At 42.9% G+C, this 237,958-nt stretch overlaps 2 protein-coding genes, 1 long non-coding RNA gene and 1 pseudogene across 12 annotated transcripts; 3 read left to right on the forward strand and 1 right to left on the reverse strand.

Annotated features, from left to right (window-relative positions):
- Positions 1–23,953: 23,953 nt before the first annotated feature.
- Positions 23,954–66,965, forward strand: SLC5A11 (solute carrier family 5 member 11). Of its 6 annotated transcripts, XM_004442682.3 has the most exons (15): positions 23,954–24,088; positions 26,510–26,581; positions 29,670–29,774; positions 31,208–31,267; positions 37,578–37,682; positions 38,940–39,045; positions 39,941–40,021; positions 47,972–48,177; positions 54,132–54,267; positions 60,578–60,685; positions 61,047–61,197; positions 63,914–64,082; positions 64,514–64,729; positions 65,359–65,527; positions 66,723–66,965. In XM_004442682.3, exons 1-15 carry the CDS (start codon positions 23,954–23,956, stop codon positions 66,926–66,928), a joined length of 2,025 nt encoding a protein of 674 aa, XP_004442739.1. In that variant the 3' UTR covers positions 66,929–66,965. The 6 variants fall into 6 exon arrangements, with proteins under 6 accessions (XP_004442739.1, XP_087305329.1, XP_087305330.1 ...); XM_087449203.1 differs by lacking the exon at positions 39,941–40,021; XM_087449204.1 differs by lacking the exon at positions 37,578–37,682.
- Positions 66,966–70,883: 3,918 nt separating this feature from the next.
- Positions 70,884–164,783, reverse strand: LOC101392595 (rho GTPase-activating protein 17). Of its 4 annotated transcripts, none has more exons than XM_087417157.1 (21): positions 164,640–164,783; positions 132,893–132,932; positions 128,694–128,798; positions 119,174–119,247; positions 117,304–117,415; positions 116,718–116,794; positions 114,501–114,612; positions 111,042–111,110; positions 110,802–110,883; positions 105,499–105,626; positions 103,899–104,010; positions 103,256–103,337; positions 100,732–100,812; positions 98,761–98,874; positions 95,867–95,958; positions 94,206–94,362; positions 92,220–92,453; positions 89,938–90,107; positions 82,147–82,761; positions 79,152–79,200; positions 70,884–74,452 (listed from the first exon to the last, which is right to left on the reverse strand). In XM_087417157.1, exons 1-20 carry the CDS (start codon positions 164,690–164,692, stop codon positions 79,193–79,195), a joined length of 2,517 nt encoding a protein of 838 aa, XP_087273283.1. In that variant the 5' UTR covers positions 164,693–164,783; the 3' UTR covers positions 70,884–74,452; positions 79,152–79,192. The 4 variants fall into 4 exon arrangements, with proteins under 4 accessions (XP_087273283.1, XP_087273281.1, XP_087273284.1 ...); XM_087417156.1 differs by lacking the exon at positions 79,152–79,200 and adding an exon at positions 80,940–80,987 and having other exon boundaries at positions 74,365–74,452; XM_087417155.1 differs by lacking the exon at positions 79,152–79,200.
- A 1,201-nt stretch (positions 164,784–165,984) lies between these two features.
- Positions 165,985–169,581, forward strand: LOC101392330 (thyroid receptor-interacting protein 11 pseudogene; annotated as a pseudogene).
- Positions 169,582–180,735: 11,154 nt separating this feature from the next.
- LOC101392058 (uncharacterized) lies at positions 180,736–237,213 on the forward strand. 2 transcript variants are annotated; one of them, XR_015548559.1, is made up of 4 exons: positions 180,736–180,978; positions 230,961–231,159; positions 234,088–234,158; positions 234,850–237,213. It is a non-coding gene; the product is annotated as an uncharacterized LOC101392058 (long non-coding RNA). The 2 variants fall into 2 exon arrangements; XR_015548560.1 differs by lacking the exon at positions 180,736–180,978 and adding an exon at positions 225,360–226,512.
- Positions 237,214–237,958: the final 745 nt, after the last annotated feature.

The following is a 237,958-nucleotide window of genomic DNA, read 5'->3' on the forward strand; positions in this document are numbered from 1 at the left end:
CAGGTGATACAGCCTCTCGAAATCAGCCTCCTGGGGCACAGGAGCCAGCAGGAAGAGTAGAAAAGGGATCCAGGCTGGACGACGTGGTTGAACAGCGGAGATTAACCACCTCCTTCTGCAAGGTTGTGGAGGAGGAACTGGAAGGGGATGGGTCTTGAGGCTAGCTGGGAAATTTGCACAGAAATTGAGGCAAGAAATTATAAAAGCCTGAACCAGGACTGTAGTGTAAAGATGGGGGAAGGAGATGAATGCAGGAGGGAGAACCACTGAGGTTGACTCTGGGGTCTGTGAAGAGTGAAGGAGAGCAGTCTAGGACGATCCCCACATTTCTGACTTTGCAAACTGTTACTAGCCCAGGGAGGGGATCCTCGAGGATAATCGGGTTTCATGGCGGAGGGGGTAGCAGAGTTTGATTTGAGTCTTGGTGAGTCAAGGAGCCTAGAGAACAGCCCAGTGGAGCTGTCTAGTTGGGTGTAAACTGTATTTGTTCGTCACTGTATCCTTAGCTCCTAGGCCAGGACCTAGCACATAGTAGGTACTCAGAAAATTCTTATTGGAAAGATGGATGGTTGGATGGGTGGATGAATGGATGGATGGATAGAGAGATATATGTATGTATGTTTAAGGAAGAAGTCATAAGTAGAGATATCAGTTTGGGATTTATCACTCAGAGGTGATGGCTGATGCTGTAGAAATGGAAACGGATATAGAATGAGGGTTTAGTTAACACCATCATCTGAGAAGCAGAAAGGACCTGGGTGCCTGAGAAGGAAGAGTCAAAAATTCAAAGATGCGTGGGACTGGGGATAGCAGGAGAAAATGGAATCTTGAACCTGGGGAGGAGAAATTTCAGGGAGGGAGAAAGCCACATTCTCAAATGCTGCCTGTCAGAGGATAAAATCTGGGGGAAAGGCATGCCTGGATTTGTGACAGAGGAGACCATCAGTGGAGTAGGGGCAAAAGCTCCATCCCCATGGGGTAATGGGCTAACGGATGATGGAAGTGGAGGTGGTGTCGTAGATTGGGTCCCCTGAGAGTCGCACCCTGAGACGGAGATGGGACTGGAGGTGGTTTGCTGGGAAGTGCCCTTGGAGCACACTTGGGAGGGAGGGAGGGAGGGAGCGAGGATTGAGCAGAGGGAGAAGATGAGCTGCGATGGGGTCGCAATAGAGACCTCAGCCCACCTCCAGGGCCTGTGCAGCTGGGATAACCCTCAGAGGCGTCCTGGACTGAGAGAAGGGTGTTGACCCCCAGCTGACCTCACTGGATGCAGAGGAGGCTGTTTCCGTTAGTCCAGGACAATTCTTAGGGAGGGAGTCAGCTGAGAGCAGTCAGAGACACTCTCCCAGCAGCTGGTGGAGTGAGCGCCTTGGCCCCGGAGGGGGATCTGGGTTCCGCCCACAGCACCCACTGCAAGAGACCACTGTAGTCTAATCTCCCAAGGAACTGGTCTACAGAGGGAAAGAGGGAGACTGAGATGCAGCTAGAGGGAGACAACGGCCAGAAAAGCTTTTGTATGTTCATATATTTGACAATTTGGGAAACATTTGAGTGTGGTTTGAGGCTGGGAGAAGGAGGCCCTGGAGAGGGTAAGAATGAAGATACTGGGGCCAGCCCTGTGGCTTAGCGGTTAACTGCGCGCGCTCCGCTGCTGGCGGCCCGGGTTCGGATTCCGGGCGTGCACTGACGCACCGCTTCTCCTGCCATGCTGAGGCCGCGTCCCACATACAGCAACTAGAAGGATGTGCAACTATGACATACAACTATCTACTGGGGCTTTGGGGAGAAAAAAAAAAGGAAGAGGATTGGCAATGGATGTTAGCTCAGGGCTGGTCTTCCTCAGCAAAAAGAGGAGGATTAGCATGGATGTTAGCTCAGGGCTGATCTTCCTCATAGGAAAAAAAAAAAAATGAAGATACCAAGAAGGAGAAGGATAATGGAACAGGGGCCCGGTGAGGACAGATCTGCCGTGCTGTCTGTTTAACCCACAAGAGCTTAGAACACAGCCTGGCACATAATTGCACTTAAATGACTGAGTCCATGAATGAATAAATTCTAGACATTTTAACACTGAATAGAAGAAACAGAGCACCAATATGTATCTCCACCAAGAAGCACACACCCATTTAAATGTAGAAATGTACTCAAAAGAGGAACCAGGACACCCAAATACATCCACGCTTTTATAACCTTTAGAGCCCCCGCTATTTCATGGAAGCCCCTTGGAAGCAAGCAGGTACCCCAGTCCTCTGAGTCTCCTCTCTGAGTGTCAATCCTTGCTTCTCTTTCCTGTTGTGATGGTCTATGTTTCTCCGTAAGAACCCATTTATAGAAACTTTTACGCTTTTTAAAACCAACTTTGTTGAAGTATAAATGACATACGATAAACTGCACATATTTAAATGTACACGGGAGAGTTTTGACATATGTGTAACTGATGAAACCATTACAACAATCAAGCTAATAAACATACCCATCACCCCCTAATGTTTGTGGGTTCCCTTTTGTAATACCCCTCCGTCCAGGAAAAGTTGGTCTACTGTCACAACAGATTCATTCACATTTTCTAGAATTTTGAGGAAACGGAATCATATAGTATGTACTCTTTTTTGTCTTCCTTGTTACCCTTGGCATATTATTTTGAGATTTTAATTTTTTTTTCCCTGAAGCCCCAGTAGATAGTTGTATGTCATAGCTGCACATCCTTCTAGTTGCTGTATGTGGGACGTGGCCTCAGCATGGCCGGAGAAGCGGTGCGTCGGTGCGCCCCCGGGATCCGAACCCTGGCCGCCAGTAGCAGAGCGCGCGCACTTAACCGCTAAGCCACGGGGCAGGCCCAATTTTGAGATTTTAAAAGTTTGAAAACATCTAACACAGACAGAAGTTTCTAGAGAATGCTTTGTTCACAATCCTGTCCTGTTCGGTACTTTTCTCAACGGTGTAGACAAAGATATAACTATGTTGATGATAATGGCCTGTTAGTCCAACGGAGGGCTTCTGAGAATGGCTGATCTTTGTTACCAGAGAGTTGCTTTGGGACTACATTCCCTTCAGTCACATTTCCCCCACCCTGAGGGTTTTACTACCTTCTGAGAGGGAAAGGTGAGGATGAAATTCTTTCCGGTCAGTGCCCTCAACTCTGGGGACACTAACTCACTGGGTGATGATGGAAGTCAAGGGGCAACAACAACTTTCTGCAAAGGGCCAGAGAGTAAATATTTTAGGCCCTGCAGCCCATATGGTCTCTGTCACAAGTACTCAAGCCTATCATTGTAGCACAAAAGCAGCCAGAAACAATATGTAAACAAATGAGCATGGCTGTGTTCCAATAAAACTTTATTCACAAAAACAAGCAGGGGGCCATATCTGGTGGGGCACAGGGGAGGAGGCAGGGGGCATAGTTGGCTGACCTTTGCTGTAAGCAATGGAATGTCATTGAAAGCTTCCTCTTCTGTTGCTCATTATGGGATGTCATTATGATGATGATGGGGGCTGCAGAATTTAGAGGACATTAGAGACAGTGATATAATATGTGACCTATGAAACATTTGGGAGAGTTTGCTTCTTTGAACCAGGCTTTGGATTAAGGCATAGACTATAGCCATGATGTCAACAGGCACCACGAGGGCAGTGACATTTCATAAGGCGTGGCTGATGGGTCCCATTATCAGCCTTCTCTATTTTATTACAGCTCCCCATGGGCTGTGGCTATGAGGGGACAGGAAGGGGCCTGGGACAGGAAACCAGATGTTCCTAATTTTCAGGTGTTCACTCAGCTGGGCAAACCATTTGCTAGATACAGGGATTGAATCAAGATTCAGAAGAACTTCAGGGCCGGCCCCGTGGCTTAGCGGTTAAGTGCGTGCACTCCGCTACTGGCGGCCCGGGTTCGGATCCCGGGCGCGCACCAGGGCACCGCTTGTCAGGCCATGCTGTGGCGGCGTCCCATATAAAGTGGAGGAAGATGGGCACAGGTGTTAGCCCAGGGCCAGTCTTCCTCAGCAAAAAGAGGAGGATTGGCATGGATGTTAGCTCAGGGCTGATCTTCCTCACAAAAAAAAAAAAAAAAGAACTTCAACAAGTGGAAATTTGTGAGACAGTCTCTACCAGGAGTATTGAAAATAGTCACTAAAATAAAAGCACACATTTATTTAACACTCACAGAGTACTCACTAGTTTACATAGATTATCTCATCGATGCCTCACCACTACCCTGTGGAGGAGGTGCTATTATTTCTCCCTTGTTTAACAGAAGATGAAGCAACATCAGAGGGAAGTAACTTGCTCAGACGACACACTTAGTGTAGTGATTAAGATTAAGAATGTGTTATGTGTATGTTTTCTGTGATGAGAGACAAGACTAGGTGTCTCCTTCCAGAGCAAGACAGCAGAGTCTTAATTGCAAAGCTTACCCAGTGCTTATCATGGGCAGACACTCTTCCAAATGTTCTGCACAAATGTTTTAGGATAAAAGACTGAGCTGTTGTAACAAGAGACCCAGCAACGACATGGCTTAAGAAAAGAAGTCCTGGAACAACAAAAGACCCTGAATAACCAAAGCAATCCTGAGAAAAAAGAACAAAGCTGGAGGCATCACAATCCCTGATTTCAAAATATACTACAAAGCTGTAATAATCAAAACGGCATGGTACTGGCAGAAAAACAGACACACAGATCAATGGAACAGAATTGAGAGCCCAGAAATAAACCCACACATCTATGAGTAATTTTCAACAAAGGAGCCAAGAACATACAATGGAGAAAGGAAAGTCTCTTCACTAAATGGTGTTGGGAAAACTGGACAGCCACATGCAAAAGAATGAAAGTAGACCATTATCTTACACCATACACAAAAATTAGCTCAAAATGGATTAAAGACTTGAAGGTAAGACCCCAAACCATACAATTCCTAGAAGAAAACATAGGTAGTATGCTCTTTGATGTTGGTCTTAGCAGTATCTTTTCCAATACCATGTCTACTCAGGCAAGGGAAACAAAAGAAAAATTAAACAAATGGGACTACATCAAACTAAAAAGCTTCTGTACAGCAAAGGATACCATCAACAAAATGAAAAGACAACCCACTAACTGGGAGAAAATATTTGCAAATCATGTATCTGGTAAGAGATTAATCTCCAAAATATATAAAGAACTCTCACAACTCAACAACAAAAAAACAAACAACTCGATTGAAAAATGGGCAGAGGATCTGAGCAGACATTTTTACAAAGAAGATATACAGATGGGCGACAGGCACATGAAAAGACGTTCAACATCACTAATCATCGGGGAAATGAAAATCAAAACCACAATGAGATATCACCTCACGCCCGTCACAATGGCTATTATTAAAAAGACAAGAAATAGCAAGTGTTAGAGAGGTTGTGAAGAAAAGGGAGCCTTCATACACTGCTGGTGGGAATGCAAACTGGTACAACCAGTACCAGTTTGGAAAACAGTATGGAGATTCCTCAAAAAATTAAGAACAGAAATACCACATGATCCAGCTATTCCACTTCTGAGTATTTATCCAAAGAACATGAAAACACTAATTCAAAAAAATATAAGCACCTCTGTGTTCATTGCAGCATTATTCACAATAGCCAAGACTTGGAAACAACCTACATGCCCATCAACAGATGAAAGGATAAAGAAGACGTGGTATATATACACAATGGAATACTACTCAGCCATAAAAAAGATGAAATCTTGCCATTTTCAACAACATGGAAGGACCTTGAGGGTATTATGCTAAGTGAAATGTCAGACAGAGAAAGATAATTACTATACGATTTCACTCATATGTGGAAGATAAACAAACAAACACTAGGTACAGAGAAGAGCTTGGTGGTTACCAGAGGGGAAGAAGGGAGGAGAGGGGGAAAGGGGGAAAGGGGCACATTTGTACAGTGACAGATGGCAACTAGACTTTTGGTGGTAAACCCCACGTAATCCGTACAGATATTGAAATATAATGACGTACACTTGAAATTTATATAATGTTATAAACTGATGCTACCTCAATAAAAAAAAGAAAGGAAATCCTTTCTGTCTCACTTCTCAGTCCTCGGGGAGGCTCCAAGTCAGTGGCTTCTCTCCTCCATCAGGAACCCGGGCTGTTGGCAGCAGTACTGTCTTCCACACGGGGCCTCCACGGCCATCCCCGTGGTCACCATCCTGACCAGCGGAAAGTCGGAAAAGAGTGGAAGCTCAGGGCCAGGAGCTCCCTCTTAAGCAAGGAGGGCAGAAGTCACCATAGATGACATCCCCTCTTGGTCCGTTAGCAAGAGCTGGCTGCACGTAGTCACACGTGGGGCTGGTCAGAGTAGTCTAGGAAGGCAAAGGACAGATTTTGCTGGCCAGTCCCCACCTCAGATAATTCTTTTATTTAATCCTTGCAAGAACACTAACTATTTGACAAATGGGGAGACTGAGGCACAGAGAGGCGAAGTAACTTGCTGTGAACCACAAAATTAGTAGAGCCAGGGGTTAACCAAACACTGAAGGCAGAGCTCAGGCACCTGAGGACACGCATGGCAGCTCGCCCCATGCTGGAACTCAAAGGATGCCAATGCTGATTGACAGTTGACCACCTCTTGTAACCCCTTGTAACCCAGACCCAGTTCTGGGCAAGCTGGCTTCCACGGGGCCCTGTTCCACTCCAATAATCACCAAATGTGTAGAAGTCACACTCCAAACTTCAACCTCTCAATCATGGAGGACCTGCTGTTAAAGTGTTTAGCGATTAATGTAAATGCAGTTCTTGTTGATTCATTAACAATCCACTCCGCACTGACCAGCAAGGTCTACTAAGTTACCAACAACATTCTCACACAGATTCTACTCCCACAAATGGACTTTCCAGGGAGCATTAACACATTGTATGGCTTTGCTTTTTTTTTTCGTTCGTTTGTGAGGAAGGTTAGCCCTGAGCTAACATCTGTGCCCATCTTCCTCTACTTTATATGTGGGACGTCTGCCACAGCATGGCTTGATAAGCAGTGCGTATGTCCTCACCGGGGATCTGAACCTGTGAACCCTGGGCTCCCGAAGCAGACCACGTGAAATTAACCACTACTGCACTGGGCCGGCCCCTGGCTTTGGGTTTAGACAGAAAATTTACAAGAGTTTCCCCAGATGCATGGGCTCATATCAAGTTTGTCACAGAGCAGCAGTTCTCAAACTTTTTTGGTTTTGAGACCTCTTTAAAATGAAGGACCCCAAAGAGCTTTCATTTATTGGGGTTATATCTATAGCTATTTGCTGAATTAGACTTTTTTTTTTTGGTGAGGAAGATCGGCCCTGAGCTAACATCTGTTGCCAATTTTCCTCTTTTTGCTGAGGAAGATTAGCCATGAGCTAACATCCATGCCCATCTTCCTCTATTTTGTATATGGGACGCTGCCACAGCATGGCTTGATGAGCAGTGCGTATGTCCGTGGCTGGGATCCAAACTCTCGAAACCCCAGCTGCTGAAGCAGAGCACACGAACTTAACCACTACTCCACTGGGCCAGCCCCCCGAATTAGACATTTAAATGAAGAAACAATTTAAAATATTTATTATTTTTAAAAGAACAATAACAAACCCATTGCTTGTTAAATAAATAACATTTTTATGAAAAACAATCATATTTTCCCAAAAAATTTACTGAGAAGAGTGGCATTGTTTTACACATTTGCAAATCACTTTAACATCTAGTTGAATAGAAGACAGCTGGATTCTCACATCTGCTTCTGCATTCAATCTGTTGTGATATGTCATGAAGCCTCCGGAAAAGCTCGGTACTATTATCATGACACCTCCTTTTTCAGTTGAGAAAATCTGGGCTCAGAGCACTTAAGTCATTTGCGCAAGAACACACAACTATGAGCAGAGAAGCCAGAATGAGGACCTGGGTCTGCCTGCCCCGTCTCTGGGTTCTTAACCCCCACCCTGTCCTGCAGCCGCTGTAGATGAAACACCACCCACGTTTGTGGAACCATGACTCTGGGAGTGAGAAACAAATAAAACCAAAAAAAAATGAGAGAGAGAGAGGGAGAAAATAGACAGTTTTCCCTTGTTGAAACCATTGTGAAGAGAAAGACTAAGGCTTGGCAACTAAATGCAAGGCAGGCAGCTCATGGTTAACTTGGGGATTAGGTTTGGGGACAAGGAAGGAGCCAACGTTGACTGAGCGCCTTCCACCCGCATCTCCTTTAATCCTCAGTTAATTCCCTGCAGGTGCGTGTTAACATCAATTTGCACCAGAGGAAACTCAATGCTCAGAGAGGCTGCCTAACTTGACCCAGGTCTCACAGTCACTAAGTCAAAAGTGTATCTTGTTTTACTCCCAAGTTGGGAATCTCTGGTCCCCCCTTGCCTGCTGGCTAGGACAGCTTGCCACTTTCAGGGTTTAGGGTTTCCTCTTTGCAGTTGTTACAATAACAATAAATGGCAACATTGCAGGGTATGTGTGTGGGTGGGTGAAGGTGTGTTTCCAAAACGCTGTAGAAAATTCAGGAAGGAATCATAACCTCATGTAGAGCTCAGCCAGGATTCCAGACTAGGATGGGGTGTGACTTGGAAATACAAGGTAAGATTCTGGGACTAATTCCCACGTATGGGTTTTCCCCCATCACCAAGCAATGCTCTGATATCAGCTGGGTAGCCTACAATTCAACTCAGTTCTGACACCATCTACCTGGAGATAGCATCAGATCCCACAGGTTGAGGGCTCAGTCCCACAAGACTGCCCCCACTTCAGACACCAATCACAGGTCCAGGTTGTCACCTATGCTTCTGACGGACTGGCAATAGATTGGAGGTTCCAATGACCCCCTCCTAGGATTCATTTAATTGTCTAGAGCGGCTCACAGAACTCAGAAACATTTTACTTACTAGATTTACCGATTATAAAAGGATATAATTCTGGAACAGCCAAATGGAAGAGATGCATAGGGCAAGGTATGGGGAAAGGGCACTGAGCTTCTGTGGTCTATCTGAGAGCGCCACTCTCCACAAATCTCCATGGGTTCACCTACCTGGAAGCTCTCAGAACCCTGTTCTTTTTGGGCTTTTATGGAGGCTTCATTACACTGGCATAATTGATTAAATCGTTGACCATTGGTGATTGATTCAACCTCCAGCCCCTCTCCCTCCACGGAGGTTTGGGGTGGGTGGGTACTAAAAGTTCCAACCATCTAATTACCTGGTTGGTTTTTCAGGCAACCAGCCCCATCCTTCGTGGGGTCCAAAAGTCACCTCATTAACAGAACAAAAGATACCTGGATTACTCTTCTCATTTAGGAAATTCCAAGAATTTTAGGAGCTCAGTGCCAAGAAGAGGGACAGAGACCAAATATCTATTTCTTATTATAAACCACAATATCACACAGGGTTACAACCGAGAGCCACGTTCATCGCTTGACACATACATTGTTTTAAGTATTTTTGTTAATTTCGAATTACTCACCAAAACTTATAAATTAGGAGCGTTCACATAAAAACCCAGACTTTGTAGGGCCGGCCCGGTGGCGTAGCGGTTAAGTTCACATACTCTGCTTCGGTGGCCCGGGGTTCTGAGGTTCAGATCCCGGGTGCACACCGACGCACCACTTATCAAGCCATGCTGTGGCAGGGGTCCCACATATGAAGTAGAGGAAGATGGGCACATCTTCCTCAGCAAAAAAACAAAAGAAAAGAAAACAAACAAACAAAAACAAAAACCCAGACTTTGGGATTTCTCTTGAAAATTCAGGTGCTTTGGCAACACTGGGACCTGCATTCTCACGTGAAGACAATGGGCTGGAACTAACTCCTGGAAGGTCAGAGCTGGGCAAGGACTACAGCCTCCACCACCAGAGAAGCAAGAACTGCATTTGCTGAACTCGTTGGTACAATCTCTTCAATTTTTTTGAGAGAATATTGCATATGATAAAATGCACAAAACTTAATCATTCAGTCAGATGGGCTTGAACAACCGTATATACCCAAGTTAAGATGTAGAAATTTCCATCATCCCAGAAAGCGCCCCTTCCAGTCCATTCTTATCTCCCACTCTCTGACTTCTAACACCATAGATTCAGCTTTCTTGTTCTTTTTTTTTAATTAATTAATTAATTAATTCATTATTTTTGTGAGGAAGATCGGCCCTGAGCTAACATCTGCCAATCCGCCTCTTTTTGCTGAGGAAGACTGGCCCTGGGCTAACATCTGTGCCCATCTTCCTCCACTTTATGTGGGATGCCGCTACAGCATGGCTTGACAAGTGGTGTGTCGATGCGCACCTGGGATCCGAACCGGCGAACCCCGGGCTGCCGCAGTGGAGCGCGTGCACTTAACCGCTTGTGCCACTGCGCCGGTCCCATCTTTCCTGTTCTTGAACTTCATATAAACGGAATCATAAGGTATGTACTCCTTTGTGTCTGCCTTCTTTCGCTTGACATAATGTTTCTGAGATTCATCTACTGCACTGAAGCTGGGTACCGAAGAGTTACTGTAAATATTCAATAAGAATGTGATTACCCTTGGACCTTGTTCCCAACACAGACACAGATGAAAAGAAGTTAGTCTTGTTAATTTGCTGTTTTCTTGTTTAACCTGAGGGGTGACTCAAGGGTCACAAGGATTTATGAGCATGTTTTGCAGAAGAAAGAACTGCCTTTAAGGAAGTTAAGACCACCAGATAATCAGCCCCCAGTTTCTGCTGTGGCCCACAGTCTTGTTGCCCAAGGGTTTATTGGAGTGAAAGGATCACGGAATTCTCCTTTGTTTCTCCAAAACTTCACTTCCCAAGACCCTTAGCTCTATAAAACCCCTCTGCTTTCTTTTTTCAAGGCAGATTTGGGAGAATCTATCCTCCCACCTTCTCATTTTGGCCAATTCACGTGAAGCTTTCTCCATCTCCAAGCACCAGTGCCTCAACGATTGGCTTATTGCTCACCAGGCACGTGAATTTGAGAGTAAGAGGTTCTGTATCAGCATTACATGTGTCAGTAGTTCATTCCTACTGAAAATGACTATGGTTCCCACAGAGTATTGTTACCGCACAATGGGCACGATCTGCTCACCGTGAGACAAAAGCCCACAGTCAAGAGGCAAGATGGTGGAAAAGAAAGGGCAGTTTATTACAGCTTGCGAGCAAGGGAGAAGATGGCCGGCTAACGTCTCAAACAACCATCTTAAGGGGGCACAAAATCTTACAGCAGTTATGTAGGCTGGTGGGTTATGGGGGAGGGGCTTAGGAATGTTGACTGTCTGGGGTTACAGACAGGGAGTCGCCACCCCAGATCTTTCAGTTTTCACTGATGATGGCTATCAGCATAGACTCCCTATTCAGGGGTCAGCACCTTCCTAAGGAGCTCAAAAGAACAAAGTTATCACCTTATCGCAGCTGGGAGGTACATGCACCAGCAGGGGTTGTAAAATCTATAGAGCAGTCAGATCTCCTGGAGGGTGCATATCCAGCTGGGTTAGTTAGTCAGAGGTCATTCAAAGTTACAATAGGGTTTCTTTTCTACAATATGGCTTCCCTTATGTCAACCTTGTCTTGAGCCGGTATCAGTATGAAGGCAGCACAGGTTGCTGTCCATTTTCCCGTTGATGGCCTATTTCCACTTTGGTGCTATTATAAGCAAGGCTTCGATGAACATTTGTGCATAAGTATTTGCAGGAACAAATATTTTCATTTCTCTTGATAAATACCTAAGAGTGGAATTGCTGGGCCATAGGGCAGGTATCTGTTAACTTTATAGGAATCTCCCAAAAAGTTCTCCAAAGTTGTATTGTTGATGCAAAATAACCAATAACCATTCTATAGATAAGAGAGATAAGGTGAGTTTTACTTGAGCCAGGGTGAGGACTATAATCCGGGAAGGCAGTTTCCACAAAGGAAGAAAATGTTCTGGAGAAGCGTGGTTTTCAGTACAGTCTTATACCTTTTTAGAGCAAAGAACATACATTAAACATGCCCAGGATACATATTCATCAAAGTTTCAAAGAGGTATTCAGTTGCAAATTAGCAGGTCAACATGACCATGAGGACGGGAAAGGGACTAATACAAGTGTTATTACCAATAGGGCATAGGAGGGGAAGTATGCATTCTTATTTATTTATTTTTTTTTGTGAGGAGGACTAACCCTGAGCTAACATCTGATGCCAATCCTCCCCTTTTTTTCTTGAGGAAGATGGGCCCTGAGCTAACAACCGTGGCCATCTTCCTCTACTTTATATGGGATGCCGCCACAGCATGGCTTGACAAGCGACGCGTCGGTGCGCGCTGGGGATCCGAACCTGCGAACTCCAGGCCGCCGCAGCGCGCGCACTTAACCGCTTGCGCCACCGGGCTGACCCCTACATTTTTATCTTTAGAGAGTGTTTCTTTAATGGTTAAAGCAAATGTACAATGTATGTTTGATAGGCCATAAGTCAAGCTTCTTTAGCTCTAGCCGAATTAGTTTTGAACCCAAATAGTTACCTCATATACCTCAATATGTGAAAATCTCTCATCAGTACCACCATTCTCTCCTATTCTTTACAGCACCAAGAGAGGATACAAAAGCCTGACAGTCAGAGAAACTGTTGGAGGTAACAAGCTGATACAAGCTCAATACAGGATTGACATTGAGGGAAGCCATATTGTAGAGGGGAAACCATATTGTGACTTAGAACAACCTCTGATCAACTCTGGACTTTATGGCCCCTCCCAGCTGCTATAAGTTGATAACTTTGTTCTTTTGAGTTCCTTAGGAAAGTGATGAACTGAACCTGGGCAGAGGGTCTGTGCTGATGGCCATCATCAATGACAACTGAAAGATCAGGGTAGAGGGCATTGCTGCAGTCTCTGATGCATATCAAGTAAAACAAAAGACTATCAGGAACTAAGACCACATGGATGCCCCCACCCTGAGACCAGATGCTTCCACCCAGTAATCAGACGGATGCCCCTGCCCTGGGACCAGATGCCTCCCCCACTTGGAGACCAGCTCTCTGTAACTGGCCTGTAGTCTTTGTTCTGTAAGATGGTTCTTTGAGACATTAGTCGGCCATCTTCCCTCTTGCTAGCAAGCTGTAATAAACTGCCCTTTCTTTTCCACCATCTTGCCTCTTGACAATTGGCTTTTGTCTTGCGGCGAGCAGATTGTGCCCTTTGTGCGGTAACAAAGCCAGTGACCAGAGGGCCACATCTGGCCCTCATAGATTAATAATCATGAGACTTTATACAAAATTCTGGACTTCTCATTTTTCCAGAACAATCAGAAGGTCTGGCCCCATTGGGCCTGTGTTCCTTCAGTTGGAGCTGAGTTGTGGCAGTCCTCGCCAGCTGGGACACAGGCTGTCCAGTCGGCCACAGCCCCACCTGGCCTGCCTCACTGGTCTACATGCCTTGCCTGTAGGCTCTGTGACCTGGAACATGCCCATGTTCCCTAGACCTGCCCCAAGAGGTCAGGACTGGACCCCAGGTTGGGGGAGCAATGCATCTTCTATGGCACCCCACTGCCTTCCTGGTACTGTGGCCCCAGTCTCAGGCTGTCCATTCCCTGGCCCTCTGTCTTTCTGTCTCCTTTCTCCAATCCCAGCTGTTCCTTCTGTACATCTGTCCCCCTGGGCAGGCCATTCCCTGCAGGCCCTCATTCATGGTGTTGTCCAGCCAATTGCTGGGTCTTTCTGCATCCAGGCAGCCCTCTGCCTAGGCGGCGCATCTCTAAGCCACCTGCTGCTGCTCCTGTAGCAATCGGGAACTAAATGGCCTGGGTTCAAATCCTGGCTCTGCCACTTACCAGCTGGGTGACCTTGGGCAAGTGACTCACCTCTCTCTACCTCTGTTTCCTTATCAGTAAAATGGAGACAATACTAGGACCTGTCCTAGAGGCCTGTTGGAAAGAGCAAGTAAGCAGAGTGGTGGAAACCACTTAGAGCCTGTGCATATTCGTTATCACTGTTCTTTCTGAATTGCTCTGCCAGGGGCTGCACCCCCAGTGCCCGGGCTGGTCAAGTGAAGGGGAGACGCAGGCGGGAGGTCGTGTCTGCGGTGAGAGGGGGCGGCCATGACTCTGCTCCAGCCAGTGGCTGTCCTGTGGCCATGTGGACCCAGTGTGGCCAGATCTTCAGATTGTTCTGTGAGAGTGGGAAATCCAGAGTCTTCTTTAAAGTCTCTTGGCTTGCAAATGCTAGTAACTATTCAAAAAATTTTTTTAATGCTCTGAGCGTCCCCACTGCTGTCCCTGTTCTGGTGTCGTGGGCCAGACGTGGGCCCCTGGCCGTGGCTTGATCACTCCTGACAGCTCCTTTGGGCCCCAGACGCCTCCTCTTTGCCCTGCCTTGGTCTGGAGAGCTCACGGAGAAGGGGCTGAACACAGGGGGGTCACTGTGTCTGCTGCTGCAGCGCTGGGGCCACACTGCCAATGCTTTCCTGGGACTTTCCCTCTGTCCCGTGCCTCCTCCGCCAGCATCTCCCCTCCCCCTTCCTCCAGCTCGTCCCAAGCCCGCCTGTCCCCAGTGTGGAGGCGGGCCAGGGGAAGAGTGGGTGAGTGAAGCCGGATGGTGCCCTGGGCTCCAGTGGCTCCCCCACCCGTCCCTGCCATGCGCCCACACCAGGTGCCCGCCCTGATGGAGGCCGCGTGGGTGGAGCTCAGGACGTGCCATCTTCCCCACAGGGGCCCGCTTGGAGTTCAAGTTCAAGGATTCGGGGATGGGCTTGGCCTCTCTCCGGCCCCGGGGAGATCATTCACGCTTCCTCTAATTCCTGCTGCAGGCAAGGATGGAATTTGGAGTTTGACCTACGAGGAGGCTCTCCCGGCAGGAGGGAGGGGCGCCACTGTCCTGTCAAACTCTGGCTGCGAGGGGAGAGGAGCACAGGTGTCTTCCTTCTCAGGGCCATCTCTGCCTCCTTCTGCCTCAGAAGCCACAGAAGCCACCAACAGGCCCCAGGGTAGGTGGGCCCTGCATCCAGAGGAAGGTAAGACTCCCGGCTCCCCATACCCATTCTGCAAACTGCGGAAGCTGGTCTGCGGACAGAGACGGTGCTGGCAGGAAGGACTCCAGCTGTGAACCAGGGAGTGGGGGAGCCACAGCTCCTTGGAAAAGGCTTGTCACACACCAGGCCCACAGAGCATGTTTTGCGGGGTGGGCACAGCCAGCGGCACCAGGCATGGGTCCCAGCTATTCCACTTACCAAGTTCCAGGACATTGGGCAGATCCTTTCACCTTGACGAGCCTCTGGTTCCTTATCTGTCAAATGGGGATGTGAACCTCAGCCCAGCCCAGCCCAGCCCACAGGTGTGGTGTGCTCACAAGGACTCCAGGAGATAAGGCAGCTGAAAATATCTAAGCAAACACAAAAAGTGAAAGGCTGTATTACTGCGGCTGCAGATGCCATGAACTACACAACAAATACAGTCACAGGTACAGGCTGGGCACGTGCGGAGGGCTTCACATCCAGGGCCTGGTCAGACTGCCGCAAGAGCCCTGTAAGGACACAACCACCTAATTCACAGACAGAGCCTGAGAGCCAGTAAGAAACCTGCCCGAGTTCGCCCGGTCAGTGAGTGTAGACCTGACTCCCACGGCCGTGAGCTTATCCACAGCATCTGGGTTTCAGATGGTGTTCTGAAGGATTCTGGGGAAGTAGGGGGAAGAGGTGCCCTCCTCCACAGGGCGTCCCTGGGGTATGACTTTGGGGGCTCACAGTGTGCAGGGGTATACAGCAGAAGCTCTGAAAATACCATATTTGTTACACGAATGTTTGTTGAGTGCCTGCTTTGGTGACACAGTGTGAGCGAGGCAGACACGGTCCCTGCCCTCACGGAGGTGCAGTGTAGTGGGGACGGGAAGTAACGAGAGAACCGTCTGAGTCAAATGTCAGGCTTGATTCAACAGTGATGAGGTGTCTTGTTTGCTGTGACTGCAAATAACTTAAGGACCTGATTCAGATTGAGGCCAAGAGAAAGCTCCTTCAGGGATATGACAGTAGGGCAACATCTGAAGGACTAGTAGGAGTTCATCAAGCCAAGAGCATAGGGAAAAGCATTCTAGGCAGAGGGAACAGAATGGCAAAGACCCCGAGGCCAGAAATAGTGCTCAAGGAATAGAAAGAAGGCGGGTGTGAGATGAGGCTGGGGCTGCAGCAGAGCACGGCAGCGGGAGGAGCTGAGACGCTTTGAGAGGAAAAGGATGGGCTCTGATTTATGTCCAAAGAGCTCTCTGGCTTCCATGTGAGGGCTGCATCAGAAAGAAGCAAGAATGGCGTCGGGGAGGCAAGACGGGGGGCTCCTGCTCTGGGTGCCTTGGACGACAGCAATAGAAGTAATGGCAAGGGAAAAGGGGTGGATTCAAGCTATACTTTGGGAGTAGAATAAAACAGAATTAGGGGCCAGTAGATTCTGGGAGCTGAGACAGAGCCACTCTGAATTCTTTGACGGGATGTTTGTGAGCCATGGCATCCTCAGTGCTTAGGCTCAGTGGCCGGCACACAGCACATGCCCACAGACCACTTGACGAGTGAGTGAATGAATGAATGAATGACTTAAGGATGTCCCTCGGGTTTCTGGAGTGAGCAGCAGGGTGCATGAAGTTGCCATTTAGCGAGGTTGCCATTTAGGGAGGATTGGACGCTGTTGAGGATCATGGTCTCCGACTTGGACATGTTAAGTTTGAGATGCTGGTGGGGCATCCACGAGAGATGCCAGGTTGGCATTTGGATGAATGGGTCTGGGGCTCACAGGTGCTCTTTTTTTTTTTTTTTTTTTTGTGAGGAAGATCAGCCCTGAGCTAACATCCATGCCAATCCTCCTCTTTTCACTGAGGAAGACTGGCCCTGAGCTAACACCCGTGCCCATCTTCCTCCACTTTATGTGTGACGCCACCACAGCATGGCCTGACAAGCGGTGTGTCAGTGCGCACCCGGGATCCGAACCCGGGCTGCCAACAGTGGAGCGCGCGCACTTAACCGCTACGCCACGGGGCCGGCCCCTCCTTTCTTTCGTAATTACCAGAGCTGGGGCTCTTCCTAACAGGCTGGGGACAGTCCTGGCTTCTGCGTCAGCCCAGAGTCCCTTGGAATCGTCCTCTTGGCCTATTTCTAGAGACCTGTCCCTAATGAACCCCACAGCATCACTGGTCGAGCAGCCAGAGGTGGTCCTTCTTCCCTTCTGCAGTTCTAGGCCCTGAGGGCCCCGCTCTGCCTTAGGAAATTGACCCCTCCCTCTGGTTGGGCTGCCTCCACCACCAGCCTCTCTGGGCATCCTGGACACAAGCCAAAGGCCGGGCTTGTGGCTGTGGAGTGGGCAGTTACCTCCACTGCAGGTGACCACAGAGAAGAGGTAGGAAAGGGTGTGAGTAGCTGCTGGCCTGAAAGGTGCAGCCTGCGCCAGCCCTTGTTATAACCCCTGGAATTTTCCCTGCCAAGTGTGCACGTGCCGAGCAGTGGTTAGGCGCTGGAGGGTTAAACCTGAGTTGGAGCCCAGTTCAGTCATTTACCAGCGGCGTGACCTTGGGCCCCAGCCTCAGCTCTGAGACCTGACCTCTTAGGGGTGCTGTGTTTAAAATGAAATTCACACTAGTTGGGGGCCAGGGTCTGCCTGACCACAAAGTCCATGCTCTTTTTTTTTTTTTTTTTTTAACGATTGTGTAAGAAGAATGGGGACAGACCAAGTATTCTGGACCGAATCACATTGTATAATGTACTCGCTTAATGCTTTTAGCAAACCTGTGACATAGGTCTGATTATTATCCCCATTTCGTAGACGGGGAAACTGAGCCTCAGAGAGGTGATTTGCCCAAGATCATGGAGCTAATAAGTGGTAGAGCTGGGATTCGAACTGGGCAATGCATTTCTAACGTCTTTACTCTTTATCACAACACGTCTATTTCCCGGACAGTATTTTGCCTATAATTAAAATTTGTAATTAGTTGGTCTTGTCATCTTTGGTCAGGGCAGGGCCCTGCCCTAGTTTCTCTCTGCCTCTCTGTCTCTCTCTGTCTCATTTTCTGTCCCTGCTAATGTGTTTGATATTCTTCAGCAAATATGCCTACATCCTGGCAAAATACTTGTTACTTTTTGTATCTTAGAATGTATTTAATACACACAGATGGTTTTATGCTGTAAATCTTGTTCCATTTGTTTCTTTTTCTTTCATTATGAAATGTTTCAGATGCACCAAAGTTAGGAAGAATAATGTACCCCCTAGCAGTGGATGCCCACGGGAGCCAGCCTAAGAAACCAAATCAAAGCCCCCGCCCGCCTGTGCACTCAGTCCCCTGTCTTTCCCTCGCGCTGGGGCGTGGAAAATTTCCACATCTGCTGTGGCAGATTATGTAACCGGCCAAAAGGAAAGGCTGAGCAGCCGGCCCTGCTCGCTGAGCTTCCTCTGTTCTTTGACCAGCAGCCGACCACAAGGGCAGGGCATGCTTGCAAACAAAGCCATTGTTGTAACACCCGCTCTGCACAGACTCGCCTTAACCCTGCTCTCCCACACAGGGAGGGTCCCTCACAGGAGGGAAAGCCGGAGCCCACCTCCAGCTTGGCCCTCCTGGGGCACTGCAAGGGGCAAAGGGCATTTGGGGTCATGTCACCCAGTGGCTCTGGGCACACACGTGCTGCAAGGGGCTGTGGCGAGAACCCACGAGGATGGGGCCAGGTCCATCTTGCTCACTACTTTGTCCTCTGTGCCTAGCACAGAGCCTGGTACACAGCTGGTGCCTAATAAGTGTTTGCGGAAAAGAAACAGAGAAAGAGGGAGGGAAGGAGTAAAGGAGGGGAGGAGAGAAAGAAGAGACGGGCAAGAGGAAGGAATGAAAGGAAGGCAGATGAACCAGTATTGGATAATACAATGAGCTTCGGTTCAGGACCCGAGTTCAAATCCCACCTCTGGCACCTACTGTGACCTAGAAACAAGTGGTACAGCCTGGACCTGACCCTAGCTCACTTTCACGTCTTCATGCCTCTGTTTCCCACCTGTGAAATGGGCAGGTAATAGTGTTTGCCTCACAGGGCTGACGAGGATGAAATAAGAGGACCAGTGCACAGTGCGCTCCATGCTTGGCACTCCAATAAACAGTGCTCACTGAGTTTGGAGATGATTGTTGCTACACCAACAGCACGGATTTGCTGAAGAAGAGGCACATTGAGGGCTCTGCCTGCGACCGTGTGGCCGAGGCAGCAGCCTTTGGGTTCCACAGCTTCTCTGGTCCATGCTCCTATTCCCACCGTGAAGACGCACCCGTCCCTCCCAATCCCTGGCTGGGCCCCCACCTCCCTGGGACTCGGGAAGGGCCTGGAGTCGGTGCCAGCCTGCCCAGGGCGGTGATGAATAACTTGTTTATCTGCTCCCACCGCTCTCTCGGTGCCTGGCAGGCAGGGGCCTGGAAGGGGCAGCTGGGGGAGGGGCTGGGGACAGGAGAGGGCTGGCTCACCAGTCAGCCCACTGCCCCTCCTCCCTTCTTCCTCCCTCTCTTCCCTTTTAGACCTGCTGGGTTCTAGAACAATCTGCCCTGCTCCCCAATTCAGCATCAATCTCCACCTCAAGCTGCTTTCTACATTTCTAGTCCTTACCTTCCCCAAAGTCCCCTGTTTTGGGAGCAGCAGATGGAAGTATTTGAAAATGCAGGCTCTGAAATCAGACAGAGCTGGATTCGCGTCCCAGCTTTGCACTTGTCAACTGTGTGACACAACTTCCTTGCCTGTGACGTGATAAGAATACTACCTACCTAACAGGGACTTCACCCTTAAGACTACCCTTAAGGACCATCCAGCCCCCTCCTCCCCAAGCATCTAGAACCTGCCTTTCTTGGTTAGAATCCCTTTTATGAGCCTCCACTCACACCCTAGAAAGCGTCTCCAGCTCCAGCCCTCCCTCCCCGCTTTCTTCCCACCTAACTCTGGTTCAGTTAGGTCAGTCTTGAGCAGCTTATTACCATCCCATTTTACAGATGACAGTGATCATGAAACCTAGACCTGCCTGATGCTCAGAGGGCTGAGGGGTGACCTGGGTTGGAATTTGGGCTTCTGCTACAAACTCCTGCATTAGAGCAGGGTAAGTGTCAGAGCTGGGTTTGCCACATACTGGCAAGTCTGTCTTCCTTCCTTCCCTCCTTCTCCCTCTTCCTTCCATCTTGGGATCAATGCTAAGGATCAATGGTTGCTTAGGTCTTCTCCTCCGTGGAAAGGGCCACCATGTCCCAGGTCTGAGAAGCTGTGAGCATCCTCTCAACAGAACCAGAGCAAGGCCCAGCAGCAGGGAGGGAAGTTCAAAGCTATACTTGGTATGGAAGGGAACTGACAAGTCATTGAGCGCCCCCCTCAGTCATCTTCTCTAAGTGCACATCCATCTTTTAGCGCTCAAAGGCAGTGGTTCTCAACTCGGGATGTTTGTGGCTGTCACAACTGGGAGAAGATGCTACTGGCATCTAGTGGGTAACTACCAGGGATGCTGCTAAACATCCTCAATACACAGGACAGCCCCCTACAACAAAGAATTAGCTGGTCCAAAATGTCAACAGTGTTGAAGATTAGAAACACTCCTCTAAGAGCAAGGAACATCCTGCCCAGGTGACCAGGCCATTCCTCTTTGGGCAGCTCTGATCAGACACAGGAAATTGTTCCCTAATTCTCCCTCTCCCTCCTCACCCTGTCAGGTAATCAACAACCCCCATCGATTCTAACCCCACATTATTTCTCTAATCCACTTTCTCTCAGCCCTCCCTACCCTTCATCTCAAGTCTGGGTCATTACAGAATAGCCTTCTCTCCACCTTCTTGCTGCTAGTCAAGCCTCTTGCTCCCCATCTGATCATGCCACTTCCTTGTTCAAAACTCTTCAATAGCACTCCTTAATCTTGAGCAGAGGTGTGCAATGGAGGCGTTGCTGCCCTCCGGGAGATGTTTTGAAAATTTGGGGGAACATTTTTGGTAGTCACAATGTTGAGAGTACTATTTGCATTCAGTGGGTGGAGGCCAGAGATGCTAGACACCCTGAAATGCACAGAACTGCCTCGTGTGACAAAGACTTTCAGATGTCCCACCAGACATGTATGTGGGTGAAAACATGCTTATAACTATCTGAAGCTAGAAGCTACCTCCAGTCTATATAAAACACAAAGCGTTGGGGGGGAGGTGCGGTTTATGTAGAAAATGTACTCACTTCTTATTTTCACACATTGTCTCCAATATTTTTCAGAGATCTCTGTCTTAAATTAAAGCATGGTATATCACGGCAATTGCTTGGACTTTTTAAATAACATTTAAAATCACTAAAGCATTTTTATAAATTTAAACACCTAATCCTTGTTCCTATTCTGGTGTTCTTCTATAGATTCACTCTTTATTCTGTGCTTCTGGAATAGAATGGTTTCTGATTTTCCTATTTCTCTTAAGTACAAAACTTATTCAGTATAATGGGTGAAAGTATCTGACTGCCCCTCTGGGTCTTCCAGTGGAGGCAGATGGATCAGTTACATGTAGAAGCATCCATCATTTTATCATAAATTGCTTTCCTTTTATTTCTCTTTTGTGTTAGAGTTAGAGCATTGTATTGATTTTTTAAAAAATGTGTGTAGGTAAGGTAATATTAACTACGAATTTCATTTCAGTATTCAGTAAAAGGGGTATTACAAAATATTTGTTCTAGAAACAGGGGATGATGTCTGATAGGTCGAGAACCACTGACCTTGTAACATCCTTTGAACGACATCAAAGGGCAGGTATAATGCCTTCACATCTGATTAGCCTCACTGCCCATCTCCCTCCTCCCAATCTTACTTCATCCTCAGGCAAGAATCTGGTGGTTCCTTAAACATGACACACTTGTTCACACTTCAGTGTCTGCAGATGCTGCTGGCTTGGCTTGGAATGCTCCCCCGCTCCCACTCTTCCACATAGGACCACCTAATCATTCTTCAAAACCCACCTTACATGCTACAGCCTGGATTTCCCCATGGAAAATTAGGTGATCCTTCCTCACTGCACTTTGTAGAAAATAATAGTAATAGTAATAGTAATAATAGCAGCTACAATTTATCAAGCACAGCTGTGCAAGGCACTGTGCTCAACACTTCACAGGTACTAGCTCACAGAAATCTATGAAATATAAACTCTTATTGCCTCATTTTGCAGATAGGAAAGCCAAAGCTTAGAGAAGTTAGGGAATTTGTCCAAGTTCTCGGGATTGGTAAGTGGTGGAGCCAGCTGGATGTCTCCTAAGCTTCAATCTTTAACACATCAGTCTCTGCACGTCCACTATATGAAACATCACATTGAGTTGTTTTTATCTATGAGTAGGTTTCTCCCGTTATTGGGCTGCACATCATGGAGGGCAGAGACTGAGTGATTTTTATTCCTGAACCCCTAGAAGCTGACACCCCCGGAGGCTGATGCCCTCAGAGTGGAGTCGCATCTTAGCACAAGAATAAGTCAATGCCCAAATCACTTATAGTGAAAAATCACCCTTGGGAATTTTATTAGTTTCCAATTGCTGCTGTAACAAATCACCACAAATGTGGTGGCTTCAAACAACACAAATTTATTATCTTACAGTTCTCGAAGTAAAAGTTCTAAATGCATCTACTGGGCTACAATAGAGATGGCAGCAGGGCTGAATTCCTTCTGGATGCTCTAGGGGACAATTCATTTATTTGCTTTTTCTAGCTTCTAGAAGCCACTTGCATTCCTTGGATCATGGCCCTATTCCTCCATCTTCAAAGCCACCAACATTGGGCCAAATCCTCTCACATTGTCATCTCTTTGGTTCTCTCATCTGATTCTCTCTTCCACTTTTAAGGACCCTTGTGATTGCATTAGTTCCACTCAGATAATCCAGGATAATCTCCCTATTTTAAGGAGAGCTGACTAGCAAACTTAATTCCATCTGCAAATTTAATTGTCCTTTGCCATGTAACTTAACATATTCACAGGTTCTGGGGGATTAGGATGTAAACGTCTTTGAGGGGGACATGATTCTGCCTACCACAGGAATCCTTTAAATTGCCCATGGAAGTGCAGTATACTGAGAAACAGCTTAGGAGAGTGGTTCAAAGCATGGATTCTGGAGCAAGATTATTTGCCTCAAATCCCAGCTCTACCACTTGAGCTGTTTTACTTTGGGCAAGTTACTTAATTTCTCTGTCCCTCAATTTTGCTATCTGTAAAATGGCATAACAATAGCGCCCACTCTGCAGGTTTGTAAGCTACTTAGAATGATGCCTGTCATGTAGTAGGTGTTACATAGGTGCTTATTAAATATATGAAATTTTATGAGCATAGCCAGTGTTGGAACAAGATTGTAGCATCTGGCTGAGTCTCAGATAAAATCATTGGCTTGACCTGTGAGGTACCCGGGAAACAGACTGAGACCCAGGAAACAGTGTCTTCTTTTTCTCTCACTCCTGGACATGTGCTTATTAAGTGGAAGACGGTGGAGAAACCATTTGTACTATTTAAATTGTTTACTCTTTTTTTTTGGTGAGGAAAATCAGCCCTGAGCTAACATCCATGCCAATCTTCCTCTGTTTGCTGAGGAAGACTGGCCCTGAACTAACACCTGTGCCCATCTTCCTCCACTTTATATGGGACGCTGCCACAGCATGACCTGACAAGCGGTGCCTCCATGCGCTCCGGGGATCCGAACCCGGGCCGCCAGCAGCGGAGCGCACGCACTTAACCACTGCGCCACGGAGCTGGCCCCTAAATTGTTTATTCTTATTTATATTTTTCCAAATGAGTGGTTGAATCGGTAAGGATTAACTGTGGATTTGGTGTGACTTCATTGTAAATATTTGCTCGATGAATGTGTGAATAGATGGATGGTTGGATGGATCTGTCCTCCTGAGATCTGTCTCCATCACACATCCCTCCACGCGTGTCGTCTTGCTTGGATGCTCCAAAGAGGCAGCCAAGGAGAGGGTGAGAAGAATTACGCGGGGTTCTGGCATCTGACGCGCATTTGCACTTGCACAGGATTGAGAGAGTTCGTTCAGGACCATGGAAAGCGGCCCCAGCAGCCCTCAGCCCACGCAGTTGGATCCCCTGGAGACGTTTCCCCAGAGGAACCTGGAGCCAGGGGACATCGCAGTGCTGGTTCTGTACTTTCTCTTTGTCCTAGCTGTTGGACTCTGGGTAAGCCAGACCAGGGGGAGGGAGAGAGGGGAAGAAACTAGCTTAAGGTCATACAGTAATTAGAACTTTAAATTTTTAAAAATGCATTTAGTGTTGACTTTGTGTTGGGTACTGTGCTAGGCACTTTCACTTATGTTATCTCACGTAATTTGTACAGGTCCCTGAGGAAGATACTATTACTATACCCATTTCACAGATAAGGAAATGGAGGCACAAAGAATTTAAGTTCCTTATTCTGTTAGTAAGTTAAGAGAGCTGGAGTTAGAATCCCTGTCTCCTTCACTTTGAAGCCCATGCTGGGTTTTTAAAAAATTATTATTTAAAGGAATTTTTTTAAAGGCAACACAGTCACAAGGTTAAAAAATAAAAACAACTTAAAATGACATACAGTGAAAACTCTCACTACTACCCTTCCCTCCATGGGTAACCACTGTTATTAACTTTTTAGTACATTGGTGTGTTCTTCCACGGTTTCTTTATGTAAATGCAAGCAAATATTAATGTGTATATTTCCCTCTTTCTTAAATAGAAGATAGCTTATTATTACATACTGTTTTTTACCTTGCTATTTTTCACTTATCAGTGTCTCTTGGATATCTTTTCATATCAGTACATAGAAGCTTCCTCACATTCTTAAAAGTTGCACAGTATTCCATTAGATGATTGCACTATAATTTATTTAACCTGTTTCCTGCTGAGGATCATTTGGATTGTTTCCCATCTCTTACTATTACAAATTATGCTGCAATAAGCAAGTCTTGTACACTCATTATTTTGGATGTGTGCAACTATAATGTAGGATAAATTCTTACAACCTATGGAATTGTCAGGTTAAAGGATATTTGTATTTGTAATTATGATAGTTTGTCAAATTGCCCTCCATAGTTGTAGTACCAATCTGCACACACATCATTAATGTATGAGAGAAAGTCTGTTTTATCACATCTTCACCAATGTTGTAGTGTCAAACTTTCTCATTTTTTGTCAAACTGACGGGGAAACATAATATCTCAATGTATTGTTAATATATATTTATCTTATAATAAGTGAGGCTGTACACCCTTACATATGTTTAAGGACCACTTATTTTCTTTCTGTGAAGTATAGGTTCATATCTTTTGCCTATTTTCATTAGGTTCTTGCTCTTTTTCTTATCAATTTCTAGGAACTCTTTACATATTAAGGAGATTAGTAACTTTGGGATAAAGATGGTGCAGTGGAGGTGCTGCTATCTGATTTTCAGGTCACTTGGTACAAAGGACTTGAAAACTGTAGCCCACTAAGGTGCCCCTACTTTGGTCCAACTATTTGTGGATCATTTCTCTACTCTTACCCCTTAGCTTCACCTCCTCCAGTCAAGAAGGGGATAAAAGTGCTAGACATCCCAAAGACCATGGATCTGACCTTTTTCTGTTTCCCACAACTTAGCAGGACATACTGAGATGGATGAGATGTTAAGAATAAAGGCTTTTGACTCGGATGGCCTTGGGATCAGGGTTAGGGGTAGGAGTAGAGTTAGGGTGAAGGTTAGAGTTCCTGAGGATCTGTATTTTCACAGGAGATCCAGAAGACTCTGAGGTATTATTGGTATGGGAAATGCTGTATTTAGATGATCCCATTGGGCACAAGGAGTTCTTTATCTTAGAAAATACTTCCTGTGTCAGAGTTCCACAGGAATGAGCCACAGTGCGTATTCTATAGCAGTTGCAAGAATGCAAAGGTACCATTTCATGCTATCTCCTATCCAGTAAGAATTCCCTCACCAACATCTGTACCTAGAGGCTCAGAGAAGTTAAACAACTTATCCAAGCTACTTAGTGGCCAAAATGTCTCTCTTAAAACACCTTCAATGCCAGGAAGCTCACTCCTTGTAAAGATAGTTTTGTAGACCAGCTAATAACATGGACTCTGAAATCAGGCTGACCTGGGTTTGAATTCCCAGCCCTTCTGCTATCTAGAAATATGGCACTAGATAAGTGACATTACTTCTGAGCCTCAGTTTCTTCATCTGTTAGATTGGCCTAATGACACCAACCTCATAAGAGTTGGTAAGGATTAGAATGAGATAATGCTTTAAAATGCTTAGTGTAGTGCCTGGCACATAGTACTAACACTCATTAGATGGTATCCATCGTGAGCTATCATAGACAAGCCATGGGTCTGAAACTCAAAGGCCTAGGGGGGCCAAGTAGGTTATAATAAATGTGTGAAGCAGCGAGTGGTAGAGGCTGTGTTGACCTGAAGATGTCTCCTCTAAAGGCATTCACATTAAAATCTTCTTAAAAACCATGGGTCAAACAAAATATTTGATGTCCAAATCTGGCCCACTAGACTCCCAGTTTATAATCCCTGGCCTGGGCCATTTTGGGATGCCTTTGATTGCTAACATTTTTGCTCACCCACTCCTCTTCTTTGTTTCAGTCCACAGTGAAGACCAAAAGAGACACAGTAAAAGGCTACTTCCTAGCTGGAGGGGACATGGTGTGGTGGCCAGTAAGTGGTCTTTGGTTCACTTAAAACCACTTCCCAAAGAATCTTCAAGTGCTGATGTTCTGTCTAGCCTTTGCTCTCTCAAGACTCTTTGGTTCTATGCTGTCTGGAAGTCACAGTCTAAACTAGAGAAGGCTTAGCTTCAATTCAAATTTGTTTAAACAAAAAGAGAATTTATTAGCTCACCTAAAGGAAAAATCAAGGATTGGGCTGATTTCAAGTATGGCTGAGTGCAGGGGTTCCAGTGACATTACTAGAAGTAAAATTTAAAATGATTGAAATTATACATGTATGTTGTCTGCACACAATAGCATAAAATTAGAAATCAATAACAAGGAAATTTGGGAAATTCACAAATATGTAGAGATCAAACAACACACTCCTAAATAACCAATGAGTCAAAGAAGAAATCAGAAAGGAAATTAGAAAATACTTAGAGTTAAATGAAAACAAAAACACAAAATACCAAAACTCATGGAATGCAACTAAAGCAGTGCTTAGAGGGAAATTTATACTGTAAATGTCTGTATTTACAAGAATGTCTGTATTTAAAAGAAGAAAGAAATCAAACTAATAACCTAACTTTTCACCATAAGAAACTAGAAAAAGAAGAGCAAACTAAATCCAAAGTAAGCAGAAGGGACGAAATAATAAAGATTAGAGCGCAGATAAACAAAATACAGAATAGAAAAACATTAGATAAAATCAACAAAATCAAAAGTTAGTTCTTTGAAAAGATCAAAATTGACCAAGAAAAAAAGAGAGAAGTCTCAAATTTTAAAAATCAGGGATGAAGGTAAGTACATGACTACTAACTTTACAGAAATAAAAATAATTATAAGAGAATACTATGAATAATTGTCTGCCAAAAAATTAGATAACCTAAATGAAATGGACAAATTCTTAGAAAGACACAAACTATTGAAACTGACTCAAGTAGAAATAGAAAACCTGAATTATACCTATAAAAAGACCTCAAATTGGTAATCACAAAATTTCCCACAAAGAAAAGACAAAGATCAGATGGCTTCACTGGTGAACTCTTCCAAATATTTAAAGAAGAATTAACACCAATCCTTCATAAACTCTTCCCCAAAAATGTAAGTGAACACTTTCTAATTCATTCTACAAGTTGAGTACTATGCAGATACCAAAATCAGCCAGATATCACAAGAAAAAAAAACTATAGACAAATATCTCTTATGAATATAGACTCAAAAGTCCTCAACAACCCAAATCTAGCAACATATAAAAAAGATTTTATAACATGACCAAGGGAGATTTATTCTAGGAAAGCAAGGTTGGTCCAACACACAAAAACGTCAATCATAGACGTTTTTACATCATATCATAGAATAAAGGACAAAAGCCATATGATTATCTCAATACATGCAGAAAAAGCATTTGATAAAATCCAACACCCTTCATGATAAAAACACTCAACCAACTAGGAATAGAAAGAAAACTTCTTAACCTGACAAATGGTACTTACAAAAAACCCACAGTTGACATTATACTTAGCGGTGAAAGACAGAAAGCTTTCCCCCCAGTATCAGAAACAAGACAAGGATGTCCCCTCTCGCCATTTCTATTCAACATTTTACTGGAGGTTCTAGCCAGGGCAACTGTGAAGAAAAAGAAGTAAAAGGCATCCAAATTGAAGAGGAAAAAATAAAGCTATCTCTATTTGCAGACAACACGATCTTGTATATGGAAAATTCTAAGTAACGCAGGAAAAAACTACTAGAGCTAATAAATGAGTTCAGTAAGGTTGCAGAATATAAGAGAAATATTAAAAAATCAATATAAAATATTAACATTTTTATATATTAGCAATGAAAAATATGAAAATAAAATTAAGAAAACTCCATTTACAACAGCATCAAAAGAGTAAAATACTTAGTAAATTTAACAAAAGAAGTGCAACACATACACTGAAAACATCATTGGCAGAACTTAAAGAAGGACTAAATAATTGGGAAGACATCTTGTGTTCATTGGTTCGAAGACTTAATATTGTTAAGATGACAATACTCCCCAAACTGATCTACAGGTACAACATAATCTCTATCAAAATTCCTGCTATTTTTTTTTTTTTTTTTTTTTGCAAAATTGACAAACTGATTCTAAAATTCCTATGGAAATAATGCGAGGGACCCAGAATAGCCAAAACCATCTGAAATAGTAGAACAAAGTTGAAGGACTCACACTTCCTGATTTCAAAACTTACTACAAAGCTACAGTAATCCAGAGAGTGTGATGCTGGCATAAGGATAGATCAATGGAATAGAACTGGATGAAAACCAGAGACAGGAAAGTTGATAGGAGGCACAACAACAGCCCTCTCACAGACAGTTCTCTCTGCCTCTATCTCTCTGTCTCTCTTGCTCTGTGCTCACTTGATCTGCCTCTCTCCGCACGTCTCCTCCATTTTCCTTCCTCTCAGCAGAGTGGCAGTGATGAGCACATAGCTGAACATGCTACTCACCCCCCATCCCCCTACTACACACACACCTTCCTGGGTTACACAATCCCAGTCTAAGGGACCAGCAGAGATGGTCTCCCAGTTCTAGACTGCCAAGAGAGAGAATGTAATTGACCCAGCTTGGGCCAGGTGCCCAGGTCTGTCTGGTCCAATCAACTGAGACCAGAGATTGGGGTCATCAAGTACAGTCTTGGCCACTTAGAGTTCTACCAGAAGGAGGGCTCTCTACTTTGCTAAGTTAGAAGCAGAGCTGGGGAGTAACACAGGCTTCCTTATTCTCATCATGAGCACTTTCTACAATACCCCAGGGATGCTACAGACAGTTCAAGCTGTGCACTGCACAACCATAGGGGGCACAGTTCACATTTTAGGCATCATAGATATGCATAGTTATTATGTCAATTTCTGGTAGTTGGAAGCAAAAGATTCTTGGGGAAGGAGAGCATTTTTCTAATTTGTTAAAAGGTGCTAGATAGGCTAGGGATGGCCCTGCCTTCTCCACTTCCCCCTTTATCTTGGTCCCTTTGGAGCCTGGGAAGAATTAGGGGTGGGGAGAAGGTACCCCAGACCGTAGCTCCAAGGTCTGACTCGTCCATCTCCCCACAGGTGGGTGCATCCTTATTTGCCAGCAATGTTGGAAGTGGACATTTCGTTGGCCTTGCAGGATCAGGTGCTGCTACAGGCATTTCTGTAACTGCTTATGAGTTTAATGTGAGTATTTTACCAGGCGTGAACAGTTCGCTCTGTACTTAATAGGTGGATCCTGGGGCCAGTTGTGTGAATGCCTTGCACTTTTAAAAGTAGGTGGTGCTTTATGAAAAAACAAACAGGAAGCATCAAGGGCACCCCTGGTTAGCAAAACTCAGTTTGATCCACAAGTCTCAGGCTGTTTTGTGTTTCTTGATGGGGGCCCATATGGCTGCGACATCACAAATAAATGTATGAACAAGGCTCAGAATCTATCCCTTGTGGATGCAGAAGACGAAAGGTATCATGGGACCGGAGTGTATTTCTATGTATTAGATATCAATCGGCCATCACAAAAATTATTTGGTTCAGTGGTTCTTGACATTTTGCCACCCCACAGATACCCAAGAGATAAACCACACTCTCCTCTGTAGCAGGGCTCATTCAGGATATGATTTTTGCTGAGGGGGAGGAGATGCACTTATTAATAGTAATCTTCATCTTCATAACGACTTACATTTTTTTAAAATTTTATTTATATATTTTTTCCCCCAATGCCCCAGTAGATAGTTGTATGTCATAGTTGCACATCCTTCTAGTTGCTGTATGTGGGACGCCGCCTCAGCATGGCGGGAGAAACGGTGCCTCGGTGCGCGCCCGGGATCCGAACCTAGGCCGCCAGCAGCGGAGTGCACGCACTTAACCGCTAAACCACGGGGCCGGCTCCACGACTAACATTTTTTAAGTGCTTACTCTATGCCACAGACTTAAGTACACTACATACATTAGCACATTATGGGATTCAATTACAGACTAGAACCAGACTTCCTGGGTTAATTTCCTGACCCCACCGCTTACAAGCTGCGTGACCTTGGGCAAGTTACTTAACATCTGTGAACCTCGTGTATAAAATACTGATGATAATGGTACCTGCCACATGGAGTCATTGTGAGAAATAAATGAATTAATGCTTGTAAAGGGTGCAGAGGAGTACCTGGCGTATAGTAAGTGCTCAGTAAGCATCATCTCACTGATTTCCTTGCAACAACCCAGTGAGGCCATTTCATGGGAGACAAAAATGAGTCTCAGAGACCTGCGTAAACTCATCCAGCATCACCAGCTGCTCACCAGCATGGCCTACCTGACCTCACAGCCCTGTTTTAAGCACTGCCCAAGGAGTGGAGGGAACACAACGGGGTGAAGGGGGATGGAGCGACGTTTAGGAGACACTGAGCTAGGAGTCACAAAAAGCTTCTATTTCCTCTCTTCCCTACTCCAACCCCCCTCTCCCATTTAAACATGGAACTATGACCTCCCAGGCAGGGTGAGCTACCCAGCAAGGAAGAGACTGACACAGAAGCTGAGCCATGCCAGGTTACCTCAGGGTGCAGAGGAGAATCCAAATCGGCACCTTGATGTGGGCGGGAGCAGAGTCCTGACTCTGTTTTTTCTGGCAGGGCATATTTTCCGTGCTGATGCTGTCCTGGATCTTCCTCCCTATCTACGTCGCTGGTCAGGTGAGTCTGAGGGGGGTTGGGGTGCTATGGAATGAGGAGACCCTTTAGGAAGGTCAACCTTGCATTCCCTCCTTCCCACCTGTGGACATGCATCAGACAGTCCCTAAGAGGTCCCAGCGTTGATGAGGGATGATGCTCTGCTGAGACAGTTAGGAACCCTGCCCTTAGCCGTACCCACTTAGTAACCAACATTCAAGATACATACGCGGCTTTCAGAGGCTGGAAGAAACACTGGCTCAAAAAAATTTATTTAAATGCCAAAATACAAATATAAAACTTACAGTCTGTTTTAAATATTTAAGCCATGACATGTTACTGCCTTTAACTAAAAAAATATGATACAGTGATTTTTTTCTTCCTTTGCACACAAAACCGTAATAATTGAGTTATTTCTTGCTGATACGAAATGTCAAAATTTTTGTTACCAAATAATGCTGCTTTAGACTTTTTAAAAAGTAACTTTGAAAATCATTTCTAATCTTATTGACAGCTTTCTGTCCCCATCCTGTCTACACTTAATTCTGTTTTAGATGTTCTATGACATGGGGCAAGATCATACAATATCATAGGGTTATTCATAAAGCAACAATGAACTTTTTATTATGGAAATTTTAAAAATACACAAGGTGGAAAGAACTACTTAATGATCAGAGAAATCATTTAAAAAATCACTTTGGGGGGCCTGCCTGATGGTGTAGCCGCTAAGTTCGAGTGTTCCGCTTCGGCGGCCTGAGGTTCGCCAGTTCGGATGCTGGGTGCGGACCTAGTCACCACTCATCAAGCCATGCTGAGGCGGCGTCCCAAATAGAAGAACTAGAAGGACATACAACTACGTACGGGGGCTTTGGAGAGAAAAAAGAAAAAGAGGAAGATTGGCAACAGATGTTAGCTCAGGGCCAATCTTCCTCAAAAAATTATAAAATAGGGCCAGCCTGTGGCTTAGCGGTTAAGTGCATGCGCTTTGCTACTGGTGGCCCGGGTTCAGATCCTGGGTGCGCACTGATGCACCGCTTCTCCGGCCATGCTGAGGCCGAGTCCCACATACAGCAACTAGAAGGATGTGCAGCTATGATGACATACAACTATCTACTGGGGCTTTGGGGGAAAAAAAGGAGGAGGATTGGCAATAGATGTTAGCTCAGAGCCGGTCTTCCTCGGCAAAAAGAGGAGGATTAGCACGGATGTTAGCTCACGGTTGATCTTCCTCACACACACACAAAAATATATATATATATATAAAATAAAATAAAAATAAAATAAAATAAAATAAAAGAGAAGAAATATATCTTTAAAAAAAAATCACTTTGGGGCCAGCCCCACTGGACTAGTGCTTACGTTTGGTGTGCTCTGCTTCAGCGGCCCGGGTTCGGTTCCTGGGCGTGGACCTACACCACTTGTCTGTCAGTGGTCATGCTGTGGTGGTGCCTCAAACACAAAAAGAGGAAGAGTGGCAATAGAAGTTAGCTCAGGGCAAATCTACCTCAACAAAAAAGAAAAAGAAAGAAAATCACTTGGTACCAGAAGTAGTGCAGTCTGTGTAAAGGAGCTGTGATGTTCAGATGAATAACCTCACTTAAAGATAATACTGATTAAAAGCAAGGCTTTTGATGAGTGAGGGGCCTGGATCTGCCCACTCCCACTTGTGACTAGCTCCCACATAGGCAAAATATCTGGGCTATAACAATACTGGACTGGGAGTGAGGCTTTCTGGGCCAAAGTGTCAGTAAGTATTATTGAGCTTCTATTATGGGAAGGAGTAAAGGATGTGGAGATGCAGGTTAGTTCATAGGTAGGGTGGCCAGACCTTCTCAGCTGATGGTTTCCATTTTCTCTGGCAAGTAGAAGACAATGTCATCTGCTGAGGGTGAGGGAGGAGCTCGTGTGGCTGAAGGCTGAGAAGAGGCACGAAGACTTGAACTGACTCCTGGAGTTGTTTGTAATAGAAATACCTGAGAACAACAGCAGTGTCTATCAATAGGGGACTGGGCAGCCGTCCTCTGGAATATCAGGCCGTGACATTGATAGAGTTGTGCTGTCGTGAAAGGATCTCCAAGCTATATTGTTCAATAAAAAAGTCCCTGGATCTAGACTTTTTTCTTTTCTTTCTTTCTTTTTTTTTTTTTTGGTGAGGAAGATTAGCCCTGAGTGAACATCTGTTGCCAATCTTCCTCTTTTTGCTGAGGAAGATTGGCCCTGGGCTAACATCTGTTGCCAATCTTCCTCTTTTTACTTGAGGAAGATTTACCTTGAGCTAACATCTATGCCAATCTTCCTCTATTTTGTATGTGGGTCGCCACCACAGCATGGCTTGACAAATGGTATAGGTCCATGCCTGGGATCCAAACCAGCGAACCCTGGGCTGCCGAAGTGGAGTGTGCGAACTTAACCACTATGCCACTGGGCTGGCCCCTCTTAATGGTGTTTTTTGATAAACAGATCTCAATTTTAATTAAGTTTAATTTAATTCAATTCAATTTAATTTAATTTAATTAATAGTCACATTTATCACTTTTCCTTAATGGTTACTGCTCTTTATATCTTGTTTAAAAATTTTTTTTTCGTACACCAAGGTCATAAAGATATTCTCCTATATGATCTTCTAGAACTTTTCACACTTAAGTCAATTATCCACTTAGAATTGATTTTTGTCTACTATATTTTGAGAATAGGATAATGCTAATATTACCCATCAAGAAAATTACAGACCAGTTTCACTTATGAAAATGGAAAATAAACTATACTTCTTAGGGACCCACCCTACTCTCCGTTCACAGTGTTCTTCCCTGAGTTCATTCATTTTTTCATACATTGAGGAAGGATTTATTGAGCTAATTGCCAACTGTATGCCAGGCACTGCTCTAGCAGTTCGTCATCCTCACCAGGCTCTCGACTTCCCCGGACCATTACAATCCTTTTCTCTCTTGCTGGAAGGTTTTCCTTTTCCTTCGTGGTTCAGTTAACTTCTATTCATCTTCCGAATCCCGTTTCAAGCAACAATTCCTCCAGGAAGCCCTTTCTGACCTCTCTGATTAGGTTAAATCTCCTTCTTCGTTGTATGTGCCATAGTTGCTGTTTTGCATTTGCTTGTGAGATTATTAAATTAATATGTCTCTCCCATTAGACTGTGTGCCTCTCCCACTAAACCAGGTTGATCAAGCTCAGCAGTAGTGACATTTTGGGTGGGATAATTCTTTGTTGTATGTGTGTATGTATGTGGGTGGGGGGTATTCTGTGCATTGTGGGATGTTTCCAGCATCCCTGGTCTCTACCCACTAGATGCCAATAGCACCTCCCAAATTGTGGCAGGCAAAATGTCTCCAGACTTTGGCAAATGTTGCCGTGGGAGGTACAAAATCTTCCTCCGTTGAGAGCCACTGCACTAGACTGTGTGTCTCTCCCTCTAGACTGTGGGCTCCAGGAAGGCAGGAACCATCTCTGTTTTCTCCCAGTGTCTAGAATAGTGCCTGGCACATAGTAGATGCTCAATAAATATTTGTTGAAATGACTCAATAGCAGGTCTTACATGAATTCAGAGGGAAATGATATGAGGAATGAGTTGACACCCAACAGGAGGCACTAGTTATGGACTGGAAGTCTTTGTCAAGTCCCAAAGCAGAAGTCATCAAAGTTAGCAAATGAGAGAGTTGCATTGATGAAAATTTTGAGATTTTCGGAGGTGAATGGGGTCCTGGAAATGACGAGGTTCAGGTATTGGTCAGAGAAATGGGTTGCTGAAGTGGAAATGCCCAACGGTTTTTGCAGCTGAGCAAACTAAGGTACTGTACGAGGTGCCACATGTAGATTCTCTGCACTGTCCTTGAAGCTGCTTCCAGACTCGGGGAAAGTCTAGAAAGAGAAGAAGACAGTGATGGAGCTGAAATCCTCACTGAAGGTTGGGCAGGGACCTGGGGAGGGTCATTGGTGCGCGTAAGTAGTTATAGCCGGATGGCGTAGGTTTCTGAGGAAGAGGGAGGGATTTTACATGAGGATGAAGCGTGACAGTCTGGATGTGATTCGAGGGAGAGTACACAGATCCTAAAGTGCCCTCACCCCCCACCATGACCAGGAGATGAGGAGCATCTGAGGGAGCGAGAAGCCTTGAGCAGCAAGGAACTAGGGTGGTCATCTCCCAGGGCAGCTGTCATTTGCTGCTTTTATTTCCTATTAACATTCATCCAGCTCCAACCAGAGAGTGGTTCCTGTGTTAATAGCCAGTCATTCCTCACCTCTCTATCTGTCTGTCTGTTGCTCTCAACCTTGCTTGCTGGCAAATTGCCTTCTTAACTACTTCATAACAAACAGCCCAGGCTCTGCCTCCCATCTGTGAGCTGGCTTCACATTTCTTTTGAGTTTGATCTCTAGATACCAATACTGCTTGCCTTCTGATGACTTTCATCCTTCCTTCCTTTCTTAGCTCATTAGAAACTTCCAGAGTGTGGAGGCTGTATTGCCCTCTCTAGAATGAAACAAAGGTCAATTGATAATAAAGGCTGTCAGCCAATGATAGGAGGCTAGTTTCCAAACAAGACCAGCTAGTAGTTGTCATTCACAGATAAGATAGTGAATCCACTTGAGGAGCATCTTCCTTGGTCCACTTATCTGGATGGGCCGAAGCTCTCATGCACTCTGTCTAATTAGCTTTCATACCATCACCAAGAGTGTGTCCATTCAATATGGTTTGATTGAATCTCTCCATGTGTTATTTCCTGATAGAATATGAGTACAATGTACTTCTGAAAAATCCCTGCTGTGTTTGCTTTGCAGCAAATCAGAAGGTTGAGGCAAGACATTCATGAAGGTCAGAATCCCAAATTGCCCATTTGGGGTGAGGGGGAGGGAAAAGAAGCTTTTTTCTATTTTAATATGTCCATTTATTCCTGGAGCTCATTTTTTTTTTTGGCCACTGTTTTATTGTGAAAAAAATTTCAAACATACATCAAAGCTGAAATAATTTTACAGCAGACACCCTTATATTCTTGAATATCCAGATTCTACCATTAACAATTCACTATTCTTGAATCAAGTCTGGCCATCTAGTCTCTCCCAATATCCCCTCCCAGCTTCCCCTGTCTTCACAATCTGACCCTGGAATGGATGGTTTGCCATTCATCAGATCGTGGTTGGGTACCTATTAGTCTCCTCCCTGGGTTAGACTTGGGGACACCCAAGAAGCAACAGCCTGGAGGAAGGGCTGCAAACATCTCTGCAAATATCAGCATTACTCTTTCCTTCCCCATCCAAGATCTAATACCTCATGGAAGAATAGTTGTTGGTTTGAGGTCCCAGAGTCTAGACATGGCATTGTCTCAACTCCAAGTCTGGGAGTACGGTGAGTGTGAGGAGATTGGATAAGCACACACCAAACCCCAAGAAAAGTGTCACCCAGATAATGGTTCTCAGCAGCATGGCCCAGTCCTTGGGGTGCTAATGACAGCTGGCTTTGGACCACCCACCCTAGGGCCATATAATTCAGGACCTCCCTGGTGAAGTAGGTCTCTGGTCTTTCTGCTGTCTCTGGAGCCTGCACATTTTGCTACTAGAATTCCCTGCTTTTCCTGGTAATCTGGCTAAAGGTTTACAGTAGAACAATTTCCCCAAAGTTTGGGACATGGACAAATGGAGATTCTTGAGATGATTTTAGGTGTTAGACGAGGGGCCAATGACACTGAATCACATCGTGAAGTTATTTCATTTTCCATTATCTTTCAGTGGTTGAATGAACTCAAGGGGAAAGTCTCATGTTGGTGCTAGTATGCCTTTAACACCTGTCCAACACTTCTCCAACAACTCTTTTTTAAAAAAAAAGAATGAGTAGGCCTTGGGCCCAGAGTCTTTGGTATGCAACAGTAAGTTGCCAGAAAAGATTAGAGAATAAATGAATTGTTTTATTATCCATGTCTTTATTTTTGCTGCTTCCCTTAAATTTAGGATTGATTTTCCATTTACAGTGGTGATTTGAAGTTTTCTTTTTAGATAAATTTATTTAAATATAAATGTGATTCCATTTAAAGAAAAACATTAAGTAATTAATCATACAGGAGGCAGCAAAAATTGAGATGGGGGTACACAAATTTCTCGCATTTGGGATATGTGATAGTTGGGTACATACCCCTCCATAGAACCCCAGTTCCTCCACACCCCATCCCTTTGCCTCCATTTTCTCCTCTCTTCTTAAGTCTCCCATTGAGAATCCCAAGACCATCTGTGCTTCTGAGTTTGGGGAGGAGGGGGGTGGAGGCAGGTGGGCTGGTGCCCTGAGGCTACGTGCCTGACATCAGCTGGGTGGTGAAAGCTCACCTCTGGCCCCCAGGTCACCACGATGCCAGAATACCTAAGGAAACGCTTTGGAGGCAACAGGATCCCCATCATCTTGGCTGTGCTCTACTTGTTTATCTATATCTTCACAAAGATCTCGGTAAGGAGGGGACACAGCCTGGCCACATTCCTGCAACATGGTGAGAAGATAAGTTACAGCCCATTGCTGAGGGTGTCTCCTTCCCAACCACTTTCTCCTCCTCTTGGGGCTTCAGGGAGGTTAGAAGAAGGTGGGAGGAGTGGGGGAGAGGGTAAGCATGGGCAGAGAAAGTCGGGAGAAAAGGAAGAGGGAGGGACTCCCTCCCCCAGCTCCTGCCAAAGCTTCTCTGACAACATCTCAGGATGTGGCAGGTCTCTGAATGGGAGCCCTGCCTACCCTTGGGTGGGGCTCTTGTCTTCCTCCTGGGATGAGATAGTGATCAGCTGTTAGTCAGATGTGCTGATGGTCCATTGGGCTGCCCTATCCTGACCTTTGGATGGGTAGATCTCCTTGAAAGTGGCCAAGAACTGATGCATTGCAACCTCCAGGCACGTGCTGCTCAGCCGACCTGCCTCACGCTCATGCTGTCTTCTCTTTCAGATGGAGCTGGGGGAGAGCTTGTCCTATATGAGGAGGGTGAGAGGCGGGCAGGGGAATTCCATTCAATCCAAACAACAATGACTGACTCTATGCTGGCTCCAGAAGTGAGAGACAGATGGAGAAGGACAACATCCTTTTAGAACTCTCTAGCTATAGATGTGGGGAAGCCTTCACAAAGGAAGTTACATATGAGGAGTTTTCCAGTTAGAGAAAGGGAGATTGGCCTTCCAGACAGATGGACTAAAACAAATTACACTCAGAGGCATGGATGAACATGACTTGTTAGGGAAACAGGGAGTATTTCAGAGTGCCCGGAGGACTGCGAATATGAAGTGAGTAGAGGAAATGAGGCCAAGAGACAGGCAAACCATGGAGGGCCTGGCATGCAACTCTAACTTATTTATTTAGACACTATCTTGGGGGCAACAGGGAGCCACTGAAAAGTTTTAATGGGGAGGAGAAGGATGATATGATCATGATGGTATGTGATAGAGGTTGCAGTGTGGAGGATGGAGTGTAAGAAGACCAAGAGTAGCAGCAGGAAGACCATTGAGGAGGTCGATGTATTAGCCAGTGAAGGGGTCTCAGACATAATCGCCCACAGGGCTCCGGTTTGAGACCTCTGATCCGGGAAGAGAGAGATTAGATGAACAAAGGACAATATATGATTCTTCTGTGTTTGCCAGCTCTAGGCCAGGGCCTGGTCTTGGGGAACCTGTGCTACAAATATCCATCCCTTCATTCATTCTTTCATCCATCAACCTCATGTCTCTACAGGTGGACATGTATGCAGGCGCCATCTTTATTCAGCAGTCTTTGCACCTGGATCTGTACCTGGCCATAGTTGGGCTGTTGGCTGTCACAGCTTTATACACTGTTGCAGGTATGACTGAACAAGAGGTGATGCTGGGAGAGATGCCAGATCTGTCCAGATTTGCAACCATTATTGTCATTACAAAGATTTTTCCAGGCAGCGAAACTAACAAGAATCCACTGAGACCAACCACCATGATCCTGTTTGGGAAACCTCTTATGGCTCTGAATACCTGGTACTCACATCCTTTTTCCAATGTTAAAAATAAAGGTGTTCAGAGCTTGGGGACTGTGGCCCAAACACTGCTTCCTATATCAGTTAGAAATTACTGTGTAACAAACCACCCACAAATTTAGGGACTTAAAACAACAATGGTTTATCGTTCCCCACAGTTCATTCCATGGGTTTCCTGGGTGGTTGTTATGCTGCTCTACCCTGGATCAGTTGAATTGTGGTTGGATGGCACATGGAACAGCGGGCTGAAACAAGATGGCTCCACTCAGGTGGTTTGTGGTTAGCTTGGGCTGTCAGCTGGGCTTTCCCTCCATGAGGGCCATCATCCTCCATTAGGCTAGACTGAGCTTCTTAAAGAAGCATGGTGGTCTCAGAGCAACACGAGAGCAAGAGCAGTAGCTGCAGGGCTCCTTGAGGCTTAGGCTTGGAGCTGCACGATATCACTTCCATCATATTCTGTTGGTCAAAGCAAGTCATGTGTCCAAGGGGTAGAGAAATCATATTTAAGGGGTAGAGAAATCAACTTCATAACATGAAAGGAGCAGCAAAGCCACATTGTAAAATGGGCATGCACTCAGGAAGGAGATATTGTGGCCATCTTTGCAAACAATCAACACTAAGAAATCTCCACAGTCAGGTCTTGAACTTCCAGGTTCCCTCTGCAACTCACAGTAGCTCCTCTCCATCAGAGTACCTGACTCTCACCTCAGTGCTAATCACCCCCCATCAGGTGGCCTGGCTGCTGTGATCTACACGGATGCTCTGCAGACCCTGATCATGCTTACAGGAGCGCTCACCCTGATGGGCTACAGTAAGTGGGGTCCCAGGTCACTTGGGTGGATGACAGCACCTCTCTCAAGCAGGGACATCTGCTGTTATCACTGGGATCAGCAAACCCAGCTGTCAAAAGCATACTACTTGGGCATTCCTGCTTGAGGCATGGCTATTTTAGCTGGAAGAGAACTGTGCTTAGCATGGAAACTTACTGTTTTTTAAGTTAAAATTAATAGCTCCTTCTATATTGATATGGGCAAAAGATTGAATAAATAAATAAAAGGAGGTGAAGGGACAACTCTTCCTTACAGAAGAATTCCAGTTAATAAATGCAGATGGAGTGAGGGGAGTAGAATATCACCATTACAACGTCACAGTAATAATTGCTGCAGGCAAGATCTGATGATAAATGCCAAAGTTGGTGGGTGAAAGTTTATGAAGAAATAGGATATTTGCATGATCTCAAAATATCGCATCCAAGATATTTATTAATTGCAAAGGGTAATATAGTCACTTTACAGTGGAGAAACCTGGCCCACACCACTGTAATTAAGTGATCAAGGTTAATATCACCAGTTATAAGACATTGCTATCACGTAGCTCTTGATATGGTGCACTGAGAAGGACACAACATCACCTCTGTGCCATCCTTGCCAAAAGTACATAACCTCAACTTAATTGCGAGTAAATGTCAGGCAAACCCAAATTGAGGGACGTTGTGCAAAATATCTAACCAGTATTCTTCAAAGGTGTCAAGGGCATGAAATAAAGACAGACTAAGGAACTATTGCAGAGTAGAGGGAACTAAGGAGGCACAAATAAATGCAAAGTGGGATCCTGGGTTGGATCTCAGAAGAGAAAAAGAGCATTAGTGGTGAAATCTGAACAGACCATAATATAGTTAATAGTAATATACCAGTTTGTGTTTCTTAGTTTTGATAACAGTGCTGTGGTTACGTAAGACAATAACATTAGGTGAAGGGTGTGTGGGAACTCCCTGTACTATTTTTACAACTCTTCTGTATATATAAAATGATCTCAAAATAAAAAGTTAAAAGAATTAATAATTATTAAAACATGTACGATCCAGATGTACTTTCTCATTTAATGCTCATAACAACCCCATGATATTGGTATTATTGTCACCTTCTTTTTTGGATGAGAAAAATTAGGCACCAATTGTTAAACAATTTACCCAAAGTCACAAAGCTAGGGTTCAACGCCAGGTGGACTGACTTCAGACCTCATACCCTTAACCATACTGCCTGGTAATAACAGTGGGGAGATAACCTGGTAATAACCTTTGCAGGAAGAGTCTAGAAGCAGGCATCAAAGAGTATAGGGAAGAATTTTACCTTAACATTGTGCGTTTCTGCACAGTTTGAATTTTGTTTTTGTGTTACTTTTATCTTTCAAACAAAAATTTAGGGGCCAGCCCCGTGGCTTAGCGGGTAAGTGTGCGTGCCCGGGTTTGGATCCCAGGCGCGCACCGATGCACCGCTTGTCCAGCTATGCTGAGGCTGCGTCCCACATACAGCAACTAGAAGGATGTGCAGCTATAACATACAACTATCTACTGGGGCTTTGGGGAGAAAAAGAGAAAAAAAGGAGGAGGATTGGCAATAGATGTTAGCTCTCAGGGCCGGTCTTCCTCAGCAAAAAGAGGAGGATTGGCATGGACATTAGCTGAGGGCTGATCTTCCTCATGAAAAAAAAAAAAAAGAAAAAAGAAACATTTAAAGAAATAATCATGGAATAATAAATTAGTTTCACAACACAAACAGCAACCAAAATTGCTTTTAATTAACTTTAACAAGACAAGTTTTGGACCCTTATGAAGAAGAAAAACTTCACTGGTATTTATAAAGAGGAAAAACAAATGAGTAATAAATATATGAAGGACACATGTCCAGCCTGACTAGATAAATGTTTGGTTGGTCACTATTGTAAATAGCAAAACTTTGAACCTCCTAGTGCTGCACAGGTGACTCATAACACTTTCAGAGGCAAGAGATATCAAAACATAGATCTTCATATGGTCTGTTATTCTTAGCCAAACCTCTAGATCTTTCTCCATAAAAGTATGGGGGCTCACTGGGCAAGTTCCATTATTTAACTTCTTGCAATCAGTCAGGAGAGAGATTACAGATCAACCCTCAATAATCTTCATCAATCTGCTGTATCTAGTAGACTTTCTCCCCAGGTATCTGCAGGTTTTCACATGTTGAAAATTAATTAACCATATATGTGTAGATTTATTTCTGTGCTCTCAATTCTGTTCCATTGATCTATGTGTCTGTTTTTATGCCAATACCATACTGTTTTGATGACTATAGCTTTGTAATATAGTGTGAAATCAGGAAGTGTGATGCCTCCAGCTTCGTTCTTCTTTCTCAATATTGCTGTGGCTACTTGGGATCTTTCATGGTTCCATATGAATTTTAGGATTGTTTTTTCTATTTCTGTGAAAAATGCCATTGGAATTTTGATAGGGATTGCATTAAATCTGTAGATCACATTGGGCAGTATGGACATTTTAACAATATTGATTCTTCCAGTGCATGAACATGGAATATCTGTTCATTTATTTGTGTCTTCTTCAATTTCTTTCATCAATGTTTTATAGTTTACAGTGTACAGATCTTTCACCTCCTTGGTTAAATTTATTCCTAAGCATTTTATTCTTTTTGATGCAATTGTAAATGGGATAGTTTTCTTAATTTCTCTTTCCAATAGTTTGTTGTTAGTAGATAGAAACACAACTGATTTCTGTATATTGATTTTGTATCCTGCAACTTTACTGAATTTATTAGTTTTAATAGTTTTGGGTGGAGTCTTCAGGGTTTTCTATCTGGAATCTCATGTCATCAGCAAACAGAAACAATTAATTTTCAAATATTTGGAGATTTTTCAGATAATTTCTGTTATTGATTTTTAGTTGAATTCCTTTACAGTCATAGAATATATTTTGTATGATTTTGTTTCTTATGAATTTGTTGAGGTTTGTTTTATGGCCCCAAGTAGTGCCTATCTTGATGAATATTCCATGTATACTTGAGAAGAATATGTATTCTTCTGTTCTTGGGTGTAGCATTTTATTAATATCAATTAGGTCAAATTGGTTGACGGTGTTGTTCAATTCTTCTTTATCTTTAATAATTTTTTTCATCTATTTTTTCTATCAATTACTAAAAAAGGGTGTTGAAGTCTCCAACTATAGTTATTGATTTGTCCAGTTCTCTTTTTAGTTGTATTAGTTTTTGCATCACATATTTTTAAGCTCTGTTGTTAGGTAAATATACATTTAGGATTGTTATATGTTCTTGGTAGACTGACTCCTTTATCACTATGATGTCCCTCTTTATCCCTGGTAGTATTCTTTGTTCTATAGTCTACTTGGTCTGATATTAATATAGCCTCTCTAGCTTTCTCTTGATTAGTGTTTGAATGGTATATATTTTTCCGTCATTTTACTTTTAACCTATCCATGTCTTTATATTTGAAGTAGGTTTCTTGTAGACACCATATAGTTGAGTCTTGCTTTTTTAATGTAATCTGACAATCTCTATCTTTTAATTTGTGTCTTTAGATCAATTACATTTATGAATTATTGATAGAGTTGGATTAAAATCTACTGTCTTGTCAGTTGTTGTCTATTTGTTCCATTTGTCTTCTGGTTCCATTTTTCTTCTTTTAAAAATTATCTTAGTGCTGGCCCTAGGGTTTGCAATATTCATCTCAGTCTACCTTCAAATAATATATACTGCTTCATTTATAATTTAAGAACATTACAATATTAGGTTCCAATATAACTCCCATATCCTCCCTCCTGTCTTTTGTGCTATGGCTCCCATACATTTAGATATGCTATGAACCACAATCCACTGCTACAAGTTTTGCTTTAGACACTCTATTATCTTTTAGAGTGATTAAAATGAAGAAAAGGTCTTTTATATTAACCTTCACTTAACTATTTCTGAATATCTTCATTCTTTATTTCTTGTAGTATAGGTCTTCTGGTAATGAATTCTCTCAATTTTTGTTTTTCTGAAAATATCTCTATTTCTCATTCATTTTTGAAAAATACTTTGGGTATAATATTCTAGGTTGTTATTTTTATTTTCTAGCACTTTAAAGACGTCACTCTATCGTCTTCTGCCTTGCATAATTTTTGAGAAGTCTGCTGTAATTCTTACCTTTGTTCCTTTCTATGTAATCTGGGTTCCTCTCTGCTCTCTTTGTCTGCCTTCAAGATATTTTCTTTATTTTTGATTTTCAGCAGTTTTAATATGATATATCTAGACAAGAATATATTTATCTTGCTTGGGATTCTCTAAGATTTTTGGATTGTGGTTTAATTCCATTAATTTTGGATAATTAGGGGCCATCAAATAGGAAAGACTCAAACATGAAGAAGAAATACAAAAATTGAAACAGATATTCGTGTCTTATCCACATATAAAATGTGGATATATGTGTGTGTATGTTTCTTTCTTAAAAGGGAATAAAAATTATAACCAAAATGAGAGAATAAAATAGAATGCAAAGTAAGAGTAAGCATATCAGTTATTACAAGACAAAAAAATGAGATAAAATTCAAGGCTTCTATTAGCAACTGTCAATCTGTGTGGTGGGTATATGGCTACTTGTGTTGTTATTCTTTCACTCAGCAACATATTGTTTACTTACTCAACAAAACTCAAAGACTATAGTTTGGGTTAAAAATTCAACTTTATATAATTTGCAAGCGGTACACATAAAACAAAGTATAACATAAGGCAAAAAAGCATTAAACAGAGGGAGAAGTCATTTTATATTGAAAAATAGCAAATTAAAAATGAAGATATAATCTTTGTGTATTAAATAACATTGCAGCAAGATACACAAAGCAAATTTTGCTAGAAACAGGAGAAGTTGACAGAAACCAAAATAGTACCAAAAGACTTTTAAGACTTGACAGAACAAGACGCCAAAATATTAATAAAGATTTAGAAGTTATAAATTATATAAATGAATAAGCATTCTCGTAATTGTGAATATATCTTTTTTCCAGCATCATAGAACCATCTACAAAAATTAATCATTGAAAAAATAACGAAATTTTGCAAAAATACCCATGCAAACATTGTTCAGATTACACTATTTTACCCACGTAAAGCGAAAAAATTAAACTCGTTAGGAAAAGTGTAAATGTTAAAAAATCTAATTACTTAGAAATTTAAAAGCAGTCTCCTAAATAGTGTTTGAGTCAAAGAGGGAATAAAAACTGCAATTATAGACTATTTAGAAATAATGATGAGAACATTACATTTCACAGTTAATAATGAAGTCAAAAGCTGTACTTCTAGAAAAGCATTCATATCCATGAATATGGAAGCCCAGTTTAGTGAATTAGAAAAGAGAAAAACTACAGAGTGAATTACTGCAATATCTATTTCTTTGAAAAGAATCATAAAATACAGTGGCAAATCAAATCAAGGAAAAGGAGAAAAACAAGGCCATATAATTAGGAAATCAGAATAGAAACTAAATGCACAGAGAAAAAAATTTTAGATTATAAGAATATAATATACAAAGCTTTAGACTAGTAAATATGAAAACTCACTTGAAATCCATGTTTTTCTAGGAAAATCTAAATTACTAAATTTTACTCAAGAGAAAGTAGGAAACCTTAACAGTCCAATGTTAAAGAAGAAGTTAGAACATTTGTTTAAAAACACCGTTAAAAGGGGGCACCAGATGGGGCTGGCCCCATGGCATAGCGGTTAACTTCACGTGCCCTGCTTCGGCAGCCCAGGGTTCGCGGTTTGGATCCCGGGCCATGCTGTGGCGACGTCCCATATAAAGTAGAGGAAGATGGGCATGGATGTTAGCCCAGGGCCAATCTTCCTCAGCAAAAAGAGGAGGATTGGCAACAGCTGTTAGCTCAGGGCTGATCTTCCTCAAAAAAAAGAAGGGGGGGGGGATGGTGCACCAGGAAACGGTAGAATCAATCCTATTAGAATCAGAAAAAGGGTGCTATCTAATTATTTATGCAATAAAAAATACAACCCATAATATATACATATTGAAAAGAAAGAGATAAAAATATTATTTGCAGATGACATGACTCGCTTCCTAGGAAAAACATGAGAAACTGTCCTAAAAAGGAGTTTAGTAAAGTGGCTGAAATCAAGATTAATATTCAAAATCACTTGCTTTCCTTTATACCAAGAGGACTCTGAATTTCATGTGTTATCATGATGTCTCCTACATGGGTGCTACTCAGAGTGTGGGCCATGGACCAGCAGCGTCAGCATCACCTGGGAGCTCATCGGAAAGGCAGACTCTCGGACCCCACTGCAGACCTGCTGAATCGGAATCTGTGTTTTAATGATTCCCAGGTGGTTCATGTGCACATTCAAGTTCACGACGCTCTGCCTACCTCATTTTCACCCATACTGGGGCAATTCTATTCTCAGCTTTTCTACCTGCTATTATCTATATGCTGAATGAAGAGCACCTGATTTATACACACGGATGGGTGGGTCCAATTATTGATAAAAACATTACCCCCCCTCCACCACCACTACCACAAAATAATTTTTCAGGGAAATAAAACGTGACAAAATTTATCATCACAATAATTTTTTCCCTCAGTAGCCATTGTTCACCACAATCTTGAGCAAAGATGAGCCAGGCTGCAAGTTACACACCATTCCTACCCAACTGGTAACACCAACTTCCATACTCAAAAAGCCTTCCAGAATGTAATCCAGTGAGAGCAAGGCTATTTTAGGGATCACCCTGAATCTTTCCAATTAATGAAAAGAAGCAAATTATCTGCAAACTACAGTACTTCATTATTTTTTAGCATAGCTCACGTTTTGTGCCAGAGGCTGTGCGTTTTATGTACATTATCTCACCCAGTCCTTGCTCCAGCCCTACAAGGCTGGTGCTACATCATCCCTGCTTGCAGATGAGGAAATCAGATCTCGAAAGGGGAAGTGACTTGCTCAAGGCCTTAAAGTACTTGGACCACTCTTGCGATACCGTGAATTGAGAGCAGCTGAGAAGTTCAGAGGTGAAAGAATGCCTCCCTAAGGCAGGGTTTCTTAACCTGAGGTCCATGGACAGAATTCAGGGGGTTTGTGAACTTGGATGGAAAAAAAAATTCATCTCTATTTTCGTAAATCTATAACAAATTTAGCATTTTTCCATTATAAATGTAGGCAACAAACCACAGGAATATTAGCGATACCTGTGACTTTGATACCAAAAGATACCCCACATGTTTTTATCTAGATGTTTTTACAGCTGTTGCTGATGTGGTGAACTACTGTTTGTGCTCATGACTACTTTGAGACTAAATTGTTATTAGACTCACTACTAGGTCTTACTATTTAATGGAGCAAATAAATAACCATGTCACAGTTTTTGTTTTGATGATGACTTCAATATATTTGGTTTCCTTTACAATTCTCTGTATTTTGTATTGTGCATTTAGAAATATTCTGAGAAGCAATCCATAGTCACTACCAAAGGCATAAAAAAAAAAGAGGTTAAGAACCTTTAAGGTGGGCCAGCCCCGTGGCTTAGAAGTTAAGTGCGTGTGCTCCGCTACTGGCGGCCCGGTTCCGATTCCGGGCGCGCACCGTCGCACCACTTCTCCAGCCATGCTGAGGCCGCGTCCCACATACAGCAACTAGAAGGATGTGCAACTATGACATACAACTATCTACTGGGGCTTTGGGGGAAAAAAAGGAAGAGGATTGGCAAGGGATGTTAGCTCAGAGCTGGTCTTCCTCAGCAAAAAGAGGAGGATTAGCATGGATGTTAGCTCAGGGCTGATCTTCCTCACAAAAAAAAAAAAAGAACCTTTAAGGCGACTAACCTTCTTTGGTAGCTGTGCTCTAAGTGGGACTTTGCCGAGCTCCCACAATCCCCTTATCACTTGCTGTGGATTGGTCTGAGTTCCTGGCAAATTTGGGCTTCCTCTGAATTCTAGGTTTTGCTGCAGTCGGCGGGATGGAAGGTCTGAAGGAGAAGTACTTCTTGGCCCTCGCTAGCAACCGGAGTGGGAACGGCAGCTGCGGGCTGCCCCGAGAAGATGCCTTCCATATTTTCCGAGACCCGCTGACGTCTGATCTCCCGTGGCCTGGGATCCTATTTGGAATGTCCATCCCGTCCCTCTGGTACTGGTGCACGGATCAGGTATAGGGCAGCTGGCCGAGTGAGTGCCCTCCAGGACACTTCTTTCGTTGGGGTGGCCAGGGCCTGGTGTTTTTCCCCTCCATCTGTTCTCATTTGCACTTCTCATCCTCCTTGACTCCTGCCTTTCTACTGCTCTACATGTTCTCTTACTTCTTGCTCTTGTTCATGTAATGGCGAATCCAAAGCTGCTGATATTTGCAAAGGGGAAAGCTTAATACGTCCTGCTGGATATCTGGCAAGATCCAGTAAGCAAAAGAGATGATACACTTTAAATGGAGGTTAAAACTGACATTGGATATCATTTGCTCAACAAATACTCACTGGGTGTCCTTTCTGTACCAGCCACATGGAAATCTTGAGTAAACTCATCAGAGAAGGTTCTCGGAAGCTTCCAGTGGGGGTAGATAGAGACAATAAATAAGTAAAGCATGCAGAATGTTAAAAGGTGATAAATGTCATTAAAAAAAAGAGTGGGGACCAGCCCCGTGGCATAGTGGTTAAGTTCACACATTCCACTTTGGCGGCCTGGGGTTCGCGGATTTGGATCCCAGGCGTGAACCTACACACTCCTCATCAAACCATGCTGTGGTGGCGTCCTGCATAAAAATAGAGGAAGGTTGGCACAGATGTTAGCTCAGGGCCAACCTTCCTCACCTAAAAAAAAGAGAGTGGGGAAAAGGGGAGAGTGTGAGAGTACAATTTAAAACAGGGTGGTGAGGGGAGGTGTGATTGGGAAGTGACCTTTGAGCGCAGGCAGACAGCACAGCCAGGGCACAGGCCTTAAGGCACATACATAACTGGTGTGAAAAAAAAACCTAGAGAAGCAAAGGGCATAACAGTGTGTATAATAAGCCTTTTTGTGTTAAAAGGTGGGGAGAATAGATTCAATATTTGCCTTTGCTTGTATATGCATAAAGAAACTCTGGATAGATGGATATACAACCAAGAGCAGATACCTGTGGGCAGGCAGATGGGGCAGATGCAGGATGGACAGGAACCATTTCACTGCACATCTGTTTATACTTTCTCAGGTTTCAAACCAAGTGAACATATCACCAGTTAAATTGTTTTTTCTGTTATGTTAAAGATCAGAGATCTGCATACCACCTTGGAAGCTATATTGCAGAGTCAGGGCTGGTGAGAGTTTAACTAATGTCATGATCACGGAGTCAGACAATTGAATTGACACAGGAGATGCTGCAGGGAATGAAGCCCAGGTCCCCCCACGGGCCAGATCTGAGTGAAGGGCTAGAAAACAAGGCAGTGATGGGTACGATACACATAAACTGCCCCTTTAAGAGAGAGAGCCCCTTCTCCTTAGTGAATCTCAGGTAGGAGAGACCTTGGGAGACCGTACAGATGTAGGCTAACAGCATGGCCTTTAAACTTAACAGGCCTGGAATCAAGTTCAGGTGGCATAACCTGAGACACTAAGAGCTCTGATCCTCTGTTTCTTCATCTGTTAAATGGGGTTACTAGTAGTTTTAAAAGAGGGAAGCGTGAGGAATTTGGTCATAGTCCTTTTGTTGCAGGGACGTTTAATAAACAAACTATTAAAAACATTCACATTTTTGCTGTGGTTTATGTTACTGCTCTTGACACAGCTCACCAGCTTATATTTATTAATTTTTATAAATATTTACTTGAGATTCCTTGAACCCTTATTAGCTGGGATTCCAGTGTGTACCCCTTGAAGTTCCCCTCCAACTCACCCTGTATTGTGCAAGAGCCTGGGGACTTAGTCCAAGAGGATTTATCTCCTTCCAAATGCCAGGCAGGACAAGAGGGCCAAGAAACCCAAGCTCTCCTAGAACCCCATGACTTAGGTCTTGACCACACGGTGTTGCTGCTGAGCTGGATTCTGTAGGGTCCAAAGTCTGTGTATGCTCACTCTGCTGGTGCTGTCCTGGGAAGCACACATCTTTGCCAGCACTATATCTAGGGTCATTTTTGAACAGAAGAAAGGCAGGGCAACATTCATTGTTCCTTGATTGAGAGCATGTTCCAGATCTTCCTGGGCAGAGACGGAGAAGTAAATAACAATTGATAACAGTAATGACAGTTAAACATTTAGTGATGCTGTACCATCTGCTAGTCACTGATCTAACCATTTTGGATGTATTAACTCAATTCATTTTCATAACATTCCTATGAGCTGTGTTCCACTACTTGGGCCTGGGGGTTTTCATACAGGGTGACACCCTCCTCCCAGAGCTTATGAGTTTTTGAGCAGCACAACTCTCCTAAAACTTACTCAGCTGCCTCTTAAACTTATATCCTGGGAATAAAAGCCAGGATTCTTCTTAGTCACAGCTCTGGATCTTCAGTAGAAAGGGCTTTAAATTCTTTCTTCTCTGCCTCCAGATGGACCGGCTAGGACTGAAGCTTGCAAGCCTCTTTCGGCACCTTGATAAAGCAATAAGAAGTGTTCTATAGGCTCTGATAGACTTGCATTTTATTACCACATTCTCAAGTGTTCTAAGAAGCCTCCATAGGTATATGTTTGGAGTTCTGAGAAGTGACAGGTAACAGGTAAACTAGCTTCTAAACAAGGACAGCTAACACCCCAGCTCTGGATTGAGGCTCCTCACTGTTCCCCACCTCTCCTCAAATAAGCCAATTCCACATTTTAGAGCCTTTCACTTGCAGCATCCCAGCAAATATAATTTGTGCATGTAAGGGCACACTGGTTGCAAGTGACAGAAAAAAATCAAACTTAAACTAGCTTAGGAAAAGGTTAGGGGATTTATTAGTTTATGGAATACAACCTGCAGGAAGTTGAACTAGCCTTCAGAAACTGCTGGAACTTATCCTGGTTTCCCTCTCCATCATCTTTCTTTCTCACCTATTGACTTCATTGTCTCCCACTGCAGACAACTGGAAAAAGGCTGACAACTCTCTAAGTCCCAAATCCAAAAATCAGGGAAGGGCTCTGATTGGCTTAGCTTGGGTCAAGAGCCTACACCTGGATCAGGCAACTGTGCCCAAGATGATAGGGTAGCCATGTGGAGAGGGGTTTTCAAAAGAAGGGGTTCAAAAAAAGAGTGAGTTTCAAAAGAAGGGGTAGGATACTATAGGAAGACTACTGCATGGATGTCCACTATAAAAAAAATGGAAAGAATTCCAACTTGGCCCTGTTCGTCATAGCATCACAATGGTAGTGATACAACATTTTACTCCTACTTGTCCATAGATCCCTGAACCAGCTCATAAAGACTCTGGTAGCTCACCAAGGCCTCTGTAACTTTTCCAGATGCTTTAAGACCCAAAGCCTAAGAAAACAGTAGAGAGAGTTCTGGGCTCATGTAGATTCAATCTGAAGGCTGGAGGAGGATTTGTGGGAACCAATCTCCCAATCAGAAAACACTCTGGAACAAGTCATTCCCTTTGAATGGGTAAATCTTGACAAGACCTAGACACATCCCACTTAAGATAGTTCTTGAGGAGAGGGTCAGGATAGGACCTAGGCATACCATATGCGATAACTACAAGCCCACACACTCCAGTCCTGATGGTAGCAACATCTCAGACCCTCTCTCTGTCTCTCTCTCTTAACTCATCACTCCTACCAAAGACTTGATTATTTGCATTTCTCTACTATTCTTCCTGCTCTTGCTTTCTCTCCTTGGTACTTCTAAGACAAGTGACCCATCCACCACCAAAAAAAAACATTCGTAAAAGCCAGCCATGGACAATTACACCTGATCAGGTATTTCCACCAAGACCACCTTCCTGCTTCCTTTATTGGCCCCATATTAGCTGTTTCATGTTTCTGAACTTCTTTCTCTGGTTTCATCCAACAATAGCAATGACAATAATCATCACTGTTCTCTCTGCTTAAGAACTGCTAGGCACCTCAAAACAAGCACTGTCATTATCCCCATTTTCCAGATGAGAAGACTGAGGCCTGAAGAGGTTAAGAAACTTGTTCAAGCTCACAAAGAGCTGGTGGAGTGGGCATTCACACCTAAGTCTCTTTGCACTTTTAACCATTCTATTTATTTGCTCCAACTTACCAGTTGGGTGCTCCCTTGATTCTGGGGTCTATCCAGAACTTTGTGTGACAGAGAACACCCCCCCGCCCCCGCCAGCTGAATAGTTGTGCAGAGCCCACTGCCTGGTCATCAAGCTCCACCACCATGAACTCTCCCTGACAGTTCTCCCACTTCCTCCCCCACCTCAGTGAAGGGAAAATTTGTACATGATTGTTCTAGGAATAGCAAATGAAGATATGGTGGGTGATGATAGATGCCATGATGGATGAAGATACAGCTTATTAATGCCCCCTCCTCCCCACATATTTTTTTCTTTTCTTTTCTTTTTTTGCAGGGAAAGATTCGCCCTGAGCTAACATTGTTGCCAATCTTCCTTTTTTTCTTTTTTCCCCTTCCCAAACCCCCAGTGCATGGTTGTATTTTCTAGTTGTAAATCCTTCTAGTTCTTCTATGTGAGCTGCCACCACAGGATGGCAGCTGACAGGTGGGTGGTGTGGTTCCACAACTGGGAAATGAACCCAGGCTGTGAAGCGGTGAGAGCGCCAAACTTTAACCACTAGGCCATCAGGGCTGGCTTCCACCTCCTCACATATTTATATTACATTTTCATTCCCCTTAGTTCACTTTTCTTTCCAACTGAGATGTTACTTATAAAGTGTCACTCAACTACTACCCTTTGAGGGTCTGACAGTTACAGAAAACAGACCTGTCTGTCTGGGTGACCAGCTTGTGACCAGGGCTCTTTCGAGTTCTGACCGGCTGACTGGGTTGTGTCCAGTGGGCACAGGTACCTGTCCTTGAACCTTGTCCACAAGGCTCAGTTTGTGTCACTGTTATTGCAGTTAGGCCATTAGCGAAAGCTGCATATTTTACTTTGGTCATTTTGATGCCTTCCGACAATTGTCTGACAAGGTCCAGGCCCAGGGATTCTACAGATGGAACACCCCTCAACTGTGATGTCTCCTCCCAAAAATGGGTGCACGTTTATACTGTGAAGCCTAAAAAATTATTAGGGGTATAGTGTGGGGTTTGGAACAAATCGTATCTCTCAACATTCTTCCCATTAAGGTTTCTTTGCTGATTTAGTGAGGACTCTTAGTTGTTTGTTGGGAAAAAAACAGTTTGAGCATAAAAGGGCATTTTTTTTTTTTTTAACTTACATGACTGGGAGGCCAGAGGTGGATAATGACAATGGTAACAACTAATATTTATTGGGCATTACTATGTGTCAGACACTATTCTATTATTCTAAATGTTTTTACTTCATTTAATAGTCAAAGTGGCCCTAGCCTTATCCCCGTTTTATAGATCAGGAAACTGAGGCAAAGAGAGGTAAAATTGTTTGCCCAAAGTCACACAGCAAAGAAGTAGGGAGGTAGGATTCAAACCCAGGCTTTCTGTCTCCAGAGTTGGCACTGTAAACTAGACACAGCTGGATTGAGCGCTCATACTATGTCATCAGAAGTTGTTTTTCTCTGTCTACAATTCCTAGTTTTCTTTCCTCTGAGATGACTTCAGTCTCAAGGAAGCTTTCTCAATGTGATGGCAGAGGTGCAGCCAGCAGTCTACACTGCCTTCACAGTTAGCAATTCCAATGGAGGCTACAGGTGGTAGAGTGCCTCTTTTAGGAAGGAATTCCACGGAGAGCTGTACTTGGACTTTCTTGGGTTCATTCTTTTCCTTAACCAATCATGGTAACCAGAGAATTGAAGTAATTCTATGGCGAACTCTAAATGGCCAGCTTCAAGCCCAGGGTAAAGGAGTGGGGAGAGTACAGGGTGGGGGTCATAGCTACTCCAACTGGCCCACAGGGATTGAGGATAGGAAAGAGACACTTCCTCAAAGAGAAGCCAGGCAATCCAAGATCCTAAGTCCATTATACCCCCCAAGAAGCTATGCACACTTCGTTTGTCTTAAGAGAAAACCATCTCAGCTTCCAACCACACCACTGTTTTCCAGGTGATTGTTCAGAGGACTCTGGCTGCCAAGAACCTGTCCCATGCCAAAGGAGGCTCTCTGATGGCTGCGTATCTGAAGGTGCTGCCCCTTTTCATAATGGTGTTCCCTGGAATGGTCAGCCGCGTCCTCTTTCCAGGTAAGAAGACAGTTGAGGAGAGAGGTTGTCTGTCTGTGAGTCTCAGATCCTGCAAAGTGTTCTAAACATATTACTGACTGCCCCAAAAGAATGCAACTGGAGTCCCTTCCCAGTGATTCCACTGAGGCGGCTCCATCTAGGCATCTACTGACTCTGTACTGTTTCCCAACACTGGTTCAATGGGAACATCCTACAGACGTCCCAGGCCAAATCAAGTGGAGACCTACCTGAGGTTTCACCTCAACTATATTTTTTTGAAACCACAAGCCAGGCTAAAATCTTGTGGTTCCATATGTCAGTTCCCTGAAGTCTCTCATCCTCTCATGCTTTAGTGTTTGAGCTTGGTGGTTTGGTAACTTTGGCCCAATGGAACTCTTTAGGGGATACTTTTCTTAACAAAATCAGGGATATCAAAGCTTCTAGAGTATTTGCCTTAGATTTTTTTTTTTTTAATGTGGTAAAGGGATGAGGTTTGCACTGTGGGGATAAAAAGAACTGGGGGGCAGTGACGTTATTGGGAGTCACTGTGAGGTCAAGAACTGGTGACCTGTACAGAAGCAAGTTCCTTTCTTTCTACTTCAGTGAGCTTAACCCAGTACCCACCAAGGCTGTTATTAACTCAAAGGGGAGCATAAGGCAGAAAGCTTCCTCCCCTATGCCTTATCCTACATGATGTTACACAGAGGTAAAGAAAGGGTAGGATGAGGGCTGGCCTGGTGGTGTAGTGATTAAGTTCACGTGCTCCACTTCAGCGGCTAGGAGTACACAGGTTTGGATCCCGGGTGCAGACTGACACACTGCTCATGAAGCCGTGCTGTGGCAGCATCCCACATACAAAATAGAGGAATATTGACACAGATGTTAGCTCAGGGCCAATCTTCCTCACCGAAAAAAACAAAAAACAAAAAACAAAGGGTAGGATGAAATGGTTAGTTGATCCAGAAGTTTTGTTAAAATAATTTAGGACAATATGAATTAGGAGGAGACCCAGCCCTGATGGCCTAGTGGTTAAAAGTTGAGCACACACTGCTTCAGCATCCTGGGTTTGCTTCCCAGTCACAGAACCACACCACCCATCTGTCAGTTGCCATGCTGAGGCGGCAGCTCACATAGAAGAACTAGAACAACTTACAACTAGGATATACAACCATGTACTGGGGCTTTGGGGAGGAAAAAAATAGGAAGATTGGCAACAGATTTTAGCTTAGGGTGAATCTTTCCCTGCAAAAAATAAAATAAATTAAAAAATAGAATTAAGAGGAAAGAGTTGGGGAAGGAAAGTGGGGGACTTGTCTGTGGTGCTAAACTCTGGGGTTGTGCCCCTCTAGGCCAGATGAAATGAAGAACCCAGAACTGGTCCTGCTTACAGGGAAGGGGCACAAGGTTTGGAAAATCGCAGATGGGAATAAGAACTGGGATCTTGGGTTTTGGTGATTTGATGGAAAATATACAGCTATTAGGCAAGGCTTGACATATAAACAAAGAACATGGCTTTAAACAACCAATATTCTTGTACAGAGGGTCAGTCCTTGTGTGAAGAGTTTTACAGTAGGGTGTGGTGGTTATGAATATGGCCTCTAATCTGAACTGCCTGGGGCTGAGTCTTGGCTTTCCCACTTACTAGCTGTGCAACCTTGGATAAACCACTTAAACTCTCTTTGCCTCTGTTCCCCTACACATAAAATGGGATAATACCTCGTAAAGCTTAAAGCAGTTCCTGGCACATGGTAAGCATTATATACGTGTTCATTCTTATTATTTTATACATGTATTATCTCATTTATTCCTCAAAATGACCTTATGAGGTAGGTACTATTATTGTTATTTTTATTTACAGATGAAGAATTTGAAGCTCAGAGAAATTCGTTCATTCATTTATTTATTTATTCTTCCATGTAGTCAACAAATATTTTGAGAGCCAATTATCTGCCAGGCCTTATTCTAGAAGACCCTATTAAGGGATACGACATACAGTATCCCTGCTGTTGTGGGGCTTACATTCTAGTGGTGGCTGAGACAGACAAAAATAAGTAAATAAATGAGATATCCGTTGCTGGGGCTAAGTGCTGCAAAGAAAATGCACAGGGAGACATCAGAGGGAATGCTGGGCAGCTACTTCTGACAAGGTTTCTAGGAAGGACCTCTGTGAAGAGACGCAGTTGATCCATGTAGATGGTTTGAAAATATATTTGAGTGGAGCCAACCAGATTAATGATGTGGGGGTTGAGGAAAAAAGAGAAATCTAGATCATTCCAAGGTTAAGTGACTTGCTGGAAGTTAGTTGGCTAGTGATGGGTGAGCCAGGATTTGAACCCAGGTGCATCTGCCTCCAAAACCTGCCTCTTACTCATGCTACTGTCTTTCTCAGAAAATCACATCTTAAGTTTTGGATCAATATCTGGAAGATCAATAACAAGACCCTGACCATCATGCTCAGCAGTCAGTAAGCCAATCAACAATCATTATTAAATGAGACACACGGCCATATTCCTCACCCATAAGGACTTTGTTTTTGGTTTTTTTTTTGTGAGGAAGATCAGCCCTGAGCTAACATCCGTGCTAATCCTCCTCTTTTTGCTGAGGAAGACCAGCTCTGAGCTAACATCTATTGCCAATCCTCCTCCCTTCTTTTTTTCCTCAAAGCCCCAGTAGATAGTTGTATGTCATAGTTGTGCCCCAGTAGACAGTTGTATGTCATAGTTGTATGTCAGCAACAACAGCCTTCTAGTTGCTGTATGTGGGACTCGGCCTCAGTATGGCCGGAAAAGCGGTGCGTCGGTGTGCGCCCGGGATCTGAACCCGGGCCGCCAGTAGCGGAGCATGTGCACTTAACTGCTAAGTCACGGGGCCGGCCCGCCCATAAGGACTTTGTAATGTAATGAATGAGTCTGGTACTCATGAAATAGGATGATAAAATTTATATCAAAACACTCTAGCATATGGTACCAGCAATAAGTGCAAAAATAATTTACGAGAGTGAGGTGGGCATCATGTATTTGAAAGCCTAGACAGGCACTCTCAAAGTGTGGTCCCCAATCCAGCAGCACTGTGTCATCTTGGAACTTGTTAGAAATGCAAACTTTCAGGCCCCATCCAAGACCTACTGAATCAGAATCTCTGGGGGTGGGGCCCAGCAACATGTTTTCAACAAGCCTACCAGAAGATTGAGAAGCCTTGGCCTAAAGTGCCAGGCTCAGAGTCAAGCCACTCTACCCTCCCATTTCCACTTCTCTCTCCATCTTGGCTCTACCAGCTCCCACCCGAATCTTCAACTGGGTCTGGAACTGCCTAAAAGGGTGCTCTGATCCTGAGCTCTCAAGAACCTGTCCAACACCCTCTTCCACTTAGTCCATCTGGGAAACGGTACACATTTTTAAGGAACTCTAATGGAAATTAAGAGAGAAGCAAAACCACCCTCAAAACAATAAAACACCAGAGTCTGGAAATGTACCTATTTACAAAGCCAGTCATTTCTACCTGAGCTTTGGAGGAAACCAAGGATTTGCGACCTAACCCTGATACTTACTAGCTGTATGATTTGGGAACCTCTGTGGGCCTCAGTTTACTTGTCTTTCAAATAATTATAATAACAATATCTTCCCCATGGAATTATGAAGATTACAAGAGAAGATGTATGTACAGTCGATTTGCAGCATCTGAGTCATAGTGAACCTTCAGTGAATGTTGGCACTTGGAAGGAGATTTTGTGCTATGTTTGAATTTGACTCTGCTAGATGCATCCTTTATTTCAAGCATTAGAGGGTCTGACAAGAGAACTGACTCCATATATGAAATGGTTGATTAATTAACCCAAGACAGGTGAGCAGATATTACTGAACAGTGGGTTAATGATCACAAGGCTGTTGGTTTCATTTATAACTTAGCTGAGCTGATTAATTTCCCTATTACGGACATATTCTTTAGACTGTACGAATGAACACAATTTTCTGCCACAAACATGCTTTATAAACTTGTGTCTGTCACATGTTTCATGGTTGAAGGTTGCATTCCTAGAAGGTTAAACAAAAACTCTGTAGTTAATTAAACATCCCAGGGAGAGTCTTGCTCCCTCTCTGTGTACCTTGAAGAGAGGAGCTTTGGAATGAAAAGGGCAGAGCCCATAAGATTTGAACATAAACAAGACCTTTGCCCCTCCTGGGAAGCTTCTTACAGTGTTCTGAGAATGTAACTCTTTTCTAATCTTCTCCTAAGCTTCCTCAGTAGAGTCATAAAAAGCTAAGAACTTTAACCTCTCAAAAGCATCTTTCTCAACAAGATTGTTTCTTCTCAATACTTCTTGTTGAATATCCCTTTTGGTCTACAGTCTTAATTTTGTCCAAGGGTGAACCAGAGTTTTGGGGGCATCTAATTTAATTCCATAGCAATTGCTATTAATATTATTAATTGTGGCCACAGCACACATTTCCTCCCCCACTGGTGGATGTGAGTGGAGGGAAGGGTCCCAGCTTTGAGAAGACAGGACAGGGAATGGAGAAATTTTACCAAGACCAGTTAGCCCTTGGGCTTCCTAGTGGATGAAAGGACCTGGGGCTATTTCCATTTCTCAGGTCTTCTGCTACATTAAAGAAGAAAATCAAGATATAACAATATTAGATTTTAAAATTGTGATGTACTTTAAATATTTATATTTATTAAATTAACAGTTTTAATGCAGATAAAAACATAGAGACTAAACACACAACCTCATCTGGAGGTACTGTCAAACATCTGCGTTCAAGACCACTTGTGAATTTGAGGTCTCAACTAAACGGTTAACATGATGTCGATACTGCATCGGAGCCAGGGAAGAAATTGGCATGAGCAGTGAAGGGCTCCATGCCCACCCCTAAAGCAAAGTTCAGGGTGGTTCCCATGTGCCATAAAAGATGGGTGGAAAGGCAGCGTCACCCATCAGAAGGAGGAAGAAACCGAAGCCTTTGGACTGAGCAAGGGAAGGGTCTGGGAGTTATGTTATTTATGGGAGTTATTCCTAGATCCACCTGGGAAAACAGACTTGAGAAGTAATATGGGGTCCGGCTGGGTGAGTGGTGTTGGGTAGGCATTGAGATGGTGGTGAGGAGTATTGGTTAGCTCAGATGAGTTGCTGAGGAAGAGAGAAAGTGACAAGAAAGATATCATTCAGACACAGGTGCCAAAACATTGAGACAACAGACAGTTCTGAAGGTCCTGGGGGCCAAGAGTAGGCCCTGGATGGGATAACTGCGAGACTTAATGAGGATGGAAAAGCATACACTGTCTTGGCCTTCCTTCTCTGAAAAATTGGATTGGGAGCCAGGACACCTGGGTTTAAGTTCTGCCTCTGACATGACCTTGCTGGGTGATTATAATCAGGTCCCTTCCCCTCTCTGAGACTTTCTCTTCATCTGTGAAATGGTAAAAGTAATCTCTGCTTCCTTCATAGGGTTATAAAGAGTGAACAATAACAATGTAATAGCTAGTGTCCCCCCTCAAAAAAAAATTTACTAAGCGCCTACTCTGTGCCACACACTAGCATAATTTTTTATCTCCTCTTCTGTCTTCCAAGCAGGAGGCCTATGCTTATATGCTTGGCATGTGTTCATCATGATAATAGGGAAGGATGAAGAACTTGAGATGCCAGGAAGACTAGGTGGATTTACGTTAGAAAATCAGAATGCTGCTCAGGAGAGAAAAGAATTGATACAGAAATGCAGAAAGAGGAGGAGAGAGAAATACAGAGCCAGGCTGGTTGAGTTTTCATAAGTCTAAAAATGAGAACAGCTGTTGAACTATATGAGCTATTGAGAAAGAGATGGGGAAAAGAAGAATTTAAAAAGTATTTGCCATGTGTCAAGCAATGGCGTTCTCCTTTGTACCTCTGAGAAACTGCAGTAAGATGTGAATTGCTTTTGTCTCCTTTTTGGGAGTTGGGCAGATGGATCCTGAGATAGGACACGGTGCTCAGACTGGCCGCTAGGTGTCTCAGCTTTATTTGGGTTACAATAATAATAGCTGAAGTGTATTCAGCACTTCCTATGTATCAGATTCTGTGCTTAGTGCATTATGTGTATCATCTCAGTCAATCCTCACCATGATCTTATGAAGCAAAATTACGTTATTGTCCCAGTTTTAGAGATTTGGCAGTAAAGTTCAGAAAAGCTAAGTAAGAAGGTCATGGTTTATAAAGTCTAGGTTCTTGTTTATTTCATGGAGCTATAAACTTGCATACAGTAATCCTGTCTGCTGGTGCTGGCCTGGGTCAGGCCGTGTTTTTTTAGGCCTGGGGCTCTGAGGGTCTGTCTGCTCAGCTCTGGCCTTGTTTTCTCCACAGATCAAGTGGCTTGTGCAGATCCAGAGATCTGCCAGAAGGTCTGCGGCAACCCCTCCGGCTGCTCTGACATCGCATACCCCAAACTTGTGCTGGAACTCCTGCCCACAGGTAATGTCTCCTCACCGCAAATTGAGTCCCCTGGACACCCAGAAAGGAGGACATTAGCTGGGCTCTGATCTGAGGCAGGGACAAGACGGGAGGCCCATGGGAGGGAATGGGCTCTGGGCCGAGGGACTGAGCCCCAGAGCCAGGGCCCCCAAATAAAGCTCAGGCCCGGCTATCCGGACGGCTCTACCTGACCCACCCCTCTGAGTCCCTCCTCACAGCTGCACCCCTGAGGTTCTGCCTCCTCAGAGTTGAACTTATGGGGATCAGCTGGCTATGGGCCTGGGGTAATGGGGTCACGAGTGAAGGCAGCAGCTGTTGGCAGAAAAAGCCTGAGGCCCATAGACCTCCCTTCTGCCCCCAGGGCTCCGTGGGCTCATGATGGCTGTGATGGTGGCGGCGCTCATGTCCTCCCTCACCTCCATCTTTAACAGTGCCAGCACCATCTTCACCATGGACCTCTGGAATCATATCCGGCCTCGGGCATCCGAGAAGGAGCTCATGATTGTGGGCAGGTAAGGTCTTACCGGGTGGGGCCAAGCAGGGGAGTGAAAAGTCCAGACACCCAGGGAGGAGTAAGCTGCGCCCACCCAGAGGCAAAGTCCAACCAGTGACCTATCCAGGTGGCTCAGCCTCCTCTGATGGCAAAAGTGAGGTATATTAGGACTCCGTGTATGAGTGAGTCATTCATTCATTTAAGAGATGTTGAGTGAGCACCTACTCTGTGCCAGGTGCCGGGCATATAGCAGTGAAAAGACTCAGTTTTTGCCTTTGTGGAGCTAGAGGAAGAGAAGGATAAATAAACAGGCAGTTATAACCCCAGTGAGTGCTGTGACTGGGGAGCCAGGAGACCTAGGGATCCAGATGAGGAGTCCCCAACCTGGACCGGGACCTGAGGGGTAAATAGGAGTTAGCCAGGTAAAAGGGAGGAAGGTGCTCTGGGGGTTGGGGGGGAGGCTTCTCTACCAAGGCTTTTGGAAGTCTAATGTTGTTAGTGCTTTCGAGTAGATTCTGTCTCCTAGTGACTCTGTACAGCAGAGCAGAACCCTGCCCCATCTTTTTGTGCCGACCTCTCACCTTCCGGCACTATATCAGACAATGCTCTGCTGCTATTCATAGGGTTTTCATGGCCAATTTTTTTGGAAGTGGGTGGCCATGTCCTTCTTCCTAGTCTGTCTTAGTCTGGAAGCTCCGCTGATACCTGTCCACCATGAGTGACCCTGGTGGTATTTCAAATACTGGTGGCATAGCTTTCAGCATCACAGCAACACGCAGCTGCCACAGTAGGACAACTGATAGACAGGTGGTGTGGTTCCCTGACCAGGAAATGAACCTGGGCCTCGGTGGTGAGAATGCTGAATCTTAACCACTAGACCACCAGGGCTGAAGTCTAAAGGTGGGAATGGAAATGACTGACATGAGTGGCATATAAATTTTATATAAAATACTTGCTAATAAGCATCTTGGGGCTCTGCTCCTCAAGAGGCTGTATCCTGAGGGCTGTCTCAGCCTTGGATTAGAGAAAGAGTTCTTAGGTATGACACCAAAAACATAATCCATAAAAGAAAAAAATGATAAGTTGGACTCTATTAAAATCTAAAACTTTTTCTCTTCAAAAGACACCATTAAGAAAATGAGGGGCCGGCCTGGTGGCATAGTTGTTAACTTCGTGCACTCTGCTTCAGTGGCCCGGGGTTCGTGGGTTCAGATCCTGGGTGCAGACCTACGCACCACTTATCAAGCCATGCTGTGGTAGGCATCCCACATATAAAATAGAGGAAGATGGGCACAGACATTAGCTCAGGGCCAATCTTTTTCAGCAAAAAGAGAATTGGCAACAGATGTTAGCTCAGGGCTAATCTTCCTCAAAAAAGAAAAGAAAATGAGACGACAAGCCACAGATTGGGAAAAAATATTTTCAGGCCATATATCTGACAAAGAATTTGTAATCTAGAATAATCTACAAACTACACAGTAATTTAGAAAACTATAGTGAGATACCACCACACACCCACTAGAATGGCTATAATCAAAAAGACAGACAAGGAGATGGAAAAACTGGAACTCTCATGCATTGCAGGTGGGAATGTAAAATGATTCAACTGTTCAAAACAGTTTGGCAGTTTCTTAAAAAGTTAAACATAAATTTACCATAGAATCCAGCAATTATATTCCTAGAAATGAAATGTGTGTCTGTACAAAGACTTGTACACAAATGTTCTCTGCAGCATTTTTTACAATAGCCAAAAAGTAGAGACGATCTGAATGTCCCTCAACTGGTGAATGATACACAAGAGTCTGTAACGGCAAATCTATTCAATGGAATATTTTTCAACATTAAAAAAGAATGAAATACTGGGCCAGCCCCAGTGGCCTGGTGATTGGGTTTGGTGCGCTCTGCTTCGGTGGCCCAGGTTTGGTTCCTGGGCGCGGACCTACACCACCCATCTGTCAGTGGCCATGCTGTGGTGGCGGCTCACATACAAAAAGAGAAAGATTGGGGCCAGCCCAGTGGCATAGCAGTTAAAAGTTTGCACACTCTGCTTCGGTGGCCCAGGGTTTGCAGGTTCGGATCCTGGGTGCAGACCGATGCACTGCTTGTCAAGCCACACTGTGGTGGTATCCCATATAAAATAGAGGAAGATGGGCACAGATGTTAGCCCAGGGCTGATCTTCCTAGCAAAAAACGGAGGATTGGCAATGGATGTTAGTTCAGGGCTAATCTTCCTCACAAAAAAAAAAAAGAGGAAGATTGGCAACAGATGTTAGCTCAGAATGAATCTTCCTCAGCAAAAAAAAAAAAAAAAAAGAATGAAATACTGATAATATGGATGAGCCTCAAAAACATGCTAAGGGAAAGAAGCCAGTCATAAAAGACTACCTATTTTATGATACCATTTATACAAAATGTTGAACAAAAATGTCTCTTTTTATACGAAAAGGCAAATCTATAGAGACAGAAGCATATGAGTGGTTGTTTAGGGTGGGAACAGGAACAGACTGTAAATGGTCATGAGGGGACTTTTTGGAGTGATGGATATTCTACAAACCTTGATTGTGGTGATGGTTACACAACTCTATAAATTTACCAAAAAGTTTCTGAACTGTACACTTACAATGGATGAATCTTATGGTCTGTAAATTCTACCTCAAAAAAGCTACATAAAAAAAGAGAAGTAAGTGTTCAGGGAAGACAGCACTAATGCAGGGTCTCTTTCTGCCTGGCACCAGGGTGTTTGTGCTGCTTCTCGTGTTGGTCTCCATCCTCTGGATCCCCGTGGTCCAGGCCAGCCAGGGCGGCCAACTCTTCATTTACATCCAGTCCATCAGCTCCTACCTGCAGCCGCCCGTGGCTATTGTCTTCATCATGGGATGTTTCTGGAAGCGGACCAATGAAAAGGTAGCTCTGGATCAGCCCCCACCATGCAGGAACCAAGTGCTGCCCCTGAGGATGGGAGAGGATGGCGTGGAAGGGACTGAAGGGGGACATGAGGATGTCTTGACTTGGGTGTCATTAGGGAGGGTGAGTTCTGTGGAGGAAGATACAGGGAGGGTGTTAGCTGGACTTTGAATAAAAAGCAATGGGGGTTCTATTTTGATGCATTTTGTCATTAAACAGGGAAGCTGAATTAACAGCAAATGAGTAAATTGTATGTAATTGATTAGTTATCTATAAAAGATAAACAGATAAGTTGCTCCAACTCTTTTCAAATAACTCACCCCTGCAGTGAAAGATAAGCTCTTGAGACAGCTTGTTGAGGTTTCTGGAGGCCTGAGCTGGCCACCCCACAGCCCTGGACGTCTCTAAGATGGCCTTGCTCTGATTTGCAGGGTGCCTTCTCAGGTCTGATCTTGGGCCTTCTCGTAGGCTTGATTCGGCTGGTCCTGGACTTTATTTACGTGCAGCCTCGGTGTGACCAGCTGGATGAGCGCCCAGCTGTGGTGAAGGATGTCCACTACCTCTACTTCTCCATGATCCTGTCCGTAATCACCCTGACCACCGTGTCCACTGTGAGCTGGTTCACAGAGCCGCCCTCCAAGGAGGTGGTACATTTGAGTTTGATGCTATATCCATTGAGACCCTTCGCTGCACCTGACAGAAAATGGACGCACACCGGCTTAAGCAAAGAGGATTGATTGTTCAAAAAGCTGAAAAGTCTAGGGTTGGCCTTTAGGGACAGCTTGATTCAGGACTTGGAAAAGACCATCAGAATCCATCTGTCACTTCTACTTCTATTCTCAGGCCCCATGTGGGGCCAGCAGCTTCTAGGGATACATCCTCTCTTAGTCTCATTAAGCAAAAGCATAAACATTTTTGTCCCAGCATTTCCATGATCACCCATGAACCAATTCAATCCCCGTAGCCAGAGAAACAGATGAGCTGAACGGCTGATTCCTAGTCCCACAATACCCCAGGGCTAGGGTTAAGCTCTGGGGACTAGAATGAGGGAGGGTTAGATCCCAACAGGAGAATTAGGGTTGTCGAAGAAAGACGGGAGAATGAGTCGGGGAAATGTTCATTGATCTGAAGAGTGCAGGGAGCTGAAGTTTGTTAGAGGGTGGAGTGAGAGGGCGCGATTTGGGAACAGGCTCGGATGTGAAGGGGTTGGGCAAGGGATGGGAGAAAGGGATGACAGCACCCCACCCCAATCTCACAATTCATCTCTGCTCCTTAGGTCAGTCGCCTGACCTGGTTTACTCGTCATGACCCCAAGGTCCAGAAGGAACAGGTGCCACCTGCAACTCCCCTGCCTCTTACCCTCTCTCAGAACGGGACACCAGAGGCCAGCAGCACCAGCATCCAGTTGGAGATTGTTCAAGAAAACATGTCCGAAACCCACAGTTGTGAGTTGCCTCTCCCCTCAGTTACAGCAGGAACCTCAAGAACCATTAATGTGTTTTAAGGGGAAATTTTTCTATTAAATCACAAGCCAGAAACGGGGGCAGCCTTAGAATTTTAGCATCTCCTGACTCCCAGGGTCTGGTCCTTCTCCACTTTCTGGCCACCAAAAGTGAATTCTTTAGTAACGTTCAACAGGTGTCTGAGGTGGGCAATAATAGCAAACACTTGTTGAGTGCTTACTGAAACACGTTTCATTTAATCTTCATGAAACCCCACATGGTAGGCTGGACTACTACTGGCATTCTCTAAATTACTAGTTTCAAACTGGCAGCTTGCAGACATTTTATGGTTTAGCCCACCTACTGTTTTAATAAAATGTGAGTTAACATTTAAAAATTGGGAGATTTCACATAAAATTCCAGATTTACATCTTCTCTTGAAACACGGGAAGATCTGGCAACACTGGGCCCACATGTCTGCATGGCAAAAGTTGTCTGGAGATGTAAAGCAGCTGCCCCTTAGACCTGGGATGTGCCCTTCAGTTAGTCAAGGTCCCCACCGGCCCCTATTGTCTCCATGGTCCTGAGGCTGTGGTTGTCATTTATCATCACACATGGCCTTTTTTTTTTTTAAATAATTGTGGATATGAACACGTCAACCTAAAATGGGAAACTCTAGGATAGATCCTGAAGGCCACGTGTTTCAAGAAAAATGAGAGAGAGAGAATATTTCTTAGTAGAGGTGAAGAATATCTGGACATATTTAATAAGAAAATTGGCTCCCCCTGACTCTGATACCTCACCTACCTGGCTCCATAGGCAGCTGAGTTCGCAGCCCCAGCTCTGAGTGGAGAAGTAGTTGCCCACAGGAGTGCTCATTCTCTTCAGCCTCCTGGCAGGCAATGTGAAACAGAGCAGAGGGTCAGAAAGAGCCGTGTCTTGACCCCACCTCTTGCCAGCTGTCTGACTTCGCTCAAGGTAGTCTGAGCCTCTATCTCTTCGTCTGAAATTCTTCACCTGAAAACGGTGAAAAGTCAGAAAAGACCAATCTTCCAGAATTAAGGTATTAATTAATACCTTCCAGAAAAGGTAGATAAAGTATTTATCACAGTGTGTGGGGCACACAAGTTAGTCCCTTCTTCTCCCTTCTCTGAGAGACACGGCCCATCCTTAGAATCTTTATTTGGGTTCTTTTTAGGTGATGTGACCCAAAAGCCGTCCAAAGTGGTGAAAGCCATCTTGTGGCTCTGTGGAATGGAGAGCAAGGGCAAGAAGGAGCCCCCAAGCAAAGCAGAGCTTGTCTTAGTTTCCTTGGAAGAAAACCCCCTTGTGAAAACTCTTCTGGACATCAACCTCATTGTCTGTGTCAGCTGTGCCCTCTTTCTCTGGGGCTACTTTGCCTAATGTGGGGTGAAGCCAGGGGTCCAAGCTCTCAGTTTGTTATCAGTGTCCCATTTTTTTAATGAAAGAAAAAGAATAATAAAGCTTTGTTTGTTTAGCATGAGGCTTCCAAGGTGTTTATGGGACATTTTCAGCATGACGTTTAGCTCTTTTCTTCTTAAGAGAATGAAGGTTAGGAGCTGGAAAATGGAGAGAAGTGTAAAAGCTTCCTTGTCTCAAAAGGCTAGTTATTCATTCTTCCCGTCCATCATGCCACATCAACGGCCAAATTCAAAGGGATAGACAAGCAAAGAGGTTCCCCAAGACCTCCCAGTCTGGCAGTAGCCACATCTCCTGGGCTGAAATGTTAGCACTTGAACTTTCCCCAGCTCATCTTTCTTTATTTTTTTTAAACTTTATTTATTTATTTTCCCCCCCAAAGCCCCAGTAGATAGTTGTATGTCATAGTTGCACAGCCTTCTAGTTGCTGTATGTGGGACGCGGCCTTGGCATGGCCGGAGAAGTGGTGTGTCGGTGCACGCCTGGGATCCGAACCCGGGCCACAAGCAGCAGAGCGCGCGCACTTAACCGCTAAGCCATGGGGCCGGCCCCCCAGCTCATCTTTAAAGGGCAAGGAATGGGACCTGCTTTCTCTCTCACCTTCCACTGTTGCCGGCTTCAGGTGAAGGAATAGCTGGTCACCAAAGGTTTTCTCATTCCAATACTTGCTCCTCGATATGATCTCTGGGAAATAGACCCGAGTCGGTGCCCTGGGATCTTCTGCTATAAGAAAACCTGGGGATTGTGTGCACTTCCCAAGTTCTGGCTTAGCCTGTTTCTCTGCTTAACTCCCCACAATGACGCTTCCCGAAAACAGGTAGCCTGGATGGGCAATTCCACAACAAATCTCTACTGGCTGAGGGACTACAGGGCTTTCGACCTGAAGAGCAGCCATGCCTGTTCTGTGTAGAGCCAGCCACTCTAATCTCTGTATTTGGGCCCTGATGGGGTCTGATGGGATGACCTGTAGGGGCGTTTGCCACTTGCACAGCTAAGAGCGAGGGTAAGCCAACAGAGGTAACCCTGAGACCATCTTTGGGGGCGACCATCTCAGGGCCAGGGGCTATTATTCTAGTCCTGGGATAAAGGAGGAGAGTAGGGTAGATTAGAACCACTTACTGGCCTGACAACTGGAGAATGGAGTAGTCTCTCAAGGGACCCCAACTTCTAGACTTCAAAGGAACACGGACGGAAAACCCTGGGGCTGAGGAGCCACTGGCTCCCTAGTCACTCAGTGGTATCATTTGAGTTCCTACCTGATGTCCTCAGCACCTGGACCAGCTTGGTCCAAGGGTCAGTGTGTTAGCTCGGCCCCTACCCTTGTCAGAGGCCTGGCTTTTCCACACTAATCCAAGTGAGAGCTGGAGGTTGGACAAAGAAACACCTCAGCCCTCCTTAGGAAAGGGTCTATGTAGGGAGCTGTTCACAAAGGTGGCTACTATCCAGACACCTGTAGCTGACTCCTGACAAGAGCCTGAGCCAGTGTCTAGGCAAGTGGGTTCATGGGGAGGCTGGGCATCCCTCTCCAAGGGCCAAAGGAGGGGAGTGGGAGGCCCAGGAGGCTTCCCCAAATTGCCCCTCAACCAAGCCCCAGTGGCTGCTCTGGACCTTCACACCAAGACCTCTGCTGCCGCTGCTTGGGGTCAGAAGTGTGTTTCACTGGGAGTTTTTGCTACGGACACTCAGGCCACTGCCATCTCTCCCCTGGATTGCTGCCACCAGCCTCCTGACTGGCCTTCCTGCCTCTAGTCTTGCCCATTCTCCAGTCACAGGCAGAGAGAGCAAATCTGATCAAGCCAGTCCTCTGCTTTGAATCCTTCAGTGACTTTCCTGAACGCTCAGGATGAAGTCCACATTCCTTGATGGGAATTACAAGACCCCTGAACGCCAGGCCCCTCTCCAGCTTCAACTCTGATAGCTCTCCTTTTGCAGGCTAAGGTCATACCATACTCACGCTTTCCCACCTCTGGGCCTAGCACAGTGGCTGGCATACAGTGAGCCCCGTAAGTATGGTTATAAGTATCAAATAAATAGGTCTTTGCCTCTGCTCACCCCTCTGCCTAAACTATCCCTCCTTCCTCTCCTGGCTAACTCCTATTCTAGTCTCTGCTTAAACATCGCTTCCTTCAGGAAGCCTTCTCTCATCACCCCACTTCCACTATGACATGTGCCTTCAAAGCAGGTATCACTCTTTATTGTTGATTGCTTAACTGTCTTCCCAACTAAAGAGAAAGTTCCACAAGGGTGGAATGTGTCACTCATGCTGATGCCCAGCACAGTGCTTGGTGAATGAATGAATGGATAACCTTCAAAACACAAATGTCATCTAGTTCCTTGTTTCATATCCATCAGCCACACCCCCTCCCCGGCCTGGCTGCCCACCCTTACCTAGGTACCTATGACCAAGGAACACCCCCTATTCCTGCACCAATTCAGTTCACTGAGGTCTAAGCTTGAAGAGGTGACCGAATGGCTGATCCCGTCACCCGTCCTCTGGCCTTTGGGGACTGTGCAACCTCAAAGCCCTCCTTGACCACAATGGTCTCTAGGGCTGCCCTTCTGATCAGCTCTCACCTTTGGGAAAGGCCCACAATCAACCACCAAATCATGCTGACTCTACCTCCCTAGCAATGTGTTCTCTCTCCACTGCCTCCACCTTAATTTAGGCTGGCAATCAGCTCTTCTAGTCTGGCCCCTGCTCCAGTCCATTTCCTGCACCGCAGCCACGAGGATCTAAAATACAAATCGGACTGACACTCTCCTCCTCCCTCAATAGCTCCCTACTGCCTTTGGACAACTTCCAAACATGGGGTAGAAGGCCTTTCATGCTCCAACTCCCCCTTACCTCACCAGCCTCATTCCTTGCCTGTTGTCCATCTCCCACTTTATTTCCACACTCTCTCTCACCTCCCAGCCATTGCACAAAGCCGTTCCTTCCATCTGGAGTGCCCACCTCTACCCACCTAAAGCTTGGGCCTTCCTCCCATGTGCTCCATGGCTCCTCCCTCTCCACTGTCTCTCTGTTTGCCGGGTTTGTTTGCAAGCTTCCTGGGGGCCGAGGCCATGTTTGTATGGTTCAGGTTGGTTCCCCAGCCTCTAGACCAGTGTGTGGAAGAGTAAGCCCTCAATGTTTACCTGGAGAACACATAGAAATTATTTAAAAGACATGGCTTCAATTCTAAGCATCCTTGAGTGAAAACAAAAATGCTGAGTTTCTACCATGAAATGACATGCAAGTGTTTTTTTTTGTCATTCAAATATAATTTATTGATGTACATAAAACCAGAATCCAAATACAAGTATAGAGGGTGAAAACAGAACTCTGATTAATTTTTTTTGGTTCTTCCAAAAAAATATTTGGTTCAAATATACTCCCATATGTGTCATTTGTGATAATGTTTTGACGTGTGTGGTGGATAGACTCTTAGATGACCCTCAATGATCCCCACCTCCTGGTCTTCACACCCTGTGTAATCCCCTCCCCTTGAGAGTGGAGGGAACCTGCGACTGGCTTCAAACCAACAGAATATGGTGATGGTGATGAGATGTCAGTCCATGATTACGTTACGTCACGTAAGACTCTATCTTGCTAGCAGACTCACTCTAGAGGCTGTCCTTGCTGGCTTGATGGAGTTGCAGCCATACTGGGGAAGCCCACGTGTCCAGGAACTTCAGGCAGCCTCTAGGAGTTGAGGGCAGCCTCCAGATGATGGCCAGCAAGAAGCCAGGGTCCTCAGACCTTGTGGTCCTACAACCACAAGGAATGAATTCTGACAACAACCTGAGGGACCTTAGGAGTGGATCCTTCCCTAGTCGAACCTTCAGATGAGACCACAGCCCTGGCTGACACCTTGACTGCAGCATTGTGAGACCCATGCAGAGGACCAAGCTAGGCTATGCCTGGACTCCTGATCCACAGAAGCTGTGAAATAATAAATGTGTGTTGTTTTAAGCTGCTAAATTTGTGGTCATTTGTCACACAACAATAGTTAAGAGTGGAGTTGGGTGGGGAGAGTGTGGGAAGAGGAAAGTTTGCCTGTGGAGCTGCAAGGGGCATGTATAGCCATGTGTCTAGGAGTGAGCAGAAGAGGAGAACCTCTTTTAGGGAGTGCATCAAGTAGGAGTCATTTGGTCACACGCAACAGAGACAAACTTAAGAAAGTTTACGCCAAAAATAAAAAAAAGGAATTTATTGTGAGACTACCAGAGCAGGAAATGCAGAATGGCTTCAAGGACACAGATGTGTTGTGGGTGGGAGGGTGGACTATAGAGATACCTCTAAACGTGGCTTCCAGAGAGAGGGGCCCCCACCTTTTGCCTTGCTCCCCTTAACTGGCAGCTTAGGCAGTTTGGGCCACTTTTTGCCTTTTGGTTGCATCAGAGCCAGTGGCTTTCCCATGCCAGTGGATCTTTCCTCCTCCCTAGCTTCACCACTATGATATTGGAAAAGTGGAAGCCATTGGTCTAGAAACTTTTGTCAATGAGGTGTTGCCCAGTCTGATACAAGACCCCTAGACAGGGAGTCACAGAGACCCCTTGGGACCCTGGAGTAAAGAGATGGTAGAGCAGGATCTGTGAGAAGAGGGCAAAGACTCTGGAATACGGTGCAGGTGGAGACATGGCGGGAAAAGACTACAGGTAGAGAAGCCAGAAGGAGGGCTTGTCTTAAGACCTCCAAATATGAGCACTTGTGGGACTCACTGGGCTTGGGGGAGCACTGGGAGCTGGAACCCCAAGAAGGGGACAAGGGTCCATCCATGGAGCCCCTAGGGCACCAGGGCCATCAAGAAGGCCCGGGGATTCAGTCTCTCCAACTGCATCTGAACTCAGGAATTCACAGGGGAGAAACTTGCACAAGCAGGGCAGCCAGGGGCCTGCCCTGACCCCTGTGGTCTCCAAAGTGCTGGATGGAGAACAGGCTAGATGGGTGCTGAATGCAAGGTGTGGTGAGAGGAACAGGTCCTTCACCCTGGTGTAGCTGTGGGCAGAGGAGCAGGAAAAGAGGCCTGAGCACACAGGGCTAGAACTTTCTATGAGAAATTGTTCAGTAGAGAAGGGAATTAAATAGTCTGAAAAGGCAGATATCTAGAGACCAGCACCTTCCTGGATGGTCAGGGATGGCTGCTATGAGTTTAGACTGCAGACTTCTCCACCTCTTTGACTATGGTAGGATGAAAAAGGCTCTGTCATGTGTGGTTCCAGGAGAAGATGACAGCAATGTGGCAACTCCCCCAGCAGGGGTAACCACATCTCTGTGGCACCTTGGAGATGCTTCTACCATGATACAGTTACAGCTCTGAATACCAAAAGCTGAGCCACCATGACCACACCAGGACTCACCCATTCAAGAGCACGGCCGGTAGCCTCAGTTGGGTATCTACCTTTGATGTACACACAGAGTCAAATAAATTTCATTTTTCTTTAGATTGAAGCTATTAGGGGAGGAAGATTATAAAAACAATGGGAAGGTGAACCTGAATGCCATTCTTAAAATAATGAGGGTACGGTTTGTTGTATTTCAGAATCAGCAATAACAAAACACATGGGACATTCTGGGAAGAACGTTCACCATGGACCTTCCTGGTCCCCAGGCACCAACCACCACGTCCCAGTTTCCTCCTGAGTGCGAGCTCAGGCATCGCGGAGGAAGCATCTCTAAGGCGCCGCAGAGATGCTGACTGTGGACAGCCGGCCTCCTTGGAGAAGGGGTCAATACTGATGAGCAACTGACACCGAGACCTTTGCTTTCTTACAGGGTTTGTTCTATAGCTAAAGGGGTAGAGAAAAAGAGCATGGATGGTGTATGTGGGGGGAAGAATGAGCCTTAACAAACATAAATTTAAGATATGGGGGAAACAGGTTTACAGGTACATATTTTCAACGTAATTAGTAAGTGTAGGGAGTACTTTGGGGTACGAGGAGCTTTGCGTTAAGAGGAAAAAGTGATTGCCCTTTTCAAGTTAAACTTGTTAAGTTAATTCATAGTGGAAGGAGGTCCAACGTCTTCTAAGCAAGGGACAGGTCACTGATGCACCTAGCAAACAACTCTATCAATGGAACAGCTCAGGGCAGCCAACAGTGGCAGTGTGTCCCTCTACTTCCAAGAGAAGACCACCAAATCTGGGCCACAGGGAGGGTCTGTCATCAGAACAGCCATCCAGACCGTTGGCCTCACTTTGCTCCAATTCCCCATTCACTCTTCCCAAGTATTTCAATCCTGGGAAAGAAGTGGCTTCCAGTCATTGGAAAAGGGAATTCCCACAGATAGTAACGGCTTCTGACTTCTGCACTGGGCCCATGGGGCTGAGTGACTGTGAGGCCACCTCCAAGAGTCCAAGTGTCTCTAGAGGGACAAAAAGGGGTGTCAGGACTGGTAAGAGCAAAGGAAGAGCCTTCCCCACGGAACATTCGGGAGAGACAGCCAGTCCAGGAGGTCTCTGGGGCACCTGGTGGCTGGTTTCACTGCCGTAACCTTGATCTTCACTCTTTCAAACTTCTACCATTACAATTAGACCCCTAGATGTCCCATCACAATTCCATTTGCTTATGTGAACATGCATGCGCAGACACACACACAATCCACAGTTTTGCCTCCAAGAATTATAAAGTTTTCATATAAACCACAGAATATATTTAATTCAAATTAAACATGAAACTAGAATAATGTTCGGTCCTTATCAAGTAGCAATTACATTGTTTAAAAAAAAAAAAAGAAAAGAACAGTACATTCCTTTCTACATTCTGGCAATCCAACAAGGCACAAGTCATATCCAGTTTGCTGAGGTGACAGATCCAGCAGTCACCATCAATGCTCATGGTTTTGAGGGGGGCGGGGAGACAAAGACCATACTTCATACAAAATGATTCTGCAGCACGTCTGAAGGAGAGGAACCTCCCTCCTGATATATGAGAATGAAAGTTCAGGTAGCAGGAAGTAGGCGACTTGCATAATGAATGTGTTTTATTAAATAGATAGTTAACGCATTGCTTCTTATGCATTCCAAATTGCTGTTGGTGCCGCCTGCACTACAGCATTGACAAAAGCTTCCTAGACACGTCTCGGCAATAATATTCTTTCCACTCTGGTATTTCTCTTTTATTTTTTTTCTTTCTTTTTGATTTTTTGGCATGATTTCTTTCCTATGTAAAGAAAGTCAACTTCAAGACACAGGTCATTCAGCTTTAAGTGTCAGCCTCGCCGTCTCCTCAGGCTGTGAGAAGGCAGTCCTGCATGGTAAGGCCTCCTTTCTCCCTCCACTGAAAGCTTTTCACTGTTTGGTCTGCAGAGATAAATGTCCGCCTGCCCCTGTTCCACTCACCAGGGTGGAAGCGGTCAAGGGCTGGCAGGTGGCTTTCTTCACAGGGCGGTACTTTCTGTTTCATTGTCTATATCCAACAGAATGTGGCCGGGTAGGTCTTTGCTTGCTGAGTCTGAATGCATTTCAGGAAAGATGCTGCGAAGCGGTTCTGAAACCCTAGAATTGGCGTCTGGACAAAAACACGAGGAGACATGGTATCAACGCGTGGTAACACCCAAGAGGCCACCCAAGGATGCTCTGATAAGAAGAGAAGCTGGAAAGTTTAAGAGTCAGCCCATGCACACACACATTCCCTTACTAGAGGCACCATCAGCCCTTAGAAGTTGAGTCAAGCCTTTGAGACCCCAGGGCAGCCATGTGGCACAGCCCCGCCTCCTGGCTCTGGTGGTCCTTTCTGCGAGCCCATGGCAGTCCTTAGAGAGGCAACCTTTGAAGGATTTGCTTGCTCTGATTGAGGAAAGGAAATCTCTTTCTTAACAATGCCTCTAATCACTAATTGAAACCTCCTGACAACATCTAGGGTACAGGAATAGATGAGCTTCACTGGAAAGAGCTCCCTCCTCTGAGGCTGATGAGTTTTCCTCCTGTTATTAATGCTACGCCCTCAACCTTGGCACTAATGACATTTGGGGCCGGATCATTCTGTGTTGTGGAGGTTGTCCTGTGCACTGTAGGATGTTTAGCAGCATCCTTGCCCTCTATCCACTAGATGTTTGTGGCACACAGCCCTCTCTCCCCCAGTGTGACAACCAAAGATGTCTCCAGACATTGCCAAATGTCCGCTGGGAGGCGCAGTCACCCCTGGTTGACAATCACTGAGGTAGACCACCAAATCTCCTGCAAATATTAATTTTCTCTTCTCTTTCTAATATTTATACCTCTAATTCCTTTTGCATGTCGTATTATGTTGGCTGGAATTCCTTTAGCAAGATGGCAAATACATGTTCCTCAAGTCATTGTCCCTCACTCCTAAGCTCACAAAAGACATCTTCACCAATCACAGCCCTCTTCCTAGTGAGATGGTGAGTTTCAGATTCATTCCTTCATGAACAAATACTTTCTGAGCACCTGCCCCATGCCAGGCACTGTTCTACCTCTGAGGACACAACAGTGAACAAGACAGACCCAGCTTTAACGAAGCCTAGGGTCAAGTGGAGGAGACAGCCCCTAATTAAGGCAGAAGAATTTTTTCCTCTAGTAGATGTGGGTTCTAATAAATGATGAGACCCTTATTAGATATTTTAGGGCTGATGCAAGAGAGAAGGGAGACGTTCAGATTTGTTGCAGTTTCACTTTGCCAGGTTAGAGCTAGTCATGGTAAGGAGCAGGGAGGGAACTAGAGTGGGTGGTGGGGGTGTACTTGTGGTGCAGAGTTACACCATGTCTGCCCTTGCTGGGAGCTGCTTTTGACATCACTTCTGTTTTGCCTGCTCCTCAACCACACAGGCAGACCTGGCAAATGCAGGTGCACTTCTGGGAGGTTCATGGCTTTAAGACCTCTTCCTGGCCCCACATGTCCCTACAGTTCTGAGCTTAGAGGACTATTTTCTAAGACCTGGGATGTCCCTTTTCTCTCAATGACTCCTGGGTTGGCAGACCTGTCCCTCAAGGTTTCCTATGCACCACAACTCAGAGAAATTTCTAGATTTATGGAGTTGCCAAGGTGTCTAAGAGTTCAGGTGCTGAGTGTCATTTCAGACAATTCAAGTCTTATGATAATTGTAAAACCAACTGAATTGTGCTAAATTGCATCATCCAATGGTACAGTCGAGGGTGGTCTGTGTGCACAGAATAGAAGATGTCTCAGATTTGTCCTCATCAGAATGGAAGTCAATGAGGGCAGGAAACATATCTGTCTTGTTCACAGTTTATCCTTAGTGCCTAGAATAGTGACTCATTAATAGTAGATGCTCAATAAATTTTGTGGCTGGATGGGTGGATGGATGGACAGATGAAGAATCATCTAGCCCAATCATCTTTCCAATCCTCCCTTCCTATAGCCCCAAGTAAAGAGAAGTAGCTGTGTCTCAAAGGCAGCATTGGTACAAGAAATCCACTGCAAATTCAATCCCTTTACCATTATCCTAACCCAACAAGACACATGGTGCAACCAGCCAGTGTCTCTTCTTGGCCCAGAGAGTTTACAAGGAACTATGGAACTGACATGCTTGGTGGGGGGTGCATGATGCAAAGGCGTTGTACATACCAATTAGATTTCTACTTGTTAATATCTGGATTTACACACAATCTAACACCTATCAGCCACAGACTCTTTTCAGAGGACAAATTTGCTATCTGTTTTTTTACATCACATATAATTTCTGGATTTGTACATTTCTGAATTTCTCTAACTATTTATGATGAATACACTTACTTATATACTCAGGGGAAAAAAATGCGTGGTGGGAGCATAAGGGAAGTTCCTTTACTCCGCCTCCTCTGTCTGGTTTGCCTGAGGTTAGTTATTTTCTTTCCCCAGCCCTCTCTCTCACTCTCACGTGAACTGTTGCTTGAAAGAAAACAACAAATGTGTTTCCACATACAAAGCAGTAAGAATCACAGCATGTGTGCAGAGCCAGTTTTCAGAAAGAGACTAATCTTCATCACAACAGCTGACAGTATTGATCAGCTACTATCCACCAGATATGGTGCTAAGTGCTCCACACAGGTCATCACATCAGCTCAGTGAACCCCACAGAATAATCTGAAGGCAGCATGAGAGCCACTATAGAGACAAGAAAGGGAGACCGAGAGGCTCAACTCCTCACAGAGGCTCAAAGCCACATTGGCTGGACCCTGGCATCCGGTTCTTACTGGGCAGAATGCTTTCCCTCCTCCCCAAAGGAGCCTGTATGTCCTTGGGGGAGGGTCCTGAGAGAGAATACAGTATCTGAGGAGCTGAGGGGTGAGTCTTAAACACTCTTGTTCGTTTTAGTAAAAAGGAGAAAAGGGTTATTTTAGGAAGAAACCTGTAGGAATCCTTCTTTATTTTTTTTGAATGCCTCTAAACCTTTCGGGCTATGAATTTACATGAGGCATTCCTTTTCATTATATGCATTCTAAGAAGGGCTGGTCTTTGAGCATATTGCTTGGAGCAAAGTTCATATGACAGATATTTTATTAAAAAAACAAAAACAAAAAACCAGAGAGAGAGAGAGAGAGGTCCTGCATGCAGCCTCAGCTCACAGGCAGAATGTGATGTGGCTCACCACTGATCTGGGCTCAGACAAATGTAATCAGGTTCCTTCCTTTATTGAGTATCATGATCCAGGAAGTGGGCCCTCCGAGGACCAGAACTGGCATTCTATAATTTAGGGTATGGTGCTAGAAGGTTTGTCACTTCAACAATCTTGAATATGAGCTTTGGGTTGTAAACCTACCCCTCAAAAATTCCAAGGTTGTTCTGACAGTCACTTTGACACGTAATGGATCCAAATACATCCTTGAAATTAAACATTTCAGGCACAATCGGAGGGTGAATCAACCACCTCCTCCTCACCATTCATCCTCCTCTCTAAACTAAAGTCTGAGGGAACGACTTCCTCTTACGCCTCATCAGTTTTCTAGGGCTGTTAGAGACTTTCTAGTCTACAAGAGACTTTGAGTCAACTTTTTATTATTTTAGTCAAAGGAGAGATTCTGTTCAAGTCTCACTGGATGTTTATTGTGACATGATTCTGATATCTATTTATTAAAAATAAACAGCAAGTAGAAGCAGAAACCACTCAAATGTCTAACTATGAGCAATAATACATCTGCTTAATGAAATATCATGCAGTCATTGAAAAAGATGGCTGTAAAACTACATTATAACATGGGAAAGAGCATATGATGTAAAGTAAAATAAAAATGCAAGGTCAAATCTGTATATGCAAAATAATTATGATCATGCACTCCTTCGCTTTTCAGAGGAAAAAACACTAAAGGAAAAAAATATGAATGGTGGACTTCTTCAACTATAGAAGGGTGAATTATTTCTAGTTCCCAAATTTTCTTTAATATCCATGGTTATTTTTTAAATGCATTACTTTCATGAAATAAAAATAGTTTAATTTTTAAAAAGAACACCATGAGAACCAGCAAAGTGTCGAGTTTTTATTGACTACTATGAGAGTGACTTGGTCTACCAGCGCACAGTGCACGAATGACTCATGGGTATTCTCAGGCTCACTAAATTAAGAAATATCTTCTACTCCCGAGCACTGTCTTTTTAACTCATGAAAGAACTGATACTAAGAAAACGAAGTGGTGCATCAGAATCAAAATATGGTTGCCTAGGCCCCAGACCTCCTGCATCTGGGTCCTAGAAGCCTGGATCTGGGCATATGCGTTTTAAAAACGTTGACAAATGAATTTAATATATAACTCTATTTTTTCTAGATAAAAATGATAATAAATAGCTACTATTTATTTAGATGCACTGTATATTAAGAACCGTTAGATGCTTTTATTTATCTGAGGCAATCCCTTCAACAACAATTCTCACAAATGTCACCAATTTATAGATCAACCAGGTTGTGCCCTGCCTGATGTTACACAGAGAGCTGAAACTCTAATTCAGGCACATCCAACTCTACAGTGTATGTTCTTTCTACTACACCTCAAGCCTGCCTGGTACAGAACAGAATGGAGATTAAAGAAGTAACAAGACCCGCCCTGTGACCACCTGTCGCACGTCTGTGAACACACTTAGTCCTCAGAGTAATTGACAGCAAGCAGGACCGAAGCCAGCCTCCTTCAGTACATGCACTATTAGTAGGGACGCAAGCAGGCACGGTTAGGGTGACTGGTTAGTAACAGGCATTAGTGCACAAACATGATCATGAAGTAGCAAAAATGCTTTGGCCAATCAGGTGCCTTTTCCTTACCATTAAATATTCCAATTTCAGTTCTTACTGAATATGGCAGGTCATACATCTAAATTATTTAATAAAATGTTTAAATTAGAACATTCTTTGCTAAAATCTATTACTTTAAAAACAGCAAGATGTAAACTCTTTTACTTGCGAAGCTAAAGTCCTACCGCTTTCTAGAGTAACAATAAGAAGAGACTCATATTGATTCCAGAATCCCTCCATTCTCTGGTGCTGGTGCTGAGCTGCCAGAAGTTTCCTGCCAGACCTGCTTGGCAGCAGTGATCTCCCCCAAGAACTTATCTTAAACCCCAGACTTTAACTCAACTTTTTAGGATTAAGTGCTCTAAATGAATAACCTGTTTTCAGGAAGTTGTCTGTCTCAAGTTTTCCAAGTGAAAACATGACGTCATAAGAAAAGATTGCCTGTCCAAGGAAGTTTCATTCTTTCTTCTCAAAATACCCAATGGCTATCTCCAAGAATGGTTAACAGCAGCATGAGCAACCCTAGCGGATTCATAGATTCTAAACGTTAGCCTTTTGTGTGCTTCTAATGGCAGTCCAAGGGGTCTTTAAGAAATTACAATACAAATATAATTGTAGCGACCTGGAATTTCTTGAGTTAGGAGAATTCACAGCATAGATTGGTTTTTAAATACTTAGCTAATATCTTAAGGAAAAGTACTTTTAATATAAAATTTCACTTATCTCATAATTATAAAGTAGAGAGCATCACAGTGTTGTAGCAAATCATTAAATAGCCTTCTGGAATAAATACACACCAGATAACAAGGGTATTAAAGACCAGACCTAATTCTTGTTCATAGTTTTCTGTCTAAATAAAAGAAAAGATCTTGGAATAAAATTGTGGCGTGTCACAAGTATTGAATTGTTAAAAGGCTCAGCCTTACTTAGGGTTTAGTTACTTTAGTCTGTAAATGACTTCCCCACCCAACTGAGCAACCCCAGGCTTTTGGGTTAATCACCAAGGAGTCGGGAAGGCAGAATCACACCTGTGCCCTCCCCCTCCACGTTTTAAAGGTTGCACTCCTGTTTTCCCTTCTGGTTTCTACAGAAAGTCTTACTCAGACCCAAGCTGTGAACACTCTGGCTAAGTAGCCCACTGAAGGCTTAAGGCTCCAATCTGCTGATTAAAGCTATTGTACCAATAATGAGAGCCTTATGCTATCCAAATGTGGAACTGAAGGCATGATTCAGATGAGCCTCACAGCATCTTTTAAAAAGCTCCTATGGTTTAAGAAAGCAAAATGTAAGCATGCTAGAATGCAAAGGAATTTAGTGTGGGAATCTTTGGAGGAAGATTTTTTTTTTTTGGTTCTGAGAATGTCCAACATCAAATTAAGAAGCTCCATGCAGTTAACTTGCACTTAAGATATAAAATTAAAAATTAAAGCTCAAGATGCAAGGGAAACAATTTTCCGTGCTAACTGCACCCGAGTCCTCTTTGGTTGGATGCTGGCGAGCTAATCAATGACAGGGAAATCACGCTGAGAAGAGCAGAACACCGGTGAAAGCCTTACCAAAAAGGAAGACCACATTCTTACTGTCTTATCTGAGCGCTGGAAGTCAGGCTCTCAATCTACTGCCATCTACCTCCAGATTTCAGAGCACTGCAGCTCAAAATGCTTCTGACAAAAACAAAAGTAATGTCTACAAGCTACGGAACGGCTGGCATGGGGTCAAATGGCTGCTCCGGAGCACAAAGTCAAAAGCACATATGCACAACACGGCTAAGCAGGAGCATTTGGAGCTGTGGGGCAAGCTGCTTGGGGGGTTACAGACCTTAGTCCTGGAAACCTTCCCCACCTGTGAGGGCACTAGGGAGGGCATCTATTGGAAAACAAACAAACAAACCAATGTTGTTTTGTTTTTAAAAATAAAAGCTGAGGTGTCATCAGAAAAAAGTTATTAGCCATTTATAACACGTGCAAATTACGCATTATATTCCTGAAAAAAAAAAGTTATCAAAAGTTAGACTAGTTGGTTAACCCTCCTCATTTGAGCATCCAGTTTGGGGTGTACGCTTTCCTCATTTTCAGCTGAGAAGTCACTTAGTACGGCTGAAGGGCCCAGAGGTATATTTCAGCTTCTTCTCTAAAAATAGCTCCACTTAGAAAAATTTAAAACTGGGCTGTTGTAAGACATAACTCAAGGCTCCTAATTGTCATTTTTAAAAACACACTAAAAAAAAAAATCCATCCTTAAATCAAATAGTAGATTAGAGCACTTTTTCTTAAAATCATAATTAAATAAAAATTTTTTAAAAATCATAATTAAATAAAATGGTCACGTTCTATATTACTTATATAAAAATATCCCATTTGGTAGCCCACTAAAATCTGCACAATCACCACCACCCAAAACAGGTTTCCATGGAAATTATGGGAAAATCTTGATTCTTCCCTCCCTCACTACTAGAGGCTGGCACTCTGATGTGATCTTGCCCAGAGGTCTTCTAAGAGCATCCAATTTGACACAAATCATGTTTTTTAAAGTTATACCTAAAATGCTTCATTTACTATGGACATTTTTCCTCTTAGAAGGAATATAAGCATTTTAATGAGGAATTCACTAACAAAATTCACTAAGAAATTTCATGCTCATGTTGTACAATACCTTCCACCTGATTAGGTCATTATACTTAGAAAAATGTAAATGTAGATAGGTCTTCAACCCATAATGAAACTATAAATCAGGGGTCGGCAAACTTCAAGGGCCAGGTAGTAAATCTTTTAGGCTCTTTGAGTCATATGACCTCTGAACCAACTACACAATGCTGCTGTTTTAGCACAAAAGCAGCCAGAGACCGTAGGTAAACAAACGGGCACGGCTGTAATAAAACTTTATTTACAAGAACAGGCTGCGCGCCAGAAGGCCTGCGGGTGTAGTTCGCTGACCCTTACTATAAATCAAAGCTTAAACGAAGGAGAGTAGGACAAAAGTAATGCGGAGTAGAAAGGAGAAATACCTGAACCGATTCCCCACTTACCCGTCACTATTTTGGAAGCGGTGGGAGCTGCATTGGTGAGGCTGCCATCCCCAGCTGAGTGGACGCCAGGAGGATGAGGGGGCGGGGGCACGCTGGGTCGGTTCCTCGGCTTTGGTACTGGTCTCGGTCTTGGTAAGGTTCCAGCGTGTGGCTGCGCAGTCTCAGGGTTACTCACCGCCTGGGTCTGAGAAGCTGGCAGGCCGGAGTTCTGTTTTCCTAAGGGCGGAGTACTGGGGGGTGTTGGAGTCTGGGGAGGGGTGTGAGATGGCTGCTCAAGTCCATGTTCACCGGGCAGTGCCATGGGGGTGGGCGGGCCCTGGCTACTCGGTTTGGTGTGTGGCGCGGCCTGCGTCGGGGGCTGCGGTGGAGGGTGATTGGGAGCTTGTATTGGAGACAGGCTGCTGGAGTACCTCCGCGGGGCAGAGAGCTGCGAGGTGGGGCAGGGCTGGCCCGGAGCCTGGCCTGGCTGCTGAGTGGGAGGAGAAGGACTTCGGGTGGATGGCTTTGGTGACGGACTGGGGGGATGCTGAGATGTTCCTGGAGAACTCTGGCCCCCGGGATGGCCAGGAGGTGGGTTTCCTGGTTTCGGGGGTGCTGGAGCAGGTTTTTTAACAGCTGCACAAAGGGGGAAAAGCACCTTTCAGCAAGAACAGCACAGTGATAGCCAACACCTAATGAACCAGGGACCAAGGCTAACCTTACCAGTAGTAACCTGCGCTGATAGTAAGTGCCCCAATGGGATGCAACCAGGAGGGCACTGCACCTCTGTGGTCTTCCTCTCCAAAACCCACAGACCCAGTCTAACCAGGAGAAAAACATCTGACAAACACAAATTGGGGGACTTTCTTTAAAATGCCTGACCGGTACTCCCCCAAACTGTCAAAGGCATAAAAAAACAAGGGAAGACTGAGAAACTGTCACAGCCCAGAGGAGACTAAGGAGATGAGGACTCAGTGCAATGTGGTCTCCTGGATGGGAGCGAGCCTGGAACAGAAAATGGCCATTACTGGAAAAACTGGTAAAATCTGAACAAAGTATGGAGTTTAGTTAACAGCAATGTACCAATGTTGGTTTCTTAGCTGTGATAAACGACCCAGGGTGATGTAAGATGTTCACAATAGAGGAAAGTGGGTGAAGGGCATACGGGAACTCTCAGCACCATCTTTGCAACTTTTCTGTAAATCTAAAATTATTCCACAATGAAAAGTTTATTTTAAAAAAGTACATTATACACAAATAGGTCTTTAAAGACTTGTCCTTGTAAAAGTTCAGTAAGAAGAAGCTCAGTTAACAGAGGCCGCCCCGTGACACGGAGTGGCTGCTGGAAGCCCGTGCAGCAGGCCACTCAGCAGCACTCTTCTCTCAGGACCCAAGAGCGTGGGAAGAAATGGAGAGAAGCAAGAGCAATAAGAGGCGACCTCTAAGCATGCCCAGTCTGCCTGAACATACCCTGGCCCCCTGGCCCGAAGCCATCTTCTCCTAGAGGGCTTGATTTTTTTTTTTTTTTAACATAAGTTCTACCAATTTCAGAATCATTTGAGCTAATAGACAGATTCTAGGTAAAAGTGCAAATAAGTCTGGAAGATTGCCTTAGAATTATTTCTCTAAGGAGAGTTGAATCACAACACTCTCCTCCCTACAGCAGCTGAGATCAGCATCACTAGGGGGTGGGAATTTGGTACTGAGGAGGGTAAGGCAGGATGGAAAAACAACAGGTTTTGGGCTGGGAGGAGGGGTAGAAAGAAGAGACTTTAGCATTTTTCAAATTCTGCTGAGATCCTACTAATCCCCCAAGAAAGGGAGAGGGACATGAAGGGCAGAAATGAACATGTGTCGTTCACCTAACACATCACCAGCACCAAGTTAGGCCCTTTACAGAAACTGTCTCATTTAAGTCTCATAAGCTCACTGCAAGACAGGCATTGTTATAGCCATTTCATGGTGGAGAAAACTGAGGCTCAGAGAGGTCAAGTGTTTGCAAAAGGTCACACAGCTAGTAAGTGGCAAAACAGAGGTTAACACCCATGTCCCGTGGATTCCTTGGACTCTTTTTCCTCTTCTTCCTTCCCACACTGCCTGGCTCCCTGCTCATAGAGCCCAGAATTCAGGAATGAAAAAGATATAAAGTCTGCTCTGCTATGCTGGCCTAGAACTTTTGACCCAGGAACTCAGAAGACCTTTTCCGACAGAAATAACCAACCAGCTGACAAGAGAAGGAGTCTGGAGTATTAGCCATACTCTGATTGCCATAAGCAACTTAAAAAGAAAATTTTATAGCTTTCTGGTCTAGAAATATTAACTGTAAATTCATATGGAATAAAAGATAAATCCTGACATTTAGTGGGGAAGAGGGAATCAGGAGAGGCAGCAAGAGAGTAGTGTGACAAAGTGATGGGGCCCAAGTCCCACGTGGAGGCCAGGCTGGGAGAAAGGCAGGCCTTGTCTAAGACCACCCATGAAGGTGCTGGGAGGCTGAGGTGGGCGTAGAAAGGATCAAACTCATCCTGTGAGGAAGCCTGAGATCTGTGACTGCAGGACGCAGGAAAGACCCCTAATGTGGCTATGAAGGAGGCTCAATCTGAAAGCAGAGTTATACTTGGAATCCAGGTAGAGAAGACCTAATTTCCCCCAAGGATCAGCTGGGATACAGATGAAGATGATGGCAGCTCAAAGGAGAGGACAGCCTTTAGAAGGATAAAGTGGGGGTCTGTAACCAAGCAGTGTACCCGAATTTGCCTCCTTGCCTGTAATTTATATTAAAATTTCACCTAACCATTGTGTAGTGCTTTATAAAGACAGTCCTTTCATACACAGACATATCACATTTAATCCCCACAATGTACCCCTTAAGAAGCCATTTTTATTTCTACTTTATATTTGTAGGAATCAAGTTAGGAAAGGTTGAATTAGCAGCCTTTAACCAGTTATGTGACTTTAGGCAAAAGCTAGAACACAAATTTGAGTCCAAGGCCTTTTCCTATGTATCACAACTGCCTCTCACCACAACCAGCATCATCAACCAGGCCGTGTGAGAATATCCAACTCTCCTGAATTTGTCCCTTCCTGTGACCACCGCCATCCCCCAAGGTGGGGCCTCATCACTTTGCGAGCACCACTGCCATAGCCGGTGTGGCCTCCACTACAGTCAAGTCAACCCTCTGAAAATGCTGCTTTTGTGCTCCACCCCCCCTCAAGCTAGAACAGCTCCCCACTGCTTAGTGGTCCTGTTCACTCACTCACCTTGGCGGTGCAGGACACCCCTCTCTGCCCTGCATGGCCTATCCACCTTTGCTTCTCACTAGACCTTGGCTGTGGCCCTCATGGGCAGTCGGACCAGTGCCTACTATTCCCCATTATAGTGCAGTTAACGAGTGACATGTATTAACATGTGAGACTTCAATGACAGGAGCTCTGCCAAAAAGGAGAGAGGCCCAACGTGGAGAGTGGGAGGTGGGGCCATCAGTTGCTGCTCCTTGAGCTGGTCCTGCCCACACATCTCTCTGAGCGGGAACATCTCCCATGCTGACATTGTTTTTGATTCTTGCTGAATACACACACTTTTTTTTTTTTTAATAGCATTGCTCCTCAACTCAAATCAGCAACAACTGAAGCAGTGAGATCTATTAAGGGAAAAAAATCTAGCTATCCTGGTTTACTGAACCTCTGAGGGGGCACCCTCCTAGAAATTTTCAAGAGTAATCCTGCTGATACCTGATTTCTGTCATGCATTGATCTAAGGTCCTGACTGGAGTAAGAGATACGCCTTCCCCATACACACTGCTGCTCGTTTCTGCTTGGTGGAATCCCCTCTCAGTTCTTCTCTAATAGCCTGCCTCTCTTTCAGGGCCAGCCTACATATCTCCTTGACCTCCCTTAGCACTTGTCTAGGCAACATTATTATATACTTGGTTACTGTGTGGCCTCAGAACTTTTCCTCTAAGGATTTATCATGTCTATATATTAATTTTTTCCAAGTAACTGGAGGTTTTTCAATGGCAAAACTACTATTTATTCTATTCTCCAGTCCTGGCTACAGAGAAAACGATAAAAAGAATATGGACTCAGAAATATATTCTTTGCCCATTTTTTAATTGGGTTACTTGTGTTTTTTTGCTATTGAGTTGATGAGTTCCTTATATATTTTGCATATTAACCCCTTAACTTGATTGCGGTAATCATTTCATGATGTATATGTATATTACATCATCATGTTGTATTCCTTAAAAAAAACAAAAAATAAAATAAAAAACAAATGCAACGGGGGATTCTGGATTGATATTGGGACAGAAAGGAAATTTTACTGGAAAAACTGGGGAAATCTGGTTAAAGTTTGAAGTTTAGCTAATAGCACTGTATCAGTGTTAATTTCCTGATTTCAAGAATTCTTCTGTAAGATGTTAACATTAAGAGAAGCTCAGTGAAGACTATACGGGGGTTCTCTGTACTACCTTTGCAACCTTCCTATAAATCTAAAATTATATCCAATTCAAAAATTAAAAGTAAATACATTCTTTACTACATACAGAATGTGCTTGATATAATAAATTCACTGTTTCTTTCTTTCTTTCTTTTTTTTTAATGGGGAAGATCAGCCCTGAGCTAACATCCATGCCAATTCTCCTCTTTTCTGCTGAGGAAGACTGGCCCTGGGCTAACATCCGTGCCCATCTTACTCCACTTTATGTGGGACGCCGCCACAGCATGGCCTGACAAGTGGTGCCTCCGTGCGCACCCAGGATCCAAACCCAGGCCGCTAGCAGCGGAGCGCACGCACCTAACCTCTACGCCACGGGGCCGGCCCCTCACTGTTTCTTAAACTACCAAAAACACAAGTCATTTTATAGTGAGGATCATCCATACTCTAATAAATGCAGTTGGGAGTTAAGACATAGGGCACCCTGGTTCATATGGAATTTAATTGGCTTTAGAAATATCTTCAATGAATCATGTCCCTTTCTAGACCAAGGTTTCTCAGTCTCAGCACTATTGACATTTGGGGCTAGATAATTCTTTATTGTGGGGGCTGTCCCATGCACTGCAGGATGTTTATCAGTATCCCTGGCCTCTACCCACTAGATGCCAGTAGCATCCCCTCCCTAGTTGTGACAATCAAAAATGTCTCCAGACATTGCCAAATGTCCTAGGTAGAGGGGGAACAAAATCATCCCAACTTGTTCTAGACGTAAGAGGCACTCAAAGCTCCCAGACCACAAATATTTATTGAGTGCCCACTCCATGACAGGCACAGTACAAGGGCTAGGAATATTGGAGTGCACGAGACAGGTAAGATCCCAGCTCACTAAGAGGTACTAGGGGAGACCGGCAATAAGCTAAAAAAATTTTTTTAATTTCAGATCAAGAAAAATGCTCTGAAAGAAATAGAGTGATATGATAGAGGACGACTTGTGTGAGCGGTAGGGATGGGGGGGTGGTCATCTGTTCAGACCGAGTGGTCAAGGAGGACTCATGGAGGAAGTAACCTTTGAGCTGAGACCTGAATGATAAGAAGGAACCATGTGTGGAAGAGAACAGAGAGCCCAGAAATAAATCCACACATACATAGTCAACTGATCTTTGACAGAATACCAAGAATACACAATGGAGAAACGATAGTCTCTTCAACAAATGGTGCTGGGAAAACTGGATATCCACAGGCAAAAGAATGAAATTGGACTCTAATCTTACATCATACACAAAAGTCAACTCAAAATGGATTAAAGACGTAAATGTAAGACCTGAAACTGTAAAACTCTTTGAAGAAAACACAAAGAAAAAGCTTCATGACATTGGTGTTGGCAATGATTTCATGGCTGTGACACCAAAAGCACAGGCAACAAAAGCAAAAACAGATGTGTAGGATTACATCAAACTAAAAAGTGTCTGCACAGCAAAGGAAACAGTCAACAGAATGAAAGGGCACCCTACAGAATGGGAGAAAATATTTGCAATAGTGGCCATCTGACTGCTGTTTCTCTCTGGTGCAGCTGCAGCTGCAGGGTCCTTGGGTTTTGGAGGACTAAGGGGAGCAGAAGTCAAGTTAGACGTCAGGCATTACCAGCTAGAAAAGCTAAGCATGCCATAAAATATAAGATTTTAACCAGAGTTTTCACCATAAAGGGTTAATTTCCAAAATATATAAGGAACACCTACAACTCAATAGCAAAAAAACTAATAACCTGATTTTAAAATAGGCTAAAGACTTGAATAGACATTTCTTCAAAGAAGATGTACAAATGACCAACAGGCATATGAAAAGATGCTGAACATCACTAACCATCAGGGAAATGTAAATCAAAACCACAGTGAGATAGCACCTCACACCCGTTAGAATGGTATCATCAAAAAAACAAAAGACAACAAGTGTTGGCAAGGATGTGGAGAAATTGGAACCCTTGTGCACTGTTGATGGGAATGTAATTGGTACAGCCATTATGGAAAACAGTATGGAGGTTCATCAAAAAATTAAAAATAGAACTATCATATGATCCAGCAATCCCACTTCTGGGTATTTATCCAAAATAATTGAAATTAGGATCTCGAAGAGATATTTGCACTCCCATGTTCATTGCAGCATTATTCACAATAGCCAAAATGTGCAAACAACCTAAATGTCCATTGATGATGACTGGACAAAGAAAAAGTGGTATATACATACAATGGAATATTATTCAGCTTTAAAAAGGAAGGAAATTCTGCCATATATGAAAACATGGATGAAACGTAAGGACATTATGCTAAGGGAAATAAGCCAGTCACAGAAGGACAAATACTGCATGATTCCAATTATATGAGGTATCTAAAATAGTCAAACTCACAGAATCAGAGAATGGAATGGTGGTTGTCAAGGGCTCGGGGGAGTGAGTAATGGGCAAAGGTAATGGAAAGCTGCTAATCAACAGGCATAAAGTTTCAGTTATGAAGAAAAATAAGTTCTAGAGATCTGCTGTAGAACACTGCACCTATAATACAATACTGTATTGTACACTTAACAGCACATTTAAAAATTTAAGAAGGTAGATCTCATGTTAAGTGTACTTAACACAATAAAATAAAATTTAAAAAAAGAAGAAAGAACCACATGAAAATATGGGTCAGAATGTTCTAGAAGAGAAAACAAGTGTAGAAGCTCTAAAGAGGGAATGAGTTTAGTGCATCAAGGAACAGAGAGCGCAGCAGCATGGCTGACGTGCGGTGAGAGAGGGTAGAGTGTAAGAGCTGGGCTCAGAGGTAGGCCTGGCCAGACCACGTAGGGCCCATGGTGGGAGGTTTGCATGGAAGCCACTGGAGGGTTTCAACCAAGAGATGACACGATCTGCTTTGTGTTTTAAAGCAATTCCTCTGGCTGCTGAGTGGAGGATCACAGAGGGCATGGATGGGAACAGTTCAGATTATATGTCAATTAGGATCCAGAAAACCCTGACCCCAATCCAGAGGCTACAGTGGCTTGCAGCCCTGCAAAGCCTGGCTGCTACAGAGGCTGTGACAGTTCCAAAACAGAGTGAGGGCTTGGAACACCAGATTCCTGGAAAACTGGGAGCATTTCTGGAGAAATATCTTTTTGTTTGTTAAGCTTTGTAGCTTAAACACTTTCTTAAATGCCTGCTTTCCTGCTCTCCACTTTTTCATTTCTCATCAATGATTTTTCTCTTTAATGACTGATTTTTCTGTTTAACATTTTACAACAGACATGGAAACAATCTGCCAGAAAGCCTTGAAACCTGAATCCCTGCACTAACCCAAGGAGGTTTGCACCTCCCTCCCCAAGGGCGCACAGTAAAGGAGGCTACTTACCTCGGCGCACAGTGTGAGGACTAGGACCGGCGGAATTGTGCACTGGGCCGACAGACAGCTGATGGGAGCTGGCAGCTGTCTGGGCCAGATTCTGGCCAGTGGCCATCTGACTGCTGTTTCTCCCCGGTGCAGGTGCAGCTGCAGCTGCAGAGTCCTTGGGTTTTGGAGGACTAAGGGGAGCAGAAGTTAAGTTAGATGTCAGGCCTTCCCAGCTAGAACAGCTGAGCATGCCATAAAATATAAGATTCCAACCAGAATTTTCACCTCAGCAGGTAAGGAGGTGATCTGAAATTTTAAATAGTTCACACTGGGCCTACAAACTAACACTTATTTGGTGCCACACAAAACTACATATTTTGAGATTCATTGCATCAGACTGTCTTCCAACTTCTCTGCCACTCAAATATCATGATCGAGACCATTTCACAGCAACCAACAAGAAATTTCAAGCTCTAGTTTGCTTGTAATTACATTGGGAAATATTAAAACACGTGAAAGGGTTTTTGGACTTGGAAATAACGTGATTTGGACATATACATTGTAAAAAACGAAGCAAAAGCTATGACAAAATACTAATACTCTATAAGGTGCCCAATTATTATAAAAAATGTGGACTCAAGGAAAGAGAAACTCTGAGAAGCTAAATGATTGCTCCAAGTCCAGAGCTGGTTAGTAGCAGGGTAGAGCTCAGAACTCAGGCTTTCTAACTCCTGGCTCAGAACTTTTTATACTAAACTTTACAGCTGTATTTTGTCAAGGTCATTAAAGAGTGAACGTCATTAGTGAAATGTACACAAAAATATCTACAGAATATAAAAAAGAGCAAATCGATGATTGACATTCCATCTGTCCTTCTGCAGTGAAGACTAATTATTGTCTTAAATAATGTATTTAGCCTTAATTAAATAAGTTGAATGCTACAGGTAAATGAAAATGTGTGAGTTCGCTAACACTTTTATCCCCAAACAAAAAAATTTAAACCCAAACAAATACATGTATGGAGCAGCAATTACTGACAAGCCAACATGGAGCTTACAATGAGCATATGAGGCCCTAGGAAGTTTGAAGCCTTAGTTATTTTTAACCAAAAATTGAACTTCCCCAAATTACATGAGTAAAAAGGAATTCAGGAATGACAAAGCGTTCAGAGTTCAGCTATGAGGATTTAACAAGATTCTTATCTCATAGATAGCTACTTTCACACACCACAAGGTACTTCCTCCCCATCCCAAAGAAGATGAGGTGAGGGAGTTCTCCCAAGGCAAATTCATCTCTCTGGGTGGAAATAATGCATGGATAAACTGGCCATCCTTGTTTTATGCATTTATTTTACTCTATATATGACCATTTAGCGCTTTATAGGTGGCCAAAGTAGAGCAAATGACAATAAAAGTTTTAGCACATACTCTGCAGAGGGGCTCACCTTTTACAGTAGCTGCCAGTTCAGAACCACCTGAGATACCACCCAAAGTGGCCTCTCGGGTGGTCACCTACGTGGGTCAAGTGTGGAGAACTGAATTAAAGCAAATTAAATAAAAATCTCAAGTTCAACCGTACTTTTTCTTAAAGTTGCTATATATTTGTGGCCCACTCCAGGTGGCTAATCAAAAGATTAAGCAACAAAAGAGCCTTTTAAGAAAATATATTATCATATTTTCTACCTTGTACTCATGTATCAACTCCCCTACAAGACTGAAAGCTAGGGAGCGAGGGGATCTTAGTACAGTGTCCGGCATTTATCAGTTACTCAGAAAATCTTATTGGATGGATGGATGGATGAATGGATGGATGGATGGATGGATGGATGGATGGATGGATGGGTGGGTGGATGGATGGATGGATGGGTGAGTGGGAGGGTGAGTGAGTGAATGAGTGAATGAACGAATGAATGAATGCCAGGAATACTATAATCTAACTAACTTGCTACATTCAAATGTTTACTAGTTAGCATACTGGATGACAACAAGCAAATGGTACATGAACACTGAGTACACATCACACAGGTAAAGAGGTTTATAACACTGCTAGACACCTATCGGCTTCCAGCTTCCAGCACCAAAGCAATATGGTAAAGAATGCAAATAAACGTTGCTTTCTTTTGAAAACAGGAAAGGAAGCGAGCAATTTGCAGCCTTTTTTTCCATCTTTTGCCACCAGAAGAGTGAGGGCAAATCTGGTTCACTCTATGCCAGTGATTCTGTGGGCATGGACTCCCACAGGCCAGCGCCTGCGAGAAGGCTGGGGCGCCCAGCACCCCTGCCAGCACAAGCTGGCCTCCTTACCTGCTGTCGCCTGGGCTCGGCCCCTGCTCCAGTATGCCCGCAGAGGAGGGGACAGTCCCACCCCCTGAGCTGCTTTCTGCCCTAGAGCTCTGGGGAGGGGGCTCTGGGCCTGCTGGAGCCAAAGTGTTGCCATCTGTGGGCGGGAGTGGCGGCTGGAAAGCGGGAGATATGTGCTTTCTATTTAGAGTGCCACCCCGCCGGTGGGCCTGGAAGTCCATAAGCTTCACACCAAAGCTACACAGAGAGAAGAAACAGTCAACACACCATGCGAGCAGATTACTGACACAGAAGCCCATCGCTCCACGTGTGCTAAACCCCACACACGGGGATAGCCACCCAAGTTGCCCAGCAAGCAATGAAGCGGCAAGGACCACATTAATGGTCATTCCTGTTACCAAGGCAAGCAACTCAACTTGGCTTTAAACCTGAGAGAGCCAACGGACCTGGTACTGATCAGTGTCCTTTCTCGATGTGGGTATGAGCAGCTGAAAGCAAACAGGCAGGCCTCATCTTGAGTGAGTGACATCGTGTTAGTGTGTTTATTTCCATAGCACTACATACAAGCCCATCATCTCAAATCTGTGTGTTTGGGGAACAAGGTGGAAGCTAAGTACAGAAGTCCTCCCAGTGGCAATGTAAGGTTGTCACAGCACACTGCCTCTTAAGCTGAGATGTAGAAATATTGGTATGTGTGTATGCAAAGAACATATCTGAAAGGATACGCAAGACCGAAAAATAATTGCTTTTGGGAAGGGATGGTGGTTGGAGGATAGGGTAGAAGGAAGACTCACTTTTCATTTAAGCCCACTGGTACATGAATTTTAAAACATTTTTTTCAGTTCAGAAAATAAAAAGATACATGGCTCCCTGAGCTCGTGTTTACTAGGTCAGCTGGCAGGGAGAATCTACCCAGGCAGATAACTGAGAATTGTTTATTGTATGCTAACTACACCCATAATATTGCATTTTCGAACTTAAAATATATGAAAGCTAATTTTGTGGAGGACAGAGTTTGCCATGAGGAAGCACTACCAAATGTGTGAATGGGGGTTCAGAGCAGTAAAACTTCTGCACATAATAAATGTGGATTCCAGAGTGACAGAATGGGAAAGTAAAGCTTTTTCCTTTGCTATATAGGTTACAAAAAAAAAAAAAAGCAAAACAAAAAAACAAAGCTCATTATAAGATTGGTCAATTAAAATAACAGCTTGTTGTTTAGTTTGAATGTAAAACTATTTCCAGTAATATTATAACATGTATGCAAGACAAGCACGCTACTGCAAACAGGCCTCTCTCACTCTTGGCATTACTGGTGAACACAGTGGCGTTTCACCATGCATACTGGATAGATTTGTATCTGAAGGCAAAAATCACAAACAGCCTCAATAACCTTTGAAAATCCCATCAATTGTCCATGGAGCCTAGTTTAAAGACATAGTCTCTCACTTAGTCCAGCACAGCCATTTTGTTCTTCCAGAATTGGCAAATTCTGAGGTTTCTCTAGCTGAACATCAGATTCAGTGCTTGGCTTCCATTGAGGAGCCAAGTTATACCAAAAATATGTCTCTCTAAACACCAAATCACACAACTCACTGTGAGAGGTGCATTGTTCTCACATTCACTCCTGGATGTATGTCCACAATTTTTAACTTTTTCTTCCTTTTTCCCCCGATCAAGTACATTTAGGTGAATTTGTAACGTGTGTGATGCCACTGTGTAGGGCTTATCACAGACCACCAAGTAAAGCTTGAATGCATATGGTACAAATGTTAACTGACAAGCTACATACCTACTTTATGGTCAGATTAATGTTTGGAATGAACTAGATCAGAATTCCTGAAACTATCTGGACTGTAACAGTCATGGGTACATAGGGGGCCACTCTGATATTATAAGTCCATTGAGGCAGTACCAGACACCAAGGGTTTAATAATTCTTGTACATGACATCTACTGCTGGTTTGAAAGTGAACAGCTCTAAACATACCTCTCCTTCTTCACTAAGTCCCCTTCCATCACTGCCATGCTGGCAGGTCGTTTCCTCTCTAGGGTCCCCGAGTCAGAGTCATTTCCAGTGTGGGACGACTGATTGGAATTTGGGGTGGCAAGAGGTACAAATGCTTCTGATACATTAAATTCCACCTCTGCAAGAAGAAAAAGAAACAAGTGTATATGAGACACAGAGCACAGGGCTTGACTGAGCTTTAAAACACCCCACTGGAACAGGAATCTCATTCTTCAGTCCACAAGCCCTCACTATTCACAAGGGGAAGCTCTGGGCATCCTCACTTTAAGAATGGTTTATCAAACCAGGGGAGGTGAAATAAGAGAGCTAGAAATAGGGGAGGGCATACGATTCAGAGTTTAAGCTACACAACTCCTCTGTTTTCTTTTTCGTAAAAAAAAAAATCATGGCATACGGAAGAGGACACTAAGCATGGATTACTTGAATCACAAAAAAGAAAGACAGATATTTACAGTTTGATATAAAACAGAAATAAAAGGCCACATCAACTCCACACTGCCTATGGCAGTTTTTGCAAGACTCGTTTTCTCAAAGGAAATTCTGGACAGATGCCAATATTCATTCATCCATCACACACTTATTGTGCAACCCACACGAGTAAGTTGTGATTTTTTTTTTTAAAGATTTTATTTATTTATTTTTCTCCCCCAAAGCCCCAGTAGATAGTTGTATGTCATAGCTGCACATCCTTCTAGTGTGTGGGACTTCATGTGGGACGCAGCCTCAGCATGGCCGGAGGAGCGGTGCGTCGGTGCGCGCCCGGGATCCTAACCCGGGATCTGAACCCGGGCCGCCAGCAGCGGAGAACGCGCACTCAACCGCCAAGCCACGGGGCCGGCCCAAGGTGTGATTCTTGATGGCAGGAAGACAGTGGCGAAGAAAAGATGAGCACACCCTGGCATCATGGAGCTTACACCCAAGAGGATGTGACAGCAGGGCTGCTCTGGGCAAAGGAGGGCTGGGAGGTCCCGACTCCCAACATTAGCCTAACCAGTACACCCAAAGGTCTCTGAGGATCCCAGGACTGCAACAAACACGGTTTGAAAATCTATTGCCTATAGGATGAAATCCTAATTCTCAGATCTTCACAAACTGGCCCCAATCAACCTTTCCTGCTTTATTTTCCACTTTTGCACAAACCCAGCTATCTGTATAGAGAAACAAAAAGCCTTCTTCTAAGCAGAAAACTCCAGCCTATTCAATGTCACCTCCTCTATAAAGCAATCCCTAGGTCTTCCTGCCCAACATCTGAGTTTGTCAAATCACTCCCCATCCACCTATCTTTTTAATTTGCCAAGAATGACAATTTCTCTGTTTATGTGGCCTTCTTTTCCAAGGGCCCAAATTCCTCCAGGGAAGACTGCATGTCTTACCAGCAAACATATGGCACCTAGTGGGTATTCAGTATACGCTGGCTGAATGAATGACTCTTGTTTTAATGGAAACGAAGAGAAATACAAAATAATGTGGTTACCATTATGTCAAAATATGAATGCAAATAAACAGTCTGGAAAGAAACATGAAAAAGTGAAAGGGATTACTGATGTATTTTCTTCTTTAAAAAGATTTTTATACTATTTTCATGTTGCTTTGGCAGTCAATGAAACTGAAAAGGTAATCACCTTCAGGGAAGAACCAGTCGGCATGCTGAATGATGGGTTCAATTACTGCAACCACGTGGACGGATGTGGCGGCTGCCATTTCAGCTAGCGTTCTGCAAAGGAAGTTCACAAAGTTAAAATACTTCCCCGAGGCAGCCTCTAATTTCGGCAGGTTGTGTCCGGGTAATTCAATTATTTTTAAAGGATAAACTGTTTAAGTACAAATGTGAAAATTAGATCCACAAGGTCTTGGCCTACGAGTACGGTAGTGATCACCCAAGAAGAAAATTCACCCCAACTCGGCTGTCACTCGTTAGTGTGCGCTGTGATAACAACTACAGTGTGAGGGCTAAGCCAGTGACCAATGGTGGGTCAAAATGCTGCTTTTAAATTGGTTTGGAACGAGGTTGCATTTTCCCACTGGAACAGTATCGCCTATGGTAGTTTTCTTCTAAGACTCAAGATCACCACAAACCAACTTTGCCTAGAATGTAACGAAGAGTATGCATTGTTTCAGTGTGCTGCCTCTTACATCACAAAACATGAGCTTCCACATTTACACATATTGTTAAGGTTATCATCTATATGGACTGGTCCCAAGATGTGTGGTCAGAAATTGAAAGGGTCTGAATGCCAGGGCTCAAAAGGAAGATAAATAAGAATCATTATCCCTGCCCTCAGGGAGCGCATACTCCAGTTCAGAGTCAGAACACCACCAAGGCTGACAGGCTGCAAAGGCCTGACATTTATTGAGCACTTACCACGCTTCAGTGCTTCAGATTCTTCACCTCATTTAATGTTTGCAACGCGGGGACTGTTATAAGGCCTATTTTTATTAATGAGGACACTGTATTCCAAAGAAGCTGGATCCCAGATCTGACAGACCCAAACCTACCTACTCTCTCCAATTATCACTCTGACTTCTCTTCCCACCAGGAGGAACATTTTCACCCCAATTTCCAAGCAAGCAAAAGTTCTAGCTCCTTTCAAATTCCAGCTTAAAAGGTAAGTTGTGCCTGCAGATTATCCTCCCCACTCTTTCTTACTCCCCTTCCACCCCTCTGGATTCTGATCCCTCTTGTGCCTTAGAACCCTGTTGGACTGGAGAGGACTGTCCACTCATGTTCTTTGCCAAGTTTTCTTTTTGACAAGGTACTGTTTGTCTGTTGATTTGCAAGACCTTTTTATATATTCTGGATATTTTTGGAGGAACTCTTTCCTAGTTTGTGAATTGCCATTTGTAAAAGGTGCTCTCTGACATATCGAAGTTTCTAGCTACTATAGAGCCAAATCTATCAATTTTTAAATTTGTTTCTTGCACTGCTTTTACATTTAGAAAATTCTTCTTTATCCCAAAAGCTAATAAATATCTACCTGCCATGATTATGGCATCATTTTTTTATACTCAACTCATTAGTCTACCTGAAAGTTATTTGCTATAAGATAAGAGATATGTAGTTAGTTAACTTTGTATATCTACTTGTCTTTAATTTTGTTTTATGACATTGGATCTTTGTAAATAATCTTATAAATACTTTCTGACACAAGATTGGGCATACATGAGAGAATGAATGAATGAAAGGTAGAAAGACCTTGATTCAGAAAGTCACTGCATTTTTTAATGGAAACTTGAACTGCTCATGATTTTACTGAGCTGACCTGCAGTGATGGGAGGCAGCAAAGGGTGGTGAAGGTTAAGGACACAGACGCTGTAGCCAGCACCTGGGCTCCACCACTTCCCTGCTGTGCAATCTTAAGAAAATTACTTGTCCTCTCTAAGCCTCAATGACCTCATCTTTAAAAATGAGGACAATGGCACCTACTTCAAAAGGTTACTTGTGAGGATTAAATGAGATAATCATAATGCCACCAATACAGTAAACATCTATGTTAGCGATTTCCCAGAAGTTTTCTAGCTGATCTCCCTGGTCGTTTTCCTCTATTCAATCTACATTTCTCAATGCCAATAAATTATCTTTCTAAATGCAATTTGATCAAATCATTCTTTGGCTTAGAGACCCTGATGCCACCCCCCTGGCCCCATGACCCATAAAACAAGATCCAAACAGCTCAACAAGATACATGAGGCCTTTCAGAACCTGGCTCTGGCCTACCCAAGCACAGCCTCATGGTCCCTGGGCTCAAGTTACGTGAGATCACGTGATATACCTTGTTCATGCCCGCAATGCCTTTGCTCATTCAGGTCCCAGCTGTAGGAAACTATTCATTCATCAAGGTACAGCTCAAGTGCCATTTCCTATGTAGAGCTCTCCTCAAACTTCTCAGCCTGAATTATGTTTCTTCAACGAGTTTTCCTGCCATCATACTTCATAATATCTGTGATATCACATACACATACACAGACGTCTGTGCAGAGCTTACCACTGTACCACAGCTGTTCACCTGCCGACTGCCCAAGAGTGGGGCCCTTTGAGGACTGGGACAATGTCTCATGCTTTGTGTGACCAGCACATGGGACAGGACCCAGCTCACAGCAGTGTTCCGAGAATGCTGGCTAAATGGGAAGATCACATTCAGGACACTCTGAAGTTCATCTCACACTAGAATGTGTATCTTGAGTTATATTTTTATTCTGCCCAACAGGGGAAAAGAAAAACTTAAAATAATATGATATGGGGCCGGCCCAGTGGCACAGCGGTTAAGTGCGCACGCTCTGCTGCGGTGGTCCGGGGTTCGCAGTTTCCGATCCCAGGCGTGCACCGACACACCGCTTGCTAAGCCATGCTGTGGCGGCGTCCCATATAAAGTAGAGGAGGATGGGCATGGATGTTAGCCCAGGGCCAATCTTCCTCAAGAAAAAAGGGGAGGATTGGCAGCGGATGTTAGCTCAGGGCTAGTCCTCCTCACACACAAATAATAATAATGATAATATCATATGGGGAAAGATTACTTACCCTTCATTTTTGGCCCATAACAAGTTAGGGCCTAAGACAATTGCAATGTTGCTGGGAGTCATTTTATTAATGTCGCTGTTCTGAGCAAGTTTTGCAAGGAACTTTATTAAATACCTATGAAACAAAAGAGAAGGGGGAAAAGCATCTACTGTGAAATATATGCAGGAATAGTACCTTCCTGCCCAGGTGCTCAGTCCCAGATTGCTCAGGTGCTAACTGCAGAGTGTGACTAAATCAGAATATGGCTCAGGTTAAGCATTTTACAGATTTCTTGTGTTCTTTGTTTCAGAGAACAGATTGGTTTAGGGCTTGGAAGAGGAAAATAGCTCAAATGTCAACCTCAGTGATTCAACCTCTATTTGCTGTATATTTGTAATCCATTTCTCCTTTAGGCCCTATCTATCTACCCCTAATTAAATGACAATGTGATTAACAGTGAGCTCAATATATTATTAATACAAACATAGTAAAAGAAATAGAAGTATATGTGTAATTGCTTAAATGAAACTATATTTGAAAATGCTTTATGTTATTATTATGAAAATATCCAACTTATCATATAGATATACTCTCTTATGTACAAGCACAGCACTATAAAAGCAAAAGATTAAGAACAACCCAACTATCTATCAATAGGGGACTAATTAAATAAATTACATATGATATATCCATACAGTGGAGTACTATGCAGCCATAAAAAATTTATTATGTACTGATATGGAAAAATCTCCAAGAGCTATATTAGGCAAAGAAGGCAAGGAAGAGAATGATGTATACAATATACACTACAATTTGGTCTAAAACAAAGAAAGTGGGGGGCGTGAGAGAGAGAAAAAAGTACCTACATATGTATTTATGTATGTATGTATGTATTTGCTTATACATGCATCAACTCTTCTGAGAGGATATATAAGAAACTGAAAACATTGGTTGTGTTTCAGGAGAGGAACTAGGCAGCTGGGGGACATGAACAGGAGATAGATTTCTGTATACCTTTTGGATTTTGAACCATGGGAATGTACTCCCTATTCAAAAAACAATTAGTAAAAATTATAAACAGTAAAATAAACAAAATAAAGGCCAAATCCCAAAGTACCAAGAACCATAATTCAGTTCCCACCATAAGACATTGACTAGATTAAGAGTAGCTGCAGTTCCAAGCTGGGTGTGTTAAATGAATCAATGAGGGATATTATAAATATTAACGCACTCATAAGGCAAAGTTGAAACTTAATATATTAAAAGAGAATATTTAGCTTAGCTTAGTGATGAAGCCCAAGACTTAATTTAAAGGTCAGGTAACATACTAGACATTTCACCAGTAAAGTATTTGTCATTTTGGGCCAAGTCCTCTTACAAAATTTTCTTTGGTTTTAAAGGACTTTATTACCTAGGCCTACCTTTTACACTTCTCTCTATGCTTCTTCAAAGTTATGTTTTAAGTTAAAAAGAAAATAGAGGTTAAATTCCAGAAATATGTGCCACAGTAAATTTTCTTAGAAACATAGTTATTTCATAAAGTAATATATAATCTCCATTTCTTGGAATTATATTTAGTAGGATGATTTATGCTCTATTTAAGATAAATTATGTAGCATATATGAAAGATATTACAAAAAGTACAACTATTAATTAATTTCTGCCTTTTACATACTGGACAATTTAGACTACAAATCCAACATACAGTCAACCAACCTTTTCACAAGAATTTTTTTTCCAATAGCTGCAGTGGTAAAATGACCAGGCAACTCACCTAATAATGCCAAACATGATGCTGATGCCTCAGAGGCATCCCAATAATATACATCAGATTCCATTCCCAGCAACCCCAAGTCACCACTCTCTAAAGCATATTTTAATGTGCCAAGCATGGCTGAATTAAATGGCCTCTCTACTGGGGATTAAAACTTTCCTTACTCTAGGGACATTGTTGTTTGGTGGCTTAATTTGCAGAATACCAATCATACATACCTAAAGTTAACAAAATTTTGTGGTGGCAACTTCTGACATATTCTCCATAAATCCTGAAGTTTTTTGTCTTGATCCTGCACACTGAGAAAAAATTTTTATTTATAACCATTTATGAAAACACATATTAGTAATACCTGTGTTAACATTCTACATTAACAGTGATGCTTCCATTGACAAAGAAAGTACAGTTGGAAAACGGCACAGATTTCAAAAATAAACAGATCTGGAGTCAAACACCAAATAAATATTTAACCCTGAGAGCAGTTAGTTCACCTCACCAAGACTCAATCTCCTGATGTGCAAAACTGAGGATAAGAGTGTTGATTCTGCCGAGTGACTATGAGGTTTCCAGTAGCATCACCATGCGAAACCACCTAGACCAATGCTTGGCACACAGGAGACAAGACAGCACTGAAAAGTCTATCTAGAAAACGTGTATATTCACACACGGCTTCATGGAGCCCAGATCTCTTGTCCTAAGTGAGCCCAGCCACAGATGAGTTGGCCAAGCTCCAGTCACCCAGACCACCCCTGGGTCTTTCCCAGCTCTCAATACTGCTCAAAGGATTCAGACCAAGAAGCCCATTTCTGCTGGGAAGCAATTACTGGAGCTCTCTTGCTATACAGTTTCAATATGCAAACTTTCATAGACACATAAAAGGGCCAGAGCAGAGCCAGTAGGAGAGAGCATTAGAGTAGGAGAGAGCATTAGAAGTTGCTTACACAATATGCCTTTGGACTTAAAACGTACTCCACAACTGAACCAATCTGGAGAGTTACGAACAGAGGTTAAACATAATTATACTTTAGAGGCCAGTCAATGTGCCACCAGGATAGGATGGTGGCCTGTGTTGACAGTTCTCGAGAACAGAATCAATATAGCAAAAGACAGATATCTTCTTTTAAAAGCTTATTTCCTCATTGGGTGGGTTTGGGAGTCTCAAAACAGAGAGAAGAATCAAGGTTTAGGAGGAGCGAATGTTACCCAACGAAAGAAATCTCAGAATTCTCCCCAACCTGACCGTGATTGCTTAGTTCCCTTTATTCAGCCCCATGAGCATGGATACTTAGAGCAGGCTTGGTCCCATGCTGGTTCCAAGAATGCAACCACATCTAAGAATTTACTCTGACTTTAAAATTCTCACCATCTACCACAGACAAAGTCTCTCATTCCACAGCTACAGAGAAAAGTTCAAATGCAAATGCCTGGTTAAAGCGACAAGGTATGGACTCACATCCCACTGAAGTACAACTGATCCGAGCAAACGGCTTATTTCTAATCATGGCCCATTTGATGGGAACGGGTGACAGTGTCTGAAGTCAGGGGAAGAGGACAGGAGGAGAGGGGAGATTTGTTCCACTTCCCCTCGGAGTGAGGAATTGGGTACGTCTGAGAGGAAGAGAGTCAGAACCTGAGGGATGAGTTCACAAGGAGGCAGGGGGGCCGGGCAGAGTGAAGCCTCTAGGACTTTAAACAAGGCTGCCCTGCTGAAAACCAGCTCTTCCTAGACAGACTGCAGCTGGGGATGGAGGGGAAGGCACGAAGAACAGGGACACAGGCTGTGGGTCAGACAGGTCTGGGTCTGCTTTCCAGCTCTGCCAATCACTTGCTACTGCCTTAGCCCTGGTTCTTCCCAAGCCTCAGTTTCCTCATCTGCAAAATGAGGATGACCACCACACGTGCCTTTTATGTCATTAACTATGGGTTACAGGAAGTGATGGGTCCAAGGATTAGCACAGGACCTAGTGCACAGTAAATGCTCAGTTAAGTGTTAACTATTATTACTAATAATGTCAACATTATATGATTGCACAGCTAAGTTTCCACACAGCTCAACAGGTACATAGCCACTGGCCAGTATGACATTTGTCTCCAGTTACAGAGCTTTCCTTAATAGAAAAAGGGTTTGTGATCAGCCAATCCATTAAAGTCCATAGTAGGTGATAAAAATCCGTAATACTATCTATATATGAAGACATACAATATACCACTATTTGTCTTCATCCGTATAAATCACACAAATTTAAGCCAATGCATAAGTGGTGACTTTCCTACACTAATAACTATAATACGCGATATTTTCACCCTAAACTTAAGAACTGGGGTACATATATTTAACAAATAGGCTATTTTCATGTTATTTTATGATCTCTGAACATAAACTGATTTACAAATGGGACACAATATTACATCATTTCCTTTAACTATTTTTTTTTAAATGTTAACGTCTTTTTTTTTTTTTTGAGAAAGATTGGCCCTGCGCTAACATTTGTTGCCAATCTTCCTCTTTTTCTTTTTTTTCTCCAAAGCCCCAGTACATAGTTGTGTATCACAGTTGTAGAGTTGTAGCTCTTCTATGTGGGATTCCGCCTCAGCATGGCTTGATGAGTGGTGAGTAGGTCCACGCCCAGGATCCCAACCCGCGAAACCCAGGCCGCCGAAGTGGAATGCGCGAACTTAACTGCTATGCCACCAGCCTGGTCCCTCCTTTAACTTTTAAAACTCAGTGTTCTTTAAACTTACCTTGCAACTTGAGTCCATTCTTCATACAGATGAAATGTCATCAGAGGTTCAGGCAGTTCCCGTAAATAGGACTTTAAAGCACCTGAAATTATTAATACTCTCTTTGAGTCTGAAATGGGGTGAGGCTGGGAATCTCAGGACATATTATTTTGCAAAGGGAAATGATCTCAATTACAATCTTCCAAGATACACAGAACAAATCATGACTTGGCAGGAGAGGTTAGAGAATGAAACGCTCATAAAACAATTTACATCCCTTGCAAAATATACTGAGAGGTGAACGGAAAATAAAATGAGCTTCAAAGCCATCTTTTTAATAGACATTTCTCCAGGCAGATCTAGATTTTGTGGGTGAAAGAAGGGAAGAAAATACAAAGTATGTCTCCAAATATTTGGATTATCTGCTATATTCACCTTCACCTAATCCTCAGGAAAACAAAAAGCAGGATTAGAAAATATGTGTGTGTGTGTATAAAGCGTGTATATACACACTTTTTCAGTTTTCTTTGACATTTCAGTTTTGTCACTTAAACCTATAAGGAGATCATTTCACTTAAACCTAAAATTAAAATTGGATTTTGAACTGACCATCTGTCTGAGCTAGGACTTGCCCACCACCTGAGGATGACGCCTTGGAGCTCACCTGCTACAGCATGGGGGTCTGAATAGAACTCATCCAGGTGAGAAGTAGAACAGTCTAAAGCAGCCTTCAGTTTCTTTAACTTGGAGGCCCCAGCTCCAATTCTGAAAAGGCCCTAAAGACAATGAAAAGCCATCAGCATCAAGTTCAAGGTGTGAGCCTTACACTGAGCAGCTGTACAGTCTGATGCAAGAGCCCTCCGACCTGCAATCTCTCTTCCATCTCCCTTTAGCACACCTGCTTGTCTACAACAGCTGTAACACTGCCTGCCTTGCAGGGCTGTCAGGAGGAAGGAAGAGGACCTAGCACGTACCCAGGGTAGAGTGACAGACAGAGAGGAGTCCATTTTTAATCAATGCCAGGTCTGGCCCTGCCCCACTGCTAAAACACCTGTGCCTATTAGAAATCTATTTAAAAGCAATATTTTCTACTTCCACAGGTTGACTGCTATAGATTTTTGAAATTTAGGAATATTTTTAAAAAATTGACATCTCAAGAAAAATTGTTAGACTAGACTGCTATTCACTTTCACCACTCTAAAGGTCACTTAGAGAAGGGGAGAAAAACACAGGAAGTGTCAACGAAGAGAGGCAGGACTATGAAAACATTGGACCAGGGGTTATAAGACTCGGGTTTTAAGCAAAATTAATCTAGGCAGGGTTTGTCGACCTCAGCAGTACTGACATTTTGGGCCAGATGATTCTCGGTAGAGGGGGCTGTGCTGGGCATTGCAGGATGTTTAGCAGCATCCCTGGTCTCTACCCCCTAGATGACAGTAGCAACTCCTCCACCTCCCCAAGTTGTGACAATCAACAATGTCAACAGACCTTGCCAAATGTCTCCTGAGGGGAAAAAATTGGCCTGGGATGAGAAGTACTGATCTAGGCTATTAGAAGTTGGGGTCACATCATTGTGGGAGGGGGGTAGTCATGAAGCAAACACAAGGTGGGCTTCTGGGGTGTTTCTTGATCTGGGTGCTGATTACAGGAGTGGGTGCAGTTGGTGAAAATTTCTCAAGCTGTTCACTTATGATACGCACACTTTTCTGCATGTACGTTATACTTCAATAAAAAGTTTTAAAAAGGAAAAAACAGGCTTGCATTTTGATTCTGGCTCTGCCCCAGCATGAACTCCCTGCATGCTGATTTCCTTATCTCTACAAGAGGAGTAATGAGACCTGCCCTGCTTGGTTCGCAGAGTATGCAAATGCCCTCCCTAACCCCGCCCCCAAACTGCACAGTACCACACAAAAGTAAGATTCTGGTATAAAAAAACTAAAGCTCAAAGAAGCTCTGGTCCATTAGCATGTCATGAAATTCATTTTCAAAAATCACAACCAGAGTCTAAAATGAAACAATCAAATGGGACAAAAAGAAGCCAGAATACTGCAGGCAAGAAAGGTAAATATTGCTCTGTGAAGCTCTGTGTCATTTACAGCATCTGTACCAGGTATAATGACCAGGGTCTCAATTTTACATGTGGGTCACAGTGAATAAAGCTTGAAAGCCACTGGTCTACACAGTCCTGACAGTGGCTGTGTGGACAGAGGCAGGGTGCTCTGGGCACGCAGACGTGGCACGCGGGACCGCGAGGTGCCCCTCACCTCCTCCTTCATGCCCGTTTCCAGGAGCAGCATGACACAGGCTTCAATGGGAAGTGCGATCTCACGCCCACTCCGCTTCAGGTGTTCTTCTAAAGGAGTCCCGAAGGCTGGCTTTTCCGCCCACTTATCTAGAGAGCAGCACATCATTCAGTAAGACACCCGATGACCTCACTGTGTCACCAGGGTATTCTCTCCCCAAACTACCAAAGGGGATTATTTTTAGCAGACTGGTAGTCGAGGCTTTGGGAAAAGGGGAAACATCTGTTCTATTCGATGTTGGTATTGACCATCTCCTAGAGCACAAAAGATGTCCCAGGCTGGGAGGTTACTTCTGGAACAGAAGCCCTGAACACTCCTATGTGGCACCCAACATGAGTTGCCAAGGAGAAGTTGCGATGGCGCTCCTGCACCCGGCACCATGCCCATGCTAACATGGGCATGTGGGCTGCCTTGTGTGAAAACCAAGGATTCCTCTGAGCATACTGTTTTCACTGACACGACATTGATTCTAGCCATGCAAAGCAGCAATGGTCTTCTATCTATAGGATGAGGAAAAGATTCCTTCAATGTGAAAAAGGAAATAATTCCTTAAAATTTTAAAAACAAGCCAAGCCTTGTCACACAAGACTGGAGACGTCCCACGTGAACTCATATTAGATGCAACACCTCCATGACACGCAGTGCTTCCGAATGTCATATCCCCAAACAGGTTCATCAAGTTCTGAGTAGGAAAGAACACAGTATCTGCAGCCCCAAAGCAGCTTAGACTGAAAGCTGTGCAACAGCAGTAAAGGAATCTTTTCTATTATTTTCAGGTCATATGCTCTGCTTCATTCCACAAAATACTTGAGACAGCTTAGCAGAAATGCCTACAATAAAGGCAGTAAAATAGAAATGACAATTTAGGAAGTAGATGTGATGAATTAGAATAAGAAGTGTCTGGCTGGGCTTGGCATGCCTGTGGGAGCTGTAGAGATCTAGTGCTATTGGAGAAGCACCGAAGCAAAGAGGGAAAGCCAGTTGGTGAAAAACACGCCACTGAGGAACACTTAGTTCTTTCCATGACAGCAAGGGCTCATATCCTTCCCAGCACTGTTAATGGACATTTGTCCTTCAGCCACTTTGCTATTCGAATCTGGGATTCGAAGCAGGTGATGTTCCTCTAGTGATTCCTCATACACTTTCCCTATGTAAGAGCAGGTGCTGGGCCCATCATGTGGTCTGCACAGAGGAGAAGGAAGAAAGGGAAACCCCACAAACCCGGAGACTTGAATGCTTGTGAAAAGTGAAAAACTGACGGAAAGAGCAAATGGGGTAGAGGCTGAGGAGGGGTTGAGGTTAAGGGAGGCAGTGGACAAAATCAAAGAGCAGGCCACTCTCAGAACTGTCAGGAGCCCTCCTCGTCTCTGGCCCCACCCCGGCCAGCGTAATTCCTAATAGGAAAAGCATCCGGGGGGCCTGGCTCTTCTCAGAAGACAGAGCTATGGGACGGTTCCCTCAGAGGTCAGATCTTACCTTGAATACTTTTCCCTTTTATCTAAAGCAATGATTCTTGACATGGGTAGAAAATGGCCCCCTGACCCTTCCCCTGGGGAAACACATCAGAATCACCCAGAGGAGCTGTGCAAATGACACCAGCCATCACCTCCACCATATGCCTGACCCTGCGATGCTGAGAGGCGCACATACTCCAAACCCCTGCTGGAACTTTCTAGTAAACACTGAACAGTGTGCTGACCCCCCACCTTGGTCCAATGTTGGCAGAGGGTGGATGTGAGAAAAATTGATCTAGAGATAACTCCTAAGAGAGACAAACTCCACTGAAGGTGCTAGCCTCTCAAACTATAGACCTTTTAGGTGCCAGGCCCTGCAGCAGACACACAAAATTCACAGAGACTCCTCACTCTCAGTATGAGAGCAGTCTAATTGTAAAGAAAATACTAGACATACATGTGAACATACAACAGTCATTAATAAGACAAGATAGGTTTGCTAAGTCATGGCAGAAAATGGTATAGACGAGGGTCGCAAACACAATTGTCTACAGGGGCCAAATGGGCACCACAGGTGCTGAATCAGGCTGGGGAGCACGTGGTCTGCCGAAAGGCAGCAGCTTCTCCTCAGTGCCAGATCCATGTTGCCACGTGGGAAAGCAGATCCAGTGTCACCAGGCCTTCTGAACTTACAAGAGAAGCCAGAAATCAGGATTGTTACATGAAAACACCTGGGTTTTAAATGATGGCAATGGTTTAAAAAATTTTTTTTAAATAAGAGATATGGCTGTTTGCGACTTCTGGTGAAGACCATAAATGCTAGAGCAATTCAGCAGACAAGTATTCACTGTTGGCTTCAGTTGTCAGAGAAGGCTTCTCAAAGAAGGGGGAGCTTGGAAGGGGTCTTAGAAGACAGATAGGAACTAAACAGATGGAGAAAACATGGGCTGAGAAAAGACCAGGAGGATCTTGAGTCTGGGCATTTACATTTTATCCCATAGCTCATGCACAAGACAACAAGGTAAGGAGTAGAATGGGACAGTGGGCATGGAGAGGAAGGCACAGCAGAGGGACAATGGACAGAACCTGGCGATGGGGTACGAGAAAGGAGGGCCAAGAGGCCTCCAGGGTTTCAAACTTGGATTGTTTGCAGATGGTGGAATCAAGGAGACCAGGAGGGAGGAAAGGCTTGCTGGTGTGGGGGAGAATCAGTTTGCTGTTGGAGATATGCTGAGTTGAAGGTGACAGCCAGCATCAAAGGGAACTGATGCTTAGGAGACCGCGAGGATGAAGATGCAGGTGAGAGTCGAGGCTGTCAAAATGAGGGGATTTCTAGGGAAAAAGAGACGAAAGAGGGAGGAAGAGAGAGAAGAACATAGGAGCAAGGATGGGGCCTCACAAAAGGATGACTTCTGGGGAGGGGACAGAAATGGAGAAAACACATCCCTCACAATGAAAGAAAACAATCAGGTGAAATGAGGGAAAAACTTTTAACAAAGAAGAGATGGCTCAAGCTGTGCTGAATGCCAGGTCTGACAATGAAGAGGTCACTGGTCCTTTGGGAATTGCAATGTTTTTACGTTTTTTTTTTTGTGTGTGTGAGGAGGTCAGCCCTGTGCTAACATCCGCCAATCCTCCTCTTTTTTTGCTGAGGAAGACGGCCCTGGGCTAACATCTGTGCCCATCTTCCTCCACTTTATATGGGACACCGCCACAGCATGGCTTGCCAAGCAGTGCGTCGGTGCGCGCCCGGGATCCGAACCAGCGAACCCCGGGCCGCCTCAGCGGAGCGTGCGCACTTAACCGCTTGCGCCACCGGGCCGGCCCTTTTACGGTTTTTTTAATAGCAGAGTGATTGGGAGAAGAAACCAGACTGCAAAGTGTGAAGGGGTGGGAAGGTGATAAGAAAATGGAGGTGGCAGATGGAAAGGAGTCCTTCAAAGAGTATCTCGGAAAAATGAAGGGGAATGAGATGAAATGGGACACCATGTGGAGGACAGGTAGGGAGTTACAGAATCGAAGTCAGCTGACCATGAGTGTGAGATCAGGGTTGGCAGGGGTGTGGCGGGCAGTGGAGTCCAATTTTTTCTTTTCTATCATAAGGACACTCTGAGTCTTTCTGAAAACAGAGAAGAAGAAAAAGGAAGAAGAAGACAGGACTAGGACAAGAGGTCGATGTGAGGACAGGCAGAGGTGGAAGGGGTTGAAATCCAAGGCTTAGGTAAAGGCAGCAACCACAGAAGAAAGAAAGGTGGATAACATTTCCTTCACTGGCTGCCTCCCCACATGCCAGCTTTCCTTCTTCCATCCTAAACCTCTTCCCTGACCCCTTCCTGTTCCCCCTGACTTGCTGACATACTTCTCTAGGGAAAATAGCCTGGGTGAAAAAATAGAATGGGAGTTAAAAAAAAAAAGAGGACTGCTAAAGAAATCTTCTCTTTTGTGTGCCTGTTAGTCAACTCTTCCAAACCAGACTTTAAGTCCTGCAAAGGCTAAGATGATGATGTTGACGATTTTGTCCTATGCAAGGCCCTGCACACAGTAGGTATCCCATAAACACATGCTCTCGGTGCTCTGAACTTGTCCAACAAGACAAGGCGCCCCATGCAAGGTGGAATGTTCAGCAACAGCTTCATTCCTTTGCACTGTGACTCAACCTCATCACCCATAAACTAGGAAATTGGATCACTTAGGAAAAGCAAGGGCAGCTCATCCTATGAAGAATGGCCGAGTAGATCAGACACATTGACTGGAGATTGCTGACGATCTGGCTATGCAGCCAGTCAAGATATAGAATTTTCTAATTCCATAATCCAAAATCTTTCAGGCACAAATCTAGAACCTGTTGGGACCTCTTGAAATTTAAGGGTGAAGTGGCATACTTGAGGGAGTCAGTGTGTGTGCACATCCACAACACACACACCCCACGCACACACTTGCTCTTTCACAATCACAGAGTCATCACACTCAGCACCTGGCTTGATCCTCTTTCAGCTCAAGACCAATGGTTTCATAAGGGGAACCTAAGCTCTAAATGTTGGGTCTATACCACAACCAAAATAGTATAACAGGGCCAAAGAAGACAGAGCAAGTTCTGCCTCAACAATGTTTGCTGATCTCTGCTGGTAAAGGCTCTGATGGCAAATCAGAGAGAACTAGAATCAAAAGCTTTAATGCTCAATTAAAATGAAACATCAGGGGAAGTTCAGTCCACTCATAACTTGTGGGTAAAATCTGCAATGTGCTTGAGTAGGTGGGCCAAATACGGGTGCTGATAAGAACAAGAGCCTCTGTAAAGACAAGGAAGAGGTCTGAAAGAAGTGGTCATGGTCTTACAATTCAATCACACAGATTAAATGCCTGATGATGGGGTACCAAGTCTGGCTTCTAAAATTCCTTTTGGAAAGTCCAAATATTTTCCCTAGAGTGTATGCCCTTGGAATCACAGGGCCAGAATTAAGCCCTACGGAACAGATATCTGATGTGGAAAAGGATAATTAGAGGCTAGAATTTTGCAAGCCTATTTAGAAGACAGAAAAACATATGGGCACTCCCCCAAAGGGTCTAGCTTTCTCTTCAACTGAAGATTTTGGAAGAACTGCAAATGTTCCATTAGTATGTTAATTGGAGTTTGGAAGAAATTAGAAAATGCAGCAAGGAAAGATGAAATTATGCTGGGAAATAGTGCCCTCCTAGGCAGAGAGGTTTTATTCAAAGGAAATGCATGCAAAGAAGTCAGGGTAAAGAAGAACAGAGGCAGAGGTGGCAGAGGCGAGAAGGAGGCATTAGCCAGCACGCAGGTTACATTACCTTGATGGGCTCGCATTTCGGGAAGGGCCTTTTCTAAGACTGCTAATGCTTTTCTATGGTAATCTGCTTGGGCTTCTAATAACTGAGAACAGACCCACATTCAAAAACAAAAGTAACGTTAGCATTGGATGGACACACACACAATGGCTGAGCAAAACCAAAAATGAAATCTTTTGCAAAAAAGCTAAAATGACTCAGATTTTACAATGCTTTCACATTTTGTCAAGGTGAAATGCTTACCGTAACAAAGAATTTGCCATACTCCCCTTCTTTGGCCATAAAGTTGTACATGTCTGCTGCGAGTTGATCCTAGGCAAGTACAAGAGAAGATATGTCATTGAAGAAAAAAGAGCTGAAAGAAAATGGCATCTGAGAATTAACCTCCATGAGCTCAGAGCAAAATGCAATGGAAATAGCCCCAGATTAAATGTTTACCAACTGACTGGTACGCCCATACACTAGGACAACAAAAAAAATAAGGAAGCTTATTATGGATTGAGATGGAAAGATCTCCGAAGTGTATTGTTAATATACCATGTTAAGAAGTGAAGTATAGAGTACTACTTATGGTATGTCACTATCTGTGTACAAAATGGAGAGGAAAACTTTTTATCGCCATATTTATATAAAAATATCTCTGAAGAAAAAGCAAGAAATGAATAACAGTGGTTACCTGTTGAAGGCAGCAGAAATTAGGTATAAGGAAGACAAAGTTGGAAGAAAGACTTTACTGTACCTTGTTCTGATATTTGAACTCATGTAAGAGAATTGCTTACATAAAAATTAAATAATTTTTTAAAAAGTGATAGATGAGGCAAATGGGTATATATATTTCCAATTTTCATATATATATGAATATATACACACACACATTAGAATTTCATATATCTGTTTTTAAATGTACTGCCTTCCGTTTTTAGCATCAAGGTGCACAAACTAATATGAAGGCCCTCTCATTTATGAAAAAATCTGGAAATCCTAGTTAGGAGTAACAAACGTTCTTTTAGAATAACTGGGAAAGCAACGAAGTAAATTCATGGAGCCCCTGCCCCCCCCCAAAAAAAAACAAAGAGAAAGAAAGAAAGAGAGAGGAAGGAAGGGAGTGAGGGAGGGAGAAAGAGAGGAACGGAGGGAGGGCAGGAGGGAGGAAGGGAGGGAGGGAGGAAGGAAGGAAAAGCCCTATATGAATGGAAGCTGGGCATGACCTGATGTGAATCTGTGCTAATTTTGGTGGCCAAGGTGTTTGAGTCGAGCAGTCATGTGAGGTCAGAGGACAGAAAATGAAGCCTTGGGCCTGGTGAGATGAGGAACTGTAACTGAGACAGGTACATGCATATCACACATAAAGATAAGATTCCTGAGAAACTATACTCTCAATGAAAGAGTGGATTAGAAGAAATGTTTCTAATTTTTCAGAAACAGGGAATGTTTTACTTTCCCAGAGATTTCACAAACATAGACAGGCTTTCCTGAGGGTTTGAAGTTTGAATTTATTATATGTGTGGTCCAAAAATCTTCAAATTGAGTTTACTTAAAAATGGTGCCAGGGCCGGCCCCGTGCCCAAGTGGTTAAAGTTCTGTGTGCTCCGCTTTGGCAGTCTGGACCTACTTCACTCATCAGCCATGCTGTGGAGGCATCCCACATACAAAACAGAGGAAGATTGGCACACATGTTAGCTCAAGGTCAAGGCTAGCCTTCCTCAAGCGAAAAAAAAAAAAAAAGACGAAGATTGCTAACAGATATTAGCTCAGGGTGAATCTTCTTCACCACCAACAACAACAAAAAAATGGCCCCAGACTGGTAATATTCTGTGGGGAGACTCACTCCCAATCCCCAGGAGTCCCACAGACAAAGTCCCTCTTAAAATGAGCTCATAATACAAAATTGCAAAACACTTGAGGAAACAATCCACCATAGAGCAAACTCCCACCACACTCGCAGAGAACTTCAGACAACAGAATTAACAGATACTGTTAAAATAAGTATACATAACATGACTAAAGACATTAAAAAAGAAATAAGTAGGGGGCCAGCCCCATGGCTTGGCGGTTAAGTGCACGCGCTCCGCTACTGGTGGCCCGGGTTCGGATCCCAGGCACGCACCAACACACCCCTTGTCCGGCCATGCTGAGGCGGCATCCCACATACAGCAACTAGAAGGATGTGCAACTATGACGTACAACTATCTACTGGGGGCTTTGGGGAGAAAAAGGAGGAGGACTGGCAATAGATGTTAGCTCAGGGCCGGTCTTCCTCAGCAAAAAAGAGAAGGATTGGCATGGATGTTAGCTCAGGGCTGATCTTCCTCACAAATGAAAAAAAAAAAAAAAGAAAGAAAGAAGTACTAGAAAAGAATAATGCACTATCAAAAAAGGCAGACTTGAAGAATTAGAACTTCAGAAATGAAAAAATAGTCAATGAAATTCAAACCTCAATGCTAATTAATTAAACAGCAGATCAGGCATCACTAGAGAATCAGTGAAACAGAACTTAGATCTCAGGAAATTAGACAGAAAATATTTTCATAAAATTTCACCATTTGAAATGACAAGCCACAGCATGAAAGTTGAGAGAAGAGACATCAGCCCACAATGCACCAGTTCAGACTCCCCAAACCTCTATCCAAATTTAGGTCCCATAAGTAGCCAATAGACTAGGTCTAGATTAGACCAGATATGAAGAAGACTGCTGGGTAAATGACCTTGGCAAAGCTACAACTCTTCTGAACAGGAATAAGCCAGTGTGAGACTATTTTATCTGAAGCATTTATCTGAACACCATATCTTAAATGCAAAGGTTATGGTATAACTTTGTGAGTTCAGTTTTAATTCTTACCCACTATATTATTTTAAACATGTCACCTTACTGCAGTTAACTGATCAAGGTTCACTATCTTGAAGAGTGAATTACAGCATGACCTGAATTAACTAAAATATAATAGTCCTAACATTATCTAATAGAATAAAGAGAACCTTTTTGGAAAATGATAAATAATAAGAGGAGGTAGAGTCTAGGCTGATGATCCTAAAACTCAACAAAGACCTATTTCTTTACTGCCTCAAATAACATTTGGAATAAACATCTATCTTCATAAATAGATGCATAAAGACTGAGATCACTTAATCATCTAATTTGGAATTTATTTTATGAGATAAAAAGTTTTATTTCTCCCAAATTACAAACCAATTGCCCTAGAAACATTTAAAAAATAATCCTTTCCTTCTCTATGGATATATGATGACCCCTTTACTATATATTCAATCTTAAAATATAAGAGCATTCACTCTAGAAAACCTATACTATTTCACAGATCTATTTTTGTGCCTATTGTGCATTGTTTTAATTACTGTAACTTTACGTTATGTTTTGCTATATTTTTTTCTCCTTTTTTTCACTTATTCTTTATTTTAAATAAGTTTGGAAATTTTTGTCAAGTTTCAACAAATATCCTACTTCAATTTTTCATAAGACTGTTTTATTCTGATTAAAAAGTAATGACGAGTCTTGGAAAATAAAGAAAGAAGGAAGCAGAAAATAAAAACCACCTCTAATATCATTCAGAGTATTCTGATAGAAATTACGTAAAACATTAAATAAAATAAAACATTAAATAAAATAAAAACATTTGACCTTTTATCCATTATTTGCAAAAACCAAAGGATTGATGTAAGTATATATGTATTAGGAAATTCTCCTACCTTGCACTGTTCTACTTTATTTCCAGCTTCATCCATCTCTTCCTTTAGTGTATCTATTTTTGATGGAAGCCCTTGAAAGTTGGTTCCTGAAGATTTGTGAGCCTGGTTCCACCTGCAAAACAGGGGTAGCCAGTATCTGAGAACTAGCTGCACAGACTCAACCTTATGGAGTCAAGGACCTAATGGAGACAGACTCTCCCCAAAACTGATTTCACCTGGGATGGGCATCAGTCCCTAGGATGCCAGCTTCTCTGGAGTTTATCCTCTAAGAATGGAAGAAGGCAAAAAGGGACACTGGCTTCCCACATGACAGGACTCTCGCAGTGCTGGGAGTAGTTGTCTGCTCTGAGCAGAATCTCCCACATCTTGTCTCACACAAGCCCCACTGCTGGAAACCAATCCCTAAAACCCCTCTCCTGTGGTGTCCAACCATGGAATCCTTGCCATGAGAAGCCCCTTGCTCTCCTGCTTTGATCTGGAATGTTCCCTGTGCCACTGGGAGTCAGTTCCTACTCTTGAGGATCCCTTATGACTCTTCCTGCTACCACCCTGACCTGTGATTACTTTCAGCAGGTAAAAGCCAGAACGTGAGTCATGCAGCTAGAAAATGATAGCTATGAAAGCACTTTAAGAATTAAAAACACTTGTAAGAATTAATATTCTAAAGACACTATCTATAGCAAATGTGAAACATAATGTGGAATATTTATGTTCCTCTTATAGTAAGTCAAAAGGACTGAAAGAACAAAAGAAATATACTGTAGCAAGAATAGGGAGGTGCATGGGGATAATATCTAAATCAACTTCTTTTTTTTTTTTTAATTTTTTTTAAGATTTTATTTATTTATTTTATTTCCCCCCAAAGCCCCAGTACATAGTTGTATGTCATAGCTGCACATCCTTCTAGTTGCTGTATGTGGGACGCGGCCTCAGCATGGCCAGAGAAGCGGTGCGTCGGTGCGCGCCTGGGATCCGAACCCGGGCCGCCAGCAGCAGAGCGCGCGCACTTAACCGCTAAGCCACGGGGCCGGCCCTAAAACAATTTCTATTTGGTTTTCAAGTGTGTTTTGACCTTCTGTTTGAATACGATATGGCTGCCATTGTGAAAAGTTCTAATACTTTAAACACGGATATTATATAGATGCAGCGTGAAAACCCACATTAGCAACTTATCCAGCTTCCCAGGTGCTGCACTGCCCCCAGAACTCTATGCTCTGCCTCTCTCACATTCCTGATGAGACGCACTCCTCCATAGCAAGGTCAGCAATCTGTCGAAGCAAAAGTGGCGATGCTATGCAGTGGACAGAGCTTGGACTTCGGAGCCTGACATGCTCAAGTTTGAAGCTTGGTTCTAACTTCACTAGCTGTGTCACCTTGGGACGTCACTTAACCTTTGTGCCTCAGACGCCTCATCTGTAAAACTAAATAACAAACACCGTCTGTCTTGCAGAACTGTTATAATGAGCAAAGGGGAGAAAAATATCTATGTTTGCTTGTGTGTGCATATAAAGTGTGACATATAATGGATTCCCATTTAATGTTAGCTATTTTCATTTCCCTCCAGGGAAAAGCCATAGGAATACGTAAAAGTGAAGAAGAAATATTCAACTGTTTCAGATTATCCAACATCTACGTTGATTAGTTAAGTGAACAAGACCATGAGTGCAGGATCAAGAATCAGTGTTGAAATCTATGGGATACATGTATTGCAGATGTAAAATTCCTGGCAGATAAGCATCTATAATACTGCTCAACCAACTGCAGGGAGGGAGCGTTCACGGCCTTCTTTAATTAACCATTAGAGCATTCTTCCTGATCTTCAGCAAAACTCTACCTCATGGTGGCCTCCACTCCTTGGTCCTGGCCCACGGGATTCTAATCTCACGTGTACACACGACAAGGAGACGGTGGACTTTACAGTCAGCATCCCAGCTCTGGCATTTATTATCTCTAAGGCACGAAGCAAGTCATAGAGACACTGCGTGCAGGTTCCTCCCTTATCTGTAAATCAAGTCTCCTCTCAAAAGTAGGGATGTTACATAACCTGCTACCCCCTGCTGTGACTTGGTCTGTGGGTCAAGTCAAGTGTGTGAATCTGTGACGACTTCCATTTTGTCTACTCAGTGGTCTTTCTCTCATCCGTGTTGGGGATGGGGATGGTTGCTAGGGATGTGACATAATACTGCATTACTGGTTACTGTTACAGCTTTACCTTACCTGGCTCTGACCGAATCCCAGTCTAACACCAATTTAGCGAGCTGTTTCCTCTGTTTTTGGATGTTGGGAATCTCCAGCTAGAAAGAACATACCACATACGAATGGGATGAGCTTTTGGGTTTTTAGCTTAACATCTGCAAGTACAATATTTGTCTACAAGTTTTTTTTCTCTTAGGCAAAGAATTTTTTTTTTTTGTGAGGAAGATCAGCCCTGAGCTAACATCCATTGCCAATCCTCCTCTTTTTTTGCTGAGGAAGATTGGCCTTGGACTAACATCCCCGCCCATCTTCCTCTTATATGGGACACCGCCACAGCATGGCTTGACAAGCGGTGTGTTGGTGCACGCCTGGCACCTGAACCCACGAACCCCGGGCCGCCGAAGTGGAGTGTGCGAACTTAACCACTACGCCACCAAGCCAGCCCCATAGGCAAAGGATTTTGTATCCTCAACTTATTTCCCTTATTTCCAAAAAGAAGCGTATGTCAAAGCCACTGATTATTGTTAAAATTAGACACAAGCAAACCATTCGCCAACCAGCCCACACCAGTCTCAGCTCTTCTACACCACACAGCAAAAGCACCCACCTCTGCTATGCCATATAAAGGGTCCACAATCTCTTTCTCAAGGAAGACTTCATGCTGAGAGAGTTCTAGAGCCAGCTGATTCTCAGCATCTCCACATGTCTCCAGCATCTTCCTTTAAAAACAAGATGCCCCAACAACAAGCATGTGTTCATTAAATCAGGCACCTGATTACCATGTTACCCTCCTTCTGCTCTCTCTACGATGGGAACACATCAGGGCACTACACAATAGAGCCTTAAAAATGTCATGAACTTAGGGTGTCACCTAAAACCTGAGTCCACAGATTTGAGCTTTAAAATAAAAACGACGTTCTCAGGTAAACCTTGTGCGTGTGTGGGTGTGGGATGTGTGTAAACAGTGAGGGCGCGACTCCCTCAAGGATGAAGCTCTCATGTCAGGTGAAAACCAAGTGTTCTCAAAAGCACCCTGAGAATCTTTACAATAACACGTAAAGTCCATTACGTATTGTTTAATGTCTGCTAGTGGCTCCAGCCAGGCAGTGTTTCCTTCCAAGTTAATGCAAATGCTGCTTTCCTGCTGGGCAGAGGAGGCAGCGGGCTAACATTTGCAGGCCATGTTACATGGAACTCCTGTTTTCACTGTGATTTTCTATGAGCATAGAGTTGACTTCACATAAAGTACACTTGCAAAGGACGCAGTTGTTCTCTCTGTGTCCCTCACTCCCTCCTTTCCGTCTTGCCCCACCCGCTCACTCTACGGGATTCTTTTGAAATTAGAAACGTGTGTGGCGCTGGTAGGAGGTGGCCATGGAGCTGTAGTTAAGACGTGATCTCTGGTGCCCAGCTGCCTGAGTGTGAACACAGGCTTTGTTATTTACAACTGTGTGGTCTTGGGCCATTTACTACCCTCTGTGATTGTCAACGTCCTCATCTGTAAATGGGGTGTTAGTATCCCTACCTCCCAGGTTGTTCTGAGGATTGAATGAGTAAGTACATGGAAAGTACGTAGGACAGTGCGAGCACAAAGCAGCACTCTCCAACAAGGGTGTTGATGATGGCAATGGTGTGAGGAAGTATAAACACGGAAACACATCCAGGCTGGACGAACAGGGATGCCAGCATGCAGGCACGTGCCACCCTCCTCTCAGGGCCACTGCCCCCAAGTATGGGAGCACAGAAAGGACAGAGGAAGGGGTAAAAGTGGGAGGAAACCATTTATCTTTCAAAGAACGAAGGGAGACCTGTAGGACATACAGCATGGCAGACGCCAGGAAATGGGCTAAAAAGTCCAAAGACCATGGCCTGCTGGGAAGCAGGGCCCACGTTACCACAGGGGAGAGCAGGCAGGATTAAAGGACATTGGACTCATAGAGAAGCAGGTAGAAGGAATGGTAAACCTTCCCTCTTATAGCGAAAACAGCTTTATTATCAAGTTTTCAAATTATTTATATAATACATGTTCTTTGAAAAAAAAAAAATCCAAGTAATTTAGAAAACACACTATTTTGAGACAACACCACTGACATTATGGTGACCACTCTTCAAGGAAGTGACTCTTAAGCACTGGAAGGGACTTACAGTTTATAAATCTGAGTCAACACCTGGAACAGGGCAGGGACTGAGTTCTTTACACCCAAGCTGAGGGGATAAATATTGACTCTATCAACTCTTTTCACTAGCAGCCCTTTCTGTCAGCCATCCTGGCTCCTCCTAAAACAAAGATTCTCCAGCATCCCAGTGGCCTAGACCCCACTTCCTCCACAGAGCCTGAGCCGTTCTCCTGGCAGATGAGCCAGTGCCGTCATGCTCATGGTCCTCCGGTCACACATGGGCCATGGACACCACCCAGCCATCCACTTCCACCGACCCACAGGGCGCCTGGCTCTCTTTCAGAACCAGCCAGCTCTTACCCCAGGAGAGAGTCTTCCAGCTGAGTCGATGCTTCTTGCATGTTCTGAGCAAGAGCTGTCAGAGGGAGTTTTTTCTGGAAGGCAGAAGACAGTGTGTTTTTTTTTATGATTATGGACACCCATTCTCTATTACCTGCTTCAGTTCATCATTCATTGATTTCTCCTCCAGGCAGACTGCACAGGTAAGAGACAGCCTGTCTGGGGTCAGGTGCTGGTCTCAAAGGTATGAGTTGTGGGACTTCATCTCTGCATCAGTTTCCTCAGGCCTAGAACACAGGGACGATAATGGTGCATGCGTCCTAGGGCTGTCTATTGCTTAATGGAGATACTCAAAGTCAAGTACTGAGCACGTGGTATGTACTCAGTAAATGTTAGCTGCTATTATTGTTGTTGTTGTTGCTGTTACTATTATCATTAATTAATCAAGTGCATACTATGTCCCAGGCACTGGGGACATAAGACACAGACACTGCTCTCTCATTATCACGACAAATAAATGCACTAAGGTACCCAATTTCAAAAACTTTTACTGGGATACTCATTCTTAAATTGGCTCTTAATTTGGCTGTAATAATAAAGATTTAGTTTTAGCTGTATATCTAAAAATATCTGGGTAAATATTCAAAAACATGTTTTTAAGGTTTTTAAGCACAAAGCCATTCACTTTCCTATCAGAGATTAGTTTTTCAGCTGGAAACGACCATAAAGAACATCTGATTACTGTTCTGATTGTGTAGTCAAGGAACCTGAAGCCTGGCCAGAAACCCCCTGAGAGGCAACAGAGCCAGACTCAGGCCTGGTGGCCCGAGCCCCAGGTCAGTGTATTTTCACCACTGACTGATGGCTTATCTCAGAATCTGGGCAGAAGAGGCCTGGAAAGTAACAAGTAGGCTGGTTACAACCCACCATCTGCTAAGAAACAACAGTTTCAATGCTGCACACCCCAGATAATTTTGTCTTCCCAGTAGGAAGGGCACTCATGTCACAGACACAGGGTCCCTCTTGCTGCGGCCTCGTTGTGCCTTGACCTCAGGCATGTCACCTGCCTCTCCTGCCTCCAAAGGGCTCCATCTGATGCACTTCCACCTGTGTTTTCTTGTATTGTAGACTATCTCTAGAAGGCTATCATGGAACTGCTAACACTGGCGGTCCTGGAGAGGGGAACAGGGAGCCCGGGGAACAGGGCTGGGAGAGGCCCCACTTTATGTTCTTGGTATATTCTGGAGTTTGACCATGGAAATGTATAGCCTATTCAAAACAGTACATTGAAATTTAAAAATAAATAACAACAATATACTTACCCATCTCTCTGCCCCCCCAACCCCCCAAGTTATTCTCAAATAAATAAGTAACAGGCCTCACCTGCCCCCAGTAGACATTCCTGCTTCCACATTCCAGACTCTGAAGATCTAAGAAAATGGGCTTTAACTATTATAGAGGAGAATTCACATATTTTGGTTATGCTGCCTTTCTAAGGGAATTTAAATCTAGAATAAATGCAATAATCAAGGGATATACATTTTGTGCAACCCTGGAGCTCTGTGGGTCCATGGGAATAAATCATAAAGAGAGGAGTCTATTTTGACAAGTGTCACTCAAGCTCCCAGCTGTAAATAGCCTGTGGTTTCCATGCCCTGACCCCAAAGCCACAACAGTCATGTTTTCTGATATATGTACTAAGGACATTCTGCTTACTTTATACTTGAGCTCCCTATCAAAGTTGCTGTCTACCAACATCAAACTCCTCCACGGAGCGGACTGAGAGCTTCCTAGGCATGAACAGCTTTTTAATCACCAGGGATTTGTTTAAAAGGCTCTAAAGTCATAGTTTATAAAATGCATGTTGAGCCAGCCCTGATGGCCTAGCGGTTAAAGTTGAGGGTGCTCTGCTTTGGCAGCCCAGGTTCGGTTCCTGTATGTGGAACCACATCACTCGTCTGTCAGTAGCCATGCTGTGGCAGCAGCTCACATAGAAGAACTAGAAGGACCTACAACTAAAATATACAACTATGTACTGGGGCTTTGGGGAGGGGAAAAATACGCATGCCAATTGCACAAAAAGAAGTCACTCCAGACTTAATACAATGCACAACATGAGCTCTGTCGTGTCAATGGCTTGAATTGAGAAGCCCACCCCTTCCGTGTCTCTTCCCTCCAATTCTTCCCTCTTCACATGCATGGGAGCCTCTCGTGGGGCCTTTGGGAGGCTCCCTGTGTTTCTAGAGCCCTCTAGACTGCTGTGATTTTGTCCATATTATACGACCCCTTGTGGTCAGCTATCTTCTTCTACAATTTCCATGGTGACTCCTCTTCCCACATGCACAGTGTAGACACCCTCACAGCCCTGTCTTTGGCACTTTTGTTAGAGGTTGGAATAGGAAGGCTAAGGCACTAGGTTTTGTTTTATTTTTATTTTATTTATTTTATTTTATATTTTATTTTTTTTACTTTACTTTACTTTACTTCTTTACTTTTTACTTTACTTTACTTTACTTTTTACTTCACTTCACTTCACTTCACTTTATTTTAGTGAGGAAGATCCGCCCTAAGCTAACATCCACGCCAATCCTCCTCTTTTTGCTGAGGAAGACTGGCCCTGAGCTAACATCTGTGCCCATCTTCCTCCACTTTATACGGGACACCGCCACAGCATGGCCTGACAAGCTGCGCCTCTGCGCGTGCCCAGGATCTGAACCCGGGCTGCCAGCAGGGGAGTGCATGCACTTAACCGCTACGCCACGGTGCCGGCCCCGTCATTAGGTTTTAGAAATGAGGGCCAGGCACCCTTGCCTGGAATATGCCCATCACCTGCCCCTCATTTCCCTCCTTCATGGCTGGGCCACCAACTCCTCCAGGAAGCCTCACCTGACTACCTCTCTCCTCCTTTGGTGCCCATTCCTGGTCCTCCCATAATGCCTTCTGCATATTTTGTTTAGCATGTTGTTTTATAATTATCCATTTGTGTGTATCTCTCCTACCAGGCCATGAGCACCTTTAAGATGAAGACTATACCTTATTCATTTTATATCTCCAACACTTTCATACAGTAGATGTTTTGTAAATATTAGTATAAGGTGTTTGTTTGTAATGAAAATATGTGACACTTGGGCTGGCTGCAAAGCAGTCAAAAGGAAGAGCAAGACATAACTGTGTGAAGGACAATAGCATATAGCATGGATGGGAGGAAGCAGGAGACAGTGAGACTGAGAAGGGAAAATACCATCAGATTATGAAGGGCTTAACCCATGCGAAAGAGTTGGTCTTTAACCCAGGCAATGGAAACCAGTCGGTGTCCCGCCACAGAAGCACCACTGGTTTTATGGGACACTTCCTTGTGTGGAACTATCCCTCCAGGCATTGCAGAAGTTGACAGCAGTTTGGTCCCCACCCTCCAAATGCAGTAGTGTCCCCCAGTCTCTACAGCAACGAAAAATGTCTCTACACATTTCCAAATATCTCCAGGAGTGTAATTCTGGTCCCTGGGGAGAACCACTAAGCTAACATTTTCTTTTTAGGCAGGAGGATGACACGATCAATTCATATTTCAGGAAGCCAACTCTGGTGATCAGGTTGGAGAAAGCCTGGAAAAGAATGAAATTAAAGGCAGGAAATGCAGCTCAGGAGGTGACTGCAACAGTCCAGGTGAGAAGTAATTATGTCTTGCATTAAGACGAAGGTGGTAGAGATGGACAGAGGTGAGGAATTCAAAAAACATTCACAGAGAGAATCACAGGATTTGCTAATCAAGCAGCTACGGGAGGGTAAGGTCAAAATAAGAGGAAATATGAAATTACTCCCCACTCTACCTTACACAATAGGGAGGGTGGAATTCAAGAGTCAACACAGAAGGAAGGACTGGTTATGCATTCTATAATAGACCTGTAGGGGAGGAAGTTGTTTGCTTGGTTGAAAATGGTTTAGAAGTCCCTGGCATAAATACATCAGTTAGAAGACATGAAAATAGAAGAGATGGCCCAAGGAATGTGACTGCGAGAACAAGGAGGAAAAGGACAGAACCTTAGGAAACAATATGGAAAGGGTTGACAGAGCAGAAGCCATGGCCAGAGAATGAGAAGGAGTAGTGGGGGAAGAACCAGTGGATTGTGTCTGGTTCTGATGGACAGGATCTACAGCAAGCATTCCCAGAATTGTAGGTGTGTGCAAACTTCCACTCCTTTGATATACGCTATGGCAGAAAACTAAGTATTGCGCAAGAGAAGAATAACCCTGTTGCCAAACTGTGCCATAACTGTCTGTAGGAAATACAAAAAGAAAGGTGACATACATCATCTGCATACGAGTTCTTACTTTTGAGACATCTGGTGACAAACAAAATAACATAGCAAATTATAGTTTGCCTGTTTGCCGCTGAAACTATCATCTTTGTGTTTTTGTTTATTTATTTATTTATTTTTTTTGGCGAGGAAGATCAGCCCTGAACTAACATCTGTTGCCAATCCTCCTCTTTTTGCTGAGGAAGACTGGCCCTGGGCTAACATCCATGCCTATCCTCCTCTACTTTATATGGGACGCTGCCACAGCATGGCCTGACAAGTGGTGCATCAGTGCACGCCCGGGATCTGAACCCGGGAACCCCAGGCCACTGAGGTGCAGCATGCGCACTTAACCTCTTGCGCCACCAGGCCGGCCCCGAAACTATCATCTTAATTCTCTACGGGCTTCCAAAGGTTAGCATGTACTCATAAGGAACCAACTTGCAAAACCAAGGACAAAACTGCCTAATGAACAAAAGTTTCTGTGCTCTACTGCTGGTACACGGGAACCTGGATGGTCTGAAAAAATGTATCCTGGAGTAGCCATTTGATTGTTCTCCTAGAGTCCATCCTTCTTTCTTTCTGTAACAGTGTCCTGCTTTCTCTTAGGGATCTACCCTGTTCTTGATGAAGGCTGTGAGTTGGAGGTAGGTCCACAGCCCATGCTCTAGAGGTGAGCCATGATTACCTTAAGCCAACCAGTACATCACGTCTCCTCACCCAACCTTAACCCCTACCCATGGGAAGTAGAGTGGAATGGGAATATTCAGGAATGTGGAATGTGACCCAATACAGATCAATGCAATGGAAAGAGATTTTCACTTGCCAAGGCCTTGGAAAAAGAAGTTTTCTCATTAAGAAAAGTACTGGAAGATTAAACAACCACTGGGTCAAAAAAGAAATCAAAGAGGAAATCAAAAAATACCTTGAGATAAATGAAAATGGAAACACAATGGTCCAAAATATACGGGACGTAGCAAAAGCAGTTCTAAGTGGGAAGTTTATAGCCATACAGGCCTATCTCAAGCAACAAGAAAGAGCTCATATAAACAATCTGACTTTACACTTAAAAGAACTAGAGAAAGGAGAACAAACAGAGGCCAAACATGGTAGAAGGAAGGAAATAATAAAGATCAGAGCAGAAATAAATGAAATAGAGACCAAAAAAATAAGAGAAAAGATCAAGGAAACTAAGAGCTGGTTCTTTGAAAAGATAAACAAAATTGACAAACCCTTAGCCAGAGTTTTCAAAAAAAAAAGAGAGGGCTCAAATAAATGAAATCAGAAATGAAACAGAAGTTATAACAGACACCACAGAATTACAAATGATCACAAGAGATAATTACAAATAATTATACACCAACAAATTGGACAACCAAGAAGAAACGGATAAATTCCTAGAAACAAACGATCTTCTAAGACTGAATCAGGAAGAAATACAAAATCTGAACAGACCAATTACTAGTCATAAAATTGAATTAGTAATCAAAAAACTCTCAACAAACAAAAGTCCAGGACCAGTTAGCTTCACAGGTGAATTCTACCAAACACTTAAAGAAGAGTTAAGGGGCTGGCCCTGTAGTTAAGTGCGTGCGCTCCGCTGCTGGTGGCCCAGGTTTTGAACCCCAGGCGTGCACCGATGCACCGCTTGTCAGGACATGCTGTGGCGGTGTCCCATATAAAGTAGAGGAAGATGGGCATAGATGTTAGCCCAGGGCCAGTCTTCCTCAGCAAAAAGAGGAGGATTGGCATGGATGTTAGCTCAGGGCTAATCTTCTCACAAAAAAACAAAGAAAAAGAAGAGTTAAGACCTATCCTTCTCTTACTATTCCAAAAAATTGAAAAAGGATTGCTCCCAATCTCATTCTACAAGGCCAGCATTATCCTGATACCAAAACAAGATAAAGACATGACTAAAAAAGAAAATTATAAGTCAATATCCCTGATGAACATAGAGGCAAAAATCCTCCACAAAATATTCACAAAACAAAATCAATAACATATCAAAAGGATCATATATCATGATCAACTGGGATTAATTCCAGGGATGCAAGGGTGGTTCAATATCCACAAATCAATCAATGTGATACACCACATAAATAAAACAAAAGATGAAATCATATGATCATCTCAATAGATGTAGAAAAAGCATTTGACAAAGTTCAACATACATTCATGATTAAAAATCCTCAGCAAAGTGGGTATAGAGGGAAAATACCTCAACACAATAAAGGCCATATATGATAAAGCCACAGCCCCCATTACAGTTAATGGTGAAAAGCTGAAAGCTTTTCCTCTAAGCTCAGGAATAAGACAAGAATGCCCACTCTCGCCACTCTTATTCAACATAGGTTTGGAAGTCCTAGCTACAGCAATCAGATAAGAAAAAGAAAAAAGCCATCCAAGCTGGAAATGAAATAATAAAACAGTCACTATTTTGCCGACAATGTAATATTGTATATAGAAAACCCTAAAGTTTCCCCCACACACTATTACAACTAATAAATGAATTCAGTAAAGTTGCAGGATACAAAATAAATATACAGAAATCAGTTGTGTTTCTATACTCTAACAATGAACTATCAAAAAGAGAAATTAAGAAAATAATCCAATTTAGGGCCAGCCGCAGTGGCCTAGTGATGAAGTTCAGTGCGCTCCGCTTCGGCAGCCCAGGTTCGGTTCCCGGGCCCAGACCTACACCACTTGTCTGTCAGTGGCCATGCTGTGGTGGCGGCTCACATACAAAAAGAGGAAGATTGGCAGTGGATGTTAGCTTAGGGTGAATCTTCCTCAGCAAAAAAACAAAGAATCCAATTTATACTTATATCAAAAAAAAAAAAAACCTAGGAATAAATTTAACCAAGGAGGTGAAAGACCTGTACATTGAAAACTATAAGACATTGATGAAAGAAGCTGAAGATGACAGAAATAAATGCAAAGATATACCATGCTCATAAACTGAAAGAATTAATATTGTTAAAATGTCCATACTACCCAAAGCAATCTACAGATTCAATGCAATCCCTATTATAATACCAATGGCATTCTTCACAGAACTAGAACAAATAATCCTAAAATTTGCATGAAACACAAAAGACCATGAATAGCCAAAGCAATCTTGAGAAAGAACAACAAAGCTGGAAGTATCACGCTCCCTGGTTTCAAACTATACTACAAAGCGGTAGTAATCAAAACAGTATGGTACTGACACAAAAACAGACACACACATCAATGGGACAGAGATAAGAAAGCCCAGAAATAAACCCCTGCCTACCCAGTCAATTAATATATGACAAAGGAGGCAAGAATATACAATGGGGAAAAGACAGTCTGTTCAATAAATCTTGTTGGGAAAACTGGACAGATACATGCAAAAGAATGAAACTGGACCACCTGCTTATACCATATACAAAAATAAACTCAAAATGAATTAAAGACTTAAACGTAACACCTGAAATCATAAAACTCCTAGAAGAAAACAGAGGGAGTAAACTCTTTGACATGGGTCTTAGCAATATTTTTTTGGATATGTCTCCTCAGGCAAGGGCAACAAATGCAAAATAAACAAATGGAAACATCAAACTAACAGCTTTTGCACAGCAAAAGAAACCATCAAGAAAACAAAAACGCAACTCACGGAATGGAAGAATATATTTGCAAATGATATATCCAATAAGGGGGTTAACATGCAAAATATATATCAAAAAAGACAAACAATCTGATTAAAACAGGAGCTGAGGACCTGAATAGACATTTTTCCAAAAAAGACACACCAATGGCCAACAGACACATGAAAAGGTGCTCAACATCACTAATCTTTAGGGAAATGCAAATCAAAACCACAATGAGATATCACCTCACACCTGTCAGAATAACTATTATAAAAAGACAACAAATAAGTGTTGGTGAGGATGTGGGGAAAACAGAACCCTTGTATACTGTTGGTGGGAATGTAAATTGGTGCAATCACTGCAGAAATCAGTATGGAAGTTCCTCAAAAAATTAAAAACAGAACTACCATACAATCCACAATACCACTTCTCAGTATTTACCTGAAGAAAATGAAAACATTAATATGAAAAGATATATGCACCCATTTGTTCATTGTAGTGTTATTTACAATAGTCAAGATATGCAAGCAAACTGAGTGTCCTTTTGTAGATGAATAGATCAAGATGTGACATATATTTAAAATGGAATATTACCCATAAAAAAGAATGAAATCTTGCCATTTGTGACAACATGGATGGATCTAGAGGGCATTATGCTAATTGAAATAAGCCAGACAGAGAAAGAAGAATATCATATAATTTCACTTATATGTAAACTCAAAAATAACAAAATAAATCAGAAACAGACTCATAGATACAAACAACAAATTGATGGTGGCCAGAGGGGAGCCAGTGGGGGGATGGGCAAAATAGGTAAAAGGGATTATGAGGTACAAACTTCCAGTCACAAAATAAATAAGTCATGGGGATGTAATATACAGCATAGGGAACACAGTCAACAATATTGTAATAATTTTGTATGATGACAGATGGTTACTGGTCTTATCAGGATGATTGCTTTGTAATGTATATAAATGTCGACTCACTATGCTGTACACCCGAAACTAATACAATATGGTATGTCAACTATACTTCAATAAAAAAGAAAGAAAGAAAACTATGGGAAGAGACACTCTCTACTCTTGCTGGACATGCATGAAGAAGCAAGTAGCCCATGGAAGGTGCTGGTAGCCACCTTGCAACGAGGAGTGGTGGCCATTCAGGGATAAAGCGGACAATGAAGAAGCCAGAGGGGAAAGGAAAGAAACTGGACTTTTGGTTGTATCATTGCAATGCTAGATGAATCCTTATCTCAAGTCCATCCCAACTTCTGGATTTTTCAGTTAGTAAGCCAATAAATTCTACTTTCTAAGTCAACTTAAGCTTTTTGCCATCAAACTATTCCTAACCGACATGTCCATTCTCTTCTCAAGAACAAATGGCTCATGGAGTCTTTAAAAGCACCTGGAGAAAATTCAGGGTGAGCAGAGCTTTCAGCTCAGCGATGTTCTAAGCACAAAAGAATGTTCTGGTCAAGCAGGTGTCATGAGCATGAACAGTGATATAAGGTACAAATCTGCAGGCAAATCTGCAGGCAAATCTGCTGATGCTGCCTGGGAGAAACCAACTGATCAAAGGGTGAAGAGCCTCCCAGAGACAGAAGAACTATGGCTCTGAGTCGCATCGGATACTCACGTGTCTCCTCTCAGCATCGGTGCCATGCTGGCCCTGGAAGCATGCCATCAGGCGCTTGTGGGAATGGTGGCACACTGACCGCACGGTGTCCAGGCGCCGCTCGATCTGACAAAACAGAGATAAGCGAGTCATTTGCAGGGCTTAAGAACAAACAAGAAACTCAGCCTCTTCCTGATGTGGTGTTTGCTAACAGGCAGGAAAAGCATCCTGTAGTCTCATTTTTTAGCTCTTGGTTGTAAACGGAAATGGTTCCCGTTCACCTACACCAGGGTTTCTCACTATCGACATTCTGAGCCAGATAATTCTGGCTTGTGGGGAGCTGTCCTGTGCATGATGGTATGTTTAATTTTTTAATTTTATTTATTTATTTATTTTTCCCCCAAAGCCCCAGTAGATAGTTGTATGTCATAGTTGCACATTCTTCTAGTTGCTGTATGTGGGACGCGGCCTCAGCATGGCCGGAGAAGCAGTGCGTCGGTGCGCGCCCAGGATCCGAACCCAGGCCACCAGCATGGGAGCGCACGCACTTAACCGCTAAGCCATGGGGCCGGCCCATGATGGTATGTTTAGCATCATCTCCGGCCTCTACCCACTAGAAGCCAGTAGCACCCCACTCCCCTCATTGTGACAATCAAAAACGTTCTCCAATATCAATTGATTATTGTCAAATATCCCCCCCAGAGGGCAAAACCACCCCTGGTTGAAAATCACTGACCTCCCTTACATGGAGGGTTTTAGATCCCTTAAAGGCTGACTCTATGTGCAGGAGGAGGGGACAGTCCTGACTCAGACTTGCTATCAGAAAGAGTGGTGGCTGTTGAGTGACACACTCCACCACCAGCAAAGGCCCAGGTCCAACCTGCAGAACTGCCAGTGAACATGCTCGGCCCAGACCCAGAGCCACTGCCAAGTGGGAAAACCCAGGGGACATTCAGAAGCTCTCTCCTGCACGTGGCGATGAAGTCTTCCACGCAAAGTACATCAGACAGAGAGTCAGGATAAATGTTCCACAATTTACACGCAAGATCAGTGCTTTTTAAACTATTCCTTACTAAGCTTGGGGTGGTTTTTTGTTTGTCCTTCTATTTTTTTTTTTAAATAAACCTCTAAAGCAGAATGGACAGCCAGCAGTGAGAAAGACTGACTTAGGGAACCATGCATCATGATTAGCTTTCCAAAATATTATTGCTGGGATATGGCTGTTTATGGCCAAGAGAGCTGCTTTTAACAGGAAGGAATGCCAAAAATGTGTACTCTGATGACTCATTAAGAATGAGAGCAGTGCCTTAGGGAAGCTTTCTATTCTAAAGAAAAATCAACAAATTCAAAGGAGAATACTGTTTTTTTTTTTTGGTGAGGAGGATTAGCCCTGAGGTAACATCTATTGCCAATCTTTCTCTTTTTGCGTGAGGAAGAGTGTCCCTGAGGTAACATCTGTTGCCAATCTTCCTCTATTTTGTATATGGGACGCCACAGCACGGCTTGATGAGTGGTGTGTAGGTCCATGCCCAGGATCCAAACCCACGAACCCCAGGCCACTGAAGTGGAACGTGCAAACTTAACCACTACGCCACCGGGCTGGCCCTGCAGCATACATTTTTACCCCAAAATATTTTCTGTAATAAAATGGTTTTGTGCCTCTTTCTCAAAGGTCCTCACTGCACCAGCAGCTTTTCTTCAGATCTAAGCCCCAACCACCAGGACTCTGACGTGGCAGCATGTTTATATTTAGGACCAGATGCCACATCGCCTTCCCCAAATCTTATAATGGCCACATTTGAAAACATTGGAAAACTGATACACACTCTTCCTTTGCCACAAAAGAAGGGGAAAAAAACCCAAACTCCATTTCATTCTTTTTTTGTGTGTGTGAGGAAGATCAGCCCTGAGCTAACATCCATGCGAATCCTCCTCTTTTTGCTGAGGAAGACCGGCTCTGAGCTAACATCTATTGCCAATCCTCCTCCTTTTTCTCCCCAAAGCCCCCAGTAGATAGTTGTATGTCATAGTTGCACATCCTTCTAGTTGCTGTATGTGGGACGCAGCCTCAGCATGGCCGGAGAAGCAGTGCGTTGGTGCATGCCTGGGATCTGAACCCGGGCCGCCAGTAGCCGAGCGCGTGCACTTAACCGCTAAGCCACAGGGCCAGCCGTCCATTTCATTCTGATTCCAATTTCCACTAGAATGTAAAGTCACAGGAACAGGGCCCTTGGTCTGTTCTGTCCACTGATTCATCCCAAGTGCCTGGAATGCCGTCTGGCACATGAACGGAAGATGCTCACTTAATATGTGTTGAAAGGACAAGTATGTATGAGTCCCTGTGCAGGCATTAGATAAACAACAGTAAATAACTTGTGGTCCCCCCATAAATTGTGATTCACAGCTTCCTGGGGAAACCGCATATAAGCAAAACCAACAGGCAGCCTCCTGAACTGCTCTCACAGATCTGAGAAAAGAGGTGGGAGGACATGGCACACATTAAGGGAAGTTTCATACGAGAACGCACCAGAAACAAAATCATCTCTGTGCCTTGTAATCCGTTCCCAGCGCTTCCAAGCTGAACTCCTTCAACCCTCCTAGGAACCCTATGGGTTGGATACTGCTACTACACTCATTTTAGAGAAGTGGAAACTGAGGCACAGGGAGGTAAAGTAAGTCCCTGAGGCCACACAGCCCGTCAGGGGCAGACCTGGGATTCCAGTCCACGTAGCTGGGCACCCGACTCCACACTTTTAACCGTGACTCTCCTTCTTCATAGTTAAAACAACAAAATCAGAGGGAGAAAACATCAGTCCCAGTGACGGCAGACATGGAGTGAGCATCTGTGAGAAAACAGGAGTTCCTAGAAACTGGCAAACTCCTCAGGCCCCAGTGGACATTTGGGCAAAGGGACAAGAACAGACAGTTGCCACCTGAGTTCCATGTGAACTCTGCCCTCCTCCAACGGCCTGTGAGGTCCCCTGGCCTCATCTTAGGCCTCAAGGATTAAATGAGATAACGTCCATTACTGATGTGGGATGTGGGAGGGAGACACTGACATGAAAACCTAATTTACTTAAAGATTAACTGCAGTGAACAATATTTCTGATAGTCTGAAAATTAATTTGAAATATATGATAAAAACCAATGAGGAAATACTGTTAAGAACGTGATCCTTAATTAAATAAATCTTTAAAAATACTTCAACTCCTTAATAAAACGTTCTAGTCCTCAAAAAAAGAAAGGAAAAAAAGTGCTCGTAAAATGTTCCACCTGCAGAAGGCTGTCATAACTGAGAAGGATGTTCTGGCATGGTGTGGTGGAAGCAGCATTTTTCTCAATTATGCCAACGCCTTCTCTCCATAAGAAGAGACAGAAAGTCACTTGGGATCATATCCTTAGTCTTCGGGGACCCACTGGAGTGGACCTGCTGCAGGTTATGGAAATGAAAGGCAAGAAGGCTGAATAGAAACCTCCGTGCAGAAGGGGTTCTGTCGCTCCCTAAGTATTCTGGTGCAGGTGGGGATGGGTGCAGTGTTGTGTATAATGGGTCCAGTGCCTTCTGGAAGAAACTCCAGCCCCAAAGTTAGGGAAACCTGTTGAGAGACGGAGTGAGTGGAGAGGCCCTGGGTAAGATCCCTGGTGGGAAACGCCCCTCCCTACAGAGAGGAAAGAAAGTCGGGCTGATGATGTGAAGCCACCCTAGGGCCTCAGGGTGGTTCTGAGAGATGTGGCCATTGTCACTGAGACTCTGAGTCCCTCAGGACACAACTCAGGCCAGTGTTGGGGAACAACAGCGAGAGAGGGAGAAAGAAGTCAAACTCCAGGTTGGAGGCAGTGGGGCCCTTTGCTGCAGCTGGCAGGGCCTGTCCCATCAAGGGCACCACCACAGCAGTGAACTAGAGTCCCCCAGCCTGCCCAGGACCTGTGAGCAGGCCACACTGCCAGTGGACTGGCCAGGCCCCTCCCCCACCCCCACCTCCACACCTGGCACTTGAAAACAGGACTACCCCATTTGAACATCATAACATGACACCAAATTTCAGATCCCCTTTCTATCACCATGCAACTCAACTGCTTTTCCTTCTGCTCAAAACCATTAAATAAAGTAATTTTATTCTGTTTCAGGTAAAAAAACCCATACGTTTCAATTCTCACCTATGGGTTTTGGTTTTTTTTCCCTTTAAACAGAGCACTGAAAAAAGATTTTATTTTGTTACCTGTAACAGATCTTCACTGAGCACTTCTGTTTTCTCGGCTCTGTGGGAAAAATTAGAAATTCAGAGTTAAAAATCCAGAAATGAAAAGGCACTCATGAAATTTAATAACTCTTGTCCTGGAGTTTAAAACAAAACAGGCAGAAATGAATGATAACAAGGGGAGAAATTTTACCAATTTTTACATCAGAAGGCAACTTAAGCAAAACCAAAGAAAAACAAACAAAAGTTTGCAGAGAACAGGAACTGAACACGAGAACACGTGATCTAGACCATCGCTCTCACACTTGGGCACACACAGAAGCACCCATGGAGGCGAGGGGGTACTCTGATTTAAACATCATTTTCCGGGTCTCACCTCAAGAGTTTCTAATTCAGTAGGTCTACACTGAGATCCTGCATTTTTAACAAGCTCCTCCCTGCCCAGAATTCCACAGCAGGAGGCCTATAGGCCACACTTGGAGAAAACGCTGCTCTAGAGAAAATTAAACTTCAGTCCTTCAAGTTATCATTTCTGAGTTTCATAGCCTTATTGAAACAAGTTTGTCACAAATCCAGAAACATTATTTAATGATTCACATACAATAATAACAACAGAATGTTCCCTCCTTCAGATATCTCATCTTTACTTTATAAAGAAACGAAGTATTTTCACAACTTTCCCTATCTATGCTTTAGAACTACTGTTGACTTCACTGACCTTTCCAGAAAACCGACATGGCGGCCAACAATCAGCTGAGGAGCATTTGGAACTGCTAGAGTCTCACTGGCCAGATCACAATAATTTTGTTTTGTTTTGTTTAGAGGAAGATTGACCCTGTGCTAACATCTATTGCCAATCTCCCTCTTTTTTTTTCTTTTTTCTCCCCAAAGCCCCAGTACATAGTTGTATATCACAGTTGTAGAGTTGTAGCTCTTCTATGTGGGATTCCGCCTCAGCATGGCTTGATGAGCGGTGAGTTCAACAATTTTTTAAGACTCTTCTCTGCAGTTCAAAAGGGCAGCATTGTTGATATACATCGCAGCCAGAATTACTACAAAGTGCCATTTTGGACTTCTGGTTCAAATAGTGATTTAAGCTAAGTCATTTAACAGCCCTACCAAATTCCCATGGAAATGAACAAGGACATTTTTAAAGGAAAAAGAAAAAGGCTGTTTCAGCCCTGAACATTGGAGGGGGGAGACAGGGGGAGAGTGAAGGCCACCAAGGAACCGGAAATTATGAAGCCTTTCCATAAGATATACTGCAGAATGGAAGGCTGCATGGTCTTGCCCATGAACCAATGTAAGAGAAAGAAAAGCTGTTTGGCAAGAAAGTGGATGGGACCCCCTAGAATGACCTCAAAACACTGCTTAAGCTCAGATCAGCACAAGCTGCAAGGATGGTGGTGCACACCTCCAACCTATACTCAGGCGATGGCATGTCAAGGAAACCCAGGCATTGCCACACAGAACTCCAGTACCAGTCGTCACTGCAGTGCCCCAGTTCACCTGGGGATGCCCACAGGAGTGCCTCCCTCACTGGTTTCTGCAGGAAACTGGAACTCTGACCTGACTCAAATACCTCCCAGGTCCATGGGAGCAGAGCCTGGAGATGAGGACAAGGATCAGCTTCCAGAAGAGGCCAACTCGCAACTCCGTGAACAAGTTCTGTAAGCAGCAGGCCAAAATAGGCCATCCCAGCCCTCACTTGGCACGCATGGTGCCAGGCATTGCTGAAGAGTCAAACACAGATAGTCATACCAGTTAGGGAAGTGGAGTAGGGCCCCAGCTGACCATGAGCTCAAGCAGCCAGCCTCAAAAAGAGCCCTGACACACAAGGGGTGAAGGGGAGCATTTATAGGGTGACTGACAAATAATAATGCACAACTGGAATCTCACAATGTGATAAACTATTATGACATCAATAAAAAAAATTAATAATAATAAAAAAAGAGCCCTGACAGTTGGCCTAGCAGGGCCCTACCTGGCATGAGACGCCATAGCTTCACCATTATTCCCTCTCACCAACAGCCTCGCCCCTCTAGCAACACACCACCACTAGATTGTGTAACTTTCACCTTGTCTTCTCTGGGCAGGACCCTGGACACCTGACAGACTCTGGAATCTCCTTCTGTATGTATAAGCACACACAGAGCAAAGTCCCAAGGCCTTAAAATATTCACAAATTCAAAAGAAGAGATTCAGAGCAAATACGTCCTCTAATGAAACTAAATTATTTTAAAAATAGAAGAAGAAAATTTAGTTTAAAATCCCACTCTGGGCTATTAGCAGGTGTGAGAGAGTTAGTAACAGCTCAGTGATACAGGAGAACCAACTGTGTGCATCTTTTCCCAGCTCCTGTTCAGTGACCTCACACTGCTAATCTGAAATGAGAAATCAAATACAATACAAACAAATGCAAACAACACAAATCAGGGCTTATTCTTTCCTTTCTTTTTTTTCTTTTTTGGAGAGGCAGTTATATGAACACGGCACTGCCATAGCCACAAAGAAAATAAAGCAAATGTAAAAACAAAGCAAGAATTAACTTCAGAAAAAAGAAAAATCCACTGGAAGGACAGTCATAGTGCTCAGCTGCAAATATCTGATTGGATATAATAACGTAAACATCAAATAGCAGTATCTCCAAAACCTGGAACATAACTGTATTGGAAGGATGAGGGAGCAGAAGCAGAGAAGAGGGTTATACAAGAGCCCTAAACCCTCATTGATCCTAAGAAGAAATCAATAAATAATACCTAAACTTGATAACTCAAGGATAGCAGTTTGCACATATTATTTATAAATCTGGATATGAGTAAATGCCAAAATAAACAGCTAAAATTTGAAAGTAGTTGCCTCTTCGGTTGGGGAATCTCAACTGGGAAGGTGGGGAGAGTAGGGACAGAACCCACTGTGCTTCCTGTTAAGCCGTTTCCTATTATTTGACTTTTGAATCTACATGTAAGCATAGTCTCACATTTTAAGATATAGTATGTTAGTTACATTTTTAAGTGACATTCTTGATATGGATTCAAGTGATGCGTAACTTGAAGTGAAGCATAACTCTAACTGTAAAGCAATGGGTCCAACTGTCAGCCTGTAGAAAAGCACACAGAACACATACCTCAGAGCATCCAAAATACAAGGCAAATCAGTACATTTATTGTCATTTTTTCAAATGAGCAACTGAACCCTTTGCTTTAAATTTAGAGACACTTCACCTGAAAAGGTATTTGCAGGCTGAAAAATACACAGAACACATTATATGAAAATGTTAACTTACAGTTTAAAAATAAGTTTACCCTATGTTTCCTGCCTTTGTGGACACTCTGTATATTACATTGATAAAATTCTGATAAAATTCACTTTAGAAAGAGATCCAATGCATTTTCTTAACCAGATTTTAAGGTTCACTGAAATTATTAAAAATTATCTAGGGCCGGCTCTGTGGCTTAGCGGTTAAGTGCGCGCGCTCTGATGCTGGCGGCCTGGGTTCGGATCCTGGGAGCGCCCGGAGGCACCACTTCTCCGTCCAACGCGAGGCCGAGTCCCGCGTACAGCAACTAGAAGGATGTGAACCTATGACATACAACTATCTACTGGGGCTTTGGGGCGAAAAAGCTGAATAAATAAAATCTTTAAAAATTATCTAAAATCAGGGAATATTACTTTCCCCCCAGCTTTACTAAGGTATAATTGATAAGTAAAACCCTATATATTAAAAGGATACAGTGTGATGACTTGATTTACATATACATTGTGAAATGATTATCACAATCAGGTTAATGAACACATCCATCACCTCCCATAGTTATCTTTTTTGTTATAGCTGTCTGAGAATGCTTATGATCTACTCTCTTAGTAAATTTCAACTATATAACACAGTATTAGTAACTATAGTCACTATATTGTTCATTATATCCCTAGAACTTACTCATCTTAATTGGAGGCTTCTACCCTTTGACTAGCATCTCCCCATTCCTCTTACCCCCAGTTCCTGATAATCACCATTCCACTCTCTGTTTCTATGAATTCGACTTTTTTTTTTTTATAGATTCCACATATAAGTGAGATCATACAGCATCTGTCTTCCTGGCTGGCTTATTCCACTTACCATAATGTCTTCCAGCTTCACCCAAGTTGGTGCAAGTGGCAGGATTCCCTTCTTTCTCATGGCTGAATAATATTCCTTTGTGTATGTGTGTGTGTGTGTGTGTGTGTGTGTGTGTGTACACAACTTTATCCTTTTATCTGTCGAAAGACACTTAGGTTGTTTTCATATCTTAGCTATTATGAATAATGCTGCAGTGAACATGGGAGTGCACATATCTCTCTGGGATATTGATTTCGTTTCCTTCGGATATATACCCAGAAGTGACACTGCTGGATCATAGGGTAGTCCTATTTTTAATTTTTTGAGGAAACTCCATACTGTTTTCCATAATGGCTGTACCAATTTACACCACCAACAGTGTAAAAGGGTTCCAATCTCTCCATATTCTCGCTGACACTGGTTATTGCTTGTCTTTTTTGTGTGTGTGTGTGAGGAAGATCAGCCCTGAGCTAACATCTGATGCCAATCCTCCTCTTTTTGCCAAGGAAGATTGGCCCTGGGCTAACATCCATGCCCATCTTCCTCTACTTTACATGGGTCGCCGCAACAGCATGGCTTGACAAGCGGTGCATTGGTGCGCGCCCAGGATCTGAACCTGCGAACCCTGGGCTGCCGAAGCGGATCGTGCGCAATTAACCGCTGTGCCACTGGCTGGCCCCTGCTTGTCTTTTTGATAATAAACATCCTAAGAGGTGTGAGATGATATCTCACTGTGGTTTTCATTTGCATTTCTCTGATGAGTAGTGATGTTCAGCACCTTTTCATATACCTGTTGGCCATTTGTATGTTTTTTTTGGGAAAATGTCTATATAGGTCCTTTGCCCATTTTTTAATTCGATTATTTGGCTTTTTGGCATTGCATTACATGAGTTCCCAATATATTTTGAATATTAACCCCTTATCAGATAGTATGGTTTGTAAATATTTTCTCCTATTCCATAAGCTGCCTTTTCATTTTGTTGATTGTTTCCTTAGCTGTGCAGAAGCTTTCTAGTTTGATGTAGTCCCATTTGTTTATTTTTGCATTTGTTCCCAGTGTTTTTGGTGTCATATTCATGAAATCATTGCCAAGAACAATATCAAGGAGATTTTCCCTGTTTTCTACCAGGACTTTTATGGTTTCAGGTCTTACATTTAAGTCTTTAATCCATTTCAAGTTAATTTTTTGTGAGTGGTATAAGGTAGGTGTTCAGTTTCATTCTTTTCCACGTGGATATCCATTTTTCCCAACACCATTTTCAAGAGGCTATTCTTTCCCTATTGTGTATTCTTGGTGCCCTTGTCAAAGATTAGTTGACCATATATGTGTGGGTTTATTTCTGGGCTCTCTATTCTGTTCATTGGTCTATGTGTCTTTTTATGCCAGTACCATACTGTTGATTACTATGGCTTCCTAACATAGTCTGAAATCAGGAAGTGTGATGCCTCCATCCTTTTTCTTCTTGCTCAGAATTCCTCTGGCTATTTGAGGTCTTTTGTGCTTCTATACAAATTTTAGGATTGTTTTTTCTAGTTCTGCGAAAAATGCCATTGGAATTTTGATAGGGACTATATTGAATTTGTAGATCGCTTTGAGTAGTATGGACATTTTAACAATATTAATTCTTCCAATTCATGAATATGGGATATCTAGGAAAAATTACTTTTAAGTAATCATGATTGTGGAATGTAATCTACAAATTGGGGTGACTACCTCACAGAAAGATTACTCCATTGGTTTGTGCTATCCTCACCTTCATGTTAGGGAACCACCACTGTCCCCACCTTCCCCAGTGTGTGGTCCAAATGACCTGATCTCCTTCTTCACTGTGACTGGTCCAAGGCTCAGTCCTTTCTATGCTGAACTGCCTAGGAGTGTTCATCTTTACTAGAGACGTGGAATTTTTGCCTAAGGAAAGTCCAGCAATTATTCAGAATACTGGCCAAGGTGCCCATTGAAAGGCATTTATATTAGCCAAAGAAACTTGGTTTTACTGAGATGTATTAACTTTGATCAGTTTCTGTTAATTCATCAATAAAGCAAAGGGAGAGGGAGCAACATACTGAATTTATTAGGGCATCTAAAGACAAAAATGATCCAATAATAAAAATAATACTTGTTAAATCGGATTGTTTTAAATCAAACATTTTGCTACACGGACCTGAACTTTTTGTATATGGGTTTTTTTCTGCTTTGTCAGAGCCTTCCTTGTGTCCAACGTTTGGTGCTTGAAAACACACTTGAATGTTTCCTGTCTGTAACTGGAAAAACAATATGAAGCAGGAAGGCACTTCCTGCTCGCCATTTTACTCTGGGGTTTGTTTTTTCCTATGTAAGCCACTGTGCAATTTCACTAGGCATTTAAGCAAGGCTTACGTCAGGTAGGATTTTTTAATTTATTTATCACTTTTTGATACAGCATAAAATTTTTTCTTCCTAACTCGCAAAGCCTAAAAGCAGCAGTGCTGTGCAGGCCTTGATATGTTTCACCTTTCCCTTGACTGGTTGTGGGAACGTCCAACCTTTCACTCGTGGTTAACAGGATGTTTCACTCAGCCCATGACCTGGCCAGGAGAAAATAGGCACGTTCCCAATCTGAAGGAGTTCATCTTAACAAAAAGACAGAAATGCTCCTACTAGGAGACAGGGCCAAAGGAAAATTTCCAATTGTCCTGACAATTTCCATCTCCAATCGCGGACTGATTTCTGGAGGAGTTCCTGTCATCACTACACACAAATGCCAAATGCCCCTATTGTGAATGGCCATTTTGTTTCCCAAGTACTGACTACTGCATTCAGGGACATACATCTTCATAAAGCGTGTACTATGGGACCCATGGAAATAAATGCTCAAGTCCATACCTTCAATGCATGCTGGGATCCTCCAAGCACTGAGCATTACTGACCTAATCTCTGCTAGAGAAGAGAGTTCCATGGGGACACAGACCAAGTCTACCTTACCCATCACTCCTCACCTAGCACCTAGCTTAGCATCTGCCTACCACACAATAGGTGCTGAATAAATATACACTGAATGAATAAATGAAAAAGGAAATGACTGTCGCAACGATAGATAAAAAGAACTTTCTACATTTCAAAAGAAGTAGCAAGAAAAAAACTCAATAACACTGGGTAGAACAGCAGCCATATATGTGTAGAATTGCCTACCATAGTAAAATCCACAATGACTGAAATTAAAACATGATATTGCCTTCCAAAGTTAATCTTTTTTAATGAAAAAACACAGAGTAAACCATTCATATGACCAGGCGTCAGCAAACTAGGGCCATAGGTCAAATCTAGCTCACTGCCTATTTTTGTATGGTCAGCAAGCTACGAATAGTTTTTATTTCAAAATGGTCGAAGAAAATCAAAAGAGGAATAAATTATATTTTAGGGCACGTGAAAGCATATGAAATTCAAATTTCAGTGTGCACAAGTAAAGTTTTATTCGAGCACAGCCAGGCTGACTTGTCTATGCTTTATCTACAGCTGTTTCCACGCTACAAGAGCAGAGTTGAGTTGTTGTGACAGAGACCGAACGGCCTGCGGAGCTGAAAATATTTCCTATCTGGTCATTTACAGAAAAAGTTTGCCAACCCTGGGTCTACATCAGTGATTCTCATAGGGTGTGGTGCAAACTTCACTAGCAGGCTTTTCAGAATCACTTTAAGGACTGGTATGTGAGGCTGGTCTGGAGGTATATTTTCTCTTCCTAGACATTCTGCCTCATGTTCGAGAAGCAGCTGCCAAAATGAATGGGGGTGGCTGACTCTGATACTATAGTCCAAATGTGCAGGCACAGCTCAGTGTTGGTGACAGAGAAAAATCAGAACTTATGTCTCTCCTCCACCTGCGCATTTCTACTCACCCACATCCCCCAGATACACTGAAATGTTATAACTATTGTTTTCTTTCTGATCCCTACTTATAAACATATTTCAGGACAAGATCTAAATGAATACAATTCTCTACGTCAGGCATCAGCACACTTTTTCTGGAAAGGCCAAATAATAAATATTTCAGGCTTGCAGGCCACACCATCTCAGCTGCAATGACTCAGCTCTGCCACTGCCGCCCCAAAGCAGCCAAAGACAACATGTAAAGGAATGAACCTGGCTACGTTCCAATAAAACTTTATTTATGGACACTGATATCTGAATTCACAGAATTTTCATGTCATGAAATATCGTTCTTCTTTTGATTTTTTTTTTAACCATTTAAAAATGCAAAAACCATTCTGGGCCTACTGTAGCAGGATTTGGCCCTCAGGCCATAGTTTGCGGACCTGTGATCTATGTACACCTTAAGTGTGGTTTCCCATGAAGCTCCAATCCATTTTAATCACTTCCAAATACTTCTTACTGTGGAAGGGAGTTTCTGTGCTTTCCCAACTTGCATTTCCGAAGTCAAGAGACGCTGGCTTTTCCAGACTCCACTAGATTGCTCCTCTTTAATCCTTTCAGCCATTCTACGGCCTAGACAGCAGGAGCTCATCTTTCTACCACCCAGTGCACTCTCTACCCAGGGATGGCAAATATGTGGCCCCGGAGCCAATACTATCATCAACATCAATGGCTCCCCAGTGTCCCCAAGATCACAGTGCTGTTGTTTTTCCATTTACAAATTCACACAAGAAATCATACATCTGTTGGTTTTTTACTTATACATTCACTTTGATATACCAATTAAAATGAAAAAAAGAAATGGAGCATGGAGAGAATTTTTTTAAAAACTGATTTAAATTCTAGTTACCTGCAAATATTTAAATGTATCTTTGATGAGTAAGATAAACCATGATAAACTATGACCAATCTCAATATTGTACATAGGACAACAAACCTCATGGTCACTGCAGGCACCAGAATTAGTATTCGCAGTAAATTACAGTAGCCGGATCAGAGCTAAGTGGTGTATTTCATTCTGCTGGGAATCAGATTTTGTGCAACACTGGCATCTCCTGTTACAAGTGTTTACGAAATCCACTTGAGCCTCTGTGCTGAGTCTGGACACACTCATTTGATTTTGTAGTGAGCCAGGGGACTATTGAGTGAGTTTTTCCAGTTTTATCTCATTAAATTAGCTGTCTTCTGAAATTGCTGGGAAGGAATCTGAAATCTACTGAATTGGACTTTAAAAATAAAGGAATCTTCTGACACTTTATAAATGAAACAATGGTTACACATGCCACAAAGTAGTTTAAAGAGTCTTAAAAGACAGTTTACAGAACCATAAAGGGATAGTATGGGAAAAGAAAAAAAAATTATCCCCCTCCATAACACTGAAAAGACAAAGGATATTTATCAGAGGGAAAACGATCAAATAGAAAGTATTTTGGTAATGGTACGGGCGAAATATATCTAATAATTTAATACTCTGAATTATTTCCCCAAATGATGGAATTTTGCCCACATATTTACAGCTTCCCTAAAATAAGTAACATTTATTTTTCACTATAAACAGCAATAACAAAACCCTTATCAACCTTAACTCAATCTCCACAATATTCTTTGAATGCCAATCAATGACTAAGATGAACTGTTATATTTTAACATAAACTGAATTGATTTTTATCATTTTCCTACACATGAAAGCTTATCCCCCAGCTTGTTCTTGGGTCAGCTGGCGTTTTTTCCCCTCTGGCACATGAACTGGAATCTATTTGCTATCCCTGCTGTAGCCATGTGCTAAGTCTAAAAGCTCCACCAAGGATTCCTGCTTACGTTAAAGTCGGAAGAACACCTCACTGCCGCCAACACATTGCAACTCCCCTCAAGGGTCTCTCAGGGCACCTCCCAGTCTCTCCCTCCCCAGCCTGCTCTAGTCATTTATGGTACCTGCTTGGACCTGGAGGGAGCGGAGTTTGAGATTTCAAAACATATTCAAGCAGGCAAAAATACGTGAGAAATATTTTGCAAAGTATGGCAATGTGGACAGTTAATGTGGAGCTAAGTACTATGGGGTAAGATACAGGAGGGGGCTCCAGTTTATTGCCACAGCAATGCAAGAGGCAAGAAGAAGCTGAAAAGCCACAGCAAAAATCTAAAGCGAAAGTGCCCAAGGCTAGGCCACACAAAGTCAAGGGCTGGGCTCTGACTCAGTGCTGCGGCTGCTGGCGGGAGGCACCCTGCATCTGAAGACAGGTTGTGCAGGCTCTCTTCCAATGCTGCTTCCTCAGTCAGCACATTTGGACTTTGAAAAGCATGTTACCATAGAAAGCAGGTTGTAAATGATGATTAAGGTCTCAGTTCAGTTTACAAGGACCCATTTCCCTTACAACTTAGCTAAAAGACAGCCCTAGTAGGCGCCTATGGATTTTTCTGAGCCACTCCAAACCCAGGGAACAGGAGTAAAAAATAAAAAAAATCTAAGAGATAACAGTGGTTCTCAACCAGGACTACACATTACAATCCAGGGGGCTATAAAAATAATACAGATGCCATTTACATGAAATGGCCAGAAAAAGCAAATCTATAGAAGCAGAAAGTCGATTAGTGGTTAGCTGGGGGTAACAGTGGGAATAGGATTAACTATAAAGGGGCAGGAGGGACCTTATGAGGGTGATGAAAACTGTTCTAAAATCTGACTGTGGTGATGGTTACACGACTCTGTAAATTTACTAAAAGTCTTTGAATTGTGCACTTAAAGTAGGTGAATTTTATGATATGTAAAGTATATCTCAATAAAGTTGTTAAAAAAAAGATTAATACTTACACCCTGACCCAGAATGACTGAATCAGAATCTCTAGGGGTGGGGCTAAGCATTTTTATTTAAAAGTCCCCAGGCCACTCCAAAGTGCAGCCAGGGTTGAGAACCCTGCATTAGAAGAGTCAGAGTACCAATGGCTGGCGGGTGGTGGAGTAACCACCAGCACATGGTAGAAAGAGGCTGCGGCAGTGAATGGTTGCCAGTAATGAGACAGTCTGAGTGTCACTGTACACGAGGCCACAGATGCACTCCTTCCAGGGCAAGGCTGCCTACACTGTGGTCTGATGTGCATCACTCACAATTAGTTTACTCTCTTGCCTTTGTAGGCAGAGTAAGCGGAGTGGTAAGAAACAGAGGGAAAACAGATTCCAAGTTTCATTTTAGGCAAAGGATAAGGAGACAGAATGTGGTGGGAGCTGAGAGTCAGGGTTCTGGACTCAGACAGATCTGACTTTGAATCCCAGTGTTGTCTTGGTAAACTGCAAAATGAGTCTCCATTTTCCTCCATTGTATAATGGGAATAATCCTAACTGTAAAATAGGAATAATAAAAATAATAATAATACCATGACCCCAGTGGTTGTTTAGAAACACCATTTATCTGATTTATGTTATGTATCTCATTAAACATAGTGCCTGGCACCTACTGAGCGTTCATAGTCTTGGCTGTTCTGAGAATTACGACAAATAACAACCACCTTCAGATAAATCCCAAGTAATAACTCTTATCTAAAGAATGACCTTTCTGCAGTTATCAAACTGTTCTAGCTTCTCCTGGGAGAAGTTACAGTTGAGCCCAGACCACACAAAGACAAAAAGCTATGTCAAACTTACAGCAGGAGCAGGGCACGCTGCTCAATTAAAACAAAGGGTTGGTTGTGATAATACCGCGTGGGCTGGAGGCCATCAAACAGAATCCCAGGCACACAATACACAGAAACTTAGAGACTGAATATGTGGTGAGTTAGCAAAACCCTTCATCAAAAGATCAACATCTTAAGCTGCTGTGCCTCACACAGCTGGTGATGAGGCTGGAAAAATGCCAGCACTGCAGGTTCTCAGGTGCGCATTCCATAGAGGGGCTAAAGAATTCTCTAGATAGAAACTATCCGAGGATGGACCTGCTACAAGGCATTTAGATCTTCCTTCATTCAGTCAGTATTCATGGAGCACTCTCTCTCTCTCTCTCTCTTTATTTATTTATTGAAGATTGGCCCTGAGCTAACATCTGTTGCCAATCTTCCCCTGGTAATCTTTTCCTCCCCAAAGCCCCAGTACCTAGTTGTATATCCTAGTTGTAGGTCCTTCTAGTTCTTCCATGTGGGACGCCGCCCCAGCATGGCTTGATGAGTAGGTCTGCACCCAGGATCCGAACCAGCAAACCCCAGGCCGCTGAAGCGGCACGTGTAAACTTAACCACTGCACCACCAAGCTGGCCCCTTAGGAGCTCTCTCTAAATGTCAAGAACTGGGGAGGAAAAACAGGAGAGACATGAGCCACAGTCCCCACCCTTGGCAGCTGATGGGACAGGCAGAAATGTAAACAACTTCATTCAGAGTTCAGGGAGCACAGAGAGAAGAGTGATGGGTTGTGTGGCCAGGAAAGGCTCCACAAAGAAGCAGTTCAAGCAGATCTCAGATAAGATAGAGCACCCAAAGAGTACGAGGGAGGGGGTTTGCAGAGGGTTCTGCACCAGGGCACAGAATAGGGGGTGGGGGGACCTGACTGAAAAGAACTAGGAACTAGAGGCAATGGGGAGCCATTGATAGTTTCTCAACAATGGAGTGGCGTCAGATTTGAGTTTCAGAATAACAGTTCCGATAGCAGAGTACAGGTGGAGGTAGGGAGAACACCTGCAGGGCCTCTGCCATTATCCAGAGGACAAACAAGAACACAGACTCACAGCCCTAACAGTCCCATCCTAGCCAATGACATGTGCTATTTAACAGAAACAGTATGGCAGAATCATAGACTATAAACTATCAACTGGAAAAATCCTTTAAAAAGTTCAAGAAAAATTTATAAAATATGGAGCTCTTTCTGGTCAAGAGATAAATCAGACAGAGAAACTAGAATTCATGGGTCATATCCTACTTATTCATCAAATTTCCAAAACTAAATTAAAAACAATTTTTAAGTAATACTTTGCATTTGTACATTCTTTTCTTTTATGAAAGCACTTTCACATATATTATTTCATTTTATTATATTACATGGAGCTTTACGGGGCAATTTTTATTATTCCTATTTGATGGGTGTGGAAACTGAGTCAGAGACCCATTAAATAAATTACATAATGTGAACAAAAGTCTTTGGTCCCTCAGAAAAGGAGCAGTTTCAAGGTCACTAACCAAAGTTGAGTCTCTCTTCATTAATTTTCATGCTAGATTCTGGTCCTAGCTCCACCACAAACTAACCATATGATCTAAAAATACATCCCTTGACCTTCGTGTACCTCATGTTATTTACATTTGTATCAAGAATCTCACCAGACTTTTAAGGGAGTACAATAAACAGCAAAAGAAAGAATATCTTGAAACCTACAAAACTGTGCTTTGCCATTGTAGGATTGCATCTCTATAAACAATATTACATATTCTTTAATGGCATATAATACTGAGAACTGGGATAATTGTGGACTCTCTAAGTTTCTACAAGGAATACACATCACAGATGTAGCCCAGAAACTTCCATGAATAAGCATGGTGCACAAAATGAAGGGAAAAAATATTCATCTGGACAATTGGGGTGAGACTGCCTTTGAGGGATGATGGATAGATTTGGGGTAGAGAACACCAAAAATCTTCACTTGCCCTTTTCTAAAGGTCAAAGAGAAGAGTGTTCCAACAGCACAACTTGATGAATGAAAGGATGCTGTAGTTAACTCAAAATAGAAAACTGATTTTTTTTAAAGGAGGCCTTTTCTCCAAAGGATGTTCAGAATAATGAAATGTTAACTGAGTGGCTGAGCTATGCAGCCCATCACTGAATTCAACCACAGGTTGGTGTCACGCATACTTTGCCACTAACCTTCCCATTTGGTTAGTCATTGAACAAATATTTGTTGGGTTCCCTTCCACAAGCCCTCATGACTAAGAGATACAGCTGCTGCTCGGACAGTTTGAGGACTATCAAGGAAAATAAGCTATTATACTCCAGTGCAATGAGTGCTCTGACAGAGGGAGCACAGGGCCCTCTGACAGTAGTGGGTTGTCATTGTCACCATCATCATCACAGCTAACATTTCTTGAGCTCATACCACATGGCTGGCACTGTTCCAGGTGCTCTGCAAGAATTACTTCCCTGAAAATTCACAATAATTCCATGAAGTATTATTATCTCCATGTTACAGATGAGGAAACTGAGGCACAGAGAAGTAAAGTGACTTGCCCAAGGTTTCACAGCAAGGCTGTGAATATGGGCAATTTTGCTCAAGAGATCCTGTTCTTAATTTCTGTGTTCCAGGTGCTCATTTAATATTCAAGATAACTATGAGATTGATACTATTATTATAACCATTTTAGAGATGAGAAACGTAGGCACAGAGAAATTAATTAACTTCCCCAAAATTACAGAGATGATAGGAGGGAATCTAATCCAGAAAGGTTTTCTCCAGAAACTGGTGATGGCTTTTGAGACGTAACTGATGAGCTGGAGTTAGAAGCTTGGATACTGGATAGAAGAAGGGTACATTAAGGCAGAGAGCAGAGGTAAGAGAGACAGCATGAGAAGAGCGAACACGAGGTGACATGGCTGGGGGAGATCCCTCACCCCCTTAAGCTCCAGTGTACCAGGGGGCCTGATGAAGTCTGAGTGCCAAGCAGGAGAACTGAGAGAAACCTTCTGGTACTCTGGGCCTTACACTGACTAGGAGGTAATGGCAGTCTGTCACTGAGGGAGAGGGCAGGAGAGATGAGACATTCCTGCCTCTGAGGCCACACAAGGCACAGGTAAACAGAGTCTGCTGAAGACCAAATGGGGAAAACTCAGAGAAACCCTGCAGGACTTTGGGCCTTAAAATGAGTATCAGGCAGTGCTCCTCTACCACAGGGAGGGGGAAGAGAGCTGAGAAAAGTTCTCTGGATGCAGACACACAAGTCCTACTAAGTTTAGGATAATGCAGGAGAAAATTGTAATCCCACCTTCAAATAAGTGGAAGCCTGTGGTAAACTAAATGTATCAAAAGCAACAATAAAGCCCAGACTCATGCAACAACAGGCTAGATTGACTTGAGTCTTCACACAAATTGCCTGGCAAAGAAGAGGCATGCCACTCTCAGTTTCTACACACATTTGGCATTCAATCAAAACTTACCACACACACACACACAAACAGAAAATGTGATGCATTATCAAGACAGAATATAGTCAATAAAACTAGATCCAGATAGCCAAGATGTTGGAATTATCTTGCAGCAACTTTAAAACAATTAGAACAAATACATTAAAGGATCTAGTGAAAAGGTGTACACAATGCATGAGTAGATGAGAGATTTCAGCAGAGAGTTGGAAATTAAAACATATTATCCAAAGTAAAACACAAAGAGGAAAAAGTGGAACAAAGTATCCAGGATCTGTGGGACAATATCAGAAAGGCTATCTGACATGTAATTAGAGTGCCAGAGGGAAAGGCAAGAGAACATAGGGCAGAAGAAATATTGAAGAAACAATGGCTGAGAAGTTTCCAAATGTAATTAACAACATCAACACATTGATCCAAGCTCAGACAACTCCAAGTAGGATAAACACAAAGAAAAACACCCCTAGCAGGATCAAGGTCAAACTGTTGAAAAGCAAAGATAAAGAGAAAACCTTGAAAGCAGACAGAAAAAAAGGCAGGGGAGCAACAATAAGAATGATGGCTGATTCGTCACCAGAAACACTACAACCAGGTGACAATGGAATGATATCTTTAAAGTGCTGAAAGAAAAAAGTGTCAACCTACAATTCTACATTAAATCTAAATATTCCTTAAAGATGAAGGCAAAATAAAGACAGTTTTAGAGAGCCAAAGGTTAAAAAGATTTCATCTCCCAAAGACCTCACTAAAATATTATGTTGGGGATGGGGAGGAGACGGAGAGAACTCAGGTGAATGTCGTCTATCCTGGACCAGCTGGGGGTGGGGAAACCTCTTAGTGAAGGGTGGCAGATAGGTTTTATTTCCCATGCCAACTCTGATTCGTCATGGCTGTCTGCAGCCCTGGGCAAAGAAGGACTGTGAGGCTGCACCCAAACTCCCTGGGAAAGAGAACCAGACAGACTGACAGTGACAGAGTGGCAGAAAGATGTACCAATCATTCTAACTATGGATATTTTTGCCCCAGGCTAAACATCATTCTTGATGTCACACCTTCAGTTTCACCGTGCAGGTAGATTATGCACAATGACACGCTAGAGATTTTATCTACTTTCTAGTAAAGTATTAGGATACTTTAACATAAAGACAACTGCCAATTTTCAGCTTTCATATTTAACTTTTTATGGCCCCTAGGTCTTGGGAGACAACAAACAACTTTTGGCTGCAAGTCTGCCAGACAATTTAGAGTTAACTATTTCTCAACCTTGGCACTATTCACATTTTGGTCTAGATAATTCCTTATTGTAGGGGGCTGTCCTGAGTGTTGTAGAATGTATCAGCATCTCTGGCTCCTACCCACTTAGAAGCCAGTGGCAACGCGCCCCCCTCACTCCAGCGGTGACAACCAAAAATTTCTGGAGATGTTCTCAAATTGGGCGTGGGGGTAGCAAAATTGCCCCTAGTTAGGAATCACTTGGTTAATGGAAAGAATCTTTATGGTTGCCAGAAAGGCAAAAAGGTGGCAGTCTTTCTTTCTCCCATTATTCACATTAATGAGACGGGAGGTTTGGAAGGAGAAAGATGTTCCTCTGATTTTATAATGACCTAGTAAATAACTCTTCTTTGTTTTACTAGTGCTATTCCTGATGATGTAAATTTGGAAGAGTCCTGTATCCTGGAAAACGAAAGAACATAGAAACTTGCTTTACTTCCTTTCTACAGACTTTCTTTTCTAGTCCTCTGAGACTTTTCATGAATTGGTGACAGTATTATATTTTTTAATTTCCTAGACCCCTGTATCTTTTTCTTAATAGTTTGCTTTTTTTCCTTTTTTAATGGAAGTAATCGCTTTCCTGAGAACTTTCCTTACATCCTATTGTCCTGCCTTGGCGAATGAATGAACAAATAAAATGGCACTTGCTTTAGTTATCCATGAAGCTACTTCTACATAAATCACCTGGGACTTTTTCTGCATGGCCTTCAGTACCATATTTTTTAATTTCAAGAATTTTTAAAAATATCTTTACTAACATTTCAATGGATTTCAGCGAAGAAGAAGAAATAAACACGTGTTCAGTCAATCACCTTACACTAAAATATCTCCCATAATGTCTTCAGTTCCTCTCCTCATCAGAGAATTTTCCTACCATGGATAATTTCAGGATCCTACCGGTGGAGACAACAGTTCAATCTGTCGTGCTGTAACATGTTATTGTGATAGTTGTGTTCCTGAGAATTTATCAAAAATTCCAAATTATAAAATCAATTGATACAATGGCAGGACGGGGAGTAGTCGCAATGGAGCATTTTAAACAGGAACAGGAATTTCTACAGCATTACTGGGCAAATTCAGCATTTCATCGCATCTGGATGTTATTCAAACAGGATGCTGGTCTTTTCTTATCATCACAAATGCTCTTACTAGTGAGAACATCTTATACATGCATATCTCCTTTGCCACTCACAATTCTGAAAGCAGAAAAGAAAAATACCCATAAAAGTGTGAGTTCAAAAGGTACCCACCCCACCCCCAGCAAGGTGCTAGCTACTTGTGGGTGGGTGAGGCGGTGAAGAGTGAGGGCCTGGAGCAAGTTCGCTGGGGCTGACAGCCCAATCCACCATCTAAAAGCTGTGTAACTATGAACAGGTTACTTAACATCTCTGTGCCTCTATTTCCTCATCTGTAAAAATGGAGACATTAATAGTTCCTAACTTATAGAACTGAAAGGATTAAAAGAGATTATATATGCAAAGTGTTAATTCCTAGAAAGCCAAAAAAATGGTTTTTGTTGTTGTTATGACATAAGTAGTTAAGAGTATAGATTCTGGAGACAGACTTACTAGTCTGTGACCTCAGACAAGATACTGAATCTCTCTGTGCCTGTTTTCTCACCTGTTAAAGGGGATAACAGAGTACTGATTCTGCTGGGTATTACATGAGTCAGTACAGTACTAGCACTTGGACTAGTGCCTGGCACACAGGCAGCATCCAAATAAATGTAAGCTATCATCATGAAAATTATTATTTTTTTTTTGGAAAAATCTTTCTGGCAACAGTGTGGAAGCTGTGTGAGAGGGAAGCCGTACTGGAGGGCAGGGAAAACGAGGAGGAGAACATTCAGAGACTCAAGAAGACGAGATCCAAGTAAGAAAGGAGGAAGGGCCCCCACCAAGTGAGAAAGCAGTGGGTGAGCAGAGAGAAGTCAGAGAGTTATTACAAAGGTGTAGTGACAGGACCTAGTGACGTGGTGTGGATGGGAATTGAGAAGGAAGAGCCTAGAATGATCCCCAAGTTTCTACCTTGAGTGACTGCCTGGATAAGGCTCTTCACCTAGAAAGGAAATTGGGGAGAATCTGAGGGTGAGGTCAACGAGGTCAGCTCCGGATGCTGAGTTTAGGGGATCTGTTGAACGTTCAGGTGGATGTGCGCAGTGTGGTTTTGGCTACATGGCTCTGCAGCACAGAAGAGGTGTCTGCACAGGAAATTCAGAGCATGCTGTAAGTAGCAGCAGCCAACAGGGATTTGGAGATTTGGGGGAGTGCACTCAGAATGCAGACCCTGCGGAGAAGATGAAGGCTAAGGACAGAATCCTTCGGAACACAATGGAAGAAGAGCCAAAGCAGGGTACAGAAAAGGAGTCTGCAGGGAAAGCAGGGAAGAAGCCGAGAGCGTGGTGTCAGTGAAGCGAGGATGAGTGACTGGTTAAAAGCGCCAACTGTGGCAGACAGGACAGGGAAGAGTGAGGAGAATGGTTACTGGAAGCCAAGATGCAGGCTATTGATGGGAGTGGGAGAAGCAAAGACACGTGAAGAAAGGAGAAAGCTGAGAAAAATCTGAATACAATTAGAAGGTGAGAAGAAAGCCAGCAGAGAGAGGGAGGCTGAACATGCAGGGTCCACAGGCAAGGCCACTAAAGGAAAGGTCCCTGGAAAGTGGCACTTGGGGAAGGACCGAGGCGAAGGGGAAGTGACGATCATGAAGACTGAGAAACTCGAGCATCAGGGTCTGAGACACGGTGGCAGTGTCCAGTTTTCTCTGGAAATTAGGAAGCAGGTCATCTGAGGAGAGTGGGTGTGTCTGGGGCAGGGTGGAGTGGCTTTGGGAAAAGTAAGAGTCTGGCAGAAGCACTTAGGAAAATGGGAAGGAAACTTAGCCAAGGACTGGAAGGCAGTATTCAAGGCCCAGCAGAACTTGGAGGCAGTGATTTGGGCAGCCCTGACCTGCACAACTGGATGATCTTTCTGGGCCACACCCTGCATCCCAGGTACTGGAGTAAAGAAGACAAAAAGATAAATGAGCTAGGCTGTCATTCTGCAGAACAGGTGAAAGAAAAAGGCTGACTGGACAGAGTTCCGAAAGTGATGTCAACGAGAGATGGACACAACTGACTGAGTTCCGAGAAGTAAGGGGAGTTAACGAAGGGCAGGAGGAACTGTCTAGGAAAGAGGAATCTGGAAGGATAAGAGATGCAGTCAGATGGTGGACAAAGAATTAGGGCTAAGATTTTACAAGTGGTTCTTAACACACAATGGCAAATTTCGTTCTGGAAAAGAATGCCAGTTTATGTTCCCACCAGTGGTGAATGACACAGCCTTTCTCTCCTCTCCAGAAACAGCAACATATCATTATTGTGAACTTTGCCAATTTGATAAGTGAAAAATGGAGTCTCAAAGCCTCTTCGATTACTTGTGATTTTGAAAAGAGCCTCCTGTATTTACCGGTTGTCTGTATTTCATCTGTGAACTCTCTGTTCATGGTATTTGCAGTTCTCTAAATTGACTGAGAAGAGACCTTTACTTATTAAGGGTATTAACCGTCTATTGTGGCTGCTCTCAATTGTTTCAACTAGTCATTCATTATAATTTTAACTATGATAGATGACAGGCAGAAGTTTAATTTTTATGTGGTTAAATCTAGAGGCTATCTTTTATTGTTCATTCTCTGCACTTTTATGCCAGAACATTAAGTACTTTCCATATTTTCTTCTATTTATTTTACAGTGTCTCTTTTACATGAAATTCTTAAACCATCTGGAATTTATTTTGGCATATAGTGGTGAGGTGAAATGTAATCTGACTCTTTTTCCCAATTCTACCCTGTTGTCTCGTACTGCTTCCTCACGGTCTTATGATGCCTCCTCATCTCATGCCAACTTAGACATACCAGGGCTTGTTCCTGGGCCATATCAGGAGCCCTGTTTTACAAGTGTGAGAACACAGCGTGAAGGCTGATTCGGCCAAGGTCAGAGAGAGAGCTAGTGAACAGCACAGATGGGATCTCAGCTCCTCAGACTCAAGTCCAACACACTCTTTACTATACCCCAAATGCCTACAGCAGTTTTAGATTTTTAAGCCCTCATCTAAAAGTTTTGAAAAAATAACTGAATTAACTGCCAAAAAAGTCGATTATTAAGGGAAAGTAATTTGATGTGATAACCAAATCTCATCATCGAGAGAATCACTTTTCTGCTTTTTTGGGGAAGGCTCTCATACAGACCTCAAGTGTGTATTTTAGAGACTAGCAGAACAACACACACACACACAGACATGGGAGGTGCATGTCTATAAACAGCATATCTCTAGAGACCAGTTCCCAGCATTGGGACTGTAGCTAGGCACCTCTCTGATAACTAGTAGGCTTCTTGAGCTGCCAACCATATAGATGGGTTTTCTTTAATCCTCAGGTTCTTGTCCATGGGCTTGAGAATGTCTAGGAAGTCCATGAAATAATACGCCAATGTGTGTGTGGATGATTGTTCTGGGGAGAGAGTTGTTAGAACCTCCATCTAATATGGGAAACAAGTTTCTATTCCTAAAGACTGTTCTAAGATTCAAAGACTACAATTAAGTACACTGCCCTGTGACCTGCTAACCACTTCTTACGAAGTTATATTAACAGATTGCCACGTATGCTCCATTTAAACTCATCTCACCATTTCTCTACTTTCTCTTCCAATTCCTTCCTCATCTGAGTACATTGCAATTGTCTTCTCCAAATACTTGGACGATTACAAATTCAATGTTCTGCTTTTAAGGTCACCTGCCAATCTTACGACTAAAACACAGAATAAAGGCTCAAATATCAGACATACTCAAGGGTGTGTCGCTCAAAAAAGAGAGGAAAAATGCCTGTATATTTCCACGGGGAACCATTCAGATTAGACATCTGCATTTCAGCAGGACTTAAACATTCCTTACCACGTTTCTGGAATGCCCAATAGGGGAGCAATCACATGTCCTTTATACAATATTGCTATAAACAAATACACACTACACATTACGTTAGAGTCTAACCAACAAAATAAGAATGAAAAAGAAATCACTGAAATAAATAATAGGAAAAGAAGAAATAAAAACATAACACAGATAATATTGTATACATAGAAATTCAAAGAAATAACAGAATTGTCAGTTATAGCTAAATAAGTTGTAAAGTAAATAAATATATACAAACATTAATATCACCCATGTTCACCAACTAAAAGAATTAAGTACCATTCTCAATAATAACAACAAAACTTAGGAAGCCCATAAAAGCTTTGTGTCTACAACAGATGTGCCACGCTCATGTTATAAAGATATCCATTCTCCCCAACGTTTAGTTCCCAGATTTACTAGACCATAAATGCCTGGGTTTTAGTTATTTTTGTATCCTCAGGACCTAGTCCATAGCACAAACCCAATAAACATTATTTGGATGAATGAACTCCAAACAAATCAAAATTGCAAATGAATTTTTCTAGGAACTGAAAAGAAATGATACCAAAATTCATTTTTATACAAAATAGGAAGAATAACTGAAAAAGAAAAGCTGAAGGAGACCAGCTCCAACAGATTTAAACTATGTCACAGATCCAGATATTCACACAGCGTGGTCTTGGTGCGCGCACGCATGCACACACACGCACAAAGCCATAAGTCAATGGAAGAGAAAGCCAAAAAAAAGTAGATATAAGAATTATAAGTTTATAAAAAGAGAAGGATTATAAAAATATAGAAGAATGAAGAATCACTGTGTTGCCTATTTCACTAAATAACATCCAACCGTAACCGCTCCCCCCCACTTCCCTTTCTCTTTTCTTTGCTCCCAACATTATGGTGTTAAATACTTTTTCCAATCAGTCTCCAATGCCATTGTCTTAGCTCTGGCCATCATCTCTTCTCTCAGCCTGTTGCAGTAGCTTCCTAACTAGTCTCCTTTCACCTTCTCCTCTTTCCCTTCCCCCACAATCCTAACTCCACCTACTACCAGACTTGTCTTCCTAAAGCACCTACTTAATTTTCTCAACCTTCAGCAGAGAAGGGCTCCCCAAATTCTACTGCACTGCTCCTTCACCTATATCCCCCCAAAACTGGCACAGAAGCTTTTCTAATGATGGTCTTCCCCAGATGAGAACAAAAGCCAATCAATATAGCCTGTCTCCAAAAGCTGGTGTTCACAGTCATGGGTGGTTGCGTATTTGCATTCTGCCATCTTGGGGTTGTTCAGGGAATATTATTAATCCTAGTGTGCCCAAAAATGCAAAAGCAGTCAGAGTATTGAAAAGGTTGTAAGAGGAGATGAACAAGTATAAAGAAAATTAAAGAATTTAAAAATCACCCTGTGAGAAATGATGCCTCAATAAATTTTCAATGCACTACAACAAAATTTTTGTTTTTGGGAAAGATGGCCATCAGTTTATGCTAGGCAAAAAAAGTTGAGTATCCTGCTTTTAAAGCTTTTTAAAGCTTTGAAGAACCAACTGACTCCTTCTGTTGGCTGGAAATGCATCCTGGGGCTTGTGAATTTAAATACCATAGTCACTCTGGACTTGAGAACATGTGGATCTACACATAGCCATTCACTAACTAATTTGAAAATAAGAGCTGGAGAGAGTTTTTCTGCTGCTAAGAAGCAGATATGGTTGTCTTTTTCCAATTCATAGACAAAAAATATTAAGTTAAAGGATAAAATTTTCAGCGTGTCAGGTCTCCCCTACGAATTTTTCTTCCCTCTTGCAACTCTCTATCACCCGGCATCTCTATCTGCCTGTTATCAAGATTGCTCAAGTGTCACATGTCAGAGAAGCCTTCCCTGAACCCCAGGCACATCTCAGAGACACCATGCCTGTGCCTAAGCTCCCTCTATGGAGCACTCACCAGATCTAACAAAGTAGAAACACTCTGGTGAATTTCCCCAAGGTACAGCTGGGCGTGGGTTCAAGTGGCCACTCCAGCCCACGCATCTGCAAGTATCCAATGACCACGTGAAATCCAAGCTGGCTGATTTATAAGTGTGCACACTGACAGGCGACAGGTAGCTGGTAGGTGCTTAGAAGAATTTCCATGCCGTTCTGAACAGTTATTCATTTAAATACTTGTATTCATTTGAGCACCTGTTTACTCAGTCTAGGATTTATGATTTACAGTCTTTAGGAGGCATAAATGTGGCTAAGCCACGTGGAAGAACCCTGAGTAACTACAGAAGAAATGCTAATGAAACATTAAAGGAGAGAGCAAGTTGACTACTAGACCAAAAGTCTCTCTGAGAAGGAAGACACCTAGAAAGAAGAACTGTGGGAAAGGAGAGAAACATCTTAGGACTAATCAAAAGGGAGGAGCTGATCCATATAATCAATAAACTATACTTAACGTGAAAAATCAAGACCAGGAAACAAGTCTGACAACCTGGAGGGCTGAGATGAACTGGATATTGTTTTCATATTATTGGCTACAAACAGGCTCTACCTATTCAAAAGCAATTTCTTCTATAATTCCCAGGGTCAGATTTTCAACAGTCTCCTTGAGATTTTTTGTGTGTGTGTGTGAGGAAGATCGGCCCTGAGCTAACATCTGCCAATCCTCCTCTTTTTTTGCTGAGGAAGACTGGTCCTGGGCTAACATCCATGCCCATCTTCCTCCACTTTATATGGGACGCCGCCACAGCATGGCCTGACAAGCATTGCATCGGTGCGCGCCTAGGATCCAAACGCGGGCCGCCAGCAGCGGAGTGTGCGCGCTTAACCGCTACGCCACCGGGCGGGCCCCTCAACAGTTTCCTTTATCTTCTGAAACCTGTATCAAACCCACACCTAGTCATGAATGTGCTCTCTCAAGAGTCCAACAGTGCACTCATTAAGCAATGTATCTGAGAACAAGAATGTCACCTTGTTTATATTAAAACACATGAATAAATCAAAATATGGCATTAATATTTCCTTACTAACACTTAAGATCTTCTAGAATAGGTACAGCTGGCTATATTCAAATTATCTGTTTGTACATGAGTTCAATTTTAGCATGACATTTAAGGGAGATGTTCAAGACAGAGGTCAACGTAGGGATGAAGAGATGCCAGGGCTGGAGGCATGAAATTGGGAGTCATCAGCCACAAGGTGGTGTTACGGGCTGAGATCACCTAGGGGTGTGGTCTAAGAAGAGAGGAGACCAAGGACACTTCCCTGTTCCAATACAAGCGTGGATACGCAATGTCACTTCCGATCACGAGAGCCCTGGAAAGGTAGGGACATTATAGTCTAAACTCCCTGAACTCAAACTTTGTAAAAAGAGGCTCCTATTTTAACTCAGGGCTTTCATTCCTTTTTCCAAGATAACTAACTTGGAAGTTTCAAATTCACAGATAAAAAGAAAACTTCCCACTGGGCAGAAAATAAGGCAATTCTAAAATAAAGTGCTATTGACCTATTTATGTTATTTTTATGAAATATTTTACAGTCAAAAACATCTATAACATATTTGTAAAGTATGATGAATCATGATAAAACAAATGTCCCGTCCCCATCTCAAGAAGTAGTTCATTACCAAAGCACTACTGTCCAGCTTTTCATACCATAAGAATTAGTCTCTAAAGCAGAGGTCAAAGCAGGCAGCCCAAGGCCAGATCAAGCTTTCAGATATGTTTTCTTTGGCCTACCCAGTGGGTTTTTTTTTCTTTTTAGTTGACAACATTTAAATATCAAGAAACTTCACATGGAAATGAGCATTTTGGAGTATCATTAAAAATGGAACGATGCGGCTACACAGTACACACATTCACCATGGCAACAAGTGGCTAGAGCTGAGAGCGACTTTCCCCTTTAAATGGACATTGATCTCTAGGTCACCACAGTCCTCATCACTCTCTCGTCTTATAAACAATCTCCCACTTCACTTATTAATTTTACCTCCCCTGAGTCTGTGACTCTACTTACAGAATATAATTGTGATTTCCAACTTTTTGGATTATTGGAAACAGTATTGAAAGTATAAAAATTTCACAGGCTCTCTTTATAGGAACATTACTAAAAGTAAGACGGGTCCATAATCCCTTATCTACCATTTTGAAATCTAAAAAACAAGTTTTTTTATAACTCATTAGGCAACAAAACTAGACCTGAACATGAAGCTATTTATAATTTTATATATTCCATTTAGTGTGAAATACAGTCATATAATTTGCTATAGAAATACTAACATGTTTGATTAGGGGCTGCAGTCCCAGACCCTGCTGGAGAAATTCTGAATTCTGAAACTCATCTGACCCCAAGAGTTTTGGATAAGAGATTGTGTGCCTGTTGTACTTTTCATATCTACGTTGAAGAAAATACACACACACACACACACACACAAAGCAGACAGGCATGTAATAATATTTTTAAATGAATTTGTAGTTGATTAATTGCTATGGCATCTACGGACATGTGAAAAACAGAAATAGAATGATATATGCAAAACCTCTGTAGTCTGACAAGAGTGTGTGGTGCACATACTCATTCTAGGCGTCTGTACCTGAATGCCCAATCCCTGAAGGGTCTGCCATGTCCACACTGGGAACTGCAGCCACAAAGGTAATTCCAGGTTAGAATCACATGCTGCCTTCACATATGAAAAGGATGCTATATCACTATATCCTTTTAGGGTTCGTTTTCACTCACCTATAAATACCCTGTCTGATATTCTAGGATGTCACAATATGTCAAGTACATAACAAGGCCCGGGAAGATTAGATCAGAAGAAGCTGCAAAGATATCAGATTTCTTTCCACCCCTGCTCTACGCAGAGGCGGGATGGAATCCACTCAGACTGAAGCAAAGCACAGCTACCTGCCCTTTCTCAGAAATCCTGTTCAAAACTCTCCTAGAAAAGGCAGAGGAAATGAGTGTGAGGAAAAGGAAACCGCGGAGTAGGTGAGGGATGGAGAATGTCACTGCTGAGAAAATAAGGAGATGGTTTGTGACATCAAATAGAGGAAGGGCTATCTCACAGGAGAGAGACGAGACTGGTCCATCGGGGCACCAGAGGACTGCTCTGGGATACGCAAGTGGAGATGCATTTTCACTCACCGTAAGAATCGAGCTGCCCCTATTGGAATGGGCTATCTCGTAAGGGAGTGACACTTCTACTCCTGGAGAAGGTCGTTAGATTTCTGTGATCAGGGAGGGGTCAGCAAGGAATGTAAGAGTAAAACAAGTCAGGTAGGGACTGGGGGGAACCTAACAGCTGATGCCCCACCCAGATGGGACAGCTGCTGCTCAGCCACTTCTACGTGTACCCGGAAGCAATGCCAGTTATTGCCAGGTTACATTTTAGAAGCTGGAAATCCAGGTTTTCATGTGAAAACTCCTAATTTCTAAATATGGGCTAATGACTTTAAAATTAAAATACATACATACATACATACATGGATACTGAACAGGCCAAACAGAACACATCCATGCCCTGCAGGCAAACAGCGTGGATCTCTGGTTTTGATAATTCACCTACCCAGAATCTGGAAGGACTAGACCAGGGTTTCTCAACCTCAGCGCTCTTGACATTTGGGACCAGATACTTTCGTGCTGTGAGGCTGTCCTGTGCATTGTAGGATGTTCAGCAGCATCCCTGGCGTCTATCTACCCGATTCCAGTAGCACCCACTACCCCAACTGCATCATGACTATCAAAAGTGTCTCCAGACATTGACAAATGTGCCCCGGGGGGCAAAACCATCCCTGGTCAGAGCCAGTGAACTAGACCAACATCCAACTCTTAGCCTCCAGGATTTGATGAAAACATCACTCATAACTCAAACACAGGGTTCCTCGTATAGGAGGTGCCGCCCTGAAGTATGGATTTACAGCTGCTTTGAAATCACAAACCAGGGTTTGAGTCCACAGCTCCGCCATTTACTAGCTTGATGACCACTCTGAGTTCTGGCTTCCACATCATTAAATCAGGAATAACTACCATCACCTCTTAGGGTCGCTGTGAGAATGCGGTGAGAGAATTCATGCAAAGCACCTAGCCCAGCAGCTTAATAAGCACCAAAGACGTTTACTAAACAGTATCCTTCCCTGGAGAAAAGACAGCCCCGTCTCTGTAGCTGGATGCACACGGGATCCAGAGTCAGAAGCCCTGGACTCAAGTCCTGCCTCGGCCACTTAGTCTGTGTGAACTGGGCAAGCCGTTTTTCCTGCTTTATGAAATAGAAATGATAATCACCAGTAGGCAAGAACTAAGCCAGGTGGTTTGGTACAGCACTTAGTAAACCAACCCACTATAGAAATGTCGATGACGATTACTATCAGATCTTTAAAGATTTCTATAAAGGAAAGGATGAGCTCTTCAACAAATCCAAAGAACTGGAACAGGGCAAAAAAAAAAAAAAAAAAAAAGAAAGAAAAAGAATAACAGGGATCCTTAACCTCCAGGCCCTTCTAGTCAAGCGATTGCCAACTGGCCACCCACAGGCCAAATCTGGCCATGGACATATTGTGTTTACTCCCACATAGTGTCATGGGGTTTCTTAAATTGGTATGAAATGCCATTGAATTTTCATTAAAATCCAGATTTCAGGCTTTTCTCCAAAACTCCAAGTTTCAGCCACACTGGGCCCATATTCGCACATGCCCATTGCGTGAGACAAGCGCCCTCCAGGTCCCCCACAGCCCTCACCTGCTCTAAGTCACTCATTTATATTACCAGCCTGGCCCCTCTAGGCACTCGAGTTTGTAACTGGTCTTATCTAAAGACAACCATCCCCCCCAGGGAGTACTTCACTCAGGGCAGAAACCAACCCCCATTGAGACACTCCCTTCTAGAGCCTCACCTGGGTAATAAGCTCTCCAGTTAGTCCCTCAGAGTCCTTTCCTCCTGACACTTCTACCTTGTAACTAAACGTTTCTCAAGATGCTCACCCTGCCATATACCTTCCTCCACTGAGGAGCTCACCTCCCCAGAATTACCACCTGCGTTCACTGGATTATCTGCACCAAGGGTTTTCAAGGAAAAAAAGCATCTTTCTTTTCAGCAGGACTAGAAAAGACATGACATGATGTTTATTGTTTCCTGACCAGCACTCCTTCTCTCCTTCTGCTGGTAACAGCACCTCTGCTTCCCTTGGGGAGCCAGCGCTCCCCCACTCTCAGTCCCTGTGGTTTGGGAGGGGCTGACTCCATTCCCATTTCCAGAGAGAGGCATGTGACCCGGTCAGAAGCATTCAGTCAATCCTGGGACTTTGGCCACAGTGACTGGGGGAAAAGTATAATCTGTCCCTCGGGGACTTGAACTGAGGACAATGGAAGACTGGGGTCTTCTTGTAGACATAGGCTGTCTAAAGAGTGGAACCCCTGGATCCAACTCGGTCTGCAGCCATACTACTTCTGGACCCTTTGGTCACATTAGGAACCAATTAATTCCCATCTTTGCTTAAGGCAGTTTAAACTTGTTTTTCTTACAACCAAGAGATCTAGTCACTACAAGAGAAACTTGAAAGAAGTGCTCAAAGATGGAAAAAAAACCAAAAGGTTCTCCTCAGATTTTCTCCTGTGTTTTTGGTACCTCCCTCCATCTAATAAGAGCTGGGTTTTCTCTGTGTATTAGCCATCCCTCTAGAAGCACTTATCTCAGGGTATACAATTATTGTTTGGATTGCTTATCTCTTCCACAGATCTATTGAGCTCCTTCAGGACAGAAACTCTGTTCTATTCACTTTTGAGTCTTTAATACCTTGCACAATGAAACACAAGTGGAGCTTACTGAGGGTCTGTTGAATGGATGAATCAACAACGGCAGAAGAACAAAAGGAATCATCCTAATTCTCTACCTTGGGACACCCATATCTTAAGACCACCTCATCAGCCTTGCCCCTGTGATATACACACCATCTTCTGAAACAGACTCATCCACCCATTGTCAACAAATGGCATCATGAAAACTCACTCCTCCCAGCCATTACTAATTCTCCCACAAGTCTGTCCCATGGAACCTCACTGTGGGGTTACTCACAAGGTCCTCATTCTGGGAAAAGAATACTTCATTGCAAGACACCACCTAGAACTCTGTGAATTGATAGCACACACACGGCCATGCCATTCACACACGTAACTTCAATCATTAATGGGGGGAATAAGGGCGGACCTTCTTTGCTTTCCAGTCTTCATTTTGACCCAAATACACCCAGTATCCTGATTCAGATGCCCACAAACCATCTGATTCCACACAATAACAATTCTAGGCTCTCTCCTGCCTCCATTTTCCCTCTCTAGTCCTTTACAATCACTCAAGTGGAAAAAATACAAATATAACTAGGAAATCAACAGCAATAAAGCACAAATTCCCCAATAAAAACAGTTTTGACTTTGGGTGCATAATTGCCACACCCTTAATAGCTCTGTAATAGCAGCAGCTTCCACTAGCATCGAGCAATAAAGATTTTCAAACGGAGTCAAAGGGCAGGGCCAGAATGAATCACCATTTACTCTATCCAGTTCTCGTTTTCCCATACTTGGGCCCGCATCACCAAGGCAATCTAGTAATAAGTAGATTTACAATAGATTAAAATATCTGTTGAGCATCTACCATGTGATAGGAACCTCAGAGGACCCTGGCAACCAAAGGAGAAAGACAGAGCAAGGACTCTCAAGGAGTTTAGTGGAATGGAGAACATTGACAAGTGAAGAGGTGATGACCTTAGAGAAAGATAGGCGCTCCGTGTAATCCTGAAAGCGCCCAGGAGGGCCATCAAGTCTATGTTGGAGCATCAGGGAAGGCTTTTTAGAGGCAGAGACCTTTACTGGAGACTGAAGAATGAGTAGGAGGCGGCTATGGGGCAGGTGTAGTGAAAGAGGCTTCCGGAGAGTTCCAAGTAGAGGCTAAGAGCTAAGAGAGCATGACCTTCTCTGAAAACTAAAACGAGGCAGGTAAGGCTGGAATTTAAAAGTGTGAAGAGGAAGCTTAAAAAGCTACAGAGGAAGCAGGGGCCAAAGAGACTCTGAATGGCTTTGCAGCTTTAAAAGCCTCAGAACTCGTAATGAAAAACGAAAAAGAGCAAACAGCCCTTGCCTGATACAATGTACAAAATGGCCAAAATGACAATCTGACAAATTTCTCTTGACACTCACTAAATATTGATTCCACAATGCATGTTACTGAGGCACTGAGAGGGTGGAAGACTCATAAGGAATTATCTTATAATTGGCTCCCCGAGTCTTGGCTGAAACATTAGTCTCTCGACTACTCTGGCTACCTTCCTCTCAGTATTATTTCTATCATTTTCCTACAAATATCTGAAAACTAGGCACATCTAGCTTTAGGGGACAGGGATTAACTCTGGAAACAGGATAAATGCACACCAAGATAACAGGGTGGGAGACCAGAAAATTAAACAACAAAACTAAGCAAAAAGTTGAGGGAAACGAAACACTACATAGCAAATTTAGAAAACCCAAGAGGAAGTAAAAGTATTTTCATATTCACAAAAAAAGAAGTGTCCCCACGTGCTTTTGCCAAACCAAACTCCCCCTTTTACTTAAGTGTTGAAAATAGAAGCAACAGCTGTGGGAAATTCATACTTTCATCTCTCTTCACAGAATGAAGAGTAAACGGGTACAGTACAGCTGAGTGCCCTGGGAGAACTTGGAAATATTGACCCAGGTAATACAGCACGTGACAATCACCCCGAGAAGCTCTCAAAACCACAGATCATTCCTGGCCCCACAGCCTGACCCGCTACAAACTCTGGTCTATTCTGTCATTTCACATCAATGCCGGTCAAGCACTACAACAGGACCAAAGAAACATGGAGAAGTGTCTGCTTCCAAATCCAAAGGGAGAAAGGCTTTTTTTAAAACAATTTTTTCTTTAATTGGTGCACGGCATCTCCACATTCCTCTTTTCCCAAATCCTAATTTCTCAGCGTCAAGAACTTGCACACCTAGTTCATCTTCGCCCTAGTGTGGAGACAGCACCACCTCTAACTTCCCTCAAAGGGCGTCTGAAACCCCCCGAGCCAATCCCACTGGCTGGAAGACCCTTCACTGGTTCCTCCATCTGCACCTGGACCTGAAGGGTCTGCACAGCGGCCCGGAGAGGCTGAGAATCGCCCCCCAGCCCGGGCCGGCCCAGCCTCAGGCGCCCAGTGACGGGAGTGGTGGCCCCAGGCAGCGAGTCCGGGCAGCAGGTCTCGGGGAGGACAGGGGAAGGGGCAGGTCCCTGCTCTCCGGGGCGGGGACACGGGCAGTGGGGACCCCGAGCGGGGTACGGAGGGAGGCGGCTCGTCCGGCCACTTTCTGGGGGCCAGGCCGCGGCGTGGTGCAGCCCCGGGGCCCCGGGCCGCCTGGCCTCCGGCGGGGCCGCGGCCGGGCCCTGAGCCGCCCGCCGCGGAGGGGCGGCCCGCCCCCCGACCCCGGCGCCCGGCCCGGGCACTCGCCTGCCCACGGTCTGGTTGGCCAGCTGCTTCATACGGTTGAACTGCTTCTTCATGGCGGCGGCGGAGGCGGCCCGCGGGGCTCGGGGCGGCGGACGAGACGGCCCGGCGGCTCCTCCACCGCTTCCCGGCCCAGGCGGCGGCGGCGGCTCCCCAGGCCGGCGGCCCCGCCCTCCCGCGTCACTTCCAGCGCCGCCCGTCGGGCCGCCGGGGCAGGAGCACAGGGCAGGCCCAGGGCGCGGCGTGCAGCCAGGCCTCGGCCGTGGGCCCGCGTCGGTCCCCGCGGAGGACGACCCGCCGGGCTGAGCGGGCTCGGGCCTCCGGTCCCCTAGGACCTCGATGTCTTTTCCTCATCAATGCTTCCTCCACTGATGTGAAACTCACTTCCCTGACTAGACCAAACACGTGTTGACGGAAGCAGACACACGGCGTGTCCACGGTGTGACACCCCGTATCACAAGAGCCCCCAAACTAATCCAGGGGACCCCTCTCCCTGCGGGGCTGCTCGGGGAGGAGGCGAGGCTGTGGGGAGAGGACCCGGGAACTGTCTGGATGATGGAAATGGTCAGTGTCTTCATCAGGGTCGTGCTTATGCGCGGGTGTAGACATTTGTCAAAACACACTGGTTGAACTCTTCAGATGGGTGCCTGTCACTATGTTAATTTTACTGCAGACTTTTTAAAAAAATTGTTGCGTGAAAATCACCAGCTGTAGGACAATACGGACCGTGTGCTACACTTGGTGACATCAGAGCAATGGGTCTTCTCTTTACAGCGCGGACACGCGCACGGGGGAGGCCGTGTGGGGACGGCCGCCTCCAGAGCGGCTGTCATGGCGGCCGGCGCGAGGTGGCAGGAGGGGCGCTGGCACTGGGGACGTCACTGGGGCAGAGGGAGAAGGGGCCCGACCCCGCGGTGGGAAGTCATCGGGATGAGCGGAGGCCCCGGGTGACAGGGTGGGTGGGGAGGGTGACTGGAGACCCATTGGTGAGGTCCAGGGCCAGGCCCCGAGTTCCAGGCAGCCCCCACCCCACCCCCACCCCGGAGCCCCGTTGCCTCGAACCCTCGGCGTGTTTGGACTCTTCGCCTCGCGCAGGCGCTGGTGCCCGACACTTGACGGGACTGGCCGACTGGGCTGGACGCTTTGCGCCGAGCGGACCAGGTCAGCTCTGCGACCCGCGGCGATGGCCTCCTGGTTTGGTGGCCTAGGCTCTGGCTTAGGCCATTCCCTGGGGCAAGTGGGCGGCAGTGTGGCTTCCCTCACTGGACACATCTCTAACTTCACCAAAGATGTGCTGAGGAAGGGAAGGGAGAAGGCGGAAGAGTCACCGGACTCTGGGAGGACAGAGATGGAGGACAGAGATGGAGGACGTTCAGGTAATTGTAGCATCAGAGGAAAGACCGAGAACCCAAGCTTTGAGAAAAGCTGAAAGTTTACAGCAAACGTAGAGGAAAAAGACACAAAGCTTGCCTCCATGAGGGAAGAAAACAGTCATCTGATAGAAGCCCTGGAACGACTGAGAGAACAGACTGGAACTGCACCTGTGGTTGACCCTAAAACCCTGGACAGGGTGACACGACTAGAATCTGAGGTCTCTCAACTGAATTTGATAAAAGGTCATCTGGAGGAGGAAGTAAAACATTATCAAAAGATATTTGAAGAACATGACCAGAGGAAGACAGAACTCCTTCAATCTTTACAAGAACAGAAACAGGAAATGGATGAACTTAGATACCAGTATGAGCAAATGCATATAAAACACACTCAGCTCTTTTCAGCCAAAGATGAGGAAATTAAGAATTTGCAAAAGACAATAGAACAAATCAAAACCCAGTTCCCTGAAAAAAACAGCACATGCAGACAAAACATTCTGAGATTTTTCTGATACCGAAAGTTCAGAGTTTTAATATGGAAAACGGAAGTGAAAAGCATGATTTATATAAAGCTGAAACTGAAAGATTAGGAAAAGGAAGAAAAGAACAGGAATGGGAGATGAAACTTCGAACTGAAAAGACTGTCCCTTTGAAGGAGCAGATTGATCAGCCATACAAAGATGGATTGGTCAACTAACTCGGATTATCCAGCAAAAAGAGTTGGAGATACAGGGTCTTGACGCTAGAATAGCTTCAGCTCCCTACATCCAGGCTGTTGGGGACCTTCAGCAGCAATTGCAAGCCTATGCTTTGGAAAGGGAACAAATATTAGCTGTTTTCAATGAGAAGGTGAGGGAAAACAGCAACCTAAAAAGAGAGTATCACAAAATGGTGGACATACTGGTTGCCAAAGAAGCCACCTCGTGAAGCTGCAAGAGGAAAAACAAAACGGTCCACAATATTTGAAAGTAGTGGTCAAGGGGCAGCCTTGTGGCTTAGCGGTTATGTGCACACGCTCCACTATTGGCAGCCGGTTCCGATCCGGGCAGGCACCTACGCACTGCTTGTCCGGCCATGTTGAGGCGGCGTCCCACATATAGCAATCAGAAGGATGTGCAACTATGAGGTACAACTATCTACTGGGGCTTTGGGGGAAAAAAAGGAGGGGTATTAACAATAGATGTTAGCTCAGGGCTGGTCTTCCTCACAAAAAAAAAAAAAGTAGTGATCAGGATATGTCTAGAGAAACGATTCCAAACTTATCACATCATTCGAGCAAAAGACGTGGAAATCGCTGCCTTGAGTCAGAAATGTCAGACTTTATGGACAATCTTGCAGACATCTGGCACTGGCAGTGAGGTTGGAGGGGTTACTGTGAATCAGTTGGAGGAGCTTCTGCAGGAACGTGACACGTTACAGCAGCAGGTCTCCCTAATGGAGGACTGGACACAGCAGGTGATGACCGCGGTGCACAACACGCAGCGAGAGTCAGCCCAGCTCCAGAAAGAACTTCCACAGCTTCAGGCTCGGGTCTTGATGGACAGTGAAAATAAGTCTCAACTACAGATTACCTCTACTGACCTGATCCAAAATTGTAAAGAGGATGAAATCTAAGTCACACATTTGGCAAAGAAATTAGCACGAATGCAGCTCAGCCTAGAGCAGCTGTGCAATGCCAAGGACGTTCTTTTAGGTCCACTTGATGTTATTGCACCACAGCCTCCCACCACATCATCGCTCACTTCAGAGTCAGCCAACTCTCTGAAGGCAGCTAGATCTGGTGCAGTGAGTGAGTCTTCTAAAGCACTCCCAGAAGAGATAGAAGAGTTAAGGAGATCCACGGAGTGAAAAGAGGCAACCATTAGAAGCCTCCAGGAGGAGAATCAGAGACTCTCTGTGGAGATTCCTGCCACCTCCGAACTAGACAGAAAACAACACGAACAAACGGATTCCGAAATCCAGCAGCTCAAGGAGAAACAAGATGTTTTACAAAACTTACTTCAGGAAAAAGAGCTCTTAATCAATGCAAAAAGTGAGGAATTACTTTCTTTGAGTGAAAACTACACAACTGAAGTGAATGAAAATGAACTTTTGAGGCAGGCAGTAACAAATCTGAAGGAGAGAATATTACATTTTGAGGTGGATATGCGTAAAGTAAAACAGGAAAATGACAAAATACTAGAAATGTCTGGGGAAAAGGAAACAGAAAACCAAGCATTACAAGAGACAAATATGCGGCTTTCTATGATGCTGAGAGAAAAAGAATTCGAAAGAAGAAGGCTCTTGCTTTGGAGTGACTCCTGAAAGAAAAAGAGCTAGGCTGGGGAATTAAACCAGCTTTTAAATGCAGTTACATCCATGCAGGAAAAGACAGTTCTGTTTCAGCAGGAGAGAGGTGAAGTTGTCTTGGCACTGAAACAGAAACAAATGGAAAACTGTGCCCTACACAATGATGCTCACCATTTACGTGACAATGAATTACACTTACAGCAGGAGCTAGAGAGATCTCATAACCAGGCTTTAGAGTCAGAAGATTCTCATCTCCGTGAAGTGCTGGTTGCAGAAGACAGAGCGGCTCAACTAAGAAAGAGAGTCACAACACTAGAGGAAAAGCTACTTTTATCTTCCCAGGCAATGCAAAAGGCAAGCCATCAAGCCAGGGTACCGGTAGAGTCATTGCAGGAACAACTGAATGTTGTCAGGAAGCAGAAAGATGAAACTGCATTACAGCTTTCTGTCTCGCAGGAACAAGAAAAGCAGTATGCTCGAGCACTAGCCAACCTGAAGATGGCACTAGCTGAATGGATGGAAAAGGCAGACGATCTAGAAGGAAAACTGATGTCATTGCAGGGACGACTGGAGAAAGCAAATGCCGTCTTGGATCTGAAGGAGGAACAAATTGGAGAATTTAAAAAGCAAAATGAGGTCCAACAGGAAATGCTGGATGAGGTGCAAAAGAAATGGATGAACTTAGTAAGTAGCATGGAAGGAAAAGTAGACAAAGTCCTAGTGAGAAAGCTCTTCCTGGACTATTTTCAAACACCAAAACATGACGGTCAGGAAGTGTTATGATTAATGGGAAGCACTCTGGGTATGAAAAGGGAAGAAATGGAGAAGTTGTTGCATGAAGAGGAAGGCAGTGTTGCCAGATGGATGACTGGATGGCTTGGATAAGTGTCCCCAACACACCTCTGACACCAAATCAGCAATCTGAGCTCAGTGGTTCTTTTTCAGAACTTGTCATTAAATTTCTAGAAACTGAGTGTCATGTAGCTTTTCCACCACAAAAGCTCTCTGCTCAGGATAGGAAGCGTCTAGATGCACCCGGAAAGAAGAAACTGGCTAAAAATGTACCAGCACATCTTAAAACTACCCTCAGATCCACACCCAGAAAATCAGATGTGAATGCCTGCTCCACAGCTGTGTCTCTTATTGACCCACCCGGCCCTGGGACTGGGGGGTCTGGGCATCTTCTTTTAAACGCCGTTACTGATGTTGTGCCCACATGTACACCTTTGCTCCTATCGCCTACCAAGAGTGCTGCAGTTGCCCTGAAAGACTTTTCAAAGTGATAGAGGATCCCGTAGCAGGAGACAAGACGGCGCTTTAGAGAGACCAGGTCACTTTGTGTGTGACCTTCTCACAAAGTGGCCTTCTGGGAAAAGTCATAGATTTGTTTGCAGTTTTACTTTAAGTTTAATATAAATATTGTTCATGCTTAAGAAAAAAAGTGTCTTTTGAGGTATTCACCCAACTGGAACGAGAGGTTACTTCTTGGGAGAGTGGGCCTTGTTGGGACTGGAGGCTGTGGTCAAAGGACACTTCCAATCCTGTTTCTAGCACTTTCACTTTTTACAAGGAACAGATGTTTTTTTAGGTGAACCTTAGCTAATTAGATCAGTAACTTGTGTTAATGCTCAAAAATTATAATATACACGAGTGCCCGCTCCTTGTATAAGAAGAAAGGTGAACAGTGCAAAAGGGCAAGATGCATAAAAATTTAAAAAGGAAAGATCAGTTTTCCTGGCTCAGTCCTACTCCTCTTTTGTTGCCTAGGAAACCACTCTATTGGGAACCCGGATTCTCTCAGGCCTTTTAGACATATATGTATGTTTGTATATATGGGAGGATATTACTCCCTGACTTACTTATTTAAAAAATGTCACTACCCCTTAGAGATCTTTCCAAACGTGAATGAATTCCATCTTATTCCTTTTAAAAACAGCAGTTTCTTGTCTGGATGTATGCTAATTTATCGAACTAGCGCCTGGTGATCGCCACTGAAGCAGTTTCTACCCCAAATCCTATCAAAGATCCATGGTCAACTCTCTTGCCCATTTCTTTAAGAGCCACTCCAAGTCTTCGTCCCTTTCCACAAGCATGATCGTCCTTATACCCTCTTGAAGAGATCAGAGGCCAGCTAGTCAAGAACTCTCCATTTCCCGCACCCCTTCCTAGATTCCATCATCCCTCTATTTCTCTCCATCCATCTCTACTCTTTCCCTTTTGTTCTACAGGAAACAGGACCCAGCTTTGCATTTCCAAGGGAATTGCTCCATTGTACCCTGGAAAATTATCTATTCAGACTTCTTCAAAGACCTCAGTCTGTTAATTTTCCATCTGCTTTCTCTTCAGCCTGTCTCTTTCCCTAAGCAGAGGAGCTCACCCGCGTCTCTCCCAGCATCTACACCTCTCCTTTCTGCTCTTCCAGCGACCACCTCATCTCTCTATGTTTCACGGCTAAGCTTCTGCAAAAATTCTCTACTCCTTGTCATCATCTCATCTCTCACTGACTTCTTTGTGTCTCAGTAATATCCTAGGAAGTTTCAAATGCACATTATTTAGTCCTTTATTTACCTAAACTCTCTGTGGTGTCTGATGAATGCTAGCTACCCCCATTGTCAGTCTTTAAACATTGTCTCTACTCTCTTTCTTTTTGAGATGCCACTCTCCCCCGGTGCCTTTCCTAACCTCAGACCCTTCTTTCTCAGTCTCCTTTGTGGCTTCTTCTCTAAGGCATCGTCTTCAGGAAACAGGATCTTCTCACTGTCCCTGTGGTCTCAGGGAAGCTCATCCACTCCCATGATTGGACTCTCACCTGGATGCTAATGTCTTCTGAATGGCTATGTCTAACCTCACCCTTCTCCTGACTCCACACTAGTTTATCTCACTGTCTACTGGACACCTCTGTCAGGATCCCCATAGGCTTCTCAAAATCAACATGTCCAAGAGGGAAACCCGTATCTTCCTGTACAACCCTCCTCCTCCTCCTCTGTTCCTTTAAATCACCTCATAAAACCTCTGTCCATCTTATCACCCAAGCAAGAGGCCTCACAGCCATGGTTGATCTCTGTCTCACCCATTCCATATCCTATTAACTACCAAATAGAGCTTAATTCCTTCCCTTCTTTTCTGTTCCCACTGCTCTGGTCCATCCCTTCCTGTCTCCTGCTTGGACTAGCACAGGAGACTCCTTACTGACCTTGCTGGTTGCACTCTTGGTCTCCCTTGAATCCATCCTCCACACTGCTGGGAGGGGGAACTAAGGTGAAAATCTGCTGTTACTGAAACGGTGCCTGGTACCCACGAGGTTGACCCAGTAAGTAAAGTAACCAAAGTTTCTGAGCTTGTTTTGCAGAACAACAGGAAGACCGCTGATAAGAGAGCAGCTTGCTGACAGCCCCCTGACCCCCGCCTGACTACATATCATGCAGATGCATCGAGAAGCTAAAGTGACCCATCGTGAAATTTAGACGTCACAAAGATCCACTTCATGCAACCCATAGAACCCCACTGGATTTGCACACATGACCCACAAAGAAATATGAATGACAGTCACGCCTGAGCAGAGGACTCTTAAAACTTCAGCCCCCAAAGCCCTCCTACTCCCTCCCCTAACCAAAACTTTAGATAAAAAACCCAACGTTTTTCCTTTGAGGAGGTGGATTTGGGTTTTCTTCCCACCTCCTTGTCTGGCTGCCTTTTGATAATAAACCTCTTTCCTTGCTACAATCCTAGTGTTACTGTGATTGGCTTTGCTGTGTATCTCGTAAACAAACTGAATTTGTGTTCTGTTTCATTACTTCCGTGTTTTAAATTATTTCAGGGTTCCCCATTGCCTGGAGTCCAAACTTTAGCAGAATAGGCAAGGCCTTTCCTCTGCAGTCCTACTTCCTGCTCGTCACCCACATATAGGCCACCCTCTAGCCATGTGTGATTTTCTGCAAGTCCCAAATGGATTCTTACTCTAATAACTTGAAGCCCATGAGCCTAATCATAGTAGGGTAATTGCTTCAAGAAAGTGCACACCAGAAGTGTTTAATTTGCCTCCTCTTGACCTGGAAGGTGAGGAAGGGATTCCCACCCACCCTAAGGTGACGGGGATGGCTGAATGCTGAACAGATGAGCTCAACAGCAATTTATTAGTCAGGTAAACTCCCAGCCCAGGGGAGGACACCACACACCATGTGGAGCCACATGGGGGGTGCACTTGTAAAGAGAGTAAAGAAGCAGGGCTGTAGGGGGCAGACTTTGTAGTAACAAGAGGGTGGAGGTGACTCCTGGTTCCCGCAGGAGGGTATGATTGACTTGTTTGAATAATTTCACAGGTGGGTAAGAAGTGGAGCTCACTACTGGGGAGAAACTGTGCCTGGTCCCTGTGATAACAGGGGTTGTTTGGCGAGGGAATCTTAACTGTGGGAGCAGAGAGGGAGGGGAACTTGCAGTTAGGCCATTTGAGGCCCTCCTATTTTACCAGATGTCAAGGTCACACTTAATATTGAATCTTCATTTCAGGCATTATACCACAATTGGCTCTTTGATGCCTTGACATCAATTTACACCTTAGTGATGTCTGAGACTTAGGGAGGATGAGAAGTGCTACCCTAGGAAGTGAAGTTGGCACTTGATCAGGAGGGAGAGCTGGTTATTGACAACCTCAAGTGTATGAACTCTCACTGAGGTTCACTCAGTTGATCCCAAGGAAATGTCCAGGTAGCCAAGGGAACTGGGGGAGGAGTGACATCCTCTAGCACCATGGTATCTGGCAATGGACTGATGACAGGAGAGACCACACCCACTGGCAGGTAGGATGTGCCACAGGGTCCAGGTTTGGTTCCATCCTGTAACAAGGAGCCCTTGGTAACCTGCCTGTACTTGTGAAGTGCTGCTTCCATGACCCAAGTGATAATAGGCAGCTGGGTATGGAGGCTCAGGATCTAGAGAGACTCTATTTCCAGAAGAGCCCAGTGCATGGTGAGCAATTGCTGCTCTAATGCTGTATGATGCAGGGCCAAGGAGGGCAGTTTCTTGCATCAGAAACCCACAGACAATTTATGCACATCATGTGTGGTCCAGAGCCTCCGGGAAGAATGAGAGGAGGTTGCTGAAGCCTCTTCACTGAAGGAGTCTCTGAGGGCTCTAACGAGAGTGTCTGTTGATTTTAATGTTGACAATTTCTAGAGTCTATTGTTGGAGGGGCCCCTGAAGGTGGCCTAACTTGTAAGTGCTAATTTATAAGTAACAGCATAAATGGACTTAAGTAAAATTTGTAGACGAGGACTATGTTGCCTTCAGAACAAAAAAAAACTAAAGGATGTTGGACTTGTATGTCCTTAACAAGTGTGTCAAACAAATGTCCTCAAAGGAGGATGTCATAAAAGTCATATCATACCTGTACTCCTAGAGAAAGGTGGATGCAGTGAAGGTCCTGTCTGCAAAGACTATGTGTGAGAGCAGAATGGCTTAGGGACCTGTGGGTAGCAAGGTAAAAATGTGTCCCCTCAGAGGTGATGGCAAACTGTGGCTGAGAAGATGTTGAAATGGGCTCTGAACAGAACATACTAGCCAAATCTATAATAGCAAAATATTCAGCCATGTGTAAATGTAGTGGGATCCCAGGAGTTTTAAGGGTACCCAGGATTTGTTTCCATCAGGTACAGTCAGACAAGAAGATCCAGAACTAACTGTCATGAAGGAGAAGTTTTCTATCCTCACAGGTCCTGAGCAGCAGGAGGCAGGGCACACCATGGAGGGCCACACAGGGCAGCACCAGGGTCAGTCAGGAGGCAGAAGGAGGGAGGAGAAAACAGGAGGCAGAAGGAGGGAGGTGGGCAAGAGCCTTTCTTGTGGATTCCATGGGAAGGAAGGAGTGAGGCAGGGTGAGCAGGTGTAGGATTGGGTAGTTTGAATCATTTCAGTGGGCTCAGGGCACAATGGTGTCCTTGGTTGTCTGGTCCCTGTCTGTGGGGTGATGAGCGCAAGGGAAGAGTGGCCCAGAGTGGAAGAGCCTGATAGAGGAGGAGGGTGGGGTGTGGGCTCTGGGTTAGATGATTGCATATGAAATGAGTACACAGAGGAGTCATTTACTATCTCTAGGAATTAGGTAACCCTGGCAGGGACAGTCCCTCCAAGGTCACCAAGGCCACTGATGTCAAAGCATTCAATACAGAAACTAGAAAACATGGTTATGATACTAGGTATAATCGCAATTTGAGCCCCGGTATGAAGTCTGTGAAGGTTCGACAACTGGTGCATTCAGCAGATGTTAAAGTTAGTCCAGAACCTGTGTGGTGGAGGCACAAAGGCCAGTCAGCTCCCTTTATCTTTTTGCCATATAAATTAATTGATTAAATTTTCAATTTCCGTTGGGGCACATTGTGAACCTTTCTTGAATTAATTATTTTGTTTGATTGTTTCCTCCCCATGTTTCCAGGTCTCTTTCTTTCATTTATCTTTTTATTGGTTTCTTGGTCACTGGATATACTTGGGGGAGGGGGAATGTCTTTCTACCCTGCTCATATTTATCAGCGTTTTCCTCCAGAGAGTCTCAAGTCAGTATCATCAGGGTTAGGGCCTCTCTCACGGCAATGGTTGTATGGTTTAAGGAAACTGGGCTGAAGTCAGGTTTGAATTAATACCTTCACTGTGCCACAGGGCTGCTGTGGATCATTTATCCCATAGCCCTGAGGATCAGGAGTTTGTGCCACACAGGCATAGGCAGCAGGGTACAGTGGAGGAGCACAGGGTCTGCCCACCATCCAGAAACTGATGAATGGCAGCCATCTTCTGCTGCAGCCCTACCTTTTCCCCCTCAGGGACTGCTTCCCTGCCCCCACTTTCTCTCTGTACATATTCCCTCAGGATATTTTTGCCTTAGAGTCACAGCTTTTGTGTTCCTGCATCCAATCACATGTGGTGCAGACCTTCTGGGTGATTACGGAGAAAGGGAAGCAGGTGTTGGGCCTCATAGATGAGTATCCTCTTCCTCCAGGGAATGCCAGTCAATCTCCCCAGTGTTGAACTCCACATCCAGTGGGTCATTTTGTCTATGGCCAAGGTGGGGGCCTCAAGCCCCTTGATGACAAGGTTCGTCCTTTGGTGTGCTGGTAAGGAACAACACTAAGCAAAGCCCAAGTGTGCTGATTGTGGGTTTGGCATTGGGAGAGAAGTTGAATACCAGTTCTCCCCCCCACATTTTGGGTTTTTGTCATCAGTGCCTGGGCCACAGGCTGCCACGCATGTGCACTTTGAAACCCTTAGGGGTCAGGAGAGCACGTGACAGCAGCAAGATGAGCAGCAGCACAGGAGATGGGTGAGGTCACTGCCTTTCCCTGAACAACGATGACTCATGAGGGAACGAAGGAGTCATTCTGTAATCTTCCTGGGGTGGTGGACTCCTTCCTTTCCTCAAGCAAAACAGGGGGTCATCCCCAGGACTGTGCTGGGGGTGCACTTTCCCAAACAGTGTCTCTGTGACTGCCCCAAGCAGCCACTGATGGTCATCAGGCTAGACATGGTGACCAAGGAGCACTATCCTGACATTCACTAAGTAGAACTCAAGCGCCCACCAGTGAGGATGTTGTGTGTTGCTGCCCTCATGTGGGAGCCTGGGAGACCACCTACCAGACAAAGGCCACACCCAATGACACCTCACTCCAGGATATAGTCAATTAAGAATAGTTCTTCCCTTGTGGGAGAGAATGAGACATCAGGGTGGGAAGAGATGGCAGCATCCTCTGGAGAGAACAGAACACGAGCTAATGCCCAAGCTGGCCAGCAATTGGCTCTCACATCCCAGACAGAAACTGCTGCCTACAACCCAGTTAGTTAGCAAAGGAGTAGTTAGTGAAAGCTGGCCAGGTGTCCTCAGGTGAGGTTGGGCCATCCTGTTTGTGATGCCAACTGTTTTAGCCCCCTCCTCTTTAGTCCATGGGTGAGAGACGGATTCCCACCCCAGACTCATGGGGATGGCTGAACACAGGACACTCGACAGTGGACAGATGGGATGGACAACAGTTTATTAGTTTATCACATATACTCACAGCCCAGGGGAGGAGGACAGCACACACCATGCAGGGGCACACGGGGATTGCACTGGGAACAGAGTGAACAAGTAAGGTCTTAGGAGCCCTACTTTGTAGTAACAAGATGTTGAGGTGACCCCTGGTTCCTGCAGGAGGGTGTGATGCGTTTGTTTGAATATTTCCGTGATAGGTAACTGAACCCTGAGCTTAGGAATAAGCAGGTACTGTGTCTGGTCCCTGTGATAAGAAGGGGTGTCTGGCCAGGGACCCTTTATCTGTGGGAGAAGAGGCATGGGGAATTGCAGTTAGGCCATTTGAGGTCCCCTCAAATGTCAAATCAAGACAGCTCATAATATTGAGTCTTAGTTTCAGGCCTTATACCTCAAGTAGTTATTAAAAAGTAATTCTTCCTAGAAGTAGTAATTGAGTTCAACAATCTCATAGGATAGAAAATAAACGTATAAAAGTTAACGTATTTCTATGTACTAGGAATGAATATGTGGACATCAATATTAAAAATACATACATGATCACTAATAAAAATAAAAGACTTACATGTAAATCTCACAAAATATGTCCAGTACTTGTACACTGAAAACTACACAACACTGACAAAAGCAGTGAAAGATCTAAATTAGTGGAGAGATATACCATGCTCATGAACTGGAAGACTAAACATAGTAAAGATGTCAATTCTCCCCAAATTGATATAGAGATGTAATAAAATCAAAATCTAGATTTTTTTGTAGCTATAGACAAAATAATTCTAAAATTTGTATGGAAAGACAAAGGAATGAAAACAGCTAAAACAATTTTGAAAAAGAAGAGTAAGTGGGAGCAACCAGTCTACCCAGTTTCACAACTTATTGCACAGCTACAGTAACCAAGACTGTGTAGTATTTGCAGAGGGATAGATGCATAGATCAATGGGACAGAACAAAGAATCCAGAAATAGTCCCAACGAATATGCCCAACTGATTTTTTTTTTTTTTGTGAGGAAGATTAGCCCTGAGCTGACATCCATTGCTGATCCTTCTCTTTTTTTGCTGAGGAAGATTGCCTCTGGGCTCACATGCATGCCCATCTTCCTCTACTTTATATGGGACACCGCCGCAGCATGGCTTGACAAGCAGTGTGTGGGTCCGCGTCCAGGATCCAAATCTGTGAATCCTGGGCCACTGAAGCGGAGGCCCAAACTTAACTGCTATGCGGCTGGGCTGGCCCCCCTAGCTGATTTTTGATAAAGGTGCAACAGCAATTCAACGGAAGAAAAATAGCCTTTCCAACAGACTACAGCTATTTAAAGCTTGTGAGGAAATCACAGCCCAAAACCTAGGAAAATGGAACCAAAAGAAGGAAGATAATGGTTTGACCGAGGTACTACCAGGTAGTGATGGGAGGGGAGGGATAGTGTGCACCCAGCTCAGGAGGAAAGCTGCAAGAGCCAAATGACTGTTTATTTCTTTTTTTGAATTTAGCTTCTTCTGACTGACCAGCCCCACAGGCTCTGGTCATTTTCCCATCAGCTCCCACACTCCAAAATCAGGTCACCCCTAACTGAGCATACAGTGATCCACACTCCATTAGCATTCCATTAGCATCATTCTCAGCCTATATGAAGTGGCAAGATGGCTCTCAATAGCTTCAAATATACATCCTCCCAGGTTCAAGTCTGGCAGAAAAGAGGGCTCTTCTAGACTTAGCAACTGCCATTCAACTCCTGGAATTCATTCTGATTGGACCAACCTGGTAACCTCCCCCCCCACATACACACCCCTGAAGTATAGCTGAGGTGATTTGTATGTGATTGCCAGGCCTTAGTAAGGTTCCACCCCCTGTGCCAGGCATGGAACCTCACCTGATCCACATGGACTGAAAGGAGAGTTTACTTCTTCAAAATAAACCCTAGCTGTTACAGAAGAAAGGAATATTGGACAGCCAATGCAACAAATATCCACTGAGGCCTCTCGGGGAGAAATTCCATAGTTCATGCCCAGCTTTTGCTCCCAATATTAATGTTCACAGGGATTGTAAACTCCAATTTCTCTTTTCTCGACTTTGTGAAAGGATGCAGATTAGCTGGCAGTGACCTTTCTCTGGCTGGGACACTGTTCATGACTACCCCAGTGCAGTCACATATTTAGAGGCATTGTGCAGCCTAGATGGCTAAGCTTGCCGTTTCTGGACTCCACTGCTGTGTCGTAAAGTTCCAGCCCCTTGATCAGGAGCTTAAATGGAAGGAGCTGGCCCTGCCTGCCGGAAGCCTTTGGGTCGGCCCCTCAATGCAAAACTGACCAAAGTCCTCTGTCGTCAGTTTTTCTGAATCAAAGGCTCAGCAAAGAACACAAATATTCTTTGCTCATCAATCAGTAGAGGTGTATCAGTGCATCTGCTTCCACCTTCTTCCAGTCACCCTCAGCCTCACCATCCAGACGTATGGGATCCTCACCTTCTACTACTTGTTGTTGACACTTATTACCCAGAAACACACATGGAATGTCTACACTGCCAAGCTGGAAGACTATGTTCAATGGTTTGCATTATCTTTTAGGCTGAGGATGAGTCAAAGAAACGGGTGTATTTCATCTCATCACCACTCCCTGTGGCTAAACTCCCTACCTCAGCCTTCCACACTGTCATTTCTACTTGGGGTATCAATGAGCTCTTGTTCCTCCATTGAATACCTAGCGAGTGTTTAATCTCTGATCTTGCTCCAAGATATGTGTATTGGGTTTTTGTTGTTGTTGTTTGTTAGTTTTGCTTGTGTGTGTGTGTGTGAGATCCAAGGTTCTTATAGTTTAAGTATATCCATTCCCTGGCTCCCAACAGATAATGAAATGGAATATACCAGCACACTCCTTTTCTTATTTATTTAGAAAACGTTTTAGGGGCCAGCCCTGTGGCTTAGCGGTTAAGCGCGCACGCTCCGCTATTGGCGGCCGGGGTTTGGATCCAGGGCGCATACCGAAGCACTACTTCTCCGGCCATGCTGAGGCAGTGTCCCACATACAGCAATTAGAAGGATGTGCAACTATGACATACAACTATCTATGGGGGCTTTGGGGAGAAAAAGGGAAAAAGAAAAAGGAGGAGGATTGGCAATAGATGTTAGCTCAGGGCCAGTCTTCCTCAGCAAAAAGCAGAGGATTGGCATGGATGTTAGCTCAGGGCTGATCTTCCTCACAAAAAACAAACAAATAAATAAAAAAAACAAAAAAATAGAAAATGTTTTATAATAAATCCAGTACAAAATATATGTTATGGACATCTGGAATACGCATGAAATGAAACATACACATGTGAATGCACCCCAACTTGAGAAATCATTGAGGTGTCTCTGTACTCCTTCCCTATTCCCTTCCTTTGCCCTGCAGTGTCCTACCCTTCCCACACCCTTAAAGGTCATAAATAATCTGATTCCTGATTTTTTCCCTCAATCTTCTACTTTATTGTATAGCATTTTACCATATATGTATGTTTCTCTAAACATTAATTTTGCTTGCTTTGAACTTTACAAAAATGTTGTATTTGCTTCTTTCACTGAATATCATGTTGCTGAAATTCAGCCAGTGATGCCTGTCACTTGTAGCTCTAGTTTATTTTCACTACTACATAGTTTTCCACACATTCCTTCCTTCACAACAAAGGCGAGTATGTGTGCAAGGCCCATAGCACAATTCCTGGCTCACAGGTGACGCTCAATAAATATTTGTTAAATTGTTGAATGACACGGAGTCCCAACTGACTGTAACACTGACATTTGTCTCCCCCAGCTCGATTCTCTGCCCTTCGCCTCACTGCTGAGGATCCTGCCAGCTCTTCTGCCCTGAGCTAATTACAGTTATAAAATTTCACACCACCGATAAGAAACCCAGTGGCCTGCCTATGCACCTAAAACTACAATTCCCGGAAAGCATAGCGGTGCTCTTGCGTCAATTTAAGTTTACCTTCCTCCTCCGCGAACTTCCGGAACGTGTGGGCGGGACCAAAGGAGTTCTCCAATCAGCACCTCCGCGGCCGGACGGGGCGGGGAAATTGCCCAATGAGCTACAGGGGAGAGGCGCCAACGCGCGGGCCGGTTGCTGGGCAGCCGTCGTGGGTGGTGTCGCTGAGCCGCGCCAGCGGAGCCGAGTGGAGTCCAGCCCCTCTCTGCTGCCTTCTCCCAGGCTCCTTCTCCTGGCGTCTTTCGACCCCCTCCGTGTCTCCTTTGGGCACAGCACCGCGGAACCTCCACGTCCATGGCCGCTAGCCTGAGGAGGCCCTCCTTCACCTCTCATTTTTCCTCCCCGACCGACACAGACGACGAGGGCGTGCGCGGCGCCTGCGAGGATGCTTCTGTCTGCAGGAGGTGCCTGCGGCGCGTGGGGTTTGGGGCCGCCTCCGCGGGGCGCTGGGGGCTCGGTGGGAGGCGGGCCTGTGTCTGAGGAACACGCTTGTGCGCCAGGAGGCACCTGTCAAGTCGTGCGACGGCTGTGCAGTGCACGGAGCGGGGGTTCGCTCGTTGAGCTCACGTTTACCTGACTTGTGACGTGTGCCGGGCGCGGTGCCAGCCTGGGGATGCGGTGACCCGGAGTCAGGCGCTGAACCAGCGGACGTGGTCGTGGCTCTTGGAGCTCAAGTCTTGCTGGAAGGACAGACGTGAAGCAACGAGTAACGACAGTCTTGGTGGGTTATGAGAAGTGCAGGTCTCCCTCTTTTATAGGCTTGTTGAGGCACCTTCTAGTTTAGTCTTTGAATTTGTCTTTTTCTTCTTTTTTAAAAAAAATTGATCAAATCTCACTGTATTTTTGTGCTATGTCCGTTTCTGTCTTAATATTTGGATTTCTAATTCTAGGTTTTTTTTTTAACATCTTCAAATGCTCGTTTGAAATAATTAAATGTGGAGCGTTATGCTATAGTTTTTCTCCGTGTTTTTGGAGGAGCAGAGGAGAAAATTTTTGTTAGCCGAAATGTTATGATTCACTTTTTCTGTTTTCTTCTTACAGAAACTTTGTGCAGAATTTGTTTTTTTTCTATTCCTAGGTATTTTATGGACAGAGTTCCTAGTTTGAGAGAGCCCACTTCTATCAGTATAGTGGAGTGCAATTTCTTTAATGGATAGTGTTATTGGGCAGTGCGAGATATATTTTGTTTTGCTTTTATTTATGTAAAATCCTTAATATTCCTTTCTTATTTCCTTCCTTCCTTTTCCGTTCGTTGCTGTATCTGTAAGGAGCACCACTTCTCTTCCAAATTTCTGATTGTCCCTTGGAAGCAATGCTTATCAAGGCTGACGCCTCCAGAGCTTTTCACTTTCAAACAGCTTGCTCATGGCCGATGCTGAGAACCACCAAGTCCTACATCTGTGTTCAGTATTTTAGCATTTAGTGTTGGACTACCTCTTTTGAGGATGATTTTATGTGTTTTATCTGATTCCTCCATGACCTTCTCCTTTTTATGGAGTCGCTGAAACCTTCTAATCCTCCACTCTCCCAAAGGCTTTCAGTAGTTGTCCGAGCTAGGTTGAAATTTGGTGTTTAGTTATGAACCTACATTTGAAGGTTATAGTATCCTTTGTCTTCTTGTAATGCCGAAGGCTTGGTTATATGTAGCTTTGTTTGTTCTCCTTGTTGATTTTATGATTTGGAGGAAGTTGATTGTATGATTGGGGAGAGATTTGGATTCAGGGAGCTGTCTTTATCTTCCAGACCTTGAGGGCTCTCCCAAAGTTTTTACAAGTATCTATTTTCGTGTGCCTTTCCAACACATAATAGTGTTAGCGTTGTTTATTTTCTCCATATGATAATTGAAGATGGTATTCCATTGCCAATTTCATTTTTAATGAATTCTAGCATCGCCGCATATTGGTCATCTGTATTTATTTCTCAGTAAGTTGTTTATTCATATCATTTGCCAGATTATTAGTTGGGTTTTTGGAGCTCCTTCTTCAGTATTGATATTAATCATTTATCTCTTTTATGAGTTGCTAATATTTTTTTCTGAGTCTGACTCATCTTTTAACTGTGTTTATAGTATTGTTGCTAAATAGAATAGTATATTTTCTGAGTCTTTGCACATTCATGTAAATCTTTTGATCTTCACCCACGGATGAGAGATTGTCTGGCTATAGAATGCTTATCTCACAACATTTTACCCCTCATCTCTATCTACACACCTTGCTCCATTGTCTTCTAGAGTTGCAGATGAGCAGTCTAATGCCAATATGACCTTTTTATCTCTTTCTTCCTAGATGCCTTAAAATTTTATTTCTTCTCTAAATTCAAAAACTTTCTCATTACGTTATGGTAATATTTTTTCTCATTAATTTTGCCTAGTATATGATACATTCCTTTTGATGATTAGGGCCTTCTTTGTGTTCTGCAAAGTTTTTTCTGACATATCTTTAAATATTATTTTTCCCATGTGCTTGTTCTTTCCATCAGACATGCCAATCATTCTTATATTGAAAATCTCTTCCACCTCTGGAATCTTCTCACTCATTATTTTATCTCTTTTCCTTTATTCTCTTCTTTTTGAAAGAGTTTCTTAAGAATGGCTTCAACATTATTGATTTAATTCCCAGTAGTTTAAATTCTGATCTTGATTGTTTCTAAGCTGCATTTAATCTCTAGGGAAGTACTATTCTTTTCAACATATTTCCTCTTTATCTATCTCTATCTATTTCTGTCATGCCAGTCTCTCCCTTTACAGCTCAGTCTCTCAACTTATCATATAATTTTTCATTTCTTGTTTCATGGAGCAATCTCCTGAATTTTCTTGGGAACACAGACACAACAGAAGCTTTCTGAGTATGCTTCTGTTTCCTCTAAGAGAATTCTTTCAAAGACTCTTCTTCTAACTCTTAAGCTTAACATTTCTGTCTTTATGCTGTACAGTCTTCCAAAAAAAGAAAAACTAAGATAGATGGCTGAGATATATATTGTTCTTATTTCCACTTCTGCTTGTTCATCAAGGAACAAGAAATGTATAGCTTTTTCCCATTTGTTATATATAATTTCTACTCAGTTCCCATCAGGTTGCTGTGTGACCTGTTCCTTCTTCCTGCTCTGAAGTTGGAGAACCATCTGATGTGCACAGCCTTTGGCCAGATTTCTAGTTTAAAATAGCCAATTATCATCAAACTTGCTAGTTTAAAAAGTCACTTATTCTTTAAAATAATAACCTGATGTTAAAGGAGAGATGTCATGATACCACTATCTCATTGTCTTTCTACAATATTTAAAATTTATCCCTGGATGGGCTATTTCTACATTCATGACTAAAAACCTGCAACTTCACCATGGCCACTCCACAGCTCCTTTCCTTCCCAATGCAGGTTTCAGCTCACAGCTGATGCTGGATGAGGGTATTAAAAGACTCTCAAGACTCTAGTAACTAGTTTCCATACTGGGGGAGATGTGAATTCCTTCACTCTGATCGAAGAAAGTCTAAGCTTGTAAGATTTCTTGAAACATTTTTCCATGAATGGTTCCACCATTATACCTGTAGGCTTTAAAGGTTTAACTCATGGAAGTTCTTCCCGTTTTCTAGCCGTTCACTGTATAATATTCCTGGTTCCTAGTGCTATTGAAATTCTCCATCTCGTCTTGAGTTTTTTTTTTTTTTAAATAATTTTATTTATTTATTTATTTATTTCCCCCAAAGCCCCAGTAGATAGCCCAAGAGGATAACAAGAGGCATGTGGCCCATTTGCTTCTGTTACCCTGATCACCAGCCTGCTAGACACATGGCGTGTGAAAAAGACTTCCCTAGATATCCAACCAGCAGCCAACCCATGGATGCTTCAAAGAGCCCAGCAGAGGTGAGCTGAGCTCACACAGATAAGTACTGCCTAGCTGATCAAATCATGACCTAAATAAAGAGTTGTTGTTTAAAGGCACTAAGTTTGGGGATAGTTTATTACCCAGCAAAAGCTAACTGATACAAACACCAAATTGTATGAATGTTCCAGGTACTGTAGATACTCTGATAAAGGAAGTGGATAAGGCCTTTGCCCTCAGATGATGATAAACAAAGAAATAAATGAGTAAGACAATTTCAGAGATTCACACAGGGTATGAAGGAAAGGAAGCAGGGTGATGTGACTGGCTGGGGTTGGGATCTAATTTAGATATTGCGACCAGAGAAGAAGTCTTTGAGTAGCTAAAGCTTGAGCCAAGATCTGAATGACAAGGAAGAGCCAACCATATGAAGGTCTAGAGATAGATTGTTCCAGACAGAGGAAACAGCAAGTGTAAACGCATTGAGGTGGGAACATACTTCACATTTTTTTTTTTAATAATTTTATTTATTTATTTATTTATTCCCCCCAAAGCCCCAGTAGATAGTTGTATGTCATAGCTGCACATCCTTCTAGTTGCTGTATGTGGGACGCGGCCTCAGCATGGCCGAAGAAGCCGTGCATCGGTGCGCACCCGGGATCCGAACCCAGGCCGCCAGCAGCAGAGCGCGCGCACTTAACCGCTAAGCCACGGGGCTGGCCCCATACTTCACATTTTAAAGGGACATAAAGAAGGTCAATGAAGCTAGAGTAGGGTGAACAAAAGAGAGAGTGCGGGGAAGGATGTAAAGGCAGGGAAACAGACCACGCAGGAGGACTTGGCCTATAATTAATTTATCAGTTACCTTAATGCTTGTACCGTATCGCATCCCCGTCCTTTATGTTTGTGGACTAGGAGCTCGGAGCTCTTAAAAGACTCCTATGGGAAGGAGCCCTCTTTTCTCCAGCCTTTTGGGCTACAGCTTCCCATGATCTGTTTTCATCAATCAGGTCCATCTGCTTTCTCTCTTCTAGGATTTCTTCAAAATGTCCTCCAGCTACCTGCCTTTCTAGCTTTCCAGCATTACTATGGATTCATTCTTTTTAAAATACAGGGTTTTTTTTTTTTTTGACATTTTTAAGGACCTTGGTATGTGTCAGTTCTCAATTCACCATCTCTAATTGAAATTCTCTTATCTCATGTTTAAATTTGGAGCTCTAAGCTCATCTTAATCTCTTCTCCTCCTTTTGTTATCCTATCTTTTTCTCTCTGTTCTCTTTTCAGCTTGTCTTTAGAGTGGCTGCTGAGAGGTGAGGCCTCAGCGGGATTTTTATTCACTATCCAATAAACATGTATTGAGGACCTTTTATCTGCAAACAAACTTGAGGCCGCTCTCTCCTACCCGTTGCAGCCACTTGCCTTGCTCAGTTCCAGTGAGTTGAGTACAGCTCATCAAAACACCTCCTGCAGGGACACTGAGGGGACACAAGGGTTAATTCTTGCCAGTGCCTTACATTTCACTGGACACTGCAGGTATTTCATTTCCTAGGAAAGTTTTCATATCTCAGAATTCAAATGCCAAAAAAGTGTATTTTAACTCCCTGGTCTTTGTCTGTCTCTGTCTGTCTGTCTGTCTGTCTATCTATCTATCTATCTATCTATCTATCTGTCTATTTGTCTATCTGTCTGTCTGTCTTCATTGAGTTTTGGGTGCCATAAGTCATTAGGAGATGACACATAGGATGTCATACTTGAGAGGGATGGACCACGTTACTGCACTGAGAACAGAAGACCCTACACCCTTGTAAACTGAGAGCTTGGCATTACTGGGCATTTGTAAAGTTTTCAGGCACAGGAATTTTCACTCATCTCCCTAAAGCAGATAAATATGCTTTTGTACAGAGATTAGAGCACTTGAAAGGTGATATTAACAATCTTCATGGCCCAGTTGGGTCCTTTGCAGAATCCCACAGTACAGAACTCTTTGCCTGCCCTGCATTTGCCTTATGGAAATACCACTACACACTTTCCCTCCAACCCAGAATCAGGAGGCCAGAGCACCTTGAATGAAGAGAAAAGGAGGCCAACATTCTCTTCTCTACCCCAGGGCTATTGCATGTGCTGTTCCCTTCACCTGGGACACTCTCCCTGCTTCTCCTCCAAGTCTCTTACTTATCCTGACTCTTACTTATCCTTCTGGGCTCAGCTTATAAGCTGCTTGCTCAGAGAGGCCTTGTCTGCTTTTCTAATCTTCCCTTCCTTCCTCAAGTGTAGTGGATGCTGCTGGTGCCCTGCTCGGGTCCCCTTCACTGGTGGCACACTCATTCCTCAGTCACTGTGAGCATTCATTGCTAAAATGGAGCTGCCTTGCCTGGGAGGTTACTCCTGGCCACAGGGGACAGTCAGTGGCCAGTGATTGATTGGGGTATGAAAGGCCAGCTGCCTGGCCTCAAGGTGGAGCTTTCCGGGATATGAGGCTGAAGTTAGTCTCCAGCTGAGACCACACCTTTGCTTAGTTTTCTTCTCCTGCTTCCCTCGTACCCTTCTCCAGAGAGCTCTCCTCCAATAAATCATTTTCACCAGAATCACCATCGCAGACCCGGCTTCTAGGAAACCTGACCTAAGACACTAATTTATCATTTATTTACATAACTGAGAACAACTTCTCTCTCTGAACCTTGCACCTCTACCTGTGATGGAGAGTCACATGGACTCTAATGTGAGTAGTGCCCCCAGGACTGGCCACACAGTAGCCCCCCGCTCTGAGGCCGCTGAAGAGCTTCTCATGGAAGTCGAAGTGGAAGAAGAAAAAGAGGCGCCGCACACGAGCCCTGCACCCTGGAGGCTGTGCTGCCATTGCTGAAGCAAAGCTGTGTGTCTGACCTGATGAAAACGGGTATTCTTTAGAAACTGTAAAATCATTTAATCTAAGATTCGATATAAATGCCACTCTCTGTTAATCTTTAAGAACCAACAAGTCAATCCCAGATCTCTTCTTTCTCTGAAGTGAAACTAATTTGGTTAAGGATGGAATTTTTTGAGTTTCTTTCCCAAAAAGTTCAAAGTTCAAAGCCATGATTAAGTCTCTTCTCCCAAATGTAACCCCTTGGGAGCCACAGTAATAGCACAAACCAATAAGATATGATGAATTCATGTTTGAAGAGCCTATAGAGACATTGACTAATGGCATGAGACCCACAGGATGGTTTAGAAATTAGTTCGTATGCAAATATTTTTGGACGCCAGTACCTTGTCCCTTACACATTCAATACTTAAAATTTAGATTATTTGAAAGTGACTCTGAGATGGAACAGTTGTGAAATTTTGTTGAGGCATGAGCTCAACTCACACGTACCACAAAGTTGGAAGCCAAAGTTGGTAGATGGTGAGTGAACGAGGTGACCTCTCAGCATCTACTCCACTCGTGTGCAGTAACTCCCATGAAGGGATTTACAATCTTTCCAACTGTTAATGTTGTTAATGGAAGTGCAGAGGTGGAGGAAAGAAATGGCAAGTATGGCTTTGAGGGTACCCAAGACCAAAGCTCTCACAGCTGTTGAATGATTACTGTAGTCCATCCATATCAGCTACCATGATGGCTGCCTTAGAATCTGATTTTCCAAATGCACAATTAAGGAAACAGAGGCACTAGCATGCTGTTTTAGGAAGAAGATGGAGCTTGGACATCTTGGAATTTTAAATTGGAATTTTTTTTTTTTTTTTTTTTTTTGCTGACGAAGATTCCTGAGCTAACATCCGTTGCCAGTCTCCCTTTTTTTGTACGTGAGCTGTCACCACAGCATTGCCACCGACAGCTAAGTTGTGTAGGTCTGCACCCAGGAACCGAACCCAGGCCACTGAAGTGAAGCACGCTGAAGTTAACCACTAGGCCACTGGGGCTGGCCCTGTTAAATTGGAATTTGAAGGTGGTCAAAGTGGGCATCCCCCCTCTGATGTCCCCAGCTTCTCCCACTTGTAGTTCAAGAAGCCATCTCTTTATAGTCTCAGGCAGGCTAGTTCTGCCAATTCCTTATTCACAGTGTAGGTTTGCTTTTCTTTCTGCATCTCTCTTTTCTTTTTTTGTTTCCTGAGGAAGGTTCGCCCTGAGCTAACCTCTGTTGCCAGTCTTTCCTCATTTTTTGCTTGAGGAAGATTCTCCCTGAGCTAACATCTGTGCCAGTCTTCTTCTACTTTATATGTGGGTTGCCGCCACAGCAAGGCTGACGACTGGTGTAGGTCTGCACCTGAGATCCGAACCTGTGAACCCGGGCCGCCAAAGCAGAGCATGCCGAACTTAACCGCTACGCCATGGGGCCAGGCCCCTGCATCTTTCTTTTCTGTTTATGGCACCACCATCATCTTAGTTGCTGAAGTTTCAAACCTTGACCTTTGGCCCCTATACCTTTATCCTTCTTCTCTCTTCTCCTGACATTATTCTCAGGGCCACCTCCATCCGTAATCTTCTGGCTGTGATGCCTAGAGCTCCTCATGGGATGTGACCATCACCTCCACACCACTTGGGTTATTCATGTCCCTGGCCTCACCTTGGATCTTTGTATTACTCTGAGTCTCTCCTCCTCCAAAAGCATCATTATGGGGACCCATTGGGAAAATCCTCTACCTTGGTTCTGCTGCCAAGATCTCCTCCTACACCAGCTTAACTGTTTTGACTCTTTTCTCTTGTTTTAAAGAAAGCAACACCAATATCTGTGTATTTCCTCCCAGAAAGGATAGAGATAGGCAACAAGGAAGGGGAAAATGTGTCTTCAAATCTGCAGCTTAAAGCCCTATGTATTTAAAAATCATTCTTGGGCTGGCCCCATGGCTTCACGGTTAAGTGCGCACGCTCCGCTACTGGCGGCCCGGGTTTGGATCCCAGGCGTGCACCAACGCACTGCTTCTCCGGCCATGCTGAGGCCGTGTCCCACATACAGCAACTAGAAGGATGTGCAACTATGACATACAACTATCTACTGGGGCTTTGGGGAGAAAAAAGGAGGAGGATTGGCAATAGATGTTAGCTCAGAGCTGGTCTTCCTCAGCAAAAAGAGGAGGATTAGCACAGATGTTAGCTCAGGGCTGATCTTCCTCACAAAAAAATAAAAATAAAAATAAAAAAATATCTTAAAAATCATTCTTGTTTGCCTTTTATATTCCTATAAACTGTATAGAGGATGTTATCTCTCAGTATTCCAAACAAGATCAAAGAAGCCTGTGTTTGGATAGCACCATTAAAAGAGGAGGGACCCTCTCTCCCTGCTGTCCCTGAACAAAGGCTCCCCTGCAAGCCGGGACAATCACTCTGAAACCTGCTTTATCAGCAGATGAACCATAGCAGCTCTGGGGCCCAGGGCTGTCCTAACAGTGGCCAGAGGACAGGAATAGTGGAGTAACACTATTGTAACACCTGAAGAGTACTTGGCATTGGATTTGATTGACACTGAAGGGATTAATAAACCCCTTAACCAGTTTTCTTCTTTTAGTATCTCATAATTTTTCTTTCATTTCCATCAAATGGAATGAAAACACGGTATTGGCCAGTGAGAAGATGTAACCCTGATGTTGACCTACCCTAAACCTAGTGTGAATTCTGAAATCCCCCCGCTGTGGGGTCATAGTGACTTCTCCTTCCACCTCTTCATCTGTTTTCCCCTGGAACCTGTTGTCTGGCCAGCTCAGGAGCTCCATGCTCACACCTCTCTGGTCTTGCTTGTTTCAGCCCGTGATCAGCCACTTTGCTGGTTCTCATGAGCATTCCTGATGCCCTTGCCTCCATGAACTTCCATTACCCCTGCCTTCCCATCCTCCGCTGTGCCACTCTTTACCCTCTTCAATATCTGGAATGTCAGGTAAGGCTGAATAAAATCACAGGAGTGATTTGCTCTTTATGTGCTTGGCCCTTTGATGGCTCTAACGTCCTCGATGCTTCACTGCTTGACTACATCACATATTCTTAAAGGACTTCACATCTGATCCACTCTGATCAAGGCCCATATTCCATCCTCACTGCCAGACTCTGCAAAATCATATTTTGTGGGGACCAAATCCATCCAGTTTGAATTTTCTTAAAATCTCTCTTATCTACATCAAATTTATATTTGTATTTGCCTCTCTCTTTTTTTTCTTCTTGCATCCAATAAAGAAATTTCCCTAGGTATTATCTGATAAAGTTGAAAATGTACATGGTCTATGACCCACTGTTTTTTTTCTGTCTATTTATCTCCTTGTCCATTTTCCTGTTGACTTATTCTACTTATTTTTTTACTTTTTTAGAAGGTCTCTTTATTTATGAGGGGGATAAGACTGTAGGAAGAGCCATACTAATTATGTATGTCCCTTTTCTCCAGAATCTAAACCTGTCCCCAAATAGACACAGAGGTCAGACACTGTCCTCGTGGAGCTCATAGGTCACTGGGGAGGGTGGACTATAAATAAAGAGTCACAGTGCAGCATAAGTGCTGTAGTGGATGTCTACTCCAGGTACGGTTGTGGCACAAAGAAGTGGATGAACTCACTGGGGGTGGAGGCAGGAAAGCATTACAGACTAGGTGCAGCTGAGCCGGGTCTTAAAGAATTAGTAGTTCAGTAGACAAGGTGGGGAGGTATCCCTTAAATACTTCTTAGATTAGTAAATGAAGGGCATATCGCACAGAGAAAACAACGTGTGCCGAAAGAGGGACAAAGCTGCAACAGCTCAGTCTCTTCAGGAAAAGTGCAGACTCAGTCTAGCTAAATCAGGTGGGAGGAAGAGAGTGCTGGCAAATGGGCCTGAGAGCTCAAAAAATAAAAAATATACCTAAGAAAATTAGATGAAGGAAATAATATTGACAAAAGCAGAAAATATTGGTTTAAAAATCATAAAAACAGTAGCATTAACAAATAATTCCAAGAGTTGTTTCTTCAAAAGAAAGAAAAAGCAAGAGAGGAGAGAGGGCAAGAGACAGGAAGGGCAGGAAGAAGGGATGGAGGGAGGACAGACAGAGGTCTTGCAGGTTTAATCAGGGGAAAAGGAAAACACATAGAAAGCAAATGTATTGAAGATGTATTTATGGAAGGCTCTGTACTTGCCAGGTCCTGGGCTAGGTGTTGGGGTCAAACAGCTGTATAAAGAGATCTGTCCTCTGCCTTTGAGGAGCTGAATTTCAAATGAGAAAGTGCTTCTTTAAACAGGTAACTACACGGATAAAATATAACTACTAATTGAGAGAGGTGTGAAGCCAAAGTAAAGAATACAATGAGAGGGGCTGGCCCTGTGGTGTAGCGCTTAAGTGTGCGCAACGATGCACTGCTTGTCAGGCCATGCTGTGGCGGCGTCCCACATAAAATGGAGGAAGATCGGCACGAATGTTAGCCCAGGGCCAGTCTTCCTCAGCAAAAAGAGGAGGATTGGCATGGATGTTAGCTCAGGGCTGATCTTCCTCACACACACACAAAAAAATACAATGAGAGGTTCTAGCAAGGTCAAAAATTAACTTGGGGCTGGGTACTACATCATGAAAGACTTTTGAAGATGTGTCATTTAAGCCAATATCTGGGGAAGGAGGATGAGTTAACCCGACAAAGAGTGATTGGAGAAGCAACCCAGGGAGAAAACCAGCCTGTGTGAAGTTCTTGAGGTAGTAAAAACACTGGAAGAAGGTCAGTGGGGCTGGAGTGAACAAAGACAGCAGAGAGTTACAAAGACTTACAGGTAGGGTGACCAACAGTCCCAGTTTGGCCAGGACTTGGGAGGAGGGTCCTGGGATGTGAGAGTTTCAGTTTTAAAACTGGGACAGTCCCAGGCAAACCTGGATATCTTGGTCACCCTATTTACAGGCCTTATTCAAGATTTTGGACCTTACCAGAAGAACAATATGGTAGCCATAATCAAGGCAGCTGTGGGTAAGAATGGAGAGAAATGGACAGATTCAAAAAATATTTAGACATAAATTGATAGAACTTGAGGAATAAATGATAGCCAGGGAAGGGGGTAGGGCAGGGGGAATAATCAAGAATGAACCACAGATTTTTCTGGCTTTGGAAACCGGAGGGATATGCATAAAAAAACGAATGAATATACAAACAAATGACAATAATTTGTTCTTTGACACCAACTGTGAAGTCAGAGCTCCAGATGTGATCACCATCGAGTACACAGGAATAAAGTTTGGTGCCCTCCATCTCTTCCATCCCTGGGGTTGAAATAGAAACTGGGCCTGGTAGAAACCCAAATGTGCTCAAGAAAGAATTTGGAAGTCAGTTTCAACCTTTAAAGATGGGGAGTGTTCCTCACCCTAGTGAGGGGGTATGACTCAACATAATGAGAAAAAGAAAAACAGGAAGCTTTTGTTACAGACTGCCTTCGTCCTGCATTGAGATGGCATGCCAAAAAATGTGTTATTCTTGCCCCCCCCCACCCCAACTCTTAGACTCTAGTATTTAACCTAGAGGAAATTGTAACTGAATTAGGAAGTCCTTTCAAAACTAGACATTTGACACATCTGTTATAGAAGCCTTATAAAAAGCACACTGGGTGCTTGTAAATTTTATAATTATGTTAATTCAAACTCAAAGACACTCCCATGAATTTTAAAAAAATATTTCCAACTCAAATCACAGAGTTTGCCATTGAGATGTGGGGAATATTTGCTGTGTGCACTAAATTCTCTTCTTTAACTGCCCGTGTCAGGAGAGCACAGGACTAGAATGAATATGAGCAGAAGAGACCAAAGATGAGAGTTTATTGAACATGTAGGCTTAATCCAGGTTCAAAAGCACGATACCAGTGAGACCTCAGTCATGTATCTAGACGAGTGAGAACTTGCTTTCCAATACCTCTGAATCCCAAATGAAAGGATGCTTTTCTTGGATGTGGGAGCAGAACACCTGGGCTAGGTTGGGCCACCAAAATCATTCAACCCAATCTTACAACCACTATTTGTTTGTCAAGCATTCATCCACTCATTTATTAATTTAACAAATATTATTGAGCACCTGCTGTATACAAGGCACTCTTCTAGGGCCTTGGGATATGTTGGTGAACAAAACAGACACAAATCCCTCCTGTCATTGATTTTATATTTTAAAGAAAGGAGTAATTAATAAGAATAAGCAATAAACATAATGAATAATAAGTTATATAATACTGTATGTTGGAAGGTGAAAACAGTTCTGGAACAAAAGAAAAAGGAGGGCAGGATAAAAGAGATCAGAGCGAGGCTGAGAGGGAGGCAGGCTGCAATTTAAATGAGGTGGTTGAGTAGCTCTCATTGTGAAGATGATGGTTGAGAAAAGATTTAAAGAGGTGAGGGAGGGCCGGCCCTGTGGCTTGGTGGTTAAGTGCGCGCGCTGCGATGCTGGCGGCCCGGGTTCGGATCCCGGGTGCGCATCGAGGCACCACTTCTCCCTTCATCCTGAGGCCGAGTCCCACATACAGCAACTAGAAGGATGTGCGGCTACGACACACAACTATCCACTGGGGCTTTGGGGGGAAAAAATAAAATAAATAAAATCTTTAAAAAAAAAAAAAAAAAAGAGGTGAGGGAGTTAGCCACGGGGATCTCTAGGAGGAAAGCCTGGTTTATTGTTTTATTTCCCTCCAAAACAGTCCAGAGTAATCTAAAATGGGATTTTTAGCAAAGTGCTCCACTGGGTTCAGAAGGTGGGTTTTGCTTGTGTCCCATCCATAAGTCACGTGTCCTAATCAGTTTGTTCTGGTATACTCTAAAATAGCCCACCAACCTTGAAAGCCCCTGCTCCCAGAACATCTGCTTCAGCTCTCCCATGTTGTAGCATAATGGAATATTGTGGAATTGTCTAAGTGTCCGTCTTCTGTACGAGGCAGTGTAGAAGCTCTGAGACAAGGGCAAACAGGGTCAAAACCTGCCTCTGCCACTTAACAGCTGTCTGTCCTTGGCCAGGTTATTTAACCTCTATGAGTCTCAGTTTCCTCATCTGTAAGGACAAGATAATAATATCTAAGTGGGGTTGTCATTAGTATTCCCAGAGAAATTGTATGTAGAGCATTTAGCATAGTGCTTGGCACACAGTAAGCACTTAATTAAAGCCAACATTTTTTGGTGGTGCCCACACCAGTGCCATCTCCTTGGGGGCAAAGCCCCTCTTGTCTTCCATTCTAGTTTACCGGTGCCTGGGATAGAGCCCAGCCCGTGTAAGGATGGTTATGAGTAATGGGATGCAGTGTGTCCAAGAACACCCAGGAGAGCACACCCAAAGCCCCACTGGAGAGCTCACCCTCCTCATCTGGTTGGTAAACAGCCCCCTGTCCATTCACCAGGATGATGAGTTTACACACGCACACGCCCACACACACCCTCTTTTTTTCCTGAATTTACTGTCTTGGGAAGAGAAGAGTAGCCAGGTAAGGGAACATGTGTGGCAAAGTTTTCTTCCCTGCAAGGGTCTAATAAACAAGACTGTTTCTTATCCAAATTATGATATTTCCTGGTCCTTCTTTCTTTCAAAATGTGTTTTTTTGTCTAAAATTAAAGCATAATAATAGTAATAAAATTAATTCTCTGGTGTGTCAGGCTGTACGTTAAAGGTAGGATGTGATTCTATATATAGAAGGACTTCATAAAGAGAATCAGAACTCTGATCCTAAATGCCTTGCAATGTGGGCAAAAAGTTAGGTATCAAATTAAAAAGACTTTCCCCAAATCTCCTTTCTTACTGCATTTTAGAGTTTCAGAACTATAACATCACGGTGCTCAGGCTCTGTTAGTAGGCATTAGTCTCTGGTGGCTAATGTGCAAAGTCCATAATTACCCAGCCCTTCTGGATGTCCCAGCAGGAACCAAGTGGTTATGACCTGCAGGCATCTCTGAGCCTCCTGAGGTTGAGGGGCTGTGGGTGGAAACCACATTCTGGGCCAAGGAAAGTGGCAATACAACCATTCTTGCTGTGAGCTGGTTTGAATACAGATGTTAAGTAAAGAGGTAACATTATCTGACACTATTTGATATCCAGGTTTGTGGACCAAATCCAGCCTACTGACTGTTTTTGTAAATAAATTTTATAGTTGGTTGTAGCAGTGACTCCTCCTCAGTCCGCAGTGGTCTCTTGGTCTGTCAAGTGTGTGTCCACAGCTGAGCAGAAATCCTACCAATTTTCCACTTTCCTGGTAGAATTTCATGATCTAGAACAAAGGTGGAAAACTAGAGCCTAAGAGCTAATTCTGGCCCACTGCTTGTTTTGTCAATAAAGTTTTATTGGAATACAACCATGCCCATCCGTTTATGTATTGTCTGTGAGTGCTTTTGAGCTATACAGGCATAGTTGAGTGGTTGTAACAGGGATCTGCAAAGCCTAAAATATTTCTTATCTGACCCTTTACAGAAAATGTTGCCAACCCCCATTCTATATGAATGAAGTTATTTGAAGTATCTGTACCCAGAGAAGGTTGTGAGATCATTAAGTCATCACCCAGACATGGTATTAGACACCTGCACTCACACTTAGATGAATATGGGGACTAGCCTTGGACCTCGAAGCAGAAAACTGGTTGCAGACATCATCTCTCACATTAATTTAAGGATGTTAATGTGAAATTGGACTAGTCTTGTAGTTTTGTTTGTATTTAATTTTTAGAGTTGTGTAAGAGCTAAAAGGAATTTTTATCAAGATTTTTTTGGTAAATATTTAATTTACATTTGAATAAAAATAATTTAAGCAACACTAGAACTCCTGGAGAAGTTTTCTGAGGGGACTTATACATTACTCAGGTTTGAGATACACGGGTAAAGCGTCTTCTCCCTCTGACCTTCACACTGGCTTCCCTGCCTTCTGTTTTCTCTGCGCAAATCTATATCCTTTAACCAGGGGCTGACAAACTCTTTCTGTGAGGGGTAGATAGTAAATATCTTTGATGATGATCTCTGCTGTTTAGCTCAAAAATGGCCATAGACAAGGTGTAAACAAATGAGCATGGCCCTGTTCCACTAAAACTTGATTTATGACACTGAAATTTAAATTTCATATAATTTTCATGTGCCATAAAATAGTCTTCTTTTAATTGGTTTTCAACCATCTGAAAATACAGAAATCATCCTTAGCTCATGAGGCGTAAAATAAGAAGAAAAAGGACTGGATTTGGCCTACAGGCTGTAGTTTGCTGACCCCTGTCCTTCATTATCAATGATTGTGTCTTTCTAAACAGTAAATTTTATTGTGTTCCTGCTTAAAACTCTGCACTTGGATCATGTTTCTTATTGGATGAAGTCCATCCACCCAGGCATAGCACTTCATCCTTTAGGATATTTTTTCAATCCCATTTTCTTCTATACTCCTCAGTGAAATCTATACTCTGAACACATTGATCTCATTATTGTTCTCCTCTTATTAAACTGGCTTTTTTTTTCACGTCACCTTGCGTTTTCCATGCAGTCTCATCAGCCCAGAACGCCCTTCCCCTCATTCTCACCTGGCAGAGGCCTAAGTGTTCTTCCTGACCCATCTCTCCTGCACAGTGTCCCATCTGCACAAGCACAGCTAGCTGCTCCCTCCCGCACTCCCACATAGCGCTGAGGACCCCTATTATAGAGAGCACTTATGAGGTTGAACTGTAATTATTTATCTAAGGGCTTTATTGCCCTGATCACATGAGCCTTTTGAGAGCAGGGATGATGGCAATTTATCCCTGTATCCCTCTCATCTAGCCTGGTATCCTAGCACCAAGTAGATGTTCAGCTAACATTTGCTTAGTGAATGCTCCAGCAATTATTAGTAACAGAAATAACACCTACTATTTATCGAGGACTTTGCATGTATGATCTGAGTTAGTATATCAGGTTCAATGCACTTTTCCCTCCCATTCAGTTTTTTTATTAGGTCACAACTCCTTAATTTCATAAGGTATATTCAACAGTGGAATTTTAGGCATCAAAGACAGGCTGATGGGGGAAATATTTGGGTCCTTCAAATCCCATTGGCTCTGCTCCATGATTAAGCCAATTCCATCTTCTTGCCCTATAGCAGCCCCGTGCCCTACAAGAAAGTAAAGCCTACCGAGTTCTTACTAAAGAAAAGATAAAATGAACTGTTGGCTTCTCAGCAGAATTCTGCTTGGTCTGTGTCACTGGGCGACATTAGGGGTATGCCCTGCTTTAGTGGAGTTGCTAGAACATAGTGAAGCCCAAGTTGAGTCAAAGAGGGCCCCAGAGACCTGACTGTGCATCTCCTGGCTGAGGCGAGAAGAGTCCCTTTGTTTGGCAGTGGCTGCTTTCCAAATTTAGAGAGTCCTTAATGACTCTCCAACTGCATTACATCCTGAGGATAATTAGTAATGTTGTTGCTGGGCTGTTCAGCACCAATCAATCAAAGAAGATACACAGAACATGCAGTAAATCTAGAATCTGAACCCATTCCAGGGAGGAAAAGGCCTTTCCTTCAAGGTTTAATGAAAGAAGTCCATCTTTCTGGGAAATATATTTAGAGGGGCAAATTTAAATAAATTAAGAGGCCTTTGTTAGTTTTGTGCAATTACAATTCATTTTTGTCTTGTTCTTCAGTGGTTGAGGATAAATGGTAGAAAGGTCTTTTTTAGTGTGTGTGTGAGGAAGATCGGCCCTGAGCTAACATCTGCCAATCCTCCTCTTTTTGCTGAGGAAGACTGGCCCTGGGCTAACATCCGTGCCCATCTTCCTCTACTCTATATGAGATGCTGCCACAGCATGGCTTGACAAGTGGTGCCTCCTTGCACACCCCGGATCCAAACCCGCGAACCCGGGCTGCTGCAGCGGGGCGTGCGCACTTAACCGCTTGCGCCACCAGGCCGGCCTCAGAAAGGTCTTTTTTTAATTGAAGTCATAATGGTTTATAACATTGTGAAATTTCAGGTATACATTATTATTTATCAGTATTCAGAGGCCCTCCACCTCGCGTTCTTGCTCCTCGACCGACGCAGACGTCTGCGGCACTTGCGAGGATGCTTCTGTCTGCAGGAGGTGCCTGCGGGCGTGGGGTTGGGGGCCGCATCCGCGGGGCGCTGGGGGCTCAGTGGGAGGTGGGCCTGTGTCTGAGGAACACGCTTGTGTGCCAGGAGGTACCTGTCAAGTTGTGCGACTGCTGTGCAGTGCACGGAGCAGGGATTCACTCATTGAGCTCACATTTGTCTAACATGAGATGTGTGCCGGGCGCGGTGCCAGCCTGGGGATGCGGTGACTGGGAGTCAGGCGCTGAAACAGCGGACGTGGCTGTGGCTTCTTGGAGCAAAAGTCTTGCTGGAAGGACAGCCGTGAAGCAAAGAATAATGACAGTCTTGATGGGTTGTTACAGGGTACATTCCATTGGAGTTGTCATGATCCCCATTATGCGCCTGAACCTCAGGCCAGTTCAGGGGGAAGTGGCCTGTGCAGAGCCACAAAGAATTTGTGTGCAGAGCCAGTGCTTTCCAGAGCCCTTGACTGTGTCTACAGGAGTCTACACTATTAGGGGTGCAGTGGGGGCTGTGTAGGGGGTGTTGGAGCACAAGTATGTGTCACACACTTGAAAGTATGAAAAAAAGCATGAGGCTCAAAGGTACTCCATTCATTTATTCCTTCCACAGAAATTACTGCGAGTTTCCTTTGTTCCAGGCCCTTCCTTTCCACTGGTTGGTGGGTACTCAGTGACTGGGACACGTGATGAACAAGACTGATGTGGTGTCTGACATATTGGACCTCACAGCCTAGTTGTAAAGGACAGACAGGAAGCAAATAATTACCCATGAAATACACAATTACAATTTTGTGTTGAGCGCTGAGAAATAGAGCATTTACAATTAGAGTTTGTAATTTAAGCAATGATGTTTAAGCTGAGAACGAAAGGCTGAAAAAAAGGGAACAAGCAATATAATAAAACATAATCGCCACGTCTTAAAAAAAAGGGGGGCGGGGGCGAAAGGGGGCCGCCCCAGTGGCATAGCGGTTAAGTGCGTGTGCTCCGCCGCTGCGGCCTGGGGTTCGCAGGTTCGGATCCTGGGCGCGCACCGACACACTGCTTGTCAAGCCATGCTGTGGCGGCGTCCCATATAAAGTAGAGGAAGATGGGCACGGATGTTAGCCCAGGGCCAATCTTCCTCAGCAAAAAAGAGGAGGATTGGTATCGGATGTTAGCTAATCTTCCTCACAAAAAAAAAGAAGAGGGAGGGGGGAGAAATAGGAGAGTGTTCAAGCAGAGCAAGGAAGGAGTATGGACTATTAGAGGAACTGAAAGAATGCCCTGGAAGCTGGGCCCACGTAGGGACTGTAGGGTGGGGAAAACTAAAGTTTTGGATTAAAGCTGGCACTTTCTGTAGGTTCTTGGAGACTAAGCATAGTGATTCAGAACATGGACTCTGGAGAGTCCAGACAGAGTCTGGAGCCAGACTCTGTCAAACAGATCCTAGCTCTGTCACTTATGAGCTCAGTGAACTTGGGCAAGTTACTGAACCATTCTGTATCTCAGTTTCCTGATGTGTAAATGAGGAAGACAATAATACACACTTGATAGGTGATTGTGAAGGTTGAATGATATTTCATATCAGTAAAGCACTTAGAGCAGTATCTGGCATTTAGTAGGTGTTAGGGGTGGTTGATTAACTAAATGGATAAATACATACATAGTATTAAAGGCTTAGAGGCTGTCCCTGGTGAAATGTGTGCACTTAGATGGGTTACACCCAACTTTGTTTCGTCCCAGCTTGCAGTTGCTGTTGACCACATCTGTAGCACTGTTGAATTAGAAATAATCTCTCTCATATTGACTGCTATTTCGTAAGAGAATCTAAAGTGCTGTCAGAATTATCAGAGGGAAATAAAATACTTTTCAGTAGCCCATTAAGGTTACCCTTATTTAATATTTATTGGTAATGTCAGTTTACTTATTATTTGTTGGTAACAGTTTTTGCAAATGTGCTTACTTAAAAAAAGTAAAATAGCTATAAAATAGAGACCAAAGAAAAATAGAGAGAAATAGTATAACTAGAGCATGTTTTTCCTTGACTCTCTGTTGGATAGTTATTGTAATTTCAGCTCTTCTCTGCCTCAGTTTCCAATGCCCTCTGTGTCTACAGACATCTAAACAGTGTGGGGGGAGTTTGGATTTGGAACTGCAGAGAAGCTAAGGCAGTAGTTCCCAACGCAAACTGCACATCAGCGTAGCATGTGGGGCTCTTTAAAAGAACCCACTGACTCAGAGTCTGCTGGGATAGGTCCTGGCTGTAAAGACCACACATGGTCGACATCTAGATGCACTTCATCAAAGGTTTTTTGCCCTGGGTTTTCCCCTCATCTGAAAAGACATCAAAGAGATTGTGAGAATCCATAAGGTAATGTTTTAAGATCTTTTGCGGGACTCAGTGTCTTTCAGATTCTGTGATATCACAATCTGCATCTTCACTGTAATGTATTAAACCTTTAAATCTTGTGAAAGAGTTACGTTATTAAATAGGGAATCCTTGCGTGAATCATGGGCAAATTACTCTCTTTCTGTCTCAGTTTTCTCCCCTTTAAAATGGGCATAATAGGAGCCCGCCCGGTGGCATAGCGGTTAAGTTTGCACGCTCTGCTGCGGCGGCCTGGGCTTCGCAGGTTTGGATCCCGGGCATGGACCTATGCACCGCTTATCAGGCTTCCCACGTATAAAGTAAAGGAAGATGGGCATGGATGTTAGCCCAGGGCCAATCTTCCTCAGCAAAAAGAGGAGGATTGGCATGGATGTTAGCTCAGGGCTGATCTTCCCCCCCCCCAAAAAAAAAAAGGGAGAGGGTGGGGGATAATAATGGTAACCTACCTTTTGAATGTGAGAATTAAATGAGATGATTGATGCAAAGCATTCAATAAATTATTATTATAGTGGTTTTGATTTCCCTCCAGTCTGAATATTATTTGCTTGAAGTTACTGAATATGTTGTAGCTCTGAGTCAGGCTGGTTCCTGCCGCCCTCAGTTCCAGCCATAAAAATCCCTAAACTAACATTAAAAAAGCCTTTTAGCCTCCCAGGGCTCCTACGATTCTGTTACTTCTGTTTTCCTTTGCTCCCTCCTTTGGTACAGAGCCCATCTGGGGATAATAATGAGATCGTGTGTCCATGGGTTGTTGTGAGGATTAAATGTGGAGTCCTTCCAGCAGTGCTTGGACACAGTAGGTGTTCAGGATGGGTAGTTATTGTCATGACACCACCCCCATCGTCATCAACTCATCATCATCGTCATCATAGACTCATACTATCCCTCCTACAGTCAGATAGTTAGGACTCTTCACACTGGATATACTAGGTTTATGCCTAGTAATTCCATTTGATTCAGCAGATATCTATTGACCACGTACCATGATAGCTAACTTTCCCCCTCCCCATTCTCTCCTCTCCTTATTTTCTGCATCGTGCTGTGCCCTTAAGTCAGTTCTTCACTCTTTTGTTTACCCATGACCCACCTCACCCTCTCTTTGTCCTCTGAAATTACCACTCCATGATTTCCAGCCTCCTCTATTTCCTCAGCCTCTCCTTAGCCCTTCCCTCCCTCTCTTGCCTTGACGCTGGCCCTTCCTTAGGAATATACTTTTCTTGAAGCCCTCTCAAGTGGTGCCTCTGTTTTCTCATACCCTGCAGATCTCAAGATTAGGGAGCTGGAGATATGTGTCCTCTCTGATCTTTGTCCCCCGACCCTGTTTGAGATCTGTGATCCCCAGCTGGATTACCCCCTCTTCCTCCTCCTCATTACTCTTTTCTACTACTCCTGGTTAATCCCGTATTTCATTGAAGACTTGGTCACCTGGCCCACAGCCTTCCTCTCTGCCTCAGTTCTTGCCATCATCCTAGTTGACTTCAGCGTGTGTGTGGAGGACCCAGCCTGCACATGGGGCACTCATTTTCTTCAACACCTCGTCTGCAGTGCTGACCTCTTCTCATCCACCTATTCCCATTCCCACCGTGATACTCTGGGTTTCCATCTTGGTGTTGCACCACTTCACAAATGAGCAGTGCAGCACCCTCCAGCCCTGATCTCTTCTTTCCAGGTTGCTTGGTCACTTATTTCGGCTGTGCCCTCAGCATCTTTTTCCTCAGGACCTCCGTGGTGTTCTCTATCCCTTAGAAGCTTCCTCTATTGAGTTTGGAGTTCTTAGTCCATCCTTCAGGAATTCCCTTGGCAATGCCTTCATCTCCCTTGCCCTTCAGTGCCAGTAAACCCAAAACCAAACTATCCATTTTCACCTTGAATACTGGTGGTAGAACTCACACAGCAAGGGAGCTGAGTACTACTATGAATTCATGTCACCAACCTCACCTATGCCCTTACAGAGCCTGACCATTCTATGGTCAGGTATGATTCTCTGGTCAACTCACTCCTCCACGCTCCTGAATATTTAATTCAGATATTTTCTGCTTTTTGCAAACTTCTGATTTACTCCATCCTCCCTTCATTCTCAAGAAACATGGGTGATGTTTTGGGTGTTGCTTAACATAGAAAATGGAAGCCTTCAGATTAGAACTCCATTAACTTCCTCCAAGAAACTTAGCCAGCCTTTCCTACTCGTACAGTCATAATGTGCGCTAGCAAAAACCGCTAGAAACACAGCGGTAGGTAAACAAGTTGGGTACAATTAGTCGTTGTGATGAGAGAGACCTCACATCATGGGGAACGATGGGGCCTATCAGGAAGAGGGTGTTAGAAAGAACTTATAGGATTTGGGCTTTGGTTGGATAATTTGGGGAGGGTTCAAGGAAGAAGGGATTTGCTCTGGAATGTGTGCTGACAGGAGGCAGGGACAATTCTATCATTGGTTAGCACCATCAATCTTTTCTAGAAGGAGGTGTGAGTAGAGTGAGACAAATTCTCTGTTATTCATAAAAAGGGCACAGTCACTCATATCAGGCGGGAGAATGGGATGTTTGGTATTTTGTGGATGGCATGACGACCTTGTGTGTGTCTGTTTAGACAAGACGATGAAGTGGTCCTGTTTTTTCTCGCGTTATCCCTGTTGCAGCGTGACCTGGTGCTGGTGCCTGTGAGATGTTTATGTCCAACAGGTGAACAGCATGGCTTGTGTGAGCTCCAGGCCAGCTTCTAACAACAGGAAAGCCTGGTTCATGGTACCAGGCCAGCTCCTGGATGTCAGTGCTGCTTTTCTTTTTTTTTTTTTTTATGGTGGATGAGATAAGTCTTAAAAAGATAAATAAGTGTTTGCGAGGCAGAAGAAAACAGCATGAGCTAAACAGCATGGAGACCGAAGCAGAATGGTGTGTTAGGGGAGGTTGACGTCGGGTGGGGGAGTAGGTGGCAAGAAAGAATTCCGGTGAGGTTGTCAGAGAATGAAATTTAGAAGGGCCCAAGGCAAATGGAAGGTCCTGAGGGGTTTTAAGTGGAAGAACTGACATGATCTGGTCTGTGTTGTAGAAAAATCCCCAGCAGCCGTGCAGGAGATGGTGTGGTGACAAAGGGAAGGTCTGTGCTCTTTTCCTTCCCCACTGTGCCGCAGACCTTGCTCAGGTCTCCTCGCTCACCTGGTCTGTTGCACCATGTCCTTGTTGATGTACCTGCTTCTAGTCTAGCTCCCTCCCCCATCCCAGTGTTTATGCTGTGGCCAGGGTGATCTTGAGGAATCACAAATCTTGTCCTATAGCTTTGTCACTTAAAACCTTTGATGCCTCATCAGCCACAAGGTAAAAACCTACACGACGTTGCATGACACATCACATCTTTCATAATCTGATCATGCCACCTGGAAAGCTCCTGAATGTCTCAGAATGATCTCAAATTCATTATTTCCAAAAGTGTGCTCAAGATCATCTTCATGTGTTCTCCTCCTTGCCACCCCACCCCCCAACCCAGTGAATGGGGCCATTGTTCATTCAGTTCCCAAGTACAAAAGGTAGGAGTCAGCTTGGAACTGCCCTTTCACTTGCCCCCTGATGTGATCAATCTCCCAGACCTGTTGATGCTATCTGCTCAGTATTTCTGGAATCTGCCTCCTTTTCTCCACCTCGCCTTCTGCCATCTCCGTCCATGCTAAGGTGACCTGTGGTCTGAGCTATGGCACTAGTCTGCTAACTGAGCACACTTACTCACCCTTCCATCCCCCAATCTATATCTCACACTGTTATGAGAGGTTCGGGGATTCGATCGGAGATGTAAAAAAAACTTTCCACTCCAAGCAAATGGACTGAAGGTATATTTTATTATATAGAGGATAGTAAAGGCGATAGTCCACAAACAGATCCGAATAGGTCAAATAATAAGAGGGAAAAAACACCAGCTCGACTGGAAAGGGAAAACATCCACATCGGCTGAGATAGCAGCAGATTCGAATAGGTCATATAATAAGAGGGAAAAACATCAGATCGATCGGAAAGGGAAACACCAGATCGACTGAAGGGAAATGACGCAAATCAACCGGAAAGAGAAACACCAGGTTGACCGAAAAGAGAACACATCAGATCCATTACTTCACAATAAATCAATTACTCACAACATCCACGCCCCACTGCTGGGAGAGTCCTGTCAATCGACACAGCTGGGCAAGGATCACACATGCTGGGCAAGGCGTCCCATCCACAGGTGGAACTCTCACTCGGGCTCTGTTTCCAGCAGTTTTTATACCATCAGTAATTTCCAGAGTAGCAGGCATCTAGTGTTCCGATGCACAAATGGTTATCAGATGCACAAATGGTTATCAGTGGCGTTCGTGCACTGAGCCCCAGCCCCTGGCTATCGTCCCAGCCCAGTAGTTGTGTACGTGCATTGTTTACCCTGCTTATCGTCTCAACCCGGCACAGATGGCCAGTCTGCCCCAGGCTGCGGCGCCTGAAAGGCCTTGAAATTTTTACACATTGCAACTATCTCCATGGGAGAAGGGCCAGTTCCCACCATGCAGAAAGCAGCTTTTATATTTCTTTTTGTGCTGGTGGCTGTAAGTCAATGGAGCAGCCATACATGGCTGTACTCATGTCAAGACACACACTGAAGCCAGAGGTTTGTAAAGGGCATATTTGATCTGTCACTCCCCAGTTTAATGGCTTCTTGTCGCTGTTGGAAAAAGACCAAAGTTCCTTACATGGTCTTCATGGCCCTGCCTGCTCTGTCCTACTTCTCTAGCCTCGATTCACACCACTCCTCCCTTCCCTACAGGATCTTCTCCATTCTTCAAATGTGCCCTGTTCCTGCCTTCCTTGGGGCCTTTTAGCATGCTCTTCCCTCTGCCTGCAATGCTTTTTCCCATCCTCCCTGTAGAAGTAGTTTCACGTCATCTGTCAGATGAAGGCATCCATTCAACATTCTTTACTGAGTGCCTACTCAGTTTCTGGAGACACTGTTTAGCATGGGTACAGAAGTGAATAAAACAGACAAAACTGAGGCCGGTCCTGTGGCCTAGTGGTTAAGTTTGGTGTGCTTCACTTAGGCGGCCCGGGCCCAGTTCCTGGGCACAGACCTACACCACTCATCAGTGGCCATGCTGTGGTGGCAACTCACATACAAAATAGAGGAAGATTGTAGGGGCCGGCCCTGTGGCATAGTGGTTAAGGTCGGCGTACTCTGCTTCTGCGGCCTGGGTTCACAGGTTTGGATCCCAGGCATGGACCTACACCACTCATCAGCCATGCTGTGGTGGCGACCCACATACCAAAGAGAGGAAGATTGGCCACAACTGTTAGCTCAGGGCGAATCTTCCTCAGCAAAAAAAAAAAAAAAAAAAAACCTGACAAAACTGGAGCTCTTATGGGGCATTCATGCCAGGAGGGAAAAGCCAGGCAGCCAATAAGCAAAATATCTGGCATGTCAGGTGGAGGTAGATGCAGTAGGAGTGTTGGAAGGAGTTGTCATTGGAGATGGGATCGCCAGGGAAGGGCCCGCAGAGAAAGTCAATGCTGGGGAAAGACTTGTGAGGGGCGGGGGAGTGAGCCCTGTGGATATCTGGGGAAACAGTGTCTGGGCAGAGAGAATAGAGAGCAGAAAGGCCCTGAGGCAGGAGCTGGCCTCCCCTGTTCCAGGAGCCACAAGGCCAGAGTGAGTGAGGCAGAAGAGTAGCAGATGGAATCTGGGAGGCCATGGGGACAGACGCTGCAGGCTCTTGTAAGGCCCTAACTTCTCTGAGATGGGAGCCATTGGAGGATTCTGAACTGAGGAATAAGGTGACGTGATGGGGGTTTTCACAGGATCACTTCAGCTTCTCTGTGGGGAACAGAGTGTAGGGGGCAAGGATGGAAGAGGGAGATCAGTTAGGGGTACTGGAATATCCCAAGTCAGAGATGCCCTTGGCTTGGATCAGGATGGCAGCAATCAAGTGCTGAGAATCCATCAGATTCTGGGTCCATTGTGAAGACAGAATGAGCTAATGGAATGTGCTGACAGACTGGATGTTGGGGGAGACAGAGGAATAAATGATGACTGCAAGGTTTTTGGCTTCTCTCAGATGTGGATCCCTCAAGGAGGCCTCTCTGACCCCCACAGTCCAGGTCAGCCCCTGTTCTATGTTCTCATGACACTCTGAGCATCGCCTTTGTGGTCATCAGCCCAGTTGTAATTCAGACATATTGTTTTATGTTTGTCTCTCCGACTAGAGTAAGCATGATACAGAGCAAGGACCATGTCTACCTTATTGCCGTGTGCATTGTAGGCATATAATAGTTTGTCAGATGGCTAAAGTGAAGAGGAACGCAATGCAAGTGCTCAAGATTATGTTTCCCAATGAGGTCTTAAAATTCTGGTTTTTTCTTTTACTGGTTTTAAGTATTCTGTTTTAGAAACCATATCAGGGGCTGTAAGGCTGAAATTCCATTGTAAATATTGTAGAAGTTAATCTGATTTCTCAACCGAATCAAAAAATCTCCCCCTTGACATGCAGGCGGGCCACAGCATCACCTCTGGGGAAAGGCAGCATTTTCCTGAGGGCCTTTCCAGCACACTGATCACATCTTCACAGCTATGCCCCAGAGAGCAGGGCCGAAATTTTCATCTGAAATATTTTGAAGGCAGGTGCTGCTGCTTTCCACCCTGGAGAAGACATGTCACTTTAGAACTAGACCATTCTGTTTTGGATAAATTAGCTGCCAAACTTGCCCATCAAGAAAGTCAAATAAATCATGGATTGTTTTCCCCCATTTTTTAAAAAAAGGAATGAGTGAAATTTTGGAAAATATCTGTGAAAGATAATGAATTTAGGTCTAGAATATTAATATCACATCATCGTTTTCTCTTAAAAGCTTAATTTTTTTCCAATTATTTTATTGCGGTTATAGTGGTTTATAACATTGTGTAATTTTAGGTGTACATTATTATTTATCAGTTTTTATATAGACTGCATCGTGCTCACCACCAGTAGTCTAATCTTTGTCCGTCACCATATATACGTGCCCCTTTACCCCTTTCGCCCACCTCCCAGCCCGCTTCCCCACTGGTAACCGTTAGTCTGTTCTCTTTGTCCATGTGTTTGTTTATCTTCCACATACGAGGGAAATCATGTGGTGTTTGTCTTTCTCTGTCTGGCTTATTTTGCTTAATGTAATACCTGCAAGGTCCATCCATGTTGTTGCAAATGGGACGATTTTGTCTTTTTTTATGGCTGAGTAGTATTCCATTGTATATATATACCATATCTTCTTTATCCATTCATCAGTTGTTGGACACTTGGGTTGCTTCCACATCTTGGCTATTGTGAATAATGCAGCAATGAACATAGGGGTGCATAAGTCTCTTTGAATTGTTGATTTCAGTTCTTTGGATAAATACCCAGTAGTGGGGTAGCTGGGTCGTATGGTATTTCTATTTTTAATTTTTTGAGAAACTTCTGTACTTTTTTCCATAGTGGCTGCACCAGTTTGCATTCCCACCAGCAGTGTATGAGGGTTCCCTTTTCTCCACATCCTCTCCAACATTTGATATTTTTTGTCTTGGTGATTATAGCCATTCTAACAGGTGTAAGGTGATATCTCATTGTAGTTTTGATTTGCATTTCCCTGATGATTAGTGATGTTGAACATCTTTTCATGTGCCTGTTGGCCATCTGTATATCTTCTTTAGAAAAAATGTCTGTTCATATCCTCTGCCCATTTTTTGATCAGGTTGTTTGTTTTTTTGTTGTTGAGTTGTGTGAGTTCTTTATATATTTTCGAGATTAAGCCCTTGTCAGATATATGATTTGCACATATTTTCTCCCAGTTGGTGGGTTGTCTTTTCGTTTTCTTCATGGTTTCCTTTGCCTTGCAGAAGCTCTTTAGTCTCATGTAGCCCCATTTGTTTATTTTTTCTTTTGTTTCCCTTGCCCGAGTAGACATGGTATTTGAAAAGATCCTTTTAAGACTGATGTCAGAGAGTATACTGTCTGTATTTTCTTCTAGGAGTTTTATGGTTTCAGGTCTTACCTTCAAGTCTTCAATCCATTTTGAGTTAATTTTTGTGTGTGGTGTAAAATAATTGTCTACTTTCATTCTTTTGTGTGTGGCTGTCCAGCTTTCCCAACACCATTTATTGAAGAGACTTGCCTTTCTCCATTGTATTTTCTTGGCTTTTTTGTTGAAGAAGAGCTGTCTGTAGATGTGTGGTTTTATTTCTGGGCTTTCAGTTCTGTTCCATTGACCTGTGTGTCTATTTTTGTACCAGTACCATGCTGTTTTGATGTCAACTCTGTTTTTAAAGGTTTCTAGATTGTTTTTTATCTCATTCATTGTGTTCTTCACCTCCAGAATTTCTGTTTGGTTTTGTTGTTTTTAGAGTTTCAGTCTCTTTTGTGAAGAATTCTTTCTGTTCATTAATTTTATTCTTGAGTTCATTGAACTATCTTTCTGAGTTTTCTTTTAACTTACTGAATTTCTTTATGGCAACTATTTTGAATTCTCTGTTAAATAGATTGTAAATTTCTGTGAGTTCAGGATTCATTTTTGGAGGCTTGTCGTTTTCCTTCTGCTGTGGAGTGTTAATGTAGTTCTTCACGGCATTTGACGAAGTGATCCTTTGCTGGCACATAGTAGTAGTGTCAGGTCGCAGATTCCACCTGCCACCATGGGGGGTGGTGTGGTGGGCAGGAGATCTGTGTTCTGAACCCGCTGCGTCTGCTGGAAGTTGTAACAATAGGGCTCATCTGTATTTGCCTGCTGACTGCAGACGCTTTGTAGATCACACATGCACGCACAGGCACTCTGGTATGGGTCCACTGCCTTGGCCGGGGACCAGCTGAGCTGGTGCGCTAGGCTGGGGGGAGGGGCACTTTCTTTCTTTCTTTTTTAAAATTTTTTGTTTATTGCAGTAACATTGGTTTATTGCAGTAACATTGGTACTACATTAAGTAGTACATCATTATACTTCTATTTCTGCATAGATTACATCATGTTCACCACCCAAATACTAATTACAACCCATCAACACACACATGTGCCTAATTATCCCTTTTGCCCTCCTCTCTCCCCCCTTCCCCTCTGGTAACCACCAATCCAATCTCTGTCTCTCTGTGTTTGTTTGTTGTTGTTATTATCTACTACTTAATGAGGGAGATCATATGGTATTTGACCTTCTCCCTCTGACTTATTTCACTTTGCTTAATACCCTCAGTGGCCATGACTGTTGTCACAAATGGCTGGATTTCATCGTTTCTTATGGCTGAGTAGTATTCCACTGTGTATATATACCACAGCTTCTTTATCCATTCCTCCCTAGATGGGCACTTAGGTTGCTTCCAAGTCTTGGCTATTGTGAATAACGCTGCAGTGAACACAGGGGTGCATGTATCTTTACGCATTGGTGTTTTCAAGTTCTTTGGATAAATACCCAGCAGTGGAATAGCTGGATCATATGGTAGTTCTGTCCTTAATTTTTTGAGGAATCTCCATACTGTTTTCCATAGTGGCTGCACCAGTTTGCACTCCCACCAGCAGTGTATGAGAGTTCCCTTCTCTCCACATCCTCTCCAACACATGTTGTTTCCTGTCTTGTTAATTATAGCCATTCTGACGGGCGTGAGGTGATATCTCATTGTAGTTTTGATTTGCATTTCCCTGATAGTTAATGATTTTGAACATCTTTTCATGTATCTGTTGGCCATCTGTATATCTTCTTTGGAGAAATGTCTGTTCAGGTCTTTTGTCCATTTTTTAATTGGGTTGGTAGTTTTTTTGTTGGTAAGATGCATGAGTTCTTTATATATTTTGGAGATTAAGCCCTTATCAGAAGTATGGTTTGCAAATATCTTCTCCCAACTGTTAGGTTGTCTTTTCGTTTTGTTGATGGTTTCCTTTGCTGTGCAGAAGCTTTTTAGTTTGATGTAGTCCCACTTGTTGATTTTTGTTTTTGTTGCTTTTGCTTTTGGTGTCACATTCAAAAAATCATTCCCAAGACCTATGTCAAGGAGCTTACTGCCTCTGTTTTCTTCTTGGCTTGTAGATTGCTTTGGGTAGAATGGACATTTTAACAATATCGATTCTTCCAATCCATGAGTGTGGGATATTTTTCTTTTTATTTGTGTCTTCTTCAGTTTCTTTCATTAATGTCTTGTAGTTTTCAATATACAGGTCTTTCACCTCCTTGGTTAAATTTATTCCTAGGTGTTTTATTCTTTTTGATGCAGTTGTTAATGGGATTGTTTTCTTAATTTCTCATTCTGATAGTTTGTTATTAGTGTATAGAAATGCAAAAGATTTTTATGTATTGATTTTTTTATCCTGCTACTTTACTGAATTCGTTTATTAGTTCTAACAGTTTTTTGAGAGAGTCTTATAGTGTTTTCTATGTACAATATCATGTCATCTGCAAAGAGTGACAGTTTTACTTCTTCCTTTCCAATTTGAATGCCTTTTATTTCTTTTTCTTGCTTAATTGCTCTGGCTAGGACTACTTCCCTCAGTAGTAAGTGTTGGACCCGGGATTTTTTTTTTTTTGTTAAGTTTTTTTTTTTTATTCTGAAATTTTTGTTGTACATTATTGTTTGTCAGTCACCATATAAGTGTATCCTTCCACCCCTTGTGCCCACCCTCCACCCCCCTAGCCCCTGGTAACCACCAAATAGTTCTATCTGTCCGTGTGTTGGTTTATCTTCCACATATGAGTGAAATCATGCACTGTTTGTCTTTCTCTTTCTGGCTTATTTCACTTAACATAATACCCTCCAGGTCCATCCATGTTGTTGCAAATGGGAGGATTTTGTCTTTTTTTATGGCTGAGTAGTAGTCCATGGTATATATATACCACATCTTCTTTATCCAATTATCAGTTGCGGGACACTTGGGTTGCTTCCATGTCTTGGCTATAGTGAATAATGCGATGAATATAGGGGTGCATAAGCCTCTTTGGATTGTTGATTTCAAGTTCGTTGGGTAGATACCCAGTAGTGGGATAGCTAGATCATAAGGTATTTCTATTTTTAATTTTTTGAGGAATCTCCATACTGTTTTCCATAGAGGCTGCACCAGTTTGCATTCCCACCAGCAGTGGATTAGGGTTCTCATTTCTCCACAGCCTCTCCAGCATTTGTTGTTTTTTGTCTTGGTGATTATAGCCATTCTAACGGGTGTAAGATGATACCTTAGTGTGGTTTTGATTTGCGTTTCCCTGATGATTAGTGATGTTGAGCATCTTTTCATGTGCCTATTGGCCATCTGTATATCTTCTTTGAAGAAGTGTCTGTTCAGTTCCTCTGCCCATTTTTTGATTGGGTTGTTTGTTTTTTTGTTATTCAGATGTGTGAGTTCTTTATATATTATGGAGATTAATCCCTTGTCGGATATATGGTTTGCAAATATTTTTTCCCAGCTGGTGGGTTCCCTATTCATTTTGATCCTGGTTTCATTTGCCTTGTAGAAGCTCTTTAATATGATGAAGTCCCACTTGTTTATTTTTTCTTTTGTTTCCCTTGTCCAAGTAGACATGGAATTCAAAAAGATCCCTTTATGGCTGATGACGAGTAGTGTACTACCTATATTTTCCTCCAGGAGTTTATAGTTTCAGGTCTCACCTTCAGGTCTTTGATCCATTTTGAGTTAATTTTTATGTATGGTGAAAGGAGATGGTCTACTTTCATTCTTTTGCAAGTTGATTTTGTACCCTGCCACTTGGCTGTAGTTGTTGATTATTTCTAATAGTTTTCCAATGGATTCTTTAGGGTTTTCTATATATAAGATCATGTCATCTGCAAACAGCGCGAGTTTCACTTCTTCGTTGCCTATTTGGATTCCTTTTATTCCTTTTTCTTGCCTAATTGCTCTGGCCAGAAACTCCAGTACTGTGTTGAATAGGAGTGGTGAGAGTGGGTACCCTTGTCTTGTTCCTGTTTTCAGAGGGATGGCTTTCAGTTTTTCCCCATTGAGTATGATGTTGGCTGTGGGTTTGTCATATATGGCCTTTATTATGTTAAGGTACTTTTCTTCTATACCCATTTTGTTGCGAGTTTTTATCATAAATGGATGTTGGATCTTGTCAAAAGCCTTCTCTGCATCTATTGAGATGATCATATGGTTTTTATTCCTCATTTTGTTAATGTGGTGTATCACATTGATTGATTTGTGGATGTTGAACCATCCCTGTGTCCCTGGTCTAAATCTCGCTTGATCATGGTGTATGATCTTTTTAATGTATTACTGTATTCGGTTTGCCAATATTGTGTTGAGGATTTTTGCATCTATGTTCATCAGGGATATTGGTCTGTAGTTTTCCTTCTTAGTATTGTCTTTGCCTGGCTTTGGTATTACGGTGATGTTGGCCTCATAGAATGTGTTGGGAAGTGTTCCATCTTCCTCTATTTTTTGGAATAGTTTGAGAAGGATAGGTATTAAGTCTTCTTTGAATGTTTGGTAAAATTCTCCAGGGAAGCCATCTGGTCCTAGACTTTTATTTTTTGGGAGATTTTTGATTACTGTTTCAATCTCTTTACTTGTGATTGGTCTATCCAGGTTCTCTATTTCTTCTTGATTCAGTTTTGGGAGGTTGTATGAGTCTAAGAATTTATGCATTTCTTCTAGATTGTCCAATTTGTTGGCATATAGTTTTTCATAGTATTCTCTTATAATCTTTTGTATTTCTGTGGTATCTGTTGTAATTTCTCCTTTTCCATTTCTAATTTTATTTATTTGAGCCTTCTCTCTGTTTTTCTTGGTGAGTCTGGCTAAGGGTTTGTCAATTTTGTTTATCTTCTCCAAGAACCAGCTCTTTGTTTCATTGATCCTTTCTACTTTTTTTTTTATTTCAATTTCATTCATTTCTGCTCTGATTTTTATTATTTCCCTCCTTCTGCTAACTTTAGGCTTTGTTTGTTCTTCTTTTTCTTATTCTGTTAGGTGTAGTTTGAGGTTGCTTATTTGGGGTTTTTCTTGTTTATTAAAGTGGGCTTGTATTGCTATGAGTTTCCCTCTCAGGACCGCTTTTGCTGCATCCCATATGAGTTGGTACGGTGTATTTTCATTTTCATTTGTCTCCAGATATGATTTGATTTCTCCTTTAATTTCATCAAAGATCCATGGGTTGTTTAGTAGCATGTTGTTGAGTCTCCACAGCTTTGTCACTTTCCCGATTTTTTCCTTGTAGTTGATTTCTAGCTTCATGGTGTTATGGTCGGAAAAGATGTTTGTTCAGCCTTCTTAAATTTATATAAGCATGCGTTGTTTCCCAACATATGGTCTATTCTTGAAAATGTTCCATGCGCGCTTGAGAAGAATGTGTCATCTGCTGTGTTTGGATGGAGTGCTCTATATATATCTATTAAGTCCATCTCATCAAGTTTTTCATTTAAGTCCATTATTTCCTTATTGATTTTCTGTCTGGATGATCTGTCCATTGATGAGAGTGGGGTGTTAAGATCCCCTACTATTATTGTGTTGTTGTTAATGTCTCTTTTTAGGTTTGTTAATAGTTGCTTTATGTACCTTGGTGCTCCTGTATTGGGTGCATATATATTTAACAGTGATATGTCTTCTTGGTGGAGTGTCCCTTTTATCATTATATATTGCCCCTCTTTGTCTCTTATTACCTGTTTTATCTTGAAGTCAACTTTGTCTGATATAAGTATGGCAACAACTGCTTTCTTTTGTTTGTCAATATCTTGGAGTATTGTCTTCCATCTTTTCACTCTGACCCTGTGTTTGTCTTTAGAGCTGAGATGTGTTTCCTGGAGGCAGCATATTGTTGGGCCTTGTTTTTTAACGCATCCCACCACTCTGTGTCTTTTGATTGGAGAGTTCAGTCCATTTACATTTAGGGTAATTATTGATATATGGGGGCTTGTTGTTGTTATTTTATCGCTCTTTTTCCAGTTCTTTTGTATTTCTTTTGTTTCTCGTCCCATGTATTTCGGACTACCAATTCCATTTGGTAGTTGTGCATGGGGGTTCTCTTAGTTTTCTCTTTCTTTATAGTGTGTGATTCTGTTCTGATTATTTGGTTAGTGGTTACCATGAGGTTTGTATAAAAAATCTCGTGGATGTGATAGTCCATTTTTTGATGGCTCTTATTCCCTTAGACTAAGTTGATTCAATCCCTTTCCTCTTCCCCTTCTAAGTTATTGTCACATCTTATTCCTTCTTGTGTTGTGAGTTTGTGTTTAACATGATGAGGTTATATTTATACTTGGTGCTTACCTTCCCTTGATCTTTGGTTTTATAATTGAGTGTTTGCTAATCTATTTTGATAGAGGACTGCAATTTTTCTGGTTTTGTTGACCTGTTTTCTTCCTTGTTCAAAACTTTGAATCCCCTTTCTCTTTTTTTTCTCAGGGATGAGGGCCTTCTTAAGCACTTCTTGTGGTGGTGGTTTTGTGGCAATGAACTCCCTTAGCTTTTGTTTATCTGGGATAGTTATTATTTCTCCAACATAACTGAAGGATATTTTTGCTGGATAGAGTATTCTGAGCTGAAAGTTTTTGTCCTTCAGAATTTTGAATATATCATTCCACTCTCTCCTAGCCTGTAAAGTTTCTGTCGAGAAATCAGTTGAGAGCCTGATAGGAAATCGCTTGTATGTTATTTATGTTTTTTGTCTAGCTGCCCTGAATATTTTTTCTTTGTCATTGATTTTTGCCAGCTTTACTACTATATGTCTTGGAGAGGGTCTTTTCGTGTTGATATATTTAGGAGATCTATTAATTTCATTCACTGGTATTTCTACCTCCTTCCCCAGGTTTGGGAAGTTCTCAGCCATTATTTCTTTGAACAAGTTCTCTGTTCCTTTTTCCCTCTCTTCTCCCTCTGAAATACCTATAATCCTTATGTTGGATTTCCTAACTGAGTTGGATATTTCTCGGAGAGTTTCTTCATTTCTTTTTAGTCTTAGTTCTCTTTCCTCCTCCATCTGGAGCATTTCTCAATATTGCTAATTCTTTTCTCCATATTGTCAGCTCTGATGCTTAAGGCTTCCAGATTTGTCTTTATCTCCTCCTGTTTTTCATCTCTAATATTTCTGATTTTTTTTTTTATAGTTTCAGTCTCTTTTGTGAAGAAACTCCTGATTTCATTGAATTATCTGTCTGTGTTTTCTTGTATTTCATTAAGCTTTTTTATGATGGCTATTTTGAATTCTCTGTCATTAAGATTATACATTTCTGTGCTTTCTGGATTGACTTCTGGGTGCTTGTCATTTTCCTTTTGGTCTGGAGATTTAATATATTTTGCATAGTGCCTGTCAGTGTTGGCTTACTTTTCCTCATAGTGAAAATATATGGTTGTAGTTTCCTCTTGCTGCCATTGGGTGGGGGTCAAGGGCTGTGTATTCTGGCCCGCCTCAATCCCTGGGCACTCTCGTTGGCCCCTGGCTGATCTGAGGCCTGGCTGAGTGGAGGCCCCTGGGGGGAAGCGTGGGAACAGCTGGAGCTGGAGTGTGGGAACAGCTGGGACTGGAGTGCAGCTAGGCCAAAGCAGCTGGGGCTCAGTGCGGGTGGGTTGGAGCAGCTGCAGCTGAAGTGCTGCTGGGCTGAAAAAGCAGGAGCTGGAGCGCCGCTGGGCCAAAGAAGCTGGAACTGGAGTGCGCTGGGCCGACGAAGGAGGAGCTGGAGTGCTGCTGGGCCAAAGAAGCTGGGGCTGGAGCGCTGCTGGGCTGAAGAAGCTAGAACTGGAGTGTGGTGGGCCGAAGTTGCTGGTGCTAAGTCAGCTGGAGCCTGAGCACAGGCCAAGTGGAAGCAGCTGGAGCCAGGGGGACGGGGGCCATCAAGCCGAAGGAGCTGGGGCTGTGGCTTGGTGGGGCCTGAGCTGCCGCTGCCTCTGGTGCAGGGGCGCAGGCTCGCCCCACTGCTGGTCAGGCCCGGGCACCTGGGGGCCACTGCCTGTGGGGGTGGGGCGTGGTCATGCTGCCCCTGCTGGTGGGGCCTGGGCACCTGGGGGCCGCTGCCTCTGGGGACGGGGCTGAGCTGAATCACCGCTGTGTTGAAGTGCTGGTTGGGCAGGCCGGGTGGGGGAGGGGTGCTTACTTCCGCCTCCCTGATCTCAGAGGTTTCTCACCTCACTGTTGCTCTCTGCTCTCCCGAGGGGCTAGCTTGTTGAAACTACCCTGCAACAGTTCTGCTCCCTCCTTAAGGGGATCCCCATGGGCTGTGAGGGGTCTTAGAGAGCGCTGGTTTTCATGCAGCGAGACACCCCTCTCCCTCGTCTGAGAGCCTTGTGGTCTGATTCTCTGGGTCGCAGTCCTTGGGGAAGGAAGGGAGCTCCTCTTACCTCCTTCCACTCACTCTGGGGATTCCAGCACCTCTGTCCTCGGGTGTACGGCTGCCTGGGTGCCTCAGACGTCCCCTGTGCTGTGTGAATAGCTTCTGTTGGAATATGAATGTCCTTTTTGTTGTGTTTTAGAGGGGGAGAGTTCAATGGGGAAAGCTCACTCTGCCATGAAGCTAACGTCACTCTGAACCAGGATTTTGATTGTCTCTGAAACCTATATTTTAACTGCTGTCTGAAACACATTCTTAATTCATAAAAGATTGGTGTGGAAAACTAGGATGCTAATTTATTAATTTACAAGGGGGATTATATCTAATCAAGAGTTATATGGTCTGTATAGGTAATGATTCTCACCCTTTATTCTAACACTTGTACTTATATACTTCTTGTTTTCAATCAAAAAATAATTTGTTGAGCTTTACACTTTGTCGTTTATATTTGAAAAAGAATAAGTATATTGGATATGATTTTTTTAAACTATGAACACCCTAGTTTAGATTGTCATATAGTCCTGTGGTATACAAGCAAAGTACCTTGGAATGAGTTGAGGATGTCAGGCATATAGAGTATGGTGGAGATGAGACAGAGAAAAATAGCATTGATTGGCAAGGACCTTTATTCTGTGGCATCTAGGAATCCACTGAAGGTTTTTGAGCATGGAGCCAGAGACACATGATCTGGCCAAATCCGTATTTAAATAAGAGGACTATGACAGCAGTGTGAAGGATGATTTAAAGAGAAGAGAAATTAGAGTCAGGGAAATTGGGCCATAATAGATATTTAAACAAACGATGAGTAGGCACTGAATTAGGACAGCAGAAAAAGAACAGAAATTAAGATGGAGTTCTAAAAAAAAAATGGACTTGTTAGCTAGCTGAAGGTAGAAGTTGTGAGAGAAGGAAGTCCAATTCATATTGCCCAACTTCCTCAAAAAGAGTCAGTCACCACCATAATATATGATAAGTTAAAATAAGGCTGTTAGAATCATGAAGCTTTAAGCCCTTGTGGTCATGACTGCATTTGGTCTTCCTAATTAGATTTGGAAGAGTCTTCACTTACTTATCAGGTGGTTTTGTTTTTTTGTTTTTTGTTCTGGTGTAGGGCACTTCTGCAGATGGCCTTTCTCACTCATGATTTTTCTCCCAACTAGTTTCAATTTTGGGGCATTTTCAAGATCTTGCCCTTAGGTGTGTTCTTGCTCATCCTGTGTATCCACTATTTTGGTAATGATTCTTCATCTTTTATGACCTATATTCACAGATTGAGTGAAGTAAAAGTAACATTGTTTTTGTTCCCACTTGGGTTGAAGGTTAAGATTTCTGTTGTTTCTGACACTTTATCTTATACTTTTCATCTTTGACTGATAGCTGCCATGCAAAGAAGGCCCAAATCATATTCATCTTCTTTAACACATCAGATTCCTATCAAATTCCTTATTCGACAGGCTCAAGGGCTGCAGAAGGAGTTGGGAGGTATTTATTTGCTTTTTACTGTTAACGTTTATTGCTAAAACGTACTTTACTGTTTATAATGTTATAAAGTGTAATAGGTGCTCAATGTTAAAAATTCAAACAATTGAAGAATGAGATTCCTCTTTACCTCCTTCACTGTCTTACTCCCTGCAAACCCAACTCTTCCCCCAAAACCCCTAGCTGTTTTATTTTGTTGTATAATTTCAGACAATTTTTTCCACAGGTTGAACCATATGAAATTGGTATTTAACTATTTTTGACCTACAAAAAATGCAATTTCATATGTGTAGGGCCTGGGGCTTGCTTGCTCAGCAAGAGCCCACAAGCCCATTGCAACTGTATGTCCTCCTATCTCCCTTCTGGGCAGGACGCCCAGCTGCTGGGATTTGTAACCATCCAGGGCCTGGCCAGCCCGGATCCTACCTTATCTCACTTAAAGAATATCATGCCTTAAAGGGACACAGAGCCCCTCTCCCCATGAGCTATGGTTCCTGGGAATGCTGGTCGTACCCGGGACAGCCCCTCTTGGCAAGCATATAGCCTTTGTGTCCTCTGCATATATAAACAACCCCCTCCCCGCCTGCAGTTGCAGGTGCACACTGCTGTCCAGCCGGCCACCACTGGACCTCCCTGTAAGTAACTCCCAATAAACCTATATGTCTCGTTTGCCGTCTCTGGGTCTTTTCTTTGGTCTTTCCACAACCTATCCCACACTACTCACCCAACTGGGCATGCAGCCAGCCAATATGGTTGAAACTAATAGATACAAGAGTAAAAAAATTCTTTCTTTAAATTGTAAATGGTATTATACCTTCTCTCTTCAAGATTTGCTTTTTTTCTCTTGGAGTCTTGGAAATCTTTTCATGTCAGTACATGTGGATATACCTTATTGTTTTTAATTGTGCTATAATATTCCATAGCATGGAATTATTATAATATTTTTAGTGTAAAACTTATAGAAATATAGTAATATTTTTTGAAGTTCGATTTTTTTCTTTTTTTATAATGTTTTCTCTTGTTTTTAATAATGTTTGAGTGTGGATTTGTTTGTTTCCTTGAAGTTGGAATTTTGTTCTTCCTTTCTTATGGTTGTTTTCAAGGAGGAACATGAGCCTTTTTTGGTTGTCTTTAGCCAGATGTCTTCATTTATTTACTTATATCTTTGCATAATCTATTTCCAAAGAAATTATGTTATATTTGGCAGCATTTCGGAACTGTTTTATTGAAGAGATTATGAAATGTAGATTAATTTGCACTATTGTAAGCAGTCATTTTTTTGACTGTTTTGGGATAGTCTTAACTATACATATACCTGTGCATTTAGATTTTTAAACTTTAAAATTATGCCACTTTTGATTGTTACAGTGTCTTTTCAAACAGAAACATTAATTTTAAGCAGTTTTTCTGAGAAGGGAAACAGATACTATCCCTACTGGGACTAAGCAGTGGTATGATTTGATCTAAGTTGCATGATAAGGGGATGATTGGATCTAAAGTACTTTTATTACTACTACTCTTATAACTCTGATGATGATAATAATAGTATAGTAACAACAGTATTATTTATTTGCCAAGCACTTAGCATAGTGGTATTTCATATATCTAAACAGGCATTTTTACAGTATCTTCATTTATTTTCTCATTATTGATATTGCACAATAATAGTCATGAATGGTCAAACTATGCTATAAGCAAAAGGTTAGAACAAGACTTTGATTTAGAAAAAGGAAGATTTCCCTTTCCTTTGGAGCTTCCTTAACCCTTCTCCAAGGAAGACAAATGCACCCTCTTGTGGGTATCATCAGTACTGCTTTGGTTGGCTGACATACTTAGCTGTGTGACTTCGGGACATTAATGTCTTTCAGCCTGTTTCCTTACATTAGAATGGAGACAATATTGTTCACCTTGTAGGAATGTTTGAGTGAAATGAGAAAATTTACATAAAGTGCCTGAGAACTTTTAGGCACTGAAAGTGAGCAACTTTAATTTTACCCATCTGTAGCAATGATTCTCAACTGGGTTGGAGGAGAGAACATGTTCTCCTATAGAAGCCTATCAGAATTTCTGAGTGAGGCCTTTTTCAAACCATATATGATCTCCCCCAAATGGACATCCTTTTCTCCTCTTTTTCCTTCCTCCCCCCCTCAACTCTTGAACTACTGCTATGTCAAACAACTTTTCCTAATGGAATACTTTTATGTTGGGATAGGGTGGAAGAAAGCTTGAGAACTTTGATGAAAGTAGTAGTTTCCAACTTCCTGTGTATCAGATCATGTGCAGATTTTTATTTAAGCAGATTCTCTGGCTGAACTACTAAACAGAAGTTCTCAAACTGTAGTATGCATGCACAAGAAGTGCAAATTCCTTTGGATTGCTGAAAATGAAAGGGAGAAGGGAGGGGGAGAGAAGAGAGAGATGCTTTTTGTGTTTAAGAATGAAGAATCCAGTTGACTTCTTGTAAATTTTTAAGGGTTGCATTCTGCTTTGCTACATCTCCTTGCAACTAACTACCCACATTTAGCATTGTGGATGATTGCATCTGTGAAGAAGAAATCACAGGGACTGATGCCCTGTTAAGGTGAATGCTCCTGACTAATAATGCCAAAAGCCACTCTCCCAAACAACTCCAAGAAGGTTTAGCAGATTGATACTCCCTTTTCTCCTTTAGTAGTACAAAGAGATGCTAGCCTCATGGAAATCTTAAAATCATGCAGAATTTCCCTGGGGATATAATAATGTTTTGGTGAATATATTTTAAGTAATTCTCTTTGAGTTTAAATAAAGAGTTTTAACCATTTCTTTCTGATATGCTTGTATCTGTTTCCTCATAGGTCCTGTGTTATATCACTAAACAGGTTGTGTGGTTTTAGGAAGTTTCTAAAACCACGGAAAGAAGTCAGAAATAGTGGTCAGAAATAAGTGCCATGTAATAGAGCAGTGTACTTCTGGTTAATGGATAGTGTTCTGGATCACCACTGTCAAACCAAGGTATGATGCAAGCCACACATATAATTTTAAACTTTCTATAGCCACATTAAAAAAGTAAAAAGAAATAGGCAAAATTAATTTTAGTAATTATTTTATTTAACCCAATATATCCAATATATTATTTCATCATGTAATCAATATAAAAACTACTAATGAGCTATTTTACTGTTTTTCCATACTAAGTTTTGCAATCTGGTGTGTTATGAGAGGTTCGGGGATTTGATCAGAGACGTAAAAGAAACTTTCCACTCCAAACAAATGGAATGAAGGTATATTTTATTATATAGAGGATAGTAAAGGCAATAGTCCGCAAACAGATCCGAATAGGTCAAATAATAAGAGGGAAAAAACACCAGCTCGACTGGAAAGGGAAAACATCCACATCGGCTGAGATAGCAGCAGATCCGAATAGGTCATATAATAAGAGGGAAAAACATCAGATCTATCGGAAAGGGAAACACCAGATCGACTGAAGGGAAATGACGCAAATCAACCGGAAAGAGAAACACCAGGTTGACCGAAAAGAGAACACATCAGATCCATTACTTCACAATAAATCAATTACTCACAACATCCACGCCCCACTGCCGGGAGAGTCCTGTCAATCGACACGGCTGGCCAAGGATCACACGTCCTGGCAAGGCGTCCCTTCCACAGGTGGAACTCTCACCAGGCCTTGGTTTTCAGCAGTTTATATAAGCAGTTACAGAGTTTACAGAGCAAGCATTTTGTGTTCCCATGCACAAATGGTTATCAGTGGCATACGTGCACCGAGCCCCCTGGCTATTGTCCCAGCCCAGTAGTTGTGTACACGCATTGTTTACCCTGCTTATCGTCCCAGCCTGGCACAGATGGCCAGTCTGTCCCAGGCTGCGGCGCCCGAAGGGCCTTGAAATTTTTACACATTGCAACTATCTCCATGGGAGAAGGGCCAGTTTCCACCACGCAGAAAGCAGCTTTTATATTTCTTTTTGTGCTGGTGGCTGTAGGTCAATGGAGCGGCCAAACATGGCTGTACTCATGTCAAGACATGTGTGTATTTTATACTTACTGCACATCTCATTTTGGACCAGCTACATTTCAAGTGCTCAATAGCCAGATGTGGTTAGTGATTATTCTATTGAAGAGCACAGTCCTAGGTGTTTTTTAATAACAGCAACCTGCTGGGTGCTTATAACCTATAAAGGGGGCCACCTGGAGGAAGGTATCAAGAAATTTGAATTTTCAAATGAATGTTACTACCAAAAGCAATATTTGGCTATATTTTCATATTTCAATCAATTTTTAAAATCAGCCTGAATCACCAAGGAAATGACATTTGTCTTTAGGTCACTAATGTGATTTTTAAAATGAGATATTTTTTGTTCTTTATGAAATAACTACACCTACATGAATTTTTCTTAAGGTCCTCATTTATTTATTTTTTGTGTGTGAGGAAGATCAGACCTGAGCTAACATCTGTGCTAATCCTCCTCTTTTTTGCTGAGGAAGACCGGCTCTGAGCTAACATCTATTGCCAATCCTCCTCCTTTTTTTTCCCCCAAAGCCCCAGTAGATAGTTGTATGTCATAGTTGCACATCCTTCTAGTTGCTGTATGTGGGGCGCGGCCTCAGCATGGCCAGAGAAGCGGTGTGTCGGTGCGCGCTCGGGATCTGAACCTAGGCCGCCAGTAGCGGAGCGTGCGCACTTAACCGCTAAGCCACAGGGCCAGCCCCATGGTCCTTATTTTAAACATAGTCAAAACTATTTCTAGGATTGAAAGTTTTACTTTTAAAGCAACATCGTTTTCTTGATTTGTTTGCCCTATAGTCTGATAAAGCAATGTTACCTCCTATTTGGTAAACTGTATAGAATTTAGATTATGACTGCTAGGTTTTCCTTTTAGCATTTTCAGCTGTCCCCCAGTAAGACACATACAAGTGATGCAGATTCTAGAACACCTGACTCTACTCTGCCAGTGAACTTATACCATATGCAGCAGTATTAACATCCAATATGAACCAGCTATTGAATTCAGGGGTTCCGTGGATAATTCTTCAAACGGTCAATAAACTATGGATGGTTCTTAATACTGTGATGCCTAGAAGGTGATTTCAGTGTATTGTTACATGTAATAGATAAGTGTATAGCAGTGATTATCTACAATAACCTAAACTTAATTGTTGGGTATTTAACAATATAAATCCTTTCTGAAGACTGCTAATTAAAGAGTTGTTATAACTTTAAGGAAAAAAATAAACTTTATCTTAAGAAACAGAAACCTTAAAGTATTTCCAACTTGAGAAAGTTCTTTAAAAGGGAGTTCTCCTGTATAGGCATTTGTCATTTGTGGCTCATTGTAATTTAGATCACTATTGTGTCTTGCATCATTGCAGTGGATCCAAATTTTGCTGCACATTAAAATCACCTGGAGAGCTTTAAAAACTCGTCCCCAGTCATAACCCATGCCAGTTAAATCAGAATGTCTGTGGGTGGGAGTCAGGCATTAGTACTTTTCTAAAGATTCTCCAGTTGATTCCAGTATGCAGCAAAGTATAGAGAACACTGGATTAATTATTTTATCTTTATTTTATCTTTAGTCAAATTGGTCTCTGCTGGTCCATATATTGCATCAAAAACACCTGGTCAGCTCTGAAAAACAGAATACTGGGCTGGACTTACCTGAGATTTTGATTCAGTAGGTCTGGGAATTTCTATACTTTTTAAATTTAATTTTTTACTTATATCAAATTAATAAACGCACATAACTTAAGAAGTTAAATAGTATATAAGGTCTGCCCACACCTTCACATTTTAGACTCTTGCTCCCCAGAGACAACTATTTTCAGCTCTTTTATTCTTTTATTCTGGCATTTGTATCCTCCCATATATCTTAGTAATATGTTTATAATTACTATGATTTTCTGACTTTCCAATTTAGAAATTATCTTTTGACTTCCTACTATACAAGATGAAGATTTAGCATTCGTTCTTGCTTCCTCCCCTATGAGTCCCTCTTCCCCCAACATACATACTTTCCCTTGCTCCATTTCTCCCAACACAGTTATATCAAAATTTTTGGTTAAAACAATATTCAGCATGCATATTATGATGACTACATAAGTGTTATTTATAGTTGACCTATGCGATATCCTTTGATTACAATTTCTTTCTTATATAACTGCCCTCCATATCCCACACACAAACCCTGAGTTAATACTTGCCTCTTTTCCATTTGCTCAGGGTTTTTTGGGTTTCTTTTTTTTTTTGTATCAATAACTAATTCATCCGCAAACTCCATATTGAGGCGAAATTTACTTTACAGTTAGTTATAACACATCAAGTAAGGTATCAGTAACATTTTTTTCTTGGAAATATTCCTTTCAGAGCCTTCCATCCTCATGTTTCAATCTGGGACATGCACGGTAGCCATCCTGGAATTGCTTTTGTCTCTCTTCTTTGTTGGATTCCATGTTTTTCTCTTTCTTGGTTTAGTTCCTCATTTTAGTGAGTGGAACTCATACTCAAGTTGCTTCCTGAGAAGGGCTGTTTGGGAAACCTACTTTTTTTTTGAGACTTGCATGCATGAAAAGGTTTTTATTCTTCCCTTCATATGTGATTAATATTTAGCCTAGGTGTAGAATTCCAGCTCATTTTTCCTTTCAGAAATTTGAAGGCTTCCTTCTACTGAATGAATCAGACCTTCCCGTATTGCTATTGAATAATCTGATGTTATACCAATTCCCAATCCTTTGTAGGTGACCATTGTTTTTTCTCTCTTAAAGGATTTAGTTTTTTTTCTATCACTGTTTTCTGGAATTTCATTGTGATGTATTTGGGTGTGGCTCTTTTTTTATTCATAGTGTTGGGCACTTGGTTGGGTTTTTTTTTAGTCTGGGTACTAATGCCTTCATTTCTATGACATTTTCTTGTATATATTTTTTCCTTCAATAATATCTTTCCCTCTATTTTCTCAAATTTTTTGTGATTTGGATTTTAAACCTCTTGGACTTATTCTCTGATTTTCTCCTCTATTTTTTAATTTACCTTTTGAATATACTCTCTGGATATTTCCTCAATGTTATCTTCTTATTTTTCCTTTGAATTTAGAAAAAATTCTGTTTTATTCTTAATTTCTAAGAGCTCTTTCTTATCTGAATATTTTTAAATGCCTTCTGTTCTTGTTTCATATATGAAATATTCTGTCCTTTAAGGATATTAATTATAGGTTTTTAAAAAAATTTTCTTCTCATCCCTACATTCTCTGTTTCTTTAGAGTTCCTTTTTTTCTGCTTGTATATGTTAATCTTTTTCAAAGTAGAAGTCTTCTTTATGTGTTTAATGATTTTTGGCTGTCCACTCATATTTAAGAGTGGGCAAGCTCTGTGTGTGAGGTAGGGCTGATGGACTCGACTCCTGGACTTCACTGTAAGAAATCATGGGCCGGCCCCGTGGCTTAGCGGTTAAGTGCATGCTCCCCACTACTGGCGGCCCGGGTTTGGATCCCGGGCGTGCAGCACTTGTCTGGCCATGCTGAGGCTGCATCCCACATACAGCAACTAGAAGGATGTGCAACTATAACATACAACTATCTACTGGGGCTTTGGGGGAAAAAAAAAAGAGGAGGAGGATTGGCAATAGATGTTAGCTCAGAGGCAGTCTTCCTCAGCAAAAAGAGGAGGATTAGCATGAATGTTAGCTCAGGGCTGATCTTCCTCAAAAAAAAAACAAACAAAAAACAAATCAGGTACTTTCCATATTGGCATACCCCTCAGTAATTCTGATGTGCAGTCAGGTTAGTAACCACGTACAGTCTATTGATGTCTAATCTCTAAGTGGCATCTCACATTGAGATTTCATGATGATAAATACAGAACAGTGACTTAATTTATGGGGCCAGATATAGTTTTAAAGTGCTTTGGTAAGTATTATTTCATTTACAGGTATTATATTCCTATTTTACAGATGAGGAAACAGTTCAGAGAGGCTCAGTGACTTACAAAGGCTCATATAGCAAGTATGGTATAACTGAGTTGAAGTTTTTATTTTATATGCCATGATTATTCCATTACAACTGTGAACATTTTTGAAACTACTTTGTGTTTACTGTTTTATCTTCATTTGTTTTAGAGACATAATAATAGGTTAGGTTTCTATAGGTTTTAATTTTTCCAAGTTCATTCACACCTGTTTTCTAACTTTTTCCAGAATATATCTTTCTAAGATAGAAAGGACTGGATGGCTACAGGTTTCAATTATAATATAGCTGTTTTTGTTTTCGAACATGTGATTATTTTCTCATCAGGCTGTGGGTAATGACAGTTAATGTACTTCAACCTTCAATAAAGTTTGTACGACAACAAAAGTATACTCAGAATGACCTGATGATAGATGCTCTTATTGTCCTAAGATGTGATCAGAGGGTACACAGGTATGTGTCATTTGAGTTTCATTTTTATTATAGAGTTACACTTTGGAGAGTCAAAAGAAATTGAAAAAATTCAGTTTAAACTTCTATCTTAGTGTTCTTGCAGATAACTGGCAGTATGACCTGTGAGGTTTTCTTTCTTTTTGGCTTTTTTTAGTTGTCTATATTCATGAACTATATATTCAGTTTAATATTTAATATGTGATTAATAAAACCTAGCTGTAAAGAAATGTCATTCTTAGTTTTGGCAACTCTCAGTAATGCCTGTTCTTTCTTTCAGAGTTAAGACCAGTAAAGAATAATACTATTTCTGCTAGCATTGTTGAAAAGGCTTCATTATGAGCCATTACGTGCATTAAAACTGTGATCTTTTTGGCATCCTCATTTGTGATGTTAGCTTCGTTGATTAGACATTTGTCTGTAATTCCTTGCCACTTGCTGAACTTAATCAATTGCTTTTAAGTGGCTTTACCTCCAAAGGCAGGATTAATTAATTCACACCATTAATATTTGAATTTCTAGTTGCTATGCTAAGTAATATCAAAGATATGTCAATTGAGGGGCTTGCCTATAAAGTGATTATTACCTGCATGGGTAAATAAGACAAATACATGAGAAGTTAAATAATATGGTCATATGTAGACGAATGGTATAATGAATGAATGCTGTTAAAAGTTCAGGAAACATGTGGAGGGGGTGAGACCTGAGTAGTATTTTAAAGGATAGAAATAGGCTTTCGATGAACAGATACTATAATGATGGGAGTTAGGGGTCAAGGAAGATATTGTGGGAAAAAGAACAGTGTGAGCAAAAATGTAGAAGCAGGAATGAAAAAGGTTTGGATCAGAGGGGTAAATTTTTGAGAAGGACACACTTTAGAATTGAAATGTTAGGTTGGGGTCAAACTATGGAGGGCCTTGAATGTTAGGCTAAAGAGGTCATTTAGGTGGTAACTTAAGAAGAGAAGCTTTGCATTAAATGGTTTAGAGGGGAAAGAAACTGGAGTAAAGGAGACTAATTAGGATATACTCTATGAATATACTCATCTGTCCTCAACCCTGGGGATGACAAGTCTTGAAGTGACAAAATGTGCAAAATCAGCCAGATATGGTGTGGCGAGATCAAGGTCTCATAGAAAACAGGAGTTAGAAGAATATACAGTATAAATGACATTATCTAATAAAAGGAAAACAACAGTAAATAACACTTCTAGAAAAGAGCCACTTTTAAAACAGTTTATCAGTGTTAAAAGTCTACTTAAGAAGGTAACCTTTCAGGCCGGCCCCGTGGCTTAGCGGTTAAGTGCACGCCCTCCACTACTGGCGGCCCGGGGTTCGGATCCTGGGCATGCACTGATGCACTGCTTCTCCCGCCATGCTGAGGCCGCGTCCCACATACAGCAACTAGAAGGATGTGCAACTATGACATATAACTATCTACTGGGGCTTTGGGGGAAAAAAAGGAGGAGGATTGGCAATAGATGTTAGCTCAGAGCCAGTCTTCCTCAGCAAAAAAAGTCTTCCTCACCAAAAAAAAAAAAAGAAGGTAACCTTTCACCTGAATCGTCTCTGCTAGTTCAGGAAGTGGTTACATTATGTTATCATAATGTATGTAATGTTTTTGTAGCCTGGATTTTTTACTTAACAACTTGTGAACCTTTTCTCATGTTAATAGATATTCTTGTATTAATTGGCTACATAGTATTCCACATACATATGCTGTGCTTAACCCAATCCCCTATTGTTGGATATTTTGTTTATTTCTATTTTTTATTATTATCAATAGTGCTGTGGTGACTATTCTATGTACTGGGTATTTCCTTAGAACAGATTCTTAAAAATGAAATTATTAGGGCAAAAGTAACATGCTCATTTTCAAGACTTTTGATTCATGTTTTCATTCTGCCATCCAGAAAGACTGAACCAGTTTACATTCCCATAGCAGTGTTTGATATTGTACACTTTCCTACACTATTTTATATAATACTTTACAGTTTGATAGGTGAAAAATGGATTCCCATTTTAATTTATATTTTAGTTAGATTGAATATTTTAATATACTTATTGGCTATTGGTATTTCTTCTTTATATTTTAGCCTAGTTTCTGGAATGCTTACCTTTTTTTTTTATTTTTTTATTTTTTATTTTTATTTATTTTTTTTTATTGATGTTTTAATGGTTTCTAACATTGTGAAATTTTGGGTTGTACATTTTTGTTTGTCCATCACCACATATATGACTCCCTTCACCCCTTGTGCCCACCTCCCACCCCCACTGCCCTGGTAACCACAGTCCAGTTTTCTCTGTCCATGTGTTGGTTTATATTCCACATATGAGTGAGATCATACAGTGTTTGTCTTTCTCTTTCTGGCTTATTTCACTTAACATAATACGCTCCAGGCCCATCCATGTTGTTGCAAATGGGACAATTTTGTATTTTTTTATGGCTGAGTAGTATTCCATTGTATATATATACCACATTTTCTTAATCCAATCGTCAGTCAAGCGACACTTAGGTTGCTTCCACTTCTTGGCTATGGTGAATAATGCTGCAATGAACATAGGGGTGCATAAGCCTCTTTGGATTGTTGATTTCAGGTGCGTTGGATAGATTCCCAGTAGTGGGATGGCTGGATCATAGGGCATCTCTATTTTTAATTCTTTGAGGAATCTCCATACCGTTTTCCATAGAGGCTGCACCAATTTGTGGAATGCTTACCTTTTTTGATTTAAAGAGCTCTTTATCTATAAAGGATATCAGCTCTTTGTAGATATAGTGTGTTTTTCCTTTATTGTTCTATTGTTTTGACTTTTGATTTTGTTCATTTTTTTAAATTTAATTTTTTTACTACATGATCATTCATATGTTTTTTAAAAATATCCAACAATGTAAAAACATATACACATATAAAAAGATATGTTTAGGATTTGCTTTGAACTAACCCAGTGGTGGTGGTGGGAAAATGGAGGGGATATAGATGAAATAAGACTGGCCATGTGTAGATAACTGTTGAAGCTGGGTGATGAGTTCTTGGAGGTTCATTATAATATTCCCTCTTTTATGATATATGAAAGTTTTCATAATATACATTAATAAGTGAAAAAACAAGAAGAATAACAACAAGAAAAAGGTGTACAGTGAAAAGTCCTGTTCTCTCTCATATCTACCGTGCTGCCATTGCTAAAGCAAAATTCCTCTTTGGCCTCTCTTGACCAATCCCAGTTCCATCTCCAGAGGAAACTTTGTTGTCATAATGGTGTGTATGTAGCTTTACTTTCTATGTATTTACAGATTTGTAAATAGAAATATTTACCTTTGTGTTTAAGGTGGATTTAGAAAACATAAGTAGTATATTGTAGGCAGTCTTTTGTTCTTTTTTTAAAACTTACTGTTCTCAACATGTTTTCCATATTACTACGCATAGTTCTACCTCATGTGTTTTAACTGCTGCATAGTATTGCGTATGTAGGCCTATCCTCCAGAGACTCTGATTCAGAATGTCTGGAGTGGAGCTTGGGATTTTTTAAAAAAATAAGTACTCCAGGTGATTCTTGTCTTCAAATTTGGGAAACATTGCCATATTTAACCATTGACAGTTTTTTCATTATAAATACATACATGTTTATTATAGAAAATTTGGACATTCAGAAAAACCATTGACAGACTGATGGACATTTAAGCCGTTTCCTATGTTTTAGTTATAAACAAAGCTATACTGCCTTTTTATGCACACATGCTAGTTCTCTCTGTGATAGACTCAGAAGTGGCATTGTCAGGTTTTTCTAAGGGCTTGGCTGTTAAAATTTTAGTGGTTACTAATTTATCTTTTTGTTTCCTTTTTTTACATTTAATTTTTATATCTATTCTTATCTCATTGAAATTTAATCTATAAATTTCATAGTCTTTGAGGAATGAATAACTGTACTCATTTGATAGATGAGGAAACTGAGGCTTAGTAAATAATTTACCCAGTCAAGTGGATGAAGCACTCTTGGAATACAGAGTTGTCTTGCTGTCTTGCTCCCAAGAAGAAACAGGAGTAGAAAGAATAAATACTCTGTTTTAGTCTCCTTCATCTCATCAATAATAGAATATTTCTCTTTGAGGACAGCTGCTTTGCAGGCTCATATCTAAAGAGATTTACTGATAGTGCCATGTTTTGCAAAAAAGAATATCTTTTCTTTAGGGTATACATTATATTCGATTTTAGCTAATCAGATGAAATAGATAATACTATTTATATAATCTTGAAATATAGAGAATAAGATATATATTAATAACTTTTGAGAATGAATATTTCAGTGGGAAAAGTGTTACTTTACTACTCTTTTCAGGTTGTTCAGGTATTGTTCAGATTTTTCTAATTATTTAAACTTAATGATCATGTTCTGGCTAATTTATAAATTTATATTCTTTATCATGTGTTTTTCTTTTCTTCTTTCTGTGTTTAGATGCCCCCCACTGATGGATATTACTCTATACATTCTGAATGGATATATTCTTGCATCCAAAGTCTACCTTAGTGCCCATCTGAAGGACACAGCAGAGCAAGATAGGCCTTCCCAGAATAATACAGTAGGTTTAGTTGGACAAACTGATGGCCCAGAAGTTACCAGAGAAGAATTGAAAAATGCATTACTGGCTGCTTAGGTAATAAAGTAAAATTTAGTCAAAAAGGGCAAAGGTTTCCCTGTTAATATCATCAGTTAAATAGATGGCATCGGGCCAGCCCCGTGGCTTAGCGGTTAAGTGCGCGCACTCCGCTACTGGCGGCCCGGGTTCGGATCCCGGGCGCGCACCGACGCACCGCTTCTCCGGCCATGCTGGGGCCGCGTCCCACATACAGCAACTAGAAGGATGTGCAGCTATGACATACAACTATCCACTGGGGCTTTGGGGGAAAAATAAATAAGTAAAATTATATATAAAAAAAAAATAGATGGCATATTATGCCCTCTATGTACAATGGTGACATATTGTGCATTCCTTTTATTACAGAATGTATTATAATGGTGTTGCCTTTGTTTCTGAGTATCAGATGTACTATATTACTAAAATCAAGAACAATCTTCATGATATTAATTTAATAGCTATTTAAATAAGATTTACATTTTAACAAAATATAAGGCTCTTGTTTCTTAAAATCAGATGGTGGAAAAAAATCAAATGGAGACAGAACAAGAAGTATATATATAATAAAATGTCAGGCAGTGATAAGTACTATGACAATAGAAAAGTTTTATAACAATGTAGAATTTTATTGAAGACTTAAGTAGTCATTTTTGAATAATGCAGGAGATGAGAGATTAAATGTTAAGCAATTTGAAGTCTTCAAAGTAGAAATGTTTTCCTGGTTTGAAATATATTTTCTGAAATCTGTCCATTGGCAATAAGGGAAAGTAGAGTAATAATACAGGTCCACAATTCCTTATCTGTAATATGTACAGAAATCCAAAAAGCTATGAAGACTGAAGCATTTTTTTATAATTCACTTGGCAGAAAAACCTGACCTGATGTGACCTCATTTGTGACAAAACTTGACCTGAATTGATGTGAAGCTATTTATGGCCTTGATCCCACTTAATGTGAATATTGCTCTGTTTTCCTGCTGAAATATTAATACATTTGATTATAACATGCTACCCTAGTCTCTGCTGAAGGTATTATATAACATTACAGTAAAAAAATTTCTGAGTTCTAAAATAAATGTGGCCCTCAGAGTTTCAGATAAGGGAATGAGGATTGTAATAGCTATCATTTATATAATGTTTACTATATGCTGGGCACTATTCTAATTTCTTTATGTATATTAACTCATTTAATCTTTACAACCAACCTATGAAGTATGGAGTATTATCATCTCCATTTTTATAGATCAGGAAAATGAGACCCAGAGAGGTTAAGTGACTTGCTCAAGGGTACACATTTAGTAAGTGGCAGAGGTAGGATTCAAGCTTGGGCAGTCTGGCTCCAGAGTCTACAGACAAAAACAAAACAGTAATAACCCAAAACCCAAAACCCCTCAACCCAAGAATGATGATTATAAAGTAAAGCTAACCTTACTTTATAAATGATTATAATGTAAGGCTAACCTTACTTTATAATCAAGTTCTTAAACAGATGAAGTAATTGTTTTCTTCTGTCCTAGGCAGTGGCTTTCAGAGATGCATGTCATATATTCATTTTTTTTTTACTCCTTCCTGCTAGATGAGAGTGGTTATAGCTCTCCTTATATGTAGGAGCATCACATAGATCACCCCCCAGGAAACTACTGTTCTATGAAATGACACTCAAGCTTGTAGACTCAGCAACAATGAGTTGTACAGGTGGAGTAGATTGTAAGGCAGAATCTTTCCTTGCAAAACCAGGCCTTAAAGAGCCCATCTTCAAATTAAAAGGGAAAAGGGCTTTAGGAAGTGACTTTTAGGCACTGATTATTAACCACCATCTTCAGAGGAATTACTTAGTTGGTAGCCAGGTAAGAAAAAGAGGGAAATACAGGATAAGATCCTAGGAGAAGTAGGAATTTAAAGGTAAGGAAAGGAGATGCTGGTAGAAGTCATTTTTTGCCTGGGGGCTGTTTTGAATGTCACTGAATCAGAATACCCTTCTAGTAGATGTTCTTAAACTGGAGTCCATGGATCTGCCTTAGAGGTATGTGATCACCCTGAAATTATCCAAATATTTATTTACATGTTAATTTTTATAGAGAGAGGGTGTATAGTCAGATTCTTAAAAGGGTTCATGACCTTAAAAAAGGTGAGAACCACTGCTCTAGATTGCTCCCTTTTGCTCTTATAAGTACCTCTTTGCTTTTTTTTTTTTAAAGAAAGTTATTTTTATCACTTCTGTATATCTGAAAACAAAATCAGATTTGGTTTTCAAACAAACTTTTCAGAAACTTCTTAAATTCACTGTGTTTTATTTGCTTGTAGGATAGTGTGGCTGTCTAGATTATCTTGGAGATTTGCTTTCCTACTGAAGAGGAGAAAGCAAAGGGTGTCAATCCAGACAGCTTGCTAAGGAATGTTCAAAGTGTTATTACTACCAGTGCTCAAATAAGGGAATGTAAGAAGGAGAAGACAATTTGCTCTGTAATGTTTGAGAAGTTCAGTGCCTTATCTGTTGTCTGTTGCACCAAATGTACATGGCTGATCCCAGCATTGCTAAGCTTGTTCACTTGCAGGTCTGTTTTCAAAGAATAATGCTTTATCGTCCAACTTTATTTTTTAGGGGGGCTTTGAATACTAAATTTATAGGGATCATTTAGAAACTAGAGATCACATAAATGATCATGGTCCTTTGCCATATGGAGAAAAATCCAGATTTTTTAGATTTCATTTCACCTAATAAAGTGTTCAGATAATTTATCTCTATTCTAGTGCATCAGAAAGGTGAAATGCCAGGATACATGTAGGACACTGTAGCCTGCTGAGCAACTTTTACATTAAGGAAGTGAAACTTTCCGTTATATTTCTATCTTTATTTGACTTATAGTTATTTTATTTCTAACTTTTTCTCCCTTTCTTGTTGAGATAGGGTTTTATACATGTGAACTCTTGTCTCTGATGGTTGCAGGTATTCCGTCTATGCACATCTGTCTGGATTTCATACCTGAGCTTATTGCACAGCCAGAACTTGAAAAACAGGTAATGAGCGTTTTGGAGCTTTAGGAAAATTTTGATCTCCCTCCAGTCTTGCTAGTTATATGAAACATTTTATAATTTTTAATACTTAAAGATATTCGAGTTCCAGAAAAATATAATCATGTATAAATAAGAGATAAATATATTGTTTCCTTAAATTCTAAAACATACCCTAATTTTTTTTTTTTTTTTTTTTTTGCTGAGGAAGATTAGCCCTGAGCTAACATCTGTGCATAAGAATTTATATTTTGTATGATGGGTCACTACTAGACTGTGAGCTCCCTAAAGGCAGGGCTGGCTGTTCCTACAAAACTTAGTATCCTCAGCACAGAGTATGGTGCTTAGTATATTGTATATGTTGAATTTATATCTGCAAAGTAAAAAATTCTGTTTCATTTCTTTCCAACACTTTTAACACAGGCTAACTGATACGCTTTTATCATGCCAGCTCTGCCAAGTTTCATCTCTTTTTGTCGAGCATTTCGTCCACTGTATGAGAATATTATGTCTTTGCTGATCCAAATAGGGCAAGTCTGTGCCTCTGATGTTGCCACTCAGACAAGAGACATTGATACAGTTATTACCCATAAATAGTACCTTATTTTCAAGAGTTGTTTTAATATGTCAAACAAAAAGGCCAAAATCTTTTCCAGATTTCTTTGCTTAATTAATTTGTTTTTCCTTATGTTTTCAGGCCTTCAGCAAATAAAGGCGAAACCAAGTGGATGGTCTGGAATCTGTAAGATCCATCTTATAAAAACAGATCCAGGGACACCGGAGCATGGATCCTGCTGTACAGCTCTGTCATTGTATTGAAAGCACAATAATTGAAATAATAAACATGAGTGCTGGTGGAAATTTTAAAAAAAACTTAAAAAAAATGAAGCTGTTTGCTGCATATACGCAACACGAATCTGCATCTTTTAACTTGAAACTGAGTGGGAACAGTACCGTCTTGGAATCACTAAAACAATTCAATTCGACATGAATACAATTTAGAACTCTCTTGAGAATTATGCTTGCTTGTATTTGATTGGCAGTTCTTTGGATCTGTTTTGCTAGTATGTTTATATTGTAGTAGCTGAGCTTTTTTTCTTATTGGGAGCACATTTAAGAAACTCATTACTGGAAAGTGAATTTGGTCTTATATTTAGCTTTTGAAGTGAAGAAAAACTGCCGTGCCTTTGATTTAATTTCTTATGAAAATAAGTGCATGGGAGGGGCCAGCCCCGTGGCTTAGCAGTTAAGTGCGTGAGCTCTGCTACTGGCGGCTGGGGTTCAGATCCCGGGCGCGCACTGACGCACTGCTTGTCCCGCCATGCTGAGGCGGCATCCCACATACAGCAACTAGAAGGATGTGCAACTATGACATACAACTATCTACTGGGGCTTTGGGGAGAAAAAGGGACAAAAAAAAGGAGGAGGATTGGCAATAGATGTTAGCTCAGAGCCGGTCTTCCTCAGCAAAAAGAGGAGGATTGGCATGGATGTTAGCTCAGGGCTGATCTTCCTCACAAACAAAACAAAACAAAACAAAACTAGGCAAATAAGTGCATGGGTAGCCCTAATGTTTATTTTAACTGTCAGCTAGTGACAGTTACGACAAGGATGCAATGATGAGAGGGAGAAAAAGGGAAGGGAGAATTCAGGAAAAATTAGGGGTTTAAATACCCAGCTAGAAACCTCTTAAATTTGCAATGCAAGTAAAAGTAATGCAAGATGGAATTCCAGTTCTCAAGAAACAGTATTGAGAAGGCTTTAAAAAAGGCAAATACCTTTTTGTAAATGATTTCCATGGAATTACAGATGAGGATTTTAAGATTTTACATATTTGCTTCAGTTTTTACTAATATATGAAGCCATATGTTTAAAGAGATATTTGAATAATTTGGAATTTTAAGATATTGGTTTAAAAGTGTTTACAGAAACATCTTTTTGCAGAGGAGAACTTGAAAGTTCTAAAACTCTCATTTAGTTTTTTTAAAATTTACTTTTATAATGCTTTACTAACTTATCTAATAGAGAGGGGAAATACATTGGTATCTAATTAAAGTTTAGAGCAATAAAACCCACTGGATTAAAGAGCTCTTGTTTTGTCATTAGAATTGTGATTCACATCATTATTTTAGAATATCTCTGAGTAAGAAAATATGTACAGTGTTTGGACATCAGGAAAAATTAAAAAGCAGGAAATACCACGTTGCTGAAGGATTTTGCACTCCTCTCTTAGTCACTTCCATTGATGAGGTAGTTGCATTCATGTAACCCATAATCCTCACTTTTTTTTCTTAATTAGGTATCCACTGTAGAAAGTACTTCTTGGCTTTCTGAGATGTACCCGAATGACACACTCCCCGCACCCCCAACTTGAAACAGACCTCTTCACTTGTAAAAGAAATTAGGCAGGCTAATAAGAAAATGTGGTTTTTATGAAAAGAAATTTTAACTTCAGTCTTTTCACTAGCAAGTAGTCACATCTCATTTTCCTCCTTTGTAAAACGGGATTACTACTGACCCTACCTCTTAAGGTATTGTATAAGAACTAATTTGTAGCTGTTTCTCCACAGTACCAGGTGATAGAATATTATCAGATGCTTAATGTTCAATTAAGTAATTTTGATGTGAAAAATAAAAGCATATGCTTAAAAAATACTGTAAAAGTTTTCATATTTTTAAACAAGGCAGTTTTCTAGTCTTTTAAGATTAAATACAGCTGCTCCTGTTTTGTTTTAAACTGAGGCTTTGGAATATTTTGTGTGAGTAGGAAACCTCTAGGAGTTCAGAAAAGGTTGAAATATGTTTTCTAACTAAACGCAGTGCACATTCCTGGATCAGTTTTCAAAGACTGGTCAAAACCTGCTGTGTTAAAATAATAACATACACTGTTTTTCATCAGATTTGTTGGTGATGTAAATAAAATGTGTAAATATATTAGTAAATGTTAATTTATGTATTTTAAGTTAACGTTGTAAAATATGTCATAATGTGATTTTTTTATTCAAGTGAAAACGTGTGCAGCTATTTTGAATAGTGGTTTATAAACATTCATATTTTTTATCAAATGAACTTGCAGTTTTTGTGTTTTATTTCACTACTGTTAACGTGAAAGGGACAGTTCAAGGGACTGGAATCCAGGACTCTCTGGCTCCAGAGCCTACGTGTATCCATTTCTGTTACGCCACACACGTCAAATGGCCATACAAGTCTCAAGTCGGTTGAGAGCCGTAGGAATTTAGGGGAGGAAAATCGTAGTAGTTACACTGGAGCAGTTCCTTAAACGATTTGACATTTAAAAAACTTGTAAAAGCAGAATAACAATTTGAAGATATTTTTAAGGATTTATTTTTATAAGTTATCCTTCATTCTACTGTTTTAACAGTAAATTACATTTTTTATACTTTCCCTCCATCTTTGCTTATGCATACATATTTTCACATAATGGAATTCATAATACCTGGTTTGGAGTCGTCTTTTTTTCATTTAACTTTATGTGGGTTTTTTTTTTTTTTGCAAGTTGTTTAGTTTTTATAATTATTTTATTGGCTTCATAATGATTGAATTGATATAACCATATAGGTTGCTATTACCAGACTGGGGAGTTTATGATTTTTTTCAGTATTACAATAGGCACTTATCAATTGAGGTATTTTTACTTTTTCTATCTTTTAGATTACTTTTTTATCCTAAAAAAGCCTGAGATAACTATATTAATAAGGTAGAATTTATTTTTATGACTGTACATTTTGCAATTTGGGAAGATGCAGTAAAACTGAAAGTGAGGCCAACAAATCCACTCTACTCCC

Source organism: Ceratotherium simum, chromosome 26 (assembly GCF_057802395.1).
Source record: "Ceratotherium simum simum isolate JZ-2026a chromosome 26, ASM5780239v1, whole genome shotgun sequence".
Classification (NCBI taxonomy): Eukaryota; Metazoa; Chordata; class Mammalia; order Perissodactyla; family Rhinocerotidae; genus Ceratotherium; species Ceratotherium simum.

Excerpts from the sequence above, each read along its gene's own strand:
- SLC5A11 (XM_004442682.3), top strand. The coding sequence starts at position 23,954 with ATGGAAAGCGGCCCCAGCAGCCCTCAGCCCACGCAGTTGGATCCCCTG. Across the intron at positions 31,268-37,577 it reads CTATCTACGTCGCTGGTCAG|GTCACCACGATGCCAGAATA; the intron begins GTGAGTCTGAGG and ends TCTGGCCCCCAG. Across the intron at positions 61,198-63,913 it reads GAGCTCATGATTGTGGGCAG|GGTGTTTGTGCTGCTTCTCG; the intron begins GTAAGGTCTTAC and ends GCCTGGCACCAG.
- LOC101392595 (XM_087417155.1), bottom strand. The coding sequence starts at position 164,692 with ATGAAGAAGCAGTTCAACCGTATGAAGCAGCTGGCCAACCAGACCGTG. Across the intron at positions 111,111-114,500 it reads ATAAAGTAGAACAGTGCAAG|GATCAACTCGCAGCAGACAT; the intron begins GTAGGAGAATTT and ends GTACTTGCCTAG. Across the intron at positions 105,627-110,801 it reads CGAAATGCGAGCCCATCAAG|ATAAGTGGGCGGAAAAGCCA; the intron begins GTAATGTAACCT and ends GCTGCTCTCTAG.